General features: G+C 33.9%; 5 protein-coding genes and 1 pseudogene across 7 annotated transcripts; 2 read left to right on the forward strand and 4 right to left on the reverse strand.

The window, feature by feature from the left end:
• Positions 1-318: 318 nt before the first annotated feature.
• Positions 319-8764, reverse strand: LOC128555247 (perlucin-like protein; annotated as a pseudogene).
• A 16319-nt stretch (positions 8765-25083) lies between these two features.
• LOC123534968 (breast cancer metastasis-suppressor 1-like protein-A) lies at positions 25084-54078 on the forward strand. The gene is made up of 9 exons (XM_053549888.1): positions 25084-25344; positions 32737-32830; positions 34011-34138; positions 40668-40747; positions 41781-41877; positions 42707-42864; positions 43401-43452; positions 47864-47902; positions 51509-54078. Exons 1-8 carry the CDS (start codon positions 25218-25220, stop codon positions 47887-47889), a joined length of 762 nt encoding a protein of 253 aa, XP_053405863.1. The 5' UTR covers positions 25084-25217; the 3' UTR covers positions 47890-47902; positions 51509-54078.
• Positions 53934-55578, reverse strand: LOC123534988 (cytochrome c oxidase assembly factor 6 homolog). Its single transcript, XM_045317496.2, has 2 exons — positions 55408-55578; positions 53934-54969 (listed from the first exon to the last, which is right to left on the reverse strand). The coding sequence occupies exons 1-2, from the start codon at positions 55552-55554 to the stop codon at positions 54889-54891; spliced, it is 228 nt and encodes a 75-aa protein (XP_045173431.2). The 5' UTR covers positions 55555-55578; the 3' UTR covers positions 53934-54888.
• Positions 55579-68582: 13004 nt separating this feature from the next.
• Positions 68583-86641, forward strand: LOC123534979 (N-alpha-acetyltransferase 30-like). Its single transcript, XM_045317485.2, has 4 exons — positions 68583-69278; positions 76662-76785; positions 77599-77654; positions 79501-86641. Exons 1-4 carry the CDS (start codon positions 68715-68717, stop codon positions 79636-79638), a joined length of 882 nt encoding a protein of 293 aa, XP_045173420.2. The 5' UTR covers positions 68583-68714; the 3' UTR covers positions 79639-86641.
• A 16214-nt stretch (positions 86642-102855) lies between these two features.
• On the reverse strand, positions 102856-240968 carry LOC123534997 (uncharacterized). 3 transcript variants are annotated; one of them, XM_053549917.1, is made up of 11 exons: positions 240130-240968; positions 174631-174779; positions 117819-117945; positions 116806-117009; positions 115846-116046; positions 113232-113450; positions 111662-112057; positions 110154-110471; positions 109503-109808; positions 108270-108436; positions 102856-107828 (listed from the first exon to the last, which is right to left on the reverse strand). In XM_053549917.1, the coding sequence occupies exons 1-11, from the start codon at positions 240368-240370 to the stop codon at positions 107796-107798; spliced, it is 2361 nt and encodes a 786-aa protein (XP_053405892.1). In that variant the 5' UTR covers positions 240371-240968; the 3' UTR covers positions 102856-107795. The 3 variants fall into 3 exon arrangements, with proteins under 3 accessions (XP_053405892.1, XP_053405899.1, XP_053405884.1); XM_053549924.1 differs by lacking the exon at positions 240130-240968 and adding an exon at positions 226103-226923; XM_053549909.1 differs by lacking the exon at positions 240130-240968 and adding an exon at positions 208469-209367.
• LOC123535055 (dynein light chain Tctex-type protein 2B-like) lies at positions 105806-106390 on the reverse strand. The gene has a single exon (XM_045317585.2). The coding sequence runs from the start codon at positions 106388-106390 to the stop codon at positions 105806-105808; it is 585 nt and encodes a 194-aa protein (XP_045173520.2).
• Positions 240969-288358: the final 47390 nt, after the last annotated feature.

Raw genomic sequence — 288358 nt, forward strand, 5'->3', positions numbered from 1 at the left:
CATATATTGTATTATGTGCTAATGTTGATAATTTGTAACCAGTCAGAATAACCAAACTAATAATTAGGTGATTTCTCATATTGCAATAAATGTACTTCAGACACAACAATTGGCGGCGTCTTTGATGCTTGCATCAATGCATTTCCTTGTTGTATCTGTAATGTTTTAATATGCTAACTGAGTCCGTTTCAGACCTTGAAGCCGTTGTTGCTATAAATTATTGCAAGAAATATTTACTTCTTAGTTTATAGAAATATTAATTGGATTTTCTAAAAATATTAAATTCGATTATAACTCCAAAAGTAAAATGGATACCAGTACAGTGAATATACTTTAATGGAACAAGTACTTTACAAAATGATAACAGAAAATTCTAGGACCATAAAACTGTCATGGAATTAAAAACATAATATACATTTTTATATAAATAGCAAGAAACATTCCTTTTTCTCCAGAGGACTTTTTATGAACTGAAAATGTTTTAAAACAACATATGTTGGATGTTTTAGACAAATGTTAATACAATTTTGATTTGTTGATAGAGTGGAAGTTTAACGCACATGGGATCAACAAAAACAAAGTATTTAGAGTCAAACCATTAAAGTATACAAAAGTGGGAGGGCGTTAAGTCGATTTCTTTTCGCACAGTGGTCTCATTTTATAACCATCGCATGGACAATCGTTCCATCTGTAGTCAATGACTTCCCGTAGTCCTGCACAGTCTTCATTGCCAACATTGTTTGGTTGACCAGGTCCCCAGTCCGAGAAAGTCGGGCTTTATTTGTTTGTATCATACCATCGCCAACTCCCTTCTTGTGTCTTGTCGGTCAAACCAATCCATGCGCCATGTGAGGCTGAAAATAAGTTTGGAATATTTAATCTAAAGCCAGAATGTAGGGAGTTTTGTGCATTAATGTTTGCAGAAGCCCACGGGGAATGTTTTTGACAGAGACCGAAGGTTTGAAACAATTCGGGGACGTATAAATTTGCAAATGTTCTATTTGAAGTGAATGAAGAGGTTCTCTTTGAGATTGTTTGACATAAAACAAATACATTATAGCCTTTGTGTATAACTACCTTCGCAAGCCAGCTGTATGGCTTTTCACATGACGGGGCTCAAACTCACTGAGTCGACATACAAGTGATTCGGAAAAAGCGACCTTAACTCAGTCGCGGAGGCCTCCGTGGATCCACTATAAATTGTAAACGTATCCAGTATGATACATAAAAAATTATTAGTCAAACGTTTACCATACAGTCTCCACCAGGGGAATTACTTCCGACTCCACCAGCGGATTAGTTTATCTGGACTTTACCACTTTCCACCATGGTGTATTAGTTTCTGCTCAATTTACCAGTCTCCATCCCTCATTTTGCAAATGCTTACCTTTAGTTTTCTTCAGGAAGTTTCTCAAGAAGGAGTACTCGGAGTAAGTCTCCAGTCGTGTGATATAAGCACTACGGCTGATACAGTAAAACTGGAAAAGGAACGATGATATTGTATTAAAGTTATCATGGTGAAATTCATATCTATTACGTTCTTGAAATTAAGAATATATCATTGAACAAGACTAGAAAATTGTTTGAAGATTGTTCTATTTTTAGCTCTGAAAGCCATGTTTTCGTGAAATCGGAATAATTTGAACACTCGTAGTAAATTATAACTCGTGGAATATTTGAGTACATTTATCTTTAAATTGGGCCAGTAGTTTCTTAAAAGAACTTATTTCATAATATCAATTGTATAATTATAGGAGAAAACGACCACGCTCTTTGTTGGCCATGTTCGTGACGAATCAAAATGATTTGAACGCTTTTGGTAGCAACATCAAATAAAGAAGGGTATTTTAATTTTTAGCGGCAATCTCGATGGCCATCTTGAATTTTTCCGGACCGAACCATGATGCGACACCAATAGCCTTGATTTTCTTACTCCCAAAATGTTCCTCTAATCATTTATAGAGAAATTTTCTCTGGACCTCTCATGCACACAGACACCCTCTGGGTCTGGACTATAGAGGGTGACACAAAGATTATTTGTGTTAAATTATTTTAAAGTCGGACAGAATATTTTCATCAATATTTTTTGATACGTTTCATGTCACCAGAAAGATGGAAAGTTAACAAAAGCGATTATCAACTTTCGGTGAACAGAATCACATACCCATGCCTCTGAAAACGTCAGCAATGTCTCATATCCAATATAGTAGCAATGGTCGTCATATGGTATCCATCCATTTTGGCAACAACCTAAAAACATAGTGACGTAGAGAACAATGTTCCTCACGCTAACGTACATCGCTACACAGGAAACTGTTACACCAAAAAGTAAGCTTGCACCGATGTGCGTTCAAACAGCTTATATACATTGGCACCAGACCTGAAAGAAAAAAGTCCTACGTAGGAGATACTAAGTCAGGACACATACATTCCTATACAAACATATAGGAAGACAACCCTATATATTATTCTACGTTGAAATATGGCAGTTACATTTTATCCCCTACGATTGTAATCTTTAGATTCTACGTCTGTTCCAATATGTCGTACATATGCGACTTATTGCAGTGCATTGAAACGGATGTAAACAGCATAACATAGTCACATATTCATATTTATGATAAAATGATAAAATATTGACTCATGCTTGCGGTTTTTATTTCGAAGAAACGTGCTCAGGTACGCCATAACGACGTGACGTAATACACAAGATGCCACTGACCGCTGACTGGGTCAGATAACAAAACCTCTCTGCATGTTCTATCTGTTTCAAAATGTAGTTTATACAGTGAGTGCAAACGTTTTGCTAGGTTAGAATCTAAATTATAAAAGTGTTCCTATGTTTTATCAGAGGATAAAATGTAAGTAGTCGTTTGTATAACTCGTGCTGCACACTCGAGGTTCAGTTACATTGTTTCAGCAATCCAAACTCCTACCTGCAAAATATGGGAAAATATTTATCAGTGTGGGGGAACACGTGACCTGAAATGATGCGCAACACAGATAAAATGGCCGCCACGGAGCCAAATTACACGGAAAATGCGAGGTTAGTGACATTTATTCTTATCCAATTTTTATCAGACATAGCGCAGGCTTAGCAGCACAAAAATCTCTTTCCGACGGTATATCTCCCAAGCTTTGCTAGTTTCTTATATTACCTCGAGGTTTTGAACGAGTCGAGAACTTTTCCGAAATAAAATGTTACGTTACTTCACACGTATAGTTAACAATTTATCAAAAATAAAGATTTAAAGAAAGAATTGTTCAAGCTTTTGCAGATGTATGTTTACTTTATGCAAAAACACATGTCGTTTATCAATACTTTGACGTTATGACTTCAAATATGAAAGATATTCATGAAAATGATAAAATGGTGCCTCACACGTAAATATTTTCTGATTAAAGAAGATGATGCTTAACACGACCGTTTTTAATCATACATTTTATATGAATTTATATTCATTTGCTGCTTGTATATTTTACAGGAACGTTTCCCAAAGCACACAAACAGTCTGAACACACAGAACGCCAAGTGCCATTTGTGTAGGAGTAGTCCTAGTTCAAAATCAAGCAATAAATGCCGAAACGAAGAAAGCTGAAAGTTATACCTGTCCATTTGGCTGCTCATATTGAGTTTGGTCAAGTGTTTGCAGTATACACCGACAAATCTGTTTTAGGACAAGTTTAAATACTTATTATAACATTTATGTTCAAACACCTCGCGCTAAAGCTATAGCAATTATGATAATTATTATTATCTATACCGTTATCGTCATAATCTTCCACTTGTTCTTTTACATAATTATCATAATAATAAAGATGATAATCTACATACTTTTACTTGATTAACCAGTCAAAAAATTGTTATTTCTCGTTTACATTTCTTATAACTCTTGTTGGTTGCGGGTTTATCCCGCTACCAAAGTTAAGTGTGTTTCTGACAATCATGTAGCATCTTTATTTGATTCCAAATCACATCCAAAGGATGTTCATGTGCCACACAAAATAGTCCCATTCATGAACAATGCGGATGAATTATCAATGATCAGCAGTTCTTATTCATCCTCTATCCATTCACAATGGCCATTTACATGTATATAAGATCTTTCAATTATAAGGTATTCCAGCCCATGGTTACATCACTGACTTCCAGCTGTCAATTAAGATAAGTTCATGTAAGGTCAGGCAGAGTTTATCTTAGATATGAAGCACACTAGTATTTGTTTCTTATATATGTATATTTATAGATTGGCATTTAAATGAAAATAAATCTAGCAAAACCCGCAACCACCAGACATCTCAAGGCTTTGATTTTTATTTAGGACACACATATTTAGTTCTGAAGGGTGTTAGATACTACACGGTCAAAGAAGTAAAGAAGATCCAAGCTTCAACAGGAAATCTGTATAAAAAAGAGACTTAAGATGTAAGGGTGGAAAAAGGCATGAAAAAGGAAAACAAAATGCTACTAACATGAAGCAAGGGACTGTAATAATTTGTAGTCTTGTGTTTTGGAAACGGCAATTTGATTCATTACTAACTTGCAATATCATACTTTTAGTGTATATCGGTCTCACTTTATCTAACAGTAAAGACATCATTTATCTCTTTCTCAAACGAATTAGATCTATGTTCATATGACGAAATAGAACATAAGACATGTTACTTTCAATATTTGATTAAATACGTGAGGATGTGTGTTATTTTTTGTAAAATACTATAAACAACAATAAAATCACAGGTGAATTGTTGTATAAGTTTTATTTCAAAAGAGCATGAATAAAATTTTATCTGTATGAAAAACAATGATTTGACAAAAAACATGATGTCATATTCTAAAATGTAAAACTAAGGAGTGCTGCACATTCCATTACCTGATTTACCTCTCATGAACAGATTCAGTCCAACCGAGTCTGCTACAATTTTGCTTGGTTTCATTCAGTGCTTCCAGACGATCTTCTTACAGATTTTATCAACTATCTTAACAGCAATCTTGAAGTTCCATGTCGTATTTGAAATGTGTTGTTGTATTTTCTTGTCCCTAGAGATCATTGAGTCGATTCAATATCTCTGTAATAGAATTCCACTTAAGTCGGTGCTAGGGGGCGTAAGGGGTATTGCACAGTAGCCACTTCCCATTTCTTCTCATGAACAGATTCTAAAAACCCGAGAAATAGACATTTTCTCTTAAGTATGCTTGTCATTGTGCTCTGAATGATCAGTATGCCAATTTTGGAATCACAACACATCAGCGTAAATCCGTATGCAGTGTAAGGTTCTTTTGGTATTTGCCGCCTTCAGTCTTTTTTTCTTCATCTAAAATATTCAAACAATATAGTTGCATCAATATTTTTGTTAAAAACTAAGAATTTATATTCTGATTTCAAGGCATTGAGAAACACCGGTAAATGAATAAACCGCTTACCGATATACTTATTTTAAAGTACTTCAAAATTATTTAGTTAACAAATTTTGTGATTAAATTAACACAATGTTATTATTTATGCTTTACCTTACAGATATATACAATGTGGCCTACTTGTTCTGTTATATCAAATTTTATATTCGTTTTTTTTTTCTTTTACCTCTAAAAGACAACAATGGGACTCATTATTCTTTGCGATATGCAAGAAAGCTTACCTATGTGGTGTTGTGATAGCCTTACTGCAAAAGGTATGTCCTTATCTTACCTTATCTTTCTTTCCTGACTTGCTGTCGACTTAGCTTTCCACATTTCAGTCAAAGATCGTCTATGCTAAAATATCAATTGCAAAACAACTGTTGTTGGGATGAGGGCTCATACAGACATTTATATAACAAAAAAGCGCAAATCACTACCTAAATTTCAGTGAATGTCGTACAATTCCACTGCTGAATAGCTCGTGCATATATTTTTTTCACGATAAATTCTTTTTTTAAGTCGTAGCGCATTGAAAAGTATACGTTTTTGAAAGTTAAATGTATAAAAAAGGCACTCATGGCTAAAACACATTCAATACTTTATAACAAAGGAATAAAATTTATAGGGACCGGTCAGACTTGTGGACTGTTTCATTCACATGTCCCCAAACTCCTTTGTTACTTATTAAGGATCATATTGTCACTTCTAACAAAGAAATGATGTTCCCAAATATTGCACTCTTGTTTCATTTTATTGAAGACTGGGAATTTTCAATCAAACTTTTTCGAAATAATAATTGTAGTTAAAAGCAAAATGTTATAGCAAACTAATAAAAAAACGTTCGTGTTAAGCATAACTATCTTTTATCAGAAAATATTTACGTGCAACGCATCATTTTCTTATTTTCATTAATATTACTCTTATTTTGTGACGTAGCATCAAAATATTGACAAGCAATGTGCATTTTTTCATAAAATAAACATACATTAGCAACAACTTGATCAATATCACCTAGAAAGCTTTATTTTTGAGATATTATTAACTATACGTGTATGGCATCGTACGATTTTATTTGGAAAAAGCTCTCGACTCGCTCAAAACCTCGAGGTAATCTAACAGACTAGCAAAGCTACAATTTAGGGTAATATACCGTCGGAAAGAGATTTTTGTGCTGCTTAGCCTGCGCTATGTCTAAAAAAAAACGGTTGCATGTAAATGACACTTACTTCGCATTTTCCGTCAAAGTTTGTTCCGTGGCGGCCATTTTATCAGTGTAACGCATCATTTTAGGTCACGTGTTCCTCCACACTGATTAATGTTCTCTTAATTTACCTGCACTGATACTCGGCAACAGGCTTGTTACAGCAAACAACAACAAAATGAAAGTCATCATTCTGTCCGGCGGATGCAAAGTATCTAAAAAAAGGTAGACGAGACTTAGTTAAAAGTAACATCAATTTCAAAACTTTCTACTCGCTATATACATCTATTGCCTTGGCTACTAAACTAGTGCGCATGTTGAAACTTCTTGCAATTCCATGAATCGAATGAATGGCGTTTATTTTCGCATAAATAACATTGGCGTAACGATATCAAGGATTGCAAGCGCACTCTTGCGTCATTTACAAAAAAGGGACATGAGCAAATAGAGCCGTTTGAAATATTCTCTCAAAATTGGACACCAAAATTTCAAAAAGAACATTAAAATGTAGCTCACGGTAAATATCAAATCTGAATCGGCACGACCATATGGTTTTCATTGGATTTAACGGTATTATAGAAACTTGGAACTGTATTTCTATCGGAAGGTGATTAACCGTGGACAGGTCTTTTTGGCTGTTCTATTTAGATATTAAAATGATCGATATCCTGACATATATGTTAATTTTCCGGTACATATAGAAAGCAAGCAACTTATTTTAGCAAGCAACTGTAAAAAAATTGCAAATATGAGAGAATTAAATGCTTTTTGTGCGTTTATACAGGTATAAACCACGTTTGGACTTCTTGCAAAATCATTCGAGAATCGCTAGCAAGATTCATGTATTTGCAAATAGTCCCAATGAGTTTAAAGCCGGTGATAGTGGGTGTGAGAGGTGTTGAACGGTTCATTACTTCTCACGAACAGACTCAATCAAACCGAGTCTGCTATAATTCTGTTTGGTTGCATTGTATGCTTCCAAAGGATCTTTTTACAGATTTTATTAACTATCACAACAGCAATCTTTAAGTGCCGTGTGGCGGCTGTTAATAGTCTCCCCGTACTTGGATTCGGTGTTGTTAAATTTTCTGGTCCTTTGGGATCATGGAGTCCATTCAGTAGATGTGTAATAGAATTCCGCATAAGTCGGTGCTAGTGGGGAGTGAGAGGTGTTGCACATTTCATTACCTCTCATGAACAGACTCAGTCAAACCGAATCTGCTATTATTCTGCTTAGTTGCATTCTATGCTTCCAAAGGATCTTTTTACAGATCTTATAATACCCGTATAAACCTACAAAAATAGCATTTAATTCTTGAATATACGCTTTTTTTTCTTTCCATTCAAAATGTGTACGTAAATGTAAATATTTAGAAATAAACATAAATTTAAGCCATATAATTTGAGTGGATAAATGCTTTGAATCCCATATAAATAAGTCGGCATGCTTGAATTGAATAACGTATTCCTTTGCAGTCATGTTATTAGTACATTGTAAAACGTTTATTCACGTAGCTCTGTTGTGGCAACAATCGGAATGGTATAGAGTTTTCAGCAACCAGTCCAACATTTATCAAATGATCCCCGTCCTATGTCAAGGCCACTGGAACAAGACCAGAAAGAGAATGCCATTGTAGATGTTATACCCTATCCCCTACAATGTATTGGCATTTTCTTTCTGGTCAGCTCTGGCCGACATATTCACCGTATGGAAAATAAAAAAACACTTCCGGTATTTACTAAAGACGCCTTATATAATTGCCAGTCCGTAATATGTGCATTGGCCAGTCTATAGTTCAACACAGCTTCACATGGCCAAAGTCAGTACTTCAAGAATTATTTCTGATGTCTTTTAATATGGCTTTCTTATGTATAGGCAAAACTATAGCCATCGGTCCTTCAACTTCGGGCAAATAGTTCCAACTAATGCAATAGAGAAGAAAATTTACGAATAGTTTCAATACCAAGGATTATGAACATTTTTCTTAATTTTTTACATATTTCCTCGTTCTGTTCAAAATTTGTAAGGCTACTCTTTTTGTATAGATCTGTCTTTATTCAAAATAATATGAAATGTAGTACTTACATGTTAGTAAAAGACTTTAACTGTTATTCTGTATACAAGTATACTATATACTCTACTTTTTATTCCTGTTTCATTACATGCACCCTTATACAATCAATGATATTTTTGACGCAGATGAAGGTCTTTTCAATAGTGTACCCGGAAAATATTTTTGTTTGGTTAAAGTTTTGTCATCATGCAATCTGACTACTTATGGGGATTTTTATGAAAGCTCAATAAAAATAACGCAGTAAAGTTGCTTCTGTGACCCAAGTCCAAGGTATGAGATAAGCCAAAAAATTGTATACAAGATAGAATCTCAATTCCGATGCACAGTCACACAAATTCTTCCTTGTTCGTGAAACAAAGACAAGCGTGTTATTTATCATCTAATCTTTTTTTTAAAATGTGTCTTTGAAAATAAGAGGAAATATTTTTAAAAAATGTTTTGTTTCAGATACAAATCTTAGAAAAATATCTGAATTCTTTACATTCATTGTGTATTTTGTACAGACAGATAGAGAAACGTTTGTTTTCGTATCAGTAATACCAATGGCGGCCCTCGCCGCGACATTGCACGCCATCTGACGTAATTCACACAAAAATGTCGTCGTTTGAAAAAAAAAATTTTTTTTTTGAGACATTATAGATCTAGCTAAAACTCATTTTGACGACGGTAAATATCAAAATTGAATTGACAATGATACTATGCGATTTTATCGGAATGCGAATTACAATTTAACATGAGTGGGGCTTGTTGAAGTTGAAAACGATCGATAGTCTATTATTTATCTTGATTTCTGAAACCACCTATTTATAGAAATATCAATATAAGAAATGTACGGTGTTCCGTTAGGGTCAGCGCTTGCTCCCTGTGAACGCATCAAGCGCGAAAGTACGACGGTACGATGGCAAAGCGCGACAGTACGATGGTGACAACACAGTAGGCCTACGATGGCGAATCGCGACAGTACGATAGTGCGAACCGTCGTCCATTGTACTGTCGCGCTTCACCATCGCAGTGTCGCGCTTCGCCATCGTACCGTCGTACTTTCGCGCTTCGCGTTCACAGGGAGCAGGCGCTGACCCTAACGGAACAGTGGACCGTATATTTCCACGCCTGAAAAGAGAGACTGTTCTTTACTGTTTCTTTTTTTTCAGTTCCTCGCTGATCTGTTTTCATTATTTTCATCTCATGTATGCTTTGTTCAGCAAACTTTGCCAGCTAAATACCAAAAACAACGAATGAACAAAAATGAAGACCATTTCGTCTTTTCATGTGACAATCTGCGAATAAATTTAAGTTATATTTTGTGTTAATTTTCATGATTGATGAATGTCTATAGTATTTTTGTAAAACGAAATTTTAAACTCTCCGGTGGTAGAACGGTTTCTACTGAATCCATGAAAGAGATTTTGTTTGTTTTGACAATGGAGCAAATAATTAAAACAAAAAGCAATAGCGCTCTATTGTTAATTACTTTAACGCACAAGAACAATTACACTATAAATAGAGATCAGTTTTACATTACTCAGACAATGGCGGTGAAAATGATTATATTGTTGATTGTTTACAGACATTGCTTCCACTTTAATCAATGTATTGAAAGTATGAATACTAGTATGTTACTTAAAGGTTTGGAGAAAGCATAATTTTGTCCTGATATAGTTTGATGGAATTAATTGTTTAACAGGTAATACGATTTTCAATGAAAATTATACTCTCTATTATAAAAGAGCTCATTTTCTCTTTCCAATTTACACGTTAAGTTTTAATTTAAAGTCTTCATTTTTTTACTCCTGATTTATTCTAATTATATAAAGATTATTTTGAAAATGCACTTTTAACCCTGTCTTACATTTCAGTTAAGCATTATTCTTCATTAAGTTTATACTGTTTTAAAGTTAATAGCTCAACATTGACCCAGTGAGACTGTCGTGTTGAGCGGCCTACGCCTTAACCACAAGACCATCGTTTCCATTCAGTATTTTCAACATGTGAAAATTTTTAAACAGTTTAGACAAGTTAAACACCTGAAATTTGCCAAGTGTTATTGGTACATCACTTTGTTTAGTAAACTTTAGCCATTTCTATAGACTGGCATCAGTCGTTAGAGTCATTAAATGTAAAGCACTTGGCCATAAAATCCTCTCTGATAGCACTTTCTCAAAAAAAAATTATAATATCTCTTGAGATAAGCCACTGTAAAAGGGAGCCACAGAAACGTTGATTTTTTTAAAATAGAAGGGGAAATGTTTAATCTCAACAGACTGTGTAAGTCGACCATTTCTACAGAAAGGTCGTGTATGAACATGATGGTACTTTTTAACTCTCGAATAGTGTTGTAATTGTCGGGGTCACAGTGGCACAATTTAGGTCATATGGCAACTGTCCACTTTTAATGGCGGAGCAGTGTCTTATGTTACCCTCTGGGCATTATTGAAGATTTCGGTAGACATGTTAGTGGAACCATCGATATTCTGCAACCTAGATGGATAGCTTCCTCACGTGACGACTCAGGCAGAGATCTTTCCACCGAGTGTAGGTAGAAGTGTCGAAGTTGGTAGTCAGTCTGAACCACTTTCCCACAGAGGCCCCAGTATATTGTATTGTTGAACCTCAAGACAAGAAGCCACTGGCCTTAACGAGATTCCAGCCTTCGTCTTGAACAGCAACTACTACACTAGCCCACACCTTAGTAGAATTACGTCAAATATTTCTTAACCAAAGCAAAGTGTCTGAAAGCCGGTGAGAGGCCTCTGTAGTCCTATTATTAAGAAAGGCATCCGGTATTTTACTACAGATTAGTTTCCTTGACGTTTATAATATGTAAACTCTTGAAGCATGTAGTACACAGCAATGTTATGTAGCACTTTCACAAGTACAACGCACTGCATGGTGACAACCGTTATGGTTTCCGTAAGCGCTGCTCTTTGACACACAACTCCTTACAAAAAAAAAACACAGGTCGCACAACACAACAAAAACGAAAATGTTGCAGGCTCGGTTTGATTGAGCCTATTCACGAACGGTAGCAGAAATGCAAGCTACCATCCATGCCCTCTAGCCCCGGATTTAGCAGAACTCAACATTTACACATGTAATAAGTACTAGAATGTAATTTAGACACACTCGCAGATGTATCCATACGGCGGTGCACATGGAACCTTCAATGATGCACAGAGTGAAATTCCATGAAAAGCGGCGTATGGTCCCCAGTTAAAATATGGTGTAGCCCTAAACGAGAAAACAATGGCCAGAACTAAACATATTGAAATTTAGAGAGGGGATATGAGGCTATGGAGCCTGTGGAGCCTGCATATCACGGAAATTGCCAAAAGACAAACTTAAAAAGCAGCCACCATATCCAATGGTGATTAACCAATACCCAAAGCCATTAAAGCGGGAGTATTGGAACCACCAAAGCAGAAATGTTCAAGCTGAAAAATTAAACAATACACTAACGCAACATAATGTTGAGAAAACAGGGCAAAAAAAATCAACCACACTAAGTGTGCTGTTATTTTAACTGTCCCTCGTTACCAAATGTTTCCATGTCCGCCCTTTTGAAAAAGTTTCTTGGAGTCACCATCGCTTAAACTCATAATTGGGATAAACATGCGGGCTATATTACAGGCAAAGCCATGCATTTGGACATTCAACAGTTTACGTGAAAACATAAGGAAATGTCACCTGTTAAGAAAACGTCATACAATAAAATCTGTGAAAAGTTCCTTTGGAAGCATAGAATGCAATCAAGCAAAATAATAGCAGACTCGGTTTGATCAGTGAGTCTGTTCGTGTCAGGTAATGTAAAGTGCAGCATCTCTCACGCGGCCTAGCACCGGCTTAATTAAGCGGAATTCTATTACAAAGATATTGAAAGGACTCGACCCGACCCTTACGTGAAAATGCATCCGTCGGCTTGGACCCACGCCAGAAAAACCATGCTAAAGATATTTAGCAGGCTCTGTGGTCCATTTTGTCAACGACTATAATAAGCATCCAGAATCTGTCTCTGATGTGATCAGAGACCACAACTGTGTCATTTGAATATTCAAAAGCACAGTCGACCGTCCAAGAGGCGGTGGATCCAACAACCATGAATACATCTATTGGCAAACTCTTTCTCATTCCAAAGGTAGTACACTATCTTCTCCTCAGTGTCTGCGCCCTATTGCCTCGATTCCTTCATGTCACTCCTTGTCTAAAAGGGAGCAACCAATTTTAGCCAAACATTTTAGCTGATAAACTTTCTTAATTTTGGTTTGTCTTTGCTGGAAACAGTAATCTCAATGATTCGAAATAAAATGCCACATCCGAGAGGAACGTGTTTATTGCTAAATATACCTCTGTCAACAAATGTGGTACGTGGTTCCGGATTCCGAATAACGAATACTAGTGTTTCTATCTCCACCCAGAATGCAACTTTGTTTACACACGAAACAAAATGGAGGAAAATGTCAAAAATATCGATAAAAATTCTACAAATATTCCTCCAAAAATCGAATATGTGCGTCCATTTGACAGGTCTCCAGACAAAGATTTTCACCAGCGCACGGAGTATGAGAAAAAAATTATATGCTACAATCGTGCCATGAAAGTTAAAGTGAAAGACAAAATTGATCGACTTCAAAATGAAGTTGAAGAAAGGTGTGTCATTTATATTTTCTCTCCTGTGCCACTCTTTAAATAGATGCACAGGTTTACAGAAGAATGTCATGTTGCTAAGACTTACAGTAAGCCAACAACTCTGATAGTCCAAATAAGAGTCAAAATAATTCGAAGTTTAGATTGTTTTATATTCTAAACGTCAAAACTTGGAAGGACCAAAATAATGGAGGATCAATCACAGTACACAGTCATGTATAGTTATTGGTTTTATCACTTGCGCAGTGTTTTCCCTGACGCACAAATCCTGCTTCATAGTCGCACTTTTCTGAGAAATGACCAGTATAAATAATTTCTGTGCATCACAGTGAACACATGCAATTTCTTGAAAATCTAAATTGAGCCAATTTTGTTTACAAAGAGCGATTGTCCAAAAATGACCAAAATAAACCAAAGCTGTAGTTACATAAAATGCAGGGCTGTCGATTTTTGCACTAATTTTATTCTATATCTATTTGAATCATCAAGAATTCGTGTTAGACGAAATTTGAGTTTTTTTAGTTAACCTCTCTTTTTGATTTCGTAACTGCTATTGAAAGTCGTGTTATCTTTCATTGCATTTTTGGAGAGATTAATGATGAAGAAATGTGTAAAAACAGTTTTATTACTTATTTCGATATCAATATAACAGCAAAACATCTGATCATCAAAATATTTGTCTGGCTATTGGTTTACCCAACAGGGAAAATTACTTCTTTTTGTGACCCCATTTGAATTTGAGGCCCCATGGAACCCATATTTTACATCACAATGCTATGCTGATTACAACATCGGATGCAGAAGAAGCTGAAGTTTGTGCAGTATGGGCCTCATTTATGTCAAATATTTTTTTAGGAAATAATTGAGCCAAAGTATGAAAGTTTGTCCTGCAGTACTTCAGCAACATCTGCGTATATCTATAATCAGTATTACTTTTGTTAACATTTTGTTTTCTGCTAGAAATGTTAATAGACTCTGTAATTCATTGGCTAGTTCCTGCAGTTTTACTGTTTTTACTTATATTGGGTCAAAAGGCATGTGAGTGATAAGGTCATAATTATAATTAAAATTGCACAGTTAAGCAAGACCTGTGTACTTTCTATTTAGCAAATTATTAGTGTTTTGAGGCACTTGTCAAAAATCTACTTTAGTTTTTTAATATAGATTGCAAAACCAAACACAGTTAAAATTTGGTTTATTCGTGACATGTATTGTATAAATTAAGCATGTGTACTGCAAAGCTGTTTAAATTCACTTATTAGTTCTGGGTTAATTATACTAAGTTTAAAGATAATCATATTTTATTACTATATATATGTAAATATATTTATCATATAAAACAACTTTTCAGTCTCTTTTTATTCTGTATACAGGTTTTAATAAATTCACTAAAGTGCATTGAGGAAAGCTATTGTGAACCTAGTTATCACAATTTTTATGTACTACTTATACAAGTGAACATAAACAAACCATTCAAGTGTGTGTTTCTTTGTACACACATATATAGTAATTATTTACAAAGGTATGTAAAATATTTTGTTGCATCACTGGGGGTAAGGATATATTCAAAATGGAAAAAGATCATTGCTCATTTCAATAGAAATGAGAATGAGAAGTGTCAATAAAGTCATGTTTTTTTTGTTCAAAAACTTGTACAGATTACTAGAATACATCAAGAAATGATCTTTTACGATCTTTCATTAATACGCTCTTTCAAAAGTCTGGCCCTAGCTCAGCTTTCACTTATTTGATTATCAGACTAAATATAAAGATGTCTGATGTTATGAAGATATAACTAACAGATATCATTGTTATGATTTCTTTAAAGGTGGATAATCAGATTTTGGCCATGTAACAGATTTGTTCGAAACTTTAGCATCTGATCATTTACACTCATTTATGTTCACTAAACACTTAATACAAATTAGATTTTCACTGGAGGTATTTTTAAAATTTCATTTTCCTATCCTGGTTGCCCAACCAAGATAGAGTTATTTTATCATAAGTATAAATTTGATAAACATACTTTGCCGAAGGAAATGTATAAATATTAGACATATTGTAATATATTTGTAAAATATTTGCATTAAAAATTATGTATTTGGATGGAATTCATTAGAAACGCAAGTTTGAAAAATTATTATTACCTCCCTTTGCCTATCTTGGTTGCGCAACCAAGATAGATTGGAAATAAATGAATTCAGAAGCTACACACAGCTTTAAAACTTGCATTTTGGTTCAGATTGTTCAATAGTTGATATGCCTATCAAATGCAAATGTAAAACAAGATATTGTATCGGAATAAAAAGAAATACCCAGCTTTTTATATACTTTTTATATTAAAGGGGAGTAATTACAAAATTTTGTAAAAAATAATAAAATATACATTTCAAATAGGCCGGACATTAAAACAGGCTTGTAATGCGATCTGCATCCGATTTCCTACCATTTGCGCTATATTTATCACATTTTACTCAAATTGATACCGTCACCCTGCCCCAACCAATGAACCGAATCGGCGATGAAACCCCTCAAATTGTAGATCAGAATATTACCTTCAAGGATATACCTTCAATAATAGAGAGGGGCAAACATACAAGCCACAGCAGCCGGACATTAAAACAGTCTTGTAATGCGATCTGCACCCGGTTTCCTACTATCTGCTCTATATTTATCAAATTTTACTCAGACTGATACCGTCACCCTGCCCGAACCAATGAACCGAATCGGCGATGAAACCCCTCAAATTGTAGATCGCAATATTGCCTTCAAAGATATATCTTCAATAATAGAGGGGGACAAACACATAAGTCACAGTAGCCGGATATTAAAACAGGCTTGTAATGCGATTTGCACACGGTTCCTACCTGCGTTGAGTCGTATACGGATGCGTTGCGTTTTGTGAAAGCTGAAATTTAAAAGAGAAAGTACTCCAAACTGACGTCGCCATCCTCCCTTAAACACTAAACCGATATACCTTCAATAATAGAGAGAGGCAAATATAACTCATTTCTCAGAGACCCACATCTTAATGTGTTGTGTTCTTGGGGCCTTTCCTAACATTTAAACTTTTGATACCACCTTCACTCAGGATTAAAGAACTTTCCAATGCCTATAATAAAACTGCAAAATATATACCTGTTGCCCATCACTTTTGTACACTTTTTTCTCTTTAAACTCGGTTACCCTAGTCTGGCGGTGATTTTTTATTATTTTTCATGCAGAGTCTCAACCGGTAAACCATGCATATCTATCACCCAAAATGCATCATTCCAAATACTTTCAGCAGGGAATCATGGATTAGCATTTTAATTTATGAAATAAGATATTTTTAAACACATTTAACACATATTAAACGAATGGGAGACCACTTTACAACGAAATATATAGTGAGAAATTCCTTCATTTTCAACTACTCAGATGTCCTGTAACATCGCTGACATCTTAGGTTTCAGGACACTAAATTTTGAGGCGAAATGGCCCAAATTGCACATCTTGTCTAACCTATAATGTACTATCTGCAAAGTGATTGACCTAAAGCTAGTGTTTATTTTTAAAGCATGTCACCAGACTAAAATAATGATGAAGTTTCTTAGAACCGTTTAACTTTTCCGTAAATCTGAGCTGAATCTGGATGAATGGATGGAGGGATGGATGGATGACCGTTTCCATTTCGTCTGAAATCCGTTACACCAGAGTAAGGTTTTAGACCCGGTCGCCTACACGGAGCTAGGAAAATTAATTCAAGCATATATTTATTTTACATAGTAAGTACTCGTACGCACGAATCCTTAGTTCTATAAACATCATAAATAACAAGTTGAATATAAATGCCTTTATAATACATCTACCTATTTTATTTAAAAGCAGTACCCGGGCCACAATACGAAACTGGCCCATGCCACTTAGGCATAATCCATCAATCGGGAAGCCTCGGTCATCTCCGGAATCGTCCGTTAGAATTATGGGGGCAAGGGACAGTAAATTTGAAAACTCCACAACTCTGCGCTGATACCAGTGCGAAAAAAATCATAAAAAATCCAATTTCGACAAATTCAAGGCAATTGTTGAGCGAATGTCTCGCATAGACATAGCACTTCATTATGTGACATTTTCAGTCTGCCGATTCTGTTGCTTCTGTGATAAAAACGAGTAAAACGCAGGTTTCAGGACACTAAATTTTTAGACAAAAATGGCCCAAAATGCACTCCTTGCGCGACCTGAACCGTATTATCTGCAAATGACTGACCTAAAACACATGCATATTTTTAAAGCATGTGGCCAGACGAAAATAATGGTGGGAAGAAAAGTATCACATAACCGTTTACTTTTTCCGCAAATTTGAGCTGAAGCTGGATGGATGGAGGACCGTTTCCAATTCGTCTGACTTCCGTTACCTCAGGTAAAGTTTTAGACCCGGCCGTCTACATGGAGCTAGGAAAATCGATACATGCACATATTTATTTTACACAATAATCACTCGTACGCAGGAATCCTTAGTTCTATAAACATCATAAATAACCAGTTGAATATATATGCCTGTAAAGTACATATGTCTATTTTATTTAAAAAAAGTACCCGGGCCAAATGCGAAACTGACCCCTGCCACTTAAAGGTAGAGGTAATCAGATTGTATATCCATATGGTATGCCAGAAAATATTTTGTTTTTGTGGATAAAATAGTTTTCGGATAGGAAATGTAAATTCAATTTCTGACTTAAATGCGTATCCGGATGAAATCACAATATAGTTTTATTTCCTTTTATACTTGTTTCTTTTTAGCTCGTTTGATTTTTTCGAAAAAAAAAATGCATCTACGAGGTAGCTCTATTGTCATTTCTTGATCGTCGTCAGCGTCAGTGTTGGTTAAAAATTTTGTTTAAGTCCACCTTTTCTAAAACTCTGTGAAAGCTAACAGCTTTGAATATTTGCGCACTAGTTTATCATCATTAGGTGACTGTGTAGGCCAAGAACCATAACCCTGACCTGCATTTTGTCAGAGTTATGGCCGTTTTGTACTTCTGAACAGTAACTCTTTTCTTACATACTGTCCAGCACTTGCAAACGAAAGATGGCACCATTGGGCGGTGCTCTTGTTTAATGACTGCCATGGCATAAACTTGGTCTCGTTAATGAAGAATATGAAGTAAGGGCACTAGCCCTGAAAAGAAGGGTCCAGGGTCTGAGCCTAAAACTTGCCTGCATTTTTTCTTCTTAGACATAATACAGAAATATCTCCTATTGGATAACCACAAATCTGATGTTTAGTAAATAAATTCACAGTGCAGAAAAGAATAGCTAATTTTGATTATTCTGAAAATGTATAACTGGCCCCTATACGATGTTGTCACAATCAGTGATGAATTGTTATTTTATTTTTTCTTGTGTAGAGTGATCGGATTTCCAACATCGCTGTGTTTATTTCATCAATCTATTTTTTATTGAACTAATTAGGCAAGTTTTTTTCAACAAACGTTTGGCTCAACCTTCTAAATGGCCCCAACATTCAAACTGTTGACCTTAACGTGTTGTTATTTAGGCGTAGGCTTGGATTCCGCTATATCTTCATTAGAAATCACGAGAAATGGTTGTCATAACAATTATAAACCCGTGATAATCACATTTCGAAAATTGGAATCCCCTGGCTCGTAGGTCGTAAATCAACTATCTAAAATACATCTCGTAGATCGTAAATCAACTATCTAAATAACATTGAAAATTGGTAGACCTTCCTCGTAGATCAACCATTTAAACAACATTAAAAATAGGTTGACCTAGCTTGTAGATCGTAGATCAACTAACTGAAATGCGCTCACAATTGGTTGACTTAGCTCGTAGATCGTAGATCAACTACCTGAAATGCGTTCACAATTGGTTGAACTGGGTCGTAGATCGTAGATCAACCATCTGAAATTCGTTCAGAATTGGTTGATCATAGATCTACCATCTAAATTACATTGAAAATTGGTTAACCTGGCTCGTAGATATTAGATTAGCCTTCTGAAATGCGTTCAGAATTGGTTGACCTGGGTCGTAGATCCTCGATCAACCGTAGAAATTACATTCAAAATTGCTTGACCTGGTTCGTAGATCAACCATCTGAAATGCGTTCAGCATTCGTTGACCTGGGTCGTAGATCGTAGGTCAACCATATAAATTACATTAAAAATTGATGGACTTAGGTGGTAGATCCACTATCTTAAAAGCGTTTAGAATTTGTTGAACTGGTCGTAGACGTAGATTCACCATCTGAAATTCGTTCAGAATTGGTTCACCTGAGACATAGATCGTAGATCAACCATATACATTACATTGAAAATTGGTTAACCTGTGTGGTAGATCCTTGATCAACCATGTAAATTACATTCAAAATTGATTGAACTGATTCGTAGATCAATTATCTGAAATGCGTTCAGCATTGGTTGACCTGAGTCGTAGATCGTGGATCAAACATATAAATTATATTGAAAATTGGTCGAATTAGCTCGTAGATCATAGGTCAATCATCTGAAATGTGGAACGTTCAGCATTGATCGACATGGATCGTAGATCGTAGATCAACCATACAAAGTACATTAAATATTGGATTACCTGGATCGTAGATTGTAGATCAACCATATAAATTACATTGAAAATTGGTTGCTTTGGCTCGAAGATCGTAGATCAACCATCTAAATAGCATTTAAAATTGGTTGACCTGTGTCGTAGATCGTAGATCAACCAACTGATATGCGTTCAGCATTGGTTGACCCTGGTCGATTGATTCGGAACGCATCTTAGATAGTTGATCTACGATCCAGGTCAACCAATTGTCAATGTAATGTAGGTGGTTGATTTACGATCTACGACCAAGGTCAACCATTTTTTTTACATATTTCGATGTACCACTGAAAGAGTTGTGGGTCCGGGTTTAGCGTCTTATGTAGACGCACAAGAAGTGAGCACAATGCCCGACTTTATACTGCTGCCTCACTGGAATATCATACCGTAGACACATGGCATGTTACCCTACCCTGTCACATTTCTGACTGACACCAGGTTGATCAGTCCTAGCACTATCCTCTAAATGCTTAGCGCAAAGCGAGGAAGCTACTAAGTATCATTTTATGTCTTTGGTATGACGCGGTCATGAATCGGACCCACGACCTCCCAGTCTCGAATCGGACGCTCTAACACTTGGCTATACCGAGTCGGTTATTACTGAAAGAAGCGAACATATATATGTTCATTTGTACTGATGGTTGTAGGTATATAAGGCCACTTCCAAAAGCCTTGCTGTTGGGTTAACCCTTTAGCATTGCGGTTACAGTGTCCGCCTACAGATCACGAGGTCCGAGATTCGATCTTCGGTAGAGTCTGTGGTATTTTGTAACAATGGCGACGAGGATGGTTGACGGCTTTGTGCATTCGGATGAGGCTAGAAACTGACAGGAGGTTAAATTAATGCCTCAGACTAGAAACTGATAGTAGGTTCAATTGGTGCCTGGTCCTTCAATGTTAGAGAGGAGAGGAGTGTAGTGGTTGTAGGTATGTAAAGCCACTACCAACAGCCGTGCTGTTGGGTTAACCCTTTAGCGGCGCGGTTAGAGTGTCCGCCTACAGATCATGAGGTCCGGGGTCCGATCCTCGGTAGAGTCTGTGGTATTTTACTACACATTTAATCATATTAGTACTTGTTAACAATAGATTATTTTGTATGTTTGATTGATAAAACCCGTGTTAAGCAGCCTTCGGTTTCAGGTCTCCTATGTATGACTGAGAAAGAACATGGCGTAAGTCGACCTGCAATAATCAATCACGTGACCTAAATGCGAAAATCTCTCCGTCCTCTTGGACGACTGCTTAATAAATTAAGGCCCTACTATAATATGCTGTGTTGCTCCTCAAAATGGTAGCAACGCATTTTGGTAGTCACTACCAAAATTCGGCCGAGTTGTGGTAGTTTTCATATAAAAAATGTAGTACATAAATGCGTTGGAATGTACATAAGACGGTATTGATAATAATTTCATGATTTACAAAAAGAATATTTTGTGACGAACAGTCAATATTATTTCAAAGAGTGTCGGGATGGAACTTGACCTTGACCTTTTGACCTTGAAAATATAACGGCCCTAGATTCAGTCAAGCAGGACCATTGGAACACACGTGAGAGACAATGCAATTCTAACTTTGACGTACATTGAGAGTTATTGAACTGTTCACCACAATTATTCGATGCGTCGTTCCCATGATCCTGTTCCAGGTTTCACAAACGCCCATAAGTAAATATTTATCTAAGACCCGTAAGACACGCACATAATGTTTATGTGGGATGTTTTAGAAAATATTTAGGTGGAGGACCCACGTGTCATCCTTACATTTATACTTCGTTTTACAGAATTCAACATTTTTTGTGCTTTGAAAAATCTCGGTGGACTATCCTGCGACAACACTAGCACAATAAAACAACAAAACAATTATAGGTTATTAGCTTTGTATCGGGAAATATGCACGAGTTCTTCAGGGGAAATATTGCGCGACTTTAGCATCGCAATATTCTTCCGCTGAAGAATGAGTGCATATTTCCCGATGCAATGATAATAACCTTTTTATTACATACGCATCTATACGTATAAATATTATGTAAATATCATAAATATGTTCAATAGGATTGACAATACTGAACTAAATAAAAAAACATAGTGCAACAACACGCACTGAATTACGTCACGCACCCGATATGAAATTCAGGCGTCAGTGTATGAAAAAATATTGACGTTTCCGGTACCAGTGTAACTTAACGGGGAATAGAAACGAGTATGTAATAATACAATGTTATTGCATAGGAAGCGTCATTTGAAGCCCCTTTCACAAGCTCACAAATCTACATTTTGTTGTTTTTATACGAAAACTATATTTCGGGTGGGGGACTCCGAACCTCCTCTTCATCTATTATTATAGGAGACATTCCCTCCTTTTAATCTCTCTCTTTTGTGTGTAATGTAAAAATGAGCACAGCCCCTGATGTAGAAAAAAAATACCAAAATACGTTCCATTCCATGACCCTTAACATATCATATGTACCCTTGCAACGCATTTTGTCGCTACCAACACTCGGCCGAATTTTGGTAGTGACTGCCAAAATGCGTTGCTACCATTTTGAGGTGTAATAATGCTGCAATGTCTAAAACGCATTTACTTTGGTTCAGTTTCCTATTTAACTGATACGTGTGTAAAGAAGACCATCTCGCCTGTATTGTCAATCACTGGCGAAACAGCCCCGCATTTTGGCATCCGATTCTCACCCATTTCGAAGCTCATTCCCAATAATCATTCTTCCGCCAACTCGTTCAATGACGGAAACTGTCTTTTCTTTGCACTTCTTGAAGATATAGGTCAAATTCGACGTGGGCACTATTTGAAGCAGCGTTTTGTTTTATTTATCTTTATTTCGTTCAGTGAGCCGAGCCTTATGTTACATAATATAATCAGTTTTCACTATCTACTCGCCATTTCAATTTCACTAACCTCGAGTTGGCACTAACAAGTCACAAGATAATTTTAACGGCAGCTCCTTCTGCGTGACGCCTGGTTATATTTGGAAACTGAAACGGATCAAATACTACTGCTTACGGCGACTTATTCAGTGCCATCTTGACGCAGAAAAGAAAGGGCGGACATCGTCAATAATTGTAAAATAAACCCCTTTGACCTTAGATAAAGCCAAGCAAAGGGCGTAGAATGAACGACCACGCGACGTTCGCAAAAAGTCACGGAATCTGTGTCATCGTTTATGAAAATTAAAATTCAATTTTTTTAGCCAAAAACATCATGAACCACTTCTTCATCAGCAATAATGTTTAAAAAAAAAAACGACAATAGCCTTTTTATTTCTGAACGAAGCACTAATTTCCGCAGTTCGAGCATCATTGTTTCATTCAACATTTTGATCAATACAGATTAAAATAATTTTCGAAATTTGGTGCGGACAGCAAAAATTAACATTTAAATGAGAAGTCGAATATAACCCTAGGATCACCGTTAAGAAATGCGTGCCAGTGTGCTGCTAACCGAACAGACGACAGTTGCTTCATTTCAGTAGCCGTTCTTGTGTGAAAGAATGAAAACAAACTTTAATTGGTCTTTCAGAGGACATAAAATAGTTGAGAGGCTTAAAAAAATAATGGGGCCAAACCAGCATTCAACGTGAGTTTTATGAATATTTCACACTACACTAATTTTCACCTTTTTTTTATTTCTCAATACTTGTATCAAATATAGAAATGTTATTGAAACCCATTCACTCCGTGAACGATCGAGTAGCTTTTGGTGGAATGGACGTTCATCACGTTTTTTCCAGTACTTTCTCAGATAGTAATTAAAAGGATAAAAGTTAAAAGAAATTAAGATTTGTTTCATAAATAAAATATGAGTGTCCTTTCATATTGAATTTGTTACAGGAGTTGCAATAATAGAATAATTAAAATTAGTATAGACCTATAGGCTAAGCTATATCAAAGAGCTATATAAAAGTATTTTATACGTCTTCGGCTATATAATATGTATTTTAAGATATTATATACCCTTCTCAAATGCGTTCATTTGATTGGCCTAAAGGGGTACACGCGTGTTTCCGCAAAAAGCGATATTGACCCGCAAAAGTGATAATGACACTTGTGATATCACTTTTTCTTATATGTATGAAATATGGAACAGTCAAATGAGTGCATTTGAGAAGGGCATATAATATAACAATTAAAGAGTTATGTTTCGGTCAATATGTGTTTTACGGACCTGCGGACTGCGTCCTCAGTCAATATCATTTTTACTGGTCTGTAAAAACACATATTTGCCTCAACTTAAGTCAGTAACTGCATATTATGGCTTAAATTTAGGTCACTCCCGGTACGCCATACATGTGATAAATATATACTTTCAGTTTATTTCTAGTGTTAGAAAATAGCTCATTGTTCTCGAAGCTATTATATATGCATATATATCAGATGAAAACGAAGTGCAAAATTATATCTTTAACCTCGATGTTGCTCATTGCAGACCCGGAGCACTCTTCAAGTGATTATCAATTGGAGCGCGGCAAAACATTGTATGTCCGCACGCATTTAGTGTACAATATACTGATTAAAGGTTAGTACCGGTGTTTGTAATTTATCACGGGCGCTCCAGGATTGCAGTTAGCGTACTCGTTTGGCGAACCGGGATGACTTATTTTATCATCTGATATTTTATAGGTTAGGGTTAGGGTTACAGCGAGAGTGTACAACAGCTTATGTATGTACATGTTTTACATTTATGGCTATAAGGTGTTAGGTTTTTGCACCTTTTTATCACCAACTGTCAGGGAGTAGCTAGGCCTGTAGGGGGACTGAGTAGTTTTGGAAACCTGATAGTCTTTCACTCCTTAACCCCCCACGCATGGCAAAAATGTATCAGCAATTGAACGAGGCCATTATCGTAAAAGAAGAAGGAGTTATCACACTATCCCGGAACTTGCTGACCCAGTGAACCTTGAGAAATCCGTCACTTCCGAAAAAAATCCGGCTAGACAAGTGGACGGACGGACTTAAACGACGTGAAGAAATGTTCTGTGCCATAAACACTTCACAGATAACAGTGGTTTCGCATTTACATTAAAATAATAATAATAAATGAACGAGTCTTTGTTAATGCAAACCCATGTTGGATTTGAGGTTAGCGGTTTATTTCCAACCATCCTCTAGTAGCGTTTTGATTGGACACGCCACGGAGTTTCCCGATGCGCATGCGTAGTTCTTGTTTACTTGCTCATGGGGATTCCGCTGAAATCGGCGCATACTTCGTGTTTGAATATTTTCTCTAAATTTACACATTTCTTGTTTATTTAGATTCTTTTTATTTATTCGAACCGATCACAGGGACTATGCCTACTATTGAAAACGAGAATCCGGAGACGGAGGAGGAAGAAATGGAGCAGGATTCGCCTGAGTTGAACAGCTCTGATGACGAGTCGGATGGCGAAGGCTCGGCGGCGGAAAGCAGCGATATTGGTAAGAATCAGCTCACTTTGAAGTGTTTTACTTTAACCTGTAGAAACTTGTTCGTTATATTTTCCATAGTATACCATGTGTTTCATCCGAGGCAATTAACTTTCGTTTTTAATGTTGTTTTGTGTAATAATGTTCGGATAGATGTAATATTCGGATAATTCATAATTTGTGCAGCAGTTTTTCAGGCTCCGACAAATCTACATGTCCGGTCATAAATAAGAGTAGAAATCAAGGCTAGGTGAGGGGTGCCTACCCTTCCTGTATGATTTATGGAATTTTTATGAAGAATATAATAAATCCAATTAAAACAACAGGTGTGGAGAAGCCGGATAGCTGTAAGATCTGAATTGGAAACTGATTTTGTTGATTTTTCTTTTTCCAGTGATGTGCAGAGCTGCATTAAAGCAGGCATACTCGCACCATTGTGCCTATTTACATGGGTGAGGGAGGGACCCCAGGTGCAGTTAAAAACATGGCAGTGGCCCTAGCCTCCGATTCTCATGTGATTCTAGGATTACGGAAGTTCCGTATTCCTAGACAGCCCTATGAGGATAGGCTAGGATTACGGAAGTATTTAAGAGGCATCAAATGTATGTTAGGACATGCATAAATGATGTTGTAAACTTACTTATTTCACTTAAAATAGCGATTTTTCATGCCTGCCGTATTATTTTGTGTTATCTGTCCACCGTTTTGGGTAACGATATATTAACGGCAGGGGCTAAATCCGGGCCACAACACAAGGAGGCGCTCAGTTCACAGCCCATTTTTTTCTTTTTCTTTTCAATTTCCATCAAAAATAATTGTTTTTAAAAAAGATTATCATAGTTATGTCTCCCCCAGGAGACATATTGTTTTTGCCCTGTCCGTCCGTCCGTACGTCAAACTTCATTTCCGAGCAATAACTGGAGAACCATTTGACCTAGAACCTTCAAACTTCATAGGGTTGTAGGGCTGCTGGAGTAGACGACCCCTATTGTTTTTGGGGTCACTCCGTCAAAGGTAAAGGTCAATGGGGCCTGAACATTCAAAACCATTTCCAGTCAATAACTAGAGAACCACTTGACCCAGAATGTTGAAACTTCATTGGATGATTGATCATGAAGAGTAGATGACCCCTATTGATTTTGGGGTCAGTCCGTCAAAGGTCAAGGTCACAGGGGCCTGAACATTGAAAACCATTTCCGATCAATAACTAGAGAACCACTTGACCCAGAATGTTGAAACTTCATAGGATGATTGATCATGAAGAGTAGATGACCCCTATTGATTTTGGGGTCACTCCGTCAAAGGTCAAGGTCACAGGGGCCTGAACATTGAAAACCATTTCCGATCAATAACTAGAGAACCACTTGACCCAGAATGTTGAAACTTCATTGATGATTGATCATGAAGAGTAGATGACCCCTATTGATTTTGGGGTCAGTCCGTCAAAGGTCAAGGTCACAGGGGCCTGAACATTGAAAACCATTTCCGATCAATAACTAGAGAACCACTTGACCCAGAATGTTGAAACTTAATAGGATGATTGGTCATGCAGAGTAGATGACCCCTAACGATTTTGGGGTCACTCTGTGATAGGTCAAGGTCACAGGGGCCTGAACATTGAAAACCATTTCCGGTCAGTAACTTGAGAACCACTTGACCCAGAATGATGAAACTTCATAGGATGATTGATCATGCAGAGTAAATGACCCCTAACGATTTTAGGGTCACTCTGTTAAAGGTCAAGGCCACAGGGGCCTGAACATGGAAAACCATTTCCAAACAATAACTTGAGAACATCTCGACCCAGAATGTTGAAACTTCATAGGATGATTGTTCATGCAGAGTAAATGACCCCTATTGTTTTTGGGGTTACTCCGTTAAAGGTCAAGGTCACAGGGGCCTGATCATTGATAACCAGTTCCGATCAATAACTTGAGAACCACTTGACCCAGAATGTTGAAACTTAATAGGATAATTGAACATGCAGAGTAGATGACCCCTATTGATTTTGGGGTCAGTCTATTAAAGGTCAAGGTCACAGTGGCCTGTTCATGTAAAATCATTTTTTGGAAACAACTTGAGAACCACTTGACCTACAATGTTGAAACTTCATAGGATGATTGGACATGCAGAGTAGATGACCCCTATTTATTTTGAGGTCACTTGATCAAAGGTCAAGGTCACAGGAGCCTGAACAGTGACTTGAGAACCACTAGGCCAAGAGTGTTGAAATTTAGCGGGATGACTGGACATGCCAAGTAGATGATCCCTATTGCAGCCAACCATCAGTGTCTCTTTGACTTTCGCTTCTGACCCCTATTGACTTCTTGCCTATAGGACTTTGCATTGGGGGAGACATGCGCTTTTTTACAAAAGCATTTTCTAGTTGTTTCTTTTTTTCTCTTTCTTTTTTTATTTATTTTTTCTTTCCCCTTACGAAATGGTCAAAAAGCTGCGAACATACCGCGAACATACCTATTCGCAGGAAGTATTCGCGGGATATTCGCTGCTACCGCGATCATGCCGCTATTGGTTTGATACTAGTTTGCGGGATATTCGCAGGAAGACAAATGATCGCGGCATGTTCGCAAGAAGAACTTAGAAGATTATAATCTTTTGGTAAACTGTAACTGAAGAGCTTTTATAAGAGCAGGTAATTGTAGATCAATTAATTTGTAACATTATCTGTAAGGTCACAGTATAAGTCTGATAAGTTAATTACAACCAGATATTCTGGACATGTTAAGAAGGAAATCTGTGTGCATTACAGACAGTTTTCATAAGTGATGCTTAGAGGCTGATAGGAATATATATACTTTTTTGTGGTAAGTCAGAAAATTTATGCTTAATATCTATACTTATATATCTCAGTAAACATAAGGAATTTTGAAAATGAACTAGATAAGCTTAACCTTTTGCAGAGCTGTATCAGGTTATCTAAAAAGAAATATAAAACTAGCTTATTTTGACAATTTCTAAGCTTCATAAGTCTGATAATTAACATGTAAAACAATGACAGATTTGTAGTGATACATATAACTTATAAGTAGTGTGAAGAAAAACATTGGGATGAAATGAATACAGTCATGCACTCAAATGACAAGTAACAATTAAAATTCAAGCATATATATATATTTTATCATTAAAACTTTGTTCAAAATGCTCAAAATATGATATAAAAAAGTTCAGACATTGACAATTTGAATTTGTTACCTCAGTGTTCAAGTTTATTCAATCAATTTATATCCCTGATTCCTACTAATTTATTTGTTTTTGCACTTTTTCTCTACATGCTTTTTTGTACACAATTTATGCAGAGATGGTTTTCAGCTAGTTCGCGGGATGTTCGCAGCAACTAGTTCGCGGGATGTTCGCAGCAACTAGTTGGCGGGATGATCGCGGCAACTTGTTCGCGGGAAGTTCACAGCTACTTGTTCGCGGGAAGTTTGCGGCAATTTGTTCGCGGCAGAACTAATTTGCATGTGAAAAGTGAACACCAAACGAACATCCCGCGAACTATTATACCAATTGTATCAAAAGCGTTCACGGCATGTTCGCTGGATATTCGCGGCATGATCGCAGCAAGTGTTCGCGGCAAACAGTAATATTTCCGTAAGGGTCTTTAGGTCTTTTTTCTTTTTTTTTTTTGTCTTTTATTTTAACATTTTACTACAGTTTTAAACAGTTGTTACTCTGTTTATACACCTGAAGTGAGTGCCGCCATTAATATATCATTTAAGATTATACTAACACGAAATAATACAGCAGGCATGAAAAATTTTAAGTAAAATAAGTTTTCAACATCATTTATGCATGTCCTAACATATATTTGATGCCTCTGAAAAACTTCCGTAATCATAGCCTATCCTCATAGGGTTGTCTAGGAATACGGAACTTTTGTAATCCTAGAATTTGATCAGTACTGTAATCCTAGCCACTGCCTAAAAACATTCAGCACTGAGTTATGCATGGGCTACCATGTACAATCCCAGCCTTGAACAAGTTGGGTGCTGTAACAACGCAGTTTGGCAGCTTGTTCCATATGACGATGGTGGAAGGGAAGAATTGATTCCTTCATGACCTGTGTTCTATAGTATTGTGGCATGAACCCCATTGAGTGACCATGGGTTGACGCTCCCTGTGGGCGTAAGTGAGGCATTACGTCAGCTAGGTTATAAACAATCCTCTACAGCATGACTGCCTTAGCCTGCTTCCTCTTCTGTTCAAGACCCCCTCCCCCAGTTGAGTGTGTCGAGCATGCTTTTACAACCATAGTCCCCAGAAGCGAATCTGGCAGCTCAGCGTTGTACTCCTTCGACCTTGGTTATTTTGACTTGGGATGAGGGTGCCAAACAGTGGAGGCATACTCCACTTGTGCTCTCACAACTGTGACAAGTGTTTTGCAGCATGCCTCTTTCAGTCTTTGGTTGATCTTGGACATGACAATAGCTTAAAACTCAAAAAGGCAGTGGTGTTGTTAGCCTTCTTGGTGATCATGTCTACATGGGCATTCCATGACACAGTTATTCGAGAGTAGAGTCCAAAGGTACTTTGACTGCTTTTTTAGTTCTAGTTGTTGGCTATTGATGGTGTAAGTGGCATTGATGTTGGTTCTCTTGTTTGATATGTTGTTGTCACAACTCTAAAATCCTTCCTGTTCCTTTCCAGACTCGGTACCGCATAATGATGGCATTAGCTAAACTCTCGATAGTCTAGAACAAGATGTACAGTTTTTAACAGATTTTAAATTCAAATAGATGCTTACTTTAAAAAAATTCATTACTGAATTGCGGGATGAGTTCAAATTGTAGCTGGATGACTGAACATTCTAGGCGGCTCATCCTGCTAGATGAATTGCTTTTAAAGAATTTTCCAAGGCCTGATATTTGTGTTATTATCTCAATATTTGACTTATAAAAGTTGTTCATTTAAATTGCAATAAAGCAGTTTTTATATCTGAACCTGATGTGAAGTCTCCAGAGATTTGTAACCAAATTTAGTAGCATTCCATACCAGATGTATACTGGTCTTCTAGTCATTCACTGAAGTCATGGTAATCAGACAAGTTGAGTCTGTGAGATGTAATGCTTGATTACTAGCTTAAACTGAAGATGACCTTGACCTAGAATACATTGGTATTAACTAATGAATAGTTTTATCTGTCCAACTCAAAACCAGTGGTCTGCAGACAAATCATAACGTTGACAAACTCAATTTTTTGTGTTTATTTCCAGGGGTTAATGCAAAAAGGTACCATAACCTTCTTATCAGCACATGGTACCTTTTTATACGCCCGTTTGAAAAACAGGACATATTATGGGAACGCCCCTGGCGGGCGGGCGGATGGGCGGGCGGGCGGGCGGCGTCCACAGACCTTGTCCGGAGCATATCTTCTACATGCATGGAGGGATTTTGATGAAACTTGGCACAGTTGTTCACCATCATGAGATGGAGTGTCATGCGCAAGAACCAGGTCTAAGGTCAAGGTCACACTTAGAGGTCAAAGGTCAAATTCAAGAATGACTTTGTCCGGAGCATATCTTTTTCATGCATGGAGGGATTTTGATGAAAGTTGGCACAATTGTTCATCATCATGAGATGGAGTGTCATGCACAAAAACCAGGTCCCTAGGTCTAAGGTCAAGGTCACACTTAGAGGCCAAAGGATACGAGAATGAAAAATTCAAGAATGACTTTGTCCGGAGCATGTCTTCTTCATGCATGGAAGGATTTTGATGTAGCTTGGCACATTTGTTCACCATAATGAGACGGAGTGTCGTGCGCAAGAACCAGGTCCCTAGGTCTAAGGTCAAGGTCACACTTAGAGGTCAAAGGATACAAGAATGAAAACTTTGTCTGGAGCATATCTTTTTCATGCATGAAAGGACTTTAAAGTAGCTTGGCACAATTGTTCACCATCATGAGACGGAGTGTCATGCGCAAGAACCAGGTCCCTAGGGGTAAGGTCAAGGTCACACTTAGAGGTCAAGGATACAAGAATGAAAACGTTGTCTGGAGCATTTCTTCTTCATGCATTGAGGGATTTTGATACAACTTGGCACAAATGTTCACAAGCATGAGAGGGAGTGTCATGCGCAAGAACCAGGTCCCTAGGTCTAAGGTCAAGGTCACACTTAGAGGCCAAAGGTCAGATACAAGAATGACTTTGTCCGGAGCATTTCTTCTTCATGCATGGAGGGATTTTGATGTAACTTGGCACAATTGTACACCATCATGAGACGGAGTGTCATGCACTGGTCCCTTCTTTTGAATTACTTCCCTTTGCTGTTACTATAAATAGCTTATATTGTAACTTTTTCATTACAAGTCGTAGGGAAAAATCGAGACCACTTTTCTGTAGTACAACATGCATGTTACATCCAATTTTGAGGTGTATTTTGAGCTATCTCTACCTGGTAAGGATTTTTGTATGGACTTGTAATTTTTATTTTATTTTTATTATTTTTTTTTTTTTTTTTCTCTTTAAAGGTTAACTTCCCTTAGTTGTTACTATAAATAACTTACATTGTAACTTTTTTATAACTGACCATAGGGAAAAACCAAGACCACTTTTCTGTGGTACAACATTGATGTTACTTTCAAATTTTGGGTGTACTTTAAGGTATCTCTACCTGGTAAGGATTTTTTTTTGTGGACTTAGAAAAATAAAAGAATTACAATAATTTCTAAAAAAAAAAAAAAACAACATTGTAAACAACTAGAAAATTAAAATTCCATTTGCAAATACAGGTGCTAGTGTAAACAAATTTGCTGTGACGGGCATATATTGTGACATTCTGGCACTCTTGTTTGCATTAAATTTAATTGAGCTACTTTCCTTGAGTCTGTTGTCCACTAGAATTTACTCTCAAAGAATATTGTCTGATTTTTTTGTCATACATCTGATCAGTTTTGTAAGGTTAAACATTTTGTCCCACTAGAAACTTGCTCAGTTTTCAGATGTTTTAATACTGTCTGTTTATACTTTTGCTTTTTTTCCTTTCATCCTTTTCTCAGATGTCCCCCATCAGTGACAAGTCTTATGTCCAGGGTAGATCCATTATCCTTGGCTATAAATTTGGAAGAAAAATAGATACATGCCATAAAAAAATGAAACTTCATCAAAATGTTTATTTCTCAAGATTGATGTATATCTATTATAGATATACTGAGTATATATAGGACTCCGCAATGCTGAACCAATGGCTTATGCTGAGGCAATGCATATAGTCAGGGCATTTTTCTTGTGTATTATAAGTAAAAACATAAGTTTAGGGATACTCTTAGATCTATGTGTTTGTCAGTTTTAGAGTATGTAAGATTTGTTAGAAATGAAGAAAATTAAGGACTGAAAATTTCCTCTTCAAGTTATATCTTGTAATGATACTTGTTTTTCCTGAAACAGAGTTGGTAGATGAAGAAGAATGCTCACGCAGAAGAAATGAATGCTTAGATGATATGATTGAACTTGAAAGACAATTTTCAGACATTCGTGAACAGTAAGTTTTCAGTTTCAATAAAAATACACTAAGCACTTGTTCAAAGCATTCAGCGTCTGCTTGTATTTTTGAAAGAAAAATCTAGAGCTCTGAATTGAAGTTTGTTCATTGCCATGTCCTGATTAACAAAAATGAAAATGGAATGGGTTTAATGGTAAAATCATGGTCAATATCATAAAGAAATTTCAGTGCGTATTATGAGGTAAGTAGCAAGGCATGAAACAGAAAATACCAATTACCTTTTGTTTCATTTCAAAATACCTATTACCATGTGTTATGTTTAGTACGCTTTCAGTTTAGATATGAAAAACATTTTCATTTGAAATTTTGTCTGGTGCTCTTAAAATTTTTCATTTGTTGCAAAATGGTATTATGATGTCTATAATAAAATAGGGTTATTATAACAGTAGCTTGATCTGGGATACAGTATTCGGCTCAAGTGGATTTTGCCAAATCGGATCTCACGAGGCGCGCAAGCGCCAAGTGTGATCCGACCTTGCAAAATCCACGAGAGCCGAATACAAAGTCCCAGATCTAGCTACTGTTATAATGACCCTTTTATTATATACCTTTACCATTTTGATTCTTGTATGTTCTTGAACGAAATCTTCAATGTTTATCGATAATAAATGGAACTTAGTGAAGTTTTTATGTGTGCTATTTATAGAAATGTGTCGAGTCATGCATATTAATGAAAATAGTCCGGCAGCATACAATACGGAAGGTACAATACGGAACTTAAAAGGTACAATACGGAATTTTTGTCTGTCTTTTCATATTTAATTGTGAAATACAAGCCGATTTTTTACAGACTTTATATAGGAATATAATAAGGTAGGAGACCTGTAAAGAGAAATGGCATATTAAGTATCTGCTGAATCTTTACATGGTAATTTGTTGTTGTGTTTGCTAGTCACATTCTAAGTTTCATGAAAATCTGTGCCAGATTTACAAATATAAAGTTATCAGAAATATTAGTATTTCCATAGTCAAAAGTGCAAATTTTATGTAGGTTTCAGACTTATAACTTTGATGAATATAGGCCTAACTTACTACTGCTGATTAAGAGTTCAGCAGTGCACTTCAGAAGTACTTAATATGCCACAGCAGTTTACAGAACTTCAAAATTTACATTCATGGATATAATATAATGAAGAATCCAATATTTATTAACTGCTAGGCTATACAAGGAAAGATTAAACCAGATAGAGTCAAAGCTTGAAGAATTGCATGCTGGGAGAGCAGTAGAGTATCTAGAGCCGCTAAGACAGTTACAGGAACAGATGCATGTTCGCACACAAGTAGCAGGTACAGTATGGCATTGACATCTTGTTTAATATTGACAGATTTGGTACTACAAAGTACATTGTATAAATTAAATCAGTTGATTTACAACGAAGGCTATAAGTTTGGATAACTTATTAATGAAAAAAAGGCATTTCTGAGGCAATTCAAATTATGATGTTTTTTAGCTCAACAATACGAAGTATGGAGAGTTTTCCTACTCTGGGTCAGCGTTGGAAGGCTTCCACATCTGCACTTTGGTTAAAAGTTTTGATGCACTTTCTTTTTAGCTCATCTGATTTTTTGAAAAAAAATGATGAGTTATTGTCATCACTTGAGCGGTTGTCGGCGTCGGCGTCGGCGTTGCCTGGTTAAGTTTTATGTTTAGGTCAGCTTTTCTCCTAAACTATCAAAGCTATTGCTTTGAAACTTGGAATACTTGTTCACCATCATAAGCTGACCCTGTATAGCAAGAAACATAACTCCATCTTGATTTTTGCAAGATTTATGGCCCCTTTTGTACTTAGAAAATATCAGATTTCTTGGTTAAGTTTTATGTTTAGGTCAACTTTTCTCCTAAACTATCAAAGCTATTGCTTTGAAACTTGGAATACTTGTTCACCATCATAAGCAGACCCTGTACATCAAGAAACATAACTCCATCTTGCTTTTTGCAAGAATTATTGCCCCTTTTGGACTTAGAAAATCAGTTTTCTTGGTTAAGTTTTATGTTTAGGTCAGCTTTTCTCCTAAACTGTCAAAGCTATTGCTTTAAAACTTGCAACACTTGTTCACCATCATAAGTTGACCCTGTACAGCAAGAAACATAACTCCATCCTGCTTTTTGCAAGATTTATGGCCCCTTTTGGACTTAGAAAATATCAGATTTCTTGGTTAAGTTTTATGTTTAGGTCAACTTTTTCTCTTAAACTATCAAACACTTGCAACACTTGTTCACCATCATAAGCTGACCCTGTACAGCAAGCAACATAACTCCATCCTGCTTTTTGCAATAATTATTGCCCCTTTTGGACTTAGAAAATCATTTTCTTGGTTGAGTATTATGTTTAAGTCAACTTTTCTCATAAACTATCAAAGCTATTGCTTTAAAACTTGCAACAGTTTTTCACCATCATAAGTGGACACTGAACATCAAGAAACATAACTCTATCCTGCTTTTTGCAAGAATGATGGCCCTTTTTAGACTTAGAAAATCATGGGTAGGACAATATTTCTATTACACAAAAAAAAATCAGATGAGCGTCAGCACCCGCAAGGCGGTGCTCTTGTTATCTTTGTTATTACTTGATAGATTTCCTTTAAACTTCAAATAGTTGTTCCTCTTCATCACCCACATCATATGGAACAAGGATCATAATTCTGGCACCAATATTTCATGAATTATCCCCCCTTTTTACTCAGAACTTCAGGTTAAAGTTTTGATGCACTTCCACTCTATCTCAGTTATTCCCAAATGGATTTGATTCAGACTGAATTTAGTTGTTCCACATCATCTCCCACATCATATGACTTAAGGCACATAACTCTGGTGCCAATATTTCATGAATTATCCCCCTTTTTACTTAGAATTTTAGATTAATGTTTTGATACACTTTCAGTCTATCTCATTTGTTACGAAACATTTGATTCAAACTTAAAATAGTTGTTACACCTTATTACACACATCATATGACACAAGGTGCATAACTCTGGCACCAATTTTTGTGCCCCCCCCCCCCCACCCCCCCCACGCGTGGTGGGGGCATATAGATAAGTTTGTGACGTGCCTAGCTTGAAAAGAATTTTATATAAATTGATAAAACCTTGCATGAGTCTTTATCGTGATATGAACTTTCGAATCTCCTATTTTTCATCTGGCTCCTCCCCCTATTTTCAGAGTTATGGCCCCTGAAATAGTCAAAAATGCACATTTTCACCTTGTGACGCGCCTCACTCAAAAAGTGTTTGATATAGATTCATGAAACCTTGCATGAGTCTTAATCATGATATGAACTTGCGCACATCCTATTTTTTATCTGGCTCTGCCCCCCTATTTTCTGAGTTATGGCCCCTGAAATAGTCAAAAATGCACATTTTCACCTTGTGACGTTCATAGCTCAAAAAGTAATGGATATAAATTGATGAAACCTTGCATGAGTCTTTATCATGATATGAACTTGCGCACCTCCTATTTTTCATCTGGCTCCGCCCCCCTATTTTCTGAGTTATGGCCCCTGAAATAGTCAAAAATGTACATTTTCACCTGGTGATGCACTTAGCTAAAAAAATATTTGATATAAATTGATGAAACCTTGCATGAGTCTTTATCATGATATGAACTTGCGCACCTCCTATTTTTCGTCTGGCTCCTCCCCCTATTTTCTGAGTTATGGCCCCTGAAATAGTCAAAAATGCACATGTTCACCTTGTGACGCGCCTAGCTCAAAAAGTATCTGATATAAATTGATGAAACCATGCATGAGTCTTTATCATGATATGAACTTGCGCAACTCCTATTTTTCGTCTGGCTCCGCCCCCTATTTTCAGAGCTATGGCCCCTGAAATAGTCAAAAATGCACATTTTCACCTTGTGACACGTCTAGCTCAAAGTGTTTGATATAGATTCATGAAGCCTTGCATGAGTCTTAATCATGATATTAACTTGCGCACCTCCTATTTTTCATTTTGGTCTGCACCCTGTTTTCAGAGTTATGGCCCCTGAAATAGTCAAAAATGCACATTTTCACCTTGTGATGCACCTAGTTCAAAAAGTATTTACAGATGATTGAAAACTTGCATGAGTCTTTATCATGATATAAACTTGCACACCTCTTATTTTTTGGCTGGCTCCACCCCCTATTTTTAAAGTTATGGCCCCTGAAATAGTAAAAAAATGCACATTTTCACCTAATTATGTGTCTAGCTCAAAAAGTATTTGATGTAAATTTATGAAACCTTGCTTGGATCTTTATCATGGTGTGTTCTTGTACACTTGGCATTCTTCCTGAGAATCTTAGCATTTATTACAAAGTTATGGCTCTTGAAATAGCCAAAATAGTGGATTTTTTGTTTGTGATGCTCATAGCTCAAAAAGTATATGGCCTAGAATAATGAATCCTGTTGAGGCTATACAGGGTTCTCACTAGCAATTTCAAGTTGCAGTCCTGGGACTCCCAAAGCTGAAAAAGTTGCAGTCCCAACTACTGACTAGACTGATGGACAGACTTAAACGTTTCGTCAAAACAAAGGCCTCTATTGTACTGTCAAATTAAGTGTAGGCCGACAGACATTTTGTAAACACAATTCTTCACACAAATATTGTTAAGGTGTGGTAAAAAGGTAAAGATAAAATAGGTCACATGTAGTCAAAAATTAATGTAGGAAAAAATCACCCCTGGACAACACCCCCCCCCCCCCACCCCCCTGCTGTTTCTGATCTTTCTGGACAAAATCCTCCAGTGAAGTTATCAAGTTGGACAAAATCCCCCTTGTGAAAATATCAACTTGCCCAAAAATCGCTCCTGATAATTTTTTCTTTACTGGTACCTTTTTATTTCAGAATGGAAACGTATATAAACATACAGTGAAAAGAAAATATATAAACAATTACTATTTTTATTTTAATACTCATTAAGAGCACAACGTGTCTAAAATACAAGAATGCACAGTATGTCTATGATCAACATATTAATAAATGCTCCCTGAAATAACATCAGCGATTTTGCAGAAAAATAATCACGTTACTAAGACCGGCATCGACAGCATCTTAAAATTACTCGGACATTCATAATTAAGCCTAATTATCACTTTCTTAAAAAAGATTCTAAAAAGTTCTTTAAAATTGGTAATTAGTACGTGAGAAAACAATCGGAGTTACTTCAAACACTACGTAATCCATCGTTAGCAATAAGAAATTGTCACCTATGCAATCACACCGACAATCACATGTATTCGAGTTGATCTGTCTCGCGGTGAAGTGGAAACGGGCAACGCTGATTGGCTGTACGCGGCTATCGGTGACAAGCGAGTAACTCCGCCCACATATTTTGCTCTCGAGTCAAACCTTGTGTATTCGCAATTTATGTAATCAATTAATTTTCACTGCGTCTCACTGCAGAAACGTGCGTCCGGGGACTCCCAAGCTGCAATAAACACGCGTATACCGGGACCAATTATGCGTACAGGGACGCCGATTTCGGCGTTTCCGAGAACCCTGGAGCCTATACCCCATTAAGACTGCAAACATTGAATTATTTCTTCTTATTTGTGACAAATGTACCAGTGGGGGGCACACCCTCTGTCCTACAGACACATTCTAGTTTATGAATTATGCCCCCTTTTACTTAGAATTTAGGGTTAATTTTGATACATTTTCACTAGTATCTCAGTTATCATGAAATGCATTTAATTCAAACTTGAAGTAGTTGTTCCACATCAATCATCACCCACATTATTTGACACAAGGTGCATAACTCTTGCACCAATATTTTATGAATCATTTCTCCTTTTTGCTTAGAATTATACTTATATAGTGTTTTGATACACATTATCGTTACCTCTCTTATTACTTATTATTTTTGACACAAACTCACGAAAGCTATTTTGCAATATCTTCATCCACCATTGGAGTCATTAAACACTCCAGTGACAGCTCCAGTTTCCTTAGATGTGCCAAGTTTCACTATCCAGCATCGAAATAGTCGAGCGCGTTGTCTCATGTGACAGCTCTTGTACAACATATCTACTAGGAGTGTACTGGGGCATTTTTATATGTACAGTCGAAACTCGGTATCTCAAACTCGCTTACCTTGAAATTCCGCTTAAGTCGAAGAAACTTTCAAGTCCCGTCAAATTTCCTTCTTTATATATGTAATTAAACTCCGGTTACGTCAAAATTCGACTTATCGAGACTCCGGGTGTCTCGAAAGGGATTTTCAGTCCCGTCAATAAAATTTAAGTGGATTATAAACTCAGTAAGTCGAAGTGAGAAAAATATTGGATAAAATTTTACAATTTCATTGTAAATGTGATTGTTTTTAACACATGTCCATGTTTATTGCCTTACCAGAAAGCCGTGATGCCGACATATCAAAGGTGCGGCGATTATCAAAGTGAGATGATGTAACACATGTTTGCACGTGCCATAATGATAATTGTTTAATGTAAACATTAGATTTCTTTAACCAGCGGTCATTTGTTTTTGAGACGTTTTGAAAATTGTATTAAACTGATGAATTTAAATAAGTTTGAACAGTTGGGATCTTTAATAAGTATTAATTAAAGGTAGTCACGATGAGACTGTATAAAAAAATATAACTTCTTCGGGGAAAGCATTATTCGTTCAAAATGAAAGATCGAAGTGTTGTCAATCCTCTGGGAAAGAAACGTTGTAGAAAAAGGAAACTTCATTCAAAAAACATTTGAGGTTTGTATCATTTTTATTCTTCGAAAAACTGAAAACTTTGACGAACAAACACTGTACGGAATCGTGTGCACGTACAGAGCCGACAGCGTATACACGGCATCAAGGAAACATTTTTTTATTAAATCTTTTGTAACTTAACTAACCTTTTTTCATTATTTCGTCCATGTACGTTCCTCCTCATAACTCGAATTTCGGTTATCTCGAAATAAAAAGCATGGTCCCTTGAAATTGGAGATACCGAGTTTCGACTGTATTTTCTAGGTCCTCAGTTTTGCTTGTTTTTACATTTCTTTAACCTGTGGAACAACAGCAACAACTAGTCTTACAGCATAAATACATGCATATATACATTACAAAAAACTAAAAGACATGCATGGAAAGCTAGGTGTATGTTTCATAACTCAATGTAAAGTCAGACTACCAATACATAGGTACATTGTAATAATAAAACAACATTCCATAATTTTTACTCAGTGTGTATATTCATGCCATAAAAACATACAACAGAAAATAAAATATTACAAATTGCAAGGGCCATAACTCTCTTGAAATTAATCACAAAAGAACCAAAGCAAAACTCAATCTGTAGATCCTCAGTACCCATCTACAGACTCAGAATCATCTTGATATGTATGTGCATGGTGAAAAACAAGTTTAGAAAAGGGTTATATCACTTATGATAAGATGGCAAGTGCAAGGGTCATAACTCTTTTAAAAGTCATGCATCCTGTGTCAAATTAAATTTGTTCTGTAATATAAAACCCCTTTAGGCACATAGACTCCAAAATGTCTACTAAATATCTGTGTGCATTTTCGAAAAAAGGTGCCAAAAGTAAAAAAAAAAAAAAAAAAAACATGGGCCATATCTCCACTAAAAACATGACTGGAACCAAACTAAAACTAGATATGTACATCACCATTATACAGCAAAAAAAATCGTATTTCAATGCATAGCAAAAAAGGTGTGGAAAACAAAACTTGAATACTTAGTGTCAGTGTAATTCATGTAGCTCCACAAAAATTATCCAAGTAAAAGTAGACCTCAATTTGTAGGTTTTTCTTACAGCATTGCTTAAAAGTTCAGCACAGTTATTGTAATCTTACACTATTTTTTTTTTTTTTTTTCAGGAATTTTGAGAGAGCTGCGTATCAAAGCCTGTCAGACCAAACATGAAAGTGAAGAATTAGCGGCTAATCAGCACATGAGGGTAAATAGATGTACAAGTATTTTCACTTAATATGTTTAGATAAAAGAAACTTTGCAAACAAGTAAGTCACGGCTATAATTCCTTGTAGCCTGTTCTGCAATGCATTTGCAGTATCTGCTGTTTTATCCACCCATAGCAAGGTTTTTCTTGAATTCTTTTTAAATTTAAGTGATACTAAAAAAAAAATCTGGACGTTTTGGCACTATGCCCTTTTCAAGATAAAGAAGTAAAATGAAAGATATGTACAGTCCAAAAAACATAAAGTTAACTCACGAGACATGTTCAGAGATGTGATCAGTACTCTTGCTTAGTCAACAAAATATCAAACCAAATTTAAACAAATACAGAAATAATTATAAATCAGATCCAAAATGCAATTATTTCCTAAAGATTTTTGTTCAAATATAAGGCATTATGATTGATGTTTTGGTAATATTATTTCATGTAAAAGAAGTCTGACTGAGTGATTGTTGTTATAGGAACTGTTTGTGTTTTCAAACTACCTTATTCTTGAATTTACCACATCTTCAAAGAACTGCTTTGGTGGGGTATATTCCATTGTACATTTCAGCAATTTTGGGCATTGTATTTTATAAAACTTTAAGGATATCTTAGTATTAAAGCATAAAGCATCATTTCCATGCAAAAAAATCCTGTATAATTTCCATGGGAGTATACATTTTTGGCTATTAAATGACATTCTTAAAAAGAGATTTGCAAAATTTAAAGCTCAGAGGTCTTAAGAACGATAGATGTTTAAAAGTAAAGCTTAAATTTGTGAAAAGCCCTGTTGGGTACTAGGTGGATCAAAAAGTTAAACACATTTGTCAGCATTGTTTGTGTGGGACCAGTGGATGGGGAGTGGAAGTGTGGCAGTTAAGCTATCAGTAAAGCTGTAGGATATGTTGATATTGATAAATGGTCTAGGTGTAAAGGTGGCAGTTCAATATGTTGCTTATATTTTAGTGATTTCATTTGCGGTATTATCATTATGTTAGATTAGCTCATTTGAAACAGTATCTTAAATTTTCAGAGTGAAAAGATGTTGTTGTTTGACTCTATCAAATCTGAATTAGAAGAGAAAATAAGAAGGTTAGAGGAAGATAGACACAATATAGATATTTCATCAGGTAACTTGCATTCTATTTTTGACAATTTATGTCTGTTGCAGTATTTATTTATGATTATCATTTTCAAATTGTTAGTGTTGGTACAGTCAGATTGTGTGAAGAAGCCAGTCAAGGGAGCAGCACAATCTGGCTGAATAAGGCATGTGCCTGCTTAAGTTGAAGTGAGAACAAAAAGTAAATTTGGGAAGTTAATGTAAAATCATTTAATTTCGTGGTTTTGGTCAAAACGGCAATTTCATGGGGATATGATTTCGTGGATTTCAACGTTTGAACATAAAATGAAAGGGAATTTTACTTGTTCATTGGGATTAAATTTCATGGATTGACTCAACCATGAAATCCACGAAAATTAGTCCCCCACGAATAATAATGATTTCACAGTAGGTGACCATTAAGGCAGGTTCATCTGTATCATTTAACAGCTAAACAATTATTTCCTGCAAATGTTTTCCTTGATAGATTGTGTGGTATCAGAGGCTGTTTGTGATAGACTCGACGGTAGGGTTGTTACAATTTCAGATATAGTTGTTTGCAATGTACCCTCCTCAAAATAAATCTGGATCTGGTTTTGAGAGATATTCAGCACTGTTGCAGTTTAGATAAATTTTTCAACTAGTATTGCTGTTTTAATTGCTTTTAAATTTGGATGTTTCCTTTAATTACATCGTGCCTGCTGTTGCTATGAATGATTTTGGATGTTAATGTTTTCCATATCGTCCTTCTATTATTTTAACGGGTATAACCTTTGTCCTTATATACTTTGCAAAGAGATCTATAAAGTTCTTCATGAAAGGCATTTTAAAGATAAGATTTTAATCTAAAATTACAGATTTATGGAATGAAAGTCAGTCACAAAAGAAGAATAAAAGAAAAACAGATCCTTTCAACCCAGATCGTCGACGGAAACCTGTCACGGTGACTGGACCTTATCTTGTATATATGTTGAAAGATGTAGATATTATAGACGACTGGACGGCTATTAAAAAGGTAAATGTTCTGTAAAACCTACCATAAAGGCCTGAAAAAGATTTCTTTTAGGACATCACCTTTACTGTGCATCACTTTTATGACTGATGCAGTAATGTATAGCATGTTTTATTGTTTCTAGCACATGTATATAATGTAGACGAAATATTTGCGGGTATGAAATACTGAATTAATCTGTCCATTGGTTACATACCGGTGTGAAAATGACTTCTTTTCCTGTTTTAATATTTACATAAACTACCAGAAACAGTCTTCATTTTGGAAGAGACTGATATATATAAATGATACATATGTAGTTTGAAGTTCCTTAACACAATGTGTGATGTCTAGCAAAATGTATTAGAAGATAAACAAATACTTGTAGATTTTTACTCCATCTTTTATTTATAACTGGAAGTTGTCAGTTATTTGTGGAGAACAAGTCAAGATCGGTATGGAATCCAGAAAGACTGATTAAGTTAATAGATTGCTTGTACCGTGTAAACCACGATATCAAACATTCAGAAGTTTTATACAAGCATAAATTGTGTTTTCAGGCTTTAAAACAACAGCAGCAACAGCAACATTTACAAAAGAGAAGACCAGAATGTAAGTATATCATTTTTTTTTCATTAAAGGGCTTTATATAGCTGTATAGAAAACATTAAAATTCTTGGCCTGATTTTAAAGAAGTGTCACCTATTTGTCTCTATTGTGATACTGCAAAAGTTTTGTAGTTTTAAACTCCATCAGGCCATGTTGATTTGTTAAAAGCCATTGCTGCCAGGAGGCAGCACTAATTTCCTATTGACACTGTCTCCTCGAGAAACGAACTTTTAAGCAACCCTTTGTTAAGAAAAAACCCCAATTATACATCCCCCCCCCACATTTACAGCGGTGTCAACTGTGGCAGTCTTGTTAAAGTGCCTTGTCCATAAATTCTCATATAACAAGGTAATCTGTTGATGGAACTTCATGAAATTTAACTCGAATATTGATCACTGTAAGGCAGTCATGCATGCGTATCTTTCATCAGAAGCGCTTCAGTAACTGCAGATTTCTTTCAAGTGTTTTAAAATTCATAAATTCCCCAGAACAAAAGTAAGCCATTGATGAATCTTCATCAAATTTATAGATCACAATAGGGCAGAGTTTTGAGACTCCCATTATTAATCCCCCGCCACAAGCGGTAGTGGGTTATAGGAATGGTCTCCGTCAGTCCTTCCGTCTGCCCATAACACTTTCGTGTCCGCTCCATAATTCCTAAACCCTCTGAAGGATTTTCATGAAACTTGGGTCAAATGATCACCTCATCAAGACGATATGCAGAACCCATGAGTCAGCCTTGTCGGCTCAAGGTCAAGGTCACAACTCAAGGTCAAAGGTTTGAGCCTTCCATTTTGTGTCCGCTCTTATAAAACCTGGATCAAATGATCACCTCATCAAGACAATGTGCAGAACCCATGAGTCAGCCATGCCGGCTCAAGGTCAAGGCCACAACTTAGGGTGAAAGGTTTGAGCCTTCTATTTTGTGTCCACTCTATATCTCCTAAACCCCTTGAAGGATTTTCATCAAACTTGGGTCAAATGATCACCTCATCAAGGCAATGTGCAGAACTTATGAGTCAGCCATGCCGGCTCAAGGTCAAGGTCACAACTGAAGGTCAAAGGTTTGAGCCTTCCATTTTGTCTGCTCTGTATCTCCTAATTCCCTTGAAGGATTCATATGAAACTTGGGTCAAATGATGACCTCATCAAGGCAATGTGCAGAACTAATGAGTCAGCCATGTCGGCTCAAGGTCAAGGTCACAGCTCAAGGTCAAAGGTTTTAGCCTTCCATTTCGTGTCCGCTCTCTATCTCCTAAACCCCTTGAAGGAATTTTTAGCTCACATATCACAAAGTGACAGTGTGAGCTTTTGTGATCGCGCAGCGTTCGTCGTCCGTTTGTAAACTTTTGCTTGTGACCACTCTAGAGGTCACATTTTTCACTGGATCTTTATGAAAGTTGGTCAGAATGTTCATCTTGATGATATCTAGGTCAAGTTCGAAACTGGGTCAACTGCGTTCAAAAACTAGGTCAGTAGGTCTAAAAATAGAAAAACCTTGTGACCTCTCTAGAGGCCATATTTTTCAATGGATCTTCATGAAAATTAGTCAGAATGTTCACCTTAATGATATCTAGGTCAAGTTCGAAACTGGGTCACGTGCCGTCAAAAACTAGGTCAGTAGGTCAAATAATAGAAAAACCTTGTGACCTCTCTAGAGGCCATATTTTTCATGGGATCTGTATGAAAGTTGATCTGAATGTTCATCTTGATGATATCTAGGTCAGGTTCAAAACTGGGTCACCTGCTGTCCAAAACTAGGTCAGTAGGTCTAAAAATAGAAAAACCTTGTGACCTCTCTAGAGGCCATATTTTTCATGAGATCTTCATTAAAATTGGTCAGAATGTTCATCTTGACAATATCTAGGTCAAGTTCGAAACTGGGTCACGTGTGGTCAAAAACTAGGTCATTAGGTCTAAAAATAGAAAAACCTTGTGACCTCCCTAGAGGCCATATTTTTCAATGGATCTTCATGAAAATTGGTCAGAATGTTTATCTTGATGATATCTAGGCCATGTTTGAAAGTGGGTCATGTGCGGTCAAAAACTAGGTCAGTAGGTCTAAAAATAGAAAAACTTTGTGACCTCCCTAGAGGCCATATTTTTCAATGGATCTTCATGAAAATTGGTCAGAATGTTTATCTTGATGATATCTAGGCCATGTTCGAAAGTCGGTCACGTGCAGTCAAAAACTAGGTCAGTAGGTCTAAAAATAGAAAAACCTTGTGACCTCCCTAGAGGCCATATTTTTAAATGGATATTCATGAAAATTAGTCAGAATGTTCATCTTGATGATATCTAGGTCAAGTTTTAAACTGGGTCACATGCTTTCAAAAACTAGGTCAGTAGGTCTAAAAATAGAAAAACTTTATGACCTCTCTAGAGGCCATATTTTTCAATGGATTTTCATGAAAATTAGTCAGAATGTTCACCTTGATGAAATCTAGGTCAAGTTCAAAACTGGATCACGTGCGGTCCAAAACTAAGTCATTAGGCCTAAAAATAGAAAAACCTTGTGACCCCTCTAGAGGCCATATTTTTCTATGGATCTTCATGAAAGTTGGTCTGAATGTTCACTTTGATGATATCTAGGTCAAGTTCGAAAGTAGGTCACATGCGGTCAAAAACTAGGTCATTAGTTCTAAAAATAGAAAAACCTTGTGACCTCTTTGGAGGCCTTATTTTTCAATGGATCTTCATGAAAATTAGTCAGAATGTTCACCTTGATGATATCTTGGTCAAGTTCGAAAGTGGATGACGTGTGTTCAAAAACTAGGTCATTAGGTCTAAAAATAGATAAACCTTGTGACCTCTCTAGAGGCCATACTTTTCATGAGATCTTCATGAAAATTGGTCAGAATGTTCACCTTGATGATATCTAGGTCAAGTTCGAAACTGGGTCACGTGCCTTTAAAAACTAGGTCCTTGGGTCAGTTAATAGAAAAACCTTGTGACCTCTCTAGAGGCCGTACTTTTCATGAGATCTTCATGAAAATTGGTGAGAATGTTCACCTTGATGGTATCTAGGTCAAGTTCGAAACTGGGTCAAGTGCCTTCAAAAACTAGGTCATTAGGTCAGATAATAGAAAAACCTTGTGACCTCTCTAGAGGCCATATTTTTCAATGGATCTTCATGAAACTTGGTCAGAATGTTCACCTTGACGATATCTAGGTCAAGTTCAAAACTGGGTCACATGAGCTCAAATACTAGGCCACTATGTCAAATAATAGAAAAAAACGACGTCATACTCAGTTCAAAACTGAGCCATGTGGGGACAGGTGAGCGATTCAGGACCATCATGGTCCTCTTGTTTAAAACTTGGGTCAAATGATCACCTCATCAAGACTTTGTGCAGAACTTATGAGTCAGCCATGCTGGCTCAACGTCAAGGTCACAACTTAGGGTCAAAGGTTTGAGCCTTCCATTTTGTGTCCACTCTATATCTCCTAAACCCCTTGAAGGATTTTCATCAGACTTTGGTCAAATGATCACCTCATCAAGAACTCATGAGTCAGCCATGTCAACTCAAGGTCAAGGTCACAACTCAGGGTCAAAGGTTTGAGCTCTGTATCTCCTAAACCCCTTGAAGGATTTTCATGAAACTTGGGTCATATGATAACCTCATCAAGACGTTGCGCAGAATTCATGAGTCAGCCATGTAGACTCAAGGTCCAGGTCACAGCTCAAGGTTAAGGGTTTACCCTTTCACTAACCATAGCTGTGGCGGGGGATTTAGCTGTCTTTCAGACTGCCTTGTGAAATATTTGTGTGAGGTCCAAATTTTTTCACATCAGTCTGGCAAAAAAAAAAACCCACAAGGACATGACCCTTTTTATGCCCCCACACAATTATATGGGGAGTGGGGTATATAGTGTTGCTGCCTCTATCTGTACATCACAAAATCCATGTCCAGTTCCTCCCACACCATTAGCCTGATTTGCTTCAAACTTCCACAGATGAACAGGCTTGATGTGCAGATGACCATACAGGAAGGACTTTTTTTGACTATTTTTACTGCAGTTATGGCCCTTTGATAGTTTTTTCTATATGGAATATAGAAAAAAATCTTGTGTGTCCAATTCCTCCCACACTGTTAGCCTGATTTGCTTCAGACTTCAACAGATGAAAAAGCTTGGTGTTCAAATGACCATAAAGAAAGGAATCTTTTTCTGTTAATATTTTTACTGCAGTTAATAGTTTTTGCTATATAGAGAATGGCACAGTATGTGGGGGCATCTGTGTCCTATTGACACAGTTCTAGTTTTATTTGCCAAATATTCTAGGTATATTCTGAAGTTTTGAAAACTCGTGGTTAAATCAAATTCTACATTATAGGAAAAATTTTGATCCAACAAACATGCAGAACAACCTTTAACTGAAAAATTATAATCTGTTATTTTCCTATTTTTGCAGATAAACAGACAATACAAGTGAGATGAGAGGAAGCAAAAGGTAACAGTCAATTATGGTTGATGCCAGTCTTTAATACTGTAGTCTCCACTTTCAGTAAAAACACCACTTCATTGTTGCCAAAAATTACCAAAATTCTGAAATTGCATGTTTTTATGACTCGCTTCCCAAACCGCATGTTTTCAAGACATTACTGTAATACATGTTTTTGTGACTCGGAAATTCCTGATCTGATCTGCAATCAGCAAAACCCACTGCTTTGAGCTGCAACCAAATACAGTGTATGAATCAGTTTTTTTGTCTTTCAGTTTTGGGTCTTAGCTATAAACATTCTGGTTTAGCTGTTGTGATCACCCTGTGTCTGTTGGGTGACATGCGTCCATGCACAATTTGACTGTTAACACTCTAGAGGGCACAATGTTAACCCAGTGTCAGTGAAACTTGTCAGAATATTACACTCGATAATATCTAGGAAGAGTTTGCTACTCAGTCATCTGGGGGTCAAAAACTAGGTAACTAGGTCAATTAATAGGAAACATTTTGTTAACAGGAGATAGAGGCCACATTTTCTACCTATCTTTATGAAACGTTGTCAGAATTTTTGTTCAGTACTGGGTTACCTGAATTCAATATATAAGTACAAGGTCAAATCAAAGAAAAACTTTGTTAATACTCAAGAGGCCACATTTTCTGTTTGATCATTAGATTGTTTGTCTCTATGAAATCTAGGTCAAGCTCAGAACTGGGATACTGGAATTCAGAAACTATGTCACTAGGTCAAGTCATAGAAAAACATTGTTAGAACTTTAGAGGCCACATTTTCTGTTGAAACTTAAATCTGTCAGAATGTTTGTCTCTAGAAAATCTAGGTCTTCAAAACTGGGTAAAGGAAGTCAAACAAGAGAGTCATGTTGACCCTGAATCGCTCACCTGAGTAATATGAGCCACACGTTTAAAATGGCAAACTGGTGCTGAATATTAGAAAGTAGGTCAGTAGGTCACATTCATGGTCACTGAAAGTCAGTATTAAGATTGGTGTTAAAAACTGTACATGTCATCCAAATTTCAAGACTATTTTAAAAAACAAGAAAATAGGTAATTATAATTAAATAGTCCAGGAAACATGATCTGATAATTTTTGAAGTTTTAATATTCCTATATACTTCATATAACAAGTGACCCCCTGGGGCCTCTTTTCACCCCAGGGGCATTATTTGAACAATTTTGGTAGAGGGCCACAAGGCAGTGCAACATACCTAATATCACTAGGCCTTGCAGTTTCAGGCAAGAAAATTGTAAGTTTTTTCATATATAAGTCTATTTAAAACTAAAGACCCCACCCCCGGGCAGGTCCTCTTTTCACCCCAGGGTTATAATTTGAACAATTTTGGTAGAGGACCACAAGGCAATGCTACAAACCAAATATCAAAGGCTAAGGTCATGTGGTTTTACAAAAGAAGATTTTTAAATTTTTTCCTATACAAGTCTAGGTAAAACTTGTGACTCCTGTGGCGGGGCCTGTTTTCACCCCAGGGTCATAATTTGAACAATCTTCATAGAGGACCATTAGATGATGTCACATGCCAAACATCAAGGCTCTACGCCTTGCGGTTTTGGACAAGAAGATTTTTAAAGTTTTTCCTTTCGGTTGCCATGGCAACCAGAGTTCTGCATGGAATTCAATTCTTTGAACAATTTTGGAATAGAGCCACCCAAGGATCATTCCTTTAAAATTTGGTGTAATTCTGCCCAGTGGCTTTCAAGAAGATTTTTTTAGAAAATGTTGACAGACGGACGACGGACATTGAGCGGTCACAAAAGCTCACCATGAGCCTATGGCTCGGATAAGCTAAAAACTAGTTCACATGGTCAAACCTTGTTGAAACTTAAGAGGCCACATTTCTACTAGATAATCATAAATCTTTTTTAGAATATTTGTCGCCATAAAATCTAGTTCAAATTCAAAAGTTGGTTACCTGAGGTCTTAACCCTTAGCCTGCTGCAGGTGAATTTAACAGCCTTTGCAAACAGCTTGGAACCAGATCAGACGCCGATTAAATCGGCGTCTGATCAGGTTCCAAGCTGTTTGCTACTCTGACAATATTTCTTCCAGTTTTGGAGCAAATTGAATGAACTTTACAATTTTAGCAGACGACATTTCCAGCAGACGACAATTTATCTAGCGTGCTAAAGGTTAAACTAGGTCACTAGGTCCAAGCATAGAAAAACCTTGTTTAAATTGTAGAGGCAACATTTTCTACTTTCTTCATAAAACTGTGTCAGAATGTTTGTCTCTATGATATCTACACAAAGAAATTGGATTGTCAAAAACTAGGCCACTGGGTCAAATCGTAGAAAGATATTATTAACACTCAAAAGGCCACATTTTCTACCTGATCTTCATGAGACTTGGTTGAAATGTTTATCTGTTTAAAATCTTGAATAAATTTGTAACAGGGTCACTTCAGGAAACAAAGAGGGTCATGATGACCCTAATATATTGCTCACCTGTTCAGCTTGACCTTGGAATCATCAAGATAAACATTCTGACCAAGTTTCATAAGATAGGGTCATAAATATGGCCTCTAGGGGGTATTAACAAGCTTTTCCTTTGATTTGACCTGGTGACTTAGTTTTTGACCCCACATGACCCAGTTTCTAACTTGGCCTAGGAATCATCAAGATAAACATTCTGACCAAGTTTCATGAAGATATGGTCATAAATGTGGCCTCAGGAGTGTTAACAAGCTTTTCCTTTGACTTGACCATGTGACCTAGTTTTTGATCCCATATGACCCAGTTTTAGGCATATAGTGATTGTCCAGTCCGTTCGTCCGTACGAGGTTAACCAAATGGGACCGTTTCGTCTAGCATCAATACCCCTTACTAGAATGACATGATACTAATGCAGATGTAACCTTGTGACCATTCCTCATCTTCAGACATCACCTGACCTCAGTTTGACCTTGACCACATTTTGGACTTGCTTTATATGGGCCATCTCTTGGTTAACCAAATGGGACCGTTTTGTCTAGCATCAATACCCCTTACAAGAATGAATTGATACTAATGCAGATGTAACCTGTGACCATTCCTCATCTTCAAACATCACCTGACCTCAGTCTGACCTTGACCTCATTTTGGATTTAGGTTGCTTTTGTATCGACAAGGATGCCACCGGGGGCATATCAAGCGTTTATTGAACGCAGCTTCTTGTTTCAACTTGGTCATCATAAATTTTTGTCTGACTGTTAACCTGTATCAAATCTATGTCAAGTTCAACACTGGGGTTCCCCGAGGTCAAAAACCATGTCACCAGGTCAAATCATAGAGAAAACTTGGTTCAAGATAAACCTGATTTTCATAAAACATGATTGGAATGTTTGTCTATGATGTCCAGGCCAAATTCAATGCTATCTTTTCTAGGGTAAAAGCTGATCATTTGAGTGATACAGGGCTATATCCCCACAAACGTATATAGGAGTGAGATTGTCGATCGATCAGTCGGTCCGTTGGTTTTCATGGTTTCCGAACAATAACTCATGAAAGGCATGACAGATTTAAATAATTTTTGGTACACAGGTGTAACAATTATATTGAACATCATAAAGGCCAGAGATCAAATGTGTATGTTTATTTCAATTGCAGGTGCTATAGATGTCATTGTGTTCTCTGTGTGTAATGAATGATACGTGTGTCAAGGTGTACAAGACATTTCCATGAAATGACAGACAAGAGTTGTAGGCAATGACAAACCTACATAACTACTATAAAAAAAATATTGTGAGATTATGCAACGCTCACAGTGAATGCAGTGTGTTATAGGAATGTAAGATTACTTGGGATACATTCTGGATTTAGAAATGCAATGATAATGGTCTTGATTGGACTGTTATAGATTGAAAACTGACAAGTTTTTAAAATATCTTGATATGTCATGGTGTAGAACTTTATATGACATCTGGGAGACTTGTGTGAAGGGACCTGGAAGTTTGGTCGGTAGAGCTCCAGGTTAGTATTCAGACAGAGGCCCTGGGTTCAAGTCTCGAACTTGCTGCACTCTTTGTAACCCTGTGACATGTCACCTGGTCGTAATGGAAAAATAACTAAAGGAGAAACTACCAGCACGTCATTATTTCTGTTTTAATTGTAACCATATTCCGTTATTAAACGTGACAGCCCTCTATTGCAATTTTTAGCTCCACTATTCGGAGAATAGGGAGGCTGTTCTACTTGCCCCGGCGTAGGCGTGACCTTTCTTGGTTCAAGTTTTTCGGCAACCTTTGTTTTTCAGTCATATCCGTGTTACTATTGCTTATATCTTACTGTAACTTCACATAAGCATTGTCCAGTATACAAACAAAGTGTAGGGGCTGGACCCATTATACCCAAGGTCAAGGTCACCAAAGTGTTATACTTAGGTTATTTTTAAGGTTTAAGTTTTTCGGCAACCTTTGTTTTTCTGTCATATCTTTGTTACTATTGCTGATATCATACTGTAACTTCACATAAACATTGTCCAGTATACAAACAAAGTGTAGGGGCTGGACCCATTATACCCAGGGTCAAGGTCACCAAGGTGTTATACTGAGTGAGGTTATTTTTAAGGTTAAAGTTTTTCAGCAACCTTTGTTTTTCTGTCAAATCTTTGTTACTGTTGGTTATATCTTACTGTAAGTTCACAAAAACATTGTTCAGCATACAAACAAAGTATGTGCAGGGGCTGGGCCCATTATACCCAAGGTCAAGGTCACAAAGTTGTTATACTTGGAATTATTTTTATGTTAAATTTTTTTTAAAGCTTCGTTTATAGACACATCTTTGGTACTTCAAAAGATAATGACTTAAAATTAAAAATATTTCTTTATAATCATCATCTGCATGTGTGGTTACAAACCCCATAACTCTGATTGTATTTTTGACAGAATTATGCCCCTTCTGTACTTAGCTTTTTTGCAATCTTCATTTTCTGGATATAACTTTAATGCAATACAAGATAAAAGACTTGAAACTTAAAATGTATCTTTATCATCATCATCATCTGCATGTGTGGTAACAATCCCCATAACTCTGATTTGTATTTTTGACCAAATTGTGCCCCTTTCGTACTCAATTTTTTTTTTAACAAACTTCGTTTTCTGGACATAACTTTGGTACTATATAAGATAATGACTTGAAACTCAAAATATATCTTTACCATCATCTTCTGCATGTGTGGTAACAATCCTAATAACTCTAATTTGTGTTCTTGACAGAATTATGCCCCTTGGTGTATCTTCCTTTTAAAGTAGAGGTCTCTTATTGAGACATATATTCATTTTACTGTCAAATCGCCGAAAAGTGGAGCGCGCTGTCTTACGGACAGCTCTTGTTTTTTGGGGGATGGGCCCTTGGCCGTCAGTGTGTCCATCCAAATTCGTGTTGTGTGTATTTCAAGAAGTATTTGATCCATAGATATCAAACCTCACATGATTGTTATTCAGCACATGAAGTTGTGCACCTGATGTTTTAATTGGGATCTCACACAGCCAGACCAGAGTAATGGCCCTTGACTTAGTAAAAAATATGGATAAGGACTAAAGTGTGAGTCTTGTGTATCTCAAAAAGGATTTGATCTAGGATTATGAAATATTACTGGAATATTCTTCAGTTGTGCACCCGTGTATTCTTTTGAGATTTCATTCACCCAGACCAGAGTTATGGCCCTTGACAGAAATAGGCATAAAACAGCATTTAAAAGTTTGTGTCACACATATCTTAAAACGTATTTGACCTAGGGTCAAGAAACGTAATGGGAATATTATTCAGCATTGAAGTTGTGAACCTGGAATTTTGTTTGGATTCCTGTCTAATAGGCTCTGAACATTTGGTCTGCTATAACACTGTGATTCCAGCAGGTGTAAAAATTTTGATTCCATATCTTTTATTTTTATTCTGATGTAAACAAAATGTGAAAACCAAAATTCTTTGTCCTGTTTGATGCCCTATTACCTGTACTGTTGAGCCGTGAAGTCGAAATCAACTCGGATCAACTTGTTATGAAGGGAACAATGAAAATAATGAACACAATGCATTTTGTTAAAAAAAAATTAATTTATGCAAAAGATGAAATGTTCAAGAGGTATAATTATTAATTATTTATAAAATGTATCAGTACAAAGTATTTGTTAATGTTTTACATCATGTACATAAAATTGTAAATATAATTATGAAACATTCTTCTTTCTTTTATAATACTTTTCATTTATGTGTCACATCCTTAAGAATATTGTAAAATCATACATTTTTGTGAGGGATTTATTTTCGCTAAGTGTCGGTCATGAATACTTGCGTAAGTGTTCTCATTGTTCTAAATTTTATATTATATTAAACAAGTTGGCTATATAATTACTGTTTATATTTTACCATGCAAATCAATTCCTTTTTAAATGATAGCAACTTTTTGCCTCACGAAAATATCTGATTTGACAGTATCCTTCACTTATAATTCTGGAACATGTGCTTGACAGGAAAAAGAAACACGTCCTGAGGACAACCGTAAGCTGTTATAGCTTTCCGTCCAATTTTGTAAATGTTTCATGAATTTCTGAAATAAAATAATATGTTTAAACTAAAGTCCTGACTGATCTTGCACATGGACCTCTAACGGAACAGTTTAAAATATATTTCATTGTACAAACACATTTATTTGTGTCAGCTTTCCTTGGAAATCATGGTTGTAGACATAGGAACTACTTTGTAATGTAAACAAAATCCAGCCATCGTTCACAGTCCAAAACAAGAAAATGGATAAGAGTCTGGCAGTATATTCAGCATGCTCTCATTATAGATGCAGATGCAATATTTTGTGTATTTTGAGTAACTGCTTTACATCATTTTAGCAATTTGTCTATAACAGGTATGACGTACATACTTCAACACAACTAGTTAATTCTATTTCCACTCACAGATTGAAGATCCTTTTTCAGTGTAAAACATTTGTATGATGTAAGAAGCAGAACAACGATGATTGTCTTATTTTATAAATATCAGGAGTTCGAAGCTGCCCTTCCCTGTTGTCGTAATTTGTCTAACAGCAATCGCTCCCGAGTCCGTTCAAAGTGCTTTACCTGTAAATGAGTAAAGAGAAAAGAAAAACATTATGACAGAGATAATAATGTCAAAATCTGAGGTACGAATGCATTTACTGATTTCTAAGCCCTTGAATAAATTGAAGATGAAAATTATTTATGCCTTACTACATGTACTTCTATAAGAAAACAAAACGTATTCCGAGACTACCCGGTATTCAGTATATTGCATGTGCAGAATTTATCTGGAAGACTGGAAAAGGACCCTCACCCCAAAAAACTCATTTTTTGTTTCATTTACAATATTAAATGGAGATAACATTTTGCAAGAACAAAGGTATATGTACATCATAATTATAACAAAGTTATTCTAGGACTTCAATAAGACGTCATGGAATGACAAAATAAAAGAGTTTTGGGGAGATGTTTTAGAGTTTTCCATGACATGCCAGCAAATAAATGGATCAAATTACTCACCCACATTTTAGGACAATTTTTCTCAAACTCTGCTAATGTAATTGTACATTTGTATATATCATCATTGTGTTCTTCTAGACACTTGAAATGAGCGTCCCTGGCTAAGTAACATTTTTGTCGCTCCTGTTTGGTTGGTGGCGCAGACATTGTTAAAACTTGGGGCTTTCAGATCTGAAAGTTCAAAAAACAAACTTTTACTGAGGAAACTCAGTTTTGGCAAAGATGTAAATCTTATAAAGAAGCTGTGGAATGACAGACAGTCAACATTATCCAGAGTCCAAGAATGACATTAAAGGTTTGCTGTCAATAAGTATTGTGTCTTTGGTCATCTGTCATTCATGTAGCTTCATAAATGAAACAGTTAACTGTTCATTTTCATTACTGTACATGCATTATAAACCACAGAAATTTCCAAATCAAAGTAGGCATGGTTCCTAGTAAATTTCAGAATGACCTGAAAGTTTATCATAATAATTTCCCTTTTCTCTACTAATCAGTTTGAAATGTTTCTTCTTTCAAATAAGAACAAGATGTAAGTGCTGTTGTCAATGTACAATTTAATGCACAGACATAAATACCCCCCCCCACACACCACAAACACACAAATTAAGAAGGCATCATTGGGGTTCATCTGCAGAAACATTGTTACTAAAAACGGACATGTCTGATCCCTTGCTTGTAAAACTTGTCTGTCTCCAATATGAGTGTGCATCAACTGTCTGACCCAGTCTCTTCACACAAAAAAACAAATAACATTGAAATGATGCAGTGCCATGCAAAACGATGGTCTAAAAAATGACAATCCCAATTATCCCAATTATTGCATTAAAGTTTAGGTTGAAAGTCCCTTGAACACTTTAGAAACTAGAGCTGCTTTTGAGAAAAGTGCATGTCTCCCACCAACTACCTAATCATGATCGGGCTGAACAGGAGTATCTGAGTCAACCAAGCAACAAGACCTCAACTGTCTTATAACACTTTCAAAGTTTGAGTGCTTTGAATAAGTTTCAAGGGCCATAATTCCGAAGTGCCTGGGCCGATTTGGCTAGTTATCTAACTTGGCCGAGAGTTTTGTGAAGATCGGATGAGAAATGTTCAACTTGGAGTGCAGACAAGATTGTGACACACACACAGACTGGAGTAAATGATACTAAATATGTTTCCCTACCCACTGTGTGGTGGGAGACATAATGATGCTATGTTTTTTATGAGATTTACAATATTGTCTCCACTTCATAACTTCTTCCTTATTGCCAAGTGCTTGTTAGGATTACCCGCCTGTCTCAGCCAAGTTCATGTTGGCAATTAATATTTCAAGTTCTCTTTTCTAGCTCGTCTGATTTTTGAGAGAAAAAATCTACGAGGTATTGTTGTCACTTGATCGTCCGCGTCTGTTAAATTTTTTGTTTAGGTCAACCTTTTCTCAAGTACTGTAAGAGCTACAGCTTTGAAACTTTGCACACTTGTTTACCATTACTAGGGGTTTATGTAGGACAAGGACCTATAGTTAGACAAAGATTGGGATTGAATTTTGGGTCAGTGGAGTAAAAGTCAGTGTTACTAAAAAAAGAGAAACCTGAGTAATATGAGCTATATGTTTCAAATGTCAAACTGATGCTAAAATATTAAGAAAGTAGGTCAGTAGGTCACATTTATGGTCACTCAAAGTCAGTTTTAAGATCGGTGTGCAAAACTGCACATGTCATCCAAATGTCAAGACTGTATCATTCTTAAAACATAAGAAAGTAGATCAGTAGGTCACAGTCTGCAAAACTGTACATGTCATCCAAATTTCAAGGCTGTATCTTAAAAGTAAAGAAAGTAGGTCAGTAGGTCACATTCATGGTCAATGAAGTCAGTTTTAAGATCGGTGTGCAAAACTGTACATGTCTTCCAAATTTCAAGGCTGTATCTTAAAAAAAACAAAAAAGTAGGTCAGTAGGTCACATTCCACATTTATAACCCAGATTCGAACTTGACCTAAAGATCATCAAGGTTAACATTCTGACCAAGTTTCATGAAGATACAGTCATAAATGTGGCCTCTAAGAGTGTTACCTAGCTTTTCCTTTGATTTGACCTGGTGACCTAGTTTTTGAAACCACCTGACCCAGATTTGAACTTACCCTACAGATCATCAAGATTCACAATCTGGCCAAGTTTCATTAAGATACGGTCATAAATGTGGCCTCTAGAGTGTTAACAAGCTTTCCATTTGATTTGACCTGGTGACCTAGATTTTGACCCCACATGACCCAGATTCCAACTCGTCCAAGATTTTGATGAGGGTAACATTCTGACCAAGTTTCATTAAGATTGGGTCAAAATTGTGATCTCTAGAGTGTCAACAGTCAAATTGTTGACGATGGACATAGGGCGATCACAAAAGCTCACCTTGAGCACTTTGTGCTCAGGTGAGCTAAAAAGGTTTCCTCTCAATTACTTTCGATTCATGGATTGAAATTAAACAGTAGGATTTAATTTAGGGTCAGTGGAGTCAAAGTCACTGTTACTAAAAGTAGAGATAAAAGGTTTCCTCTCAATTACTTTCAATTCATGGACTGAAATTAAGTTGGCATAAGTAGCTTATAGAAAATCCAAGGCTTGTATTGATCAGATTCAAGGTCAGTATAACTGGTTTAAGATTCATATTTATAAAATTCCACCAGGGCGCAGTGGTTTAGGGCAATGAGCCAAAGCCACCATATGGGTGGTTTTCAAAATAATGAAGCTTTTTCTTTTCTCTCACCTTACTTTAATTCAGTTTAGTTTTAGAATGTATTTTGGGGCAAATTATATCCAAATCAATGTAGTCAATAAATGCGTGCAATTTCAGCTTAATGACGCAAACAGTTTTGAAGTTATATTAAATTATATAGCTAATTTTGTCCCCTGTGCACCCAAAAAAGTGTGACATTTTACATGAAGTATAGTTTTCAACTGTGGCTTACTTTTTAAAACCATGCTTTTTTGTTACAGCTTTGGCTTTTTCGTGTAACTTAAACTCTGCACATTTAAATAAAATACTTCTTTTCATTACCTACATCTTATTGTTACCAATATTTCACATCTTGTGATGGAACCCCCTTCACAAAAAATAGTGAAAAAAATACTAGATTTAAATGTTGAACACTACAATTTCATAACCCTATTACTTTTCTAAAGTCTTAATGTTTTTCTAAAATCTTTATCCTTTCAACTGTGAAGACACAGTATGATTTTTTTCTTTAATAAATCAACTTTCTCAGAAACCTGATGGATGTCTATACACCTAAAAATGTCCCCTGTGCACCTTTTCAGTTGTTAAGTGTCAGATTTCTTTTATTCTTTAAATAAAATGGGATTTTACTTTATTTTCCTTGAAAGGGAGTTACAACAGATACAAAAGCAGCATTCAACTTCACATATTACTGACTGTTAAACATTCACAGAGCCAAAAGTGATGTCCCCTGTGCACCCTTTTTTGACATTATATCAATTATCATAGCATTACTGTAATTTGTGGAGGCAGTTCTATATTCTTAGCAGTGTGAATGCAAAATTTAGGCATTACTTGATAATTTAGCATTATATAAGAAGCCCTGGACAATTTAAAATTCATTGTTTGCATTTTTTTCTGAAGTTGCCAATTTTCAAGTTTAAAAGTGGAAACATCAATTTTATTGCTTCTTAAGCTCTTAAGTTTACCTAAATATGTAAATGTTCACTAGTGAATAATGTGTAGTTGAAAGAATTTTACTTACCATGAACATATTCTATGAATAAATATTTTGATACAATTTGTCCCCTGTGCACCCTTTTTAGTAACATTATAAAGTATGTATGAATTTTACTATTCCATTTTATCATGCATGGCATTTTGTCATTTTTCTACTATGAATAAGCACTGCATGTAAACTAAATGATTTCAATGTGTTAGTTATGTATAAAGTCACTTATTTTTTCATTTAAAGCATTACATTCTGTTGAATTTTCATGTTTTTGTAGTGAAAATTTTCAATTTTGTAGTTATTTTGTGGAATAAACTAATTTTTTAATAGTACTTGTCTAAAGTTGATTACCATTAGTCTTTTTATGAATAGAAAACTAATAATGGATGAATATTACACTGATCTTCAGTATGTGTCCCCTGTGCATCTGTAAAATAACTCAATTTTGAGCTGACAATTCTAGAAATTAGAATTACTGGACATTCTTGAAATTTGGCATGTGGTTTATAAACATGCAAAGTGGGAGTTAAAAATAGGTTTTATAATTATATGTTAGTTATTTTGCATTCAGCAACAACTTTTCTAGGTAAAGTTTTATTTTCATGTCAGATTTGTGCAGAAAGGGTGATTTTAAAAACCAATGTCCACAAACATATGATTAAATAAGTTTCAAACCATACACATACACCCATTACTTATCATTTATGTTGAAAAAATTACTGTTATACATATTTCCTTGTCATAAAACACTGCAACATTTATCACCCATCTTTCAGGAAATTCACTGAACTTTCGAATTAAAGGCTGAAATATTTTCTTATTGGCATTTCTCAACACTTTCTGAGAGTTATTTCCTTCAAATTTGAAGTATTTGCTATCATAAAAAATAGGTGACCACCCTAAGAAATAAGTTTGAATTTTCAACCCCTATGTCACACTTTTGCTTCATTATTTTGAAAACCACCCATATGGGCTGTGTAACAGATGAGTCTCGGTTCAAACCCCACCCTATTTTTAGCTCACCTGAGCAATGCTCAGGTGAGTTTTAGTGATTGCTCGATGTCCGGCGTCCGTCTGTAGTGTGTCTGTCAACAGTTAGCTTGTGTATGCGATAGAGGCTGTATTTTTCAATTGATCTTCATGAAATTTGTTCAGAATGATTGCCTTGATGAAATCTAGGTCAAATTCGAATATGGGTCATCTGGGTTCAAAAACTAGGTCACTAGGTCAAATCAAAGAAAAACCTTGTCTATGCGATAGAGGCTGTATTTTTCAACTGATCTTCATGAAATTTGGTCAGAATGATTGCTTTGATGAAATCTAGGTCTAGTTCAAATATGGGTCATCTGGGGTCAAAAGCTAGGTCACTAGGTCAAATCAAAGAAAAACCTTGTGTATGCATTAGAGGCTGCATTTTTCAATTGATCTTCATGAATTTTGGTCAGAATTATTGACTTGATGAAACCTAGGTCGAATATGAATATGGGTCATCTGGGGTCAAAAAGTAGGTCACTAGGTCAAATCAAAGTAAAACCTTGTGTATGCGATTGAGGCTGTATTTTTCAATTGATCTTCATGAAATTTGGTCAGAATGATTGCCTTGATGAAATCTAGGTCGAGTTTGAATATGGGTCATCTGGGATCAAAAACTAGGTCACTAGGTCAAATCAAAGAAAAACCTTGTGTATGCGAAAGAGGCTGTATTTTTCAATTGATCTTCATGAAATTTAGTCAGAATGATTGCCTTGATGAAATCTAGGTCGAGTTGGAAAATTGGTCATCTGGGTTCAAAAAGTAGGTTACTAGGTCAAATCAAAGAAAAACTTTGTATGCGATAGAAGCTGTATTTTTCAATTGATCTGCATAAAATTTGGTCAGAAAGATTGCCTTGATGAAATCTAGGTTGAGTTCGAATATGGGTCATCTGGGATTAAAAAGAAGGTCACTAGGTCAAATCAAAGAAAAACCATATGTATGCAGTAGAGGCTGTATTTTTCAATTGATCTTCATGAAATTTCCTCAGAATGATTGCCTTGATGAAATCTAGGTCGTATGAATATGGGTCATGTTGGGTCAAAAAGTAGGTCACTAGGTCATACATTGTATCAAAGAAAATACTTTTTTAATCTCAAAAGACCACATTTCTGGTCCAATCCTAACGAAATTTGGCCAGAATATTTGTTTCCATGAAATCACTAGGTCAAACATGTTTACACTGTTATAGTGTGTTTCTCAGGTGAGCGACCTAGGGTCATCTTGGCCCTCTGGTTTGGTGATAAAAAGGTCATTTCAATACCATTGGGTCAAGGTCACAGTTACTAAAAACAGACTTTTTTTTTTTTGGCTGGTTTAAAACTTTAGTTTCGATTGAGATACTGTAACCAAACTTGGTATACAGCAAGCTTATTATGAAGATCTAGCTTTGTATTTGGGGTCACTGTAACTAAAAATAGAAAAACACTTTCTGCTTTATTATAAGTTAATAGCTGTAGTTAGGAATGAGCCATTGCAATGGAACTTTGCATGTAGGTAACAATGCTTAATAGGAAAGAAAGGTCAGGGAATTGATATTTGGGGTCAAGGTCACTGCTAGGTCAAAGTCGGTGTTATTAAAAAGAAAAAATGTTTGAATTTCCATGCCTCATGTTTTTTCTTTTTATATATATCAGAATTTTAAGGAAAATGTTTATTCTATTCAACATTTAGATTTTTTACAAGAATTCAAGCGATTTTTTGGCCCTTGCTAGTTTACCTTTGCAATGACTTAGTCAGTACACTGGATAGCTTTGGCCATTTTTTTTATTATAAGTGATTTAAACAGATGTAAACAAACATACGAGGAAATTTTATTACAAATCAGAGAAGTTAACTGTCCCCCACCTTTTTTGAAGAACAAAGGGGGAAATAGAAATTACAAGGCTGCGTCCTTTCGGCCTTCCATCCATCGGTCACACTTCGTGTCCGGTCCACTCTGCAATCCATAAAGGGATTTTGAAATAACTTGGCATAAATGTTCCCCATAATGAGGTGACGTGTCATGCGCAAGACTCAGACCCCTAGCTTCAAGGTCAAGGTCACACTTAGAGGTCAAAGGTTAACAGGGTCTGGTCCATAACTCTCTCATTCATCATGGAATTTTGAAATTACTTGGGATAAATGTTCCCCATACTGAGAGAATGTGTCATGCGCAAGACCCAGACCCCTAGCTTTAAGGTCAAGGTCACACATAGAGGTGAAAGGTTAACATGGTGTGTTTCTTGTACGGTTAATAACTCTGCCATTCATCAAGTGATTTTGAAATTACTTGGCATAAATGTTCCCCATAATAAGACGATGTGTCAAGAGTAAGACAGAGACCCCTAGCTCCAAGGTCAACTTACAGGACAAAGGTTAACAGGGTCTGTTTTGTGTCCGGTCTATAACTCGGCCATTCATCATGGAATTTTGAAATTACTTGGGACAAATGTTCCCTATACTGAGAGAATATGTCATGCACAAGACCCAGACCCCTAGCTTTAAGGTCAAGATCACACTTAGAGGTGAAAGGTTAACATGGTCCGTTTCTTGTACAGTCAATAACTCTGCCATTCATCAAGTCTTTTAAAATTGACCTTAGAACTAGGGACCTTGTTCTTGCGCATGACAAATCAACTCATTATAGGGAATATTAAATAATAACACATAACAAAAGGGCCATAATGGCCCTATATATCACTCACCAGAGTTGATCTGGCCTACTGACCTAGTTTTTGACCCTACATGACCAAGAGTTGAACTTGACCTAAAGATCATCAAGACAAACATTCTGACTAAATTTCATAAAGATTTGGTTATAACTGTGGCCTCTAGATTGTTCACAAGCTTTTCCTTTGATTTGGCCGGTGACCTAGTTTTTGACCCCACATGACCCAGATTTGAACTTGACCTATAGATCATCAAAACAAACATTCTGACTAATTCTCATGAGTTTCAAACTTAAATTGTGGTCTCTAGAGTGCTGAAAAGATTTTCCTTTGATCTGGCCTAGTGACCTAGTTTTTGAACCCACATGACCCAGATTCAAACTTGACCTAGAAACGATTAAGACAAACATTCTGACCCTGTTCAGGATTTTTTTCGGCCGTTTTTATAGCCGTTATTCAGCTATATTCCCAATGCAAAAAAGTATGTATTTGTCCCAAAATGAGTGCAAAAATTCCCAATCTACATTCTGAAAAAAATTTCATCGAAATTGCACAAACACTGACCAAATTATGGACAATTTTGTAATGGCAGTATGTTAAAGAGGTTGTACAATGTGAAACAAGTGTACTGTGTATGAGAAAGTGCTAAAATACATCCTTACTATATCCTATGGGACTGAGTATTTCCCAATATGGAATATTTACGCATCAGAATTCCCAATATTGGGGGTATAGGCTATGTTCCCAAAACAGAAAGAAAAAACCATGCAGTTTCATAAAGATTGAGTCACAAATGTGGCCTCTAAAGTGTTCACAAGCTTTTCCTTTGATTTGACCAGGTGACCTAGTTTTTGATCCCACATGACCCAGATTCAAATTTGACCTAGAAATCATCAAGCTAAACATTCTGACTAAGTTTCATAAATATTGGGTCACAACTGTGGCCTCTAGAGTGTCCACAAGCTTTTCCTTTGATCTAATTTACTGACCTAGTTTTTGACCCCACATGACCCAGCTTTCAACTTGACCTAGAGATTATCAAGACAAACATTCTGACCAAGTTTCATAAAGATTAGGTCACAAATGTGGTCTCTATATATAGAGTGTTCACAAGTTATTCCTTTGATCCGACCTACTGACCTAGTTTTTGACCCCACATGACCCAGTTTTAATCTTGATCTAGAGATCATCAAGCCTAACATTCTGACCATGTTTCAAAAAGATTGGGTCAAAAATGTGGTCTCTAGAGTGTTCACAAGCTTTTCCTTTGATCTGACCTGCTGACCTAGTTTTTGACCCCACATGACCCAGTTTCGAACTTTACCTAGAGATCATCAAGACTCACATTCTGATTAAGTTTCATAAAGATTGGGTCACAAATGTGTTCTCTAGAGTGTTCACAAGGTTTTCCTTTGATCTGACCTACTGACTTAGTTTTTGACCCAACATGACCCAGTTTCGAAGTTGACCTAGAGATCATCAAGACTAACATTCTGACCAAGTTTCATAAAGATTGGGTCACAAATGTGGCCTCTAGAATGTTCACAAGGCAAATGTTTACGGACGCCAGACAATGACCAGTCACAATAGCTCACCTTGAGCACTTCTGGTGAGCTAAAAATAGAGTATTTAAAATATAATTATGTCAGCCTATCAGCAGGTAAAACCACATGATGAAAATTTAAAAAATAATTTAATTCGAAAATGCATTTAGACTAAATGCAAAAATTATCTACCTACCCTCTATACCCCATGATTTGCTATACCGTAAAGTACTGCATGCAAAGGACCTTTACACTATAAAACTTTTTTAGAAGTTGTGCAATACCAAACAGTTGAAACTTTACCAAACCTACCTGAACTAATTTATAAGTTTAATTCCCATAAAGTTTATTAATACTAAAAGAAATCAGTAAGACAAATAAACTGAATTTCCATGTTAAGTTAGTTTATTTGATTTACTTGTCTCGTTCTATCAAACTCATCCGAGTAATCATGATTTCATTGTCCTAATCTACCCACAGATTACTATTCAAAGAGTAGTCCAAATAATAGGACAATTTGGGACAGCATGATAACTTTTGACTGCCGCTTCCCCGTCACGTCTGAGTGCGATGGGAACTATAACAAGAGCTGTCTGATGACAGCACGCTCGACTATTCGAAGAATTGATTGAAGAATGGGGTCAAAATATTTCCACGGATATTCAGACAAAAGAAATAAATAGATTAGACAAACAATGTTCCTGTATTACTTTGATTTCGATAAGTCTTGCACTAAATGGCAATATATGAGCCAATTTCAAAGTCCAAAAAAGGCCATAATTCAGTCAAAATAGTTATGTACTCTTGCCTACAGATGGAAATCATAATGATAAACAAGTGTTCAAAGTTTAAAAGCCATATGTCAAATAGTTTTGACAAAACATGGACTTGTATGAAAACAGAACCAATTTCAAAGTCCAAAAAGGGCCATAATTCAGCCAAAATAGATGACAGAGTTATGTTCTCTTTCCTACAGATAGAGACTATTATACTAAACAAGTGATAAAAGTTTCAAAGCCATATGTCAAACACTTTACAAAAAATATGAACTGGTACAAAAAACTTAACCAAGATTTCTAAGTCAAAAGGGGCCATAATTCAGCCAAAATCCTTGATGGAGTTATGTACTCTTACCTATAACTGGACATGGTGATGGTAAACAGGTGTTGAAAGTTTCAAAGCTTTATCTCAAAAGACTTTGTCAAAATATGAACTGGTACGAAATATTAACCAAGATTTCTAAGTCAAAAAGGGCCATAATTCAGCCAAAATCCTTGATGGAGTTATGTGCTCTTGCCTATAACTGGACATGGTGACGGTAAACAAGTGTTGAAAGTTTCAAAGCTTTATCTCAAAAGACTTTGTCAAAATATGAACTGGTACGAAAAACTTAACCATGATTTCTAAGTCAAAAGGGGCCATAATTCAGCCAAAATCCTTGATGGAGTTATGTGCTCTTGCCTATAACTGGCCATGATGATGGTAAACAAGTGTTGAAAGTTTTAAAGCTTTATCTCAAAAGACTTTGTCAAAATGTGGACTGGTACGAAAAACTTAACCCAAGGTGTGACATCGACACCGACGCCGACACCAACGCCGACCCCGACGCCGTGGTGAGTAGGATAGCTCTACTTATTCTTCGAATAGTCGAGCTAAAAAGCATAGAATAAGCCACAGTAAGGATAGCAACTGGGAATTTATAGATAGATAATTTTTATTGTTCCTTCTCTTCGGTAAGTCACACTTGACTGAGCAACTGACCTCGAAAGCTGTTGTCATTACAAGCTGGCCAGTCAAACTCTGTGACCTTAGAAATAACCTCTGACGTTAAAATTATTCTTTCCTAATATAGGCGACTCTCTGACTGAACGTGTCCGCGGATTACATATTACTAAACCCGAGGATGGAAAAGTGGCTTTTTTGAAACATGTCAAACATCTTATATTTGTCAGAAAGGTGAGCATACATCATTACCTTCGAATGCATGGTCAATATGTGAAAACAAACCCTATTGCAACCCTCTAATTATGCGCAACAAATTCAAGCATTGAATGGTACACTACTTGTATAGCCGGTGTATTCGTACTTGCTGTATTTACCCAGCTGAAAGTGGTAACGGATTTACTTTGTTGTTGGATTTAACAACTTATGTTAGCGTAAATACTTACTTGACATTTTTAGGCAGTAGAAAGTAACGTAGTTCTTTTTCAAAATTTTAGTTTTTTGTATTTTGGTACAGAAATAAACGCACCCTTGATGCAAAATGATGCTGGGGCGCTTAAAAATAAAGGTAAAGTTTCTTGTTTAACGTGGGTAGTCGACGAAAGTCCCAACCTGAATGGATGGAACAACTTATTTCCAGCCGAGCCCATGGCAGGCGTCATACTGTATTTATCTCCCCAGCATCCTGTCTAGACCGATACTGCTGGAAACAATACTAATAAAAGTAAATCACCCACCACTGAACACTAGTAGGGATATCAGCTGCAACCGGGAATCGAACCCGGATTGCTGGCATTGTACAGGCTGGTAACAATGCCCGATCGGGCTTTCAACAGAAAAACTAGTATTTCTTGAAAAATAACGAAGATATTTCTTTCAAACTTGGTCCATTTATTAAGCATTACATATGACACGAATTAAAATAAAAATAACTTGGTTTCCTTCAGTTTTGGTAGAATTATTTCCCCTTTTCAGATTTTTATGACACATAATTTTTGAAGTCCAAAAAAAATGTTCTAAAACTAAGTTTAAAACAAAAAAGGATTAAATGGCTTTCTAATGCTCTAGATTATTGCGCTAGACTAGTACATGAATGTATACATTTTACTGTGCTTTCACTTACAACATTATAGAAAACTGTTAGTTGTAAAAAATTGTTCATACACCTGCTCTAAAAGTATTAACCCTAAATGATACAGATTAAAGGTATTGGCGCACAAGTTTGGAGCAAGAGAAAGCCACTGAACTCTTTTTCATTTAAAACATTGCATTAAAACATTTTTTTTTTTTGGACTTAAAAAATTATGCATCATAAAAATCTGAAAAAGGGAAGTAATTCTAACAAAACTGAAGGCAACAAAGTTATTTCCATCTTAATATGCATCATATGTTATACTTAATAAATGGACCAAGTTTGAAAGAAATATCTTCATTATTTTTCAAGAAATATTAGTTTTTATGCTAAAAGCCCGATCGGGCAATGTTACCAGCCTGTTGTAGTCCAACCTGCTAACCACTGCACCATTGACTCTCTGATTAAACAGGGGGATACGGAATGTCAATAAAGTAGAATGGTCTTGTCCTTGTGTCCGATCCTGGGGTTCCACACACAATGACCAATATTTTAAATTTTAAAACAGACATGGCAATCAAAATTTTACAAGATAACCACTGATAACCATTAAATATAATATAGATGTGCCCTAGAAGGAACTATCACAGGCACGGGTCCAGTGTACATTTTTTTGTTTAATATATTTTTTTCAAACAAATATACTTTATATATGTTAGTCAAATGAAAAAAAAGTCAATGGCAAAAAATCCGGTCATAATGTCATATACACTGAAAAGGTGAACTATGCGAGCGTAACGCTATGGGGAGCTACTCGGCAAACTTGTGGAACATTTCAAAATCGGAGTTTATATACTTGCAGTTGCTACCTGCATGATTGCACCTTTGACACATTTTAAGCTATCCATAAATACTAAACTGACCCCATAAATTGCTTTGAAATACACGGAACAAGTCTCTAGGAGCGAAATATTTCAAATATCCCCGGCGATTTCAGCTGCCAAACGAAGTGATAAAAACCAGGAACACGTCCGCTATCCGGAATGAAATCACCGGGGATAACTGAAATATTTTGCTCGTAGAGACTTTCAGAAGGTTCATAATAAATCGATACATTTGATTTACTTTTGCACCAAAGTAAACTGACCGTACTGTATCGTTTGCAACTGCTGACAGTTTTTTCAATTACCTGGTTTGACATTCACGTAACACATGTAAAACGAAACAGGAAGTGCCTAGCAACACTCCTTACACACTTATTACTCTTGTAAAAGTAGTCCAAATTTTATTATTAACCAGCTAAAGGAAGTTGCCAAAATGAAAAGCTTGTAATTGCTATTTTAATATTTGTGGAAGAAAAAATAATTCAAGAGGCAAATTTAATATGCCTTCTTGAAAATTTCAAGTTGGTTTAAAAATTACTGCGCACTTTTTAAACCGGAACTAATATGGCTGACACCAGCAACATGTCGAAAAATGTCAGGAAAAGCTGTTTGAAAATCGCTTTATTAAAGATTCAGTCAAGATAAGATTAAATAAATGAAATGCCTAACTAATAAATGATATATTGAACAAAAATGACTGATTGTGGAATACCTGATCAAAGTGTGAATCTTTCAGATTCAGAAAAAATGAGTAAAATTTCCTACCCCACCCACTCTGTTGAGCGTCTAGATGATGCAAATGTTGATAGTGTCAAGACGCTTCCACTGGAAAAACATCCACCAAATGGCATGACACATATTTCACCAGATGCCAATGGACTGATTAATCAGAAGAAAGATCCATTACCACCATTTCAGATTTTTTCACGTAATGCCACCAGTTGTGTGGGGGAGACTGTCTGCTTGCCAGAGAGTGGAGTGTGTAATTCTGTGGAATTAGAAGAGGGGCATATGTGTGATTGTGATAAATCCAATTTGAATGACATATGCTGCATATCCTCCAGTTTGCATGGTGTAATATTGGATGACAATGAACCAGAAGAAGCAGATATCTTTAATGGAATTGAATATGTTGTCTACAGGTCAGAAGTGCAAATGCCTGACATTATGAGACTTATCACCAAAGACTTATCAGAACCATATTCCATTTATACTTACAGATATTTTATCCACAACTGGCCAAAACTTTGCTTTTTAGTAAGTAATGATACATGTGTTGTTTTTTTAGAAATTAGTGTGTAGTCATTTGTATTGATATTTATAAGCAGTGGCTAGAGAACCGGAATCGGTTCCCTAGACAGCAAACTTATTCCTCCAGAACTGGTTCTCTAGCCAAAGTACCATGCATAGGCTAGGGAACCGGAATTTTATTTCTGCGCATAAACTGGCGAAATTCACTTTGTTCCTTTTCGTAAGTATCATGTGCATGTTCTTATCTTAATAAGTTTATTAATTTTACTATTTCAGCTAGCTATGTCCTGTTATTTATTTGTGTTTACTGTGTCTCCAGAAGTGTACTCGCCGCATACTGTCCGCCATATTGGAATGATAAAATAAACTAGTACGAATGAATGCGAAAGCCGAAATAAACTTGAAATTTAAACTTAAAAGGTGTAAGACAATAAAAGAAATGATTAAAACAAATTAAGTAATTTCTGTTAATTAGTATTTATTACATATCTTTGAACGTGAAATGCCGAGGTGTTACAAACCAGTATTTAAAGAATCTGTATGAAGTTTTAAGGGCAATTAAATTAATTTGTTCATCTATAAACATGTAATGACGCAAATACAAACCAATATTATTTTATATTTAAATAATTTAAATATATATAGTAAAAGTTTAAAGCAAAATTTAATAAAATTTAAAAATTGCGAAGTATAGTTCACGCATTTATTCGTACTAGTTTATATCATTCCAATACGGCAGACACGGTATATATGCGGCGAGTACACTTTTGGAGACAGTAAACGCAGTTAAATGCAAGGGAATAGTAAAATTAATTAAGATAATAATATGCATGACACTTACCAAGAAACAATGTGGATTTCGGCAGCATTATGCATCGAAATAAAATTCTGGTTCCCTAGCCTATGCACAGTATTTGCTTAGAGAACCGGTTCCGGACGAATAAGTTTGCAGTCTAGGGAACCGATTCTGGTTCTCTAGCCACTGCCATATTTATAACTAATTAATTTTTGATTTTTTCACTGATTTTTTTTTTTTTTTCAGTTTGACTCAAGTTATCTACACATTTTGCCTTAAAATAAACATTCAAGCAATTCATTTCCTTGAATAATTTACAAGAAGGAATATTATAATTTTACCTTTTTCATATATCTGGGAGTTTTTCTAAAATAAATACTTATATTATTTTGATTTATTCAGGAATAAAAATATATATGTACAAAAATTAACATATTTAATTTAATAGATCTGTAACCTGCAAAAACTTTTTTTATAAGACTACAGAATTATTCTTTAAAAAAAAAAAACTTAATCAACTTCATTTTTTATTTCTAAATAATAATCAAAGTTGCTGAATATGTTGATTAAGTATGTGCTAAAGTTCTGCTGTTATGCTTCTTTGATCTGAGACTGCTCAACACCTGAGTACCATTAATCTAAGATCAATCAAGTATAACAATAGATAATTTAACACCTATTTAATCACTAAAAATAATCGGGGGATGAAACATCAAGGGGTGAAACAACCAGGTGGTGAAAAGTCTAGGGGAGAAACGTCTAGGAGGTGAAACGTCTTGATACCTTTTTATGTTGCACTAACAGTAAGTAATATGCATGCATATAATGTGCGGCATGTTACTTGTTGCCATACATAATCTTGAAAGTTTTTAACCAAAATAATCAGTTTATATATATAGTTTTTTAGCTCAACTATTTGAAGAATAGTCTAGCTATTCTTCTGACCCTGGTGCGGGCGTCACACCTTGGTTGAAGTTTTGCATGCAAGTACATACAGCTATCATTTAAAGGCATATAGCTTTGAAAATTATTATTTTCTTTTTCTAGATCAATTACCAACCTCACTGGGTCAAGTCCCATAACTCTGACATGTATTTTGGCCAAATTATGCCCCCTTTTGGACTTAGAAAATCCTGGTTAAAGTTTTACATGCAAGTTACTGTCTCCAAAACTAATACAGATATTGAATTGAAACTTCACATATGTCTTCGGGGTTATAAAACTAGTTGATTGTATCAAGTCCCATAACTCTGACATGCACTTTGGTCAAATTATGTCCCCTTTTGAACATAAAACTTCTGGTTAAAGTTTAGCATGCAAGTTACTATCTCCAAAACTAATGCAGATACTGAATTGAAAGTTGAAACTCTATAGATATTTTAACATTTAGGGTAACATTTTCCTGCTTCTGGGACAATAATTAGAATAGTCGAGCATTGGCTGTCTTATGGACAGCTCTTGTTTTATTTTTAAGAGAATTTCTATTTATAAATAATATAATGCATATCATGCAGTGTTTTTTGGGGGCCAGATCCCCGATGGCAAATTTAGTATTAAAACCACACAAAATTGTAGAGAACCAATTCATTCATTACCACTGTTGAATTTCTTTGTGCACATTTCACATATATCCTGATTCCAAAGCCCAAAAATATTACAAAGTTGTTTTTTTAGAAGATAAAAATGGCTAAGGAGGCATACAGGGGATGATGAGAAGATAAAAATGGTCAAGGAGGCATAAACTTATGGGGAGACAGGGGATGATGATCAACCAGTTAATGTTTTGGTCTTTTTAAATGTGTTTAAAAGGTTCCATTTGTCAGATTGCATTCAGGGGCCACCAGAGTTAAAAATGTAAAACCTTTAAAAAAAAAGAGTCTGTTCAATGGAATATTGGATGTTCATAAAATTTGGCAGAAGCAATGGCAAAAGTAAAGGTTCTTTTTAAATTGCTTCTTTGTTATTCCACCGCCATCTCCTAAACCCCTTGAAGGATTTTCATGAATCTTGGAGCAAATGATCACCTCTTGCAGAACTCTTGAGTCAGCCATGTAGACTCAAGGTCAAAGGTTTGAGCCTTCCATTTTGTTCCGCTCTGTATCTCCGTCATCCATGGGCTATAAAATATACTTATCAACATCAGTGCTTCCACCTAATACATCAACCCCGGTAAACCCTTTCACATACATGTGATACGTCCCGGATTGTCCCGGAAATTACATACTCGTCCCGGTGTTCTGGACAGTCTTAAAATGTCCCGGAAAAATAAAAATACAGGAACAAATAAAAATAATCCCCCAAAAAACTTGTTTTGTCTAAAAGTTGTTAAATTTTTTCACATTAAACAGTTCCCGGTTTCACATTGTTTATTCCTAATCAGTTTCATGCTCGAGGGAGCAGGACACATGTTGATTAAGCCTGCTTTGATCACGCGACGGTTAAGTCAGTTATTATGATGACCCTGATTAAGAACTGACAGGATTATGCAATCAATAACAGTTTTATGATACTTAAATTAGGAACAATAGTCGTAAATCTCTTTGTTTTTAGCACATTGGCAGTAAAGCTACATGTAGCCTTTATAGAAGAGATTATTGAAAACAGTCAATTAACAATAATTATTTTAAAAGGTTGTAATCATTTAAGATCTAGATCGATTGTCACACATATTCTAAATTAAAATGCTGAATGCCTTTGCCGACCAACCCATGAAAATTGACCCGACTCCAAATATTTTATATTGTCGATTTTATCTACAAGATTTATTTTATTCCTTTAACATGTTTAAGGATTCAATTTAATTATTAGATAAATGTTTAAGCTTTAGAATGATACCAAGTTAGCTAGAATCTAAATCACGATGACCACGTTGATTCTTCATATATAGTAAGTCTCCTAAGTAATTCTGTTCACCTCGGGAACGCAATAAATTCATGTGCCGAACTATAGATGTATTACCCGTATACATGTATTTACCTCCCTTAGAAAGCTAGACAACATTTGCCGCAAATTAATACAAGCGAGTGAACAGTGTTTATCTCAGGAAACTACATGTAATATTATGATATTTTTGCATGAAACAGACGAATACCAATGTCACGGTGTATGTCCTGGACAAAAGGTAAAAATCACGAAAATGTAAACTCAGAATCCCGGAAACATTCTGAAAAATTATGGCATGTATGCCTTTCACTATCCATAACAGCGGTGGGGGATATAGCTGTCTTTAAGACAGCCTTGTTTGACAGGTTTTTTTTTCTCGTCATAATATGCGCCGTTAATAGGCCCCTTCCCCTCAGAAAATTTCTTTTAAATCATGCAGCTTTCCCCAAAAATTGACTTTACATCAGGTTTTTAGCCCACCAGGATCAGCTATTGTGATCACTCACCGTCCGTCCGGCGTTTGGCCACACTTTTCTTTAAACAACATCTCCTCCTAAACCACCAAGCCAATTTTGACGATACTTCACAGGGATGTGCCTTGGATGGTCCTCTTTAAAAAAAATTCAAAGAATTGAATTCCATGCAGAAATCTGGTTGCCATGGCAACCGAAAGGAAAAACTTTAAAAATCTTGTCCAAAACCACAGATCATAGGGCTTTAATATTTAGCTTGTAGCATCATCTAGTGGTCCTCTACCAAGATTGTTCAAATTATCCTCCTAGGGTCAAATATGGCCCCGCCCTGGGGGTCACATGGTTTACATTGACTTATATAGGAAAAACTTTGAAAATCTTCTTGTCCAAAACCACAAAGCGTAGAGCCTCAATATTTGGCATGTAACATCATCTAATGGTCCTCTATGAAGTTTGTTCAAATTATGCCCCTGGGAAAAAAAGAGGCCCCACCCCGGGGGTCCCAAATTTTACATAGAGTTATATAAGAAAAAAACGTTAAAAATATTCTCGTCTGAAACCGCAAGATCTAGAATGTAGCATTGCCTTGTGGTCCTCTACCAAGATTGTTCAAATTATTACCCTGGAGTGAAGAGAGCCCCACCCCGGGGGTCTCAAGTTTTACATAGACTTGAATAGGAAAAAAATTTTAAAAATCTTCTTGTCTGAAAGTTCAAGGCTTAAGCCTTTGATATTTGGTATGTAGCATTGCCTAGTGGTTCTCTAACAAGATCATTCAAATTATGCCCCTGGGGTGAAAAGAGGCCCCGCCCCGGGGTCACTTGTATGTGTTATATAGGAAAAAATACTTTAAAAATTATCTGATCATATTTCCTAGACTGTTTACTTATAATTACCTGATGACCCCAAGTAATTAGGGGTCACTTGACTGTAACCTTGACCTATTGAAATTGTGACCTGCTGACCTACTTTTTTGTTTTTGAAGTTACCGTATAGAAATTTGGATAATTATATTTTTTATACAGATTTCAATACTCATCTTGAATAGTCTTAATCGTGTCCTTCTGACCTACTTTCTTGTTTTTGAAGATACAGCATGGAAATTTGGACCACATGTTGAACTTTTTATACAGATTTCAGTATTTATCTTGAAGAATCTTTACCATGACCTTCTGATTTATTTCCTTGTTTGTTTTTGAAGCTTTAGCAAAGAAATTTGTTTAACCAAGCAATTAATCTCAGTTGATCGATATAGGGCCATCATGGCCCTCTTGTTTTATTCCCCTTTGCCCAAACAACAAACTTTTTTTTTCCCAAATCACAGGCCTGGGCCCCTTCCCCAGCTGGTTATAAAAATTGATACTGTAAAAAGATGCAGTTATTATGCCTGCAAAATGTGCATGACTTTGTAAAACTGGAAAAATTACCACAGAAGAAGCAGTGGCTTACATTTAAATGATTTTGGGTTCGTCAAGTGCATAAATTGATTCAACCTATTGGTTTTGTACCCATGCTATAAACGGCCAGTGACCTAAACGCGTAATCAGTTTTCGTTACCTACAATAAGGTCTAAAAAAAATTCTTTGTTTCCGGTAACATGCTAAACAAATTAGGGTAGTAGGTCGGGAAAAAAAATTGGGGGGCATTTTTTAGCTCATCTGATTTTTTGAAAAAAAATGATGAGTTATTGTCATCACTTGATCGGCGTCGGCGTTGCCTGGTTAAGTTTTATGTTTATGTCAGCTTTTCTCCTAAACTATCAAAGCTATTGCTTTGACACTTGCAACACTTGTTCACCATCATAAGCTGACCCTGTACAGCAAGAAACATAACTCCATCCTGCTTTTTGCAAGATTTATGGCCCCTTTTGGACTTCGAAAATATCAGATTTCTTGGTTAAGTTTTATGTTTAGGTCAACTTTTTCTCATAAACTATCAAAGCTATTGCTTTAAAACTTGCAACAGTTCTTCACCATCATAAGCGGACGCTGTACATCAAGAAACATAACTCTATCCTGCTTTTTGCAAGAATGATGGCCCTTTTTAGACTTAGAAAATCATAGGTAGGACAATATTTCTGTTATACAAAAAAAATCAGATGAGCGTCAGCACCCGCAAGGTGTTTCAGTTTTCGTTACCTACAATAAGGTCTAAAAAAAATTCTTTGTTTCCGGTAACATGCTAAATAAATTAGGGTAGAAGGTCGGGAAAAAAAATTGGGGGGCATTTTTTTTTTGTAAGTGAGCCTTTTGGAAATTATTTTTGTGTCAAAAAATGAATACAAATAAGGGGATTATGCCTTTAGAGCATTAGTAAGTTGATTTCTAACATCACTGACCATGTTTAAAGCATATAAGGTGCAGTTTTGCAACTTTTTTTTAAAAAGTTGAAAAAAATATTCTCCAAGGCCATAAAAACACTTAGGGTGGGTCCAAAAACTTAGTGTAGGTTGGGATACTGGAAACAAACAATTTTTTTACGCCTTATTTGAAAAATTCTGATGAATGTGTTTCCATCTGACACCTGAGAAAAGGAAGAATATGGAGAAAAAGCTGTACAGCCTCTTGAATGAGCAGAGATTCCAGCCAAAATGGAAAGCAAGATTTTCAATGTTGCTCCAGAATTTGTTCTTAAATTTATTTGGAGGACTCTCCCAAAATCTGGAAGGTCCCTTGAGTAAAAAACCTTGGAAAAACATGTTAGTGTCGAACCCTGTATACAGGTGGAATAATGCACCAAAATTAATATCCTAATTTATAGTAGTAACAGTATTTCTCTTATATCATTGACATATAAATGTAAAAAAGATTTTAGATTATGCATATGCAGTTTTAATGACTTTGCTTTCCAGACTATGCCAGGATAGGATAATACCAGAAAGTTAATGTAAAATAACATATTCCACTTTTACTTATTTTGGTACCACAGGCAAAGTAAGATAATTCTTCAGGACAATTTGTAAGATGTTTTCGCAACTTTATAATATTCATATGATCATGGATATAGCAAGATTTAGTTTGATAAAACCAGGGGTCAAATTTAACAATAGTTTGTACTAACTGAAATTAATTAGCTAGTGCCCTTTTTGATCACTAGCTAAAATGAAGGTCAGTGGTTCTACCCAGGTGCACGCTCGTGATGAAATAATGCACAGAGGGGCACCTGGAGTCTTTTTCAGGTCTTTTAATACTGTTAATAGGAAAAATACATTTTATATTTGAATTAATTACCTTTCAGGCAATGGACGGAGCAAAATGTGTAGGGGCAATTGTCTGCAAGTTGGACTTGCACAAGAAGATGGTACGCAGAGGCTATATTGCTATGTTAGCTGTTGATTCTGAATACAGACGGAAGAAAATAGGTGAGAATATTATACTCGTATATTCATGCATGAAAAATCTAGGATATTGCATTCCAAGATCCTAAAGACTTACATATTTTATATTTCCTTCCTGGAGCAAAAAAAAAATCAATGGGTTCATTATAAAGAAAACTACTCGGATTAAAAGCATTAATTAAAGAATCTGAACGTTACATTTTGAGGCAAAGATCTGCTATATTTCACAGAAAATCAGAAAGACGGGCTCAAATTTGCTTCTAAAGTGTCTGACATCTACCGTATGTAATGACTTGAATTACTGGATAAAAAAGGCACAGTTACAACTACAAGACCAAACACTACATCACCAACATCAGGACTGGAACTCTTTAAAAAATTATGATAATTCAGGAACTGAGGTGGTGTTGGAATGTTTTTTCAACATCAAAAGTAATAAGACAATGGGGATAAAAGTTGTAGATTTAAGTTCTTGCATGTTGTTGAAGTTTGAAAACTTATCATATTGCATGCAAATAAAGGTTGGAAACTTGCAAGTAACAAAAATGGTACTTCTGTATAATTTAGACAGTACTAGATGTTTTCAATATTGGCATGACTAAACATCAATTTATTGAAAGGCAAGAAATCTTAGCTAAGGTTAGTTATGGGGGGAAAAAGAAAATAATTACCTATAGAACTTCTAAAGTAAATTAGGGTATTTGTACTCTCCTATACCTCTGGTAAAAAATTTCAGTAACTTTCATGGAAAGTTATCTATTGCAATTGTGCATTCACAATTCTGTGAAGAGACAGACATATTTTTATGTTTATATTGCATATTTTATCTCCTTTTAGGTTCACATCTTGTTCTGAAAGCCATTAAAGCCATGATAGCTGATGACTGTGATGAGGTATACATATATTTGTCTTCTATTTATAAATTATAAAGCCCCACTTTACACAGAAAGGGATATATTGTTTTGCTTACTGTCAGTTGGTTGATAGACCATTTGGTTTCTGATCAATTTCTAGAGAATGTTTTGACCTACAGTGGTCAGACATTTCAGGATGATTGCATATGGGCAGTAGAAGGTCGTTATTGTTTTAGGAGTTAGAACATGTAGAAGGTGACTGAAAATTGTTTCTAACTAAAGAATTAATGCTTTGTCCTAGAGTCATCAAAGGTCATAAAATGCTTTCCTCTGGTCAGTACAACCAGGATTCAGCCCTTTAGTCAGTAGAAACTTAACCGTTGTTATTTTGGGGTTGGTAGGTCAAAGGTCAAAGTCACAGTGACCTAGAGACTGAAAATGGTTTCCACTGATTAACTTAAAAATTCTTCGGCATTCATTCTTCAAACTTTATAGAGTGATTGCTAGTGGTCAGTAGGTGACCCTGATTTTCTTTCTGGTCTGTGAGTCAAGGGTCAGAGTCACAGTGACCTAGAGACTTGAAATGGTCGCCACTGAAGAACTCTTAGGCCTAATGCTTTTAAACTTCATAGGATTAGGATGCTTTCTAGAGATCAGTAGATGATCTTTAATGTTTCGGGTTCAGTTGGTCACATGTCAAGATCACAGTGGCCTTGACAATAAAAACAGTTTCTGCTCAATAATGGGGGTTTGAAATCTAACTTGGGATGTAGAATTCCTTCATGTGAGAAAGCCATCCAGCTTGCTAACAGAAGATCAGTGATTCTACCCAGGTGCCCGCCCGTGATGAAATAATGCCCAAAATGGCAACTTGGGTCTCCCTCCACCATCAGAGGCTGGAATGTCGCCATATGACCTATAATTATGTAAGTGTGATGTGAAACACAGCCAAACAGAATGCAGTGACCTCAAGACTGAAAATGGTTTCTGATCATAATCAGGAGAATACTTCGGCTTTAATACAAGTTTTAGGTCAGAAGTCAAGGTCGCAACATACACAGTATGCAGTTGCCTCCAACAGGTCATCATGGGCATATGTGTTTTACATACATCTCTCTTGTCTTTTGAAAATGAAGGAGAAAGTATGAAACAAAATACTTATCTTAAAAGTGTATCTGTTAAAGGATACTGGTACTGATGATAAACCCGGACAGATGATAAAGTCGAACACCTTGGAAATATTCGATTGCAATTGGTTATTTATAAAATTGAACACACCATCTAATGGTTTCCACTTACAACACCAACTGGTGTAAACAAAAACAAAATTGGTAAATATTCTGTATAAATAAATGACTTACATAAATTTGTATAAAAAATATTTATCCAAAATTACTGGGGAAGAGGGTGTTTTTTGTGCATGCTCACTGCCGAAACGAAGGCCTGACATTTGTTAAATTTTCATTACTTGATCAGGAATGACTGTTGCAGCTTTTTGGGGAAAGTTTCAATATAATAATACAAAGAAAATTTTGTAAATGACAAAGGGTTCGAATTTATCATCAGTCAAGGTTCATAAAGTCCCCTTTTTACATACCCCTTTCAGGCCTTCACTTCGTGTGAGTTTGCTTACTAAATATAAATTTGAATTATATAAAGTTTTCAGCAAAGGTTAAGCTTTATTTTGATACCGACTATTGATTTCAATTTGCAGAAATAAAAAAGTTACAGGTAAAAAACCTCATTTTCTGTTCCGGTTTATCATCAGTACCAGTAAGTATTTGTTGGTAAACTGTAGTGCTTCATCTCATACAAGCTTCTTTGGCCAGCAGTCAATGTCATTAACTTAAAATATGTTGAAGCTTAATTGAAATTTTATTTTCAGGTTGTATTAGAGACAGAGATCACAAATCAAGCAGCGCTGAGGCTTTATGAAAACCTGGGATTTGTACGTGATAAAAGACTATTTCGTTATTATTTGAATGGTGTGGATGCTTTGAGACTGAAGTTATGGTTACGATAACAAAACTGTGTTCTAGTTTGTTATTTTAGGGATAAATTCATTTGTACAAAGCTGTGCATGTTACATGTGAAAAATCTGGAGAATATTAAAGGGAGTTAAGCACTTAAAGCAGGAGAAAATGAGGATGAAAGAGTGAAAGGTTATTTGATTTTAACGAAAACCCTTCTTATTCCTAGGTATTTAAAAGTAACAAAGATAACTGGGAGTCACGACACAAAAAAAGGATCATCGGAATATATTCAGATGTTTAAATTTGGTTGCATGCTTGTAAAAAAATATTTATTTGTATTTTCGATAAAATGAATGTTTTATATATTTTTTGAAAAATCCTTACCCTTTAAATATATGAATAATAACATACGTAAAGTAGTGTGAAATATTGAATCTTAGCATGAATTTACTGTAATGTTATATACAAGAAAATGTCTTTAGACGGTAGCTTATTTACGTACTGTGTCTCATTTGATTTAAACTTTAAATTAAAGTTACATTTTTTTGTATATTATGCCTAAAACAATAACTACACAAGAATTATATATGTAAACATAAAGTAAACATGTTTGTATGCATAAACATTAGTACATGTATTTAAAATACAACACACTTATAAGATAAGGTAGTTCTGCACGTTCATTTCAATTTTTTTCTACAATGTGGAATTTGATTAAACCCTGATTTTTCAAAACCTCAGAATATACTTAGAAAATTCAGTAAATAAAAAAGATAAAGTCGTGTGCTTGATTTTTTGCTAGACAGATTTGAAAAATTAGAACCTCACACAAGTTTTCATATAGGGAGTCTATGGGAAAATCACAAGATTCATAACAATGCCGCGATTAGAATTTTTTCTACAATGTAGATTTTAATGAAACTTCTCACAGTTGTAAATAAACATACGGCCTATAAGTATAATATATTGAAATAAAATGTATACGTCGGGGTGTTTGCCCATGATTAAAGTGATCTACACATTTCAAGCTGGTTTAAGCCATTATTTTGAATTATAAAATATGTCACATGTTTTAATATCATATTTTAACTTTAGAAAGATAGTAATGTTGCCATTGTAATAAATTTACTCACGGGTTGCCATTAATTCAGAAAATGAGTTTCATTTCTGTATGCCAAATCCAGACTATTCTACATTGTCCGGATAAATGATGTTACGCCATCACTTCCGGTTTATCAGATGTGCAGAACTACCTAAACACAGTGTGTATATTTTATGCAATAAAAAAATTGGAATATTTTTGTTATTTGGTATTAAAGACATTTGATAGTGATTGCAGTTCTGATACAGAGATAATTTTTGTATTTAGCCAAGTTAAATATATTTGATAACTATTTTCTAGATTTAAAGCTGTTTTGGCCATGGTTAGTCTGAAGAGTGAATTTATTGAACATGTTTATTTCCTCCAAGATTGACTTAGAATGCATAAACATGATCAATGACACTGAAAAATGATAAAGAGAGTGAAAATAAATTTTAGATATTGGTAAAATGATGAAAACAATTTTGATGTTCTCGATTGTTTCAAAAGCATTACATCAGTTTACTTCCTTCTGCAAAATAATTTTGGTCAATTTTTTTGATAACATGCTCAAATCATACCAAGAAGTTTGTATGACTGATGACTTTCACAGTACCCAGATTTTATGGATTTTTGAGAGAATTTTTTTTTTTTCAACCAAAATGTGTGAGCAAGACGGTTTAAATCAATATCTCATGGGAAAATATTTTTGTGAAAAATGAGCACAGTATATCTTTAAATACCTGTTGTATTGACTTGTTGTTTTATGTAAATTCAGTGGGCAGACCTGCTACTTCATTTTGAAATTATATAGACTAGAATGTAAAGTTTGAAATTGGGAAGGATAATGAATTTATTTAAAAAATAAACAGTTGTATTTACTTGGAAGTTTTATTTTGTTTGTGCTTATGTTTTCTGGCTTGAAATCGCACAACAAACTTGTGGGATTAGAAAAAATAATTTAGCAATAAATTGTTATTATAACATGGGGCTAGAAATGTATTGACTTTTTTTGTGGGACAATTCTTCTTTTGGTATAAATGGATATAAATGATAGAATGTTTGCATAAGTTCTTTAAATACTTCAAGTCTTGAAAATCGTTGCCATGTTCATATGATTTGAATGGAAGTAAAATCCTGTTTTTGTTACACGGTAAACCCATGTATTTTTTGCGAGTGTATAACATCGCTTTATTTAAAGAAATTGGAATTGTTTTGCATTGTAGAATAAGCTCTATGCAGCCAGCTTGTAAGATATACAGAGTTATAACAATAATATCATTTTTGCGAGTACAGTATTTATTTTTGGGAATACAAACATACAAGTACAGTAACTGTTGTGAATATCAAATAAATAAAAAAATTAATCCCTCATAAAAATTTGTGATTTGACAGTAAGCAGTACATGTATAGAATGAACACTGAAAGTTGGTGGTTAAGTTTAACTGAAGTCAGCTAAAACAACCAACTGCTATAATATCACTGCATTGCAGCCTAAGCTTTGTTGATTTTATGCAGCTTGTAAAAAAAAAACTCAGTCATTTAGTCATTTTAGTCTTATGTACATGTATTTAATTGTTCTTTGACTTCCTCAAATATTAATTTTAATGTCTGCATTTTGTTGATAATTATGATTTATGTTGCCTTTATTTTGCTCACTTTATAAAGTTGGGAATAGATTCGTAAACACTTGCTCTTAAATGAAGAGAATCACTTGCTGGAGTTTGTTATCACACTTCCTGTTAATTGAATGGGCATGTTAGTTGTTTAAGGATTAGTGACTGTACTTGATCGAATGATATTTACACTTGATTTTGAATTGAACTCTTTTATGAAAAATAATGATGTAGAGATAGACCCTAAAATTTTCAGTGATAGTAATACATTAAATAAAGTCTAGAAATTGATTTCCATGTCCTTGAAATAACCAAAAATGATTTCACAAATGTGAAGTTTATGATAGTTTTGTTAATATCAATAGCAGAAGTTTTAATTTTTAATTTAAAGTTGGGATCCACAAAGAATGACAACTCTTGCCTTGGGCTAGTACTTATAAGCAGAGATATCTGTTAGTTTGCTTCCCTTGCAATTACACAATTGAGTGGAAAATGTAAACTGTTTTAGACACAATATCATACTTTTTTGCACAACAAAAACATTTAGGATTTATTCATTTGTGTTTGATTTACCCCTCAAAACATGGTTCCTATGATTCTGTCAACTTACATATGGTAAAACATTAACTTTTAACAAGCCAATAATAAAAAGAAGTTCCAGTAAGTAAATAATAGTGGAGATAATACAGTTTTGTTTGTATAAAAATGTCACAATAGAAGCACTTTTGTAATACAGAACACCTGGTAGGATTAGTAAAGGTGCAATTTTATTGATCTCTATTTCCTATGCCTAAATGATGCATGCATAACCACCCTTGCATGAAAAAATGAAGCATGCAGTATAAGTACAAAATTCAATGATCAGTGTTATTGTTTTTCCTGGAAATTTATAACTTGCATGATAATTATTTACTGAACAAATAATCAAGGCCTTCGAGTGGTTTATCGTCTAATTTACCACGGTTCAGAGTTCAGATGCATAGGAGTTGAACCAAGAGGGTGTTAGCCCGAGTGGTTAAATACTGAACCATCTGAACGATGAATCGTGGTAAATAAGACGATAAATCACAAGAAGGCCTTGATTGTTTTCATTCTGACATGCGTATTGACATATTTTAATAAATATTATGTTGGACTTCATTTACCCGAGGAGTAATGTATCGGACTTCATGCAGCAATTTGACGTCACAATGATCTCTTAACCAGTCTGCGCGTCAACCGCTGTTTATCGCAGAATATACAGAGCTTGATTCCCTTCTTTGTTTAAAGGTCCATTACTAAGGGAAAGTGAGTTGGCAATTTTTTTCATAGCCAGTGCATAGACTTCTGCAAGATACTAAATAATGAAGATTGGCAGGTCAAAATTTACAGAAGGTCTTTGGAACTCAAAGAAATGTATGTGTATTATGTTGAAATTTCAATGAATCGACAGAATGACCCCCCAGGTCTTTTTAACTTTCTTCATACTTCATAGGAAAATAATTGTACATATACTGCGATTTATTTCGAATTTCTACATACCAACTTTCATTTTCCAATAAAATGAAATAGTTTCTGTGCTTTTTAAAAGAAATTAAAATGTTCACTTTCCTTAGTATTGGACCTTTTACTGGAAATCAAATCGAGTCATGTTAGAATATTTTATATAATGTACTTAGTTATGAAACTTATGTAAAGTTATAATAATAATATTGCTGAAGCAAAATGAATTGGAAGGAATGATTTTTATGGCAGTATTTTTTTGTTTTATCAGGATCCTTTTAAAATTTAGTATGTCACATAATACCTTTGAGAAATCTATTTTGAAAATCTGTAATGAGATGCTTTTAAAGGTGGTCAGTCAGATTTTTGTCAAGTATTCCTTTCGGGATAATTTAAGACTTACATTACAATTAAGTACAGTATGTGTGTGCGTACATGGGTATATGCTTGTGTCTATGCCTGTAAACCAAATAAAAACTGTTAATAATATATACACTCATGTCATAAGGCAGCTGATAAAAGTTATTTCCTTTTTCAATTAATTAAATCTCTATTTTTTTTCAGGAATTCCATAAGGTAGTGGATGTTTAATGACAATCAGCAAATTGTGTATTCCCCGTATACTGTTTCAACATTTTCCGATTATTGCGGAAAGCCATTTTCAGGTGGAGCTATATTTAGTTTTATCTGAAGAACGGCAAAAGATAATACATAATCCTACTGGAATTGCTGAGCGTCATAACTGATCAACTACCTTAAAATCTGTGGTCAGCAGTTTTTTGGTTGGCATGCATCAGGTTACATGGGATTGAAAGTGAATTATTAGGTTTAAAATTGGAAGAGTGGAAATATTACCTTTTCGCTTTTAATTTTAAATTTGTGAATGAAAGTTAACAGTGTTATAGGACATAATGATTTGTTCGTTAATATTTATTTTTCAGTTTGTTAAATCTTTTTTTTTACAAGGTAGTCAATAATAATATAGTTGATGCTGGAAAGAAACTCATGTTGTCAGTCTTGTGTAATGTTTGTCTTAAACTGAAAATGATGTTAGCATGTTATTTATTATGTAATTTTACTGAAGTTTTGTTACAAATGCTTTCCTGTCTTAATTTACACTTTCATGTTCTAACAAACATTACAATGAATTATAAATCCTAGTATATATGAATTTAAAACCTTATACATGAATATCGATTTTCAAGATCTTGTAGCAATTTTGTTTTTTCCCCTATAATTGTTAGGTATGAAGGAGAAGCATATAGTCATCGCCTCTTACATACATCCATCCGTGTTTCAGTCTTTCCTACAACTGAGTATTTCTCAGCAACCACTGGTTGATATTTAGCAAAACTTCATGAGAAGTTTCACTTTCAAGAGGAGATACACATGTTGTCTTCATGGTCTGGTCAGATGATTTATCAGTGAGTTATTTCCCTTTAGTTATTTAACATTAGTCTGGTCAGATGAATTTTCACCGAGTTATTTCCCTTCAGTTATTTAGCATCCAGGTTGATTTCTTGTTTGTTTTTCAAAAGTATTTCAGTTATTTAATGGCGGGCAGTTAACCTAATCAGTGTTCCTGGATTCTGTACCAGTACAAAACTGTTCTCCGCAAGTAACTGCCAACTTCCCCACATGAATCAGAGATGGAGGACGTATGATCGTCACGGATAACATACGGCCCGCCTGAGGACCAAACTCACAACCCCGCATTCCGTAGATCGGCGCTCTCCCTATTCAGCTAAGTGGGCGGGTCTACAGCATCCAGGTGGAGGTTAATCTTTTTGAAGTTGAGTGAGTTTTAGGCAGTAAAAACAACAAAAATACACTTGTAATCAATAGAAACAGTCCTTTATTTTTCAAAAATATGTAGAATATGAGATGATAGAGTGACTGCAATTTCAGTATCTATGTGTACATGCAGATGTATTAAATCTCTAAACATGATAATAAACGTGTTTAAAAACACTGAGCTGTTATCTGTGTATAAGTTTCAACTTCATATTTAGATTTTAATGTGTACATACTGAAAGTGTACCTGCAATAATCTGTGAAAATTGTGAATTTTGACAACATGCTTCTTACAATGAAGAATAAATTCTACACTGACACATACAGTATGATACTTGTGCTGATACAAGTATGAAATCGCAAACAATCTATTAAATTACTTAAAACATATTTGCAAAGTTTATTAATTTCTATATAGTAGTAAGTGTATTCAGTATACTGTAAAACCAGATATTTTTGCGGGCTTAAAGTTCAGAATTTTATAGTTGGAATTAGTGCATTTGGTAGAACGATTTTCATATATAGCCAACTGGTAAAGAACATATATAGGATGATATATGACAACATTAAAATGCACTTTCACAGATATTTATTTTCACGAATACGTTAAGTATAGCAAACGAAGCAAAAAAAAAAAAAACCCTTGGGGAAAATTTCTGACTTTTATGGTAACTGACTCTTTAATACAGTGCATGAATTAAGCACATTGTAAAATCATCTAATTTTAAAAATTCCATCGTTTTGGTCAATACAGTTATTTTGTATTTTGTGGATTTTGACCTTTGCAAATAAAATGAATGATTATGAATTTTACTGGTTCATTGGCAATCCACAGAAGTTAGTCTCCCAGGAATATAAATGATTTTCCAGTGTATCACATATTGAAATCTCATCCATTGTAATACCTGTATGATTGTTTGTAGTTTATACCTGAATTTTGTTAGTACACATGTACTTGTCCTAGTTGTTTTTACCATGGGTTTATTGTTAAATCATAATATTCTTCAAAATATTATATTAAGTTACTATTTGATGTGTAAGATAAACTTGATTAAGATTATTAAAATGATGGAATAAGTCTGTTTTGTTTTGTTTTTCCAGATTTTAGCCAATTGATTGATACAACAATGGATATTTTATACTGAAAAATAGAGTACTAGCCAGAGGATATGGTACTTAACTAGGAAAAGTTTAAAAACTCCAGCATGTCATGGCTAGAATATTTGCTCAGTCATGACATTGATCTTTGACAAGCTGAGAATGGTCTCCAAACACAGTTTTATAACCTTGTGATCTCGCCCAAAAGTTATGTCTAGCATCGGTGTAATAAGAACTCAATTTCAAACTAAATTGGTTGGTTGAAGTACGCAACCGTTTTCGACCAGTGGAAATGTTTCATTACCACAGCACGTAAGTTCAAAGTTACATGTGTAAGGCTTAGTTTTGAGACTTTTTAGCTCACCTGTCACAAAGTGACAAGGTGAGCTTTTGTGATTACGCAGCGTCCGTCGTCCGTCCGTGCGTGTGTGCGTCAGTCCGTAAACTTTTGCTTGTGACCACTCTAGAGGTCACATTTGTCATGGGATCTTTATGAAAGTTGGTCAGAATGTTCACCTTGATGATATCTAGGTCAAGTTCGAAACTGGGTCACGTGCCATCAAAAACTAGGTCAGTAGGTCTAAAAATAGAAAAACCTTGTGACCTCTCTAGAGGCCATACATTTCATGAGATCTTCATGAAAATTGGTCAGAATGTTCATCTTGATGATATCTAGATCAAATTCGAAACCGGGTCACGTGCCGTCAAAGACTAGGCCAGTAGGTCTAAAAATAGAAAAACCTTGTGACCTCTCTAGAGGCCAAATAGTTCACAAGATCTTCATGAAAATTGGTCAGAATGTTCACCTTAATGATATCTAGGTCAAGTTCGAAACTGGGTCACATGCCATCAAAAACAAGGCCAGTAGGTCAAATGATAGAAAAACCTTGTGACCTCTCTAAAGGCCATATTTTTCATGGGATCTGTATGAAAGTTGGTCTGAATGTTCATCTTGATGATATCTAGGTCAAGTTCGAAACTGGGTCACGTGCGATCAAAAACTAGGCCAGTAGGTCTAAAAATAGAAAAACCTTGTGACCTCACTAGAGGCCATATATTTCATGAGATCTTCATGAAAATTGGTCAGAATGTTCATCATGATGATATCTAGGTCAAGTACGAAAGTGGGTCACGTACCGTCAAAAATTAGGTCAGTAGGTCAAATAATAACAAAACCTTGTGACCTCTCTAGAGGCCATATTTTTCATGGGAACTGTATGAAAGTTGGTCTGAATGTTCATCTTGATGATATTTAGGTCAAGTTCGAAAGTGGGTCACGTGCCTTCAAAAACTAGGTCAGTAGGTCAAATAATAGAAAAACCTTGTGACCTCTCTAAAGGCCATATTTTTCATGGGATCTTCATGAAAATTGGTCAGAATGTTCACCTTGATGATATCTAGGTCAACTTCGAAACAGGGTCATGTGCGGTCAAAAACTAGGTCAGTAGGTCTAAAAATAGAAAAATCTTGTGACCTCTCTAGAGGCCATACTTTTTAATGGATCTCTATAAAAATTGGTCAGAATGTTCATCTTGATGATATCTAGGTCAAGTTCGAAAGTGGGTCACATGCGGTCAAAAAGTAGGTCAGTAGGTCAAATAATGAAAAAACTTGTGACCTCTCTAGAGGCCATATTTTCATGGATCGTATGAAAGTTGTCTGAATGTTTATCTGAGTATATGTCAAGTTCGAAACTGGTCAACTGCGATCAAAAACTAGGTCAGTAGATCTGAAATAGAAAACCGCGTGACCTCTCTAAGGCATACCCTTGAATGATCTTCACGAAAATTGGTCGAATGTTCACCTTGAGATATCTAGGTCAAGTTTGAAACTGTTTCACGTGGCATATAAAACTAGGTCATAGGTCAAATATAAAAAACTTTGTGACCTCTTTAGAGGCCATACTTTTCATGGGATCTGTATGAAAGTTGGTCTGAGTGTTCATCTTAATGATATCTAGACCAAGGTTGAAACTGGGTCAACTGCGGTCAAAAACTAGGTCAGTAGGTCTAAAATTAGAAAAATCTTTTGACCTCTCTAGAGGCCATATTTTTCAATGGATCTTCATGAAAATTGATCTGAATGTTCACCTTGATGATATCTAGGTCAGTTTCGAAACTGGGTCACGTGCGGTCAAAAACTAGGCCAGTAGGTATAAAAATAGAAAAACCTTGTGACCTCACTAGGGGCCATATATTTCATGAGATCTTCATGAAAATTGGTCAGAATGTTCACCATGATGATATCTAGGTCAAGTTCGAAAGTGGGTCACGTGCCGTCAAAAATTAGGTCAGTAGGTCAAATAATAAAAAAACCTTGTGACCTCTCTAGAGGCCATATTTTTCATGGGAACTGTATGAAAGTTGGTCTGAATGTTCATCTTGATGATATTTAGGTCAAGTTCGAAAGTGGGTCACGTGCCTTCAAAAACTAGGTCAGGAGGTCAAATAATAGAAAAACCTTGTGACCTCTCTAAGGCCATATTTTCATGGATCTTCATGAAAATGGTCAGAATGTTCACCTTGATGATATCTAGGTCACTTCGAAACAGGTCATGTGCGGTCAAAACTAGGTCAGTAGTCTAAAAATAGAAAATCTTGTGACCTCTCTAGAGGCCATACTTTTTAATGGATCTCTATAAAAATTGGTCAAAATGTTCATCTTGATGATATCTAGGTCAAGTTCGAAAGTGGGTCACGTGCGGTCAAAAAGTAGGTCAGTAGGTCAAATAATGAAAAAACGTTGTGACCTCTCTAGAGGCCATATTTTTCATGGGATCTGTATGAAAGTTGGTCTGAATGTTTATCTTGATGATATATAGGTCAAGTTCGAAACTGGGTCAACTGCGATCAAAAACTAGGTCAGTAGATCTTGAAATAGAAAAACCGCGTGACCTCTCTAGAGGCCATACCCTTGAATGGATCTTCACGAAAATTGGTCAGAATGTTCACCTTGATGATATCTAGGTCAAGTTTGAAACTGTTTCACGTGGCATATAAAACTAGGTCAGTAGGTCAAATAATAAAAAAACTTTGTGACCTCTTTAGAGGCCATACTTTTCATGGGATCTGTATGAAAGTTGGTCTGAATGTTCATCTTAATGATATCTAGATCAAGGTTGAAACTGGGTCAACTGCGGTCAAAAACTAGGTCAGTAGGTCTAAAATTAGAAAAATCTTTTGACCTCTCTAGAGGCCATATTTTTCAATGGATCTTCATGAAAATTGATCTGAATGTTCACCTTGATGATATCTAGGTCAGTTTCGAAACTGGGTCACGTGCGGTCAAAAACTAGGTCAGTAGGTCTAAAAATAGAAAAACCTTGTGACCTCACTAGAGGCCATATATTTCATGAGATCTTATGAATTGGTCAGAATGTTCACCATGATGATATCTAGGTCAATTCGAAAGTGGTCACGTGCGTCAAAATTAGGTCAGTAGGTCAAATATAAAAAAACCTTGGACCTCTCTAGGCCATATTTTTCATGGACTTATGAAAGTTGGTTGAATGTTCATTGATGATATTTAGTCAATCGAAAGTGGGTCCGTGCCTTCAAAACTAGGTCAGGGTCAAATATGAAAACCGTACCCAAAGCCTTTTCAGGATCTTCATGAAGGTCAGAGTCACTTGATGATTCTAGGTCACTTCGAACAGGGTCATGTGCGGTCAAAAACTAGTCATGGTCTAAAATAGAAATTGTGACTCTAGAGGCCTATTTTTATGATTCTATAAATTGGTCAATGTTATCTGATGATATCTAGGTCAAGTCGAGTGGTCATGCGGTCAAAAAGTAGGTCAGTAGGTCAAATAATGAATAAACGTTGTGACCTCTCTAGAGGCCATATTTTTCATGGGATCTGTATGAAAGTTGGTCTGAATGTTTATCTTGATGATATATAGGTCAAGTTCGAAACTGGGTCAACTGCGATCAAAAACTAGGTCAGTAGGTCTTGAAATAGAAAACCGCGTGACCTCTCTAGAGGCCATACCCTTGAATGGATCTTCACGAAAATTGGTCAGAATGTTCACCTTGATGATATCTAGGTCAAGTTTGAAACTGTTTCACGTGGCATATAAAACTAGGTCAGTAGGTCAAATAATAAAAAAACTTTGTGACCTCTTTAGAGGCCATACTTTTCATGGGATCTGTATGAAAGTTGGTCTGAATGTTCATCTTAATGATATCTAGATCAAGGTTGAGACTGGGTCAACTGCGGTCAAAAACTAGGTCAGTAGGTCTAAAATTAGAAAAATCTTTTGACCTCTCTAGAGGCCATATTTTTCAATGGATCTTCATGAAAATTGATCTGAATGTTCACCTTGATGATATCTAGGTCAGTTTCGAAACTGGGTCACGTGCGGTCAAAAACTAGGCCAGTAGGTATAAAAATAGAAAAACCTTGTGACCTCTCTAGAGGCCATATTTTTCATGAGATCTTCATGAAAGTTAGTGAGAATGTTTACCTTGATGATGTCTAGATAAAGTTCAAAACAGGGTCACGTACCTTCGAAAACTAGGTCAATAGGTCAAATAATAGAAAAACCTTGTGACCTCTCTAGAGACCATATTTTTCAATGGATCTTCATGAAAATTGGTCAGAATTTTTATCTTGATAATATCTAGATCAAGTTCAAAACAGGGTCAAATGAGCTCAAAAACTAGGTCACTATGTCAAATAATAGAAAAAAAACGATGTCATACTCAAAACTGGGTCATGTGGGAAGAGGTGAGCGATTCAGGACCATCATGGTTCTCTTGTTTTTTCAACCCTCCATCATCACTATTACTAGTATTAGTGAGCACACTCTTTCTAGACAAAATGGCATCGATCCATAACTGTCGGGGCCTAATAGTGACTAAGAGTAAAATGGGATCCCAAATGAGTGTTGGCCCCCTATGTGGTCTGGAGAGAGTGGGGACAAAGGCCCTACCCTTCCTCTCCACTCCCACAAGACACACACACCATTGAATACTGTAGACACCTTGAGATGGATTCTAGCTCTTGTTAACTAAATAGACATTGTGGAACAAGAGGCATTTTATCTACTAAATTCATTTGTATACACGGATTTAAATCATTTAGCTTTATCGGCATGCCGTTGTTCGATCATTTCACGACTTAGATAGTATACCTTTTCTGACATTGTAAAATCGTGTGAATATTACTTACGTGCTTGTGAGCATGATTTTTGGCCTAAACTTAACTTATATGTGAATCGTCAGTCTGCTAACAACCTTATTCATCTGAGCAGTACTGTGAAGTAGTATAATCTAATTTAGATCTATGTCTTGAAAATCATGGTCAAAACGATTCAGATACTTTTAGACCCTCCGGCGTATTAATATGTTGAGTTTAATGTCATACTACCCGGATTTTGATGGTGGAGGAAGTCCACACAGTTTGTGGATGCTGCCGAGGATGAAGATAATAATCCTTTATGCTGTGTTAGAATCGAAATAATATATCTGAAACAGTGCTTTTTTCTTGAATAAAATAGATCTAATTGTTTGTCGTGCATAAATGTATTTTTATAACACTCTGACTGTGATTAACTATCTTCTTTTAGGATCAACGCCGAATATCGCGGGTACGAAACCGTGAAAGGACGATATTACGTTGAAAGTAGAAATGATGATACTACGATGGCAAAAAGTCGGAACCAAGATGATGAAAACATGAAACTGTGATGTTGAAAAGTCTAAATTATTTCGTACTTTCATTATCGTACTTTCGACTTTTCACCATATCGACTTTTCAACATCGTGGTTTTGTTGCTACGACTTTCTACCGTCTTAGTTTTTACTTTTCGCCGCCGTACTTTCGACTTTTTATTCCTTATTTTGGAATGCTTTATACCAACTTGAAAGAGAAATTAAGAAATGATAAGACCTTGATATTTACTCTGTTTAAATGTGGCCGCAATGATATGTCATATCTCAATAGGTTACAGTATCACAGAGTAAAGTTGTACATGCACCACTTTATATGCATGTTAAAAAAAACCCTGAAAATTACCCTGTTCTGTTATTAGGGCCAGCGCCTGCTCCCTAGGAACGCGAAGCATGAAGGTACGACGGTACGACGGCGAAGTGCGACAGTACGATGGTGATAATACGAGAGTACGATGGCGAAGCACGACATCACGATGGTGACAGTCCATCATACTGTAGCGCTTCGCCATCGTACTGTCGTGCTTCGCCATCGCACTGTTGCGCTTCACCATCGTAGTATAACAATCGGATTATCGCACTTCGCCATCGAACAGTCGCACTTCACCATCGTAGTGTGACCATCGTACTGTCGCGCTTCGCCAGCATACTGTCAATCTTCACCATCGTACTGTCGTCACGCGGCCTCGCAATCGTACTATTGCACTTCGCCATCGCACCTTCGCGCTTCACCATCGTGTCAAGCATGCGCAAAAGAATTCACTCAGTCTGCATGACGCCACACGAAGGACGTGCTTTTTATTTACTTACTAATAATCTTTTTACATAGATCCTTATTTGTTTTCTATATTTTTTCAGTTAAAACTTTAGGATCAGAAGTAAAAAAGATAGGGTCGGTCGGGAAAGCGGAAGTAAACAACTGTATTCTAGACCTAATTAACACTTTTTAAACAATTTACCTAAAATGATTATAAGTAAAATTTAAACAAGAGTGTATTTTGTATCATTTTAAGCTGACAATATATACATTTTGTTGTATTTTTAACTTTTCGTGGCTTGAAATATAAGAGCTGATTAAACAACAATTTCTCACAAAACAATTAATTACATGTAAAAACATTACTATTTATTTTTCCACAGGGAGGTTAATTTTGAATACGATGATATTTTATCCATAAATAATACTCGGTCGGGTGATATTCGTTTAAACAAGTATTCATTTTTGTTATACCTCAAGTAAACAATGTAAAATAGCCATAGCCGGAGACTATTTTTGAATAGTACATTCATGATATTTTTTCATATCATCATGCCAGATGATATTCATTTGAGTGAGACTCTGCCGGGGGATTTTCATTTGAATAACACCCAGGTGATATTCGTTTGAATAACAACTCCCGGATGATCATCATTTAAATAACATTTGGTCTGGTGATATTCATTTCAATAATACACGCCGAAAAGCGTTCCAATTATTTGATCATTGGTATTATGCAATACAGAGTTTAATTAAAGAAACAGAAAAGAAGCGCGTCAACAAGATGGTGAAGCGCGACTGTATGATAGCGAAGCGCGACAGTAGAACTATGACATTACGATGGTAAAGCGCGACAGCGCGACAGTACGATGGCGAAACGCGGATAATGACGGGACCTATTTGGTACGAGGTCGTAACCCAAGGGCAATTAGAATAAGGACTGACGCGTCATTGACATTTAATAAGTTGTTTAGTGTATACCTTTCTATGGAAGACCGGTGTTCCATTGCAATTGCCTAACGCCAGATGCCCAAAAGCCAGTGCAAAATGCTATTTGCCAAAATCTTTTTGTCAAATATTGGAGGATAATTGTCGAATGATTAATGCTAAGTTTAACTGTGAATTGCGAAATGCGAAACAGTAAATGCCAAATGCTTATTTGTTAATTACCTACACAAGTAAGCAGCTGAACATATCAGTGGATGAATGCATCCTTTAAATAACCACTGACCATCATTACATAACTTTGTATCTAAAAAGGTAAAAAGGTGATTACTTGTCATTTGTTTGGTAAATATTTTAATAGCTTACTTGAATTTTCATGGTCACATCATCCCTATGTTACACTGCAGACAAATTTAGAAAATTATGTACTTAAAGAGAAGTTAGTAACATAATCACTTTCAAAACATGCAATGCAACGACAGTAATGATAAAAATATAAAATGAATGAATTAACGTGTTTTCTTTATGGATGTGAGGAAACCGTTAGAGATACGAATAAGTCTTCTGGATCTAAATCATCATCGTCAACATTGCCATCCTTTTCACCATCGCCGTCCCGGACACCACCGACATCTTGACACCATCGCTATCCTCGACACCACCGCCATCCTTGACGCCATCGCCATCCTCGAAACCACCGCCATCCCCGTCACCATCTGATTATACTTTTATGGAAACAGTATCAGATGAGGTAAATTGAGTGTCAGTCGTATACCAGTTAATGTTCCTACTTCGACAAATAATTTTGTCGTGCTTGATGGGATTACCACAATAAGATGATGTGAGGCGTACTAAGATATGTACCTCAAGGTCAAAGGTCAATGTCACACAGATAAGAACTACGTTGGTCTATCAATTACAAAATGTATATATGCATGAATGGATATTCAAATAACCTGACAAATAGATTCACCATAAGAAGACAATCTGTCGTGTCGAAGATCCATGTAATTTTTTTTTCTTTTTTTTTTTTTTTAATATTTTGCTATATTACTACTATGATAACAGTAGATCATTCTAGGCCCAGGTATTTCAAAAGCTTGGTTTAATATATAATCACCTAGTGAAACATGTATGTGATATTTTTCACTGTGAAATTATTTTACAAACTACTATTTCAACAATTCACCGAAGATGTAATAAATATATCGGGTGTAACGGAAAATGAGTTGTTACTTGTTCATAAAAAGTACAAGAGTTTTCAGTTCAGCCCTCGAAATGATCCGGGTTTATATATATATATATATATATATATATATATATATATATATATATATATATATATATATATATATATATATATAAAGAAAAAATAAACAACATTACATGAGTAACATTATATTTGCCTACCGGTTTCGTTTATACTCATCAGGGCAAATAAAACAATATGGCGTCAATAAATGTGTAATTGCTAAGCAACGTCATTTTTGCGTACACATGTGTACACAACGTTAATATTGTAACGTCATCAGTTTTGGTTAAGTTTCGGTTTAAAAATATCAATGAAATAGCGTTCTTTAGATAACCTAGCTGAAACATCATTACTATGAAATTTGTAAAAAGGAAATATAGAAAATTTAGGAACGGTTTTAGAGCATAAATCTAAATGAGTACTTAAAGGTAATTGTCTTGTTGATGGGTCTCTTATTTGTTGGTCATGTACTGTCCTTCTATTTCTGAGTTTATCTCCTGTTTGACCAATATAAAATTCATTACATCCATTACAAACCAATACATATAATACATTTCGAACAGTACAGTCCATGCTTTCTTTAACATGAAATATTTTATTATTTAAACTGAAAGATGACCCTTCAATAATACAAATACATAAACTACATCTAGGGTCATTACATTTTTGTACTGATGGAAAAGTTCTGTTTTCATTAAATTCTGATTTAATAAGAATACTTTTTAAATTCGGAAGTTGTCTTTTACATTTTATGATTTTCGTGTCGTTTAGTATTCTTTTCATAGTATCATCATTTTTTAAAATATCCAAGTTACTTTTTAATATCCCAAATAGCTCCCTGCTTTTAGGATTGAATGTAGAAATATATGGTATAATATTTACACTTTTATTATTCTGAACGCTTAATAATGTACTTCTAGGTATTTGTATGGCTTTAATAATTCCTGTTTTAATAACTTGTAATGGGTATTTTCTTTCTACCAGAACCGCGGCCAATTCTTTCAAACGTGCTTTAAGTATATTTTTGTCTGAAACAATAGTACATATTCTCCTTGCCAAAGAAAATGGAATGTTTGTTTTTGTGTGTTTAGGATGGCATGATTTGAAATTTAGATACTGCTTTGAATCAGTTCTTTTAAAATATATATCAGTGATAATTGAAGTTCCATTCTTAATTATCATTATATCTAGAAATGGTAATTTAATTGTGCTCTGTTGCATTATGAATTTTATATCGTTATGTAATGAATTTAAAGTTTTTTCAAAATAAAGTAAATCTGAAATTGACTTTTCCCAAAATACAAAACAGTCGTCTAAAAATCTTTTCCATTGTTCTTGAACATATTTAGCAAAATTTTCATCTTTTTCTTGTTTGATCTTTTCGTATAGTTGTTCTTCCAAGTAACCCAAAACCAGAGTAGCATAAGTTGGAGCAACTTTTGTGCCCATGGCTGTACCTTTTGATTGATTAAAATATAGTTTATCAAAAGAAAAATTGTTATTTTCTAAAATTATTTTCAAACCTTCAATAATGAAAAAAATATTAAAACGCTCCAATATTAACTCTGGGTGTTTGTCTAACCAGAATGATATAGCTTCTAATCCTAATTTATGTGGAATATTAGAATATAAACTAACAATATCAAAAGAAATAAGACGTGTATATTCTGGTACCGTTTCTGGTATAAAATTAAGAAAATCAATGTCATCACGTATGTAACTGTGTACTTTTTTAATAAATGGTTTTAGTAAAATATCTAAAAGACAACTTAGACGACTAGTTTCGCATTGTGGGCCTGCAACTATTGGTCGCAGTTGTAAATCTTTAGGATCTAGTATTTCAAGATATTCCGAATTTTGATCAATACAAACCTTTTGAATAATATTACTTTTATGAATTTTAGGTAAACCATAAAATGTGCTAGTTTTAAAATCAAAATTGAGTAAGAAATCTTTTTCCTGTTTAGTTAAGTTTGAAATATGCTCCGTTAGAAAAGATCAAACAAGAAAAAGATGAAAATTTTGCTAAATATGTTCAAGAACAATGGAAAAGATTTTTAGACGACTGTTTTGTATTTTGGGAAAAGTCAATTTCAGATTTACTTTATTTTGAAAAAACTTTAAATTCATTACATAACGATATAAAATTCATAATGCAACAGAGCACAATTAAATTACCATTTCTAGATATAATGATAATTAAGAATGGAACTTCAATTATCACTGATATATATTTTAAAAGAACTGATTCAAAGCAGTATCTAAATTTCAAATCATGCCATCCTAAACACACAAAAACAAACATTCCATTTTCTTTGGCAAGGAGAATATGTACTATTGTTTCAGACAAAAATATACTTAAAGCACGTTTGAAAGAATTGGCCGCGGTTCTGGTAGAAAGAAAATACCCATTACAAGTTATTAAAACAGGAATTATTAAAGCCATACAAATACCTAGAAGTACATTATTAAGCGTTCAGAATAATAAAAGTGTAAATATTATACCATATATTTCTACATTCAATCCTAAAAGCAGGGAGCTATTTGGGATATTAAAAAGTAACTTGGATATTTTAAAAAATGATGATACTATGAAAAGAATACTAAACGACACGAAAATCATAAAATGTAAAAGACAACTTCCGAATTTAAAAAGTATTCTTATTAAATCAGAATTTAATGAAAACAGAACTTTTCCATCAGTACAAAAATGTAATGACCCTAGATGTAGTTTATGTATTTGTATTATTGAAGGGTCATCTTTCAGTTTAAATAATAAAATATTTCATGTTAAAGAAAGCATGGACTGTACTGTTCGAAATGTATTATATGTATTGGTTTGTAATGGATGTAATGAATTTTATATTGGTCAAACAGGAGATAAACTCAGAAATAGAAGGACAGTACATGACCAACAAATAAGAGACCCATCAACAAGACAATTACCTTTAAGTACTCATTTAGATTTATGCTCTAAAACCGTTCCTAAATTTTCTATATTTCCTTTTTACAAATTTCATAGTAATGATGTTTCAGCTAGGTTATCTAAAGAACGCTATTTCATTGATATTTTTAAACCGAAACTTAACCAAAACTGATGACGTTACAATATTAACGTTGTGTACACATGTGTACGCAAAAATGACGTTGCTTAGCAATTACACATTTATTGACGCCATATTGTTTTATTTGCCCTGATGAGTATAAACGAAACCGGTAGGCAAATATAATGTTACTCATGTAATGTTGTTTATTTTTTCTTTATAATATACTTGATCCGGTACAAACTTTTACATTTTTTATATATAATTTTCCGGGTCAAGGAACATTATCATGGGTCCTAAAAGGGCAAAACCCGATGATAGCAGCTCGGACAGCTCGCCATCAATATCAGAGTCATCGATGAATGTAGAACAAGGAGATAAACAGCTGGGAGAAATTAGCGCAAAGTTATCACTTATTTTAACTGCCATTCAAGACCTCACGGATGCGGTAAGGGAAACAAATAGGCGCCTGTCTCCAGTAAAAACTGAAGCAGCCGTAGATGAAATTACAAGAGCAATAAAGGTAATTGATGAAAAAATTAACACTAAAACAAACCAGCAATGTGACAGTAATAATATAGAAATGCAAGAAAATGTAAATTATTTCGAAGCGGAAGCAATGAGAATTAAAGCGAGCATTGCTTCAATTTGGGAGAGAAAACTGAATAATAGAAAAGATGCATATTGGGGAATGGTTCGCAACAGCGGCAATACTTCTTTTTATGAAAAGTGGGTAGCGGCTAACCCTATAATTATACCGCGTAAATTTCAAAAGATTGAATTTAAAAATGAAAATGAAGAGCAGAGAATACTAAGAGAAAGGGCTGTAGTCCATGATTTTAAAATGGAAATCGAGATGCAAAAGTTGAGAGAAGCTTCATGTAAAGAACGCATTAGAAGAATTGACAAAGAAATGGAAGACATTATTTTTTCAAAATGTTCCGGACAAGTCGCCGATTGTCTTATAGGATTATGGAGAAAGAACATTCAACGAAATGAAGAAATTTCACATAAAAGGTGGCTCAACAATGAGCGTTGGCTAAAATCTTATGAAGAGCAATTTTGCAAAAATTATGAAAATTCAAACCCTTTTTTCAAAAAAGGAAATTCAAATCGCGAGTTCCAACAAAAAGGTCGCCAACAACAATCAATGCAAAGAACTTATTCAGATGCAGTACGAAGTATTCCATTTCCAAACAGAAGCCAGAGTAAAGAACAAAGAGAAAGCCAAAGTGTTCAATTTTTACTCCAACAACTTGTATCAAAACTTAATCAAAATTCACCTAAACAGCCAAACAGAATAAGAAACCAACAACAAAGAAGAAATTGGGGAGATAGGTCAAATAATTCCTACCAATATAATGAAGAAGATGTGGTCAGACCAGAAACTGTTCATTCTTTTCTGGACGAGGACCACAACTGGAGCAGCGAAATGTAGAAAAAGGTAACCTAGCTGAAACAAATAAAACATTTACTAAAATTTATAATCTTTCTAAACGTAAACTTAATGCAATAGAAAAAAGTGTTTTGTTGATGGGTCTTAAATTTACACCTACACCTGAAAAAAATAATTCTAATGAATTGGAAACTGATGTCAACGAATTCTTTCGCAAAATTAGATTATGGGAGTATTTTGATGGAGAAGACAGTAATAACATGTCATTAGTTAAAAATAAGTCAAACTTTACCCCACCAAGTGGGCGCAATGATAAATTAGATGCATATATATTGACTACAAAAACATTGTGCTCAAACATCCCTAATGTTGACAAACAAATAAAACATAATATTACTTTAGAACAGAGAAAGGCTATAAATTCCTTAGCAAATGATAAATCTATTATTATCAAAGAAGCAGATAAAGGTGGAGGTATTGTTTTAATGAATACAGATTTCTACAAAAGTAAAGTATTAGAATTGTTAAAAAATGAAACTTATTATTCATCTATTCCTAGTAGTAATAGAAAAGAAGTTTTTGAAAAGATAAGAAAACTAACGGAGCATATTTCAAACTTAACTAAACAGGAAAAAGATTTCTTACTCAATTTTGATTTTAAAACTAGCACATTTTATGGTTTACCTAAAATTCATAAAAGTAATATTATTCAAAAGGTTTGTATTGATCAAAATTCGGAATATCTTGAAATACTAGATCCTAAAGATTTACAACTGCGACCAATAGTTGCAGGCCCACAATGCGAAACTAGTCGTCTAAGTTGTCTTTTAGATATTTTACTAAAACCATTTATTAAAAAAGTACACAGTTACATACGTGATGACATTGATTTTCTTAATTTTATACCAGAAACGGTACCAGAATATACACGTCTTATTTCTTTTGATATTGTTAGTTTATATTCTAATATTCCACATAAATTAGGATTAGAAGCTATATCATTCTGGTTAGACAAACACCCAGAGTTAATATTGGAGCGTTTTAATAATTTTTTCATTATTGAAGGTTTGAAAATAATTTTAGAAAATAACAATTTTTCTTTTGATAAACTATATTTTAATCAATCAAAAGGTACAGCCATGGGCACAAAAGTTGCTCCAACTTATGCTACTCTGGTTTTGGGTTACTTGGAAGAACAACTATACGAAAAGATCAAACAAGAAAAAGATGAAAATTTTGCTAAATATGTTCAAGAACAATGGAAAAGATTTTTAGACGACTGTTTTGTATTTTGGGAAAAGTCAATTTCAGATTTACTTTATTTTGAAAAAACTTTAAATTCATTACATAACGATATAAAATTCATAATGCAACAGAGCACAATTAAATTACCATTTCTAGATATAATGATAATTAAGAATGGAACTTCAATTATCACTGATATATATTTTAAAAGAACTGATTCAAAGCAGTATCTAAATTTCAAATCATGCCATCCTAAACACACAAAAACAAACATTCCATTTTCTTTGGCAAGGAGAATATGTACTATTGTTTCAGACAAAAATATACTTAAAGCACGTTTGAAAGAATTGGCCGCGGTTCTGGTAGAAAGAAAATACCCATTACAAGTTATTAAAACAGGAATTATTAAAGCCATACAAATACCTAGAAGTACATTATTAAGCGTTCAGAATAATAAAAGTGTAAATATTATACCATATATTTCTACATTCAATCCTAAAAGCAGGGAGCTATTTGGGATATTAAAAAGTAACTTGGATATTTTAAAAAATGATGATACTATGAAAAGAATACTAAACGACACGAAAATCATAAAATGTAAAAGACAACTTCCGAATTTAAAAAGTATTCTTATTAAATCAGAATTTAATGAAAACAGAACTTTTCCATCAGTACAAAAATGTAATGACCCTAGATGTAGTTTATGTATTTGTATTATTGAAGGGTCATCTTTCAGTTTAAATAATAAAATATTTCATGTTAAAGAAAGCATGGACTGTACTGTTCGAAATGTATTATATGTATTGGTTTGTAATGGATGTAATGAATTTTATATTGGTCAAACAGGAGATAAACTCAGAAATAGAAGGACAGTACATGACCAACAAATAAGAGACCCATCAACAAGACAATTACCTTTAAGTACTCATTTAGATTTATGCTCTAAAACCGTTCCTAAATTTTCTATATTTCCTTTTTACAAATTTCATAGTAATGATGTTTCAGCTAGGTTATCTAAAGAACGCTATTTCATTGATATTTTTAAACCGAAACTTAACCAAAACTGATGACGTTACAATATTAACGTTGTGTACACATGTGTACGCAAAAATGACGTTGCTTAGCAATTACACATTTATTGACGCCATATTGTTTTATTTGCCCTGATGAGTATAAACGAAACCGGTAGGCAAATATAATGTTACTCATGTAATGTTGTTTATTTTTTCTTTATAATATACTTGATCCGGTACAAACTTTTACATTTTTTATATATATATATATATATATATATATATATATATATATATATATATATATATATATATATATATATATATATATATTAGTCATCAGCGAAACTGTTATCAGCTTATATCAAAGAAAAAACGATATCGAATGTTTTATCTTGCTAAATCATAATTGAAATCGTTAATATGAAAAGTAAATAGAACCTAGGAAAGGCTACAAAAGGTTATATCCCAAGATAAACACTACCTATATGAAATATTAATGATCGTGTTATTTTGTAATTTGATCTGCTCCTAATTTTGCGGGGACCATGGCTACTTAGACATTATCCAAACAAATATAATGGTTAGTAGTTTAAACTAGCTTTAGGATTAAATGTCACGTTTCTTTTTATCATTTTAAGACTGTTTTATTTGTCATTCAGAATGAATTTATACACTTGAAATGCAGTTTAATACACTAAATTCTAAATAACGAGTTCAAAGTTCCATAAGGCTTTACATTTTATGTTAAAAACAGATGATATAAGCTGTTATGCATAATCACATCGTTAGAAAAATGCTACCTTTAATACTCCACATGAACTTTAACAACCAGATGCATAAAGGGAGGTAATAAAAAACAATGCATTCAGTAAAACTTTCTGTAGTGTTTATCAATATTCAAACTTTTGACAAATGTCAAAGAAAGCAATAATCAGAAATAGACTTCAACAAGGCATTTATATATGTAATGTTCAGAACAGAAAACTTGGCAGCTGCATTTTAAACTAAAGCATTATGGACGTTTTTAAAAGAACAAGAGACAAAATATGTACCAGTAGTCAGATGATGAAAATGTAATACTTTTTGATCCATCTTTTACGTAACAAGGTTTTCCATTATATTCTCTTAAATATAAGTCAACAGCATTCATGTTATGCATCATGTTGTTGTTGTTTTGTTGTTTTTTTTTTAAAACTTCGGGGGTGACAATATGAACTGTTAAACTAAAATATCTTAATATGATTTGAATTTAGCATAAAATACAATTTTTATGATGATGATGCATTTTCCATGGTAAATTTCAGCTGTTTTTGTTCTTATTTGTTGATGAATTGTTATAAATCTTAGTTAGCCTAAATATTAAAAAAAATCGAAAAAAAAAAGAATTCAAAATGTTTCATCGGCCAGAATTTTACTTAGGAAAAATACATTTTTTCTGCCATAAATTTGACATTTTCAAGGATATCGCCAAAATTTTTAAAAACATAGTACCACCGTCGGATACCTTTAACAAGATGTATAATGTATATATGACTCATGCGTTATGATGCTGCGTTTCAAAAAAAAAAAAAAAAAACTGCTACGGGTTTTAGTAGTTGTTAAGACATACACTTCAGGAATGGGGGTTCACAAGTTCAAACCCCACTAGAATCTGTTCCGAGGTGGCCGGTTGGTGTCCCGCTAGCTAGTTTAAGAATAACTACGTATCCTGTCTGGTACCTGGCAGATATTCTAGGGTATATGTGTGCTATTGAAAAATGTCTCAAAATCAAATTATTAAATGAATACCCATAATTATTGCCGGTCCAAAGTTAGTGCTATATGTCTATGGTTCCACGCTTTGTTTTGTTGGGGTAAAGTCAAATCTTGAAAAAAAGATCTAACTGAAATTTATTTCTGATGTCATGTAATAAAAAAAACTTATCGAGTAGCTTGCCGGTCAATAGTCAAAACAATAGATCCTCGGTAGCCCTCGGTCAGTAGTTTAAGCTGCTGACTAGCAAGTCATTCAAATATTACATAAATCGCAGGTCCATAGTTTGTGCTATCAACCGATGTACAGTTTAACGCCAAATTTTTGCTGGGCTAAAGTCAAAACAAATTATGAAAACTTTATTTCTGATGTCAGGTAATGAAACACTTACTGTGAATAGCTTGCCTTCGAAACTCGGACAATAGTATACACTTGTTGAATAGCTTGTCAGTCAATAGTTTTGACTATTGACCGGCAGGCCAATTCAATGAGTGTTTTATTATATGACATAAGAAATAAATTTCAATTACAAATGTAGTTATTCTTTCAAGTATTGATTTGAACTTAATTTAGTCGATCATATAGTGCAAAATATGGACTGGAAGTTTGTAGAATGAGTTGACAGCCAATTCGTTCGATAAGTGTATATTAGTGTTGAGTAATTCAAAAAAAGTATAAACATTCATTTCTCTGTTTCAAGGAAGCTGGGGCTCGGATATTTCTATGTTAAAAATGCATTATTAGTAACATTGTACTTTATTCGGGCCCGTCTCGACGGGCCGGTATCATATGATAAGATTTTATTTAAAAACAACGAAAATGACTGAAGCTTTCGAATCTCGTGGAGGCATTTTTAACCTGGCTTTCTGAGCGAGCAATTGCAAATGCATTATCAAGCTGAGAACCAGGCCCCAATTTCACGAAAAAACTTAAGTAATTGCTTAGCTAAATCTGTTATTTCAGATGCTTGTTTTTGTCTTTTATGCGTTTTCAATGTTGACTTTTTCATCCATAACAGAACCATATATGTCTATTTCATTGACCAAAACACAATAATTCTGAATTTTACAGAAAACGAAGTATAGAAATAAGAAATATACTTGAGCAAATACTTAAGTTCGTTATATCGTGCTTAAAAGAGAAATATCGTATTTGCGTGGAAAAAAATAAGTACTGCAGACAAATATTACTAACCATAGTGTATTTTAGCTATAAATACATTGTTATAGAAAAAAATCAACTTTAAATAACAATTACTTAAGTAATAACACGATTTTAAAATAACAGACTTAACTAAGTAATTACTTAAGTTTTTTCGTGAACTTGGGGCCAGCTATTACAATATATAAATCCAAAGAGACTTTTTTCTGAATGAACATTGTTTCCTTTGGCGTAATTGGTTGACGGTATCCCAGTAAAATATATACTTATTCAAGTTAATAAATTTTTCAGTCTCAGTTTATTTTTAAATATTAGCATAATAAGCGGGCCGTTGTCTAGCTTTTAAAAAACATAACTTTGTCAACCTTTTCTGAACACTTTATACCTTTTTGATAATGATATTGAAAACGGTGCACATAGATGTCATAAAATACTGTTTTCAAGTGCCTCTGGAGTGACTTTGTTACGCGCCTAGTAATTTCTAACTGATAAGCAACTTGCCATGTTTTAATTTAAAATGCATTTTATTAGTATTGATACGTTATATACAAGTGCAATAAAGAAAATAACGTGTGGACTGTTCAACAGCAATTGATAACTTTATGACACATCTAGTATAAATTATGCTTTAATGAATGCCGCGGAAAACTCAGTTTATACTTGTGCCTAAATATCATTAGTGATAATGACAATCATGTCAAAATATTTAAAAACCACAACATCTAAACATCCATTCACTCCTATTAACATCGATCCAGAAAAAAGACAGCATTCTAAATACTAATATTGCTTTTGGTGTAGAATCTGCATGAACTGATATTTTGTCCACTTCCAGTAAATAGATATAAGGTTTTAAAAATCAAACATTGTTTCGTTTGTTTCCTTTTGTTACAATAATCTCAAAACTAATCATAGTATGTCGCAAACACACTACCGACGGCCGTAAATTCGCTCGTTTCAAACGTCGCCGTGGCATAATTGTCATGTTCTTTACTCCACAGACACCGGCTCACGTGGCGCATGCTCTGTCCCTGATTTTCCAGAATCATGACATGCGCAATCAATTTGTACCGCTGACAACCGGAAGTCTTCACGCGTTCTTTGATCAGTTCTGCTAAACTTTTGCACAAATTTGGAAACTTCTTCGGATCGTACTTTTTCCCTTTCAAATAATTTTCCAGCACGTGACAAATAGTTTCTTCTGCTTTCTTTGTAGAAAATTTTGTTTTCTCGTCTGGTTCCAAACGGTACGTGTTTTCATACTGTTTCTGTATTTGCGATTCTGAACCGCTCTTCGAGAAAGATCCGCCAAAAAGTTTGATTTTGTGTCTCAGTCTCTGAAGTTTGAGCTTACCGGTCCCGCTCGAGCTCTCACTCTGCATGGTTCCGGCGCGATCCCTAAGTCCAAACGATTTGTGAGATACGGTATCAGTACTTTTACCAGTGGCGTTATGCGCCTTCAATATCTCTCGGCTTAACCCTTTTTCCATAGTGAAATCGCGTTTAACCGATTTGTTGAATTAAATATATTGTAATTCAAATGGTGATTGTTCAACAAACAGACGAGTTCAATTTAAATTTCTTTCAACAAATCAGATACCACATAACATCTACAACAACTATTGTCCGTGATTAACTTGACAAATACGTAAAACAAACAAAATTTCCGTTTCAACGGAATAGAAATTAGTAAAATCAAGCGCACCCTAAAATCTCTCTTTTTTCACCTACAGTCTTAAATCCGTTTGATATTTGAACTACTGCATGATATAAAAACGTTTAAAATATGAGCATATATTTTTCTTATCAACTTTTGATTTAAACGTTCCAAACTAATGATAGAGTTGCCACAAAATATCTTTGTTGTATCTAGTTACGAAAATCGAAGGTCGGAACGATTCAAGTCCGATCTAACTGTCGACCCTATTCAAAAATATCCAATATTAACCAAAAACTTTGGGTGTATTTGTGACAAATTGCTTTTGAATTGCACCACAATTTAGATGTTATTTAATTGTAAATGTTAAAGAAAGTCTGAATTACTTATAATATACGACAATACATTTGAACAATTTAATAGAGGGTTTTAATGGTCGAGTCGTTCACAGGTTTACTTAATTTCACCACAGATATTTATTCGGTCAATATTGTTATTGACATATAATATGAAAACTAAATATCAGTTTCTTCAGATGTATAGCAAGGTGGTGAGTAAATATATGCAGAATAAGAAAAAAAATCTATAAATTACTAAATATAAAAGGTTACGCATCACTACAGTCAATGTAACGCTTTCCTACAAAATAAAAAAGAACATTTTTTAACTAATTAAGTTCACTTTTAAAAACATATTTAGGGTGCAACTTCTTAGTAATTTATTAAGCAGTTCATGTGTTTGTAAAATACTTTTTCGTTTTGAAAATGAAATAGCACCTTACTTAATTATTAAGGCTTTTAGAATCAAATAAGCTAGTGATAAATGAACGCATTAAAAAATCCACCAAAAATGATTTATATATCTTTTTCAATCAGCTGTACAGCTCGTACGAACTGGACTGCCCTAATTTCTATTTTTTCTGTTTTTATCTTTTCGTTTAGAAATTACTAGAAAATAAATGCTTTTTGTTGATAACGTAAGCAGAAGCATTCAGACTATCGCGAGTTGTAAATTGTTATACCTATGCTAATGATATTGTAGAGGATTAATTTAATTATCCTTTGAATTTTCCCCAAGAACTATCTTTAAACTAAACCATTAACTGATAAAAACATTATTTTATTTCAAACACCAAACCAAAAATAAAGATTTAAGTCTGACACCGTATGTGACATTTCATTTTGCACGACCTATATTACTGATATAATTACAAATTACATATTCGGTTGAGGGCTTCACTATAATTCACGGTCCTCCTTATTGTCGTAAATCTGAAATTTAGAAAAAAGAGATTATAAATTAAAAATGTATAAATTCAATTAAGAAATCAATCATACTTTCATTGAGAATACGTCTTTGTCGAGATTTTTATCCGTTTATTAAATAAATATAATTTATGTACTTTCCATCACGTCAAGGTTGTAAAAAATTGATAATTACAAAATCAACTATATGAAGATGGTAATATTTATAGCTAATGTGTGTTTTACTTATAAGTTCAATTTTAATCTGCAAGAATATAGATGGATATGAAATATGTTCTTTTGGGTTTTTTTCAGTTAAAGGATATGAAGGTGAAATGCGAAATGCTTCTTAAGTGCCGTGGTGAACATCAAAATTATCTTAGCGTTTTGAATGCACTTAAAACAATACGTCTGTTTCAATATAATGTCTGTGCCATCGAAAAATGAACATTGTTCTATTTCTGTTACCTGGAATATCCTATTTTCGAATGACGTATGTTCTTGGTAGGAAGCTCTGTGTTTACATTTAAGAAGGTATACCACGGTTGCTATGGCAATCACCATGGCAACAAGCGACACACTTGCCACCGTGACAGCAACAATTATACTGTGTTGATGACCGGAATGTGATGAACCTGCAATTTATAGTAATCAACATATATTTAAGATATACAGTTTGACAATTAATCAAGTATATATTTCAAATACAACGGTAACTTGTTATCACCATGGCAACAAGTGTTAACCTACAACTGATAAGTAAAAACTGTTTACAGTTTGGCAATGAACCAAGGCATTTTTACCATAAGGTAGTTGCGGAGATCAGCCACGCATTTTAGAATGAAGATAAACAACAATGTTGTTCTTGGTATCGGAATGTAAAGAATCGGTAAAATTGTTTTAAAAGCATACTGATTGACAATGGTATACAATTCACTATGTCTAGCTCTCAAAAAATGTTGCAGTAAACCAGCCCTGTCAAATGTCTTATCTATTCTAACATCCCCTATCCACAGTCAGCTGTGACTGGACAGTTTGTTGATAATAAGGTAACTGTTGTATTGAAATCCTGAGAGCCAACACCATCGTCCAGTGGCAACACTGACTACAAAACCAGGGATAGTAAATTCTAAAGTTAACATTCACATTCATTCGGACAAGAGTCCCGCGCATTGGAGCTTTACACGTAATACGCTACAAAGAACACATAAAATTGAAATTGAAGCGTGATCAGTATCTTGCAGCTGAATTTTTTTTGCTGAATGTGTCGCTGGTAGAGACTCCATGCATAAATTAGCTTACAACCAAACGCGTTCCCTGTTTCATAGTCGTAGAAGTTACCTTCACTTCAACCACCTACATATATTTTTAATCAAACGTAATTTACAAAGTAGAAACAAATGTCTTTGCAAATATCATTGAAGACCCGAAGGAGCTAAATATCAATCATCTGTATTGCAATATTGACACTATCTCTACATTTTTTTTATCTATATCAGTAATAGGGCAAGAGTGAGTTTAATAAATTGCGGTATTTAAGATCAAATGACATATTTACACTCACCGTTTCAAGCATTATCTCACGTTTTGTTTGAAACAAGGAACAGTGTTAGCAAAACATATTTGATTTATTACAGTACAGCTTTTAATAAGACATTATCTTAAAGAAGGGTCTCTTCTCAAGCAGGTTTGATTACTTACTATATTGATGTAATGATACAAAATGCATTCTGTTCGTAAAAGCTATGGTGCCATCTTTCCGACTGACGCCTAACCAGACAGTGTACATGCACCCTGATGTCAGCTCTTTCAAAGTATATGCGATGCTGTTGCCCGTCACGCAGGCTTTGAGAAGTGTGTCTTCGTCATTTTCACGAGTCCAAAGAACCTCTATATCATTGACGTCTGCTACAAGATGCGTCGGAAGACGGTCCCATGTGATAATGACAAAAGAACTCCCGATTGATATATTTTTAATACTAAGAGAAAATTGTGGATTGGAAATTTCTGAAAAAGAAATTAAACAACACTTGTTCATTCAATGATAAATGATTAATATCATATTAATTTTCTTAAAGTAATTGCGGATTGCAATTGATACAATTTGACAAATTTTACAGTTTTATAGTTTCTTCAGACAGAAGTAAGGTTACAGTATGTTTTTATGTTGCTATTTGAAACATGAAAAGTAGTGAGTGTGCCCCATCCTCATTTCTTCATGCTTTTTCATTCTGCATTTTGTTTTTGGTTAATGGTAACATATACGAAAAATGTAGTAAGAAACAAGAAATTATAAGACCTTCGAAGCATTTTCAATCAATAAGAACTACAAGAAAAAGAAGAAAGAAACACCTTTAATGGAAGACGTATTGAAGAACGTGGTTGCTAAGCGACGTTCTCCAGGATACGCAAGAAGCTGCGCCTCGTACCATCTGGAGTGATATAAACACTTCAACAAATAGTTTCTGTCAGAAAATATAAGTCTTTCTGTATACTGCCATTCAGCTCTGCTAAAAGGTTTATAGTTGATGACAAATGATGATATGTTGTAAAGAAGATGTTCTGGAATGGTCCAGGAAAGAAAGGCACTGTTAGAAGATGTGTTTATTGCAGAAAAATACACTCTATTTAATCGTGAAATCAGATGGTTTGGAGCACCAACGTGTAAACCTGAAAGAAAAAAGATATCAGTTGAAACACATGAATAAAATTAAAATAAAATTTGATATAATATAGCGATTTTATTAAAAAACATTGACCTTGACGGTATGAAATACATTAGCTATGTCAAAAATAGCGCAGAGGCTTCTACACGTTTTAATTAAACACACCCAGTGCAATTCATACTCAGCTGAAAACTAATAAATCATGATGTATACCTAAAATGATTACCAGTACATGTATATTAACATGTAACATTTTGTGTTCAGTTTGGTAATATACAATCACAAATAATTTTACTGACAATATCATGTATCATTCTACGATCCTAGTCTGATTAAAGTACTCAATCAAAGTTAAGTAACAATAACTCAATACTTTTTTTGCCTCGTATTATATTGTGAAACGTTTTGACACTACGTGTGGCGCGGCATGTATGTTATCACTGTTATCTTTGTTTGCTTAAAGTGTTTCATATTTCATACTAAAGACTGTTCGAGCAAAACCAAATTTATGATTGAACTATCAAAGTCTACAATCATATCATAACAATGGTCCACATTTCCAAATTGTCGTTTTCCATTATAATTTAGGAATTTCATTCACAGATAAAATCAAGTAGCAGGAAAATAATCAGACGTTAAGAAACACATTTAAAGATATTTATTTATCATTAAAGACGTCAATTTCGACTTGATTAAGATTGGGTACGGTAATGACAACCCGCAAATTAAGTATTCTACGTATGAGATTTCGGCATTCCTCGGTTTTTACGGAAAGACACGTGCGCGTTGATCTATATTTACGTCAGCAGATTGCTAAATTACGTAATCTCACGGAAACTGCCGAGTGTCATTATGGGTCCACAACCTTAACTTCATCCGGGAAATGAAGTAATGGCCTCTCAGATAACTGCCTTGTGCTCTACCGGATGGGAATGCACTGTCAAATAAATATTAAGCAACGGCTTAACAAAATGCTACATTGACTGGACGAACATTTTTTTGTTAAAACTTACATTCATTATATATTTTGTCTGGAAAGAAAAAATGCGTTTATTTTCGTATAAACAACATTAGCGTCATGATATCAAGGATGGACAGTGCTATTCAACGACTTGCGAGAAGTCCCAATGTTGTTCATACCCATATAAACGCACTAAAATTAGCATTTAATTTTTAAATTATTACATCACTTACCCGGAAGCTGGATCGCCCTCGTCTCCGCTATGTATTCTGGGACAGCTTTTTGATTTTTATCAAAACTAATTTTTAGTTTTACATAATAAAATGTATTCAAGATCAGTTTTGGAATCACAAGCAGGTAGTTTCTATTGACTTTGTACAGCACATAAGGTTTTCCAAAATCTCTAAATTCAAGAGTGTCGTTTGAAGTGTAAATGACGTCACTGAACTTGACGGTGACGTTTGACGTCCAGACGGTGTAGTTGTTGTTGTTGGCGTCAGTGGTATAAAATAACGTCATATGGATGGCGGCTTGTTCGTCTTTCGTTGAGATGAACTGGAAGCGGACTAGTATACTAGATGATACGGTGTATTTTGTGATCGCGTAGGTACTGAGAATATCGCTGTTATCTGAAATAAAACTGTCAAGTTTATGAAAATATGTCTACAATGTAGTTAATTATTAATAATATCATTTTCCTTTCATGAGACTCCTTCTATTAAAACTTACGTGAAGTCCTTTTTTCAAATCAGTGTCACAAAAATCAAGCACATGTCCCAAAATTGATCCAAAACGTAAAGAACTACCTTAAACTTTAAGGAATCATACGCAAACTGTAATGACGAACAGAGCTTATAAATTTTTTTTTAACATAATTCTGAAAGTTATGGATTTAAAGATCAATTAGTGAGAACTTCATATTCAAGTTACTTGAACTGCGTCTATAAATTTTCAAACATTAAAGGAAAGTCTGAATGCAGTCTGTACCGATGAATTTAATCCAACATATTTGATATGTATACGTAATCTCAATATCATTGAATTGAGATCATTTTTTTGGAAGAATAATATGAAACAAGAGCTGTCACTAATGGTGACAAATGCCCCCGCCGTGCCCTGACCTTTGACCTGGTGACCTTTGACTTGGTGACCCCAAAGTCAGTAGGGGTCGTGTACTCAATAAGTACTATCAGCATATGAAGTTTGAAGGTCCTGGGTGCAGTGGTTCGCGAGTAAAGTGCCTTCATGCAAAAAGTTAACATTGGCCCCTGTGACCTTGACCTTTGACCTGGTGACCCCAATGTCAGTAGGGGTCGTGTACTCAATAAATACTATCAGCATGTGAAGTTTGAAGGTCCTGGGTGCAGTGGTTCGCGAGTAAAGAGCCTTCATGCAAAAAGTTAACATTGACTCCTGTGCCCTTGACCTTTAACCTGGTGACCCAAAAGTCAGTAGAGGTCGTGTACTCAATAAGTACTAACAGCATGTGAAGTTTGAAGGTCCTGGGTGTAGTGGTTCGCGAGTAAAGTGCCTTCATGCAAAAAGTTAACATTGGTCCCTGTGAGCTTGACCTTTGACCTGGTGACCCCAAAATCAGTAGGGGTCGTGATCTCAATAAGTACTAACAACAAGTGAAGTTTGAAGGTCCTGGGTGCAGTGGTTTGCGAGTAAAGTGCCTTCATGCAAAAAGTTAACGTTGTGACGAACGAACGAACGAACTAACGAACGGACGGACAGTTGAAAACTAATATGCCTCCCTTCGGGGGCATAAAAAAAGGTATAAAATGAATGTACACATTTAACCTGTTTGTTTCTCGCAGAGAATCTGGCGGCAGCAAAGATTGTCTAGCAAGGAAGGCTCTGGACATATGGCTGATTTTTCAGGCAGTGTTGTTGACAAACATTTACTCAGATTTACACAGTTTACCTCCCTTGAAGGCATGCACGAGCAAATCTCACAATCTGAGCTCTGGAACCACGTGCCAACCCTATGTGACATATTCATGTACTGACATACATCGTCTGAAAAAAAAGAAAAAATATAATATCAAAAACTGATTAAATTATGAAAACTATGTATATACAGAACAAGGCAACAGACGTCAAGCCCGATCGATGTTTAATCAAAGAAATTTGGTACTACGAGGGTTGTGGCAGTAATGTGGGCGTTAAAAGAGGGGGTACGAGGAGAATTAAATATAGGAAGACAGGTAACTAAAAGTAAACAAGAGGGCCATGATGGCCCTATATCGCTCACCTGTTATCATTGCACTTGAGGACAAGAAGGTCCTCAGAAAAAATACACAGGAACAACAAAGGGAAGAAATTTAACCAAAAAGAAAAAAAAATCTTACAAGGTATAGATATGTCAAAATACACCTAAAAATTGGAGGTACCATCCATGTTGTACCACAGAAATGTGGTCTCGGTTTTTCCCTACGGCCAATAATAAAAAAAGTTACTAAAAATAAGCTATTTATAGTAACGTAAAAGGGAAGTAATTAAAAAGATATATATTGTAAGTGAACAAAAGAAGGATCTGCCAAATAAATCTGTTGACATAAATGAAATTTCAGATCAGTATCTTCATTAGTTATGGAGATATACCCATTTTCAGGGGCCATCACTCTGGAACCCATAATGGAATCTCGCCAGTTCAAGAAAGGAACCAAGATCTTATGGTGATACAAGTTGTGTGCCAGTTTGGTAAAAATCAAATCATAAATAAAGCTGCTATTGTGCAGACAAGGTCAAAATAGCTAATTTTGGACGTTTCAGGGGCCATAACTCTGGAACCCATAATGGGATCTAGCCAGTTCAAGAAAGGAACCAAGATCTTATGGTGATACAAGTTGTGTGCAAGTTTGGTTAAAATAAAATCATAAACGAAACCACTATCGTGCAGACACGAAATTGTTGACGCACAGACGGACGGACGCACGGACGCACAGACGACGGACGACAGACGAAGGGTGATCACAAAAGCTCACCTTGTCACTATGTGACAGGTGGGCTAAAAAGAAATCGCATGGAGAGCTTCCCTTTAGTTGTTGTGTTTGTGTAAACGTAGCAGTTTTGAAACGTTAAAACACGTTTGATCCTTAGATCTAAAATGTTAAATTTGTCTACAAGTATGAACTGAAACAATTAATACCATTTATTGTTTCAAGTAAACTAATAAAGTCAAACATGGTATGGCTATTTGAAGTTTATGACTTTTATTCGTGGACTTTGCACCTTTTGTTGACCATTTATATCTGACAAACAAGTGTACGAATTATGTATTGACCGTCAAAACTTTCTCCTTACATATAAGAAAACATAGTGTATTTCTACCTACACTTTATTCATGCATGTAATATATATGACTCCTAAAGCCATTCAAATTTTAAGCAATTAACCCCTTTTCTCCTAAATTAGCGGAGCTGGTAAATAGCAAAAGTGAAAAAAGTAAGAACAATATCTTAAAAATAAAATAAAATAATAATCTAGTCGTTAGAATTACAAAAAAAAGTCAATTTAAAATGGATTAAAACTCCGTGTTTCATTTTCAAGTACAGAAGTTTAAATTAAACTTATTTGAAACATTTTATGGGCGTTTGTCACCCAAACATCACTTTAAATCTATAAACTGTCTTAAAGTGGATTATTTTGTTTTATTAGATACGTCATAAAAAGCTGTTCGATACGATACAGTAAGAGTTGTTTTTCTAAAATTGCATCGATATGGTATAGTGTTGAAGTATTTCATGCACTTCAAATTAGATGAATAATATTTACATTAGGACAATTCAGTTCAAAACATGGTAATTCAGTTTTAAATTGATGGTATTATGACCCTTTGTACATTTTTATACAAGCCGACGACCATGTCAATATAGTAACAAGTTTCTTTATAAGGTAAACAAAATATTTTCAAAAGACATTTCTTATTCAAGTTTTTGAAGTGTATTTATTTTACACAATTTTACAGATACGCTGTTTCCATTTGTAAGAATATCAATGATTGTTACAAAATATTTTTATAGTTTTTGATCACAGAAAATATGGGAAATTCAAAAAACAGATGTATAAAGGGTCATAACTCTAGAGTGACTACACTAATCATGGCAGCATACGGTTGTCGCACATGATAGTTAATAAATACGGCTACCGGGCTGGTTAGTGAAGCTATATCAATCTGTCTTATGGGTAAGTTGCATTAGTACTTATTAGAGTAAAAGAAAAGAAGTCACTAAACGAATTAAAACTTACAGGAAAGAGTTGTTATTGAAAAACCAATGGTTGCGTTATATTTTTTTCAACTAGACAGTATTTACTCAAATCGGAGTGAGGCTTATCTTCAAAAATCCAAGTTGTTCAGTCTTTCTTTGATACCGTAAATATACAACGGACATTTAAACAAAAAACATCTTACCTATTTCATGGCATTCGTACGATTCGCAACAACCGTCCGACGATTTTGTGAGAACTGGATCTGTGCAGTTTTCAGGAACCATTATATCAGCACAAAGTGGTACACACGTGACTGAACCATCGTAGCACGTGCAGTTCTCAGCACAGTCTATAACCCAGGAATACTCGTGTTGCACGGGCTCCCCCAAATAAGAACATGTATCTGAATAAGAAGTATCTTTAAAATGCAAGTGGAACTATTTTACGAAATAATGAACTGATAGATATTAAAATACGCAACAATCTGTTATAGGTGAACCATTTAACATGTGAATATAAAACTGACAAACATGTATCACGCAGCCAGCTAAGGAAGCGACACGGTCTGGCCTCTTACGGCAGGTAGCTGCTTAAGAAACGTTGATTTAAGCAATAGAAGATAATTGTGGCTGCATTGTACAGGTTTAAATACACACTGGCTATTGTCCGCATATTAAACCTCTACTTTTGATTTTAATCTAGACTGGCTCCCGTCCCTATGTTTGTTCTACATATATATGTTTATTCATTAAGAGGGAAGTAACTCCAGCAGGTTGTTTCTACATTGACATTTTTTATTGCCCCTGGCTCCGAACATAGGTTCAGCCATCAGATAAAATGTGCTATTTTAGAGGCTAAAGATTTTCTTATTTTGCTTGCAGTATTTATATAAAAAAATAACCATGCAGCCAGGGAGCCAGGCTAATTTTAATCAACAAAGCTTGTTATCATTGGAATATAAACATGAACACCGTCTCATTTCGCAGAACGCATTCTAGCTATCAAAGCACCTGTTCTGCACGACAATAAGCAAAAATAGAAATCTTAAGATGTATTTGTTGAAACTGTTGCCTACCTCAACACTGAAGCATTTAGTTTTATCCGAATTACTGACCTTATTTACAATGATTGATACAAACTAAGTCTAACATTTATACCGTACCATAGGAGCAGTGATGCACGAGGTCACAGCAATTTTCACGTGCTGCCGTTTCCAAACAAGCACGTGCATTTGCGTGCTGTTTCGAGCACACAGGTACACACTGGAATCTGCCAGTGTTAGAACAATAACAGGACTCCTCACAGTCCACAACCAGCTGTTCCCCTATCGGCACCCGCCGACCATTGTATAAACAGTGATCTGTGGCTGAAACACGAAACATTGCATGGATGTTTATATTTCCTTTTTTTTGTTGCAGGTTATTAAATGATCGTTTAAAAATTATATACAATCAAATAATGCATCAAAAGTAATTGTTATAACCGTTTACTTAAATTAAGGCAGTTGACTTAATGACATTCTTTGGTTTCCGTGTAATTACGTTTTCTCGTTAGACAATTCGGCATCCTTCGGCCGTAAACAGAGCTTGCTCAACGCACACATAGCTTTCCGTAAATACCCGGAAAATGCCGAAATTGCATACTTGCCGATTGTCACGGGTCTAATAAGTAAAAGTACCTCAAATATTTACAGCATGTACATCTTTTCACTGGATGTGTTCGGTGTTTGTCATTAATAAATACAATTTCAATTGCTGAAAAATATCCCAAATTTCGACAGACTGCTAGTAAATCAAAGAGCAAAATATGCATTTAAAGAAAATTAAATCAAAAAGTTGAATATAGATATATGATAAGGGAGACATCCGATTCGTAGTCGATTACTACAACAGAATCGAAGAAAGTTAGTTACAAATAACTATTTAAGTGATGTCCTGTTCCCATTCGCTGTACCAGTTTTGGAAGATTTTAAAAATGGCTCTGCATCGAAATTTATCATAGGCTGTAAACATAGATTTTCGTTTTGGTAAACTTATCTCTTTGGTATAATTGACATATGCTAAATGACAAACGCATGGCGCAGCGGGCTTCCGTACTTTGGCTATTAATTATTCATTCACCAGCAGATTGTCAGGTTTTCTATGCGTTAGCGATGAACAGTCAAGACTGGCTTACCTTTTGTTTGTGCCATGACAACTTCAGTGAGATTTTGATATGCATTCTCTATCCATACTCCAACTTGGACATAGTACAATGTGCTTGGCGTCAACCATTGTAGGGAGTATTTGCTCTTGTTTCCTACCTGTAAATAGAAATAAAACACACTGTATCCGCCAAATTACAAATATTTATTCCGGTATAAGACCAAAATCGTAAACCTCTTCCGGACAGAGTGAGGCTATTTAGTTGACATATTTATTTGTTTTGCAAGCGTCGATGCATAAAGTGAGGTATGCTCATTTATATACTAAGAGTATCTTGACTTTACATTCATTATTTATAAAACCTACAACACAACCGATTCTTTCTTTCTACAAAATCCCTTTACTACGGTGTTCCGTTGGGGCCATCGCAGTTTCGCGTTGTCGTCCTAGGGGCGAAATCGCGAAAACGCGATATTTTAACGCGAAAACGCGATACTTTCACACGAAAACACGAAGAAAAAATATCGCGTTTTCGCGTTGTTAATATCGTGTTTTCGCGTTATCGCCCTTGAACTAACATCGTCTTTTCGTGTTTTCGCCTTCGTGGTTAGTAGGGCGAAAACGCGAAAACACGATATTGATAGCGCGAAAACGCGATATTTTTACTTCGTGTTTTCGTGTGAAAGTATCGCGTTTTCGCATTTTCGCCCTGCTGACCGCGAAGGCGAAAATACGAAAACACGATATTTTAATATCGCACTTTAGCCTTCCGGTTTTGCATGCGTAAACATGGAAAACAAGTAGACTCATATGTATTTTTCAGCCGGTTTTTCATTAACTGAAACACTGACCTTGCTAGAAATTAAACAAAATGTTATTCTTAGTTAGACCACGATAATCCGTAAATAGCCAGTCGCAAAGCAGACTTGTACCCGTCTATATTTCATATACAACAGTAGCGTTGTATATATATCGGGGGAAACTTGGGCAAAAAACGCGTGAATTTCGTGTCAATTTACCATCTAACAATACAGGATAACGCCGGAGTTAAATGACCTTGCAATATTCTCACCAGTTATCAATGGGATAAAAAATAAGACTGACATGGAGGTAAATTCAGTTGACAACGTCTAAATATCAATATCGTAAAAATGACCCCATGTTATTAGATATCAATAAAATTGAATTACAATAAACTACATATTTGTAGCGTAGAACCAACTGGGTAAAAACGTAATTTACACATTCACTGAAACGTTTCCAACAGTTGTAACTTTTTATGTTCACTTGTTATAATAAAGACATGTCAGCACGATCCTCACATTTGCAATCAACTGGATCCAGTTGTTCGAAACTTTAACAGGCGATTGAGATAACGGTCGATTAACTTTATCAGTAGATTTCGACAGTTTAGAAAACTTAGAAAATCAAATGTACTTGTTAAAGATTATAAACACTAAACCATCTTTACAGTAAAATTAAAACATCGTACTAGTGTTTCCCACCCACCAAGACTAGTATCTTGAATAGAAATTTAACAGGCGGTTAGTTTAACAGCTTAATGCAGTGGTCGTGGGTTCGAGCATCATCGGGTCACGACAATGACTTCTCATATGACCCCAGTACTAGTTTTCATAGAAAACGGACTCGAGAGTGGTTACAATACGCTTAAACAGTTAAAGCTTTCATCACAATCGAGCTAAAACAAATTAGTATAAAATAAACTAAACTAAATTACAGCCCGTTAAAGTTTCGAACAACTTGGCCCAGTTAGAAAGTAAAACAACTACATCATTCTTACAAGTAGAGCACGATATAGTAAAAGGTATTCGTTACGGAATCCTGTTGGGGCCATTTATAATGTCGCCGTCGCGTTTGCGGGGTCGACACACTTTGAAATATCGCCTTTCAAAAGCACGATATATCGCGATGTCACTTCGCGTTGTCGAGCGTCGTTTCGCATTGTCGCTATGTCACTTCGTATTGTCGCGATGTCACTTCGCGTTGTCGTGTGTCGACCCTGCAAACGCGACGGCGTTATTTTCAAACGACATGCGATAATCACAAACGACGCTCGACAACGCGAAGTGACATTTTCCAGATGTCGTATCGTATGTCGCGTGTCGCGGGTTTGGGTGAGGGTCGACGCGCGACAATTCCAAACGATACACGACACGCGAAGTGACACTCGACAGTACGAAGCGACATTTTCATAATGTCGTATCGCATGTCGCCCGTCTACCGGTGAAAGGGTAAGATAAAAAGCTGTATTTCCGTACTTTTCCGTACGGAAAATGTCCGTGTTTTAGAATGTTCCAAACACAAGATAATAACTTTTATAAATTAAATTCAAACATTATCTAAACGGATATGTAACTTGTATAATTTTACCGCCGACGGTTTCGTCGGAGGACCGTCTCAAAATGTATCAGTTTTCGTGAAAATATGCATACTTCTTCATATATTAAATAGAGGGATGGTCCTTGTCTGAGGAGACATATCAGAAGATCGATATAATATCGATACATGCCGTTTCAAATACATATCGACACACATGGCATATGTGATACATAGGCTAACAGCTAAATGTTCGAGTTATAATTTATCTATGTTCCAATGATTTAGATAAAGAAAGTGGTGTCAAAAACGTGTCTTCCCCACAAATCGGCACTCACAATAATCTCTAGCAAGTCACTATGTACCTTGATTGTTACTTAATACCTTAGATATTTGTTAACATATTCCTCAATTGCTCTATGTTGAAAGAATATGTGGTCGCTGGACAGTCGACTGCGGTGGGTGCCACTGGACCCGAGCATGCTTAGACAAAGGGTTTATGGAACAGAAAACTTATCTTGTAAATGTATGTTTTGATAGCCTTATGTCATATTATGTGGACAATACATGGTCGCGCTGCAAAACAATTGCCAGTTTTACTTTTTGTATTATTTTTTCTCAGTTATAATTGTTATCGTGTTTGTTTCAGAAGTTGCGTCAGATTCTGTTTTATGCAACTTATTCAGCATGAATTGGACTTAATAGTACATTATATAAGGAGGCAGACACGGGAAGGAACACCTTGTGGAAAGCCAGACATTTTATATTTGTATTCAGACTTATATGGTAAACGAATTTTAATTATGGTCTTGCCACAATAAACCTTTTACTGAGTGAAAAAGGAACAAAAACGAACTTTTTAAGTATTTATTCTGCTCTTGTAATTGTGGTGTAAAAATGTATACCCGTGTCAACACTGCAGGAATAGGTCAAGTTAGCTTAACAATGACCCAACAAAATTTGCGTACATACAATAAGTATAGCAAGAAAAGTGAATGGACTGTGAAATAGATGCGACTTCATGCGTCAATGATTTTGATAAAAACATGCAAAACAGATGTCAGTATTTAACTGCAACTAAAGTGGAGTTAGTTGTTCTATAAAAATCAACACGTCGGAAACCTTGATGGTCAGTTTGTTTTGGTCTTTTACATTGCCAACCACATTAAAATGACTCTAGCAACTGTTCCGTGTTCAACCGAAGTTGACCGCCTATCGTTAAGATTACCTTTCCCTAAAGATCGTAACGTATTATATTCTACTTCGTACCTCCGTATTGAAACTAAAATACATGGGTAAAATAAACTGAAATTGAAGGGAATGTCATGTTCGTTAAAATGGAACACTGACATTACTTATGTGCACAGAATTGTGACAGCAGAGTGAATGTAATTTATGCCACGTGATGGTCATTTGTTGAAAAATCTATTTACCGTTGTTGACCTTACTTTAATGCTAGTAACCTTTAATGCTATTAGAATTCACCTATTTTTTTCAACCGGACAGGGACTTATGACTACAAATTCCCAGTTGATGAGGCAGACTGCGAGTGCCTGGGTGATAACTGCGACGTTCCATCTAGCACTGGAATAGACGAAGAACTAGAAGGAAGATTTCTTCAAATGATGGAACTGGATGGAATGCGTATGCCGGATACATCAGCTGAAGCCATCGACTTGCTTACCTGGCTAATAAGCAAACTTGACTAACTGCTTGAGCGGAAATGACATTCCAATAAAGGCATTCGTTCTAAAGATTTACTGAGAGTGGGGCAGTTTCGTCGATCTTGTCCTTTACTTAAAAGTAAAAATAAAGATGTTGATTTGTTATAAAGTTTTATAAATTCAATTCAATTCCTTGTGATTCATGAAGTATAAAGTCTCAACTTCCATGTTCTTTTTTATACGACAATTGACATGTTCTCTCTAAGAAATCGTTGGAAATAGTGAAAGTTGAAAAGTATTCTGAGCAACATCTGTTGTTGTGATTTCTGGCTAACTGTTTCTTTGAAGCAAACAGCGAAATAGGCCCAACATTAAAGTGACTTTTTGGTGCTACGTAGGAGCCTACAAAGCAAGCTAGAAAAAAGCAACAATTTGTGTATCATAGATCTGTATTCCCTTCAAAACAACCAATTAATAGTTTTGTAAATGATAGATGAAATCTATCAACAACTGGATCGCTCACCTGAGTAATATGAGCTACATGTTTCAAATGTCAAAATGATGATAAAATATTAAGAAAGTCAGTAAGTCACATTCATGCTCAATAAAATTCAGTTTTACAATTTGTGTGCAAAACGGAGTATGTCATAAAAAATTCAAGGCTGTATCTTAAAAAAAGAAAGTAGGTCAAGGTCACTGTCAAGTGACATCATATTACTTGGAGTCATCAGTTAATTATAATTAAACAGTCTTGGAAATAGGATCAGATGATTTTTTTAAAGTATTTTTCCTATATAACTCACATAATAACTAATTGACCCTAGGCCGGGACCTCTTTTAACCCCAGGGGCATAATTTGAACAATTTTGGTAGAGGACTACCAGACAATGCATTATACCAAATATCAAAAGCCTAGGTCGTATGGTTTCAGACATTAGAAGATTTTTAAAGCTAGTCTATATAAAACTTGGGGCCCCTCTTTTAACCCAAGGGGTACAATTTGAACAATTTTGGTTGAGGACCATAAGACAATGTTACAAACCAAATATCAAAGGTCTAAGTGTTGTGGTTTCAGACCAGAAGATTTTTAAAAATAATTTCCTATATAAGTCTATGTAAAACTTGGAACCCCGGGTCGGGACTATATTTGACCTTAGGGGGATAATTTGAACAATTTTGGTAGAGGACCACTAGATGATGCTACATACTAAATATCAAAGCCCTAGGCCATGTGGTTTTGTACAAGAAGATTTTCAAAGTAATTCAGAGTTTACTTCATGGTAAATCAGTTAACAAAATTCATAAGTAGTACAACTATTTTGTCTCGAATACCCGATTCCCACTACCTCAATAATAACATAAACATGTTATCATTACAAATACCGTGCGCGAATAGTACAACCATTGTGTTTACTATTTGTCAAGATTTACCTCTTATTTCTCATGTTAGAAATAATTTACATTTGATAGTGATAACGCACACCCGCCGGGAATCTGTCCTTGCGGACTTGGTCGTTTTCATTGCTAGGTCTTATTCAATCCACTTCCATTGTTTTAAAAATGGCGTGAGTTGTACCTCGTCTTTGTTTCAGTATGATCGGCAAATTCCGACATTTATATAGAAAGCTGTGTTATTTGGTAAGTATAAATTTTGGTAAGTATAAATGTATGAGAAATGATTATCAAATCACAGCAGGTAGTTGTGGGTAGGCATTAGAGATATTGCCATGTTTATGGCCGATGGAGAGTTAACAGGCTTTTCCTATAATTTTATCTGGTGACCCAGTTTTTGACCTCAAGTGACTCATATTTAAACTTCACCTATAGATTATCAAGATTAATATTCTGACAAAGTTTCATTACGATATGTTCATTAAAACACATTTTGAAAAAATGTTTCATTAATAAATGGTCACAAATGTGGCCTCCAGAGTGTTAACTAGGTTTTCCTTTGATTTGACATGGTGACCTAATTTTTGAACCCAGATGACCCAATGTCGAACTGGTCCAAGGTTTTATTAAGGGTAATATCCAGACGAGGTTACATTAAGATTGGACCAAATTGTGATCTCTACACTGTTAACAACCTTTTCCTTTGATTTGACCTGGTGACATAATTTTTGAGCCCAGATGACCCAATATCGAACTCATCCAAGATGCTATTGACTATTGAGGGTATCATTTTGACCAAGTTTCATTAAGATTGGACCAAAAATGTGACCTCTCAGTGTTAACGGTCAAATTGTTAACGACGGATGACTACTATATATAATATGGTATATAATTATGCCTGTCCCCATCTAAACTCACATCTTGTTTGAAAAAAAAATGAGTCATGTTATTACATGTATGTAATCTGACACTAATAAAAGTAGTAGGTGTTGTTGTTGTTGTTGATGGACACAGGGTAAACACAAAAGCTCACTTTGAGCACTACTTGCTCATGTGAGGTAATAAACTCTCATTTTTTCTCTAATGGCACTTTTGCTTGTAAAATGGGGACTTATGTCATTCGCAGAATGTATTTTCAGTAAAATAAGACAAGTTTCATGTTAAAGTGCATGTGTTTATGGCAAATAAAAAGACAAAACTAAAACAGAGCTGTTTACTGTGCGACGGTGTCATGAAAGCGACCTACAAAGAATTAGTGGATTCGATCTGGCGCCGTTTCACTCCAAATCACCCCATTTACTGTTTATATCTTCACACCTTATTAATTGCAGTTGCGATTATATATTGGTTTCAATGGTTTGAAATTCTAGAAAATATAGTCCTGTATGCGACACATCGTCGCATTACAGTCTTTTGATGGCGAACATTTGTGACAAGTTATTTCAAAATCACTTAATGAACAAAGAAGTTATGTCACTGACATGAAAAACAGACCATGTATCACATTTGTCACTTTAAAAAGAAAAAAGGAAAATAATAAGATAGACATTAACTACATATGGCCGATGTTTGTATGTAAACTTTGAGATAGGTAGGTGCAATAGCGTTGAAGTAATTGCACGACCAAATATATGAGGACACATATACAAATAGACTGAACTGACAGACCACATGATGATTGCTTTATACCACCCTCCTTCAAACATTGGTTGCGGGTTCTAAATATGAAGAAATACTGGAGAAGCATAGGAAACGCCGATATTTTGTAAAGAAGTCACTCACAAACAGGCATACAGTCTTTTTACCACACTCGCAAGCACTTGTACAGAAATTAAGCAAGCGTGCATACAGTCAGGAAACAACACCGAATCTTCTTTCATTTACGGTTATAAACAAATTGGATTAATTTATAAATGATTTATTGTATTTTACTTAACTAGTATTGTTTCTTTATCCATGAAACAGTGGAATTTACATGCAGGTCATTCTCCAAGCAAGAAAATAAGTACTTTTGACGCCGAAAGTGTACAATTTCTGGACAAATCAGTCATCGATCGAGTTTTTTGCTATAATTCTACCTGTCATCAGAAACACATTATATACAGAAGCAAATCATGTTTAGCTTCCAATAAAATGTACATATACATACATTCAAAGCAAATCAGTCACTTTAAAATGCTGTTTTTCAGCTTTTAGCTGTAAGTTTATTGTTTTGATCACTCGCAAGAGGAAGAGGGAATACAGTCGTTTATAGGGTGTGATAATGACCTTGGTAAATTTGAAATGGCCCTCCGTTAATTGAATCAAGGGGTGGACGTATTTTGCATTTTCCTGCTTTTTAGGCGAGAAAAATGCTGTTTGCAGTTCAATATGGCGTTATTTGTTTACTTTTTGACCAAACAGAGGAAACATTTTGCAGTAGTAAGTGTGTTTATGATATAAAAATTTTCAAACGATAACGTCCAGTCGGTAGCCATTTAATTTATCTTCACTCAGCTTTCGGTATTATATGTTTATCGTTGTTTGTTAAAAAATATCGAAGGTACAGTGCCAGTTTATAGTGACGAAAAAATCGTAGCCGTGCGTGAAAATGTAATTTCTGTACAAAACGTACACTTTACGGGATGTTAATTGATTTGCACATATACATAAATTTATACAGTAATTTAAGAGTTTTAACTTCTAAAACCGTTCCCATTGCAAAAATATTTTGGTAAAAACAACATTTCGTTGTTTGATGTTATATACACGACGATTTTGTTGTTTGATTCTTCTACCGAGATGCCCTCTTGAACTTTTCAATCCAATATAAAGATTGGCAACTAGAAATATTTAAAAGTGAATATATATATACCAGAAATAATTTTATTAATCACTTCTTTCTTAATAATTATTCTTTTTCTAGTAATGAATATGCATGAGTCCAAGATGGCGGCGCCCTACTGGAATTCAGATGTCTTTGATGATACCCTTGTATCCATTACCTGCTCAGTCAATTGAGACATGTTCACCATAATTGTTCCTTCCCTTGAGAAGGGACAATAAACTACGACAAAAGATTTATAAAATGGGATGATACAAAAAGTTACCAATATCAGCAACTTTTAGCAACAAAAATAGATAATGTTAAAAATCTTCATGATAAAAGACAAATAGGTAACACCAACATACAAGAAAATATATATGTAAATTTCTAATGTATTTATTGTTGCTATATATTTAGACACACTGATGAGCCATTCACGGCGAAACTAGTTTGTGACTTTTCTATCAAAATTTAAGAAAATCTTAGCGGGCGTGTGAAAAAACTAGAAATAAATTTGTTAAAAATAGAAACAATGATGAATAGCGCAGACAGTATGTGACTATAAAAACAATATAATAAAACAAAAGAACAAAAATAGTTATTAAGAAAGAAGTGATCTCAATAAACGTATTAAATCAAAAATCGAAAATATAAGAATAAAAATTAGACGTAAATATGCAAAGAATTTTATACAAGCTAAACGCTTTATATGAATATTTTAAATTTTGTGCGACACGGGATTTTGACGAACATCTGATTGATAAAAACGGATCTCTCTGGGACACCGCAGTATAGTTATGAGCTAAAAGTGCAGACACGCCTCGATGATCTATATATAATATGCAGGTGCTCGCTGTGTTAATCACTTAACATACGGATGAAACACTCTTACGCTAGAATGATGTCACGTTAACGTACGGTGACGTCAATGGTTTAAAGAGCGCTACTATATTTTATCTAGTGTTTTATATTAAAGGCATATTAGCATTGAAATAGTTCATGCCAAAGCCGTATTTTAACACTATTTTTACACTCGGTGGGCCCTCGTGAAATTATTACGCCAGACGTACGCCCATCGTGCATAAATACACTCATTTGCTATAAATTATTTCTTAAATCAGATCGAGTCATGTTAGAATGAGTGGTCCATTTAAAGATTTCATCTTTGGACATCAAAGTCGTTCATTAGGATAGTCTAACAAATTTGACGCGATCTTAGGGTATTTGGAGGGTTCTTTTTTGTACAGACAATAGATCCACATTTCCAGTCAGGGATATAATATTATGTGTCATTTATTTGGCATGAAACAAGCGCATATGTATTTATAGCCAAACATTTTTATTTTAACATAGAAGAAGCATTTATAAAGATGTTCTATTCAGTAGGACATGTGACCTTTTCAGAGAAAGCATTAAGATTGTATATAGAAAGCAAAACCACAGATATTCGATAATACTTGTAGCTGAAAAAAATATAACATTTTTGAAATGATAAAACTTTCTACATTGTAGATTTTATTAAAACTTCTTATCAACGTTTTGAATTAATGATATATAAATTGGAATATATGGCCAACTTAAATGTATATTTCTATGTGCTTTTTTTAAATGTTATGAAATATACGACTAAATTCATGTAAGATTTTATAACATAATTGGAATCATTTCATTTGTCAACATCTTAACATTTACACTGTTACATAAAAGTGACAATTACAATTATTATACACATGAACACCAATAATTCATACATAGATTTTTGATCATATCTTACAGGTATAGGCTATATTTTATGTTATTCAGAACAAGGTAGTTACTTTATAATTTTCGGTAATAAAATTGTGCAAAACTAGTGCTTAAAATTGTTCATTTGCATATACCCATACCTTTTAACTGAATTAAAGGCACTTATTTATAAAAAAAAAATGCAATTTTACAACGGTATCCAGGCAGTGTCTTGTAATTGAAAATGTGTCTAAAACTTATAATTGATTAGCAATGGATTGAACTAGCTAGGACTACGTCAATAAAAATGAATAAAACAACAACCAGATAAATAATGAATAGAATGAAATTTAATACATGTTTATTTTAAAATCACGTTCAATTCTTTTCGGTCACTTTTTGAAAAGGCCGAGAAGGTCAATAAAACGGGTACAATAAAACAATTAGTCATATTTCAAATGTGTTTTCACTAAAAAAGTATCACATAAGATATACAAATATATATACACGCTTTTACCAATTTTTGCCTTGATGTTTTTTTTTTAACTTTCCTTATATGGAACTTCTCTGGTCAAATAATGCTCCACGGAAATTTATTAAAGACTTGCACATGGCATATCGTCATGCAACATTTGTCACAACCTGAATTTGCTGCTTTTAGCTCCCGCTAGTTATCACAGGGTATTTGTTCATTTCAAGGACAAACTACCGCAGACTCCATCTACAGTAAATGCCATACAAACATACATAAGTATATAAACAGACAGACAGGCAGACACAAAGACAGATACATAGACTGACAGACAAACGACACACAAAACGACACCCAATGTATGGATAAAATATAGAGAGAGCATTTTAAGACACTGGCCTTATTCTCAACTGATCACGAAACTCAGGTCTACGTGCTATTTACATTTTTTTTTTTGGAAATAGAACTCATTAATAATTATTGCGATTTGGGTGGTTATTTATTTCTACCAGTAGTGTGAAAATGTAAAGGAAAAAGGGATCAAAATGGCCAAGGAAGGGTCGAAATGGCCAAGGAACACCGTAAGTTGGGGTTGAAATGTATCGGGGTGGAATTTACGGTCTCTAGAAATGTCTTTCAAGCGTTTGTGCAAGTCAAACCGGAAGACGAAATTACGATATAAAAATATCGTGTTTTCGCGTTTTCGCTATAAAAATATCGTGTTTTCGCGTTTTCGCCTTTGTGCGAAAACGCGAAAACACGATACTTTCACACGAAAACACGAAGCAAAAATATCGCGTTTTCGCGCTATCAATATCGTGTTTTCGCGTTTTCGTCCTACTTACCACGAAGGCGAAAACACGAAAAGACGACGGCAAATCGAGGGCGAAAACGCGAAAATACGATATTAAGAACGCGAAAACGCGATATCTTTTGTTTCGTGTTTTCGCTTTATAGCTTCGTGTTTTCGCGTGAAAGTATCGCGTTTTCGCGTAAAAATATCGCGTTTTCGCGATTTCGCCCCTAGGACGACAACGCGAAACTGCGATGGCCCCAACGGAACACCGTACTTTACTGATAAATGAGACACTCGTTTAAGATCTAATGTCGGGACGTTAACAGTCAAGCAAAATACGATAATAGAAGCCATTTTCTTCAGATTTGTAGAATCTCTCCTTAATTCTGTGGTAGTTTGGACCATATAAAAATCTTAATATATAATTAGAATGGACCTTGAAAGACAAGCCGGCGATATTACTACACTTTATCTGTTATAAATCATGAAATATGTGAACAATAAGACTACACATTAGCTTTGAGTGCCCCCATTAGTTGGCTGCCAAGGCTTAATAGGCAGAATAATTGCACCATCAGTACTCTAATTATGATAGAGAGATCCAGTATAGAATGAAAATGCATGGCATCCTACTACCGTCCTTTTTTTCTGCTTCAACAAAATGAGTATGCTCAGCATCCATAATTAACACTTCTAATGCGAACTAATTTATTTCTGTGCCCCCGCATTCTGATGTTGTCGTTATGCGACTTTAACAGAATGATCGCTCATATAATTCACAAGTAATGCTTTAATTTTCTACGGATTTAGTTTCGTGTTATCTAACAGAGCTCGATGTTACTTGTAATTTGTCTAATATATCAGAATTAGGGCTTAAATAAATGTACCAGACTTCTTTTTAGACGGTAAGACGGAAACATTCTGTAAACTCACTCATTAGCTTGACTATATATGATTAATTCATAGACTACTGTGAAAGTCAGGCCTTTAGTGATTTATGTGTGATGTTCAAAGAAATACTCGCACATAACCATATTCTACCTTCATTTCGTCAACACAATTGATCAAAGAATAATTGATTAAGTAACCTTAGAAATTTTTCAGCCAGTCATGCTAGGCTAAAGTCAAATATTAAAGAAAAATACACGAAAAATTATTTCTGACGTCATGTAATGAAATACTTATTGAATGGCTTGCCAGTCAATAGGCAAATATGTTAGTCCTTTTGTTAGTTGTTCCTTGGACCGCGAGTACTCAACCGAATTCAACTGAGCTGGTTACTCGGAGCTACGTGATTTGCAGATATTACTTCTCAAACTACGTATTCCACTGTGGGCCGGACGCCAATGTCATTGATTTCAACCAATATAACCACTTATGAAGCATAATTTGTGGATTTCAAATAAATACTCTAACATAAATTGCAATTGTAAGCATCTTCTGATGTATTGTCAACATCATACAGTGCTGGGTGAATTTGCTTAAGTAACATTTACCGTAGCTAGTATTCTCTAATTGTACACATACATATATATAAAACAACACCATAATTCTCTAGATTTTCCCCCACACACAAAAGTCTCTAAATTCGTAACAAAAGATAATTGACAATCTGTTTACATCCTACAACCATAAATGCATGGTTTGAGACAATTACATATAGCAGCGTGCGAACAATGTAAATTCTGAGAAAGATTTTTTTTATCTTCCAAGTCTTTCAAATTATCAGAAAATTTATTGAGCACATTTAATCCTGACTAATTTAGCTCCAGTCTTGATAAACTACGTTTAACTGGTATAGCATATAATCGGTATTAATTTATATTGTATTCTAGGAATAATAGGAATCACCTGTATACTGTTCGGTCCATTAATGTCTAGAGAAACGCTTAATTTACCTTGATTAAATTATTGGCAACTATCGTTTTTGTGTAAAGCATCATGATATAATTATTGAAATGCAGTTACGAGTTTTGTGAAGCATACGGATTTCCAAAATATTTTGTTTGAGTAATATTAGTATAAGTATAACTGATTACTCTATTGACATTTCGGAATACTTAACAGCAAGAACCTATTTACAGATGTGTATTTCTTAAATTTTCAGTTTTCACCAGTTTTGGTTATTCCAAAAATATATGTGCCTTTAATACTCTTTCACGTCAAACATTTAGCGGATACTACATTAATGCACTGTTGAAGCCACACGTACTCCAACTATGTCTAAATTGTGTGTTATTCATAGATTACTATCTATTTAAGAAATTTAGGGAAAGCAATTCATTTAGCTACAAAGCAAGTGTAATTTGAACAGGTTTCGTTACGTAAAGAATCCGAAATGACATTCACTTTTAAGTATGCTTTTATTCTTACGTCGCGTGATAATCATCCATTCTGGAACATAATATAATAAAAACATAATACAACTGCACGGAGCTGATAGATAGATGGATTGATAGCTGAAAACACAGCAAAGTTGTTTACATCTTGCCCAAGTTATCTGTTAGCAGGCTCTGTTAGAAAAGTACAATAGCGCACTTTTGCGTCTTTTCTTCGACGATAAATTTACTACTTTAAAATTGTGTCAATATCTAATGCATATAGGCCTAGGTTTGACAATTCATTTGTTTTCTGATTATTCTTGGGAGTTGGACAGGGATATGCAATTCAATCTCTCCAAGTGTCAAGTTATCCACGTCACAAGGCGGAAACATTCTACAATACTACCTGTATAATACACCACCTCAGCAAAATAGCTTGGCGCGGATATCTTAAAAGATCTCTCATGGGACGTAGGTTTCCTCCACAGAAATATAAAGGTTAACTCAAAACCTCTTAAGTCCATGGCATATCAGACCGTCAGACCACAGCTAAAATATAGGCCCAAAGTCTGGTCTCCACACACACAAACCCAAATGGACCCAATTGGGAAAGGACAACCGTAAGCTAATTAAATTAGCTTTCTATCCAATTCCATTATATCATTTGGTGTATAGTATTCATGTTATAATCTTAAGCGGTTCAATGCCACTGTTTGCAACATTGAACAACGCTTCACCATAGCCTTGCTCTTTACACCAGTTTTATCTTTTAAATCACTAATACATTTTTCTTTCCCTTTTATTTCGCCCGATTTTCTTTATTTTCTACTAACAATCTTTGTGGCTTGGCGCGCACGAAAGCGTCTACGTCACTATAAATTGAAGACAGATATATAGACTAACATGCGTGCCATGTTTGGTTAGTTATGGTATAAAAAGCACATATATACTTGCAATTACGCATTTCTATATTTATTAAGTACAGTATTAAGTAAATTTCTTCTGAACAATTATTTTGATCATACAAGGCCAATCCATGGGTGAACATGTTCCAAACTAATTGCTAACACCTCTAAAGCATTGCAGGATTAATTTTCTTTTCTTTTCAGTTTTCCGAGATGACTCTTCGGCAGAAAAACACTCAGAAAACAAGTAAATAAAATTTCCATATTCACAACGTAGACAATATGTTTACTTCTTTAAAACAATTGCAATGTTCTGAGCGAACAATACATTCTTTGACGTTATGAAACTGTCTATTTTCCAAGCTTATCAGACTGTTAAAAATTGATTGACCATAATGCAAACTTACAAATTAAACTTCCGCTATAACGAATTACTTTATCATTTGTACTGCATGACAGATCTATATGTTTCATGCAATTCATTTTGTATATGATAACAAGAACCATAGAGCGTAAGACATTACTTATTGTAAGAGAACAAGTGAAACAATATTTTTCAAATAACAATACATAAATGTGAAAGCTTTATAAAGTGTTCTGTATTATGACATAAAAACTAGAAAACAATAACTTGCAGAACGTGGTGCTTTATTGGAATTAATATTTTGCATATTTATATCAAGAATCACTGATGCATTTTGATTGCAACAGGAAAATTTACACAATAATCTTGTAATAACAATACATAAATGCGACAAAAACAATTATTATAAGTTATGTACCATACCATAAACATTTCCTCTGTAGAAGATATCTTTTATCAACTGTAGGTATTTTCATATTCCAAATAATTGTATTTCATAATCGCTATGAAAATTCATTTTAATACAATCTTGATATTATATAGTCTATTTTGACCAACGTGACTTATTCATTGCAATACTCTTTTTAGAAGGTAAGATATCAGCGGGCATTTCTATGACTTTAAAGAAGAGGACTGATTTTGAATAAATTGTTATTTTGGGAGCTGTTATGATGTTGTTCAATGGTCTTTGTTGCATTTGTCAAAATTGTAGACCAGGGTAGGGTCATAGCTGGTCCAAACCCCAAGTATCTGTGATCAAACCATTATGTATGCTATTTTATGACATTTAATTTTCTTCTCAAAAATACAGCTATATGATATAAACATTTAATCATTTTATATATTTCAATCTCATTAAACCTTCGCCCGCCCGCTTAGCTCAGTAGGTAGAGCGTCGGTCTACGGATCGCGGGGTCGTGAGTTCGATCCTCGGGCGGGGCGTATGTTCTCCGTGACTATTTGATAAACGACATTGTGTCTGAAATCATTAGTCCTCCACCTCTGATTCATGTGGGGAAGTTGGCAGTTACTTGCGGAGAACAGGTTTGTACTGGTACAGAATCCAGGAACACTGGTTAGGTTAACTGCCCGCCGTTACATGACTGAAATACTGTTGAAAAACGGCGTTAAACCCAAAACAAACAAACAAAAAATTAAACCTTCGACTAATCAATGTCTGTGAATATATTTGTTATATAAAACATGACTGATACAGTCAAACCTTTGTTATATACCACACGTGAACAGGAACCAACTGACCCCGAAATTTTACTAGTTCCATTTGGACTGTAACTATGAATAAAAATACATGTACACATAAATGTAACTATAATGCCGACGTGTTATTCATCAGCATGTTAACACAGATACTAAACATTGACCAGATTTCTTTTACTATTTCTTTTACATTATACACTGCTTAGAAGAAGTACAATAATAATAAATTTACATCTATTTACAGCACATGTACAATAAGTTTTATGCTTTTATTCTTCAAATAAGAAAGAACAAACGCAAGTTATAACAATGAAATGAAATTCAATGGTTTCACAGTAATCATTTAGCAAAAAAGGTAAAAATCAAAATTCGAATACAGTTTTAAAACTACTCTCTCACAACTGAAATATACATTTTGAGTATCTTCATTCTAACAGGCTGGGGTGTAATTGTATATATACTATGAAATGTGGCATGAAAAGAAGATCAAAGTGGCATTAAATACTTGTTACTTGTAGAATCCTCTGAAAAATGTTGGTTTCAGTCAAAATTTCAAAAGCGTCTCAAATGCTTTACTCCTTTTCAAAAATCATTTTTGTTCCATACAGAGATACATTCCTAAACTCGTATGTCAAATATGTTTATACCAAACAAGTCTTAACATATTAAGAGACATTTATTCCAAAAAGTGTAAATTAGTCACTTTTGCACCCCTTCCCTTAAATTTGTTCTATTTCTGTAGAACACATTCTTTTTGCAACTTTTATCTTTGACAGTCGGACACGATCTTATCTAAATTTCATTTCAGTGAACTTCAGAGAGTATTCTGAACCTTCCATGTATACCAGACAACGCATTTATATTCCTGTTCACACGTAGGATGGTAACTATACGGACCATTTAAATGTGAATCAAAACATTTATTGAACCACCATGCTCCTTTCCAGTATGATGCACAATTTGAACCCTTGTCATTATCTCTGTCCTTGGTGCTGAATTCCATTTCATTATGTGGGCCATTACCTGTATCAGAACTGAAAAGTGAATCACCAGCATTTCCCGTATAGTCACTCACTTCTAGTTTGTAGTTTTGTCTCTCTGACCTGACCTTGAGACTGCTGTATTTGGCAAAGGCACGATTTCCGTAGTGATCTGCTAGATCAATTCTCATTTCATGTGGTTCGTCGTTGTCAGTCATTAGGCTAACATATTCGTTTCCGAGCAAGAATTCTCAAGTCAAAATGCCGAACCCGGTTTTGTAAGCATTCCAGTCCTGGAAAAAACTGACAGATCCGTCTTGACGTCGTTGGAATACAGTCCACCCTCCACCATCAGTCAGTAGTCATGTCACAATAGACAGGTACTTTTCTTTCTTGTTCAACTGCAATCACATAAACAGCGTTAGACTTAAATCCATTCATGTATAATTCCAAACATGAGTTGTATGTTGTTATCAGGTTATCAGAAGTAGGTGGACAGGAGGGCAATGAGCAGTTGCACTCATCATATTCAGTTTTAACAGAAGCTGTGCCTGTACTATCAAATTCTTCTCTGCTAACACATTCTTCTTCAAATCTTTTTGTCAGATTATTTTTTTTGTCTATATTTTCCAAACACATGTCGTGAGTATGTTTAAGGTGTTCCATGTTTTCTTTCAACCCATCTGTATCACTTTTTATATTGTCAAAGTTTTCTGATTCAAGAACCTTTGTTTGTTGAATTTCTTCATGCAAATCTTGGATATTTTCTTTTATTTTAGGTATTTCGTTTTCAACCAGATTAAAAGTGTCTTCTCGTTCTCGATTATGGTTTTTCAGGAACTCTATTCCGTTAAGTATGTCTTCCAGGTTTGCTGAAATGTGGTCAGTTCTGAGTTTTAGATTTTGAACCCGTTTCTGTAACTCTGGAATTTCTCTTCGGAAACGAGTATTCAATATTTTCTCTTCTATGAAGCCATTTTTCAACATCTTAACTTGTTCTACTACCTCTGAAACAGTTTTTTTTCTGCAGTCTGGACATTGGCAGTATTTTGTCCATCAGCCCTATTGTCCATTAATTGCTGTAACATTACTTTCATGGAACCTATTTCACTGAACAGAGTACTAAAGTCACCTCTTCTGAACTTGCTTTCTGCATTAATTCTGTCTTCAGTATAATGCAATCTCTCCATAAAATGATTTGATGTGAATCCACAAACTGAATTTATAAACAAAATTAAAACTAAATCTATACAAATCCTCATCATTCTTCATCTGTTGCATGATATCGGTTGCATAATAATGTCAGTTAATTTTGCTGATATCAATTAAACTGTTAATTATGGTGACATCAGTAAATATGTAATAAATACTTTATTTCTTTATTCAATAAAATCAACTTGTCTATTCAAAGAATATGTGAATCTGCGAAAAACACTTTCCACCTGATATATTACAGGAGGAGAGTGAAATCTCATAAAAAATCTTGCATCTTTCTGGCTTATCTTTAGAAAACATATGTGTACAATTTATTATAGTGAGGGTTTAGTTCATGGAGTCTGGTTAACTTCATTTTATCAAAGTGTAAGTCGATATTTGATACAGGCTTTTCTCAAATACGATTTGCTTTGCGTGCATTTGCAATATATATGTTTCGACCATGCGTATTTATACTTAACAACACTACTAATTTTGGCAATATCTTTTATATCGCTAAAAGTAAATTTATGAAATATCTCATACGTTTAGAAAATTATGCTAATAATAAAGTACATTATGTAATAAGATTCCAAAAATACCAAGTAATGCTATTATATCACTTAATTTCTTTTACGACCTCAAATCAGTCTAAAAAGTGAAAAGTTAAAACGTTAAGTGTATTTATTGGAGCTATTCTTATCAAAACTCTAATGGAAATTGTTCAGTCTTTCTTTAACCAACTTGGAAATGATCTCGTCAGAATTATCACAATAAGGTATTCTAGATAAAAAGACTCAACTACCATGACATGTCTAAAGAAAATTTGGAATGCATTTAAGATTGGAAACCATGTCTTTATTTACGCAGTAGGTAACAGTTTAAGAAATTAGGGACAAATTTAATATATCAAACCTAGGAAGTAAGGCGCAATTATTCTGTGAACTGAACCAAGAATATGGCTATGTTGGTAGCAGAACCCCGTTGACTGATAAAATTCCATGTTGCTGCTGTGGAAGTTAGTTCTTTAGTGTTCCCTGTGTGAGGTGTTTAAATGGATATCTCAAAATCTTAATTTCGTTTTCACCATTACTAAATGATAATTCAGTTATGTATCCTCGGCTTCTTGACAAATTATCGTTTCATATATTATAGGGGAATTGCATAAAATCTATTAATGCTGATAAAATATTGTCAATGCGCCACCCAGAGCGCATGTTTTGTTATTCATCGGAAGGTTCTTAGTTTCCAAACATGGCGAACATTCTAAGTGACTATATCTCTGTTATATGCTTGTTAAAGCTCATGACAATTTATTTTGTTTGTTTTGATGCGCAAATTAATTCTTATGTACACACTTCTTCTATAAAGACATATTATCATAGTCACATTTATGAGTAAATGTCACAATTATTAGTAAACGCATATTGCTGATTTCTACGGTGCCCCTAAAGTGACATGTTACACACATTTTTTCCAATTAGGTAATGTGGGACTTTTTTTTATTTCGTTTAAACGAAATAAGTTATTTCGTTTAAACGAAATGATTTCGTTTAAACGAAATAAGTTATTTTATTTAAACGAAATCATTTCGTTTAAACGAAATAGTTATTTCGTTTAAACGAAATCATTTCGTTTAAACGAAATAAGTTATTTCGTTTAAACGAAATAAGTTATTTCGTTTAAACGAAATGATTATTTCGTTTAAACGAAATGATCTTAACTTGTTCTACTACCTCTGAAACAGTTTTTTTCTGCAGTCTGGACATTGGCAGTATTTTGTCCATCAGCCCTATTGTCCATTAATTGCTGTAACATTACTTTCATGGAACCTATTTCACTGAACAGAGTACTAAAGTCACCTCTTCTGAACTTGCTTTCTGCATTAATTCTGTCTTCAATATAATGCAATCTCTCCATAAAATGATTTGATGTGAATCCACAAACTGAATTTATAAACAAAATTAAAACTAAATCTATACAAATCCTCATCATTCTTCATCTGTTGCATGATATCGGTTGCATAATAATGTCAGTTAATTTTGCTGATATCAATTAAACTGTTAATTATGGTGACATCAGTAAATATGTAATAAATACTTTATTTCTTTATTCAATAAAATCAACTTGTCTATTCAAAGAATATGTGAATCTGCGAAAAACACTTTCCACCTGATATATTACAGGAGGAGAGTGAAATCTCATAAAAAATCTTGCATCTTTCTGGCTTATCTTTAGAAAACATATGTGTACAATTTATTATAGTGAGGTTTTAGTTCATGGAGTCTGGTTAACTTCATTTTATCAAAGTGTAAGTCGATATTTGATACAGGCTTTTCTCAAATACGATTTGCTTTGCGTGCATTTGCAATATATATGTTTCGATCATGCGTATTTATACTTAACAACACTACTAATTTTGGCAATATCTTTTATATCGCTAAAAGTAAATTTATGAAATATCTCATACGTTTAAAAAATTATGCTAATAATAAAGTACATTATGTAATAAGATTCCAAAAATACCGAGTAATGCTATTATATCACTTAATTTCTTTTACGACCTCAAATCAGTCTAAAAAGTGAAAAGTTAAAACGTTAAGTGTATTTATTGGAGCTATTCTTATCAAAACTCTAATGGAAATTGTTCAGTCTTTCTTTAACCAACTTGGAAATGATCTCGTCAGAATTATCACAGTAAGGTATTCTAGATAAAAAGACTCATCTACCATGACATGTCTAAAGAAAATTTGGAATGCATTTAAGATTGGAAACCATGTCTTTATTTACGCAGTAGGTAACAGTTTAAGAAATTAGGGACAAATTAAATATACCAAACCTAGGAAGTAAGGCGCAATTATTCTGTGAACTGAACCAAGAATATGGCTATGTTGGTAGCAGAACCCCGTTGACTGATAAAATTCCATGTTGCTGCTGTGGAAGTTAGTTCTTTAGCGTTCCCTGTGTGAGGTGTTTAAATGAATATCTCAAAATCTTAATTTCGTTTTTACCATTACTAAATGATAATTCAGTTATGTAACCTCGGCTTCTTGACAAATGATCGTTTCATATGTTATAGGTGACTTGCATAAAACCCATTAATGCTGATAAAATATTGTCAATGCGCCACCAAGAGCGCATGTTTTGTTATTCATCGGAAGGTTCTTAGTTTCCAAACATGGCGAACATTCTAAGTGATTGTATCTCTGTTATATGCTTGTTAAAGCTCATGACAATTTATTTTGTTTGTTTTGATGCGCAAATTAATTCTTATGTACACACTTCTTCTATAAAGACATATTATCATAGTCACATTTATGAGTAAATGCCACAATTATTAGTAAACGTATATTGCTGATTTCCCCGCTATGTTTTCAATGTCTATCCGATTATCAATCTTTAAATGCACGTCTGGCATTGTGCTCCATCTCAGATAGGAAGTGACTTCTCAGTGAATGCCTCTATATTTTTTAATAAAATATGGTGAACAGTGTTATATAATTGTGTTAAAGTTGTATTTTTTGTCTAGTTCTATTGATGACTGTTTTGGAAAGAAAAGATCTGGACCATTTTCACTTTGCAATTCCAGGATTAAGTTTATTCATTGAGTAACTGTCATGCACATAATTGCTCAATAGCAATTTTACTGGCAGTATTTCCAGAAGGTGCTATTTCTCAAAACAGATTATTTCAATATATCTTTTCTTTATTTTGGTAAGAAGACATGTTATATTTACTGGCTATATTACGGTTTTATATAACTGAAATGCTTTTAAGAACTAAACATGATATGTTTATATGAAATAAAGGAAGATGTTTTTTTTTATCATTTTAGTTAGTATAACGCAACCTGTTTCCAACAGCAGTTTAGAAGGTGAGTTTGTCCGAGCACTATTTTTAAAAGTTATCTCACTGACCTAACTGGTTTTCTTATAAAACGAATTGATAAACAGAAATATCACAACTAAGCAATACAATTTAACAGCATATCAGACATGTGTTCATATGCTTTTACCGTCTGTTTAAATCCTGATATGTGATCGCAATGTCTTCAACAACTGCTATTATACAAAGGTACTTTGGGCAAAATGTTTAGACACCAAAGTCGTCCAAAAAAACTATTGTGTCAAATGGAAACTCAATGAGACATAAACATCATTTGGCTTATGACAAGTGACCCTTTCAGAGCAGATAGTTTGCTCCAAAGTTCGCACCATCATTTAGAAACAAACTCTTCAATGGCATGGAAAGGAACAAATGAAGAAAAGTATTGAATGAGGCTGAAAGAAACATTTGTGGCTTCTATTTCAGTATTTCATATCAAATCAAGTACAAAGCAAGCCGTATTCTAGCAGTTTAAAATGTTAACATTGCTGTATTAAGCTACAGTCACATATACGGATATGTCCGTGCGTTGAGGTACGGTGCGGATGGGATTGGTCTGTGGGCGGACACGGATAAGTACGGAGCAGTACGTCTTAGTACGGGAAAAAAAGTGAGAAACGGGGAACAAAAAAGTACAGGACGCGAATAAGTACGGATAGGTACGGCGTACTACGTTGAACTACGTTTTACTGGGCCTGGCAACTTGCTCAGCGCGTGGACGGGTCTGCGGTGAACTACGTTGAACTACGCTTAAGTACGGGCAGCCTCGGATAACTACGTTCAGCTACGGATCAATACGCATGACTACGTTCGCATTAAGGTTTAGTCACGGATCGGTACGTTTCATATAAACAGGCCACGTGTAGCCAGCGTTTACATTGCAAGTTTTAAAAACATCATGTCAAACTACGGCAAGGAACGTTTCAGTACGGATAACTACGTTTAGTACGTTTAACTACGGATGAATAAGTTTCAGCCAAGTTGGACTAAATATTAAAGTCACGCTCAAATGGTTACGGATCGCTCAAACTTTTGTGCATGTTCAAAAGTTGGAGAAACTTGCAAGTTTGGGATAAGTCTTGCATACGTTTTGACCAAGTGTTGGTACGGATTGATACGGTTTACTACTTTGAGATACGGCTCAGGTACGGATCGATACGGATTACTACGTTTCTATCCGTGGCTAGACGTAGCTATCCGCGCCGTATGTGTGACTGGGGAATTAACGGCAAGAATTTACTACCTGTTTCAATTAACCAAAAGATTCATGAGTCAACACGAGTGTTATGCGATGTAGCGTAGAAGCGCAGAATTGTTTCAATAGACTATTTTGACATTCACTTTCATGACAAAAGACTTTAAGACATACATCTTATATGTTTAATAAAGCAACATAAAGAATCCAACCAATGTATTCTCCTTTGAAAGATACAAAGAGTCCTGTCCAAACGTCTCGTGACACCGATCCATTTTGATGAAACAAAACCATTAGTGGTCTGCTCCGAGTTGATAGACGGACAAATAAAATTGTCATTTGACGACTTCAGTCACGATCTGAAAAGAATTACAGACACATCTCCTGTTGTGAAAGTATTTCACATCCTGTCCAAAGTGTCTGGGTAATTGTGGAGACTTACTGAGCTCATTTATCACAGATACACAATTATAAACATTTCCAAATATAAAACAGTAAAAAGAGGTATAAGCAAGACAATGCTTTTTCTTGTTACTTGTAACTTTGTTTATGAGTAATATGTTTTCCTCACAAAATTAAAATTGGGAGTATTTTGTCGTCATGATTCTTTATAAAGTTAGATCAGTTATCTTTTCAGAAGGAGATGCCCGTAACAATGATACTCTATAGACACAAAAACAGGTGTCTAATAAACACAAATGCATTCGCAATTGATGACGTGGTGACTTTATATTTATTTATGTCATCCTCACTATATGTACTAAACGAACTGCTCACGGCTAAGGGGTCTTCGTCAAGTATTTGTGAGTTTTTGTAATTTAGGTTGAACCAATAAATGACTGCAACTGCAAGTAAGATTATCAAAGATAATATTTATTCTGTATAAAAATGTATCCTTATGTAAAGATAACCATATGGCAAGTGCAATGATGCATTCAATAACAAAACAATAGAATGATAATATACAATGGTATGACATGTACAAGAATGTAACCAAAATTTTACAAGATATGTTCCTTCAAATCGAAACCTAATTATCCCGAGTGCATTAGCATAATTGTTAAAACAAACTACACGAAAACTAAATACTTTTTTTCAGAAGATCTTAATCAGAACTCTTAACAATTGTCAAATGAAGATTCCAGTGCTAAAATGTGATATATCATTAATAACGCTAAAGCTTGCTTATAGAAGTGTTAGAATTCAAATCTATTTGTACTAAGTCGATATAACAATTATTTTATAGCGACTATTAACAGCTATAATTGTTCTTTTTCAGTGGCGTAAATATATTTCGTATCAAACTCTGTTTAACTAAAGACGTTTAAACAGAATTGCCTTATGACAATTTCAATACCTATCAAAACGGGTTCACCTGACATATCCCTTTACACCATGTTCAAAAAATTTGCATAATATTATTTTAGAAGACAATGATCAGTCATTTTGACGTTTGAGCACGTGTGATCTATTTTATATCTAGCATTTCCAAGACTATATGAAGTTGAATCTAGCTTCCATAAAATCATTCAGTAAGAAAATTTCAGTGTACATGACTGATTCTAGATTTTTGAAAAAAAGAATTGGTAGATTGACAGACAAAACTGCTTGTTGAGAAATGTGGTAAAGAACAATGCAGTAGAATAGCAAGGCTTGGTGTGGGTTTTTTTTGTGTAAATTGAGATTTTGATCATCGTATTAAAACATGCATAAACATTCCGGATCGCCCGTGCTTTCAAATAAAGTTGTTTTCTCTTGTTGCATTAACTCCATCTCTGATATACTCTCTAATAGATGTACATACCGCAAAGTTCTCACGACTAATCGAAAAGAAATGAACACATACAAAACATGCAAATAAGCGTTGTCAAGAAAATATGTATATTGCATGGAATTCAACAGTTTACATGCTCATCACTATTCTGTACATCTACAGCATGACAACATCAGAAATTTATTGGACATTTACTAGTACTTGATTTACAGTGTTTCTTTTGTGTGTTCTTATCATAATTATCGCGTTTTGACAATTTAGTTATGTATTCTACTTTCCATATTTAAGCTGGTATATATGAGTTGTTGTCCTTTCAAGATTTCCTAAAAGTATACTTAATGATTTTTCTGTCCAAGGATAGACATGGATCCATTCTGTAACTTATATAAAGCAGGGAATAAGTGAAATAGTTAGACATAGAAGAATACCTTGCATGTCTATATTTAGACAATTATATGGTTCAGTGCGGTCAATATGAACGAGATTAAAGACGTAATGTTTCTGACTTGTTTGTCTGCCAGGATTAAATTGATGATGCTCCTACCTGACACTTTTAGTTATTGTCTGAACTGAGAACTACTTAATTACAAGTCACTTACATAGTGAGCCTATTTGTTTCAGCTTAGCGACGTACACCACATAAAGGCTGGGAAGTTGTGATATATCAATCATGCATTTTTTTTCGGTTTGAAACTTACTTAAAGGAAAGTCATAATCGGTACGAGAAGAGGAACGGAACTATCACTTAGTTTAGAAATACTCCTTGTATAAAAAAAAGCCACAGCTAGCATTTTAACAAGTTTACTACGTGTAATTAATTTTAACGTGCTCTAAGAATTCCAGTATGGATACATCAATTAGATTTATAGCCTTACGTTTGAGTATTGACATAAACTCTATCAATTAAATTTCAAATTACTTTTAGTCTCTCGGCATGTTTAAAGTTTTAAGTTCTCTAACAATAAAGACTATCGATACGTAATGTGAAATGGTTGGAAAACCTCAGAGCAAAACCATTTGCAGTATAGTAAGAGTAAACAAACTCATTGGGTTTTTTTTGCAGCTGACTTCATCCACGCTAACACATCACAGAATTGGGCAGATGCATTATTATTATGCTGAATGCATGACAGTTTTTCATCCAATATATTTTGTTCGGCCAAATAGTATTTGAAAACAATAAATGATTAGTATATGATGTAAGTTCTATAATTATACTGCTTTTGAGACTATTTTTAGTTCCTATGTGAGTATATCTGAATTATGTTCATTGTGATTCTTTCTGTAAACTCTAACAAATTCTGTTAAAAGTGTTAAGCATATTGTGTCTAAGTGTTTATTATTTATGCGACGGAAGCCAAGGTAAGCCTTAGCGCAGACGGCAAGCAGTGTTAAATACAGGATAAAATTATACATATTTGTTGACGGTTTTTTTGTATATATGTACTAAATAGAACTTTCTTTTATTAACAATTTTATGTATACATGTAGATTGAAAATATCGACCGTTCGTAAAATGATTCCATTTCATCATGAAGACAATTCTTATAACATAAACACATCTCACTTTGAAGTGAAGCCAGATAGCATAACCATGTCCACGGATTGCATGCAATTCCAGATTTTTTTATATTTTTCTGTGAAATTATAGAAAAGGATGTGTAAGATTTGTATATAAATGCATGTTGCAAAGCAGTAGCATAATCCACTTTACCTCGTAAGCACTCACATGTCAGAGACAGACATGATGTGACAAAATTGTTTTAGATGCAATACTTGGCCGTGACTGCAACGTATGACTCTAACGCTGGCTGAGATGATCTGGATGAATGAGAGGGTCATAAAACAAACCAATATCGTGTCCCTAGTCAACAATTTGACAAACTATTATCATTTTTTCTAATAAAACTGCAATTCATTGATAAACTGGCCAGACGGTCTATTAAAAGATACTTTGTCCTCTTTAGTGGAAAAACTATCCAAATGTTTTGGATGAGATAATTCGGCATTTAATGTTAATTATTCAGACGTTGACAGAAAATCAGTGATGGCTTTAATAATAAATAGAAAGTGTATATTAGTATAAGTGATAGGTGTCTGCTGACTTTACTGAATTATTGCAGAAACTTTTCTAACGCCTATGTACTACTTTTGTTCCGATACATCTGACCACAATGAAAATGTATATATTCCTAGCCGAAAAGCACATATTAAATCCGTATAATATTTTTGCCTGCCTGATTTCATTTGGTTTCCAACGAATACGACCCAGAGGAGCTAAGATGTCATTAGTCCTCGACGAAAACGTAAAATCATATCTATTCGGTACCGTGTGAAAAGTGAATTATATGCAACTAGAGAAATATGCTGAGATAATTCAAAGACAAGTTGCATATATTGGTTCTGTTATATGAACTTCTTTTGTCAAACTGGCTTTTACAGTTACAATTATGATAACTATTCAAATCAGTTGTTATGAGATGTTTCGAAACTTTCAGCTATGACCGAAAATCAATGCCATCATATTTTTTACATCCGATGACAGAAGTCAACATAGATTATGAAATGTTATGAAATTATTCATCTGTCAAGAGATTATGTTTAACCAGAAAATTTATCTAGAGTAAGTTCCCTATCTAACACTAGGCTAATATAAAACATTGCTAAAATCACAGCTTTCTCAGATGTTGCAGTTTAACCCTTTTTACAGAGATATATTATGAAAGCATTAACCATATATACATAAAGAACCAAAAACACGTTTTAAGTTTTTAAAACATAATTTATCTATTTATTCTATAGTCTCATGAGATCGTGAAAATACCATTCTGGTACCAAATGCAGCAAAACAATAACAGAACTGTTAATTGTTAATTGAAAGACAAAATTGTTCTTTGATGTCTTTACTAACACTAGAACAGATTTATAATTAGCAATTTCATTTATGTGTTTAACCCCCATCTAAGCCACATAAATCAAAACAACGGTCATTTAGTGCCATAAGCTTGTTTCTATAAAAGGTCTCCACGTATTTTGGCTAATAACTTGTTATTTTCTGATCATTTGGAAACATGGAGTCCATTCAGTGTAATGTTGTAAGGTAAGAAAAAGTTAAATACGCCTTTGAAATGATTTAACAACATCAGTTCTCTACAAATAAAACTGACAAATGTTTCATAATGTCGTGTATCTATTCTATATCAAAGTACATGCCACTGAAAGTATGAACATGAAGCTGTCAAGACCAGATCTATATGTAGTTTTTGTACATCAATTTTCAGATTTATGCCTCCTGAGACAATGTAAATCACATCATTCAAACTATCAGAAAATTTCTAAAGTTGTTATGCATATAACCTGAGAAGTCCGCGCATACATCTGCTAAAATTATATGTATTATGCCAGCTTCTTTTGGGCGACATATTTCTATTTAATATGTAACTAGACCATTTGAAATCTGATTCGATCATTTTTAAACATTGTATTTTTTTTCTAGTAAAATAAAACGTAAAAGGTAAGTGATTTTCAAAAGCTAGTCAGCGGCCCGCTTAATATGCTATGTTCACCATAACTGAGTCTTGTTAAGTACATATAATGGTATACCACCACCCAGTTACGCAAAAAGGAAACAACTTTCATTTAGAAAGAGTCTCTTCGGGTTGGGTTTATATAATGCATTAGCTGGTTCTCAGTTTGACATTGCATTTGCTTAAACAGAAAGCAAGGTGAAATAGCCTCTATGGGATTAGAAAGCTTCGGTCTTTTACGTTCTTTTATAAACAAATATTCTATAGTAAAACCGATTAAAGAAACAAATAAAAAGCAAAAACAAAAACAACAAACAAACAAAAACAAAAACATCTGAGATCATTCTTAAATATCATCAGTGAAAGAAACTATTATATGATATAAAAAATCTTCTGGCCAGCATGTGAGTTTGGACCGACGGGTTTTAAGACGTGTAAGGAAAATTCGTTCCTATTGAGAAAGTAAAGTAGCGCAGCAAAACTTGGAAGGTAAGGTATATATATTTTCAGTCAAGAAAAACTGACATGTCGACATATATTACTGATACAGACAATTTGGTTTAATTGTTTTTTTTTATTGGAGCATGTAATATTTTATTCTGAAAAGGTCGACTTTTGAAATTATACAAACATCTAATTATTCGATAATATTGCACCAAAAGTCTCACATTCGTCTGTCCGTGTACATAAATAGATGCTATTACGTGATTATGCGTATTATGTCTGTAAATAAAGTTGACCTTTTAGATTCTTACATTAGTTGTAGGTGCAGAGGGAATATCACTCAGTTATCCGAGAGAATCTTTTTCGTACAGGCGATATTCAACAAATAATAGTAAAATAGACTCAAACAAATTACTTTCTTATAGCCCATTTTCTTACAGTGGTATATTTAAAAATATGAGGAACGTCTGTGAACAGGAGTACGTCATGACGTTACAAAGATAAAAAAAAAGATAAAAAAGTAAGGGTAGATTTCCCGGAAGCAAAGAATACCTCAAACACAGCCAGAGAGCTATGCTTCGCAAAGTAAGTCCGCTGGAACAACATATATCTTAGTACCGGTTTTGTTTATCATTTGCAGTGAAGCGTTATGTTTTCTTTTTTCTTTCCGTAAAATAACGTTGTTTGAATAGAGAAATATAATGTATCCAGCTGAATGCAAAAGAATGCAAAATGTTTCACATTCTGTTCAAATCATCTGTGAAATAATAAAATAATCGCATGCATTTGCGGCCTTTCTTCGGCGACAGACACATTAATATAAAGTTTTGATAAGAGCTAATACCTGTGATAATATCTTTGGATGCTTTTCATTATATGTGCTGCATTTAGCTAAGAAAATTACAAGTATTTAGGAAAATACTTCAAAACAATTTTTGAATTCCTACGAAACCAGTCCAAGGGTGAATTTCTTCTAAGATAACTGCCCGACATCTCAAAAAACATTGCCAGATCAATTTGTTGTTTGTTTTTCGAGATAACTTCAGGCAGAACATTAATACAATTTGATTTCACGAGCAAAACTGATTATTCTCCATGAATAAATGCCACCTAATCGCAAGGTAGTCAATATGTTGCTATTCCAAAGCCACAAAAGCCTCCTTATTTCAGACAATTGCAAAGTCCCGTGCGAACAATACATTTTTAGACCATAAGAAAAGAAGCTGTCTAATTATGTTCCAAGCCTATCAGATTGTCACGAATTTATTGACCATAATTTACACTATGACCAAGTAAGCTTCAAGTAAACGCTGGGTTTACCAATTTGCTTTATGTTTAGAACGACATGCCAGACAAATCAACCTATTCCTTGTCTAAAATCTAAATCTGTAATAAGAATCATCGAGCTTAGGACTTGAATTATTACAACACAACAATTGATACAAAATACTTCTAACAACAATACATAAGTTTGACGGCTTTATAAGAAGGTAACCAGACGGTTACGGGTTCTGTATAATGACACAGAGGCTAGGAAACATTAATTTGCCGGAAAATGATAGCTTATATTTAACATATCCATATGTGAAATAAATGTATTTATCTTCGCTGAAAAAACTGAGCTGATACAATACAATGTTAAAAGTTTTTAAAATGTTGTATGTTTTAAGGATGTATAATATTCTGTAACGATTCCCTTTAGAGTACAACACAGATTTTTTTCAAAGGGAGTTGAACGCTTAAACCAAACTTTACAGGGTATACAGATCTACTTTTGTTGAAATTAAATAACTACAACAAATTTGAATCCAGCCTTGCATTAACAATTGATTCAAATTAATTGGTTTTAAGTTATAACATGTATAACAAATACTTAATCTGATATTTGTTATACCTCCATGTGTGATATCTACTCTATATTGATCGATCTCTGTGTAAACGAGGAAAGCCATTTTTTATCTAGACAGCTAACGAGTATCTTTCAAGGACAATATGTAAATGTATTTTTGCACGACTAGACAAGTAAAATGAAAATATTCCACAAATTTCGTTTATCACAATACTCTAGCTCTCAGAGAAATAATTGTAAACATGAATTTCATGTAGCTGATATCGACCAAAGATTTAAGTTTCTACAATAATGTATTATGTCAACGTTTTTCATCAAATGGCTTTCATTGAAATACTTTATGTTAAAGACAACGAAATTTCTTTTAACAAAGAACATGTAAATTTTCAATCAAAATAATTAAAAGCTTATGAAATAATTCAGAGATATTAGGAAAAATAACATCATTTAGATATACTATCTATAATAAAATGCGAACAACTGATGATTATGCTTAACCGACGGACGCATATAGTATTTTAAGTTTTAATATTAAAATTACATCTTTGACTTTAAAACATATTGTCTAGATCCCTTTTGTTACTAGCCCATGGACCCAGTATTGTTTTATTTTCTGATCCTTTAGCATCATGGAACGCATTAATAGAGTTCTGTTTAGTCATTAGGCGTGTTGCACTTGTTATAACGTCATGAACAGACATGTAGAAATCTTCTGGGCACACGTAATGAAATGTCAAGAACTTTCATGATAATAAAAAATGGAATACCTTTATTTGTAATAAGCTATTTAAGGCCCATGAACAAAGCACCAATAATAATAGCACAAAAACACAATGACAAGTCACATCATGTAAATAAGTATAACATTACAGTAAGCAAACTTGGGAGAGACAAAATTCAAACATACTTGTAAACTAACATGTATAAACATAATATGAGCGTGCCATGAGAAAACCAACATAGTGGGTTTGCGACCAGCATGGATCCAGACCAGCCTGCGCATCCGCACAGTCTGGTCAGGATCCATGCTGTTCGCTTTCAAAGCCTATAGCAATTAGAGAAACCGTTAACGAACAGCATTGATCCTGACCAGGATGCGCAGGCTGGTCTCGATCCATGCTTGTCGCAAACCCACTATGTTGGTTTTCTCATGGCGCGGCTCATATAGACATGACAGTCACTGTGATGACTACTTTCCGTTGTAAACACATTATCTTTTCCAGCATTAGAAAGGTTAAATATTCGAAAATAGTTTTTTTCTTTCTTTCAAAAGCCTAATTCGGTGTACACTAAAAAGTTTTTAACATGTTTGGAAAAATTCAATATTCTGTGGCTGGACTGGAGGCCAGTCTCCAAAATATATATAGATGATATAACATGAGTGTCTTTTCATACTGAATTTATTAAACGAGTTGAATAAAATAATAAAATGCGAGGCTCTTCAATTTTATTCAACGAGTTTAATAAATTTAAAGTGGAAAGTCACAAATGTAATATTCTTTTTATCACATGTTAGCCTTTCCTGTCGAAACATAAAAACATTCTACTTTCTTTTACTATATAAACAAGACAATTTGACCAACGTCTCCTATACTATAAACGACGTCGACGTCAAAGCTTTATTACACTAGTGTATTATCATTTTTATTCACTCCCGCGACATCAAACATGTGATAACACCATTGATTGACATGAATTAGATTTATCAAACCAGAATTGATATTCAGTGCTGTAAAGACGACTTCGTTCTTTGACTTTAGCTTTTTTGTGACAGACTTTTGTTTGTTTTTCTTCCGAACAAAATTACTAGACGAACCATCTTGAGAACAATCCTTCAAAAAACATATCCGAGAGAAATGAATATCATTTAAACTCCAAAATTTAATTTAGCAGCTATAGATGTATATATCTTAAGATAAATATTATACTGTTCAGTGTGATCAATACGTACTGAGAGGTAATTAAAGAAATGCCAGAAATGAATTGACAATATTTCATCCTGGTAATATATATTACGGTCCCAACAGACAGATTCTAGATTACAAGCCAGATAAAATTATATACGTCCTGCGATTTATTCAGTATACTGTTAATAGATTACGCCTACATAGTATTTATCTAGTCAGACAAGTCAATTATTTGTAGTTTTAAAAATATCCTATTGGTTTTGTTTCACTGCAGAAAGTTCAAATGTCGACAAAGGGCATCAGCTTCTTATAATAAAACCACAATCGAACAGGTTGACAGAATGAGAAGAAATATTGCTATTTGACGACTTTAAATTTGCAAGTTATTCATACTAAGTCTCTGAAGTTGAAAAGTACACTTCATCCTGCATGAAATCAAGCGCGTCTGAAATAATAAAAGGATCATTATAACTGTGACAACAGCTAGATCTGAGAAGTTGTATTTGGCTCTCCTGGAGTTTGCCGGACCGGATCACACTCGGCGTCTCGTGCAATTCGATCTGGCAAACTCCACTCCAGTCGAATACCGTATCCCGTATCAAGCTACTACTAAACCAGGCGTGTGTGACGACTTAGACATATTTTTCAATCAGTAAGTCAGAGAGATTATACTCATCGCCTGTGACTAAAACACTTCTTTCCAAAGAAGATTCCACACGAAATAAGAAAATTATTCAAGACTGTCACTGTTTAGGCACAGAAATGGTGCACCCTAAATCCCATCACTGCTAAACTGTATTTTTAGGACCATGTGTACACACCTGCGTATTTCGTGTTCAGGAGCTAAGTGCCTAATTAAAACGAAGATCATATAATACGTTGTGCATTTTGTTACCAAACCAAACTGTTTTTAATTCCAACTGAATTTATTTATTTGGGTTTTACGGCGCACCATCACAATATAGGTTATATGGCGCCAATAATTCCAACTGAAAATGATTATAATAAGGAGCACGAGTGGAAGAATAAATAATCATTTCAATGTTGATTTTCTGATACAACGTTTTTCTCTAAGTGCTCAACAGAATTTAGACAGATAAAGTAATAAAAGTACGTGCTGTTCCGATTTTCCGTATAACCATCAACGTTATGACCTTCTGTTACCAAAAGAGTTTGCAATCAACACATTTTGAATCCGGAAGTTCGAATTTGGCTTAATATCCATTCACCAAATCTTAAACTGTTTTTCGTCCCACTGATTGATATAGTTCTTGTCACAGTTATGTACCATGCTATAACGCATAATCAAACAAGTGTACCGCAATGCAGAGCAAATACGCCCGAAGGTATGACCTTTGACCCCTAAGTGTGACCTTGACCTTGTAGTTAGCCAACCAGAACGTGCGCTCTGCACACCGTGTAGATGTGGTGAACATTTGTGTAAACTTTCTTCGAAATCCTTCAAGGGGTTCAAGAGTTAGAGAGCGATGACCTTTGACCCCTAAATGTGAGCTTGACCTTGAAGCAAGACATCCAGAACATGCGCTCTGCACGTCGTCTCGATATGGTGAACATTTGTACCAAGTTTCTTTGCAATCATTCAAACAGTTCAAGAGTTACAGAGCGGACACGAAACACACTCATATGACCTTTGACCCCCAAGTGTGCCCCTGACCTTGAAGCGAGCCATCCAGAACATGCGCTCTGCACGTTGTCTTGATGTGGTTATCTTATGTGTTAAGTTTTTTTTTTGAAATCCTTCAAGGGGGTCACGAGTTACAGAGCGGACACGAAACACACTCATATGACATTTGACCCCTAAGTGTGACCTTGACCTTGAAGCGAGCCATCCAAACCATATGTAATCAGTGCATGAATTGTTAGTTGTCATTAACAGCACAAGAGTCATCAGGCATGGGGGGTGCCAGATGGGTTTTGCCAGTATGCGTAAAATCACCGGAAACGCCAGTCCGGTGTTCAAGTATTTGTGTTCTCATTCATAAAAGAAAGTATTAACCTGATGCTTAAGATTAGCTAGCCCTTTAGGACAGCTTTGGTAACATGTGAATTATATCAATCGCTGTTACATAGTATACTAGTAATAAAGTTTCACTAAATGACAGCCAATAATGTTTCACCACCTGCTGTCTATATTTTCCACTATATATCTGGCTTCAAGTAGTATAAGGATATCATCTTGGCCTGAAAAGCCGTTTAGAATCAGACTATACCATTTCGGCATGCTGTATTTAAGTAGCCTTGTTGTCTGCTGGTTCTCAGTGAAGTCTTTCAATCTAAATAACTAAGAATAAAACAATGGGATTATGCGCTCACAGGGAATTCAGTTAAAACCACTCTATTAGTACGTAACATAACATCTATCAAGCACTCTTAAAATAATAACTTTAAAATTGAATTGAGAATTTTGATAAGATCATCAGTGCTTGAAATTACATATTATGTCTACCTCCTTTGACGAATATGTTTTAATATTTGCAATGCCGGAATCATAAATAGCGGATAAGGTTACTATGAAACTTTAAGTATAATTATATCCCTTGTCGAAATAATATTCAAAATGCGATTGGATTAGTCTAAAATATTACGAAAAATAATATTTTTATATGAAAGGCTCTCTTTCTATTATGTGTAACATATGGTACGCAAGATAATCATAAAGTTAAATCTTTGACGTCACGACATATTGTCATAGATCATTCAGTCTGCAATAGCAGTTTAGTTCTACTCAGACCCTACCTATTTATCTAAACAAAGGTTTGGTTATATGAATATCCGTAAACGTATTCCCCCTCGAAATATTAATATCTCGTGAGAAAGATCCATTCTGACACCGATGTAACAAAGTTATTATCGGATTGCTAAAGACTGATAGATGGACATAACAAACTGTCTATCGACAGCTTTAGTCACGATCAAAAACAAATTCATAGACACATCTCCTGTAGTGCAAAGTGTTTCACATCCTGTTCAATGTGTTTGTGTAATTTTGCATACTTATCGAGTAATTTAACACAACTTTGACAAAATGTGTTTCTAGCAAAACTTTCTCCAGCTACTGAAACATTTCATCAATATCGACTAAAGGACACTATATATTTTTTGGTTAATGTCATTTTATATGCTAGTACAAAACAGTTGTTTCTGTTTTAAAATATAGTAGAACGTACAGGGTTCTTTTCAAATAAAGATCAAGACCAATACTCTATAACATAGGCAAGGCTTAGAGGACAAATAATTACATCACGTTTAATCCTACCTTGCATGTACCATGTACCTGTATCACAACAATAAAAATAAATTACAAAATTGTACGATTTTGTGAACCACTTCACGGTAAAATAAATTCCTTCTACTCTTATCAATTTATAATTAGGAATTACACATTTCAATGCTTTTATATGATGCACTGGATGCATATGTGCATAGGGGAGCCGCATTGAAACTAAATAATATACTTAGCAAATCTTAATCATCATTCCTAAAATTATCAAATCAAGATTTCAAAGTTAAACTTGTTTTTAAATGTAAACAATCACGCTAAAAATATTTTAATATTTATTTTAGAAATCAAAAACATTGGTACTAAGTCATTATAACAAAGTCTCAATACCGATGTATCTGGGGTTTTTTAAATAGTTTATGTCGGATATATATACATATATATATATACACACACTACTGATTTCTGAGACATGAAAACAGAGATTTGAGTATATATATGCAAATGTTGAACCAGTAAGAATGTGTAGTACAATTCGGGCTCGTATATAAAGCAGCATCGAAACTAATCTTATTGGGTTAGTGGACTTGCTGTGGCATGTGCGTGTTCCTTTGTACTGCTAGGCGCTTTGCCGTAATTGGTCTGGTATATTGTGGTGGTGATTCGGTTCGTATAAAATTCTGTCTAATATATATATATATATATTCTGCACAGGCTTTTAAATACAAAATCGAAATTTAATGTTTATACACTCAGCTTCTGAGATTTGAGTGTGCCTACGCAAATAAAATGATATCATTCCAAGACGTTCGTAGACTACATCAATCAATCATTGTCACAAAAATTGAATTTGCTGTAACCAGGGAAATCTGCCCAGATCATTCAAAGAGTTAAGTTTAAAATATATTATGTCAACATCTTTCAAGTTTTAAGATTTGCGTTAACGATTTTGTGGAACATGACAAAATTTCGCCTAATTAAATAACTTTTTAATCAGTTATTTTTTGAGATGGTGAAAGAATCACAAGAGATTATTCCAGATAAATAGAAAAAGTAATATCGTTTAATCAAGGCCCTAAATTTGCTAAATCGGCATGGAAATTTAACAGTGAATAATTCCAACACTCAGCTTATAAATTCGATATCAATCTTCCAGATGCCCAAAAGGAATATTGGCCGTTGTTACTGTAGTAAAATACAAAGTAAATAAAAGTTGAAGTGTATATCACATTTTAGCGATTTCTATGTGTGTTTTGTGGAGATAAGCAGATTTTCGACCCATGCCAAAATACACCTATCTGCTTCAATGAAAGAACTCATTTTCACTCCTGGAAAAAAAATTCGGCAAATATGAAGCTCATGATAATATTCTTTTCTGACACTTACTGTAACAAACCATTACACGACTACTCAACAGCCTAAACTGCTCGTTGCTGCCTTAAGTAAAGATCAAAAATGCTCATCTTTTAAATTTAGTGAAAATTTCTTTGTATCATTTTAACATGTCTTGGCATTAATTGAATGTGTTTAACCGTCTGTAAAATAAACCATACGCTGGATTTGCCATGTTTTTATCAGTTTTGACTTTCTCTAAAAATGATATTAATGCAGATATCATTATCAGGAAAGTATTTATTATTTGAAAGTTGTCCTGAACTTGATCGAAAAGATAAGGGCACATTTCAAACATTCAAAAGAAGTGTTGACAAGTGAATGTGTATATTGCACAAAGTTTATACCATCATATTTTACCTATATTCCTGTACATCTACAGCATGGTGATAATGACAATACACAGGAAAGTTACAAGAAAAAAAAAATAACTGAATTTAAAGTGGGTTTTAGCGTACAGTCCAGTCCAGTCTCATCATTCTTTCTCAGCAGAATTTATCTCTTTTTGAAAAGTTCATTTATCATCTCAATACTGTGTGATAAGTTGAACAATAATCTACTTGTTGCGATGCCACATGAAGAGACATCCGATAATCCAAATCCATATCTTTTTAATATTTTGTGTGATTAAAATAGACATGTGTACTGACAAAAAATCAATATGCTAGGAGGCCGCTATTTGACCAAACTGTACCGATGCTATTTAAAACCCTCCAAAACAATACACAACTTGATAGTATTACTTTACACAATATAGATCTTTGATATTATTGCTGTTTTAAAATTTACCACGTATTTATAAGCATATTTTGGAAAATGGTATTTTTCTTCCAGGATAATCACATACCTCAAATTTTCGCAAGTTTTCCTTTTAGGTACTAATCGGAAGTGTAAATATCAGACTCACATATTAGTAATATGTTATTAACCTTTGCCGATATAAGACAATTTATAATTCATTGAGTTTGACCATTCGTTGTTGAAAACTGAAATTATAACACAAACCATAATTATTTTTCTTACAAAGGTTTAGTAAAATAAAATAACATCAAATAACATATTCACTTTAGGAAATTTCTATTATCATATCTCGTGAGAATGATCCTTTCTGACAGTCAATAGTAGACTGATCAGTGTTTACAGACTGGCAGACACAACTGTCATTTGATGACTTTAGGAACGACCAGAAGAATCACAGACACATCTAGAATTGGAAAAGTGTTTCACATCCTGTCCAAAGTGTCTGGATAATACTAAGCACTACTGAGCTCATTCATCGCAACTTAGACAAATTTTATATATATTTATATTAGTTCTTCCCACAGATATAAAAGATGAGAAATGGCTTCCGTATGTTCATTTCACATGAACGCAATTTTTAGAAAGTACCTGTATATACTATGTATGTAACCTGAGCATATTCTCATATTCTCATCGCAGGAACCATCAATGTCTTTTGTGCTATTTGAACTCTTGTTGGTAAAAAAAAAACGATTCCTCTCAAAGTAAAAAATCTGTATCTTTCAATAGTGAAAATCGGATATAATGTTCTGTAAAGATTCCATTTGAATTAAAAAAAAAAAGTTTTTCAAAGGGGGGTAGAACGTCATGGGCACTTTTGAAATTACGCGCAAATCAATACTCAATACTGTGGGCATGGAACTAGATATCGAATGATTACATCATATTGTTCATACCTTGCAATTACCCATGCACCGATATAACACCGATACTAAATTTTTTTTTAAATAAATACATTTATGGAGGCGATTCAGCTACTGAAATCATTTTGGTATAACCTTGACAAGCAAGTTATTAATAACCAACATTTGATTTCTAATATCTTTATTACTACAACATGAATAATAGTCAAGGTTAAATGCAATATTTCTGTTTGTGGGTACTTTGCATATTATGTTGATAATGATTATAGTTGTCATGATATGTTTTATATCTCGTTATACTATTATGCATTTCATATAATCTAGTCATTTGTTATTAAATGACATATTTCACTCCAATTGAATTGTGTTTTTGTATCTCTTGAAATCAAACAAAGTAAAACTCCCAACCAGTAATCGGCAGACATAAAAATATATATCAGAAAATCTTAAGATGCATTTATAAATGACCAAATTTCAATGTTAAATTTCATGTTAAATGTGATATAGCAACAATCACGCCAACTTTTGATTTGAATCGATTTTAGAATTCAAAATATTTGGTACTAAGTCAAATACAAGTACAAGTATTTGTGCGTGCCTTGGCAAATGCAATGTTATTATTCCATTGCATCGGAAATCACATCAATCCAGCACTGTCAGAAAAATGATTCTAAAATTGAATTTTATGTAACCAGAGAAATCTGCTGCGACCATTCAAAGACTGAAATTTCTACAATTATATCTATTATGTCAACCTCTTCTGACAATTCAGTTTCACGATTATTGGAAACAATTCTTCAGTTCTTTAGGGACATTATGTGTAATAAAACGACTCTTCAATCCAATGATTTTAAGCTGATGAAATAATCAATAAGAGAGACATTAGAAAAAGTTATATCATTTAGATACACTTGCTCTAACAGGTGACTTGACTTTGCTTAACCAACTGAATTATTTAGCGATTTAACATAATCGTAAAATACATCATTTACCTCAATATATATAAAAAATGAGACTTCATTTATTATAATAACATGATTTAAGTAATACTGTAGTCTCAGTGTTGTTATATTTTCTGGTTCTTTAGGATCGCCAAGTCCGTCCAAATTATTTGTATATATGTAATACAAATTTACTTCAGTCAGTGCCAAGGGTGTGAGAGGTTTTTCATATTTCTTATCCTCTCATGAACGGACTCAGTCCAACCGAATCTGCTATCTGTTTGCTTGATTGAGTTCCATGCTTCCAATAGACGTCTTATAAATTTTGTTTTCTTCTTGCTAAGTCTCAAGGGTAGGTAGGGTATTCACAGATACTTCACTCTGCTGAAGAATGTAAGCCTTTATTCTAAGAAATATGTTATTTGACAAATGTTAAATAACATTAAAACTCGAAAATGGTACCAACTTGGGAATATAATTCAATTATAGTACGTCTTGAGAGAATAATCAATTTCGACCTGTTGAAACAAAATCATTAGCAGGCTAGAATTTATAGACTGTCAGACAAAATTACCCTTTGATGACATAAGCCTTGAGCTCAGTCATTTGTCATACCCCCTACAGGACAAAGTACTTACATCTAAGACATACTAGATTAGTTTACTTTTGTGCATTTTTGCGACTTTTTTTCACAGATATGTTGTAAGTGGCGGCAACAGAATAGGGACGCTTGCGCGATAAGTCATTTAGATATTTTCTATATCGAACTTCACAACCTCTTCAAAGTGAGTGAGTAATATTAAAATAGTAAACATTTGTGCATTTTTAGACCATTCTTCACAGACAAAAGAGTATGGATGTTTGTCCGCATTATGATGTTTACTATCGTTTTAGCACTAATTCAATATAAGGTTTTTCTAAACGAAACTTACAAGACTGCACATCATTTTAAAGTGCAGTGTAAATAATTCGTTATATGTTATGAAAATAAGCGAGACATGACAAGAACTTCTTGTTCGCTTTAAAGACATTCAAGCATATACATGTATGAGTCAATGAACTTTTATTGAAACATCAGTAAGGGACAATAATTTGGTATATTTGTTAAGTAAAGATTATCACATCTGCTCAAAAGTGTAGCCCCTGACAAGCGTATTTAAATTTTTGGAAGATAATAACAGTATTTGTACGATAGGTAAATTGACATGATCATTGTCTTTTAATGACATTAGTTACAATCAGAACAGACATGGCCTTTATCTTCTTTAAATCCTGTCAATGCCTCTTTGAAGACAGTGTTGAAATATTTTCTGGTCTTACCGGATCAAGGAGCCAAATGAATTAATAATAGTAGAATTTTGAATTCTGCTCCAGCTGATGCTACGGGATGTAAGTGGTTCTTCGAGTTTCATCCAAACCAAGTCTTCTATTTTTTTTTTTTGCTTGGTTGCGTTTTATTATGCTTCCTATAAATCATATCAAACATGTTGTAGGATATAATCTTATAACAAAATGACAATTGATTGTTTTTTTTTTTTTTTTTTTTTTTTTTTTTGTTATTCTTGTTTAGTTAGTGCTTCTTTTAAACCGACATCCACGAGTGTGAGGGTACCTAGACGATATCCTGGGTCATTGTAAGAGAGATTCCCAGTAAAAAATGCCTCCGCTAGGCAAAGTTATTTTGCCTTATTCAAATCGACTCGCTCACACTTCTCTTGTAATAAGTGCAATAACAACAACAACAACAAACAATGGTTTGAAGGTGGCAAAACATCTATGATGCTTTAGAAATGATGAACAGAATAAATTCTCTAGAGGGGCTTCTATTTAAATGATATATTTTGTTTTCACCAAAAACAATGAACGAGTAGCTTTCAAGATCACTTTGCTCAAGTTTTAGACTGATGCGTTCAAGAGTAAATGTGACTATATCATTTGTAAATCACATCAATTCAGCACTGTCAGAAAAATGCATTTATATTGAATTTGATGATGTCACGGAGATCATTCAACGGCGAGAGATGCCATAGTCAAATCTGTTATGTCTTTTCCTTAGACAAATGTGTTTTACGATCCTGGGAACAGACATATCGGATGTGATTATATTGAGACATTGCGAAATTTCAACTAGCTAAATAACTTTTCGATCAATTTTACTTTAGACTGATGAAAGGTCTTTTTCTGAAGAACGCCGCAAAATAAACCGACAAGAGTAAATGCACAATTTTACACACATAATAACAAATCAATAGCCACATTATAGTGTTCGATAGTAATGTTAGTAAGAAGTAATTAAAGGGAAGTCTAATAAACAAGACACATGTTTAGGGTAATCACAAGAACAATGCAATATATATGCCAATGTAGTATTGTCATATATACCAATACGTTTGATTTAGAAATATGAAAAAATATACAAATTAAAAAAAACTATCATAAACTTTGTTATTATCTTACATAGCAATATAAAAAGTACTTGAACCAATTGATCGTTTCATATTTTCCGTATCAAGCATGTTCAAAGGCAGGCTTCAATCTAAAAACTATTACATAATTATTTTGAGAGGTACTTATAAATGAATAAGTCTGCTTAAGACACATTAAGGTCCATAAAAATGCAATGATTATATTCGCTTTCAGAAGATACAAATAATATTATTATGTCTGTTGAGAATAATAATGTTTGTCTCACGCTGTACCGTACTATTACAAAATACTCGTTGAGAGCAAATACGAGTTGACAGAATGAGGGATAGAAATGCACCCAGCGGGGATCAGTCTCACGACCCCTGGTTGAGCGGCCGACACCTTAACCACTGGACCACTGCTAAACCTTTTCGAATAATTTGTGATATATCTTTTTTTCATGTTTTCCTTGTTGTTGTTTTTTATTTCTAAAGAAAAATGGTTTCATACAGAATTTGATGTAAAACCCATTGATTTTGCGCTAGTTTACATAATATCGTTCTCAGGGAAAGTTTCTAGATTTTTGTACACATAATAAGCATGGACAGGGCATGCTTACAAAATACATGTTTAGTTTTTATAAATTTAGGTTTGATGTATTGCAACATTCTAAAAAATGGAAAAGGAAAAGGAAAAAAATGCTAGTGCAATTCGTCTTTGCATAAAGACATAACCTAATATTTAACTTATAATATAATGTATATTTAAATCAGATTTACTATAGTTTCTGCCATTTGACTTTGGCCTAGTTTTATCATTTACTATAGTATATTATAACAAGAAATAAAAAGTGTTTCTGCACAAGCGCTTGACCGAATGTTAGTAGGTCCTGTAGTAGAGTCTCTCAAACGGTCTGTATGCTCCAAGTATCTCTTGCAATAAATGCAGAGACACACAACATAAGAACCACACACAAAGAGCAACCAGAGCCACACATCTCAAATAGAGCAACGAATGAACTGCGATGAAAACCACACACCATAAATCAAACAATGAAAGAACCACACACCAATTGCAACCGGAGTCACACACATTAATGCAAGCGCAACCAGAGCCATATACCTCAATTCTAGCAACAAATGAACCGCACACCAAGCGCAACCAGAATCACACACATTAATGCAAGCGCAACCAGAGCCATACACCTCATTTGTAGCAATAAACGAACCGCACCCCTAGAGCAACCAGAGGCCAACACTACAAACTGAGCGATAAAAGAACCACACACTAAGCGCTACCAGAGGTTGTACAAAAATGCGAAAACACATTTATACAGAAATGGAAATGGAAATGTTGGCATAGTCAAAAACAGTAACATCCCTTATGCTTATGAACTTCATACAGCTGTATCATCAATTTTCGATAACATAGAGAACACACATGAATAAAAAAAGAAAATTTTTTTCTGAGAGCACACGTTCCGAAGATGGAGGATCTAACGCACGACTGGCTTGGTCAAATAATGACGCATTTGCTTTCGGGATTGATTCAGAAGAACATTCATCTCATCTCAATTATGACTTGGTAAGGCTGAAGGGAAATTGCTGAAAGTTCGGACCTTTAACTGTGACAAACGTTTTCTCTCATTTAATTTAGAGGGCACTTTTATTTATTCATTTAATGTTTTAGATTGTCCATTAAAAGTAAAATTTAAAATACGTATTGTTCATGAATACAATAAATGGTATTTTCTTTGAACTTTCGCGAAAGGAACCAAATTCTAAACAAAACTGCTGTATTTCTCTCTGCTCTATCTACTTAAATAAACGTCTCAACAATAACCGAGACTTATGCGTACCGAGTGAATTAAGAACGACTTATTCTTTTGCATTCCCGAAATCAGATCTTTTCAACAGTACCAGATATATATCTACATTGTGCAGAAAAACGTATTATATCGATGTTTAACCATTGTTTGGTTTTCTAAAGTAACTGTTATTAGATTATAGAAGCAGACAAATGTTTTTTGGCTACATTTTCTGAGAAACTGACAAATTACTATGCAGAGTCAGCTGTATTTTTAAGAGTCTTTGTGATTTTTAGACCTCATGTCAGGGCATAAATAGTGTATTTTGTACAGTTTTGAGTTTTTATGTTTAACATGGCACCTTATGTAAATAGCAGGTAAATAATTTCTACTATCAAAATATTAATTTGACCAGTCTATGGTTAAACACTAAATATTTCTAAGTTTAAGTCAAATAATGAAGAAGAAACTGAAAATTTATTTCTGATCTGATGTAATAAAATACTTATTGAATGATTGGCTGTCAATTGTCCAGCAAGCCATTCTTTAAGCATAATATTATAATATATTAAGCGCTAAGTAAACATTCGTTATCAAATACTTTGTAGAAAATATGCTTTTGTATTCATAGTGTCTGTGCAATATTCAAGAATAATGTATAAAGGTTATATGTTATATGGTATTCAGATAACAATGTTATTCAAGCCATGTGTTTTGTTTCTATTCCAAACAATTGTAAGAAAAATTCTGATATAACAGATTTATCACTTTGTTCAGAAAACAAATCTGTCCCTTCTGTGACATAAATGATGTTTTTCTTGGAAACAAAGCCGTTACTAGAATTCAGACAGATAAATTAATGAATATTTATGCGCTCTTAAGAGTAATTTCTACATCCATCAACATTTTGGCCTCCGAGACCAAATGTGTCTGGCATTAAATTCCCAGAGTCTGGAAGACCGGATTTGTTGTAAATGTTATCCATTTAATCTCATATTAAATTTCGTCTTACTGAATGCGTTACGTCTTAGCAGGAATCTCCTTATGTAATATAAAAAGTTTACATTTCCAGACAAAGAAAATGTCATCAGAAAATAAGAACAATAATAATTATAGTAATAATGTAATTATGTTATAATATTAATAACTAACCGTGGTATACGGTAATGCATGTATATCTTGACAATATGCCAACATCTTTTCTTTTTACTTAAAACATTGGGTGGGTGCATTTATAAAGGAGAGGCGGGGACATTTATACTGAGTATACGTAGTGCATGTATGTCCAGATAATGTGCGCAATTTCGCTCAAAAGGGTAAAAAATCTGTAAATAGGATCGGGTTCTTATTTTAAGGGGGAAGCGTTTATACTGGGGTATACGGCAGTACATTGTATGCAACGTGTACAAGTTCACATGTATATCCTGACAATATGTGCAAATTCACGTGATAGCACTGTAAATCCGTTTTTTAGCTTGATATCTTGAAAACTGTTATAGGAGTTATCCACACAGCTCATTCGAATATTTTGTTAAACTTTAAAGGAACATAACCTATGAACCGGACATAGTTCACATATGCAGTGTCAATATGCAAAAGTTCAAGTCATAGCAATACATTTCTCTAGGTTTATGCCAGTCCCTTTTTCAAACTGTAAGATGAGTTATCCAGCCACGTTTTATATTTGTATTATTCTGTAAAATTTCAAAGTGTAATAACTCCTGAACCAAACAAGGTACAGGCGTGACCTGATATTATACGCAAGTTCACCTCATAAAGGTATATTTCTGTACATTTTGGCCAGATCTCTCGAAAAACTGTGTAGAAAACCTTGACGGGGCGTATATATTGGTATAGTTTTCTTTGAAACTTGAAAAAGCCGTAACATTTTTAGAAACGGAGCATCTATATCCTGACAATGTGTGCAATTTCATAATGATACTTTTCTGTAAGTCTGGGCCAGAGAAGTTATGAAAGATTTCGGGACGGAAAGACAGCTGGGCGTACATACAAGGTACCAACTCTTATACCCACCGAAAAGTTTTGAAGAGCTAAATTTTAATAAGCTGTCGAGTCTATTTATGAAAGAGGTCTGACTCCACATAGCACCGGCTTAATTAACTATTTCATTCAAGTACATTTAAAATGGACTGCCAATAACAAGAAATACATTGTATAACAATACTCTTACATTCGATTTTTATTGCTGTTACACGGTCATGTGTTTTATTTCTATTTCATATAATAATAAGCAAACTCACAATCAGTACGAGCGGAAGTAAAACATTTATCGCTTCGTTTAGAAAACAAATCAGTCTGGTCTCTGACATGAGATTCTTTCTTCTTGAATGCATATCTCTTATTAAAAGTCAGACAGATAAACTAATGAAAGTTTACGCCGCATTTTAAGTATTATCTACATCCATTAACATTATGGCGTAAAGGAATCTTAAAGTGTCTGACCTTTTACGTTAGAACCTTTAAGCTCAGCCTTGGGATTTACGTTTTCCATTAAATCTTATATAGAGCTTCACCTCTCTCTTTCTGTCAATGTCTTCTACAAGTCAGTTACACAATCATATCATCAGTAAGGACACTAGTAATACAATATTTTGGCCTGTGTAAAAATTTTAGGCAAGGAAAATCCACCAGGCCAACCAACTTTTGGCGTTGACACACACCTTAAGATCAGCCTGTTTCGTATAAAAGCAAGTTAAATCATACTTTTAACCAGATAAGGCGCTAAATGGTGCTGGTATACACAGAAATGTATTTGGCTGGCTAATTAACAATAAATTGCCTGAGCATGTTTGAATAAACATTTGGAAATAACTACAATTTGCTTTTTAAGGCAAATCACAATGACCACCGGAGTAAAATTTAGATCATGTCTGCTTTAGCTCTGAATAAATCATTGAAATGTTTATTTAAAGGGGTTTGTTGAAAAGGCAACACTGTTTTATTCTGTTGAAAGTAAAAATATTGATTCGTGGCTGACATATTAACTATTTAAACCCCCAACTGGGATATAAAAGCAGGAAGATGGCACTGGGCAGGTTTCTACATAAAATATGCATGGTAAACATCAGAGAACCCTTTTTTGAAATCCTGAAAGAACTCCTGAATGAAAAAAAATTAAAACATGCACATTTATACTTTGATATGTATCATTTCTATTGGTGCATTTATTTTTTTCAGAAAGTATACTTATAGATTTTTTTTAAAATCTCAACTGTCAAAAATTTGAATTTCCCGGGAGGGGCTTAGAGGTCATAACCTCAGAGAGCAGAGAAATGTTAACAGAATAAGCACGTGGCTTTGTTTATCAACAAAAATACTGCAGCAGAAGATTATTCACAACATTCACAGTCACCTCTGTTTACCTGCTTTTTATCACCTTTGTGTTTATCTCAGAAAATGATTTACACTTATTATGTGCATGAAGTGAATAAATACTTGTTATATAACTAGTACATGTAGTACATAAGTGTTTATTTACTGAAGCTTGTGTTAGATAAATAAGTTGTAATTTCTGACTGTTCTGTTTCCACAGTAACTATTTTCCATTTTCCCCACTCAATGCATTATTTTCAATTGAATTTGGGAATAATCTGGTATGAAAGTCCAGTTGCAAAGTGCCACAAACTACAGTAAATTTGATGCCATGAATGTGTATTTTTTGACAGTCCTCACTAATTGCCTATTATCTTGACTTTCTTGATAATACATTGTCAGACTGAAACAGGCCTCCAAAAATCCCGCCAAATATTCATTTCATGTCTTGACACTGTGTTTCACAGTCATAGTGTTACATTCATCTTGATTAATTTGGATTTAATTAAATAATTTCTCAAACGAAACAACATATCAAATGAGAATAAATTTGGCTTTATTGACTGGAATGATAGCATTGATAGGGAATCTACTTCCTATAGAACAATGTCTAATAAAAGAAATCACACAAAACTTATCAAGTACCTGTGAAGAAAAGAAAAACTAGTGGTTTCAAAGAAAATATTTACAAAAATTGGATTAATAACTTTTACAACTGAAAACAGCAAGTAAGTTGCATGCTCTTCTGTATTTTGAAAGATCGTCTGCTACAAGCTACCTGTGTTTACAATGGTTATTTTTAGCTACTGCTTCTGAGTAACAAAATGTAGCTCCTCCCACTATTTTCTGTCTGCCCCGGTAGGAAATGTTGGGGGTTTAAATTTTAGAGAACTGGTTCAAATAGAACTGCTTTTTTAACAACTAGTATGTGTCTTTAGGACACAGGATGTGCCTCCACTGGTACATTTGTCAAAAATAAGGGGCAATAATTCAAATGTTTGCAGTCTTAAGGGGATATAGCCTCAATAAATAAAGGATTCATTATTCTAGACCATAAACTTTTTGAGCTATGAACACAAACAAAAAATCCATTATATAATAATTTTGGCTATTTTAAGCATCATAACTCTGTACTTATGGCTAAAATCTCAAGAAGAATGCCAAGTGTGCAAGGTCACATCATGATAAAGACTCATGAATGAAAGTTTTCATCAATTTATAAGAAATATTTTTTGAGCTAGGCGCGGCACATGGTGAAAATGTGCATTTTGACAACTTTAGGGGCCATAACTCTGAAAATAGGGTGCGCAGCCAGACTAAAAATAAAAGATGTGCAAGTTCGTATCATGATAAAGACTCATGCAAGTTTTCATCAATTTATATCAAAAACGTTTTGAGCTAGGTGCGTCACAAGGTGAAAATGTGCATTTTTGACTATTTCAGAGGCCATAACTTTTGAAATAGGGATGGAGCCAGAAGGTGCGAAAGTACATATCATGATTAAGACTCATGCAAGGTTTCATCAATTTATATGAAATACTTTTTGAGCAAGGCGTGTCGCAAGGTGAAAATGTGCATTGTTGACTCTTTCAGGGGACATAACTCTGAAAATAGGGGGCAAAGCCAGACGAAAATTAGGAGGTACACAAGTTCATATCATGGTAAAGACTCATGCAAGGTTTCATCAATTTATAGAAAATAAAAATAAGTGATAAATTACACACTAAAATTTTGATAAAGTGTTTCGAAAGCCTAAAGAACGCAAATATAATTTTCCTTTATTTAAATATCATATAACACAAATATCAAACTTCAGATTTTTTAGAGATAAAATGTGTCTTCTACACAGTCACAAACAAATCATATCATTTATCACGGATGACCTTTCTAAACTAACAAGTGATTGTGTATGGCCAAAAACCGATTCGTTAATTGCTCTGCAGACGAATGCTTTCAATTTAAGTACCCCGGTAATTATGTTAAATCTGTTTAGATTAAAAGAAGTTTTCAAAACAAGAGATCACAGAGTGATCTTGGCGCCCACTAATGTGCCATTTTTGAGTGTTCCAAATTTCAAGACTTATTGACTAGCTCAAGGTCAAATTTCATTTCCGTACACAACATAAATCTATGCATGTGGTCCAAATTTGAAGCCTGTACCTTCAAAAATGTGAAAGTAGGTCACTAGGTCAATGTCAAGGTCAAAGTTTGTTTAGGTACACAAAACTATGCATGTGGTCCTAAAAATGAAGCCTGTAGCTACAGAAATGTGAAAGTAGGTCACTAGGTTAATCTTAAGGTCAAAGTTCATTTCGGTACACAAAACTATGCAAGTGGTCCAAATTTGAAGGCTGTAGCTTGAGAAGTGTAAAAGTAGGTCACTAGGTCAAAATCCAGGTCAAAGGACCATGTATGATAAGGGGTGTTTTGGGCCCCCGATCCAATTTTATTTTTGAATGCATCATTAGATTATAAAATATGTCTATTGTCTTGATTTAGTTGCCAAATATCTGAATAAAGTCAGTATTTTTAAAAAAATACTGATTTATACATGCATGCGTCCAAGTGTGTGAATATTTGGTTTATGAGGGGGTATGTTTAAAAAGTGCCATACTGAAGTTATTATTTACTTAAATTAGAACTTGACCTGATCATTCATTGCTAATTCAGTGTACAATTCATTTTGACATTTAATACCCATTATAATACTTGAATAAGAAAAACAATATAAAGGGAGATAACTCTTCTTTACTCAAAACAGCTTAAAAGTAAGGTAAAAATTGTATTTTCTAAATTTTCCAAAATAAAGACACATCAAGAAATGTTTATTGTTTGATATCTATTTTATCTTATTTTGTAAGTTTAGAACTTGTCATGGTTACAAATCTAATTACTTGTTACCATGGTAACAGATTGATTTTTTTATGCATTGTTTCTTAAAGGCATCCGTTATTTCTCCTCAAATGCTTGTAAATGACCTTGTCAAATCAGTGTAAAACAAACAGCAGGTTGACCTGATACTATAAGATTTTCAGTAAAGCATTTGATAAAGTGAGCCATGAGAAAAGTGTAAGCTGGACTTAGATATGGAATTCAATTCTTCCAAGTGTCAAGTTATCCGCGTCAAAAGAAGGAAATATCCTATTCCCTCATAATACCACCTGCATAATACATTACTAGAATATGTCGCCTCAACAGAATACCTTGTCGTGGATATCTCAAACGATCTGTCGTGGGACGCCAATATAAATAGGTCAACCAAAAGGACAAATCAAACTCCATGGCATATCAGACCCTCGGCAGACCACAGCTGGAATATAGTTCCGAAGTATTGTCTCCATACACACAAACCAAAATAGACCAAAGTAGAAGTGGTCCGAAGACGGGCAGCACGTTGGGCTATGTCTGACTTTGGCCGCAACTCCACTGTCACTGACATGCTATACAGTCTAAAAATTCCGCAGGCTAGATCTCCGGCGCCTTAACACCCGACTCTCTCTAATGTATAAAATCTCAAATCAACTGGTTGCATTCCCCACGAAGATTATCTCATCCCCTTAACAAGGCAATAACGCCATTATCATTAGCTGTCTTACAGGGTAATCTCTGTCACCACTGACAACCTCGAATATTCCTTTTTCCCCAGGACTATAGTCCTGTGGAATAATCTTCCACCTGACATTCCCTACCTTCCAACCCTTGAGCAGTTCAATGCTGCTGTTTGCAACATTGAACACACTTCACCATAACCTTGCTCTTCATCCCTGTTTTTATTTTTTTAATCACTAACAAATGTATTTTTCCCTTTTATTTGGCTCGATTTTCTTTTATTTTCTACTAACAGATTTTTTTTGGGCTTGACGCGCACGGAAGTGTCTACGTCCCTTTAAAGGGTTGGTCAGTATCGGGAGATAGATAGTGTCGGAAAATAGTTTGTATGAGCGGTTAGAACAGGACCTGACAAAAAAAAGGTGTTCATGTGACTTTAGCCCAAATTCGCTCAAAGCACAAATCCAAGGGTACAACAAGATCTTACATAACAATTTTAACTTTTCAAAACAGACATAATTAAACAATCCAAGCCCTTTGCGTTGTGTAGTTTTATAAAATGAAAAATAAGACAGGAAATGTTTACAATATTAGTAACAAAGTGTTTTCTGTCTATTATACAATGTAACTCAATAATTTACTATGAACTAACAAACATACATAAACAATATGAGATTGAAACACATCACTTAAACACTTGACCCAGCTTGTGGTGTAAAAGAGCAAAACTATGTACGTTACCATTTACTTCCTGTTGCAATTCACGTTTAAAATAAGTGGTTGAAACTAGATGATTTGCTGTAAATACATACTGCATTGTCTTCGTTTTATTCAAGTGTGCAAGAAGTCAGCTGTAATTGTACTCAGGAACTGACTCATAAAAAATTAGGGAAAATTCATATAGTTATCTTTTTATATAGCAGCACATGAGATGCATTGTGTTTAAAAGCCGTCTTCTTAGAATACCGCACTTGTCTTCCTTGTACTATTTGTCATTGTTAAAGACAATTAGTCCATACGGACATTTGAAATAGGGACAGGACACCAGCACTTGAGATGCATTGTGTTTAAACGCCGTTACTTCCAGTGAATGATCACGAATTTTTCGAAAGAAGAAATCCAAAGTCAATTGAGATGATTGTTTTCCCTTGAACGGAACAAGGAACTTTTAAATCACGTATTGGCTCTTGATGCATCGCATGTTGTAAACTATTTTAATATCTTTTTCCTGATATAAAGATGCAAAAGTAAACTAGTTAAATACTTATTAAAAGTCTAATTTGTAATTGTTGCTGACACCACTTGATTATTTATAATATTATTTACTTTTGTTTAAACTGTTACGCCCCGAAATACATTTTTATAACACCGATCATTTCGTTTTTCAATCGTTTGAAACTATCTTAGCGATGTCTGTATCTTGATGGCCAATGGAATGCCTAATGGCCAAACATTTGGAATGTGAAATGTTTTCTACAGGCAAAAAGTTATCTACATGTACAATGTATATATGAAGAGATTTTACATACTTTGTTATTTTACTCTGACATCATTCTGTGATAGCATATTGCATCAATAATAAATCACACGTTATCCTTATTTTCGACCAGTAGTATACTTCATACTATCGTGGCTGAAACCGACTTCTTACCAATCAACCAAGCTTTCAAGGACATCTGCCAAAGTACTGTGTTAAGAGGCTTTAGGGTATGGCTTATCAAAAGCGCTGCCTTTCTAATTTAGTACAGTTTTCCAGATTTATTGCATACAAAATATAAATAAGGACTTTCTTTTGTTTGTTAATTAATTATGAAGTAACAAAGAAAGAAAGCAAGAGGGTCATGATGACCCTGTATCGCTCACCTGAGTATATTGAACCCCATGTTTCAAACTGATGCTAAAATATTAGAAAGAAGATCAGTAGGTCACATTTATGGTCACTGAAAGACAGACAGTTTAAAGAGTGGTATGCAAAACTGTACATGCCATCCACATTTCAAGGCTGGATCTTAAACTGGAGTGGTCACAAGCAAAAGTTTACGCATGGACACACGGACGACGTAGACCTACTGACCTAGTTTTTGACCGCAGTTGACCCAGTTTCGAACTTGATTTAGACATCATCAAGATGAATATTCAGACCAACTTTCATACAGATCCCATGAAAAATATCGCCTCTAGAGAGGTCACAAAGTTTTTCTATTATTTGATCCACTGACCTAGTTTTTGATGGCACGTGACCTCGTTTTGAACTTGAACTAGATATCATCAAAGTGAACATTCTGACCAATTTTCATGAAGATCCATTGAAACCTATGGACTTAAGGTTTTTCTATTTTTAGACCTACTGACCTAGTTTTTGATCGCACGCGACCCAGTTTCAAACGAAATCACTTTCGCATGACGTCACAAGATGTTTTACTTACCTTTACGCCAAGCCCTTCAAGTAAAGCAAGAGTTTCGTCCCTTTATATGGCTATTTTTAGAGTAAAAATGTTCGGAAAAAATACCGTATTTGTTCAAAATTTACTACGAGCGCACCTTAGAACAATTTTCTTTCATGTATCATTCGTCGTGTTTTTGTAATCCTCAAAACATATCCAAAAACTAAAATTGTTCTCCCCTGCGCTCGTATCGTACTTTGTTGATAAAGTGCATGAAAACATCTAAAAATGTACAAAATCTGTGTTGATGACATAAAACTAGACCATGGATCATGACTTTTAACGCAAAACTGATACATTTTTTCTTCAAAAAATGCAAGATTAAGCCTTTATCTTTCAAATAATCCATATCGTTGAGATGTATTTTTACTTTCATTTTCTTCGAAATTTGGGGGCTAAAACTGTGCTTAATCATACATGGTCCTTTTACTTCGGAATACAAAACTATGCATGTGGTCCAAATTTGAAGCCTGTACCTTCAAAAATGTGAAAGTAGGTCACTAGGTCAATGTAAAGGTCAAAGTTTGTTTCGGTACACAAAACTATGCATGTGGTCCAAATTTGAAGGCTGTAGCTTGAGAAATGTAAAAGTAGGTCACTAGGTCAAAATCAAGGTCAAATTTTATTTCGGGATACAAAACTATGCACGTGGTCCAAATTTGAAACCTGTACCTTAAAAATGTGAAAGTAGGTCACTAGGTCAATGTAAAGGTCAAAGGTCATTTCAGTACACAAAACTATGCAAGTGGTCCAAATTTGAAGGCTGTAGCTTTAGAAATGTAAAAGTAGGTCACTAGGTCAAAATCAAGGTCAAATTTTATTTCAGAATACAAAACTATGCATGTGGTCCAAATTTGAAGCCTGTACCTTCAAAAAAGTGAAAGTAGGTCACTAGGTCAGTGTCAAGGTCAAAGTTTTTTTTCGGTACACAAAACTATGCATGTAGTCCAAATTTGAAGACTGTAGCTTGAGAAATGTGAAAGTAGGTCACTAGGTCAAAATCAATGTCAAATTTCATTTTGAAACACGAAACTATGCATATGGTCCAAATTTGATGCCTGTACCTTCAAAAATGTGAAAGTAGGTCACTAGGTCAAAATAAAGGTCAAAGTTTTTTCCAGTGCACAAAATTATGCATGTGGTCCAAATTTGAAGGCTGTAGCCACAGAAATTTGAAAGTAGGTCACTAGGTCAAAATCAAGGTCAACTCATGTCAAGGTTCATCTTGGCACTCAAAAATATACATGTGGTCCAAGTCTGAATGTTGTAGTTACTGACAAGAACATTTTAAAAGCTTTTCCCTATATAAATTTATATGAACCATGTGACCCCCGGGGCGGGGCCATATTTAACCCTCGGAGGATAATTTGAACAAACTTGGTAGAGAACCACTAGATAATGCTACATTACAAGTATCAAAGCCCTAGTCTTTGTGGTTTGGACAAGGAAGATTTTCAAAGTTTTTCCCTATATAAGTCTATGTAAACCATATGACTCCTAGGGCGGGGCCATATTTGACCCTAGGGGTATAATTTGAATAATCTTAGTTGAAGACCACTAGATGATGTCACATACAAAATATCAAAGCCCTAGGCCCTATGGTTTTGGACAAGAGGTTATTCAAAGTTTTTCCCTATATAAGTCTATATAAACCATGTGACCCCCAGGGCGGGGCCATATTTGACCCCAGAGAAATAATTTGAATCATCTTGGTAGAGGACCACTAGATGATGCTTCATACCAAATATCAAAGCCCTAGGCTCTGTGGTTTGGGACAAGAAGGTTTTCAAAGTTTTTCCCTATATAAATCTATATAAATTATAGAAATAAACAAAGGGCCATAACTCACTCATAAATTGTTGAACCTGTCTGATTTTCAGAGGGACACAACAAGGGTACCAATACATCATTCTGGCAAAGTTTGGTCAAAATCCCCCCAGTAGTTTCTGAGGAGATGCGATAACGAGAAATTGTAAACGGACGGACGGACAGACGGAATGACGGACGGACGGACCACGGACGCAGAGTGATTTTAATAGCCCACCATCTGATGGGCTAAAAACATAAATCAAAGTAAAGCTGTTTTAAAAAGGGACAATTAATATGAAAGAGAATGCGTTATAAGGCACCAGGAACAAAAACGCCTTTCAAGCAATTTTCAGTCATGTGTTTTATTTTTGTTCCAAAATAATTATTGATACCAGCATTTCTACAGATATGTTACTTGATTATAAAGACAAATGTGGCTATTCCCTGACATAAAGTTCTTTTTCTTGGAAACAAACCACTTACTACAATTCAGACAAATGAACTAATGAATATTTACGCACTCAGTGAGTTATACCTTACGGCCCTCTGAGACCCAAGGAGTCTGCCATTAAAACATTTAGAGACTGGAAAATCGGATTTAGTTTAATGGGATATCGTCATATTCAACAAAAACTAAACCTTTCCATGCTATCACAGGTTTAAAACTAATGAAGTCGCAAAAGGCTTGTTTAGCACTTTCAATTTCTCTGACTGGAAATACATTACTTGCTGGAAGAATAAAAACAATATCAGACAATCAAAACAATATTCTAAACCAACAGTCACAGTATCATTTAAAAAATGCATTTCTTACCAGTATACAGCGATAAACTTTTTGAAGGCCAATGTTGGCCGCTGTAGAAGAAGGCACATATCATATAAGCTTTTCAATACCAATTACATAAAACTTTTTCCATGTTTTAAATGAGACATTTGTATTTACGTTTTAAGGTAACTTCGTATATATTTTATTTCATTGAAATTTCGTTTTCGATTGTTCTGGTAAAATGCTTATTAGTTAATTATAAATTTTACATTTGACAACTATTACGTAGTTGGTTAGCAAGTTCGATTTTATCAGTCGTCCGAGAATAGAGCTATATAAAATCTGAATTTGGCAACCGCGTACAAGTTAACCATTAAATCTCAACATTGCACTCCCTCTGTCTGCAACAGTCAATCATTACCAGTAAAGACAATAATGGTAAGTTACGTAAATACTGATAAAACTGATTTTGTGTAAAATATAATGCAAGGCATAATCCAACTAGACAGTTTTATAGCGTGAAGCGTTAGTAAAAAGACAACAACAATAATAAGTAAAGTGGTGCTAACTTTGTCACCAGTCATATTGAAAAGAACATTCAGTTTTAGTAGAGTACTCGAGCATATAAATTTAGTTAAATATTTGAAACAACAATTCACAACCTTTCGCACCTAAACAAAATATTTTTTGCCATATACGTCTTTGATGTGAGGACTACATGTGTAAATGTACGTACTGAATGTGAGCTGTATATCAGCGGATCCTTCTGAAACTTTGTTGAATACAATACTGTGTAGTTGTATTGACTGTCCACAGGTAGAAAAGAAGACCAAGTCAGGTTCATGCTTGTGTCATCCGTCCAAACTACAGTCAAGTTGTATCTGCCTGAAATGTAAGAAACAATATTGAATGCCTAAATGCGTTTATTTCCGTGGCATGTATTTGTTGCTGTTGGCTGACGACGATCTTGAAAGCGTAGATGTTCTGACGTCCCAGATCTTGACTGTTCGCATTTGTTTTTATTTCTGACTTCGTACAATGAACACCGTATATTTGGTTCCTATACGTTTTCCCCAGTTACTTGTCGTCTGTGCAGTCTCGATTAGATCTATTTCCTTGAGCATAAGGTATACTTGTGAGCTACAAACACCACTTTGCAGATATATATATATATAAGGTTATAACAACTGTACTTCGTCCTGCAATGAGGTATTCGGATTGTGAGAATTTGTGCCAGGCCTGGATCGATCAAGTGAGGCGCTTATCTGGAAAAATGTACTCGAGCTCAAAACATTATTGCAGTTCAAGGTATTGATTTAATGAACCCTTCCCCCATTTACCTCTACTAATACCGATTTTTATCTTAGCTACAGTAAGCTGTGATAGTTTTAGGGTAAATGGACTAAGAACTCGTTTAAAACGGTGAGATTAATATATGGAACGCCAAGACACCATTGGCATTTCATTTCTGACGTCATATTTGACGTCCCACCTAGAGCATGCGGTCAGTTTTCCGTATTCTATTAGCGAAATTACCATATCATTTCTTGACAGTTTCATGATTCCAGAATTACAATAAAATGAATATAGAGAATAAAGATTTAACTGTAAAAATATCTTTAAGATTATTGCAAGAATTTATATATCTTCCGGAATGATTACAAGAAAATATAAATGTGGATTTAACAATAATGCTGAAATCAGTGGCAAAATTATTTTTCTAAAAACATAATAGTTCTGGAATTATCTATATCTAAATCAGAGGGGAAAAAAGGGGAGAATGTATCCTAGTGCAACAAAAATACAATGGGTTTTAAATCAGTTGTGGTTTTAAATCAGTTGTGGTTTAAAATTCATTGACTTCATGGTTTTGCTGTATAGTTACAAGCGCATTCTAATGTAAGAATATAACGGACATAATTTATTATATAATGCAAGGCGTTTCCAAGAGAAGACTTAGTTTGTATAATGAACCCTTTATATAAAGGGAAATAATAAACTATGTTTTATTTTAGCAAATGCACTTAAAGATAAATATTATTTATTCTAGTACAATAATTTTAGTACTTTTACACTCGAAAATACGAATACAAACATATCAAAGTAATCCTAGAAACACGATTTTATTTATTTTTGACTAGCAATGAACAAAATCAGATGTGTTTAAAGACAATAAAGACTAGGTTTTAGGTTATTTTGGAAATAACATAATTTTAAATCTTTCGTGGAAAACTAAATGTTATTTGTGAGAGTTCTGAAATTAAAGTTTCATTGCATATTTTAAGATTAAAACAATTTCGAAGGTAATACAACTCACATGAATTATGAACTGGGCTATTTACATATAAAATTTCAAGTAAAACATCTGGTTTTATCCAAATTTAAAAACTGAAAAAGTTATATAGGTGCAGAAGACAGATGTTAAAGACAGTTTTGTAAAATTGTAACGTAAAACACCATAAACTCTCTATTTTTATCTTTGAACAATATGAATACTAAATTTTGCATTGAAGTGTTTTCAAAAAATTGATTAATATTAAAAGATATTAAAAAAATATTTGAATTATTCTAGATATTTCCTTTCGGCGCGTTTCAAAATCGAGTTTTGCTATTCATAGGAAAATATCATTTCTGTTATCTTTTCTTTTATCACCTCTTTCCTTCATTATAACTTGTTATATCATTTGAGAAATTATTACATACTTTTGAAAATAGGGTGAATACATTAAATGAATATATATAAAGTCTGCGTTTCATTTTGTTGAAATAATGGCATGCTTATACAAACATATTGTTCTAAAAATGTGCTATTATCAAAATAATGCACTGTCAGTTGTTTATAAGGCATGGAAAAAATTGGTGTTTTTCGGTCATTCGGTAAGTGCATATGGATAATGTCTAAATGACATTTTTTGGGTTTTAGACATATGTGAAACGACTGCTATAAATCACTCCAAGGTAAATAAATTTAGAAATACTGTTACCATTAACATGATTAAGAGATCCATAGAATGTCAGAGAATGAAATAATATGAAAAATGTTGCAGAAAATTTGTTATATATCATCCACTTTTCGTACAATTAGTGCACACAGCTAATACACTTGTAAATATTTCGATAATTGAAAGAATCTATTTTGCTTAACGATTACTTCTTTTGTGTATGAAACTATTCAAATTAAGTTCAAACTCTTTTGTTGCTATACCGATATTATATATATATATATATATATATATATATATATATATATATATATATATATATATAGAAAAAAGATGTGGAGAAAGATGCTTAAGCATAATAACACATAGTTACGTACCACGCCGACCAAATTCAAGTTGAAAGAAGGGTACCTCCTTAGACCAGTCAGTAACATTAAAGACAGTAACGTTAAGATTTAAATGTCATAGTGGCTAGCCGAATGCACTCTTACCATCAATTCAACTTCTTGTACTAGACAGTAAAGAATGAAGACATCCCTTTATCAAAGGAAACCTTTTGCATTCTGACAAAATCAATTTATATGCGAACTTACAGAAAAATAAACTTCAGAAAACAGACTATCCTTAGGAAAGTGTTCATCAAAATAAACAAACAAAATAACGGGTTAAACTTGCAAACATGCCCAAATCGACATTCAAGAGATAAATAGAAATGGTTTGAGAGATACAAGCAGATGACTGATGGGAAAATAATTATGATTTTATCTTCACGGGATATACAGAAAATATTAGCGTTACTAGTAGAATCAAAGATGTTTCAAGATTGCCTTGCTCATTTGATGTACCAAAGACTTGACAATTCACATATCTTTCGCATTATAGGGCACTAAGCATTAGAAACATGTTTATCAATAGTATTGAATTGCATTTTGACTTTTTTGTGTGCTTCACTAAAATAGTATCACCAGATACATTTTGCTTTTTGTAAAATAGCAAATTGCAATAAGTATTTAGTAAACAAGAAATCGGTAAAATGCAAGAAACATTTGACAATAAGTATTTGGTATCATCATCATCGTATGACTAGAAATAGCATTTGGCAAATAGCATTTACTAGCAAATGAGCACCTGGCAAAAAGCAGCTGGCAAACGGTAATATAATTTCCAAAATAGCAATTGGAATGTACCAACCCGCATACCATAATTTGACACATTACATATTTATGAGAACAATCGACATTTTTTTTTCATGGAGCATCAAGGAGATGTAAACGCTGGTCGTACCAATGTGAATTTACCATGCTTACAAGTTCGGTACAATCGTTTACAGTCTGCATAAGTTTACTGATGGCCAGATTGTATATTCTTACGTAATAGTTTTAAGAGGGCATGCAGCTTTCTCATAAATCCATTTTCCAAAACATCTCGCCTGGTTAGGAGTTGAAATAACTATAAATGAGATTAATTTCACTTGAATAAAAAGACAAAACTTGTCGACCTCCCACAAAGCTGCTTGATGATCTAAACATTATACAATAACAATGAGATATATTTAGTTTATACAAAACCTCTTAAATTCTAGCATCTTGTTTATCATAGAAAGTCATCTGATATTTTAGTGTAACTGGATAAGCATACACCATTTTTAGATTAATTTAGATTAAGAAAGCTTTACTAAAATATTCCTGATATGTTAGCAGAACATAAGTTATCATACACTTGTGAGTACTTTCATGATACTCTTTTATACTTCAAAGGATTTTATAAGTACTTCTCACATTCTTTAAGTGAGTGGAGTAATTACATTCTAAACATGTTCAGAAATTGTGTTAAACTGCAATATAACTGTTATGAATTAAGTAATAGAAATATAATATGCTAACAGATAAGAAATGATTTTTGAATTAAACGAAAGTTAATATCATAATTTGAAGTACAAACAAAAACGTAGCCGTGGTACGAATATTAAGATACCTCAACAAACTGACTATAGTTATAAGCGGGTGTAAATCGCAGTATGAGATTTAGTTTACAAAAAATTATTTTAACTCGATATTTCAGTGGCAGCAAGAAAACTCTTTAAATTAAAGACTGAAGTAAAGAATGATTTATTTCGAAATGAAACAAATCATCAACCTAAACATTTTAAGTGATAAAATATACAGTAAAAAACTAAGATAGTACACATCGCATTATCGCTAATAATGTAAAGATCTATGAACAGACTGTGAATGAAAAAATAAGCTGTAAAGCACGGTTATAAAGCAGGAGTTGGTCTTTCTTGTACTCAAACGCTTATGTGTGAAGGATGTACATATCCTAGCGGTTTTTATTGCACACGACGGTAAACATATCGAAACGCTTAGACCCGCCAAAAATTTAGTTCTAAATATATACGTTACCTTTTATTTTATTACTTTTACAGTAAGGTAAATCCGAAAAATATAAATCTTACATAATTTAATTCGAAGAAAATTGTAACGGTTCCAAGAAGTTTCAGTTGAAAATGGAAAGGATCAATGCGGATTTAACGAAAATACTAAAAGTACGGGAACTATGAAAACTTTTTTCTAACAGAATATTAGCTCTGACATAATCGTATTGAGCGTTTTTGCATCCGTTAAATGGCTATTCCAGTACTTCAGTAACAGAGAGAAAACAATTAGATAATAACATAAATGTTTGTGCTTGCAACAAAATTAGAAAAGGTTATATAAAAGTTATTAACTTCAGTATCATAATATGATTACACGCACAATTTACTGAAAGATATCACAGTTAAGATTTGTCATATACTGCAAGGCGTTTCAAAGGACAGACTTAGCACTGATAATAAATCCTTCATGTAAAGAAAAAATGTAACGGTACTGAATTTAGCAACTACAATAAAAATGGAATATCTTGTCACAAAATACATTGTTAATACTCGAAATAAAGTATACAGTAACATAGTAACATAATTTTGTATTTCTGATTAACAATAAATAACAAAGGTGTGTTCATAAACAAAAAGACAAGATTTTTGGTTCAGTAAGAGCCCTGCTACCGCCAAAAGAGTTACCCTCGAATCGGACATTTCAATGTGCGTCGACAACCAATGAAATATTATCATAATTTCCTGGAAACGCAATAGTACTGACATTTCAGCCTTCAAAAACATATAAAAACAAACGATGCTTATTTTTGCAAATAAACTTGCAACATAGCAAGGTTTATCTTACAAAATAAGCTTTCAGTTTCGAAAGTAATTCACGTCATATGAATCATAAAGTGGCCTGTTCAAATGTGAAATTTCAAATTAAGATCTGACCTAATTCAAATATAAGAAAGAAAGTTAAATAGGTACAGAAGACAGATATTAATAAAAGTATGTAAGACATATATCGCAGATCCACACTTACTCTCTTATTTATCTGAATGCTTACAGAACCACTTCATATTAAAGTGTTTCAATAAAAAGCATTAATTTAAACAATTGTTATAACAGTACATTCTAATTATTCTTTATTTATTTGGGTTTTACGGCGCACCAACATAGTATTCTAGATATTTCCTTCCCGCACTTCTCAAAATTGAGGTTTGCTGTTCAAAGTAAAATATCATTTGGAACGACGGGGTTTTATTACTATCACTTTTACCCCATTTTAGATATTTAGGTGTTTTTTTCAAAATTCAAATGTTTAAAATGGGATAAAGTCGTAAAATGAATTAAGATGACGTATGATGTCTTTATTTGGTTTTGTTGAAATCTTAAAATACTATTACTAACATATTGTTCCGAAAGTATGCTCAATTTCAAATATGTACGCCAAGTAACTTGTTAGTCATTGGCAAAATATCAATTCTTGTGTTGAAACAGAGTGTGCATAGATAATGGCCAAATAATACCACCATTCTTCATGTTTTGACACCTATCGTTACATGCAGATGTGACACCACAGCTGTAAATCAACCCTAAGTAAGTACCGTAGAAAACATAAAAGAGCTTTAGCAAATGTAAAAATGAACGAAAATGATAGATGCTACAGAAAATTAGTTTTATGAAACAGATGCATCATCCACTTACTATTGATGTTTTAGATGCAGATGATACACGTGCAAATATTCCAATGATTTTAAGAGCCTTGGCTTGAAACTGTTGTAACCGAGCTCGGTAATTATTGGTCTACAAACACAAAGAAAATTTCACGATCTGTTTTCAGTGTAACTGATAATTTTGCAAGCAACAGGAAGCTTAAAGCCGACTGTTTGTCACCTTTACCATATTTGCTAAATGTTGCTCCTCGTACTTCTAAATCCAGATGAGAATATATTGCTCTATGTTCGTGCATCTTACTAACTAAAGAAAGAGTTATTTATGAAAAACAGCTGTGTTTTGAAAAGTATCTAAATGATTTTCACCAACGATTGACATTCTACATGTTGAGCAGTTTTCGCGTCAGTTTTATTTATCGATTTGATTTCAACAGATTTAGTCATGTTATTGAAAATTCGCGCTTCATAGTTCTTTATATCAATCTGCATAACTATGTTAAATATATGGTACAAAAAAACTCCTAACATGACTCGATTCATTAAATTAAGAATACTTCATTCAATAGTAGTTCTTTCAGGTAACTCCACCACCAGACTACCTTTTAGAGTAAATAATTATGATTTATTCATAATATCATAATAAACAGTAACTTCAAAGTATTTGAACGCTTTAAGAAATTGTTGCACCAACTAATGCTAAAAATTCATATATTCAATCGGTGCTTATTTAAATCTGAATATAACAAAAATATATATTCCCAACAAAATGATTGTTTTGTAAACCTCAATTTTGTAACAGTTTAGTTTAGTCATGCAGCAAAATAGTTTTCTTCGATTGAAACATGTTTCAGTGTCTGCAATGTGTGATTGTTATTTCACAAATCGCCGGGATATAATTGGAGAAAAAAGCGTTATTACTGGACATTACCTGTGCACAGCGCATTATGTGCCGTGGCTGAAGAAAACAAGACAAGAACAACAGGCCAGCAGGAGGAAACATTCAAAAAACACAGCCGCCCATACAGCATTCGATATGGGAATGTTAAACGCCACTCCTGAGGGATGTAATACATTTGAAAAACTGTTCGGGAAGCCACTGTTGTGTCTCAAAGAAAGACTTTTAGTCTTTTCTATGTAAATAATTGTCCGTTTCGGTTGCGACCTACAGTATTTTAATCAAATCGCGAGTATACTCTTCTAGAGTGAGACGATTACTGAAGCTGATGAGCACCATGTGGTTCTGGGACGATCTGTGTATGAAAAGAATTGGAACCACTGTCTTACCCTTGCATGATCGTAAGAGGCGACTAATAGGGTCTTAACACTTGGTTTTGCAGTAACTCTGTGATTCCAGCAGGTATGCAAATTTTGATTCCATACCTCATGTTTTTATTTCGATGTAAATGAGATGTGGAACCAAAATTTGTAGTCCTGTTTGGCGCCATATAACCTATACTGTGTTGGTGCGCCGTAAAACCCAAATAAATAAATAAATAAATGAAGATGATGATGATGATGATGATGATGATGATGACAGTTAGCAGCCGCCACACGGCACTAACAATGAATATTAAAAAAAAAACAAGGACAAAAGTCCAGCAGGAAAAACACTGAAAAACACTTGATATTCCAACAAAGGATTATTGTCATTAATCTAAGCAGTAAATAAAATATCAAATCAGAATGAAAAATAATATACGTTCATGATGTATGTTACTTAAAGTTACATCTCGAACCAACTAGCGGAAGTATTTGTGTAACTTATATTTCTCAACTTCATTTATTTTACTACTTTTCGCTCTTTAACTGCATCAGCGCTTACATGTTTGTTTTAAGTTATAAAAGTAACATCTTGTGCAGTATAACAATTGATTAAACAGTGAAACATACGCGTTGGCTGTAGGTAATTAAGTTGACAATTTCTGAATGAAACTAAAATGGTTTCCCGAACAAAAGACGTTTCTTTGTCAGTAGAAATTCAAGAAAATATATTATGGACCCTGAAATATTACATGTACGTATATTCATTGATAGAGATTCAAGCGCCTGTGGTATAAGGCTAATTTGATTACTTAGAATGTTAATTCTCTTTTGACAATCAGACATGCCGTGCAAAAATATTTTATTAAAACTGTTGGCATTTGTCTGGCATACTATGTATTTTCGGCGTTTTAATTTATAACAACGTGCTAAAATGATATTCATTGCAAGTAAAATATCAGTGGCATGATAAACCTAGTCAAACTGTTGTTACATTTGTCTTTAATCGGGTAAGCGTTGGTTTCTGTCAATCCATTTATTTTCTGAGTTTTCAGTCCTTCTGACACAGTCTATATCAAATGGCGACCATAAACAACTTTGATAAATTCTAAATAGTTTCCTTATATTGATATCTGCGTAAATTATTCTAATATGTTAAAGCATTACTAATTAGGATTCAGTCGCGAAATTAATAACGTTCTACGTTAATTCTAGCATAAAACTGCTGTTATTGTCATTTTTCAGGGGTTTTTTAACAGGAGAGAAAACGTGTGTTAACAGAGAGATTCCCGCGCTCAAGTGCTTTTATAACACCTTTTTATATATGCATGTTCCGTGGCAAAGCGTAAACGCATTACGGCCCCAAAACGGATAATTCAAAATGAAATGACGTCAACGTGATAAAACAACGTAGACTTTACCGCGCATTTCCTCGAAATTCAATGACGTTGAGGGACAATATATTAATTCACCTGGTTTTTACGCGTTTTCTGCTAGAATAGCGTTAGCGTATGTTCTTTTCGTGTTATAAGATCTTCAGAATCCCTCGGGAATCGTTGGTACCCTCGCCCTAACGGGTTCGGGTACCAACCAATCCCTCGGGATTCTGCAGATGTTATAACACGAAAAAACATGCGTTATCCCTACAGTGAAACAACGTCATATGGCTCAATTTTACATAAATTATGCATGTTTTGGGAGATCAACACCGATATCAATCATTTTTCGTTATTCAATGTCAAACCCAAAAGTCAGTTTCATTGTGGCGCAGGCATTTCACATCAGAAAATTTATCCTCCAATCTTCTTGATAAACGAAATAATCATTAGGAATTTGCTTTCCAAAATAGCAGTGTTTGCTTAATAAAGTGTAGATAGAATAACATATATTGTTCCTTTTTTTCTTCAATTGTACTTAAAGCATTTACAATTCATTGGAACTGCCTATCCATATCCTTAAAACAAGACCTCAATGTTAAAAACTGGAGGTAAATCTAAAAACCCCAGTATGTAATTGGCTATTATAGAACACAATTTTGAAATTAACCAATGACAGACTGTCTTTTTTTAGACTCAGCTTTGTAACCAACAGGTCAACGGATTACTGACTGTAATGATTCAGGAAGTTCTATCAAAGAAAACAGAAACAATTAAAACTTGACAGATGTTGGTTATCTGCTTTCCCCATTACTTTGATATTTTGGTAATAAAATTTGAACTGGATACCCATTAATCAATCATGCGTACATTTGATAAAACTGTTTAAAAAGTTAAAAACAGAATTACCTCCTTCTCGTTTTAGGTCTGTTAGCAATTAATTTATATTGTAGTTAAATATAATTTATGAACACGTTTCAAACTTTAAGTGTCCTACACAAACTAAGGTTAACAGACGCGCGTATAAAATCCTTTGATGTTTTTACATACTTTTCGAGATTGCAAGTGTGTGGTAAAGTATGCACTATAAACACATCAGGTATTGTGGAAACAATTAAATTTTGAAAAATTTCTGAAATACAAAATATTTGTTGATTTCTAAAGGATAAACGAGCTGCTCAAAACCTGTAGTATACTGTATGTAGAAGAGGGTGAATTTGTGTCATGTAATGTGCGTGCATTGCAGGTGTGGATTCTTACTGAGTCACAACAGGCTGCTTAATTTCGCACACAATTAACATTAGATAATGTATACTTTTTTAGAACATATTTTGTTTTCATTTAAATTCCTTTGAGGTAACATTCTGAATAGTTTCTTTGCAATTTGTTTTCTTTTTGTCGTTGGTCATATTTCTCTGAATATTCAATTGCGTACTATTTTTAGTCATACAGGTTCATACAATAAGCGAGATAAAAACTAATATTAGATATAAAACATATTTTCACAGATATTCATGTAAATGGTTTGTAAATTGCAAACATTTCTTTTCATAAAAGACGATGTCTTTCCCATGTTTGTTGTGTGATTGCCCCTCTGTTAACTGAAGACTACAAAAGGTAAAGAAGAGGTAAAACTTTATCAAAGAAAAGAAGATACAGTTATGAAAACTGTGCTTGCATGGTAGGTTATGGCAGTGAACAATAGTGTGAAGCATCTGCACACTCTAGTAAGGGATTTCTGAAATACTTACATATGAAACTTATTCAAAATAGGGCTTCACTTTTAGAAAAGAGAACAATAGAATTACGAAACCTGTGTACTGCAGGACAGATCATCACAGTGAACAAGTGCTTAAAGCTTAGATACAGTTTACTTACAAAAACGTAAGCAAAGATTGTTAAGTCCAAAAAATGGCATTATTTATCAGATTATCACAGATAACAAGTGCGTGAAGATTCAGTCCATTTCTACCAGCTGTTACTGAAATACTAGCTAAAGTACAAAGACTTAACAAAACGGCCGCCGACACCGACGATTGGTCGAGTGAAATAGCTCTTCAGTTTCTTTGTATAGGCGAGCTAATTTAATCAAAATTATATTTGTCTCAAATCGTCTATTTATTTTGTTTGTCCCTTATCCATTGATGTAGTACTTTAATTCCTGTTTTGATATGTCTACGTGTAAAATAACAACTGTGTGTAGTTTAATGCATGCAACTGGCAGTATTTTTTCTGTAAAATAATATCATTTTTTTGGGGAAAAGTTCATGTGCTTCTAGTTTATTCAGTCCCACTAAAATAGCATATAAATGATTTGTATGATAAACAAGATGTCAGGATTTAAAATGTTTTGATTAGACTAAGATATTGTGCCGATTTTATGTATAATTCTAGCACCAAGTCGCTTTGCAGGTGGTTTTGAGTTCTATCCACTTGTCTCTTCGTGTCTTACGTAATGCCAGGAGTGTCAAATAGGTCCTTTTCCAACCTTCAACAAAGTTAAGATATGAATAAGGCAGTATTATATGATGAAGACAATAATAATAATGTTATAGCCATATGATAAACAAACTTTCCTTCAGTTTATTGAAAAAGTATTATCTTTCAGGTGCATCACGAGTATTTGTGTGGTAATTCATTATAGTTTTCTTTCTTTTAATATATAGATATGTAACCTGGCCATATGTCAATTTATCTGCAGTGCACAGACTTGTATTCAAATTGCTACGATGAACAGTTAATGTTTTTCTGTATGTTCTGTTCTATAAACGTTTCAGTATAATGTACTCAGAATAATGTTCTTCTAGTATATATATATATAATTAAATGGCTTGCAGTCAACAGTCAAAACTATTGTCATTCAGTAAGTAAATGCTAGTCACTGAGACTTAAAACTTTTCCGTTCACAATTAATTACAATAACTTTCCACCAAAATTAACGTTTGCTAATTTGCCCAATAGTGAAATATGTTTAACGTAGATGCAAAAGTGAATCTTAGCAAAACCGGTTACATGGAGAATCATATTTTTCCTGTATTTCGGACATACTTGCAATACAAACATTTCTTCTAGTAGTATTTTACATAACTTATTTTGACCATCATCTATCACTTGTAATGTGCATTTAAGACTAAATGCGGTAAACGTGCCTAAGGAAACCCAAGTAATCAATTATGCTAAATTGTGCTCCTTGAAAAAAGCCTACGTAGCATAAAGTCGCCGCTTCGCTCTTCCGTTCGTGCGGGCTTGCATCCGTCTCGACATTTTTGTACGTGCTTATAGTCAGCATCTGATAGCTAAAATAGATTGGTCATGTTTATGCTGTCTTTATGTTTTTATTGTAAATGTTAGTGTTGGTTTTATACATGAATGAGACTGTAATTAATTTATTGAGGTATTTCAGTGGAACCCTGGCGGAATTTTAGGTTGCCCGTTTTATTTGGTAGATTTTTAGCTGGTTCTTAACGTTTTCAACAGGCTTTCTAATTCTAATGTTTTGGGATATACCATATTTCCGTCTGCGATATTAATATTACAATAATGCTAAATGATTGATTGATTTCTTCTATGCAGTTTATGCATGTATATTCTTTGCAAAACCACATGCCAGGTCATAAAATGTGCATGTTCTAGCCTCCTATAAATCTTTATAGACTGGTCATGTATGTGTTGTCTTAATGTTTTTATTGTAAATGTCAATGTTGGTTTTATAAATGAATGAGACTTAAATAATTTAATCAACTAAACTTTTTCTGGACTGTTTAAAGGTTTTTCTGATTCTGAAGGTCGACTTAGCCGTGAATTAACATGTCAGTGCAAATAAAATATATAGGGAAACTCAAATGACGATACAAAACAACAATTTCTATTTACAGTCGGCAAACTGTACAAAAAAAACAACAACGAAAATTGACTGTATCCTAGTTATCATCTTAATCTTTAAGACACTGATCCATGTATTCTAAATTACACGTCCAATTAAAGGAAGTTTTATCGAATTGAATTAAATATATTTCTAAATGTGAAGTCGCGAAAACATGTGACAAATTTGCCCAAATTTTTACTTATCTTACCTTGCCAATAGTGAAAAGGGAATTTCAGTGACAAAGAAATGTTAAATTTTATATTTAATTGAAATTTGTGCATGTTTTCCAAACCCAGCTTACATGGGTCAGGTTAGCAAACTATTCTGAATTGAGCACTTATGCCATCAAAATAAGAAAACATCGATATATCTTAACAAAGCATGTCAGTAAAATACAAGAAACATTGATTCCTTAATAATTTAAAGAATTTTAATTTTTCATCAATTAATTTGCCTGTGTTTCAGGTTAAAACAGTGAACACCAGATAGCATTTCAGTGTATCAAGCGCAGATGTTATTGAATAGCGACTTGGAATTGGCTGGAAAAAAATGTGTACGAGTATTAGAGTCAGTGAGACATAAGCTGATTGTCACTTTTCAATAGTACGCGTCAGTAGGTATTTGGCCTCTCTATACCATTTAATAAAGGGGGCGGTGTTTAAAGGGAAATTGTAAAAGTTGGATTGGATAAGCATATATAAAACTAGTTTGCATGTTTGATATGCTATCATATTAAAATCTTTACTCAGTTCTGGAATATGACAGACTCATTTCTTGTATCTTATTATATTATATCGAAAAATCGATCTGACCTCTATTTAAACTTGCAATCATTTGAAGTCTGTTATCTTTAGATACGCGAAACAATCTTGCAAATTTTGTATTCATAGTTAGATTTCCAGATTCAATGACCTCTACTTAAACTTGCAGTTATTTGCATTCTGTTATCAATTATGCAAATTTTGTATTCATAGTTAGATTTCTAGATTGAATACTTTTACAAGACGACAACATTCTGGAATAATTTCCCCCAAGGTGTTTGTCTCTAACATCTCATGCTGAACAAGTGAGTTTTGTCTTGTATTGCTGTGTCTTTATAGAGGAAGACAGTACCATATTATGTTTCTGCACGAGTAATACACAAAGAAATATGCATCACAACATTGTTCTGTTTTTCAAATAAATTGGCAAATTTTTATGTTTCGTGTTAGGTTTAATAAATTCTACCATTTTCTGTAAAACTAATATGAAATATCAGGAATCGATCCGACTTCAACTCAATAAAAACTTCCCATAACATTTGAAAAGAACTGTCTAATGACGGTACGGACCGAAGTAGATCGACACATTTTTCAAGTCGACAGTACACATCTCATTCGGTATATCGCATGTTACCGTAGAGGGATCGATCCCGATTTTCGTCGCTTCGCGCAGAATTGATTCCCTGTCAGTTTAAAAGTAGATTTTGGAATAAAAACAACATTGTCCATATTTGTGCTGATGTGCAAGACGTTGCGGTTCGGACAAGTTATGTGGACGCTTATTAGGCACAAGGAAAAAGCGTATTTTCTCAAAAAAATCCGACGTCAGATGCTCTGTGCACGTGCCGGAAGCACACATTTTTTAATTCGATACTATATATCTCATTCGGTATATCGTTACTATGTTACCGTAGAGGGATCGATCCCGATTTTCGTCGCTTCACGACGAAAAATCGGTAGGATCAATTACCTAATAAACTATAACACAATCAGTAACAAATAATGTAAAAGGTTTATGGCAGATAGATTGTTATGGTAATTATGAGATGTTATTAGAAAGGCAATGGCCTAAAAAATAGTTTATTTGGATTGGCCGCCGGCTCATAACAGTAAAATGCAACAAAGAAAGACATTTTTAGAAATGTACAAGTTCACTTAAGATAGATATAATATATAATTAATCATATACATATTTCATAAAATTACTTCGATAAATATTTTCAATTTTAACAAGATATTTAAGCATTGTAACTTTTATATATGATATTTACAATCATTCAGTTACCTCACAAAAATGTCCAATGCAGATTTGCAAATAGTTTAACTTGAATAAAGTACATGTATCATATTCCCTAATGACTGGATATCTCATGCACAAAATCGATATTTTGTTTGGCTGCAAAGATCAACGTAATAGGATTAAATTTATTAGATGTTCAGACATGTGTAAGCCCTGTCATTTTATCATTTTTAATGATTTCCTTGTCAAAAATTTCGAAAGCAATTTTATCAGATGTTAAAATGAAACCATGATGTTTCTATCAAATCGTCTCGAAGAACATACGCCTCGACCGGGGATCGAACTCACGACCCCGCGATCCGTAATTCTGCGCTCTCCCTACTGAGCTAAGCGTACTTGGTCTCTGTTGAGGAAGTTAAATTTATAGACAGTACAATATTATGCTTGCTGCATGAGTAACAGGCAGACACATGGTTTGGGGGTATCCAAATCCTAGTGTTCTTTTACAAACAACTTGGTTTATCCTCTTCTGCGCTAGGGCAAGCGAGTAACCAAATTCCATTATAACAAATGTAATACAACTAGCAAAGATGATTTAAGATATTGGTTAACTATTTTGCGTAGAAAACAGGCGGGTGTTGAAACTAAGGCTGAATGTACAGATGTTACAATTACTTTAATCAAATAGTACCATAAAAACTGTGCAACGAGAGTACAACCTTGCCATGTCATTTAGTACTTTGTTATAACAAAATACAGTTTAATAATCTCTAAATAGGTTGAAATGATTTAAATTACAAGCTTTGTCAGACTAGGGCAAAAAAAAGCAGAGAAGTATTCAGTTTCTGTACGGTATATTTAGTTCTGTCTAATTAAAAACATCACTATTAATATGAATACTGACAGACAGATACCTCTTATTTTGTCTTAGCGGCGATTCTGGCTGCCTAAAATATAACCAATACTAAAGACAGAGCGGTATGTAATTAGCTTCAGCGAAATTTGTTTATTTCATAAAATGCAATCTTTAACATTTGTTTAAAACTTTACATTTACTTACTATTTCATTAGAATTAATTGAAAAATAATCGATAATATCAAAAACTCCAAGGCCTTGTCTTAAAACCAGACTTCAGTAGGTAAAGTTCAGTCCTAATTTTGACTTGATGTGGTAAAATAAATTCAATCTATGATTTTATTTTTTCGAATAAAAAACAAGGGTGGTCCACATATAGGCTGGAAAGATCTAACTGTAATCCCAAAGAAATGCGCGATTTAAATATCAATATTTTTTATATTTTTTTTTTAAATGTACTAAAATTACTAATCATAATTTTAAATTCTAAATATTGTGATTAGCCTACTTCTTCCTTCATTTAATAAAATTTTTGTGGTCCAAAAACATAAGCTTCGAGTCCAATTGCATAAGCGTTTATATTTCTCTAATTTGTCGTATAGGAAATATCATTACTTTTTACTCGAATATGTGCATCCGGGAAGCACCTCTTGAATGAAATATAAATCAAATATGCCACACTTGTTTATAATTCATCATGTCACCATGTCTTTGTTTATAAGTTAACTTTGGCATACAATAATATATGATTTTTTTATTAACAAAATGATGTAAACTAAAAATTTATGGTTGCCGTTCATACTAAAGTCACACACTTAGGACATTATATCATATCAGTTATAGTAAATTATATTTACGTCATTTGTTTCAAATTAGGTTGGAGATAATACCTGCAAAGGATGCATAAGACGAACTATTTCATGTTTTTCAATCAAACGAACTTAATTATACAAAACAAATGGTTGCAGAACAAAAATCTAAAGAAAAACATGAGTAATCCTATTAGATATTTACTTACGAAAAATTACTGGATATATTGCATATATTTATTCTGATTGTTGTGTTATCTACGTGTTTTTAAGTTACTTATTATTAAGACGTTTTACATTTTGGTTTTAAAAATTATTGGTATTACAAATCTTTCGAAGGACATGACGCTTGGAGTACGTGTTTTCCGCAATTATTAGCATTGAAGTTTGCGGCAGAAAGGCCATAAAGAATAAATGCTCGCCAGCACTTGGCATCACTTTCAAGATAACCCCCTAATGCATACTGTCAAATGTACGGAACTTCTTTAACTCTAGTATCGTATATAACGTAGAAATTAAAAATTACAGCTGCATAAATGCATTATTTTGCGAGACAATATCTGTATGATATTATATAAGAAGCAAAAAAAAAAATCACTCGCATGAAATAAACATTATACTAAAACAAAAGAAGAGAGCAAGGGTTTTCAAAATTTAAATTCAATCTATGGAGACCATGCCCTCACAGTTCTTATTTTCAGAACGCAAATAATTTGTATGATTAGATTCTTACAATACAAAAAGTTGAAAGGAAGCTTTCTAATTAATGTCTAGAACTGAGCTGTACTGTTTCCTGTCACATTTTTTGTTTTCATTTAAGATTGGTTGTTGAAATACCCCGGAGAAGGAAAAACGGGGAGCAGAAAGGGATATATATTGAAATTAAATTTGATAATGTAGACAATTTAAAAGTAAGCATAGTTGGTTGATGTCTTGTCTCTTTCAATGTCCTCTGTCATTGTGTGGATGTTCAATAAAATCCATTGAATAGTTATGGCCAGGAAATGGACAGACACACTGACGTACATTGTCATATATTGTGAAATACAATACAATCACTATATAATGGTCTACAAAAAGCATCAATTTTGCGTGACTACGCAAATACACATCATATTGTAAGAGTATTTTAATTGTATGAAGGCTGAGGACGCGTCAAAGCTACTTCTAGCTGTGTCACGTCTAAACATTTTAGTCTAAATAATCAAAACAACAAGGAAATCAACGAACATTAATTTGAATTTGAGTAACTCATTACGATTACAGTAATTCTTCCTCTTTTAAATCAGATCTTATGGGTCCCAAAAATTATGCATATAAGTATCATTCTTCAGTTGTCACGCAAATTAATTTATTCATATCTTTTCCTTTGACGTTTAGTATTTATAACAAACGATTTACAACTGTTTACGTGAATATGTGTATGCGGTGCTGGAATATGAGGTAATAACTGTTCGCATGGAACATTATAGAAACCTATGACAGTTGTTTCAAGACATTTGCTTATTCGTCATGTAGCTATGTCTCTCCTCTCAAAGGACTACTTAGTTCATAATGAAAGACTATGCTTATTCTCAAACCAAGTACTGCAAAGAGCATTTAATCAAATCTTTGTCCTAGAATCACCAATTTAAGACATTTGTGTTATGTCATTTGCAATAAATTATATTAACAACATACTGGCATTTAATTAAATTTAATTAAATTGTTTCCCACTAATTTGCCCGTTCATAACGATCTAAACGTTGTAACGGTTGTGATATACAAAATGAATCAGAAATAAAGAAATATATACGCAAAGGGCTTTTTAAGATAATCACCTTGTGTGATTACTGTTTCATTTTTTTTTCAAACTAATGGACATGATTATGAGTTAAGAGTGTTTGCGGAAAATATAAAATAGTACACTTTGTACGCGTATTGTGTATCAAACATAAATAAGACCAGCTGGTTAGCAGCGCCAAAACATATCGTAAAGGACCTAAGTATAAATGCTTGCTAACACTTTGAATGGAATCGATTTCAAATTAACCGTCATTATCATGGTTTCAGCGTTGTTATATGTTCTGATCCTTCGGGATTATGGAGTCCATTAAAAGAATCTGAATAACAGACTTTCGCTTGAAACGCTGCTAGTGGGCGTGAAGGGTTTTGTACATTTCATCATTTTTTCATGAATAGACTAATTTAAACCGTGTCTGCTATATGTCTTTGCCTGTTGCGTCCTATGCATAGTGGAAATTAAGGTTTACAATTTTTGTGACTTTTGCAAGGCACTGATTTGTATTATTTTTATATACAAAAAAGAAGAAAAACAGTTCCAAAGCATGTAGATCTAACAAGCATACATGAAATCAGGTTTAAACAAAATCCAGAAAGGTCTAGCATGAGTAAATTCAAATCCTTAAATCTTCCTGTATTTGCAGTTAACTTATTCTCAGAGCACAAATATTTCGTATTATTAGTCATGAACGAGACCTTTAATATAAATGTCTATAGAAGATATGTCATTTTTTTCATTTAAAAATGTTTCAGAAACGAAATCAATTCTGAAAACATTGAGGTATATTATTCGATAGGACTCATAAATATACATAATTTAATTTATCGGTGGCGAGGTCATGTTAAATGTCACTTTTGACAACCAAAACTTAAAGAAATCTGAGGTAGGAGAATTTAACGCATTGAAGCGCCAATGAACGCGACCTAAATAGTCTAAAGATGTTTAACATATTCCAAATAACATAATGTTAATGGAATGTGTGTATGATTCATAAAATGATATAATTGCTCTGTCCAAGGGCATGTGGATTGTAGCATTGACATTGTGCTATTGAGATATATCTGAAAGAACGTGTCATTGCTAATTAACATTTTAAGAAGCAGATGCAAGACCTCAGTTAACTATTTTATGTGGAAAAAGGAAAGTGTTGTTATCTACGAAAGAGTAACAGTGAAAGAAACGTCATTCTTAACAAAAGCAACTAAAATTAATGCTAGGCCAAAAATTCCCAAAACATTTATATTTACATACATTAAATCCTTCAAGCGATTCAAGTCATAGTTATGCTACGTTACCCATGTTAAAATCTGTTAACAGGTTGTAATAGTTCAAAATGCCATATTACTTAGTATGCCTAACAACTCCCAATATCTCAGTTGAGTGTAATGTTTTGTCATCATAACAGTTACTTTCTGTCCAATTGAATTAAACGTTTTAAACGTTTTAAATGTTGATGTTATATTTTGTGTTCGTATCATTTTTGTAAGGACTGACATTCTAAGGCGGCAATATCTTTACACGTGATTGCCTGCAACAAGAGCAAGTGTGCGCCGCCCTGGATGTGTATATTACACAATATATGCCGTTATTTTACAGCGATTTATTGTATTTTTAAAACGTGCAATGCGTATCATATAGATACTAGATTCTAATATAACTGCCACTGATTAGAAGAAGTACAAAATATTTACAGTTTCAATTTCAAAAAGTTTCGTCTTTGCGACCTCGTACATACTGAAGTCAATGTCAAATCAATTTCGTCTTTGCGACCTCGTACATACTGAAGTCAATGTCAAATCAATTTCGTCTTTGCGACCTCGTACATATTGAAGTCAATGTCAAATCAATTTCGTCTGCAGGAAACAGTTATGAGGGTTGTCCTATGATAAATATAAGTTATTTTCAACTGAAGTGTCGCAGTGACATATTCATTAAATATGACTAATATTTAGTGAAATAAACTGAAACTGCACCAAAGTTTAGTCAATAAAAAATAAGGACTTTATATATTTCGTTTCGAGAGCCATACTTCTCGCTATATTTAAATCAAACTTTAGGCAAGACGAATAGTTAAGTACACCAGTTGCTCAAAATGCGTCTTAATTGTTTACTCGAACATGTGTTCCTGGTGGTAAAATAAGGAAAATAACACTTTCAATGAAGTACTATTCCAAACAAATAATGCCTGTTTACAGACATTTGCTAATTCATCATGTTGCCATACCCTTTCTATGAGTACATAGTTTAAACAGTGAACATGGAATATATAAACGATTTAAAGTAAACGTATACAATCAGTGTTTTTGACACCGCCTAGTTTAATTGCATTTCCGATAAATGATATTTACATCTATTAGACATTTTAAAACACCATTCCGCTGAAAGGGTTCATTTTGAATTGAACTGTATAATAAACAAACATATGCAGACAAAATTCCGAAGTGTAAATGTGGACTTAAGACTGACACGATAAAAACTTCTCCTGACAAAATGTGGACTTAAGACTGACACGATAAAAACTTCTCCTGACAAAATGTGGAAGTTTAATTGGGAGTTTAAGGCACTAAATGCGAATGTCTAAATGGGAGCTTAGGACTGACATAATAGAAACTTGCAGGACAAAAACTGGAAGTTTAACCGGAAGCTTAAGACCGACACGATAGAACAGCACTTAACAAAATGCTAAAGTTTAGTTTAACGCACAGTTTGCGAAAGTTTAAAAGAGAGATTAAGACTGACACGATAGAAAGTTCACTTGACAAACTGGGAGCTTAAGACTGACATGATAGAAGCTTAATTTGACAAAATGTGAAAGTTTAGCTTAATGCACAAAATGCAAAAGTTTAAATGGAAAATTAAGACTGACCACGATAGAAATTTCACTTGGAAAAATATGGATGTTTAACTGGGAGCTTAAGACTGACATGATAGAAACCGCACTTGATAAAATGTGGAAGTTGCGAAACTTATCATTGTTTCCAGCCATCGTAAACTTCCAAGTAATGAGAAAAGCTTAAAAAATATGTTGAATCTTAATTTGTTTGTGTATGTACTGATCATTTCTTGAAAAATACCACCTCGGTAGCCTAGTGGAAGGCGTCTGCTTCGAGTGTGGGAGGTCATTGGTTAGATCCCTGGCCGTGTCATACCAAAGATGTAAAAATGGTACTAGAAGCTTCCTCGTTTAGTGCTTAGCATTGAAAGGATAGTGCTAGGACTGGTCAGCCCCGTGTCGGTATAATGTGACTCGGTGGTGTATCATGTCACGTGTCTACGGCGTGATATTCTACTGAGGCACACTATAAAGTTGGGCATTGTGCTCACTGCTACAAGTAGACACCGTCGTTTTTATGACAGAAAGAAATGTTGAAAAAGACGTTAAACCCGAACACACACACACACACACACACACACACGCACACACATTTCTTGGAAAATACTTGTAAGGGTTCCTCGCCATCATCAATCAAATGTTATGACATACGTTTATTAGAGTATCATATAACTATAGTAATGCTAACTTTTCTCGTCTGTCTATAGTAAAGATATTATTTTATCCTGTCACTTGCAGTATTTTCGACCCGATATCAGGGTGTCGTATATCTTTGTTGATATACCGTCAGTGGACATGTGACCAGTGATATACGGTCAGTTGATCATGTGACCTTATGATCGATATTGTTGTCATAAGAAATTTTGCATTGAAACAATCACCATTGTGTTGGAAATGTCCGAACTAAGAAAATGAGTGGTCAAATAATGAGTTTTTATTCAAAAACGAAGAAGTTATTGCGATTTTTAATTGTAACCATATTACTGTGTCGGTGATTACGTCATTTACGTATATACGTTATTTATATAAGTGACGTCATTACGAATATGACGTCATTAAAACGGTTGTCGCACAATTATTTTTGTAAAATAAATTGCCAAATATCGGAAAATGAAGTAATGACAAGATAAATAGAATAATAGGTTAGTGCCTAAGATGGAGAAAGTTTATCTGGCTCGGCTCCGGACGTTATCAGGTTCGCCTTCGGCTCACCCGATAACCTCCTCCACCTCACCAGATAAACTTTCTCATCTACGGCACTAACCTATTATTCTCTATTTCTCTTCAGTCAACGTCGTGGCAAAAAATATTGTATATGGGTACGATTGAATAAGCAACATTTGGCATCCCTACATAACTACATTAACCATTCCATATTTTAAACATAACACGGACCATTATTATTTCCAAATTGCTTAGATAAGATCAGGATAATGAAAGCGAAAATTGATCACATCTGCTTGAATTGGCAATTATTTCATGTCTGTGAATTGCAGATAAACAGAACAATCTCGCACACTTTATATTCATAGTTAGACGGCCAGATTGAATATCCATTTCAAACCCTATTAAGATATCAGTCTGGCTTAAGTTGTTATTACTTTTCTCCTGTGTGTTTTTCAGCCCATCCTGGAATATTTACATTATCTCATAGTATTGAAGTAAAAACGTGAGCGTGGAATCCCTAGAAGAAATGAGTTCAGCATTCTGTAAAGGAGGCACCCCAAGTAGAATAAAAAGTCAAATTAAAAAAAACTATACAAACAAAATTGAATAATTATAGCGGGTAATGTCATATCATCTAGTACTTTGTGATAATAAACTATCTACATTATAACTGTTAACGAATCTGAATAATCGAAAAAACGCTAGAAATACCAGGTATGCCGATATAGTGCCAATGCTATCTATTTCGTAGGGCATAATCAAAACCGACGTTTAAAGAACGTCTTAAAGAAGGACAAACACAAAGCAAATATTATCCAGTTAAAGACGAAAGTTTTCAAAGTACATTAGAAATAAAATGATTTCTTTGAATTTTAATTTTCATTGAAGATAGTGTCATAAGAAAAAAATAATTTCATGACATTTGTATACTTTATAAGGCTGCAAATATAATTGGCATCAGCGTTATTTATCTTAAAAATGTACATTGTTGACTTTATTTATGATGTGGCTAAGAGAAATATCAGTAATGACATCAAAACAGTACGAAAAATGCACGTTTTCATAAATCGGAAGTAATGGCGTAACATCATTTATCCGGATAACGTAGATTAAAGCCTGAAACGAAAACCAGTTTTTGAGTCTTTGGTAATCCGTGAGAAAATTACTGAATTTTGGGATGTGCGGGCTGATTATGATCTACACTGGTCGCAAACGCAGAATCAATCGTGTACAGTATGGTAAGGGTTAAGTGAAGGTCTGGAGAATAATAAATGATTAAGATTCGGTCACACTGTCTTTAAATTTGCTTTATAATTTATTCACAAAGGTTTTAAAACATTCAACAACATAAACATCTCTGACAGAAATATAAGCTCAAAACTGCAAAACATTCTTATGACAAAATGAACAAGAATTTTACATTAAAACACTTCTTTCTGTTTGCATAAATGTACATCCTTAAACACTTTCAATTAGTAAACATTGGCTGCTACTTCAAAATCACTTCAAAAGTCATTTTGGTTTTTGGAAAAAATAGGTGATCTGTACAATGTACAATACACTTATAAAAGAATTGAATTTCATTTTTCTGTTTACAGATATATGCAAAATGTTCATGTTCTGTACTGATAACAAAAATTACTTTGGGTGAGTTTATTAGGTAAGGTACAGAACTCTTTTAAATTATTAGAATGCCGAGACTTTGCAATTTACTGTACGAACTTTGCAGAAATAAAAATCCGTTTAGCAACTTCTGTGTTTATAAATGCCTGACATGTTTCCGTCATCGTAGAAATATAACAATCACAGTTTGAGAACTTTTCCAATAAAAGTAAAGATCTAACTCGATATAATGTCAGATGATGGCTGCTAAAAACAAATATTAAACAACTTGGCCCATAATAATGGCATCAACTTTAAAAACACAAACGAGAAAAAATAAGTTTCATAAGACAATAAAGAAATCAAAGAGCAGAAAAGACAGCAAATTTTGTCGGAGATCACTTGGAAAATTCCTTTCATTTTCAGTTTGATGAATGCGACAGAAAGAAATAGTTTTGATCCATAAACTCTAAAACATGTAAATGTGCACTTCTAAAGCACATATTGATGACTTACCAATATTGTTTTAAATGTATGCGTATCCAAACATTTTGTTCATGGTGTTGCTTGCGTAATTTGCGTAATGATATTGGTAGTAGCTGCGCAAATATTTCGCGCAAATAACCAGTCTGCGCGTTTTGTAATCGCGCAGCGCAAAAAACCAATTTGTGATTTAAGATTTACTGACTTTATCCTACGACAAAATTTCATAAGAGGACCTTTCATATAAAATTGTTTAATGAAACAAATGACAAAAAAACCAGACATTCTTGAAGGTGTGAATTGTCCGTTCTGTTTTAAGTGTACATTTCTTTAGATAATAAAAAGGTGATCCATATATTTATGCAGTTATTTGAAGAATACTTACGTCCTTGGTAATTTACGTACTATTTGTTTAAAAGTCCTTTTTAGAGTTACTTATCGTCATCCCAGGTGTATATTATAAACACTGATTATTCTTAACTTTTTAATGCTTTAATAGTTTAACATTTAAAAACTGAAATTGTAACTTTCACAAACACACGAATAAAACATCAAATCCTGTCATGTATTCTAAGTATTTTTCATAAAATTTTGTTAATTTTACCAAGAACGTCATTTACGTCCTTAAGGTAGTTCTGCACGTTTGGATCGAATTTTTTCTACATTGTAGAATTTGATTAAACTCTGATTTTTCAAAACTTCAGAATATACCTTGAAAATTCAGCAAATAAAAAAGATAGGGTCGCGTGCTTGATTTTTTGCTAGACTGATTTGAAAAATTTGGACCTCACGCAATATTTCATAATGGGAGTCTATGGGAAAATCATAACTTTCATAACATTTCCGCGAATAGAAATTTTTCTACAATGTAGATTTTGATGAAACTTCTCACAGTTGTAAATAAACATATGGCCTATAATTTGGTGAAATAGAATGTATAGGTCTGTGTGCTTATTTTTGAGATATTTAACCAAGATTGAAATGAACCGGACATTTCACGCTAATTTTAAGACATTTTTTGATTTTTTAACGTGTCATATGTTTTTAATATCAATATTTTGTCTTTAGAAATATAGCAACAGTGCCATTGTAATAAATTTATTCACAGGTTTCGATTAAATCATAAAATTATTTTCATTTCCGTACGCCGAATCCAGGCTTTATTCTACGTTTTCTGGATAAATGACGTTACGCCATCACTTCCGGTTTATCAAACGTGCAGAACTACCTTAATCGTACTTTTGTATGGCATTATAGTTCAAGGTTAAATTATGCAAATAGGTAATCTAAATAGCCACATTATTTTTTTCTTTTCAAACTGTGAGTCTCACGCCTCTTTTTCCATCAGTCATGAAACACCACCAGACTGTCTGTTTGTCTCCGGTCTACAACAAAGATACGAGCATTGTTGTAGCACCTCCTGTTCTATCAGTACTGCATACACTGCTTTGTTTGGCGCGGAGTTTCCTTTTGCTGCATCTTGCAGCAACTTTTCGTACTTGTTTTTAAAGAATTGAACAGAACGTTCCGAACATTTCGGAAATGAGTGCTCATTTTTGAGCGGATATTTGTTTTTAGTGTTGTTGTTGTTTTAAATAAGTCAACGGGTACACTGGATTTCGCAATTAAGAATTTATTTGGCTGCTCTGGGTTAATTAAAATTCTAGTTTAAGTTATTACTACTGATAGAGGCAATAATTACATAATTATGACCATATTGTGCCTTGGTTAGAAATGCAAATGGTACATTTTATGAATAAAATCTCACAGTTCTGAAATTCTATCCAACTAGATTTATCATCGTTTTCAGCCATTCTAAAAACTGTTTATTATATTATCTTTACAAAAGGGATTCTTTGTTTCTTATTTTAAGTAATCATTAGTGCAGAAAAATACGGAACAGTACGGTCAAACACGTACTGGACAGGTAAATTGTTGGTAAAGATGTTGTTCGTGTATCAGCTATTATATTAAGCAGTTCATTTTTCGACTTATATTTTTTATGGATGAATCATGTCGACTTCAAAGTAATAATGTTAATTTCTTTACAATAGTTGTTTCCTTAATATGTAATGAAATGCTGATTAGAACTAATGTATGCTAAGCAATTTTCAAACCTACATTTAAGCTACTGCCAGGAGATAAATTATACTAACTGACATTGTACTTTCTTCTTGAGTTTGCATTTTAGAATGTGAGTGTGTGGTATTTAGCTGGTAACATATTGTGTCCAAAGATCCTTGATGATATTACAATAAAAATTGTAATATTGATAACTATACAGGAAATCCATAAAAATGCACAATTCTTTTATAATCAGATTTTTATATGTTTAGAGATTTAAAAAAAACTTTTCCAAAACTTAATGTTATGTAATAATAATAATAATAATAATAATAATAATAATAATATTGATGAAGATTTAAGCATATAAGATATCATAAAGCGTAATACAAAGTGTTAACAGTTTTTCAATTTTTGGCTCTGAGATTTCCAAGTGCGCCAAATTATTTCCTTATTTTTAAAGTCAAGGAACTTAAAACTGAAAATTGATTGTATCCATTTGAACTGGCAATTACATCATATAGATCTGTAAATTGCAAATAAATTGAAAAATCATATACGCTTTATATTCATATTAAAAAATACAGAACATATTCAGAAATCTGTCTGTCTTACGTTTTTATTAAAAGCCCTCAGCATTGCCTTTTATATTTACAGTCTCTCTCGTTATTGAAATAAACAAGTTATTAAGTAAAGAAGTCCTGGAAACAAAGTCTCACATTCCACAAAAGATGTATCCTTTAAAATAAATGCAGGGCGATTAAAAGAAGAAAATATACGAAAGTCTTTGAATGCTCATAGTGAGCAAAGTCGTGCCATTTATAAGTTTGTTGTTTTTATTTTATATTACTTCTGCTACATACGTTAACAATATAATAATTTTTATTAATCGAAAAAGTCACGAAAATACCGTATACACCAGACTAATGCCAATTCCTTTGTGAAATATATCGTTTTTGTGCGGCATATTCATTTTCTTTTGTCTGATTATAATCGAAATTGTAGATATCGAATTAGATATGCACGATGCATTTTGTTTTAGGTCGAAACAAAATTAATAGAAAATCTACGCTCCAAAAGATCTCCATACAGATTTTATTGTATGGATAATTTGGTTGAGGGGAAGAGCGCTAGTACTTTTAACGCAGGTCTGAAGAATAAGAAATGATTAAGATACGGTCACACAGTCGTTACATTCTATTGAACAATTTGTTCTCAAAGGGTCTTAAACCAACGAAGAATAAGATATATTGATGAACATACCTTTAACATATCAGCACTTAACAAGATATACCTCTTTGTCGAAAATGTAAGCTCCAAACTGTAAATCAATCTTATGACAACGTAAACAAAAACTCTGCATTAAAATACTTAACAACATTTGCAGAATTGTGCACACTTCTGCACTTTCAAGTAGCGTACATTTGGAAGTTCAAAATCACTTTTAAACATCTTATGCTTTTTGAAAAAAATGGGAGAATTTTACAAAGTGGTTTACGTATTTATAAAAATCTTATAGCGTTCTTTAGTTTATTTCTTCAAGATATTCACGTTTCGTGCTTAGAGCAACAGTGAAAATCAGCTACATTGCCATTACGCTACGCTTCAGCGACATGCCAAATGAAATACGCAGAAAAAAATCCTTCTATCACAGTCTAAGGTAAAATATCTGACATCGTCGTGCAAATACAGAAAACTATCAAGTGTTTGGGAACTATTCCACTAACTCGACAGAGTATTTGAATATGTCTTGTAAAAATTGAACATTTATACTGACCTGTATTTTAAACGTTTCCTTTGGTTTGAAATGTCAAGTCATTTTTGTCCTGGTATTATCTAATAATATGATTATCTAGACGACACAGCAACAAACAAAGTTACAAGACCATCTATTAGATATCCAGTAGGATGATCCTGTATTTTTATTTACTTTTAAGAGACTAGGTTAAGTTTAATCTTGAGTGGGTTGAAGCCTTATTGCATTAGGTCTATTTATGATTTTTATTAAATTTTTGTTCGGAAATAATCACAATATATATTTGTTATACACCACTGATTGTCCACCGAAAGAGCAAGTTGCTGTTGACTATTTAATTAGTGTAAGGAAATGGTATTGGCTGCTTAATAACTGATGTGATGAAACCTAGAATGTAACTTAGTATTGCCGATTAATTTAGCTTCATGTAACGCAAAACGCAAGTTAAATTTGGCTGCTTAATAAACGTCTTGTAACGCAAAACACAAGTTAAATTGGGCAATTATAAATCAGCGTCATGATACTTTAAAAGCTAGTGTTGGTTATTATTTAAAACATGTCATGAATGTTACTTAATACTCTTTAAATGCACCGATAATAACTTTGATTTGGTCTACATCATTGATGACTGGTGATTCGCATTTCATGATTCGCATCTAAATAACTTTCTACGACACGGTGTGCTGAGCAATATGTATGTTATTCCGTTTTAAAAGAACTCACAAGGGAATGGATCAAATGAATATGACATCAGTTTGTTTTTAAAGAACTCACAAAGAAACGGGTCAAATGACTATGGAATAACATGAACGCTATTAAAGTACATAAGGAAACAACATAAACGTTTCAATGTTTCAAACAAATGAGTTATTTGTTTAAGAAATAATATAACTCATTGTGTGATTTGTCGTTGAATAAAATCGTCGTTTGGAGTTCAGATGCGAAGGAATCATATCACCAGGGCGCAGCCCGAGTGATATAATAATACGCAAGTGTTTGGGGGCTTTATAAGTTATGCCGTTTAACGCTATGACGTAACAATTGTGACGTCAGAAAAATTAATTATTTTGTATTCTAACACGACCCGTTTCATTTTCCTATTGAATAAAGAAGGCTGAAAACTGTGTTATTAAACAACAATTAATTTTTCTGACGTCACATTTATTACTAGTACGTCATAGCGTCAAACGGAGTAGTGGCACGGTGGAAAAGAAACCAACAGAAAAAAGGAAAATATTTATGGATGTCGTCAAGGATGTACCTTAAAATCATTGGTAATGTGTTAGAATCGAAATAATATATCTCATTTAGTGATTTGCTCTTGAATAAAATCATTGATGCGCACCCTCGTGATATAATTCCTTAATACCTGAATTCCACTGATTTAATTCAGCGACAAAGTCGCAAAATGAGAAATTAGTTGTCAACTGGGTAATAACTCTAGCGATTATAATTTTTCAATTTGAAATGCAATTTTCAGAAATACGTTAATAATCCAGAAGATCATTTCTATCAAGCAGCTTGTGATACTTTGTATTTTAATGAGCGCTTCCTTAATGGGGAATTACAGGTCCATGTTTGAAGAGTTAGATTTAGAAATTTCTTGTAGACGAAATTCGACATGTAAAGCAGCTTCGTACAAACACAAGTGGTGGACCTGATTTATACATCAGTGAACTCTTTGAAAGTAATGGGCACGGTTGATAATGTTTTCGTACTTAATACTTTAGTACACTTATGCTTTAACAGGGGCGATAACCTTTACTGCGTTTTTTTAGATTTTCAAAAGGCGTTTGATTTTATTGTACGGAATATGTTATGGTATAAATTGATACATTATGGGGTCAGGAGAAATATTTTTTTAAAAAAAGTGATTAGGTCAATGTATAATGATGTTAAATCAAGAATAAAAATTTGTAACTCTTTAGTTGAAACTTTTTGATGCAATCTAGGGCTCAGACAGGGGGAAAGTTTTTCACATTTTCTATTCAGCATGTACCATAACGATATGGAACAAGAGTTTTTATTAAAAGGAATTGAAGGTATAGATATAGGATGTTGCTATACGCAGACAATATAATTTTGTTCTAAAAAACGCGAAAGGTTTACAAAAATCTCTAGATGCTTTAGCAGAATATTGTGGAAGATTGAAATTAACAGTTAATGTCAAGAAAACAAAAGTCATGATTATTAATTTTAGAAAAGGAGGGCGGTTAAATCGAAATTTTAAATTTAAATTCAACGGTAAGGAGTTAGAAATTGTCAATAAATCCAAATATTTTGATGTTTTTTCACTGCTGATGGTTCTTTTGACGAAACTGATAGAATGTTAGCAGGACAGGCCTTAAAAACAATTTTTAAGATGAATCAATATCTTTATAAGTTCACTGATATCAAACCAAAATACTCTTTTGACCTTTTCGACAAGCTGGTGATGCCGATTTTGAATTTTTCTTCAGAAGTATGGGGATTTTATAAAGGTACCCAAGTTGAACGCACGTATTTAGGTTTTTGTAAAAAGTTACTAGGTGTCAAAAAGCCGACAGAGAATGCATTTATTTATGCAGAGTTAGGTAAAAGAAATCTTCAAACTTACAGAAATTACAATATAATCAAGTACAAAAGTATAGGCTAAAAGTATTTTAATTAAAGCAATGAAAACAAATACAATAAGCATGTGTATAATTATTTACTATATAACGTATCGCACCCTAGGAGAGTGAATTGGGTTTCGCAAGTTGAACAACTGTTAGCACGGTTAGGTTTCTACGAGGTCTGGCTCTCACAAAGAGTATGTCATTAGAAATTATTTTTTAGCAAATCTTAAACAAAGGATTATAGATATTTTGTACAAGATTTAAGCTCCGATATAAATGATTCTAGCAGAGCAATTTTTAATCGAACCATTTTTGAATTTAAAATCGGCGAATATCTAGACATGTTAAATGTGCAGAAATATAGGTTTTCATTTTCGCGACTTATATTATTAGGCTATCCTCTCATAGATTGGCCGTTGAAACGGGCAGGTGGAGAAAGCTAGTAAGCCTCCCTCTTGAGGAACGTAAATGTACATTTTGTAATGTCCTTGAGGACGAATTCTATTTTGTCATTGGGTGTTCAGTTTTTTTTCTGGTTTACATAGGCAATATATAAGATTATAATACTATTGGCAAAATCCGAGTAATTTTAAGTTTTCGCAATTGTTAAAAAGTGAAAAGAAAAGAAAAGTAACAGAAATCAGAAATCTCTCGATTTGCAACTATAAAGACTTTCAATTGAGAAACAGGTAGTCGGACGAATATTATTGTTAGAAACAACATAGATACTTACACCTAGAAAACTTTATTAAAGACCCTTCTCATTCTTAATTATAATCTTTTCTGTCATTGATCTATTGCAACTTGTCTCTTCCACAAAAAACAATTTCTGCGATTTTGATACTTAGTGATTTTGGATGTTTGTACTTGCAGGGTATTAAACTGTAATGTTTTGCCATCTTGCCATGATTTTTATATAAACTGGATACATGTTTTTATCATGCTATGCCGACAGATCTTGTAAGACTTCATGCATAATAAAGGTTCTTCTTCTTCATAAGCAAATTATGTTTAAAAGAAACCGTATTAGTTGAAGTGAAAAACTTGAAATCCATGATACAAATGTTAAATTGTGAAACAAAATAGGAGAGGTAATTACAATGTTATTCAGGGAACTCAACTAAATGTGTCGTAACTTGTAACACCATTTGTTACATTAATCTTAATAAACTCACGACATTTTGCAAAACAGTTGTAATTCTGTCTCCCAGCATCGATAATTATGGAACTCATAAAGCAGTTAAATTTCTAACTTTCATAGAGTTACCTAATAAAGTCAAATTAGTTTCCAGGGCAGAAGTAATAACCATTCTCAATTAAGAAAGTGTCGGTTTACCAAGAAATATTAAATCAAGTGACAGAAGTGAACTGAATGCATTAAACATCGGCTTATAATTTAACCAAACATAATGTTCGTAAGCGTAGTAAGCGTAAAAACTAAGTTTTAAAGACATTAAACTGTTAGCAGTTGGTAGTTACTCTCGGCATACTTGATGTTATTAACACATACGATGTAAGGTAATAAAGTCTGAGTATTAGTTCTCAAGAAAAGCTTAATGCAAACATCGGTTCATAAAGGTAGGAGACATATTAGTACACTTTGAGCTTGCAATCTCTACACAAAGTTGTTTTCGTAGTCTGTGTAGCGTTGTACTAGTTAGGTGTGTCTAGGCACATTAGTGCAATCATATAATCATTATATTCGCGAATCTTTGATTCGCATTCGTTTCTAAAAATATAGTCCTAAATTAATACGTATATGTAGTAATTAATGTCAATGTACTGCCAGATATTTTGTCCAATTCCTTATAGGAAAGTGTTTTTATGCTTCAGTACGACTCTATTAACAATAGTTATATTTTGATATATTGTTTGGATATTTCGTAAGTCACGGTATTTGTGGTAGTTCATCTAATTTTAAATTCAAATTTCAAATTAACAAGGAAAAAAACATTATTTAGAGAAATCCTCACAAGTTTCAATAATCCATATATCTTGTGCACATTATAGTATTCAAGTAACATTGTGATGTATAACGCTACGAAATATATAGAGGAAATTTGTTGTGAGTGAACATGGAAAAGAGATATTTTATGTTCACGAGCGCGTATTCTACACATGTTCATTTTAACACGCATTTTGGAACAAATTTTATTCTCAGCTTGAGCAACAGACGTTCGTAAACGAAATCGTCAATATACGTCTTGTAACGTTTCAAGAATATGAAGTTCGAATTAATTTATTATTTGCAGAAGAAACGTTATGAAAATCTAGTAAATTAACGTTTATTATCGAGAAATATACTTTATTAAGTAAAAGAGCGCAACTACAAGTTTCATTCTTTTTCACGGTGAAACGAATTGCACGAACAGATCGGCAAAGCTATATCACTTGCAGTGCGGCTAATATGGACTATATTTCACATATTTTTCCCAGTATTTCTCTGAAAACATAATACAGATATAATTCAAAAAATGAATGAATTATATTGAAACAGTTTGTAATACATTTTCACTGCGCAAACAGCAAAGTGAAGAAGGTCTGCTTGTGAAAGACATAACTTCAAGTCAAACACATGTTTATTGCAAAGGTAAGTAGTTACAAATGCTTCTTAGTATCCTGGTCCTTATAGACTTCAGGTAAACGCCTATACCTAATCTATTAGTCTCACCTCTGTATAAGATTTTACTTTTCAAAACTTTCATTCCTACCAAGTTTATTATTTAGTTTCCTTGACAATTTTTCCGTCATATCGAAGACAAGTTCAAAACAGTATAAAATATTATAACGTTGCTGTGGAAAAAAAACTGATCCAGGATTTGCGCCTACACCGACAAATCAACAGCGCCATATATAGCCCATACATGTATATAATTCTACACTGTAAAATCAAGGGTATACAAAAGCCAATTGGACAGGCTGAAAAGAGAATATGTAAAGTTTGAAAGAAAACCAGACACAAAACTCAATTTAAAGAATCGTTTTGGAACTGTAATGCATCAAACATTTAATATGTTAGCAGAAACACTTTAAAATTTAATTTCTTGACAGCACAGTAAAATAAAAATTAAGAAAAATTAACAACAGATAAAGTATGAAATATTACTTGACACGTACAAATATCATATCACTTACAAAACCTTACCAGAACACATTCCATGAACACAGCTGTATCCCATGTCATTGTCACAAATCCGCCTGGAACCATTGTAACATTTATCTCCCGCCATCAAGTAACAACATTCTATCTGGTAGGCACCCTGTTCATCTCGACAATAAATCCTCTGATCAGATTCACATTTCAACTGATATGACGAGGAAAGAAAATATCCAAAAAATATGACAAAGCGTACATTACTTGCGAAACATCTATATGTATTTTCCACTTTCATAATTCCTCCCTTGAATATTTATGTTTCTAGTCATAGATGTTATCCGTAGCTCATATGTGATACCAGTGCCACGATTTAAGTTTAAACTTCTCTTATCTATGTTATTAATCTACGGAGAATTTCCTGCCACTATGATTTTCTTTTTTTTTTCAATGTCTCATCTCTCTAGACTTTTACGTTTGTAATTAATCTACGGAGAATTTCCTGCCACTATGATTTGCTTTTTTTTCAATGTCTCATCTCTCTAGACTTTTACGTTTATTCTTTTGCCTAAGAATTTGTTCTTTTTAGATTTCACAGCGGTCAATGACATCTGCCACCTAAATATAATTTTGTGCGACGAATTGCTCCCAAGGTGGTTCGTAAAATCTGTGAAAGTCTTCCTATTGGTGACGAATTTGTTTTACTAAGATTCCACTCTGGTCAGTTATCTTCGCTATCTAATACGCAGCTTGACACATGATGTCGCATCGCATACGAAATTGAACAGTGTGAGTTTACAGATTTTATAGCATTATTTCCATTCATGCTTGATTATTTAAGGTTACTATCCAACTTCGTAGCTAGTTGTGTTTGAATGGACGATATTAAACTGGTCTCTTGCTGTTGTTTCTTAAACTAATGAACAATACGCTCCTTATTTGCAGAAAGATCTGACTTCAAGTTATCGGAAAAATATCCTTGGAAGATTGAACGAATGTTTATTCGTTCTCTCAGCGGATATTCACGCGGTGTCTAAACAAGACATTTTCAGTCTGGATTTACGCTACCTAATGGTTTTGTTTGTTTGTTCTGTGTCATATGACATACAGTTTAAGTTAAATATTTATATAATGGATTATAAAAAAATGCATTATACTAAATATTTACTGTTATGGCAAAAAGGTACATTCGTGACACAAGAAAAATGAATAAGCTAATGTAACAAAATGAAATAACAGTTAATAAAATTTTCAGATATCAAATTCTAAAAATAAAATTCTAAGTTATTGTTTCTTTGCAAAGTCCACATCGATAGGATTCAATGGTCATTTGAAACAAAGAGCTATAAAAATAAATGTAATTATGTATTTATACTTCTTTGGTTGAAATGAGGAAGGATGGTGCATTTTCGAAGACAGGGTTCTATACTGTATCTTGAACTGCGCTTACATTGTACAGCAAACAATAAGTTTCGCAGAATATTATCTTGGTTTGTGTTGTTTTTCTTAATAATGAAACATACACCAATATTATCAATGCATTTCCTCCTTTATCAAATAAATTATGCAGCTACATTCAACTAATGCACAAATTCACTGCATAAAAACAAATTAGAAAAAATGTCTTTATGAAGCTTAAATTAGTATGAAGCTGGCAGAAATATGGCATAAACTAAAATCAGTTAACATAAAATGTAACACAATATAACATTAATTAGCTTTATTTCAGTTTTAATACTCTAGCAGCGTAATTGTGTCATTGCCAGATAAGCATTCATCGATGGGTTCAATTTAGTTTCTTAGTTATTATTCTAATCCTTTTATATCATTCGCAAAAGCGTGTATTGAAAATTCGCTTCTCGTAAGAATATTTAACTTAAAATATCTTGGCAGTCATCAGATATTCATGCAGTGTTTTAAACGCTTGTAAAGTAATAAGATTAAAACTACCGGCTCAACAATTTCAACGCTCGACAGTTTTGGCATTATATTTTATTTTGAATAGAAAAATCACGTTGAAATGTAAATCATATTTAATTAAACTGATCTTTATTTTGTATAATCGATGGGAGTGCTGTATATAGATATATTTCCGCTACATGTTGAAAATGGGGAAAGATAACACTGAACAGATTTTGTAAACAGATCGTTTATTTATCGCAGTTCTTATTAAGGAACTTATCTGTATTTGAAATTAGATATTAATAGGCTTGTTACAGTGTAAAAACAGCGGCTGGAAATTTTTCAGATATTTTTTTTTTCTGCAAAATAATTAGCACTTTTCAATATTAATTCCAAGTGACAGGTTGCTTGTTGTCTCTTTGTGGCAATTCAGAAATTATTTTTCGCTAGCTTGTGATTTGCGCAAGGATTGTGGGAATTATCATCAGACAAACAAAGTTTACTGTTGCTGGAACATATTCTCTTTAATAGTTTTATTTAGTGCAGATAACTGATTTATTTATATATATTGACAATTTTCATACACAGCATATATTTAAATAACTGTAGTATTAGGCTAAAAGCATATTTTTCAATGAGTGTTAACTCGATCAATAAACTTCGTCCGCTTTGTCTCAAGATGGTGGGTTATGATGAAGCATTGTCTATACATAGTCAAATGTCCTTTTTTCAGAGATGGGCGAGGAGACGAATAAAAGGCGGTTAAAATGATAGAGAACATTCATTAACTTTCTGTCTGTTGGACAGAATGATTAACAGAAACCAAGGCAAATGATCTTATATATCCAATAATTAAAACTGCAGCTGCTTGCAATTCTTGACGGAAATTATATTTGTTTACTGTTTATTGTCTTGCTTAAGTTCCATGCTGAGTTATATAAAATAGAGAGAAACTATTTGTGGTGCTATAATTAAACAGGATGCGTCTGACTTTCCTAGATGAATTCTTTATGTCTTAAGGAAAATTTATTTTAAGCATAACCACTGGCGTTATTGTCGTAACACTTGAAAAGGCAATTTTTATTGACAATCGTTCCGCTCTTCCTGGTTTAGTGTGTGTTCGTTAACTGATTGTCTACGATTTGAAGTAACCTTTGAAAGATGTAAAGAATTGTCTATTCCATTGTCAATTAATATTGTGCTGGCAAGAACCATGTCGATTTCACTGTCGGAAGCACGAATGTAATGGCCTTGATCTGCAAGATATTGTGTCCGGTTACAAAATAAAGAAATATATTTCACACCGTTTTCAAATACATGTATATATATTTTTGCCACGACAATACATTATTTTTATGTTGGATATCATTTTTTTGTAGGGGGTGAGGGGGGGGGGGGGGGTACAATGAACTTAATTTTAATTTTGCTTACCCATAAATTCTATGTCATAAAGCAGCTTTTGATTATTTCTGCCACAATTATCCAATACATATTAAATTTTAGTTTTCCTTTAAAACAAAACTCATGAAGTTCAACAATCCATGTTTAATAAAACATGTTACACGAATGGTGAGATAGCTTGAACAAGGTTTATAAAATTACCTTTACAGCAAATAAGTGCAAGGAAACGCCATTAATGATTTAATTTTTATAACATTAACAATACAAAATTACGTCAATGGAACTTTAAAATCAAATACATTGAAATTGCAGTTTAATTGAACTGACAGTTGTTGATACTTTTTAATTGTCAAAATCTTTCATTTTTATTTTCATTATCTTCATTGTTCTATAAAAGTATATCCGATTTCAAAATTTATATCACAAAAATATATTAACCACATGCTAATGCGAATATCGTATCAGTTGTTCACACCTGTGTACCACTTCTAAACTGCAATGCGTTCCAATTTAATGCAATTTAATGCAAAAAAAAAATATCAAAAAATAAAATCAATAAATCCTTACATACTTCGAAAGGAGGGTTAAATTAATGTTACTGTGGAAGAAAACAACCTTATCTGTTATCATAGCTCTGCAAGATACGGTGCTTTTAAAATAGAAATATTGCAATTAAAGACGGGTTACGTTTGATGTTAACAGCCATTTTGCTAGAAATACTACAACAATCAAATAAATAGTCGCAGAATATAAAAGGTTTCTAAAAATCGAAATGCCGACGGCTGTCCGTGAGTTGCTTTATTACATTAATAACAAGGCAGTCTGAAAGACAGCAATATCCCACGCCGCTGTTGCGGATAGTGAAAGGATTGATGGTATTGGGTGGAAGCTCAAACCTTTGACCTAGAGTTGTGACCTTGACCTTGAACCAACATGGCTGTTTCATTAAGATCTGCATATCGTCTTAATGAGGTGATCATTTGACCAAAGTTTCATGAAAATCCTTCAAGGGGTTTAGGAGATACAAAGCGGACACAAAATGGAAGGCTCAAATATTTGACCTTGAGTTGTGACCTTGACCTTGAGCCGACACGGCTGACATAAATTTTGCACACAGTCTTGATAAGGTGATCATTTGACTCAAGTTTCATGAAAATCCTTCAAGGGGTTTAGGAGATAGATAGAGAGCGGACATAAAATGAAAGGCTCAAATCTTAGACCTGGAACCGACATGGCTGACTCAAGCGTCCTGCACATTGTCTTGATGAAGTGATCGTTTGACCCAAGTTTCATGAAAATCCTTCAGAGGTTCAAGTTATATGGAGCGGACACAATTGTTACGGACGGACGGGGGCCATTCCTATAACCCCCACTACTCGTGGCATAGGATTAATAAAGTTATGTAGGAGATAAGAAGCTATTTATAAGGTCAGAGGCGGGTCGTGTTACTGAAGACAGGCCGTTTGGTGAGCCACCAGCTAGTTAATTAATGGTTACCAATTGCCTACCTGCCTGGTGCTTGGCATTAAAAATAGGAATCGGGAAGTAATGCTGTTTAATGTATGTAAGTGTCTCATAAGCCAATTTGGCTGGCCCTTTCAGTAGGGGTGACCCTATAATAAACAAACACTGTATTCTACTTTACTTTGATAAGAAACGTTTGATGTAGAGCCCGGAGTATTAGAGTAGTTTTATGAATACGAGTCTATTGATAGAAAGCAAAACTCATGTATTTCTGACATCGTTTAGAACACAAATATAAGATATTATTCTTTCTAATAACGCCATGTATATAATTTAGAACCTTCCCATAAAGAAATAGAGAATATATGTGAGCACAAATCACAATAAGAGCGAGCACAAATCACAATAACAGCATTCAACAAGAATAAAGAATAAATAGAGTGTATAAAGAATGTCACAGAGTCCGACGGAAAAAAACGCAAAAAGGGATACTATTTCATTAAATTCCCTATAAATGCAATTTGTTTGATATAAACATATCTTATGTTCTCTATGGATTATACACCATAACGTTATCTACTTTATTGTATACACATATTCCGTACATGTCCGAAAAATTGGAAGACGTAACAATTAACTAATATTCTCTCAGCTGTGCTGTTTACATGTACACACTCAGAGACTAACCTTTCAACTATTATGCTGAAAAGAATATTATGGAATATTGGTTTACTTTTCGCGACATTTATCAATACTTTTTGACCGTTAATGACACAGTGAAAAAGACATGAATCGATGTAGATTGTACTTACCTAAATATACACTAGTATGTGGTATAGATATTTATACTATAGTGTAAATAAAAAGATCTTTAAGATAAACTTTATAACGCATGCAGAATTTATAATTCAAAGATATACCCATTTAAATTAGACTAGTATGCCTTTGCATGTAATTCCTGGATCATTGTTTTTTAAGATGTTAATATATTTTCAATTGGATAGCTATGCACGAAGAATGGAATGTTAACATGCTTCAAAAATATCAGTAGAAGATTTGCTGACAAACAAAAATTGTATTACTTGGTACTTCTTTATCTTACCTAGACATATACCATCAACACAACTGTATCCTATATCCGTGTCACAAATCCGCAGGGAACCATTATCACATTTTTCTCCCGCCAATAAATTAAAACATTACTCCTGGGAGCCAGTCTGTTCATTCAGACAATAAATCCGGTGATCACATTTCAACTGATGTGATAAGGTCAGAAAAAATCCCCAAAAGATGAAACAGCGTACATTATATACAGAACAAGAATATGTAATTTCCGTTTTCATAATTATTACAGGCTATATTTCAAACATTCGAAGTATATGTTTAGTCAAAGATATCTATAGCTCATGTGTAATGAAAATAGCTCAATTTAAGTTCTATAATTCAACTTGTGGAGTCGTGGTTAATTCCAATATTTCATCTCCCAGCTTTTTTCCCCAGATTCGACATAGGTCAACGATATCTGCCAACTAAATATACAATGCTATGTACCGAATCACTTGCAATTTCATTCATACAGGAAACGTAGAGAAAAACTTTCAAATAACGATGAATTCTTTTTACTGAGATTCTATACTATTCAGTGATATTTGCAGTCTAATTAAGCAGCTGGATATATGTTTTTGCATCGTAGAAAAAAAAAGAATGTTTCGTGAAGCTATTTCAGAAGCCTTGAATAAACAGCCCTAGTTGACAGGCTTTCTAGCAATGTTTCCATACTGATTCACTAAAAAAGCACTGTTCCCAATACTGATTCACTTCGGTTCCCACGTCTATTAAATGCTTCTGCATCCGCCGAATGAGATGATATTGAACTCGTTTATCGCTGTTATTTCTTGGAAGAGATGTCCAAGTGAATGTGTATTAATTTTCTTAGCGAATATTCACCAGGAGATAAGACTACACAATTTGCAGATTCCCTGTATGGCTAGCTAATAGTAAACGGCAACAACCTGAATCATATTATGTCAGGGCTCATTGAATTTCTAGTTCAAGCTCAATGTTTACACAATTTGTAGAAATTATATTTGCTTAATACTCACCATGTTGCGCATTTGGTAGACATGCACTTAGGTAAAATGATAATTGTTAGAAGATAAATTCACGTATTGACTTAATTTAGAAGTGTCATAGATTTGCCTAATTTTAGTATTACAATTACCCAGTGATTTAAGGATTCTTAAACTTCGTTAGTATACAGGTAAGTTAAAAAATACCCTTTGTTGTCAGTCAGTTATTTTATTCATTCACTTTCATAAAGAAATGTTTTCAACAGATACAACTTCATTTCGTTATTGATTCTTATTCATGATCAGTAGGCAAGGCATCAAAAACGCTTAGCGTTATATTATTTCTCATTTTATGAACACATAAAACAATAAGTCAAAATGAAATAGTTTATTCGAGACATAGCAAAAAAAGAAAGAAACAAATTGCAACGAAATATTTTAAGTAGCTTTTTGTCGTATACAAAATCTATTTAATTCATGGAACACTTTAGAATTTAAGTGGTTGTCTATAAAGAAATGAATAAAAATATTGTACCAGATATATTTAAATTAATATTAATCATCGTAAACGATGTAGTCAAATTCTATTAAACATATGTTTTGTAAGCATACAACGCACTTAAGCCAAATAGAAGGAGACTCGCTTTGGCTGAGATGTACTACACTCCCATGCCATAACTATAGGACCAGCTCATGTGAAAAGAAAAGAGGACACACATCCAATAAGAAAATCCATGTTCCCAGAACACAGTTTCGTTCATTAAAAATGTGCAAAACTTTATATATAAATATAGGCACGCTGGACAGGCCCGAAAACGTAAGCACGCAAAGTAAAACTTAAAGACAGCGTTGACGAAACAGACATAAAAAAGAAGTCCATGGGGCACCACCTCTCAATGGTCAGTGGTACCAGTTAATGGCACACCAGACCCTACTTTAAATCCCCGCAATGCTACAAAGTAAATGAAATTTATCTCAGCCAGGAGAGACCATACGCATACAATCATTTGTTTTACATTATATGCTCGTTTAGTCTGCAGAAATATCGTATAATCCAAAAGGAATTTATCATAATACTATTTCAATTCTGCTATTAGCGAGATTGAAATTAAAAGATACTTTTAATATATTTTAATTTTTCATAAACCTTTGATATCTTCGAAAGTTTTTGTCGTATTTATGAGTAACTTAGATATGTGTGTGATATTTAGCAGCGTTTACCGCATTGTTAGCCTACAGTGATAGAGCTTCTACTGTGAGTGTGGATGGTCATGGGTTCGCCTCTTGGTTGCGTCATACGAAAGAAAATAGAATCGTACTAGTTATTCTCTTCCATGGCACTTAGCAATAAAAAGGAAACTAGCTTCTATGATCAGATACCTCCTGGAGATGGATACAGTTGATACTGAACCAAAGGCTTCTTTTCACAATCAGACCTTCGGTGAACGCCAAGAAGAAAGAAGAAGACCTAACCAATTAATGATTTATGCTGAGTTTTAAATTTGTAGTATTTCAACTAAATTATTTCTTAAACTGAAGTAATTTCCACTTGATAAATAATACATTTGTTTTAAATTGTTGGCATTCGGACGAAACAAGACATGTGGAAGACTGGAAGACGTTATTTCCTTAGATATCAATCAAGTTAACATGTTTATCATTGAATTATTTGTTTGTAGAAGCTTGTCGAAGAAATCTAGATAAATGTATTAATTAAAATTTATTAGTTTGCGTCTATGTATTGCGGTATAGACTCCTATTGAAAATAAAATATTTGGCATCTGAAACGTAAAAAATTAATCAATTCAATACATTTAGACTGTTTACAGGAATGATATCTAAATGATTAACAAAACCATTATAAAACAATGAAAAATCAGGGTAGCTTTATTAATGCGTTTTGTTTAAATAACTTGTAAAATGTTTAAACGTACGTTCCTAACACAACTTCCGTTAAAAGAGAAATGATTGACACTAGAAGAAGCAAAGAGCAAAAAAATCCTTTATCAGGGTATAGCTTTGTCTTATTGGAAAATTCGCCTTTGTTATTTTCACAAGATATAAAAACTAGGAAGTTTTCCTTGTTTTCGTATTCTTTCCGATGTGTTGAACATGTACATTTTGCGTTTTGCTAATTTAGGATGAATGGGATTTCATGTTTAAACTCAAATATTTAAACAAAGGTTTAAAATAATATTTACAGAAACTTGAGCATGTTGATTCTAAAATTCTGACTGATGGCTATGATGAATTGTTATCCACTCTATTAAAACAGTTGAAGAGTACATAATAATGTATGCCTTTTCAATGTGTAAAGCAGTTAATATATCATTTATATGCGAGTTAAGTTTTCTCATGTAGCTCCCTACCTTTTAAATAAAACTATATTCCCCATATACGTTAAAACATAAAGGTTTACTTTTAGTTTTGTTCAAAGTACCTTTCTCTCATTAAATTCATCATTCTTTCAGAAGTTCTTCTTGGTTCGCAGTGAAGACTAGCAGAACATAACCAAATAGCCACGTCAGTTAAAATGAACCTAAGGCAAACTATTTGCTTTTGTCTGTTAAATTTCCTTCAGATACAATTTACACAATAAAACCACGCAACCGATTAGAAAATAGCTGCGTCCTATTATTTTGCTTGGCTGCGTCCTATGTCTTAAAGATTAACTACAACAACAGCAGTGCCATGTGACAGCCGTGAAAATCAACTCCGTGCTTGGACTTTGCGTTGTTTTATTTTCTGACACTGTGGGATGATGAATCAACGTTGTATCTGTATATTAGAGTTCTATTATACAAACTGAGTCCGATCTGTTTTAGCTTAGTTGTGGTCTATGCTTTCAAAGGATCTTTTCATATCTTTTATATGCAATTTTTGACAATACAAGGTAAATATGGAACCACGACATCACTCATGGGGAGTTACAAAACGTATTTGTAATAAGAACGAAGTTGACATTATATGTCCATTTTTCTCACAATACAGATAATCAAGAAAATCGATTTTTGTCCTTTGAATTCCATAGTATTTTATAATTAATTCAAGCTTCTTCCTAACAATGTTTTCATATCATTCAAAAGTAAAGTAAACTTTAGAAACGAGTAAAGAATTTCTCCTAGAAACAAACATATGTATCTTATAGAACGACGAATATGTACGATGAGATATATTCACCGAAAGCACTACATGTCTTGTGCTCGTACGAAATAACATTTCGATTTTTCTTTTGAAGAAAAATATATCACTGCTATGTATTGCATTAAATACCTTCACAAAATAACACTGATGAGCAGAAACAATTTTGAAGATATGCGTTTTCATTAAGATTAATTTAGCACAAACTTTGCAGAAGCCGCTTTACAGCCAAAAGCAATTATCGTGAAATCAAACATAATACCATTATACCAATTAATTTGTGTATTTATTTGAAGTTGCTTCTACTATACAGCAATTTTAATTTGTTAAAAATAGTTTGAATTGTCCGTGATCGATTATTTCAATTACTTGATATTTATGTATCTCCGCAAATAACAACGAAAACTTTCTGCTCTTCTTTGGGATACCGGAATTGAAAGGCGAAAGCGATTCAGATTGTGTGGAGAAAGTGCTTGATTTAATCGAAAATAAATTGGAAATAGAAAACGCAAAATCAAGCATTAAGTTGCACCGTGCTCATAGAATTGGGAAATTTGATAACGCCAAAACACGTCCGATCGTGGCGAAATTTGTATACTATCCTGAGAGAGAGAAGGTACGACTTAGTGCTAATAAACTGGAAAGGCCTTATGGCATAAGTCAGCAATTTCCCCAGGAAGTTATGTCCAGTAGACGGCGGTTAATTCCTATCATGTTGGAAGCCAGGAAACAGGGAAAGGAGGCATATATAAAGGTGGATAAACTTTATATTGACGGTCGTTTGCACAGGGAGAGCGAGAGTGGTAGCGTGAAGTAGGACGGCGGATGGAGTGACCTTAAGTGCTTATCATGGAATATCGAGGGGCTGTCACAGCAAAAGCGATCATGCACTGATTTTACTGATTTCATTGGAAATTACGATCTTATATTCTTGAGTGAAACATGGACGGGAAAATCATCTAAAGTGGATTTAAATGGATATAAGTGTTTTCATTCTTATCGGAAATACCAAAATAGGCGCGCGAAAAGAAATAGTGGTGGATTAATTGTTCATGTGAAGAATTCAGTTAGTAAGGGAGTTAAACTGGTGAGAAATGTCGTAGATTGTATACTGTGGTTTAAACTTGATAAATCTTACTTTAATAATCAAGAAGACATATATTTATGTTCAACCTATATTGCACCTGAAAACTCACCTATTTATCAAGTGTACGATTTTGACGTTTTCACTAAAATTGAGTCAGATATACGGTACTTCCAAGAAAGAGGCCAGGTATACTGTTTTGGAGACATGAATGCTCGGACTGGGTCAAAGTGTGATTTTATAGAATATGATAAACCGTTACATGATCACTATTGCTTAGATTGCGACTCGTATTTACCGCGGGCAACGACGGATAGCGGGACTAATCGGTTCGGAGATTTATTGCTTGATATTTGTAAATCGTTAAATTTACGTATTGTAAATGGTCGCGTAGGAAACGATGCTAACCTTGGTAAACAGACTTGTTATACGCATAACGGCCAGAGTACAGTTGATTATCTTATTGCCGAAAAAGACAATTTTTGTAATATAACGGGTTTTAGCATTCATGATTTTACTATTCATTCTAATCATGCACCGATTGATTTTTCATTAAAGATAGGTACATTATTGCCTGATAATATAGTTCGCGAACGTTTGTACTATAAATGGGATCCAGATTGTAAAATTGCGTTTATAAATGATATTTCGCGCGATATTGAAATGCTTTGCAATGATTTAAATGCATGCAAAGAAAGTGATAGTGATCCTGGTGATATGGTGCAGACTTTCACAGACTTTTTGTGTACTAGAGGTAGTAAATATTTCGAAGTACGACGTAAAATATCAACATGTACATATTTTTTAAATGATAGGTCATCAGGTTTTCGAAATAAATGGTTTAATGACGAGTGTAGGGAAAAACGTAACAGCTATAAACATGCACTTGCCCAGTTTAATTTGAATAAAACAGGTGAAAATAAGAGAATATTGTTTGATAGAAAATTTGACTATAAGTATTGTTGCAGAATTACAAAGAAAAAATATAATAGGCAAATGGGCCTGAAAATGAATGATCTGAAACGAAAAAATCCTCGTGAATTTTGGAAAATATTTAAGCAAAAGAAAACCATTGAAACGGCTGATGATGTTGATATATCAGAATTTTACAATCATTTTCAAAAATTATCGGCTGAATTTCAGATATAAGAAGATATTGAATGTCAAGATTTTTTGAATGAATTAGACAGTAATGAAATTATTGATCCAGTTTTTGAGGAGTTAGACTCCCCTTTTACTGTTAATGAAATAAGACGTGCTGTCAAACTATTAGGCACAAATAAAGCTTGTTCATTAGATAATATTATGTATGAATACTTTAAAGAAGGCATTGATGTGTTAGATAGGCCATTAGAGATTTTGTTTAATTATATTTTAAGCAAGCAGTGTTTCCCTAGATCATGGTCAAAGGGTGTAATAGTACCCGTATATAAAAAGGGAGATAACCAGGACCCTAATAATTATAGAGGGATTACTCTGGTTAGTTGTTTTGCCAAATTATTTACCGTTGTCTTGAATGAAAGATTAAAAAAGTGGGCAGTACAAAATGATATCCTGACTGACGCTCAGTTTGGTTTTAAGGCAAATTATAGTACGATTGATGCAATATTTCTATTAAATTCGTTCATAGAAAAACAATTGAAAAACAAAAAACGTTTGTACTGCTGCTTTGTAGATCTTAAGAAATGTTTTGATTCCATATATAGAAATGGTTTGTGGTTGAAACTCATAAAAAGTGGTATTAATGGAAAATTATTTAATGTTATTCGATCGATGTACAATGAAGTCAAATTGTGTGTTAAACATTTAAATGTATTATCTGATTTTTTCGACTGTGGCATTGGCTTATTACAAGGGGAGATAATTTCCCCTCTACTTTTTTCTCTTTTCATAAATGATGTAGAATTATTTATGCAGAATAACCCCTCTGCAGGTTTAACGCTGGACCAGTTATCTATATATTTATTACTATTTGCCGACGATGCAGTTATTTTCTCAGAATCGGCAGAAGGGCTACAACAATCAATGAATAATTTTGAAATATATTGTAAGAAATGGAAACTCAATGTGAATGCACAAAAAACAAAAATTGTAATATTTAGTAAAGGAAGAAGACCAAGAAACAGTGAATATTTTAAATACGGGTCTGATGAAATAGAAGTAGTGAATAGTTTTAATTATCTTGGCTTAGTCTTTACAAGTGGGGGATCTTTTATGAATGCTACGAAAACGCTTGCGGGTAAAGCTCTGAGGGCGATGGGTGCTCTGTTTTCGGGTACCAGGACTTTAGAAATACCCATAAACATTATGTTAAGTTTGTTTGACTCTTTCGTAGCCTCAATATTAAATTATTCATGTGAAGTGTGGGGTTTTTTAAAGGCTGAAAACATAGAGCGTGTTCACAGAAAATACTTGAAATTTTTGCTCAATGTTAAAACCTCCACAAGTAATTCAGCATTATATGGAGAACTTGGTAGATTCCCGTTATATGTGATAAGGCAACTTAGAATTGTAAAATATTATCTTAGATTACATTTAGACAAAAGTAGTAATTGTTTGCTATCAACTATGTTAAATGATATTAGAATAGAAGCTGAAAATAATTTGCAAGTTATAAATTGGGCCTCAAAAGTTAGGGCTCTATTACAAAGGACAGGTTTTTACGATGTATGGTTGTTCCCAAATTCTGTAAATGCTAAGGTATTTTTACCATTATTTCGATGTAGATTGTTTGACATGTACATAAACGACTGGAGGCAAGACATTTCATTAAAAACATCTTTAACACTTTATACAGAGCTTAAAACAAATTTTGAATTGTCAGAGTATATAATAAAGATTCAGAATGTAAAGCATAGAAATGCCATTGCTCAACTGCGTTTATCATCACACCAACTAAATATAGAGACTGGAAGACACCGCAATATTCCAAGAAATGAACGCAAATGTATTCTCTGTGAAAAAAATGATATAGAAGATGAGTTTCATTTTATTCTGATATGTCCTGTGTATAATCAATTAAGAAAATATTATATTCCAAGGTATTATTATAAACGACCTAATATGTTAAAGTTCATAGAATTAATGAATGTTACAAGTGTGAAATTGTTGAATAAAATAGCAGTTTACAGCATTAAAGCATTCAAGCAGAGACATGATTACTTGAATTACTTAGCTGACTTATAATCATACAATCGATTGGTAGGCATCCGACAATTGGGATAATGTGAACCATAACATAGATGTACTGGCATAGTATAATCAATATGAAATGACAAACATACACACAGACGGACAAATGAGTCGAAATGACGGACGGACGGACGGACGGACAGACAGAGCCAGCCAGCCAGACAGGCACACAGACAGACAAACAGATAGACACACAGACAGACACACAGAAATACAGACACACAGACAGACAAACACACACACACACAGACAGACTCACATACAGACAGACACACACACACATACACAGACAGAATCACAAACAGGTAGCACACAGACAGTCACTCAGAGGCACACAGACAGACACACAGACGCACACAGACAGTCACACAGACAGGTAGTTATAATTTTTAGCCAACTTCCAACCATTTGCAGTTGGATGCCTAGCAACCTTTTGGAATGTAACCAATATTTTACGCCTATATTGTGTTGAGTGCAAGCAGACGCAAAAATCGACATTAAAGAGTCGCAGTATTTAAATAATATTAGTAAGAGACAAATTCTCTACAGCCTGACAGTATACAAATACAGCCTGATAGTATACAAATATGATCTGGACACGTAACTAGCTAAATATGTTAATACTTAAGCCTATGACAAACCTTGAATTTCGTTTCGGTAAGGTTTGTCATATGTGGGAGTTTATTTTACGTGTCTCCATGTTGATGGTCGGTAGTAATTCTTGCTCTTTCATTTCGGTAAGAATTACTCAAGCCTCTCATTACTGAAATTATGATTACAGTTACTATTTAACTGCATTAAGTCATTTATAATTGCATTTCAACTCTGGTAAGGCGAATATGAAAAATGAAATCAGAGCAACCAACATATTGTCCATATATAAAATAAATATGAAATCAAAAAGAGAACAACGCACCATCTTGTCGATTTTTGCGTCCTTTCAGCGCTTAAGTATGCATTTATTGTTTAACCTAGTAATGTATGGGCAGGTTACTTTCAACTTGTGCACTTGACCCCGTTGACCTGTGTTATACGGACCGTCCTATTTTGATAAAAGGGAATTTTTGATATGTTGAACATTTTCAAACTATGATTACAGTTATTTTGAAAAGACGCGTTGATCAAAATTTCTTCATACTTAACGTATTAAAGTATAATTATGCTGAAAATCTCATATTTATGCTGCTTAATTTCAGGAAAAGCACGTGCATTAAAATTACCGTTAAAAAATTACCTATCGATAGGTCTGAACTAATCAAATGAAAATTCAGGGTCAAGGGGGTGAGCAAGTTGAAAAATATCGACCTATAATAATGTATTATGGAAAATCTCATTGCTGATATGTGTTATGCACCGGTGATTGCTTGACAAAGATAAAATAAAATTGAAGTCACTATGTATGACTAATCTCATCATATAGGATTTAAGAATGATTTTTCACCTCTCATGTTTTTATTAACAGATCCTATTATATGTTGAGTTAAATTATAAGTAATTTTTTTAAGAATGAACTGTTACACGAAATTATACAAAAACCATCTTAATTAATAGAATTAATTAACAAAATATCAGTAAATGAATAAATTACATAAAACATATTAGTATTCAGATTTATTGTATGTGTATATTTGTGTTCATATTATTCCCATAAAATATATATTTTAACCTTCCGCTATAATCATGCATGTTTGTAATGTATATATATGACGATGAACGTTTAATGTTCAAGTCTTTCTGTAAATAAACTTCTGTTCTGTTCTGTTAAAAATAGTTTGAATTGTCCGTGATCGATTATTTCAATTACTTGATATTTATGTATCTCCGCAAATAACAACGAAAACTTTCTGAAAATAAAAAGGAACAAATACCAGACTGGATGGATCTACATTTACCTGGTGTCCAGTTTTTCTAAACACATTACAATGGGCTTTATATGAATTCTGCCACGATGACAATGCAGTTTCTTTTCCTTGGTCCGTGGCTGCCTATGTAATTTCCCTCTGCCCTTCCGCTTTGTGGCGGTGGACCTAAGGTCCATTGGCAGTAGACGGACACGGTCAATTCAGAGACATCTATTTTATTTTATTAAGTAGGCAGTATCTGTGCACCACACTATAAGTAACAATTGGTGAGAAGTGATTTTATTCTTCAAAATTTAATTTAACAAGCATTTTATAAAGCAGACAGTATCTGATCACCAGACTGTTCTTGTTTTTAGGTGATAAACTTTGTTTTATATAGTGTTTATCTGATCACCAGACTGAGGTGATAAACTTTGTTTTATATGCCGTTGTATATAAATTTGGCTCCTCACTGTTGTTTGTTGTCATTTACTTTGAAAAGGTTGCTATTTACTAACTTAAGCAGCCATGGACATAAAACTGCCACTCTTAGAATAAGACTGATACTATGTTGGTTTTTTCTATGTTCTGTAATTGTGCGCCCACTTGTTGTGCTGTTAAATCGAGAAATATACTGTACGAAAGAACAGTGCACAATACAACTACTTCTTTCTTTCAAATGCACAAACAGAACTGCAAAGCTGTGACTGATACGGATTATATCACACTTATAACTCCCGGTATTTCATTGAAAACACAACGTAAATAGTTTTAGCAAATGAATGAATTATAATTTTAATATTTTTTTAATATTTTTAACTTAGTTACAGCAATGTAAAGAAGATCTGCTTGTGAATTACACAACTTCAAAGTTAAACTCATGTTTAATTGAATAGGCAAGTCGTTCAAACGTTTTTCACAACTGCTTCATATCCCAATTTCCTATAGAATACAGGTGAACGTTTATATCTTATTCATTATTCTCACCTATGTATGTGCCACTACATTTTAAAACTTTCATTCTTGCCACGACCTTTTTATTAATTAGTTTCCTTGGTCATTTTCCTTAAATATCGAAGGCAAGTTCACCGCTGCATTGTGCAACGACTCTGATAAACACCAGAATACTGATCATAAGCGCGGGAAAACTTATTACGACAGCAATACTACTTGATAAACATTAAAACACGGGGAAACTTACTACGGCGGTCACAGCATTGCGCAAATAACGTTGTTGTGAAATTAAACTTAAAGCTGATCCAGGATTTGAGCCTTCACCGACAAAGCGACTTCGCCTAGAATTAACATGAAAGCATTGATATATGATCCATCAATGTATACAATTTTAACAGTAAAAGAAGGGGTATAAATTAAACAAATCGGACAAGCTGAATTAGAAAATATGTAATGTTTGAAAGAAAACCAGACACAAAACTCATTTTAAAGAATAATTTTGGAACAGTAAAGCAATAGACATTTAATATGTTGACATAACACTTCATTTTCTTGACAGCACAGTTAAATAAATATAAAATCTTTAAAACAAATACAGTATGAAATATTACTTGACGAATTACTTATAATATCTTACCAGAACACATTCCATGGACACATCTGTATCCCATGTCTTTGTCACAAATCTGCCTGGAACCAATATCACATTTATCTCCAGCAGATAAATAACAACATTCTTCCTGGTAGACCACCTGTCTATCATGACAATAAATCCTCTGATCACATTTTAACTGACATGATAAGGTCAGAAAATATCCAAAAATTATATAAACGCGTACATTATTTGTAAAACATCTATATGTATTTTCCACTTTCATAATTCCTCCCAGCTATTCAAAACAATGAACATTTGATATATTCTATTCATAGATGTTATCCACATATATGTGATACCAGTGCCACAATTCAAATTTAAACTTTTCCTATCTATGTAATAATCTACCGACATTCACATTTATTCCTTTGCTTAATAATTTATTGTTTTTTTCTCAGTTTCACATCGGTCAATGACATCTGCCACATAAATATATTGTTGTGCAATGAATAGATCCGAAGGAAATATATCGTTACTAGTAATCACGTGAAAGCTTTCCTGTTGGTGACAATTGTTTAACTAAGATTTCACTCTGGTCAGTTATGTTCGCTGTCTAATACGCAGTTTGAAATTGAACAGTCTGGGTTGACAGACGTTGTAGCATTATTTCCATTCATGCTTAATTAATAAAGGTTAATATCCAACTTTGTAGATATATGACGCTTCTGCATCTGTTAGAATGGATAACATGAAACTGGTCTCTCGCTGTTGTTTCTTAAGCTAATGAACAATACGCTCCTCACTGGCAGAAAGACCCGACATTAAGCTATCGGAAAAACATCCTTCGAAAATTGAGCGAATGTTTATTCATTCTCTCAGCGGATATTCACACGGTGTCTAAACAAGACTGTGTTTTTCCTACAAATAAGTCAACGATATACGCTTTTTTAATTTTCATAATAGTTTCTTTTTTGTTCTGTATCACATAGCTTACAGTTCAAGTTAAATATTTATATACTGGTTTAAAACAAAATTTGCGCTAAGTAGTTACTTTAATAGTACAAAGGCATATCTGTTTTACAAGGAAAAAAAGACCTAATGAAAAGAATGAAATAACAGTTAACAAAACCTTCAGATATCAGATTCTGAGAAAATGAGATCAACACTCAGAAAGTAAACTTTAAGTTACTGTTTCATTGCAAAGACGACATTGATAGGATTCAATGGCCAATTAAAATGAAGAAGGAAGATGTATTTTCGAATACTAGGCCTCTAGCGTCGGCTGACAAATGTCTGTGATGCAATACGCTAACTTGACCTGCGCAAGCATTACACAGCAAACAACAAGTTTCGCACAATATAATCTTCTGTCTTTCTTAAATTCCTTAATAATGAAATATACACCCCTATTACCAATGCACTTCCTATTTAATGAAATAAACCACGCCGTTACATTCCATTCATTTTTTGCACAAATTCTTTGCATACAAACAAATTAGATTAATGTTTTTACGAAGCTTGCATTAAAATAAATTTGGCAGAAATATGGGAAAAAAACATCAGTTACCATAAAATGTAACACAAGATACCGTTAATGAGTTTTTATTTCAGATTTAATAGTCTAGTAGTGTAATCTGTCATTGCCATGCTAGTTTCAATTTTGTTAATTAGTAATTATTCTAATCATTTTATATCATATTCGCGAAAAGAGTGTGCTTTTCTTGAAACAAAGCTTTCTTTGTTTAATATTCACTACTCATGAGTACACTTAACTTGAAATATCTCGGCAGTCATCAGATATGCATGCAGTGTTTTAAGTGCATGTAAAGTAGTGAGATTAAACTACTGGGTCAACAACACAAAAAATTGAAGGAAATGAGTATTTTTACGTTCAGTGCTGGACAGTTTTGGCTTTTTTTTTTTGTAATGACAAATTTGAAATATACTTTACAACACTGAAACTCAAAATGTTAGGCAAAGCAGAAACTAGTTTCTAACCATGATTAATTTAAAAAACGACAACACGCATGGCGTTTTATCTCAAACTAAAGCATTGCAAACTGGAAACATTTTTTTCACAATGCATTTACTTTTAGTTTGGTGTGTGTGCTTTTGCTGGGTTTAACGTCGCACCGACAAAACTATAGGTCATATGGCGGCACTTCTGCATTTGGTGGTGCAGAAAGACCTAGAGCTCCTTCAGCATTATTTAAGACAAAGGAATATTCCTTGGTAGAATAACCGACCTTCTTTAAGCTTACTGGATGGCTTTCTCACATGGAAGAATTCTGCACTCCAAGCGAGGTTTCTAACTACAGCGAGGAGTGGCAAATGTTTTGAAGACAGAAAACAATTCATAGTGCTATAATTAAAATGAGAGAAATAAAAAGGATACGACCGAATTTCCTAAACGAATTATTTATGTCTTAAGGAACCATTATTTTTAACATAACCATTTGCGTTATTGTCGTAATATTAATAATATTTCGTGACCCAACTGATCTCTCAGCATGGAAATTAAAAGAGAGTAGTTTAAAATGGCAACAATGATCGCCTAGAAAATGTCACAGTTATTTCAAATTAAGAAAAAAGTGCAAATATTATTAAATGAAAGCAGTAATAAAAGCTTTCTTCGATTGTTGATGTTGTAAACGGTATTCAAATTGTATCTGATTCAATGGATAAGCATAACATGCTCTCATCTCTAAAATTACTAAGTTAAACGAGACAATGTGTTCTAAAATCACATTCATAACGGATAAATTATGACTGAAAGACTCATACGAATATTGCAGTCTGCTGTATTAGGTGTACAGATGTTCAAAGATTGAAATTTGTATTTACAAAATCTATAATTTGATTAATACAAATACCATTTATCTGTTGCCTGTACTACGTTTTGTTTTCTGTATGGTAAAATTTGCTTTTCTCTATTTGAAGTTTTTTTAACTTTGTATATATTAGATGTGGATCATCATGAACATGCAAATTTTAAAATCAGTCCGTGTTGTAAAATTTTAACATAGAATTTACTGAAGAACTTTTCACCCACACTAAATCACGGCACTGGCTTTGACATCGTATTGGAATTTGGTTAGTGTCATTGTGTGTCTAGCTCACTTGAAAAGGCATTTTTATTGATTTCGTCTGTGTTCGCAAAGAGAAATTTAAAATAACCTTTAAAAGCTATAAAGAGTTGTCTATGCCATTGTCAATTAATGTTGTGCCGGCAAAAAGCCATGTCGATTGCACTGTCGGAAGTATGAATGTAATATCCTTGATCTGTAAGATACTTAGTACGATGACAATTAAAGAAGAAATATATGTCACACTGTTTAATTCTGTTAAGGCAATATATTATTTTGAGTGTTGCAGATTATCCTTTCTTTCTGATACAATGAACTTCATTTGTTTGTCACTTACACACAAAATGTATATCATGAAATATCTAGTTTTTGCACAATTATTCAATACCTATTACATGCTCCTTTTCCTTTAAGACAAAGCTCACGAAGTTCAACAATCCACGTTGAATAGAACATGACACACATTATTGTTAAGGAAATAAAATGGTGAGATAACTTGAATGATGCTACAAAATATCTTTACAGCAAATACGTGTTAGGAAACGCCATTAATAAATAATTATTGGAAAATACACAACTTTAAAATCAGACACATTTAAATTGTATTTTAATTTAAATAACAGTTGTTGATGCTTTTAAAGTGTCAAACATTCATTATCCGTCTGTGAGTCCTTACTGTTGGCCGATTTCAAAATTTACATTACACAAATATATAAACCACATGCTAATGCGTGCACCTTATCAATTGTTCGTACCTGTGTAGATTCTATAACATTCGAACGCTTTTTCCAGCATCACTTTGGTGGGCTTACTATGATTGATTAATGTCCATATGAAGTAAATCAATAAAAACACTTTGTAAGAGCACGTGCAAAGTGGATTAAGTTCAGTCTAACCTAAACTTGCACGTTGTTTTCATGCAAATAAAAGAAAATCTTTACTTGCATACTTCGAAACGACGGATAAATGAATATTACAGTAGGAGATATTATCGCACCTTTGCAAGATACGGTGCGTTTGAAATAGAAATATTGCAATTAAAGACAGGTTACGTTTGATGTTTACAGCCATTTTGCTATAAATACTACAGCAATCAAATAAATAGCCGCAGAATATAAAAAGCTTCTAAATCGAAATGCCGACGACTGTCCTTGACGCTTGATTTCATTAATAATAAAGCTATTTAAGAGATAAGAAGTTGTATAGGAAGCGTTTAATGAAGAGCTCGGAGAAAAAGAGTAGAGTAGTTTCATGATTAATCCATTGATAGAAAGCAAATCTCATATGTTTCTGACATCGTTTAGAACACAGGAATAAAACATTATCCTTTCTAATAACGCTAGGTATGTAATTTAGAACCGTTCTATAAAGAAATTGATAATATATGTGACCAAAAATCATAAAAACAGCATACAACAAGAATACAGTATAAATAGACTGTATTACGAATGTAACAGAGTCTGACGGGGAAAGTAATATTTCATTACATACCTTATACTAAATGCAATTTGCTTGATATGAATCTATCTCTTGTTCTATATAAATAATACACTATAACGTTATCTACTTTATTGTATACACATTCCCCACAAGTCCAGAAAATTGGAAGACGTAACGTATGAATATATTATAGTTAACTTTGCTCAGATATCATTTATTTGTTCATACACATAAACCATACTGCCTCTTTTTGTGTCTTAACACGGTGGGGAAACCACGTGACTAACTTGGGTAACGTGCACGCAAAAGTGCTAAAAATAGGCCCGCTTCAGGTATGTTTTTTCACTATAACTTTTTTGATCCGCCATTGTTTTAAACGAGATAACGTGCATAAACCCCGCAATAAAAAGCTCTTTCATCGGATATATGTAACTTGATGAAACTCTCTCCCGTTTTTACGTAATCCTTGCCCAACCGATTCGAAAGATGCAAAATATTTTGGTAACGAACACGTCTGTTCACAAGTTACGCACCTAGCACAGATTCTGCAGAGAATTTCCGCTGGAAGTTTAAAATAAAGCTTGTCATTGTCCAAAGTCCTGTACCAAATAATTAACATGACTGTTCAGGAATATTAAAAGATATCGTAAGACAAAGGGTGCGGTAACGTACACGTTGCGGTTTTCAGGAGGTGACGTACACGTCATTTTTCCCCAGAGGGTAACGTACACGTCAAAAACTATTTATCATGCATGTAGACCATCTTTGTTTTTAAATGACTGAATTGTTAACATTTTGACATTGTTAAAAAAGATGCAAATGCTGGGAATAGGCTGTTTTTCTTTCGGTATGTTAGTATATACAGAAATGCTACAGTGAAAATGTGTAGCGTCGGTCCTCATCCTAGCTTGGAAATAATTACACGTTTACAGCTCTTGTATATCTATACATAAATAGGTAAGATGATAAAATTTTGAAACTATTTTGCTCTAAATCCATCATATGCACAACTGACCATGTATCTTTGAGTGAAAAAGTTGACAGTTGCTTACGGGTGATGGAAGCCTAGTACTTGTTCTCCAGTAACGATAGTTAGTTTGGTTGTCCGCACCATAATTATGATTCTGACTTTTGAAAGAGACAAACAAAAAGAAGTATTAAATACGCATATAGGTATTATTGTTGCACCGAGAGTAACAGCAGTAAAACTATTATCTATTTATAGCACGGAGAATGAATATATTTGCCAGGAGTGCGAAATGTCTTTTCGGAGAAAAAGTAATTTAAAGGCGCACGAGAAGAGACATAGTGGAGCGTGAACCTACCACTGTTGTGAGAAAAACTTTTTTTGGACGACCCATTTTCTAAAAATAACAACAGAAAAAAACGTGTTACTTTTCTTTTTGACATGTTTATATTTTGTATATCATTGATTTTACTTGGATTCCATACAAGTTTCTTATACATACAGAGAGGTAATTAAAAATGGAGTCAGTAAGAGTTATGATTCCTTATCACTGCACTATCTTTCACTGACCTGTATTAATGTACAAAGTATCAAATCAACCCTTCATAGTTTTTGGCTTGGGCTTCAGTCAAGCTCCTTGCTTTTCCTTTTCATGCATAAAGGGAGGTGATTCAAAAATGGGGTCAGCTAAAGTAATGGTTCTTTGACACTGCACTTTGCTTCACTGACCTCTATCAATGTATCAAGTATCAAGACAATCCTTTATATGGTTTTGACATTGGCCCCAGACAAGTTTTTTCCATAGATAAAGGGAGGTTATTCAAAAATAAGATCAGTTAGAGTTATGATTCTTTGACACTGTACTTCCTTTCATTGGACCTCTATTTATGTGCAAAGTTTCAAGTCAATCCTTTATATAATTTCGACTTGGGCTTCAGACAAGCTTTCTATATAACGATAAGGGGAGGTAATTTAAAAATGTGACCATTACACTGCGCTTCCTCTGTCAATGTGTAAAGTATCTTCAAATTCTTCAAATAGTTTTTGACTTGGGCTCTGGACAAGTCTTTTTTATAAGGATAAGGGGAGATAATTGAAAAATGGGACCACACAGAGTTATGGTTCTTTGATACTGCACATCCTCTCACTGTGTTCGATCATTGTATGAAGTAACAAATTAGCACCTTTATTATTTCTTGAGTTATGCTCCGGACAAGAAGCGTGACGGACGCCAGCCGGTCGCCAACGGGCAGAAAGACGGACGACGGAAAAGGGATCCCTATATGTCGCAGCTGCTTTGTAGTAGGCGACACAAAATCTGTCTAAGTCAACTGTACTTGGTTAAAAAAAATCAACTTTTTTGCGACATTTTCTAACTTTTTTTGCGATCCAATATAGCTTAGTTTAGTAAAATAGTTAATTGTAATCTCGTTAATGCTTATATAAGGTATTTGATTTTGTGAATGAACAGCCTAAACATAACCGAGGCTGTTACTTTAAAGCTTTGAATGTAACTGATGCATTTATAGATCTATATTATCAGAATATGTCAGCATTTATAATTTAATCAACCATGGAATGACTATGTCCTTAGATATGCAAAATTTAGGTCAATACTGATATGTTGTTTCAGTAAGGAGGTCTAAATGAATAACTAGCTGACCAACAAACTGTCACTAACCCACAGAAAGAATAACATTACTCCCGCACGATAATTTAAACGACAACGTGTTTATATTATTGGCTGATTGTTATGGTCCCATGCATGATAGAACTCAAACAGTTTGTCAATGATTCAAATAAGGTGCATGCTGTCATATTAAACAAAAAGATTTTCTGTATTGTATCGTTTTAATAAAGAAAAATCATGGTTATCAAGCATGCTATCGTTCCAGTTATCGTTCAGAATTTATACTAATTTCAGCATCTTTTTAACAATATAAAAAATGTTTACAGTTCAACGGGTCATCAAGAAGATTTGAACATATGGATTTGATTAAACCCTGCTGACAGACGGACATGGTTTATTCCCAGAAACCTAATTAACTTTTGATAGTTGGAGAAAAAAAAGTTGACATTTAAAATGGAAAACTGCTAACAATGTCTACTTGTCAAAATAACATACACGATTAAACCATAAAATTCCAAATGCTATTCATTTTCACTGTAGCATTTCTGTATATACTAACCTACCGAAAGAAAAACAGCCTATTCCCAGCATCTGCATCTTTTTTTTAACAATATCAAAATGTTAACAGTTCAGTCATTTAAAGACAAAGATGTTCTACATGCATGATAAATAGTTTTTGACGTGTACGTTACCCTCTGGGGAAAAATGACGTGTACGTCACCTTCTGAAAACCGCAACGTGTACGTTACCGCACCCTTTGTCTTACGATATCTTTTAATATTCCTGAATAGTCATGTTAAATATTTGGTACAGGACTTTGGACAATGACAAGCTTTATTTTAAACCTACATTCCAGCGAAAATTCTCTGCAGAATCTGTGCTAGGTGCGTAACTTGTGAACAGACGTGTTCGTTACCAAAATATTTTGCATCTTTCGAATCGGTTGGGCAAGGATTACGTAAAAACGGGAGGGAGTTTCATCAAGTTACATATATCCGATGAAAGAGCTTTTTATTGCGGGTTTATGCACGTTATCTCGTTTAAAACAATGGCGGATCAAAAAAGTTATGGTGAAAAAACATACCTGAAGCGGGCCTATTTTTAGCACTTTTGCGTGCACGTTATCCGATTTAGTCACGTGGTTTCCCCACCGTGTTAAAGCCTACATAAGCATTGAAAAGTAGAAACAAGATCCATAAGGTGTAACAGGTACATCCTGAAATTAATTTTTTGTGATTTTACTGAACTACCAATTTAATATTCTCTCAGCTGTGGTTTTTACATGTACACTAAACTACCCTTTCAAAACTTTGGTCGATAAACGTTTCCTCTTAAAACACATTTGAGCTTAATTCCATCAAAGTCTTCAAAATATTTCAATAAATTACATTTGCAGATATCTACACAATTTCATTTTGCGTATGTATATGTGAACACTTTGGTATGCAAGTATTTTTGTGTGCCTGTGCATACATGTCATGTATCTTGCTGTGTGTATGTGTGCGAGCACATGCGTGGTGTGAGTTAAAAATGGAATATATTTGCATTGTTAACATAGAGAAAGGAAACTAATGCTGAAAAAAATTACCGTTTTAGTTAATATTTTACTTTTCACGACATTTTTCAATACTTTTTGACGGTTAATGACACAGTGAAAAAGACATGAATCCATGTAGATTGTATTACTTAAATATATACTATAGTGTAAATTAAAAAGATCTAAAAAAAATTAAAAAGAAACATTTAAACTAGACTAGTATACCTTTGCAATTTAAGTTAAAGTATCACGTTTATGGCGATAATTGTTTTTTAAGATGTTATATATATTTCAATTGGATAAATATGCACCAAGAACTGAATGTTATCATGCTTTAAAAACATCAATAGAAGATCTGCTGACAAACAAATATTGTATTATTTAGTATTTCTTTATCTTACCTAAGCATATACCATCAACACAACTGTATCCTGTATCAGTGTCACAAATCCGCTGGGAACCATTATCACATTTTTCTCCCGCTAATAAATAACAACATTCCTCCTGGGAACCAGTCTGTCCATTCTGACAATAAATCCGGTGATCACATTTCAACTGATGTGATAAGGTCAGAAAATATCCCAAAAATATGAAACAGCCTACATTATATGCAGAACAGGAATGTGTAATTTCCGTTTTCATTATTATTCCAGGTTATATTTCAAACATTTGAACGTATATTTTCAGTCAAATATATCCCTAGTTCAAGTGTATTGACAATAGCTTCATTTAAAGTTGAAAATTCTCTATTCTTTATTCAAATAAATTTTCAGACTTATTTCTCCTACTTGTACCACGGTTAATTCCAGACTCTTAACATGAGAATTTGTTGGGGTGTTTTTTTCCAGATTCAACATCGGTCAATGATATCTGCCAACTAAATATACAATGCTGTGTACCGAATCACTTGCAATTTCATTCATACAGGAAACGTAGAGAAACCTTTCAAATGACGATGAATTCTTTTTACTGAGATTCTATACTATTCAGTGATATTCGCCGTCTAATTAAGCAGCTGGATATATGTTTTTGTATCGTACAAAAAAAATTCGTGAAGCTATTTCTGAATAACAGCCTTAGTATAGCACTGTTTCCATACTGATTCACTAAAATAGCATTGTTCTCATACTGTTCACTTAGGTCACGTCTATTTGATACTTCTGCAACCGTCGAATGATATGATATTGAACTCGTTTATCGCAGTTATTTCTTGGAAGAAAGAGACGTCCTCAACTTATCGGAAAAAAGTGAATGTGTATTAATGTTCTTAGCGGATATTCGCCAGGAGTCGAGACTAAACAATGTACGGCCACCTTTGATTTTATATATTAAACTGAGTCATTTGATTATGTATCGGCTCATTGATTTCTAGTTCAAGTTTAATATTTATACATGGTCGAAATCATATTTGCTCAATACTGACCATGTTGCGCATTTTGTAGACATGCATTTAAAGATGTTTTTCACAATTATTTCTAGCGGACAGATTTTTTTGTAATTTTGCATATTTATAGATTGTTGTATGACAAGTTAAAATAAAAAATAAAAATGATAGGTACCCGTACTTCTTTTTTCAATATTCAAAGTTTATTAAGAATACCAAATCGGCATTTTTGTCGAAAGAAACAATATATACATGTCATAATGAAATTACTGCAAACAACTATTTATTCAAAGTTTCACTCTGATGTTACTGTTTATGCATCACAATGAATGAAACCACTATAACTATGCATAAAATGTCAACATATAGATATATTAACTCAGAAAAATTACTCTTGACAGATGTCGAAAGTATCTGAAACTGAGAAAAACACGAAGTATTTCTTAATGATATGAAAAATCTAGCGGACAGAATTTTACCAATTTTTATATTATGTAAGCTAGAACTAAGACAAAAAAATCTAAACCAAAAAAAATCATATCAACCCGTGCTTGTTTTCAATAAAAAAAATATTCACTCCACCCACAAAAGTATTTTTTCATTACCCCACCCACCTAAAAATAATGAACATTTTTTTCTTACAAAACAAATTGCACAATGTTATTATCAGTTTCTTAACCAATTTTCTTACTCACATGCAGAATAGTGCTCTTTTAAGGTTGCATGCCTCTAGGTCAAATACTTTTTGAGATACGTGCTACACAAGCTTTCACATGCCATTTACGAATACATTTGACCACGTCAAGGGACATAAATCTGTTTTTACTGAGTGAAACCTCAAATAAAAGCACTGGTGCACAGCTTCGCATGCTGAATTTAATTCTTGTGAGGTTTCATGACTCCTGGCGCATATACTTTTGAGGTACATGCAACACAAATGTTTAGACCCTTTATGTACAATTTGACTGTCAAGGGTCTTACTACGTGAAATGCGGGTTGGGGCACAAAGGTATAACAACATTTTCAGGAAGTCACATTTGAACTTGAAGGAGATAGATCTACGTTAAGATTTTCTGGAATTTTATTTGACTTGGAGTCGGCTGCATCATTACTGGACGAAATAGTTTACTTTCAAATTGGCTGTCCACAATGTATTCGATTCGACCACTTCCTATATGACTACTCCTCCTCCAATAGAACACCATCACTTTTAAAGGTAAAATATGGATGCACGACCTATATTGTCAGTACATACGATATTTTTTTGCGCGAGTGCGCTGCATATCCGACAAGTAGGCACTTTCGGCGGCGAATCCTGAACTTTACAGTGGTTATCACTTGCTGCGCGATTGAGCTGCGCACAAATTATTGTGATGAACTCGTTTAAGTAAAATGATAATTGTTAGATGATACATTCGCGTAATTATTTAGGCACATTAATTTAGAAGTGTCATACATTTGCCTTATTTTAGTATGACAATTACCTAGTGATTTAAGGATTCTTAAACTTCTTTCAGTATACAGGTAATTAGAATAGATTGCATTTTATTTTAAGTCAATTCTTTCATTTAATATTCACTTCCATATTGAAATGTTTTCAATAGATACAACTTCGTTTCGTTAATGATTCTTAAGCATGATCAGCGGCGAAGCATCAAAAATACGTTTTAATTATTCCTCATTTAATAAACACATATTCGAGAAAATAGATTATCAAAGCCACAACAAAACAAACATAAATGCAAGTTTTGCAAAACTTTCAGCTTCAGTTTCTAATTTGTAATCAACACTATTAAAAGATAATAAACACATCGAGTTCCCATATAAAAAACAACGAACTATTTAAACGAAAATGAACGAAATATTTAGTTTTCTTACCGAAGAGGACTTGTGTCGTCGTACATACTCTCAATAGGCATACACTATGTTAACTATATGGGAAGTTTTAGTGTATAAGTAGTTGTCCTTGAATAAAATATTGTACCAGATATACTTAATTTAATATTAGTCATCATAAACGTTTTGCTAAATTCTATCAAATCAAGCCAAATAGAAGGAATCTCGCTTTAGCTGAGATGTATTACACTCCCATGCTCTAATTATATGAATAGCTCATGTAAAAAGTAAACACATTCAATAGAAAAACCATGTTCCCAGAACATAGCTCCCTCCATTTAAAATCTATAAAAAAAATATGTATAGATATGCACGTTGGACATGATGCTAAATCTACCCTTACCTTTTATCTTTTATAGACAACGTTGACGAAACAGACATAAAGGAAGTCCATGGGGCACCGCTATGCAATGGTCAGTGACACCAGTTAATGGCACACCAGACTCCATCTTTTTTATCCCCGCAATGCTACAAAGTAAATGGAGTTCATCTCCGCCAGGTGAGACCCTACGCATACAAACATTTGTTTTACATTACATGCTCGTCTTTTAGCATTACACAGATGTAGGTTTCATAAATATTACCTTAACATTCAGTCTGCAGAAGTATCGTATCTGCTATTAGCAAGATTGAAATTGAAATATACTTTAAATGTATTTTAATTTTTCATAAACCTTTGATATAACGCTGCGAAAGTTTTTGAATGTCGTATTTATGAGTAACTCAGATATGTGTATGATATAAGCGGCATTAACCACATTGTTAGCTTAGTGTTAAAGCGTCTACGTGTGTGTGGGTGGTCATGGGTTCACGTCTTAGTTGCGTCATGCGAAAGAAAATAAAATTGTACCAGTTACTCTCTTGCTTGGCATGAAGCATTAAAAGGAAATTAGCTTCTATTGTCTGATACCCTCCTTGAGATGGATACAGTCCATTGTCACAATCAGGCCAAACCAAATTATGATTTATGTCCAGTTTTACATTCAAATTTTGTAGTATTTCAACTAAACTCTTTCTTAAGCTGTAGTAATTTCTACTTGATACATTTGTTTTAAATAATTGGCATTGACGAAACAGGCCATGTTGTTATTTCCTAAGATATCAGTCAAGTTAGCATGTTTATCTTTAAATTATTTGTCTGTAGAATAAATCATCTAGACAACTGTTTTGATTAAAGTTTATTAGTTTGCGTCTAGACACCTACAGGAAAGAATATTGAGAATAAAATATTTTGCATCTGAAATATAAGTCCATTTTAATGCATATAGATTGTTTGCAGATCATAAACAATTTGTTTGTTTGTTTGTTTGTTTTGGGTTTAACGCCGTTTTTCAACAGTATTTCAGTCATGTAACGGCGGGCAGTTAACCTAACCAGTGTTCCTGGGTTCTGTACCAGTACAAACCTGTTCTCCGCAAGTAACTGCCAACTTTCCCACATGAATCAGAGGTGGAGGACGGATGACTGAAAACACAATGTCTTTTATGAAATCGTCACGGAGAACATAAGCCCCGCCCGGGGATCGAACTCCTGACCCCGCGATCCTTAGTCCAACGCTCTCCCTACTGAGCTAAGCAGATCATAAACAAAACCATTATCACAAAACAATGAAAAATTAAGGTAGCTTGATTAATGCGTTTTGTTTGAATAACTAGTAAAGTTATAACGTATGTTCCTTACACAACTTCGTTCATATGACTGAACAATTGTTGAGAAAGACGTTAAACCCAAACACAGACACACGCACATACACACACACACACATACACACATACGCACAACTTCCATCAAAAGAGAATTGATTGACACTATAAGAAGCAAAATGCGAAAAATAACAATAATTATAATTCACTGAATGAAATTGATCTCTATAAGCCTATTTATTTTATGGTATTTGTGTGGAATGTTGACATCAAAGAGAACACAGTTATCAAGATAGATCTAGACTAAATATTAAGGATATAAATATAAGCGCAAAAGTACAACCCACCCTGATACAATTGAACGCATACATCTTGTTCATATGTAAAAGAATCGGCCTTTCGACAAGAAATAAACTGAAATAAAAAATTCTATGTTATAGTTTCTTAGTTATTATACTGAAAATTATATTATAATTTTATTCTTACCCGTACATATTCCATTGACACAGTTGTATCCCATCCCCGAGTCACAAATCCGCTGAGAACCATTGTCACATTTATCACCCGCCCCTAAATAACAACATTCCGCCTGGGAACCAATCTGCCATTCCCGACAATATACCCGGCTATGACATTTCGTCTGATTTGACAAGGTCAATAAATATCCAAAACATATGAGAATCTGTATTTTGTTCGCAAAGCATCTGTATGCAAAATTGTTGCTCATAATTTCTATCGATTATTCTCTCAAAATTCATAAATTTCCGGTTATGTTGGAACGTACCCGCAACTTGGATTGTAACTTTTGTAAAAATTATTACGAAAGATAAATTTCAAACTTATTATGTCTAATATCCTTAAAACCTTTAAGGGACGTATTTGTTTCCTTATAATTTCACAACTGTTACAGTCGCCAATGCTATCCGTAATAACAGTTGCGCAAAAAAAAAATAAAGTTTCCTTAAATCACTTTACAGTCCGACATTTCCAACCTTGAGTTAGAGTAAGCCTTTCTATCGTTGTTTCATTTATTTAAGTTGTTCTATCTCCATTATAATACCGAACGTCCCTCTGCTGCCACCTATTCTTCTAACAGTGAAAGAATCGTCTTTTATCAGGAGATAGCTTTGTCTTATTGGAAAATCCGCCTTTGTTATTTTCACAAGATATTAAAACTAGAAAACTAGATTGTTTTCGTATTAATTCCGATGAGATGAAAATGTACAATATTTTGCGTTGTGTTAATTTAGGATAGATTTCAAGTTTAAACTAAAATATTTAAACAAAGGTTTAAAATAACACTTACGGAAACTTGAACATATTGATTCTAAAATACTGGCTGTAGGCTGTGACGAATTATTATCCACTCTATCAAAACAGTTGAAGAGTTAAGAAATAATTTATTGCAAAAGAGTGTTTTAACACTATTTATGCACGATGGGCGGTTATACGTCGGGCGTAATAATTTTTTTTAATTATTTGTACGACGTATTTCCGCCGGAGTGTATATATAGTGTTAAAACACGGTTTTGCTATAAATTATTTCGATTCTAATATGCCCTTAAACAGTAGATAAAACATAGTAGCGCTCTTTTTTGGTCGCAACAAAAACTTTGACGTCACCGCACGTTAACGTGACGTCATCCTAGCGTAAGCGTGTTTTAACAGAGACAAGCATATTAGAATAAATAATAATGTATGCTTTTACGATGTATTAAGCAGTAGATATATTATTTATATGTGAGTTATGTTTTCGCCCCTAGCTCTCTACCTTTTAAATTAAAAATAATTACTCCCCATGTACGTTCTTTCATCAAATTCACCTTAATTTCTTAAGTTCTTCTTCGTCTTAATGAAAACATATATAACATCACCAAATACCCACTTCGATTTAACATGAACCTCAGGCAAACTGCTTGCTTATGACTGATAAATTTCCTTCAGACAGAAACAAGTCAATAGAATTTGCACAATAAAACCACGCAACTGATTAGAAATTATTTACTCCCTGCAGAGTATTTTGTTTGGCTGCGTTCTTTGCTTTAAAGATTAGCTACAACAACAGCAGTGCCATCTGGCGGGCGGGAAAATTAACTATAACAACAGCAGTGCCACCTGGCGGGCGGAAAAATCCACACCGTACTTGGACTTTGCGTTGTTTTATTTTCTGACACTATGGGTTGATGAAGTCAACTTTGTTTATGTATATTAGAGTTCTATTAAAGCCGGTGATACGGAGGTTTAAGGACGTTAAACATTTCATTACCTACCCTTCATGATCAGACTCAGTCCATTTTTTCACAACTAAAAAATAATCAAGAAAATCGCCCTTTTCTTCTTTTCTTCCATTACATTTATTCTTATTCTGGTGTAACAAGTGGTGATTACTAATACCTCAACAAGTATTTCATAATAAATTCAAACTTCTTCCTGGCAATATCTTTATATCATTCCAAAGTTAGAAAAAGGTAAAACTGAGTATTCAAACCTATGTATTTTGTAATGCGACGAATATGTAAGATGGAACAAATGCATTGCTAAAGAGGCACAAAATGTCTTTCGCTTGCACGAAATGTCATTTTAGTTTTTCTTTTTTTTAATAAATATCTGGTGAAAAAGATATCATTGCTATGTATTCACGGAATAACACTGATGCGCAGAAACAAGTTTAAAGATATGCGTCTTCATTAAGATTAATTTAGCACGAACTTGGCAGAAATCGCAAAGGCAATTATCGTGAAATAAAACATAATATTAATTTATTTGTGTTTTTATTTTAAGTTGTTTCTAGTATATAGCAATTTTAATTACTTTAAATTGTTTCAAATTGTCCATGATCAATGCTCTCAATTACTTCATGATATGTATGTGTCTCCGCGAATAACAACGAAAACTTTCTGAAAAGTAAAAAGTAAAATCAACAAATGCCAGACTAGATGGATCTAGATTTACTTGTTGTTAAGTGTTCTAGTTCTCCTATTTTTATTGCACAATAACGTAGTTCTGTAGTCAAATAAATTTACAGAAAATATTTAATTAAATTTTCTTTAACAAAGAGATGGTCATGTTAGCTTAAAAATAATGTGGCAACCATGTTTTAGTTATTAGCAAAAAATAAAAACATATCAATTTCTATTTCTTGCTGTTTCCTTTCATCAGTAATTGTTTGCTCATATATTCATCATTTATTCATTTAGGTTTAAAGTAAAACGTTTTGTTGACTCTATTCTTTTAATTATCTCCCTTTACAGCTCTGAAAGTATATGTTAAAACGAGACATTGGCATAAGTACTTTTCCTACCATGTAATAATTCAAATTTTCGATTTGGTCAACTGCTTTATCTGTTTTGACATACAGTTAAAAGCACTACCATTATTTTAATATTAGATAGAAGGCACTAATGCAATAAAGACTCAAAGAGATGGTAAGACCAGTGCGTACAACCACTTAGCAGTATTCTGACCTCAGTATTTCTTTACATCTATAAGTTACATAACTTCAACAGGTATGTTTGTCTCCACTAAATAACGGCATATCAAACAGTTTTTACTGTATTCACTATCGGCATAAGACGAAATAAAGGTGTGAATATCATTACACTTACACTAGGTAAAATTATAAAGAATTTGTAGTTCAGTAAGTAATCTTAGACGTTAAAAATAATTCGAACTCATGCAGTTTGATTCTTTCAAACAGTGTACTGTTATATGGTGGCTGATTTCTGCCATCTCGTTCTGGCGTGTTGGCGCGTTTGCAGGGCGCCAGAACGCCAGGACGCCAGGACGACAATTATACGCGCCAAGACGACAAAATCCATATTTGTCGTTTTGGCGCGTTCACTTGTCGTCTTGGCGCCCCCGCCAACCTGCCAACACGCCAAGACGACAAGTGAACGCGCCAAAATGACAAATATGGATTTTGTCGTCTTGGCGCGTATAATTGTCGTCCTGGCGTGTTGGCGTCTTGGCGCCCTGCAAACGCGCTAAGACGCCAGAACGCCAGGACGACAACTTCCAAATTTAGCGTGTTGGCGCCCCCGCCAGAACGACAAATGCCTTGTTTGTCGTCTTGGCGCGTATAACTGTCGTCCTGGCGTCCTGGCGTTCTGGCGCCCTGCAAACGCGCCAACACGCAAGAACGAGATGGCAGAAATCAGCCACCATAACAAACAGACGTGATAAAAATATAGTCATTAACAGCAACGCAGTCAGTTCTTAATGCAGGAAAACCAAACATGCTAAATGCAAACAAGTGAATTAATGTCATTTAAGTGCAAAATGAGACCTAAGCTATTCTTTGTCTTAATTATTCCTCTTAAAAGATAATGCAATTTTATAGGCATTGCTTCAAAAGCAAGTCGAAAGACAGTGAGAAACGATTAGAATGAATTTCTGTCTAATATTTAGCAGTCGATGCATACATTGATAATTTATAGAAGTAAACTCACAGGGAATGATAATTTATACAGACATTCCAGTAGCATAATATGCGGATTGATCAATTCGTGGGCGTCAGGTATAATAGAAATACAGACAATGCTAAAGGGATTCCGGTATAATAGAAATAATAAATCAACCAATGGTTTGCATTATATTGTTCAAATGTCTGTTATGAGAATAAGGTTTAGACTTTCAATAGACAGAAATACCAAAATAAACGTCATTTAGCGGATGAATTATAATTATAGACTGTATGTTGCATTGTCTAAATTAAACACAAGTAGAGGTTGTTTTTCACGAAGAAACGTATGTCTCCTACCACTTACCATGCAGAAAGCGTAAAATACCACAAATTAATGGTCATGACTCCAGTAAAATCATCGCCGAACCATAACTGTCCAACAATACACACAAATAGGCTTGTCAGTGGTAACTTCTGTGAAGTTTGTTGAAATTACGACCGCTGGTATAGAAAAAAAAAGCAGAAAACATAGCAATAATATGCGCAACTAGTATTCACATTAATCATTCATGAGGTTTAGCGAAATTCAGCGTAATTGTTAATATCAAGTAGTGTAAACTGAAAAATATGACAAATCAATGGCCATAACTCAGTTGAAAATCACTGAGGAGGAACGTGACGATAATATGCGTAATAAGAAGTTGCACTGATCACAGGTTTGGTGGAAATAAGTGCTGTTATATAAGAAAAATATGATGAATAAAGGGCCAGACCTCCACTGGAAATTATGAAACCGAAAAATGCCGACGAAATGCACAACTAGGCTTGGTAATGATCAGTCCTGGGAAGTTTGATGTAAACCACGCACTCCCCCCCCCCCCCCCCCCCCCCCCCACACACACACACACAAGTGGTGCTGGAGCATTTGCGTGGACAATCCTTGTAAAAGACATACTAACGGACTGACAGACAGGCGGACAGGACTAAACCAATATGTCTATTCGCCAACACATGGGAGGCATAATTGATTTTAATCAATCTGTCTAATAGTGTTGATATATACATAAACATGTATTCAAAACCATATAGTAATATACAATACAAAAGTAGGAACTACTAACAATTTGAAGGCATTCTCTATATCTTTAGATATTTACTTTAAATGCAGAAAATACTCTTCCAATGTATTTAACTTCAGTAAATGTATAATATTTACGTAATCATTTATATATATGTAGTGTTTATCTATAAAAGTATTAAGTGTATTCTTTTAATAACGAAATGTATAGTTCTGTTAACAATAATTGTTACTTTTATGTTCATATAAACTTTATGTTTTAGCCATTAGACGTTCAACATGCATATGTATCTATAACTTACTGATATAATACGCATTTTGTAATTGATATAATATTTGCAATGTATATAACATATCAAATCTATCATAATTAGTATAAAATTGATTTGTAGTATAAGTTGTAAAAGCTTAGAACTATGAACAAATAAATAATCAGGATCGGAATGGCCATTTTCTTTCATAATTAGTTTTAAGCTGTTTCAACAATATAAATACTTGCATGTTACAACTGCGTAAAATTCATAAGTTTCTAAAATTCGGGTACATTAGGTGTAAAAGGTATTAAGAAGTAACGGCAGCTTTCGTTTTTTTATCAACATATTTTTTTTTCCTTTTTGGTAGACAGGTTTTGAAAAATGATAAGGACGCTTATAAGGTGTGATTTGGATTAATCGTTAAACAAAGTCGGTTTATATACATAGTCAAATGCCAAGAAATAGTTCTTTTCAATAAGCATTTTTCTAAATTTGTGATATTGCATTCAGCTCAAATTAAGACATTGAAAAAGATACACAATTATTGCAACACTTACATATATGCGTTAAGGTTCAAAGCTATAATAGAACCTTGAAAATGCATTGTATTGTATCGATTTGTTTTGCAATTTCATTTCAATGAGAAAAAGAATGTAATGTTTTTGGCAGTTTCTAGTTACTCAAAATGTGAAAACAGTAATTAATGTCCTTGTCAATTTTTACTTTTTGTGATGGTTCAGTAGTACAATGGTTTAATACGTGAGATGATAACTCAGACAAAATACTTTTCCATGTAAACAGAGTTCCACAGATAATTTCAATTACTTCATACACTTGTCATCTCTTACTTACTGTAAGATAAGCCCTGAATGCTCTAATACTATGCTAACATCCCATTTAGTATCAGATCTATTACAAAATGTATGACAAATGTTCAAATAATGTATAAATTAGTGCAATCAGGAAATGTATAAAGAACAATTCATCAAGGCATTAGTAATTCAGGAAGTATTCTCTGTGAGCAGGAAGCTAAAACATTATTTTTATATCTCTAACAGACTAGGTTCATCCCTGCAATTACTTAACATCTATGAACATAATGCCAAAAGCATTGGAGAATGAGGTATTGTTGGTGAATAAATTAGAATTGGCAAGAATTTAAAAAAAATCTGCTTAGCAGATAAGCATGAAAATCTACCTTGTCATATTGCCAAATAAAATATATTAATGACCGAGCACAATGCTGATATGGCACCAAATTATTTAGCATTTAACTTTTTTTTAGCATATCACATTTATCTCAAATAGAGATTTTTCCCGCCAATTATTTTTATTAAATGAGTGACAAAGGCTTACATTTATTCAAATTCATAATAGGTTTTTTTTTCAAGGCGATCTTGACCTTTATCCCACATCTCAACTTCACTGACAAAAACATTGTGTGAGGAATAAAACTATTCAATAATATGTGTGGTTTGATTCATTCTATAATAAGACTGTTCGCCTAAATCATTTCCTCAGCTTCTTAGATTAACAGCGGTCATTTTTTTGTGCTAGCTAAACATTCAACACAACAGTTAATATAGGTAATGTAACTACCTTACGGTCAACGGCGAAATTTCCGACAAGTCACATCGATATGCGTCGCTAATTACGTAGTAGTCCATTATAGTGTCAAAATGTGAAGTTTCTTGTTTATATTGTATATATGTTATTTGTCAATTGCTATAAACATTGGTGTGTTTAATGCAATAAAATATTTTGTATTGTATTGTATTGTTTAACGTTGGTATTCGAGGAAAGTTCCCAGCTGGAATGGGTGGAGCCGAGTCAAAGACAGGCGTCATATTTGACCTCCCCTGCATCCAGGCTGGAAATAGTACGAATCGAAATAAATCACCCAGCACTGAACACTAGTAGGGATATCAGTCGAGGTCAGAAATCGAACCCGGAATGCTGGCGTTGTAGTCCAACCTGCTAACCGCTGCGATAATGACTCCCTATGTCGTATTGCAAATAAGATCGTTCAATGTTTTAACTGTTTCTGAAACCTTGTACTAATGTTCCTTCCTTTGTTCCACTGTTACCGTTCAGTTTTTATTAATTCATGTTCCTATACTTTCCACGTCTATTTGAGAATCTTCAGCATCAAAGACTGTTAAGAGAATGTTGATTAATCTACTAACAAAACTTAGCCGAGGACAGACATTTATCACTTGGTCATATCGTCACGTTTATTGCCTACACGTTACTATACAATCGTTATTAAGATGTATTTATTATATCTATCAAATGTAAGATTCAAGAGGGTTTCATCAGACATTACTTTAATTCAGTTAATGATTCTTTGTACTTTCGGTCTAACATCATTTCGTTTGTTGAAATGAGTTATTCAAATAGAAAATAAGAGAAAACGCAAAGGATGTTAATTTTTTTTATTTTTACCATCATATGGCACCGAAACTGAAAGATACTGATTCACTGTATTTGCACAGATGGAGACTGGTGACATCAGCTCTAGTTTCCTGAATAGAAATTGCTGTTTTCGAATTGTGTAAACATGATGAAGTAATGCATAAGTCTAATTACAAACGTTCTTTTTTTTCATTTTACAATGTCACAGACGTAAAACGTAAACTCATTTTATCAATGCACTTTATCTTTCATTACAATAAATTTATACAATTACTATCACATCCAATACATATATTCTATGCACAGAAATAAATTAGACTCTATATCTTCATGAAATAAGGTTTATATCATAAAGTTGGCAAATGAATTGTATAAGTTAGAAGTAATTATAGTGGATTCTGCCAAGCCTGGTTCCCACGAGGCACTTGCACCAAATGTGATTCGACCTGGCTAAATCCGCGAGAGCTGAATGCATCACTGCAAATCAAGTTCTTGTACTGTGACCCTTTCATAATATACGTAAACATATTTCTAGTGTTATATCAGCCAAAATTTACCAATATTTTAGAAAAACAACATTTTGACGTGCGGAACGTCGAGGCGCCACCATTACGTCATATCTGATTGAGTATTTCGTATCCGATGAAAGCTGAATACAGTGTTTGTGTTCTGTATTTGTTAGTGAAATAACAGAAAATTCGTAGGTATTATAATAAAACACAACATACGCTTAATTTCTGTAATAACATTTCATATAACTTGTATATATCAAGATTATCTTATAAGATCTCTTAATTATTTGTAATCATCCCTAACCTTTGATATCGTATCAGGGAAGGACCGTGCTGACATTTCATAAGCCATCTGAATGGCTTCCTCACATGAAGAATTCAACGCCCCGAATGAGGCTCGAAGCCGCATCGGTAAGGGGCAAGTGATTTGAATTAAGTAACTTTAACTTCTCGGCCACGGAGGCCCCCATTTATAAATTTGCTTTATCAGTAACATAGAATAGTGTCGTTCTTCACATTTGAACTTTTCAACACAGGAAAATAGAAGGATAATCCTTGGATTGTTTTTTTTTTCCGCAATTGTATGATTTTAAATACAGCATCATAATATATTACAAATTTAAATAATGTAAAGTTATTAATATATATAACTGTATTGTTATTATATTTCCGACAAAAACATAAAGCATACTGTATAACAGATTTATGAACGCTGTATGAAATTATTCTTTTTTGTTTTGAGTTTTACGCCATTTTTCAACAGTATTTCAGTTATGTAACGGCGGGCATCTAACCTGACCTGTGTTCCTGGGAGTTCCAGTACAAACCCGTACACCGCAAGTAACTGCAAACGTCCCCACATGAATCAGAGGTTGAGGACGAATGATTTCAGACACAATGTATGTTATCAAATCGCCTCGCCCGGGGATCGAACTCATGGCCCCTCGATCCGTAGATCTGCGCTCTCCCTATTGAGCTAGGCGGATGGGCTGTATACGTGGCAAAATATACAGACTGACATAGTGGTACAGATTTATACGATTCTATTATTGAATTTAGATCCTGAAGTGTCTTTATATTAAACAATAGATCTAATATGACTGGACCATTTCTTTGCGCCTGTTTATTTGACGCCACGTCAGACCGTGTTTTCATGAAAATAAACATAATGCTCTATACTCGAATTAAAACAAAACATAACGTTTAAATATAGCGCCGTGGATGAAGTGTGTTAGAATGACAGAGTTAACAAAATTGTAAAATACATGTACAATGTACTAGTATGGCGCCATATGAAATGTGACATCACGTTAATCTTAACGTGTTTTAATAGAAATAAACATAACTTTTATGATACAATTATTTTTTTAAAATCAGGTTTGGCAAATGTGGCTTGATAAGATGAAAGGGAACATTTAAAAATACAGAAAATGATGAATTAGCAAAATTGTAAAATACATGTACAACAAACTAATATTTATCTGATAAATGTTTTCAAATCTTACTGCAAATAAATTCAGCAAAATAGTACATTTTTAAACGTAATTCAGAATGTTTTCGAAATTGTAAAGAAATATATTTATACATTTTTACTAAAGGTAAAATTTGCATCATGAGTCGTTATGTATCTAATACATTCTAGTTTTTCGAGATTCAACTGAAGTTAAACGTGCAGTATTTATTCCTGCTTTTTTAAATGCATGATAATGAATTGTTAATTAGAACAAACAGATGAGAAGGCGGTTAAGTCATGCCACATTGGCATTTCAAAGCCAACTGCCTGGTTCTGATGGAACTTATAATTTACTAATAACAATATACTGAATGACATTGCGCTTTCTCCATGGTTTTGCACTTATGACTAAGTGAATGATATTCACGTGGTAACTGGTAATGTCGAAAATTTCCTGCTAGCAGTAATTCTAATTAGTGCTAATTACCATACAGAAAGTCTAAAAAAGATGTAAAATTGAAACAAATTGCAGCAACAATTTCCCATGGGTTCCTTAGAAATATATCATGTTTAGATTATAACACAGCAACACCTGATATAATATATCTAACTCTGAATATAAGATTTAATTTTTTCAAGCTAAATAAAAACTCAAATTTTTGCTTATGTTTTTCCGTTTAAGGCTCATGCAGCAACAGTGAGCTCTGCAACATTTCAGTAAATAACGTTTTTATAAAAAAAACAGTATTTTTTTTTTTTTTTTTTTTTTTTTTATATTTCCAGCTTTTCAGCCGTAAGCTCACAATAGTGACTGATACCTAATTCAAAGAATTCAGTTTTTGGCGCCAATCACCATCCTACAGCACTGTAGGCGATTAGTAAAAATAACATAGACATTGAATGATAAGCATATTGACAAAAAAAGCTTAAATTTCATTAAAAAAAAATAGACACCTTTCTTTTTCATGCTTTAGAAAATGAGCAATTTCTAAGAATTAGATGCCTTTTTTTCCAACAGAATATACGAACAATTCGTGTATTATTTAACAGCTGTTTTTATGAACTCAGCGTCAATGAAAAGTTACCTTCATAATACATTCTGTTCTCTGTACACCACTGTGCATATTTACAATAAAAATCAGGAGTCGCTAACTTTTAATTCCTGGCTTGTGTAAATAAAAAAAAATGCTTCATATAATTTTAATACATAGACGGCATAAACTGGTAATAAAACATATTAGAAGATGCTTTGAAAGTTTTAACTGAAGCTGAAAGTATTCTATTTACGGATAAACTTGTAGTTCTGCACATTTGAATCAAACAAACAAAAAACAACAGACAATAGGATCGTGTGCTTGACGTTTTGTTTTACCGATTTAAAAATATTGGTCTTCTTACTATAGGCTTCAATTGTATATCGGTTGACATTTACCATGTTCCACAATGTCAATTTTAGAATTATTTCCCAAATTTGTAGAATTTGATTTTTTCAGTTGTATGATCAATATTGTACAAAATGTATAGGATTGTTTGCTTAATATTTTACTATTCGCCAAATGTCGATTCTTACAAAACTGTTTTATGTTGATATTTTGAATTATTTTACATTAAACCTGTCTCGTATCAAAATTAACCTCAAGAAAGACAGTACCACTTACTGTTTAAAGCTAATTAAAAATGATATGATAAATTCCCGGCACCATTTTTGCTACCCATATAACGGCTACTAGGTTTTATACAAATGACGTTGCGCCGCTACTTCCGGTTAATCAAACATGCAGAACTAACTTAAGTTAACGCATGACAAAAAAAAACATTTATAGATAAATATCATAATATTACACACAGAAAGTCAGAGCTTTCGATCCAATAAAGCATAAGTCTGAATAAAAGAGTAAGTAACCGAAACATCATGAAGAAAAAAATGTAATGATATAGAAAGGGCAATTATTGCCTTAGAAAATAGGAAATGCCTTTTAACATATTATAGAAAGTTAAAGGATGGCAATAGCTTAGCTTTTCTCCGCAACTTCTTGATTATTTTTAAAACGACTTCAAGTTAGAAGTTCAAAACTTATCATTTTACAACAGCTAGACTGATTTAGACGTAACGAACATTCTCATGTACTAAATACTGCAAACTGATGTCAAGCCGAAGAGCATTCTTAAATTTAATCACTGACATTTTGACAGAAAATCACTAACGTCCCCTGTAATATCTTATTATGTTTTAGTGCTTCACTATCATTAATCAATGGCGAAAACTCTGCAGAGTTCTAATTTGATCGCAACAGGACTAAAGCTAGTCTTTGTCAATATTTTCTAGATGCATCAACGGTTCTTGCAGCTGATATTCAGTGTTTAATTAAATAGCTGTTGCCGAAGAACGGTATACTGTAAGTCATTTGTTTATATAATATAGTTCTATAATTTTATAGCTGTAGATGCCATCATGTGAGTCACTCTGTTAACTTATTATACGAAATGATACCCTGGAGACAAGGCCCACTACTTTATATTGATTTTAACCGCCTTGATAACCTAGTGGTAGAGCCTCCGCTTCGAGTGCGAATCTTGGGTTCGATCCCCGCGCGCGTCATATCACAGACGCTTCCTTGCCTGGTGCTCAGCATTAAAAGGGAAACTGGTTTTTCTTCTCTCATACCCTCGTAGCGATGGATTCCATCAGGAAGGAGGTGTCGAGAGTGATTAATATAAGTTGTAACTATTGATTTTGATAGGTTTTAGAAGGCGGAAGTGAGACAAATACAGATAATGAAAATGTTTTTATTCAGAGATAATATTCCAAGAGGTTCTGATAAAAGCATTCTTATATAAGTCTTGATATCTGACTTCCGATAAATCAAGATTCTACTTCAATTAAATCTGCGTCTACGTATTCAAACAATCAGTAAGAAAAAAACAAAGTTTATCTTACTTAACTTGTATTATTGTCACTTTGTCAGCCAACCACTCAATCATTTTTCCTGTAATGTAATCAGAAGCATTTGCCTACTTTCTCTCTTCAACAATTTAATAGATTTCTTTTTCTTAACACGGATTATGTTATGTCCTCTTGTACTTGTACCTACACACATTATCTTTATATTTTCTGGTCCTTTAGGATCATTGAGTAATAATAAAACTGTATGTAGCTTCTGAATTTATGTTTGGTTGCACAACAAATATTTGTTATTAAGCAGATGTTAACGTTTCAAACAAATCCATTACTTGATCAAAATCTGATTAAACACCTTTAAATGCTGATTTTGTTTTAAAGCTATCCCTGCTTCATATCGGATACCATTACGTAGAAAATTTATTACTATAGTCTTATAACTCGCGTATCTAAAAGTCTGAGAGTCTTTCTTGTTTCCACTTATACTGATTTAATCAATATTATCAAATATCCCGTCTATTTGTTTATTTGCTAGTCTACATGGATACTTGTTAAGAAATGTCTTTTTTCATCAGCTAGAAATGTTATTTGGAAGTTTGCGTTTGTGATTATCATTACAAGTAAAGACAATACAGTTTTAGTTTTATATGTTTCTTCCAAATGCTTTCATGAAATGTACTGATTTTGTATCTGAAAAAACATGTCGTTAGCTTGATGTAAAAAATCATATATTTTAAACAATTGATTGAAATAATATTTACCGCAAGGCTGATTATGTCGAACGTTTGTGAAGTATAAACTGATGAAAATAATAAATTTTGGATTTGCTGCGAAAGAGTATTTATTCTACAAATTTAGAAAATAAAATATCAATTATTCCCAAACATAACTTATTTTACATAGTTTACTACTACTAATATTTTTCTAAAAATATTTCAGTCATTTCTAAGCTACATGCCAGGAACTTAGCACAATAAAACATTGTACATTTACTTGACGGTTTTATTCTGGCCATTAAAATAATGTCCTTTCGGTACAAAAAGTAACCACTTTAGTTCCAACTCGTGTTTGAAGAGTCATTTCAGTGGAAGCAACAGTAAATCGAATGTAAGAAATGAACATGGTGTTTAAAGAAATTTCGTTTAAGGGCTACATTGCATACTAAATCATATTCATATTGTTATTTAAAGGTTAACAAATATATGACTAACGCAAGTACGTACGAAATGAATAATTACGCCGCATAATATATATAGAGAATAATAGGTTAGTGCTGTAGATGAGGAAGTTTATCTGGCGAGGTGGAGGAGGTTATCGGGTGAGCCGAAGGCGAACCTGATAACGTCCGGAGCCGAGCCAGATAAACTTTCTCCATCTTAGGCACTAACCTATTATTCTATTTATCTTGTCATTACTTCATTTTCCGATATTTGGCAATTTTTTTTACAAAAAAAAATGTGCGACAGCCGCTTTAATGACGTCATATTCGTAATGACGTCACTTATATAATGACGTGATTACCGGCAAAATTACAATAACTTCTTCGTTTTTGAATAAAAACTCATTATTTGACCACTCATTTTCTTAGTTCGGCCATTTCCAACACAATGATGATGGTTTCGTTGCAAAATTTATATGTCAACAATATCGATAATAAGGTCACATGATCAACTGACCGTATATCACTGGTCACATGATCAACTGACGGTATATCAAAAAAGATATACGGCACCCTGATATCGGGTCGAAAATACTGCAAGTGACAGGATAAATAAATATATGTGTATTTTCATGTACCTCGAAATAAATGAAAAATTACTTCGCATGCAGGTTTATTGTGTTTCGAATGTATTTGACTGATCAATGCAAACATCTATGTATGATGCCTCTGTATTATACAAGACAACACAGGATTTTATTGGAAAATCCATTGCTCAAGGACGCTTAAATCTTTATTTCGGTCACCTCTTACTGTACATGTATTTCGACTTAAAAATAGGCGATAACCATAAATTTAATTACGTTATAAAGCAGTTGCTCAATTACGCCTTCACGGAGAAGTTTACTTAAAATACATGAATAATTTAATACACCTAAAAGTTTTCTTCTTTGGAAATGCTAAAGTGATTACAGTCCCGATTTAGTTGTACTCAGTTTTTGATTTACCATACATAGTCTTATAACAAATGCAACTACAAGTTGGTCCAAAAAGTCTTCACTTACCCAATGTGAGTATGAGAAATATTTAAGTTTACTTAACGGCCATGTAAACAATCACAATCAAACGAATTTATATTAAATTTGTCTTGATGATTTATTAATAAAACACTAAATTATGATTATGCAAATAACACGAAACTCTCTGTCATCTGCTTTAACTGACATCTGTTTGTCTTTGTTTTCAATAGACATGATTGGAAAAATTGAATTATCCTCTCTAAATCTTATGATTTGTTCAGCAGATTTGATATATTGAATCTTCATTTCGCACAATCACTTTTATAAACATTTTATAAATTTATAATACTCTACATTCGATTTTCAACACAAGTCGTATTATGTTACAAGTGTGTGCGATTACCGACTTTAATTCAAGACAGAGTTCTTGAATACAAATGATTTCATAAAAATGGAACGAATGTGGGCGGGGATGTTAAATAGTACATGCAATTTGAGACACTGTACTTAACGTTGTCTAATGTATACCAGAAATACCAAATTTCGGATGTTAAATATTAATCATGCTCTATATATAGCTGATCTTTTTTCTGCCAAGCAAGAAGTCTCGATGAGTCAGGATTCTGTCTTACAACTCACAGTTTTCAGATTAAAAAACTGATAGTCATTGGGTCGAAACTCAGAAGTGATCACAGTTTTCCTTTAGGATCAAGAATTAATGACTTTTTGTCTATAACAGCAACTACCAGTCATCTTTTTAAATAATATATGAGGTAGGTGCAATGTTCGTAGTAATGTATGACATTTCTTCACAGTAGTTTCCTTTACTAATGTGTTACTGTTCATTTTACGTAAATGTAGAGAGGCAATTCTAAAGAATAATTTTCATTTGAAATGTTTTGCACGAGTGGCTTTTATAATATCATACAGCAATAAGCAGACTGAAGAGTTTATAATTTACATCTTTATACATGAGGTGCACTGCTGATGCATTTCGAGGATACAAAGAACAGAGTTTGAAGAAATTAGTTATTAGTTCAAGTGAATTTATATTACATAACTAAAAGTCAAACAAGAGTTTCAACAAAGAATCATGGATAACTGTTTCAGTTACAGTATTTCAGTTGCTTTCTACGTGTTACGGCGTAGCCATTTAATGGGAAAATTATTGGTACATATTTATTTCATAATAGAGGCATAAATTCATATAACTGATTTATATTTTTTTTGCAAAATCCTATCTGATTTATAAAAATACTGTAACAAAACAAAACAATGAATTGTTTAATTAAAACACAGACAATCTCACTTTAATCATCACAAATGGTTTCAAGGTTCCTTTGTTACAAAGTATTTTATCGCCAATCATACTTTGAAAACCTGTACTTGTAGAAAATACATTTCATGATCGAAGGCTTCTTTTTAAAACACAGACAATCTCACTTTAATCATCACAAATGGTTTCAAGGTTCCTTTGTTACAAAGTATTTTATTGCCAATCATACTTTGAAAACCTGTACTTGTAGAAAATATATTTCATGATCGAAGGCTTCTTTTTAACAGATTTTAAAGATGTAAGTCTAACGTTTTGTTACACCAGTTTGACAATTGCTAGTCATTTTACAATAAATTATTTGTCATTAACTTTTAAAATTTCTGAAAGTTATAGGGGCTATTTCTTATGTAACTCCTATGTGCCTCTTTGTAGAAACTACACAGAGAGCATTTAAATTTCTGGGATTCCTACGAAATGAACTTTTTAATCTTTAAAAGAGAATCATATCAGTGTTGCATAATATTTCATATATCTGTAAGGATAACAAACTTATACATCAAAAACCCGTGCGAATATAGACTGAGATTTACATACTGATTTAAATAGCATAAAGTTGGCATAAATCTCGTGTCAGAAGCAATTATCGTAAAACAAAGTATACTATCATATTAAACCATTTCATTAGTGCATTTATTTGCAGTTTTTCCTATCCCTCATTTTAGTTGTAATATATATTTACAAAGTATGCAATAAAGAGGATCTTTGCTCTTCATTTCTTTATGCTATGTTTCTCTCTCTGTTTGCCTGATTTGATACCTTTCTAAAAGCGATGTGAAGGCATTTAACTAGATGACCATGCTAGATGTATACAGGCTTACAGTTCTTTCGATAATTTACTTAATAATATTTATATTCAATGTTTCCATGTCAACATTCATTATACATAAAACAGGGCTCTTACAGTGTACAAATATAATACGTCAATCACATGAATTTATAATAACTTGACAATGTATTAGTGATTTGATCTAATATGTAGTTTTTATTATTTCAGTCTCTTTTACATTATAGTATGCCTAACATCGATATTTGAGTGAACTCAAATGCAACATACATAATAAATAAACAATCAAATCTATTCAAGACACCTCAAACAAACACACATACATGCATGACCCATGCCAACTCAAAACTCACAGTTAATTTGCGTAAGTCAAAATGACTGCGCTAATCATCCTTGGAAATTCAGATTTATTGTACATGGAACCTTCAATGATACACAAGTGCAAATTCCAATGGTCCCAGTAATGGGCTAGTAGTAAACGAGAAAACAATGGCATAACTAAACAAACTGGAATTTAGAGTCGCGAGTTATGGAGCTTGCATATCCTGAAACTGCAATAAATCAAGATAGAAAAGCAGCACCATATCCTAGAGGTAATTAGACAATGTCCAAAGCTGTGAAAAAAGAAGTATTAAGTTTCACGTTGCACATCAAATGCTAGACAGAATTTATGTTTCTGTCATTGAATTTGAAGAGATCTGACTTTCCTAGACAACTTCCCTTCATTAAATTTCGAAGAATAATTGCTTTAACACGACAACATTTATAACATGAACACCTGGTTCTCTTGTTTAAGGTTAATGACACTTTGTGAACCAATTGGTTGTTTTCGCGAAGCAAGCAAGGAGATATTACTAGATTATTTAAGAATTTACTTTACACTGACAATATGTTTCGCACTAAAATTTTTTTCTGTTCGAAATTTAGATAACAGATAGAAAACCAGAAACAAATTAGGAGAGCAAGTGCCAATAACTTTAATGATACAATACATTAATTAATCATCGGAATATTCTTGCATTCTACGTAATAATTTGTTATTTTATTTACATACCACATTCTTTTTTTTTTATTTCGTTAATACAAAATAGTATTTCGCTAATCCAAAATATATTTCATGAAAATGGAAGAATATTTCATAAAACAAAATGCATTCCAAAAAAAAATGGCTTACATTTCGAAAGAACGAAACAATTATTTTAACGTTTCGTATTTACAAAATATGAAAGAATATAATATCTTAAATTCGTAAAGGTTAACAGAAGTACCGCAATATTAAAAATGAAAATGTAGGATGTCACTTCTAGGTCTTTCTATCCTAATTTCCATCAGTACTAGATTAATTGATGTTATCTTATTCTAAGTTCAAAGATGTAATACATCTCCCACTTCCTTATTCTGAAAGCTATTAATCCTGAAATGGAAATTGTTATTGGGAAATTTGCGCAGACTGTATAGTTTATTATCTCGTTACTAGATTTTATATTTGAATAAGCGATTGGGCTGTTTTCGGTTTTTCGGTCAAATTTTGATTTCTTGCTTGTTGGTTCGAAGCAATAGTGAGGCAAACCTGATCATATCGAGCAATTGTAAGATATAAACTAAAAATTATTTTTGCATTTTATGTTATCAAATGCAGCTCTTGTCAGCTTCTGAAATATGTAGAACAAAGAGAACATAAAGGGTGTAAAGAAAGATCATTCCTTTGAAAAAGTAAACCAGTGTAGCAAAAAACATGGAAAGTAAGACATGTATGCTTTCCAGTCATGTAATATGCTGACATATTAACATACTGATAAAGAGATATGGTTTATTTCAGTTTTACTGATCGGCGAAAATTGATTTTTTAATAAACAATGTGCAATGAAACACACCTACCATACTATTAGACAAAATAGATACTTTTAAAACATGTTGCAACACATTTGTGCTGTGAAGTCTGACAGAGAGTTACCCCAATTAAAGCGTTGCATGACAAAAAAGACAAAATTTATACCTGTTTTTAGAAGAGGATGCAATAAGGCATAATGTAAGACATTCCAGCAAAAAGACACTTATCTAAATTGTGTACTGAGAATATAGTAATGACGCTATGGTTTGCATAGATTTTAAATGATTAAGTTATATGACTTGTACTGTCGATAAAAAAAAACAGATACAGACGAAAACACTTTTATTTACAAGAAATCCAAATATCAACAGGGCTCTGTCATACTCATGTATAAATATTAGACAACAAACTCTTAATTGAAGTTGCAGGATATCTCTGTATAAGTCAACAACACAACTAGCATCTTTCCATTTGCAAACTGATTGGTACTCGTGTTCCAAAACAGGTCTAAAGTCAGACCACCAAAGTGTTCTTGATTTCTTGATGAATAGTCAAGGAATATTTACGACAAATCACTTTAGTGCAATAATGGTTAAGTACGAGCCATCCCCTAAACTATTTTATGAATGTTGGAGGCAGATGCAATATTCTTAGTCATGCACAGAATTTCATTCCTTAAATTACGCTGAAGAATATTGATTTTTGATACAATGTTGGGACAACTCTTACAACTTAATCGTCTTCGAATCATTCTGTACAAGTGAAAAGGCAATGAGTTCATACTTCTTCTGTATCAAGATGTAGTAGACAATGAACCAAGCTACTAAAGAGAAAGTGTTGTTGCTGTTTTCTAAATCGAAACACTCTGCTTATTGTTTGCATTTAGGCTACTCTAATCATATATATTTTCAATATCAATAAAGCAATAATAGAATGCAAAAAAAAATCAAAGTAAGTCTGAACGGCCACGCGTGTTCTAAAAGTAGTGGTCCCGTAATCAAATTTTCTTTTAATTACGTTTTGTCCAGTTTTCGTCGAGGTAAACTCTCGTATGAGCTATATCTACGGCTGTTTGAACCTCAGAAGGACCAATTTTGAATCACCCATTGACATTTATGGTATGATGACTAAGAAGTTTAAAGTGTCATTTTAGCGGATAGCTCAGATGTATATTGAGTGTACATTTCTTGTATTTCGACTTCATATACGAATACCTTAATATATTTTAATTACATCAATATATTTTATTTAACAATTAATAAAATTAACAATTTACTACAATTGTGATTAATTCTAAACTTATGCCTATTTAGTATAAATGCATGTTTTTGTACTTTCCGTTATTTGTCTGACCTTTGCATCCAAACATGTATTATTAATTTTTCTCAGCTATGTCTAAATATGATAATAAAGTACAAGAATTTAAGGAATAATCATGATTGTTTTTCTACTGTCTTTAAAATTTATCGACACAACTGGCTGTTGGCAATCATATATACAAGTAATACCTGTGAAAAGTGTGAAATTGACATTACCAGGAAATATGATTCAAGAAATTCTGGTTGTAAACAAACGAAGGACGTTGTGTGTTTTAATGAAATATATGTATATGTAGTCTAGCGTACCTGGTTAAACTTACAAATAAGTAATAGGACTTTTTAACAATAAAAGTTGATTTTCATGAGCAATTAACCACAACTGCTGCTAGTCAAGTACGGCCTAAAACAAGAACGGTTTACTTATGATTCTACGTATTGCGGTACATTAACTGCTTATTTTAATGTATTGTGTGTAAATGCTAATTATTTTTAAAATTGCCAAAGAGCTATCAATCCATATTCATTGAAATTCATGTACCTAACACATTAGAATTAAAAGCAAATAAATTAGAAAAAAAAATTGTATCTTTAATAGTGGTTAAAGGGAAAGGCAATGCTGGTCTTATGTTAATGTCCGCTGGAATTTCTTAAATCATTAAAAGAAGTGAACGATTTTTCAAAACCGGCTTAAAAATGAGCATTTATATATTTTATCAAAATGACGTCTATTTTGTTTCCATGGCAACAATAACAAAATGGCGGATTAATTACATATCTAGATATATATTTGAACTGTATTTATTTATTTTTGTAAAATAATTTCTGTACTTTTTTCCATGTTCTACATCTTGCACTCCAGAAATATATGAAAGTAATCTATTTTAGGGTTTTTTTTACTAAAAAAGAATTCAGCAGTGTGTAAATGACGTCATAAACACATATAAAATTAATTAATTGTCAGGCATTCCTTGCCCTTTAAGTTTGCATTATCTTGATTTTACTTATACAGAATTACGTTAAGCTTGAAATTTTTTATGTATGACGAAAGTGAGAAATAATAACATCATTTTGGTCACAGTTACAATAATAAATATGATGCAAGAATAACAAGTGCATTCAGTTTTCTGATAGATCTAGTGTATTTTATACTTTTATCATGATAGTGATAGTAAAAATGTCAATGTTAAACAATATTTCGCGTCCCGATCATGTCGAGCAACTGTAAAATATAAACTGATGAAAATGATAAAATTTGTATTTAGACCTTTCGAATGCATTCGATGAGTCACTGCTTTATATGCCTCTTTTTAACTTTTGATATATGTCTCACTTTTCTAACTGGGCCTTTCTAACTATTTGATTTCATATTTTTATACGATCATGTAGAAACAGTCGTACGCGTCTTACTTACAATGTTGTGCAAAAGTGTGCAGTTCTTTCTTTATTTCGAATGTTCGAAAACAATTTCTTTACCAAAGTCATCTTCATTCAGTGTATCTTCTTGGTCGAAATGACTTTCAGCTTCAAGTATCAAATGCATATTTGTATTGTTTTTTTATTAAGGGCAGACTATTACCTTTGCCTGAGAAATTAAACAAACAGTCAGTAAGATTTACACAATAAAACCACGTAACCATCAGACACATCATATAAGAAGTATATGTTGTGACATCAGAATGTACCTTTGTGATTACATCACTATAACCAAGCCGTTATTGATAATTGACGACGACTTTAATTACTGTACGTAGTACAATGTTATTTCTGAAAACAGCGCACCATTGGAAGCAAAGGGAAGTCCAGTTTTTTTTAGAAGTTTCCGATATTTGAAAATACGGACTGATTTGGACAAGTACACCAACATACAATAAGACGCTTATTGTGATTTGGAGCAAGTTTTATTTTAATTCTGCTTTATAGGGGCAGTTCAGTTTTACGACGTTTCGACGGTGTATCGGTCATTTTATTTATGAAAATGATTCGTAAAATGCCGTACGAAATTATTAAATGGTTTACTCCTTTTTTCATCCGACTCTGGAGTTTCAAGAGTTTGTGAAACTGAATCAAATACGAAATCAAACCATAGTCCGAAGTTAATTTTCACGCTGGCTAATTAATACCTTAAGATAAAAGAATAATACAGCATTGACAATGATAAACCAGTTTAAAATACATTGATATCGTTATATTTACTTGCATAAATACTATTGCAGTACACAACATATTAACATGATTCGATAGTTTTCAAATTCATCTATCATTCTTTAATTAGTTAAAGCTGACGCTAACTTATAACTTTGCAGCATGGTGGAAAGTAAGAAAAGAAGTTTTGTCAACAGTATTTTGTCCCTAAACTAACCAAGGCGATGCCCGACCATATTTCTTTATTTTGTTTCTTTCCTTTTTCTATGTATTGATATGTGCATTAAAATACTATATGCGGTTTAGTTTAAAGCAGAACGCTTTTTTCAACGTGGCTCGCTATAAAATATTGTAAATAAAAGTTATAAGTTTATGCAAAACGAAAAATAATGTCCTGCGAGTAGCACCCCTTAAAATAAAGATCTAATGCATGATCTTCTTACCCATATTAAGTAAAGTTCTTTGCAAATTTCGTAGACTCCCTGTTTTTATAATTCTTTAAAAAGTGAAATATGTCCGTGTATTAAATTTACTTATGATATCTACAAGTAATAACATTTAACTAATGCACGAAGAGTTTTTATTATATTTGTTTTAATAATGGTTTTATTACCGTTACGCTGTCAGAAATTGCGTATCAGCCATTAGTACAATTATTTGCAGTTGTTTCTCTTCTACGGCAGTTGTAACCAGTCTTAAGTTATAAATGCTTTCAATTTCTGTATTACAATGTTTAATAATCTGCCGCCGGGAAGAATACTGTTTATCTGCAATGAAGTCTTTCCAAAACTTATAGCCAGAAATATTATGTAAAAACCACTTTATTTATCCAGTATATTATATCAACAATCCATTTAAGACTTTACATCTGGTAATATATACTTTTTGTACCACTACTTTTAACAATAAATGTAGCTTAAGAACGAAATATTACATTTCGTTTTAGTATTACTGTAATATGATAATGGAAAAAAGTGTTATATAAATATGGTATACTACTACTTCTACTACTAATACTACTACTAATAATAATAACAATAATAATAATTATTATTATTATTATTATTATAACTTAATCAATTGAATAAATTTTATAAAGGCTTACGTTTTTACCTTTTAAACTATTGGCGTACGGGCTCATCATTCGAAAAGAAGATTCGCTTAGTGCAGACAGGGTGTACCGAGAAAAAATGGAAAACCAATCGGAATGCGCAAACTTTACTCTGCTAAAGTTTTAAAATGGACTGTTCCATCATTCAATTTGGAAAGTACAACTTATTATTCAAGGGGGTGTTCAATGAAAATTTACTGACTAAATAGCAAACAGTGCAGACCAAGATCTGCCTGTACTAGTCACAAAGGCAGAATCCCTGGCCGCCAGCAGGCTAAAGATTATTTTACATTATCATGATTATATAAATGAATTGATATATTTACTATTATCTAAAACGACTAGCTTCTAAATATAGCATAATTTAAACTGACGGTGAATATTACGTTATAATGCATAATAATGGCTTGCAAATTAGTGCTTATGGCTGACAAGTTAGTAAATCATTTCCAGAAGATTTACGCTATGCGGTAATTGTCCTTTTACTTGATGATTTTATTCTCCTGTCACTCAGCATGATATTCTTTTGCCAATGTGAGGGTTAACTGATAAACAGTCACATAGGCACCATTATGCTTTGGAAGAGTCATTTCTGCGGAAGTTACTGGAAAAACAACATTTTTACAGTCATCTATTTTTGCGCTTCTTTGCATCATATTCGTTTATTATATTAAATTGGTATTCAAACGGTGTAAAAATATTTGGCATTAATAGGTGAAAAAAATAAAAGTATCATTTCGTCGAATACTTTGAAGCTGTATATATCTAGTCACTTCACATGCAATTAAGCTTTAAGTACTTTAGTGTAAAAACATGTTTCACCTATAAAGCCCATGAGCAAATCAGAATGCATTTCCTGGAATTCATGGGGAAAACATATTAATTTTGATTTTATGCTCTGAGAAGCAAGTAACTTTCATCTCAGAAATCAGTTTGCTTTTTGTTACTCATAAATTACTCGTTTACAAAAACTGACCTTGAGCTCTTGAGAGGAACCGATGATAATGGTTATTTTCACTAATTTGCAAAGCAGTTGCTCAATTACGCATCCTCTTAAGAAATCAAAAAACCGATTGATTTTATTAGGAACGATGCTGTCGTCACATAACTAAGCAATGCGTTGTCTAAAAGTGTGGGGGTTTTTTTGCGGTTTTAGTTGACTTACCAGACATAATGTTTAGAAACCGCTGACTATCCAGCGAATATCTTGTCTTGCATGAATATTTGATCATTCATACAGATAACATACTGGAATTCACAAACAAAATCTGTAAATGCGTTTATTCAAATCTGCTAGTATTAATTTTCAATGAACACCATATCGTGCCAGCAAAATTATTGCATCCTTCTTTGGGTTATATCTTTAATAAATATCTCAAAATTTGTCGAGAACGTTTTCAGGCATATTGATACAGTCTCTTCGTTCTCTTTGTCAATCAAGGAAACTCACGCGAGTTACTGTTTATGCCAAAATCGTGACGCCTAATTTTAGCAAAGTAGAATACAATATTGATAACTACAATGCACATAAACAAATATAATATATAAACCAAATACTAGTAATTAGCAGACAACCTGTGACTGAGTAACCACCGCAACAAACTCTTTAAGTGGAGCTTAATTACGAAGTAACATTTATTGGTAAAGACATCGCTTTAGGATAGTATCGGTTTCTGCGGTCCTAGAAATAATGTAATTGTGATCATGAAACCCGTGTCTTAATTAAACCGTATTTAGTCATATAGTTCCTATCCTATTCGAAAGTGTTTTTCGGACACTTTCACCACCGTAGATTTTAAAATTTGAATTCAAAACAAAATGAACTACGTTTATTTTCTTGAAGCCATCTAGAATTGACTAAATAGTGTGCCATTTAGCTTCACATCCGTAATTGTATATAAATCATGAATTTTTAAAGGAGCAATACCATTTAAACTGCTTTTTAATAGACGCATATGCTTCAGAATCTGTACTTAGCCACTTGCTTTAACCAGCTTACTGAATCAGATATACTAAATGCAGATTTTCATTGATTGTATGTCTAGCCACATATCTACAATAATTACATATTATTCCAAACTTCTCTTCGCATTACGTAAAACAGCGATTTGATCGACACTTTTTGTCTACGATTTGAAGTAACCTTTAAAAGCTGTAAAGTGTGTATAGTTCATTGTCAATTAATGCTGTGCTTGCAGTAGTCACATTGATTTATCTGTCAGAAGTACCAATTTCATGTCGTTGTTCAGCTGGGTATTTCGTCTCCTTTAAAATACATTATCAAAATATATTTCAATACTTTTAGTTTCAACGACCTCTCTTTTAACAGCAAAATTACATTTTGTAACATCTAATGACATGTTGCTGGTTATTAATTGTGAAAATGTAAATTTGTTTTATTCGATTTTCGAATTTATAAATAAAACCTCTATGAAACATTTTTCTTTGTCAAGGAACAATACCTTTCGTTTTCGTGTAGGGATAATTTTTTTATACATGTAGAAAATGTTACGAACGACTGTTGAACTATCTGTTAAGCTTAAAACATGTTACTGAACATATCCTTATAGTAAATAAAATTAGAAACCACAGAGTGTAAGCGCAACGTAGGTATACATAAAACATCTTTAGAAAATAAAAACAATTGAAATCAAACAGATGTTATTTTAAATGGTCGGCTGATCGGTTCAAATGTCTAAACTTCTGCGTTTATGTCAAATATTTTAAGGTAGATTTCTGTCCTTATGGAGTATAGGCATGCTTAAATTTCACAAAATAACTTGCACAGTGAATAGTGTGCACACTAAGCTGAATGTGCACGTCATGGTGAATAATTTATATATAAAAATACAGAAAGTTATTGTCTTTTTTTTATAATTCGAACGTTTTTACCCCAGGGGTTCTGTTTAACGAAGCCTACTTAGGACAAGGTTTGAACTTAGGAGTAAGGTGTTAGACGAACATGATTTTAAGCAGATTAAAGTTAATTATTCGCCTATTCTTAGAATCTGAACTATAGAAAAATAAGACAGATTTGTCATAAAATTGAATAAATGACACCTGTTTTAAAGGATGCACGTTATACCCTATGAAGTAAACGCACTTGAAAAGTTTATACTTAGGCGTGAACTTAAGATGAAACTTATGACGTTTTGTGATGACGTTTTGTGATGACATTAGATGACGTTTTGTGATGACGTTAGATGACGTTTTGTGACGACGTTAGATGACGTTTTGTGAAACAAACCCCGGTACAGTAACTGTACAGAATACTATCGCACATGAGTATTATGTTGTGAAGTTATTTCAGTCTTATATTCGAAATTACGTTTCATGCTTAACAACGTTTTTAACACATATTTAAGTATTAAAAACATTCTATAAATAAAGATTGATCTAATGAAAATGTTTAAAAACGTTCGTTTCCTACAAGGCTATGAGGGGATAAGACATTTTAGGAATTGTTATGCAGCGTTTTGTGAATCAACGTAGTTTAATGAATAGTCATTTGATGTAATGTCACAGTTAATGTATGATTGCTTATGTATATAAATGTTTGCATATCACGATGCGCTGTATTTAGAGTCACAAGTCAATGTTCCTAAATAGGGTAAAAGAAAAGCAAATTATGAAATTATGGATCATATCACGTGCGCAGAAATTGAAAATAACGATTTTGAGCATGAGATATATTTTTCAAGTTAAACTAATGGGAAATTTGCATTGGATATTTATGTGACGTATAATAAAACAAATTGTGCTTCAGGGATGATCACACTAAATAGCTGGCTGTCTTCATTCTATATAAAATTGACATATTTCTAATGGCTGTTGCACATAAATGTCTGAAACTTACATTTTCTTGAAGAATATTGTCAGTGCTGAATAAAACTCGGAAGTGGGGGTCATATTTGATGCAAGTAAAATATTTTCAGTCAAACACACAAACTGTAAAATCAGCTTAAAATGAGACCCAATATTATAGTGGTGGTGTAAAAGTTTTAAATGCTATTACTTCATTATAGAAATGCTATATAAATGACAAACATAGATCTGTAATAAAATTTCAGCGCAAATTGTAAAGAAAATAAGGAAAATAGCTCTACAGAGCAAACCATACTAAGAATTATTTGAATCCGGATTATGCGATTACCATTTTTTCGCGCCATTTTCCTATTTATTGGCTGTATACCTTCATAAGCCGCGCGCACGTCAACGTGTCCTAAGAAATGTCTTTTATAAGCCACCATAACTTTATATAAAACAGACCGTAAAGATTTCAGAAATTAAAATGGACATTTTATTCTAAACAATGATGATATTTTATAGCAAATGAGAAGCAACACTATCTACATATTACGCTTTCCCTTGCAGCATGACTTGACGGAAATTTTGCTCAGGTTTCAAGCCATTTTAATTAAGCAATTAGAAATAGTTCTGAACCTTTCAAAAATAGAAACTACTCAATTGTAAAATCATCAGCAAGCTCCCAAAATAGGAATCAAGTAACTGTTATACCATTTACTAATTAGAATCAACTGACACTTTGCTAGACAACCAGTTAATTACTCTTAGAACAGAAAGTCGTTTGGTGTAAAATTCAGTGTACATATAATTGAATTTGTAATTTTATTTTCATTAACTTTTGACAGTCATTATTTTACTTCGTGTTGTGTTATAGACCTTTAAACGTCAGAGGTACATGTTGTATAGGCGATAATGTGGTAAATGGATAACACCGAATCCATATGTAATGCTCATAGATTTCTGTCAACATAAACAAAATAATGGATATATATAGTAACGCTAGTGTTGTTCTTTGAATAGATGCATGAACCTCTTTTGCCAATAAGTCTGGTTAATGATTTAAGACATGAATTAAACAGACAAAGCTTGCCAATTCCTAAAAAATTTACGCATGCTGAAGATTATATGCCTTATCAAACTGTTTAAATATTTATAAAGCGAGCCAATGTCCTGAAAACATTTTCACATTTCCAGTTTCATAATAACTTCGAAATTCGAGCTAATTTCAAATATTGCAAATGTATGTTCACAGACACTGATATCCTTAGTTTATTTGTGTGCCAGTGGCACAATTCATGTTGAACCGCCTCTAACTAATTCAATTAGATTTCCCTGCAAAGTTATCGTTGAACTAATATTTCATCTGTGAACTCGTATTCTGGCTTGGAGCTACGTACGGTTCCATATTTGCATCCCCGAATGTAGTTTAGTGATATAAGTCAGGAAACAAAATCCAATCGAAGAGGAAATTATTAAAACTCCATCGATGGTCAATGCTACCTTTGCAGTCTAGTGGATAGTTCACTTTCAACCAGGCATAGGTCTGAAAATAACACAGTAGGTTTCATAAATAGAGAACGTTGCTTGGTCCTCAGTATAACTGTGCGTCGTTTTAGTTAAACGAAGAACATGAGCTTCCTGTTTTTACTGTTCGCCAGCTTACTTCCAGTTGACGTTCAATGTTTGCTGTAAATAAAGTTCAGTGCCTTGTAAAAGTGTTCGCTGACTTGCATCATCAAATTAAATATTATAACAGACGTTATTAACAAAAAAGTAAGATTCGTCTCTGAACAATAAAATTATAAATGAAAGTGAGGCTTCCGCTACGAAGAAAGCAACACGATCACTGGATCTACATATGAGTTTCCTGATACTTATTAACATAATATATGTTAAGTTTTTTATTAGAAATTAAACGTCTGTCAAATACTGGTTACTTCCATTTAGCTTAAAAGGAACTTTTATATTACAAAACAATTGTTGACTTTTGAGCCATTGAATGTGATGTGATATTCACCAGAGGAAGACAATATTGACCGAAGCAATGAAGTAAAGTAATCTGCAGGATCTGCCGTAAATTTGTGTGCATATGTTGTGGCCGATCCCATTAGTCTGTAAAGGGGTTGTGTTAATTAACAAACAAAAATCTTTACAAAGCTTGAGCAAATATTTTTTTAATGTATTTTCAGGATATTGTGTACATAGACTACATTTTCAAACCGCGGGTTCTTACTAGATAGGAACAACTGCCTTCTCTGGACTCTATATTCTCAAGTAGCCAAGCTTTTTTAAGAAGGAAATTTTATTTAGATTTCACAACAAGAAATGAATACTTCCTAATCAATTATAAAAAATAGAAACGCAGGTGCCAACACTCGTCTGTAAGTTGCTATGCTAGAAAAGAATAATGGTTCTTAGCAGTCTTAATCGCCTTTTTTGATGGTGCATAGTATGCATAAACGTTCAAATCTAAACCTATCAAGACAGGTGGACTTAAAATTATCAGGACAGGTGGACATAAATAAAACAAGTGAAAAATACCAATTTTCTAAGTTTTAAATGGCAATTATTCTTACGAAATGCAAGGGTTCTTTTTCTTTACCTACTTACTAATATCTAATGATAAAAACAAAAATACATAGTTTTAACAACATTATGAGTGCATAAATTGAGATTATTCTGACAAAATGCACGTCACAGATATAATTCTCAGCCTGCGTACTTGCATGATATAATTATAAACACGTTTTTAATTGTTCAGTGTTATTGCTCTTGTATTATACTAGAAAAATGGACCTAAACAAACATTTTAAATGAAAAGGTTCAATTTTCTCATGAAGGAAGAGCAATAATTCTGATAAAACAAGAGACATATGGTGGTTCTTTGTCTACTTATTCAACTATTGATGAATAAATAAAAGTTTGCAACGTTTCAAAGCTATAATTCTTACAGCTTTTGAGAACAAGTGAACTTAAACAAAAATCAAGTGGCGACGATACCGCGTCGACTTTTTTGTTCCCAGCCTTTTCCGAAGAAAAAAGGGAAACACAGAAATAGGCTGCGTCCTTCCGTAAGTCCGTCTGTCCGTCACACTTCGTTTCCGGTCCATAACTCTGCCATCCATGAATCGATTTTAAAATAACTTGGCATAAATATTTCGCGTAATGTGTCGACGTGTCATGTGCAAGATCCAGACCCCTAGCTCCAAGGTCAATATCACACTTAGAGGTTAAAGGTTAACATGGTCTGTTTCTTGTCTGGTCAATAACTCTGCCATTCATTAAGGGGTTTTGAAATTGCTTGGCATAAATGTTGCATATAATTAGTTGATTTGCCATTCGCAAGACCTAGACATCAGCTCTAAGGTCAAGGTCACCTTTGGAGACATTTTTTGTTGTTTGGTCTTTTTATGCATTGGTGTATATTCAGATAACGTGGGATAAATATTAACCATTACAAGACATTGTGTCATATGCTAAGGTCAATGTCACAGGCACCCGAGCTAATTTTTTGTGTGCATAAGATTACTTCCCTTTTATATGATAAAGTACAATAAATGTGTTTTATATCAGTTTTCCAACCATTTTAAAAATAAAATTATGTTTTAAGTGAGATGATTGGTATTGATAATTATAAAAAGCAGTAAACAGTTGTAGACTTGTAGAATGCAAGCCCAGGCACAAGTTATAAGTTAATAGATGTACTAAAGTCCGTCGTGATCTCCCATGGGTTAATCCTGCCATCATTAGGCAAATAAGGAAACGGGACCGTCTGTTTTCCAAAATACAAAGGTCAAATTCCCAATCCCACTCTGAAAAACTGGTCAAAGAATATAAATGCTTAAAGGGAAAAATACAAAAAGATATTAGGAAAAGCTATTGACAGTATTTAGACACCATAATCTTCACTGCCGACTCCAAACCAGGTCAAAACAAAAAGTTTTACTCATTTGTCAAATCGAATAGGACAGAAAATAGTGGTGTTACTCCTCTTAAAAGTAAAGGTCAAACATTTGTCGATCAGACAGCAAAAGCAAACATACTCAATCTGCAATTTGAGTTAGTTTTCTCACGGCCTCAGCCCCTAAGCCTCGCCCAGTCATGCAAACAATAGCTAACCGCTGTAAATAAACCAGTCATGCCCAAGGTCAACATATCCCAGGAAGGTGTAGAAAAGCTCCTTAAAAACCTGGATCCAAGTAAAGCCTTTGGCCCAGATGAACTGCCATCTAGGTTATCGAAGGAACTGTGCTTAGAAATAGCCCCTGTCCTTACCTACATATTCCAAATCTCCCTAAATACTGGTATTGTCCCCCAATGATTGGATGCATGCAGTCATTGCCCCTGCATATAAAAAAGGCCCTAAGTGTAAACCCTCTAATTATCGCCCCATATCGCTCACATGTATTGCCTCAAAGTTAATGGAACACATCCTTGTCTCCAACGTCATGTCCTTCTATGATCAGTTTAACATTCTCAGCCCCTACCAACATGGTTTCAGGTCAAAACACAGCTGTGAAACCCAGCTAATAAGTTTTTCCCAAGAAGTCTGTGACAGCTTAGAACAAGGTCAACAAACAGATATCATAGTCATGGACTTCAGCAAAGCTTTCGATAAGGTAGATCATCACAAACTAGTCCACAAGTTACAAAGACTAGGTGTAAATCCACAGGTCACTTCTTGGGTCAAGTCCTTCCTTCAGGGTCGCACTCAGCAGGTTGTCGTCGAAGGTCACAATTCAGACAATCTCCCCGTCCTCTCTGGTGTCCCACATGGCTCGGTCCTCGGACCTTGCTTCTTCCTCTCGTTTATAAATGATCTGCCTGAAAGTGTTAAAGGCAAGGTGAGGCTGTTCGCAGATGATACAATAGTCTATGTTACGGTCAAATCAAACAGTGATGCCCAAGCTCTACAGCAAGACCTTTTCAGTCTCGAAACCTCTGATTGGTCCATGGAATTCAATCCAGATAAGTGCGAAGTTCTAAGAATCAGTCGCAAAAGAAAGCCTGTAATATTCCCTTATAAGCTGCATGACATCGAGTTAAAATCGGCTGATTCTGCCAAATATTTAGGTGTAACCATTAGTAAAGACCTATCATGGACTAATCATATCAATAGTGTAACATCTAAAGCAAAAAATTCCCTAAGAGTCCTCAAACGTAATGTCAAAACCCCAAATAAAAGAGTCAAAGAGGTTGCATATAACACCTATGTTAGACCCCAGTTAGAGTACTGTTCCACCATATGGCACCCATGGCAAAAATACCTAACCCATAAAATTGATCAAGTTCAAAGATCTGCAGCAAGATATGTCTATAATGACTACAATTACACCAGTAGTGTCTCCAAAATGATAAATGAACTAAATTGGCAAACCCTAGAACAACGCCGTAAGATCAGCTTAGTTACTATGTTATACAAGATCCAACAAGGCCTTGTTTTTGTTGACCACAGTCACCTTAGACCTACTAGAAACTACTTGATACCGTATTCAAAGACACATTATCATGCAAACTCCTTTTTTCCCAGAAGCATACGTCTGTGGAACAGTCTCCCTGTGTCTTTGAAAGCTAGTCCCAGCTTAGAAGTATTTGCTGGGCAGCTACCACCCTTCTATCAGTTCTAATTCAACTTCCTGCTTTTACTTTTTAACCTGACCTGCAAAATAGTTCTTTTACTTTATCTTTGAGATTCACATAATCTTTGTATTCTTATTATTTTAACAGCTATCCCTGACAAAGCGCCTGCTAGTTATAATCGATAATGATTGTTAAGCAGTATGACATAGATAGATAGATAGATAGATAGATAGAATGGTAAATATAGGTAAATGCAGCATTACAATGGTTGCCACGCATTTCCTTTGTTTTTTAATTATCTACCTTTAATATGATAAAATATTTCAGTACATTTTAATCTATTTTTCCTTACCAATTTAAATATAGAATCACGTTAAATCTTTAAAATAAAGATACTAGTATTAGCATTTTAAAGCATTCAACAATTATAAATAATGTCTTCATGAATTATATGATAAATAGTTATGATTACATGTACAATGTTAGAATGTTGCCCTATTACTTAGAATATGTTGTATTGGCATGCAATGTGTTTTGTGAAAAATGTCCCTAGGCTGGGGACGTTAGTGACTTTTACAAATTCTTGTTTTTCAAAAATCAAACGAGCTAACAATTTGCGACTAATCGCTTTTAATATCATTTTCATTATAGCCCTTTAAAAGTCTTTCAATTGACAACTAATTCATTAACTAAGTTTACACACAGTGGTATTTGCCGCCGTTTTATGCAGATGGACATAAATCACACCGTTGTCAAAATCGTGGAAACTCGTGTGGTTCAATTTCTGAAGCCGTCAATTAACAACATTCATATTTTTCTAGTATTGTTACCATGCAAGCATGTTTGATAAATTACGGCTACTATAGAACTCCTTGGCTTTTTGATGCCCTAACATTTGTCGAAATGGATGATGCTCAGTTCTTCTTGTTCTCTCAAACTAATAAACGATACTTTCCTTAACGGAAGAAAGAACAGATATAGGAAATATCAAGTAAATATCTATAAATTTGCCCAGCGAATATTCACGAGGAGTCAATATTAAATGTCTGTCATATATTGCTCTGGATGTTGTATATTTACTGAATCATTCTGTTTGGTTTTGATTCATAGCATTTCCAGTTTACTCATAATAATATCTATATCTGTATGTATGCTTGTTATGCCATGATGGGCTACTAGCCTTGTGAAATAAATAAAATGAATTACTAAACTACTACTCTATATACTTAATACTCTTACTGATCATGTTTGTGCATTTGTTATGCGAAATAAGAAATTCTTTCATGCACGCATGTATTGATTTAACAACACAAGAAATGTGACAAATATGTGCTTAATTAAACCTCATAGTATCGTTAGAATCTTTCATTACTGTTATATAATGTTTTTTTGCAACTTATAAATTAGATATTAGCTCGGGTCGAAATTATTTACTAACATATTTGTGTTTTCAAATTATTGGCATACACGTTTCTGAACAATATATCATTTGTTTTCTTCATTTATTCATCATATTAATATAACTTCAAATTGTTTCACCAGATTCTTCTATCTCGTTGATCTGTTTTATTTCTGATGTGTACAGTCACAATTAATGCTTTAAATGTGATTATATTTCATTTCTTGAAAAAAAAATCATTGGAGAACAATGCATGCAAGATATTCACCAAAAGACTGAAAAACAGTAAAGATAAGTCTTAGAGATATTAGCAGTGTAGTAAATTTGCGATACAGTAAATACTTGCCAAAAATTATGATGACAGTTAACGAAAGTCAGAACAATCAAACTTACAATTAAACTATGGTTCAAAAAGTTTATATTGTTTATATGTCCCAGACACTGCAATCAGAGCCTCACAACAGAAACTGAAATGGAAATGAGAAAAGAAAGTGATAGACCAGACACAATAATTTAATGTCTTTAGATATAACACAATATACAACTTTTGAATTTAATTGCAATGACTTGATAATAGGATTATTCGAAATTGGAAGATTCGATTTATTCATTTTTTACCAAATCTATTGATAATATGTCTGCGCAGTGTTGCGTTTCGTTTAGAAAATGTTTACTTTGTTGGAATTTCTTAATTATTGATTAATATAGATATACATGAGCAATCATCAAAAATTCCTATGACATGTATTTATCATAAATGTAAGCGAAGAAGTAGCATTAAAACATATATTACATACTCGTTTCTATTCCCCGTTAAGTTACACTGGTACCGGAAACGTCAATATTTTTCCATATACTGACGCCTGACTTTCATATCGGGTGCGTGACGTAATTCCATGTGTGTTGTTGCACTATTTCTTTTATTTATTTCAGTATTGTCAATCCTATTCAGGCTATTGAACTAATTCATGATAGGAACATTTTATTTATACTTGTAGATGCGTATGTAATAAAAAGGTTATTATCTTTGCATCGGAAAATATGCACTCGTTCTTTAGCGGAAGAATATTGCGCTCCTAAAGTCGCGCAATATTTCCGCCAAAAACTCGTGCATATTTCCCGATACAAAGCTAATAACCTATAAATATCGACTGTAACAGTTTACCTATTCAAAGAAAATTCTTAGAAATGCATAGTTTGTCTTTTTTTGTGTGTTCGACTGTTTTCGATATCATTTTGTTTTTGAACAGAACTACCGTCAAAGAAATATGAATGCAAATCATGTCAAAGTTAAGTGTATCTGTGGCATTGCCTAAAATAACTGATTAAGAAATCCTTGATGAGAAGACTGTATAAAAATAATTCCGGTGTACATTTATACTTTATTATATAGTTAAACATATTTTGTTTAAGTAAAAAACACACATTAAGGCGCAATTCATAGTATGCAATTGAAACAAAATAACTATTAAATGTAACATTGAAAATGTAAATCCGTGAAGTGACAATCCTTGTCAAAAAGTGCAAAAATCGTAGAATAGGGAAAATTATTTAGTTAAATTAAATTTCAATTCTTTAGAGGATTTTCTGTGATTCTTTGTTTTTGTAAACGGATTCAGAAAACATAATTTTCGGATAATAATCTAGATATCAATATAAATATGTAAAATTAATTAACTTTTGGTAAAGTCTTTCCAAAGCATACAGGTAAAGATAGAAGAACTGCATGTGGTCTTTAGACATCTCACGCATTCTGACTTGCTCAATGATTACATTCATCTCAATTGAATGCGAATGTTCAGCGTTAACATCTTTGAGTTTGGAATTAATGATAATGGATTGCTAATTAGTACTAATGAATAAGAGCAATGTCAAAGCTACATTTTATTTTAACTACTGCCAGGAGCTTAGTTATATATTATAGTAAATGATATTGCACTTTCTTTTGGCTTTGCACTTCTGGCTGAGGGAGTGGAAAATAACTTTTTTTTTATTTAATCATAATTTATTGCTTTTTAAAACATAAACATAATTAGTACACAATAGAATAAATATGGAAGCAGGAACATACATGTAATTTGTTTAAAGCAAATGGGTCGGACCACAAGTTTTACCAGTATTAATGATGGCCCTTCCCGAAAATAACTGGTAACAGGTGATTATTGTAAAAAAAAATATATAGCATATATAACACAATAAAGTCTCAAAAATTATACAATTGAAATAAAGGCAGACAGTAAAAAACGTACAACGAATAAATGTTTAAATGATATAACAAGTAGTATATGAACGGATTCTGAGCAAAAAACCTTACACATTTTTAAAGAATAAGTTTTATTACAACATGACCAGGAATCAAGTCTCCTATCTCTTGAAAAAAAGAAATATAATTAATATAAGAGTATTTCACTGGTGTATTGCTTAAAGACTGCTTAACGATATGCACATAATGCCAACGGAAAGCTGTATGTTTACCTCAAAAACGTTTTTATCATATACACGTATAAGTATAATTGTAAATAAAAGCTCTCTGTGAACCATTGACTTGCATGGATAACAAACTTTGACCTCAAATAATCACTATATAATATTGGTAAGTTTTCATTTAGTATAATACGCTAGGAACATACTTTGACAAGTGAGCAGGAACACATTCAGTAACCATATAAGCATAAACACATTAACAGATATCTATCATATTAGACTGTTCTATTGGAATAAAGAAACATTTACAGTATGCAGTGTTTGTGTAGGCGCAAATAAATAACACGGATGGTTCACATGCAGTAAAGGGGTTCTTAGTACAAATGAATACTCCTACCATACTTAATTGGTTATAGCATTTTCAATTTTTATTTTTTCCTTAAATACACTCAGGGCAAATTGATTGGAAAGGTAATTTTTCCTCCAAAATGCCGTTTTCAAGGGCAGATAACTCTTTTTCAGTACCGGTGACCTATGATTTTTATTGCATATTTTTGTTTCTTAGATAATTGTCCTTCAATATCCAATGTTTGAAGAAATTCTATTATTGAGAGAGAAAAATTCCGCCCATCTGATATACAGGAAATTCTAGCTTACGCCTTTAATATCCGTGATTGACAGTTAGTTTATCAAGCATCCAATCAATCATAATCTAAATAAATCAATAGTAAAACACTACCAGTCTCTTATCTGATCAACAAACCTTATAAAGAGAGGTATAATGTCACTTTTTGGCGAAATATTCTACTTGATGCAGCTGTTTCAGCGTTTACAATGACGACTGTTATTAATACGGCGAGCCATTAATTTAGAAAATATGCTTTGATATTTATTAATTTAGTTTAAGATATTTTATGCCGTCATAATATAGATAAGATAATACAGTTTCGCATATATTCGAGACGAGAGGCATTACTTTGTATAGATTTTAAAAAAAAAAAGCAAAGATACCAATTCAAACACGAATAATGATTAAATAAAAATACTTTTGTATTTAAGAACAGACACAGAGAAATGTTCCAAGACGTTCTTTCACAAGCATTCTTATATAAATCGTACATGATTTGACAAAGTTATTTCAGTTCCGTTCAATTAATCTGTCAGTTTTATCAGACCTGCGTCTACGTATTCAAACAAATTGATATGAAGAAACAAGGCAGCTACTTAAATTTTACGATTGTCTCTCTGTCAGACAACCACTTAATCATTCCTAATATTTTTTCCCACAGAATAGAAATATTGTCTACATCTTACCCTAAAATCTTTAATAGACACCAGTTCTTTTGACGGGGATTATGATACGTCTCCCCGTAAATTAACTTGTTTTTTAAAATTCATAATTTTGTTTCCAAATAATTTTTCATGTCACTACAGACGTTAAAAGGCAAAAGAATATGGAATTAATGTATTTATTTTTGTATTTGACATATAAATTATGAATATATATTTAAATGTGTTACAGATTGTTCTTTGGAAGACGTGAAAAAAACTAAACATTGACAATTGTACATTTTCTTTTATCACTACTTTACAATCCATCTTAGTAAAGATAAAAGAATTCATATTATGCGATTGACTCATGACCACAGATATTTGCAGTCTTATTTCGATGTTGTGTCAGCTATAATCCTATTTTTCTTGGGAATATTTCTACAAGTCTTCATGGCAACAACTTTGTTCATATCTATACCTGATTCATTTGCAATACACTAACTCAATTATGTTTTGATGCTTCTTTGGAAAGTCACATTGGATGAAACCTAAAGTTCGAATATAATAAAGAAGTCCCTCGCTGCATTTTCTTGCAGGTCTCCATGAACACAATTGAGTGTATTGCTTCAAGAGTTTGATGTGTTAACCTTTATTCATTCTCTGCAGACAGTGTTCTAGACGACGGTAAGTTAGATATCTTGGTAAGAAATTGAAATGGTTTTTAATCAAAATAACCATGTCCTTCATTTGTCGATGAAAAGTTATGAATTGTCTATTTCTTTTGTCAAGGGAAGTTTGTATGCATTTTTCTGTCAGTCAAAGACTGTATTTTTTATTTCTTTACATTTATGCCAGTAAATTCGTATCATCTATCGACAGTGAACTGATAGTAAGAGCTGCTACATCATGTCCTTCAGATGTTGGCCTGATCTTCTGCTGCAGAGTCTTACTTAAGTTATCACTATGTCGCATGCTTTCGTAATCAAGGCAGATTTAAAAAGACAGTTTAATGTAGTCATTTGGGTCTTCACACCAACACCACTTTGCGCACGGATTTCTGAGAGAGACTGAAACCCATTGTAGTTGTCTAACATACATATAAAGCTAGCAGCACGCTCTCTTCATCTAGTAGGGCATAGGTATGTCTGGGCTTATATCTTTTTCAATTTCTCGAATCTGGTGTCCCGTTGGGGTGAATATTTGAAACGTTTAGAAATTTCAAGAACGGTATCCAGTGAATCGCTCAACATCTAACTTCCATGTATTGTATCTCATCTCCAACAGTTATGTCAGCTGTCAGTTGTTCCTTCTTTGCGTTAGCGGTTGACAGCATACCACTGATGTCCTTAGTTTGTTTTGAGAGGGAGTCCACTTCCTCTTCACTACCTTCTTGTGGCTGTCGGATTACCTGTCTTTTATAAATTTCCTACTTGCGTCTATTCAGTTGATTTTCTGATGAATATGACGAAATGAGAAATTAATATGTTGATTTGATGCATCCATTAGAAAACGTGCAACTTTAACGTAGTGAATAAAACTTAGTTTTTTAGCCTTTCCGGTGTATTTAATGGTTTTCCTCGATACATTAATAATATTGAGTATTGGTATCTGTTCTCACCAATTTCAGTATGTTTTGTTTTCTTTGCAATGAAATACTATGTTTGTATTTTAAAGTTTGAGCCTCGAAATCGCGGCTGCATTAACAGTAACGTGCCAATATATTACGCGGCACCAGTTCCTACCCTACCGCCATGTGACCAATTACTGACCAAGGAGGCAAACAGAATTTACGAGTCATTTTATAATGAACACCACTATCTGGGTTCAGAAGATGTGAATATTGATGGCAAGGCATTCAATTAGTGTACTTTACATGACATCAGAAATTTACCTTCAACTGTTGTCTTATTTGCTCAGTAAACGTGTCTTGAATATATAGTCCGGTAATATAGCACTAACTATGGACCGGCGATTTATATAAAGAGTAACGTAATAAACTACAATATACGCATAATAAACTCGGCAATGAATGCAAGTTGATAATTTGGTATTGCGAATTTACAATCAGTGCAACAACAGATACAATTTATACCGTTTCTTTTGTTTGTAAGACGTCAATTCTAATTTTACATTCATTCATGTTCTATAAAACATACTTTAGCTATGAATTAATCAGTCTGTTGAGCATTACGTATTTACTTGTAATCAAAATACCACAGGCTAACCATCTATTGAATCATTTTTAGATAACATTCCACTTTCAAGACGATTTATGAGAATATAGAAAAACACAAATGAGCCGCACAATGGGAAAACCGACATAGTGCGTTTGCGACCAGCATGGATCCAGACCAGCCTGCGCATCCGTCTTTACATATTCTTTACCCCTTTGCAAGCGTAAACATTAAGACGGCATTATTTTGCTTTTGACATAATGATGTTGGGCGTAAGTTTGTGTCGGTAAAACAGATAAAACTGTTAAATCCTTAAAAAGGTATGCTAATTTTATTTTTAGTTTCTTTAATTAGTTTGAAAAGAAAGAAGACCAACGGATCATGGAATAGATGTTAAAGTTGCGATAGCTAGGTAGGATCTTTAAAGTACTACCTAAGGTCCTAAGTTCTCAAAAACTTTTACCTGTGGACCTTTTAATAGTAACTGTCATATTTTCGTTCAGTGTCAGATTTCAATATTCACATTCGCCCTATTTTTTTCCATAGACAATTATGACGTTCATTTCATATGAACAGCTAAAAGAAAAGCGCGAAAGTTACGTCAACGCTGCTTAGTGATAACGGGTCGCTGTTTTGACGACGTCCGCGTATAATCAGGGAGAACGTTCGTTAGATGACGTCGCAGTTGTTCCGTCAAGTGAGCAGGATGGCCGTGAAGCTGATTTAATGTTACTTGCAACAAAATGCAATTTAATCTTGTTTCCTTATGAAAAGAAACTTTTTTTTCGGTGTTCATGCGAAATGAACGACAGAATAGAATCGGCAAATTAAACATGAATCGCTAGCGCATAAACACCGGGAAAAAACATTTCATTTCTTAATTGAACTCCTCAGCTGAAGCTGTTTCTCACAACTTACATTATCTAAAAGCGTCCAAATATCCCCACTGCTCTGTCATGCTGATTATACAGTTTATATTTAGCAACAAACTCAATACAGTATCACTCATTGTAATCAACATCGCAAATTGCATCTTGCAGTTTACAAGTTGATAGACACTCGTTTTCTAAAACGGGTCTAAAGTCAGACTTTATCAATGTCTCCTTGATAAATCGGTTGTTGATATTTAAGACTAATGCCTTTAAACCAGTAACGTACACGCCATCTTTTAAGATATTTTATGAAAACAACATATTTGCAAGCAAAAGAAACATTTTAGCTTAGTAATAGTTAGATATTTTATACATGTTTAGAATAAATTTGATTGTTACGAAATATAATGTAACAACAATATTTGTGTCATTACTTAACAAAATCACCGTTACAACCTTTATTTCTCAGCCGGATATTTTCAATCAACACAGTTGTATCTCATACCGGTGTCACTTATCATTCGTAAATAATTATGATATGCATCGCTTGACGATAATTAACAACATTCTGTTTGGGTACCAGTCGGCTACTTCCGACAAAAGACGTTACGATCACATTCCAACTGACATCATATGAGAATATGTAGTTTGTAACTACGCAAAAATCTAGAATATAAGTTCGTTTTTTGTTGGGTTTTTTTCACACTTAGCGGATTTTATTAAAAATCAAAATATTTTCAGTTGTTTTAGAATATGTACCTACATTTTCAAATAAAGTTTACAAAATTACTTTTCAGTATTTCAGTATTGCTGAAATAACTAGATATTATTGCGTTCTTATAGTGTTCTAGCCAGTATTCAAACGTTGATTTAAAATATCGCTATCCGTCAAGTGATTATAACATGTTCTGATATTTCTCTGTCATTTTGAAAGTGGTCATGCTCGCCTGGTAGCTGAACTATAGTTTTCAAATTATATCCGTTTGAATTGAGAGAGATCAATGTCACAATAATTATACTGTAGTTACAACAGTAGGTGATTAAACTGGGCCGCTTTCACCTTATAACTAAACAATTTTATCGATGCAAATCATGTATATTTCCATCATGGAAACACTTTAATATACATTTCTTAAGAGGCGTGTCATTTGCTATCAATCATATTTTTGAGAACTAATACATCTTGAATGTCGCCATATGACCTATACTTGTGTCAGTGTAGTATTAACTCCTCCTCCCTCCCCCACAACCACCACACTAACTTTAAACCCGCTCGCTTACCTCAATAGGGAGAGCGCCGATCTATGGATCGCGAGGTCGTGAGTTGGATCCTCGGGCGGACCGTATGTTCTCCGTGACGATTTTATAAAGTTTAAAGACATTGTGTCCAAATTAATTCGTCCTCCACCTCTGATTCATTTAGGAAAGTTGGCAGTTTCTTGCGGAGAACAGATTTGTACTGGTACAGAATCCAGAAATACTGGATAGGTTAACTGCCCGCCGTTACATAACTAAAATACTGTTGAAAAACAACAAACAAACAGTAGCAACTCCCAAAATAGTCTTGAAAATAAAGAGAATCATTTGTATAATCTATTTTAGCAAAATTTAACAATCAGAAATAATTACCTTCGTCAGACAAGACAATATAGAGTTTACAAGTAGTTCTGAAATTGTTTTAAAAGGGGGGCTAAATTCGTAATGATTTTATGTCAGACTGGAAGCAATGCAATTTGCAAAAGATGTGCACTGATGTTGAATACAATATTTGTCTTCATTAAGACTGAATTAACACGAATTTGGCAGAACTCGCGTTTCAGCAAAAAACAATTATAGTGAATTAAAATATAACTTACCATTACATCCATTTATTAGTGCAATTATTTGCAGTTGCTGCTGTTTTACAGCATTTGTAATTGGTCGTAAAATGTTTCGAAGTTAACATGATGAATGTTTTCTAATTCTTCATGATATTTATATGTTTTTGTTCTACGTAATTAATGTAAAATATTAACAAATTGTGTATTACCAGAATTGATACGTCTACTATATATTTTAGCCTAGCAGTTACATTAGTTAGGGCGTACTGATGTACCGTTGTGATTACCATAAATGTTTGTGACGTAGTTATAAGTACTTATTACTTTTAATGCTGTCTCGGGCTGTCTCATTTGCATAGCACCATATTAAAAGTGTTTCCGCGAAGCTTGTAACGAAACATTTTGCATTAAGATTTCACTGTTGAGCATCATCTAGCATACCAGAACGACAATTCTAAATATAGACTTTGACATATGACCATGAAAACTTATAGTATATTGTTCTTAAAAACTTAACATTGTCCCTCGTATGATCTAACGTTCTTTTAATAGCTCCGGCCTGCCTGTCTCTTGCAATTAAGCTTTATAAGAATGCCAAATTCCATCATTTACAAGTACAATTTTCATACTCATAATGCAATTCTTAGCTTTTTCTTTGGCTCTGTGACAAAATAAAAGATGTCTCCGTCTAGCTTGTTCTGGGTTCCTATCAAATACATCTTTTATATTAAAATGCTCATTTGCATTCATGGGCCATATTATATTAAATATAACGAACTCTGTCCCGTATATGTTTTTTCTCAATAGACGATATATGTATTTGAATTCCAGTGGTTATTTATTATATTTGTAGAGCCAAGGATTTCTACGAATGGGTTATTTTTGTGTAACATAATAAAATTCTTGACTCGATTTCCGTAGCTCCTTAAAGGGAGAGGAGTGTTACATATTTCCTCAGGTAGTGGAATGCAATCCGAAAGGAAACCGTCACCCATCAATCTAGATTATGCTCACGATTCCGGTGATGAGACACTGTTCTTGACACCATTGTTTACGTCTAAGTCTCATGCTATCTAATTATACGTACATTACAGGTCATTCACTTACAGGTCTAAATGGGTGTGCAATCTGGGTCATTTTTGCCTCAAAAGTTAGTGTCCAGAAATTTTACTTATCAATTGAGGGGCCTCCGTGGCCGAGTGGTTAAGGTCGCTGACTTCAAATCACTTGCCCCTCATCGATGTGGGTTCGAGCCTCACTCGGGGCGTTGAATTCTTCATGTGAGGAGGCTATCCAACTGGCTTACGGAATGTCGGTGGTTCTACCCAGGTACCCGCTCGTGATGAAATAATGCACGGAGTGGCACCTGGGGTCTTCCTCCACCATCAAAGCTGAAAAGTCGCCATATGACCTTAAATTTTGTCGGTGCGACGTTAAACCCAACCAAAAAAAAATTACTTATCAATTGAAAATGCCATACGATAAAGTAATAAGTGTATGTAATACATCAGCTGACATTTCAACGTATTTTGTGTAATTTTCAAATTTACATCACTTTGACCCCATGGTTTTCAGTATGTTTTCCTAACAGTGTCCTCCATGCATTCTAACATTTTGTCAACAATTCAAGACTGTGTGTGGCATGCCTTATTATCCCCCACACCACCCCTTCAGAGAAGGATGGGTATATTGTTTTGCTGATGCCGGTCGGTGGGTCTGTCTGCCGGTCGGTCGGTCCGTAGACCAATCGGTTTCCGGGTGATAACTCAAAAACACTTGAGCCTAGGATCATGAAAGTTAATAGGGTGGGTGATCATGACCAGCAGATGACGACCCTTATTGATCTTAAGATCAGTAGGTCAAAGGTCAAGGTCACAGTGATCCGTAACAGTTAAACGGTTTCCGGACGATATATCTTGAGAACGCTTGGGCCTAGGATCAGGAAACTTTATAGGGAGGTTGAACAAGACCAGCAAATGGCCCCTATTGATTTTGAGATTAGTAGGTCAAAGGTCAAGGTCACAGTGAACAGTAGAACCATTTTTGCCAAAAACTAGAGAATGTTTTGGTCTAAGATCACGTTTGATGCCGAGGTCACTTGTGACTGGTAAATGACCCATAGTTCTTGATTTTAGGTCAGTACGTCAAACGTCCAGTGCACAATGACCGAATAATTTATGTTCCTTGTTCAGTTACTGAATGCATCAAGGGGGCGTTCTACGAGCTCTTGTTATAGGTTGAAGCCCATAAGGTCACATTCCATTATTTACAAAAAGGTAACAATCATCAACTTACGGGCGTGGTTGCAAGTGCTTTCTTCTCATAAGGATGCCCCGGGCTTTTCTTTTTGCTTAGCACCAAATCAAAGTTATCTCCGTCTACTAGTATCTTTCTTCTTCTTTTTGCTCATGACACCTTTAACTTTAAATGCATGTTTTCTACCATACTGGAACGACAATTGTTTATTTAGATTTCGGCACATGGCCAAAGAAACTTTGATTTTCACTTTAGTAACGGTGTCCCTCATGTAATCAAACGTTCTGTTAAATAGTTCAGGTCTGTCTGTAGACTGTCTTTATGAAATAGACCTTATAAGAGTTCGGTTTTTATAAATCAAATTCCTCTATCATTTACAAGATTTCATTCACCACTTTACGGCCATAATTATGAGACCTTTATACTCATAAGGCTGTCCTGTTAGCGACAAATCAAGTGTCTCCGTCTAGCTTATTTTATGCTCATTCCAATGACATCTCTTACATTAAAATATACATTACCATTAATGTGCCATCTCATGTTAAATAAAGCTAATTTTGACCCGGGTATGTTTTCTAAATAGAACAGATGAGTGTATTTAATTATACATTTGTATTTGTATATTATGTTTATAGAGCTATGGATTTCTACGATTTAGTAATTATTGCGAAGTATTAATAAATGCTTGAATCGATTTCCCTAGCTCTTTATAGGCGGACGAGTGTAAAATATTTTCTCAGGTATTGGAATGCAGTCAGAAAGGAAACTGTCTACCATCGATCTAAATTAAGCTCACATAAAGGGTAATGAGGCACTTTTCTTTACACCATTGTTTACGTCTAAGTCTCATGGTATTTAATTATACTTAAGTTACAGGTCATTTACATGCGGGTCTCAATAGATGTTCAATATGGGTCATTTTTGCCTCAAAATTTAGTGTCCTGAAACCGATTTTTTACTCGATTTTATCTAAACAATCAAATGAAAATGCCATACGATAAAGTGAAAAATTAGAGGAACAAACTTAATTGATTATCTTACATTTGTCAAGTGTTTAGTGAATGAAATCAGTGAAATATCAGTAAAAACCTATTTCTTAACCACCAAGTCCAATTGACATCTAACGGAATTAATATAACTGCTTTTCTTTTTATGTGACGTTTATTACCCGCGTGACCTTGTTATACTGCAAGCTTCATTAGAGTTTTATCTGCCCACAGCAAAAGCAATCTAAGGGAAATGATGATGACGTATTTCCTTCAGATTCACATCCAGTTAATCTAAGGTCAGTCTTTGGTTTTAGCATACTAGTAATGTTTTCTTGATGAGATGGTAGTAAGTATTGATTTGTAAACATTTTGTAAGAGGTCACTAGTTAAATGGAAAGACATTTAAGGCAACTATCGTGTTTAGGTCCATAGCAACATTTATAAATTAATGAACTAATTGATAAATAGTTATATTTTGTCACTAAATTAATAATAAATATATCTATAACTAGACAAAGAGTTAAACCTTCACACATCTGCAGATATCTCTTAACTATTTTTGGCACTTTTAACATGTGCAATTGTTGAATTCTGCTCCACCAGGGGCTAGATGGTGTAAACGTTAGCATACATTTCGGCTACCGTCCATGTACTGGCTCAATCAAACCAAGCATTTTCATTTTTAGTCGTGTAGACGATCTGTTGAGTTTTCACTTTCTCTGTTAAATAAGTATGTTAACTAAATTAATTTTTAAGCTGTTTTCTGTACTACCTGTTTGTAATTAATGAGAACTGAGAGACGTTTATCCTCAGAGCCTGTTAAATGTGTCGCAAGGATTGACCACTGTATCCGAAAAATCAATGCAACTCACATTTCAATTAAATGCCCCTGCCTAACAATGTCAGAATAGAATCAAAACGTCGTTGCATTGGCCGTGGTCCCTGAAACCAATAGAATCTCTCTATACTATCTCTTTATACTGATATAATGGTTCCAATTCTCTGCCTCTTGTAATAACTTAGCCTGACTCATTCGACAAAAATAATGAATGTCTTTGGACAGGCGGTCAAAAATAACTTGGTATATTTCACGCAGTTTGCAGTATCGTTGCTCAAATCTTGATCTTTTAATTGTTTTCTTAATTCTATTCGCAGTGATTAAGAATAACATGTGCCATTTCATACCAGAATTTATGTTAAATTAAAAAAGAAGCTAGTACTTTTGAGTTTGATTTGATTACCGCTACTACTAATAATAATGACAATAATGAAAATGATATCTTTATGTAACATTCAAAATGTACAACGGATGAAAAATACATGTATACTTACTTTTATCATTGCCTTCAGTTTACAACAATAACAATATACATTTATACAAACATTTATAACTTCACGAACATTTTTAACAGCTAATTCGCCACTTATCTTGCCAGAATGTAAAAATATTACAATACATGAAAGTACTGTTTTTGAAAAATGGCATACCCTCAGATCAATATTTGTTGGTAACATTCCAAAAGCTTAACAATTTCAAAGAAATCGAAGAAATTTACTCATTTTACTACTTCATTCCATGTTTTGAAAACTGAAATTTTGAACTATTAATTCTTGTAAAACTTCAAAACTAGCGGAAAACGATTTGAGGGAAAAAATGACAACACAATCCAAATAGCATCGTTGCCGAGCCCAAACGAATAGTATTTAATATTTGTATGATATTTTTAACCATTTTTAAGTAAAAGAAAATATACACCTCTTGTTTTCACTCATTCTCTAAATAGAACTTTTACGTGTATTTTTGTGTCTTCTTAAAGACGGCCTGTGTCAGAAAAAAAATGAACATAATTATTGCTTTGCTAATGCGATATTCTTTAAATGTTGCAATGTTGTACAGTAATGTTTAAGGTATTGGCAAAATTGTAAATGGTTAATTGGTTAGCTGTTGCGTATTTTTTCAAAAAAAATGTTTTGGTGGACATTCGCATAACTCTCTAGGCAAGAGTAAAAACAACAAGAATAATTACACAGCATCAATAACAAACTACAATACAATAAAAAAAAAACTGAAAACATTTCGGAACAGTATTCTATGAACTGGACTTTAACACGATCAAATGTGGTCCGAAATTATTTCTGAATGTCTGTACTCTAGGTATTTTATTTTATTCCAAATATTAACACTAAAGTTCGAGAAACAATCTTTAAGTCAATAATGGAAGTGAGCTGTCTTAATTTAAATGACTCCTTAATACAGACGACCACTAAGATAGGTTCAATGTATGTCCGCAAGACGCATATAAGATAATATACATTTCAATGGGACTTCCAATCTAGTATTCAGCAGCGTATTCTTTCAGTTAATGACTGATATTTTGATTACTTTTTTGTTATTATAGAGTATTTCA

Source organism: Mercenaria mercenaria, chromosome 1 (genome assembly GCF_021730395.1).
Source record: "Mercenaria mercenaria strain notata chromosome 1, MADL_Memer_1, whole genome shotgun sequence".
NCBI lineage: Eukaryota > Metazoa > Mollusca > Bivalvia > Venerida > Veneridae > Mercenaria > Mercenaria mercenaria.

What these genes read in the sequence shown, in the direction of transcription:
- LOC123534968 (XM_053549888.1), top strand. Translation starts at nt 25,218, where the DNA reads ATGCCTACTATTGAAAACGAGAATCCGGAGACGGAGGAGGAAGAAATG. An exon ending in GGCGGAAAGCAGCGATATTG is followed by an intron (nt 25,345 to 32,736) that starts GTAAGAATCAGC and finishes TTCCTGAAACAG; the next exon opens with AGTTGGTAGATGAAGAAGAA. An exon ending in TTTTCAGACATTCGTGAACA is followed by an intron (nt 32,831 to 34,010) that starts GTAAGTTTTCAG and finishes ATTAACTGCTAG; the next exon opens with GCTATACAAGGAAAGATTAA.
- LOC123534988 (XM_045317496.2), bottom strand. Translation starts at nt 55,554, where the DNA reads ATGTCTGCGCCACCAACCAAACAGGAGCGACAAAAATGTTACTTAGCC. An exon ending in AAAATTGTCCTAAAATGTGG is followed by an intron (nt 54,970 to 55,407) that starts GTGAGTAATTTG and finishes ACTCATTTACAG; the next exon opens with GTAAAGCACTTTGAACGGAC.
- LOC123534979 (XM_045317485.2), top strand. Translation starts at nt 68,715, where the DNA reads ATGACTGATTGTGGAATACCTGATCAAAGTGTGAATCTTTCAGATTCA. An exon ending in GGCCAAAACTTTGCTTTTTA is followed by an intron (nt 69,279 to 76,661) that starts GTAAGTAATGAT and finishes ATTACCTTTCAG; the next exon opens with GCAATGGACGGAGCAAAATG. An exon ending in ATACAGACGGAAGAAAATAG is followed by an intron (nt 76,786 to 77,598) that starts GTGAGAATATTA and finishes ATCTCCTTTTAG; the next exon opens with GTTCACATCTTGTTCTGAAA.
- LOC123535055 (XM_045317585.2), bottom strand. Translation starts at nt 106,390, where the DNA reads ATGGAAAAAGGGTTAAGCCGAGAGATATTGAAGGCGCATAACGCCACT.
- LOC123534997 (XM_053549909.1), bottom strand. Translation starts at nt 208,715, where the DNA reads ATGAAAGTGGAAAATACATATAGATGTTTCGCAAGTAATGTACGCTTT. An exon ending in TGATATACAGCTCACATTCA is followed by an intron (nt 117,946 to 174,630) that starts GTACGTACATTT and finishes TTCTATTTACAG; the next exon opens with GTAGGAAACAAGAGCAAATA. An exon ending in CAATACGTCTTCCATTAAAG is followed by an intron (nt 109,809 to 110,153) that starts GTGTTTCTTTCT and finishes TTTCTTTTTCAG; the next exon opens with AAATTTCCAATCCACAATTT.